Source organism: Schistocerca nitens, chromosome 2 (assembly GCF_023898315.1).
Source record: "Schistocerca nitens isolate TAMUIC-IGC-003100 chromosome 2, iqSchNite1.1, whole genome shotgun sequence".
In the NCBI taxonomy this organism is placed as follows: domain Eukaryota; kingdom Metazoa; phylum Arthropoda; class Insecta; order Orthoptera; family Acrididae; genus Schistocerca; species Schistocerca nitens.
The window spans coordinates 366538421-366826778 of NC_064615.1; the positions used below are offsets into that span (position 1 = coordinate 366538421).

General features: G+C 43.5%; 1 protein-coding gene and 45 non-coding genes across 46 annotated transcripts; 15 read left to right on the forward strand and 31 right to left on the reverse strand.

Annotated features, from left to right (window-relative positions):
* Positions 1-11009: 11009 nt before the first annotated feature.
* LOC126235024 (ATP-binding cassette sub-family C member 4-like) lies at positions 11010-192774 on the reverse strand. The gene is made up of 25 exons (XM_049943760.1): positions 192657-192774; positions 165463-165564; positions 165210-165344; positions 159110-159314; positions 152332-152557; positions 144842-144998; positions 139945-140083; positions 139753-139863; positions 107679-107861; positions 104980-105266; positions 101305-101488; positions 101083-101226; positions 100910-101005; positions 92653-92861; positions 90075-90429; positions 86296-86446; positions 57676-57782; positions 50042-50165; positions 45382-45555; positions 38894-39021; positions 38565-38810; positions 28784-28944; positions 26963-27092; positions 11468-11578; positions 11010-11391 (listed from the first exon to the last, which is right to left on the reverse strand). The coding sequence occupies exons 1-25, from the start codon at positions 192728-192730 to the stop codon at positions 11329-11331; spliced, it is 4002 nt and encodes a 1333-aa protein (XP_049799717.1). The 5' UTR covers positions 192731-192774; the 3' UTR covers positions 11010-11328.
* Positions 192775-245732: 52958 nt separating this feature from the next.
* Trnap-cgg (transfer RNA proline (anticodon CGG)) lies at positions 245733-245804 on the reverse strand. Its single transcript has one exon. It is a non-coding gene; the product is annotated as a tRNA-Pro (tRNA).
* Positions 245805-246039: 235 nt separating this feature from the next.
* On the forward strand, positions 246040-246112 carry Trnav-uac (transfer RNA valine (anticodon UAC)). Its single transcript has one exon. It is a non-coding gene; the product is annotated as a tRNA-Val (tRNA).
* A 602-nt stretch (positions 246113-246714) lies between these two features.
* Positions 246715-246786, reverse strand: Trnap-ugg (transfer RNA proline (anticodon UGG)). Its single transcript has one exon. It is a non-coding gene; the product is annotated as a tRNA-Pro (tRNA).
* A 1843-nt stretch (positions 246787-248629) lies between these two features.
* Trnap-cgg (transfer RNA proline (anticodon CGG)) lies at positions 248630-248701 on the reverse strand. The gene has a single exon. It is a non-coding gene; the product is annotated as a tRNA-Pro (tRNA).
* A 235-nt stretch (positions 248702-248936) lies between these two features.
* Trnav-uac (transfer RNA valine (anticodon UAC)) lies at positions 248937-249009 on the forward strand. The gene has a single exon. It is a non-coding gene; the product is annotated as a tRNA-Val (tRNA).
* A 602-nt stretch (positions 249010-249611) lies between these two features.
* On the reverse strand, positions 249612-249683 carry Trnap-ugg (transfer RNA proline (anticodon UGG)). Its single transcript has one exon. It is a non-coding gene; the product is annotated as a tRNA-Pro (tRNA).
* Positions 249684-251533: 1850 nt separating this feature from the next.
* On the reverse strand, positions 251534-251605 carry Trnap-cgg (transfer RNA proline (anticodon CGG)). The gene has a single exon. It is a non-coding gene; the product is annotated as a tRNA-Pro (tRNA).
* Positions 251606-251840: 235 nt separating this feature from the next.
* Positions 251841-251913, forward strand: Trnav-uac (transfer RNA valine (anticodon UAC)). The gene has a single exon. It is a non-coding gene; the product is annotated as a tRNA-Val (tRNA).
* A 602-nt stretch (positions 251914-252515) lies between these two features.
* Positions 252516-252587, reverse strand: Trnap-ugg (transfer RNA proline (anticodon UGG)). The gene has a single exon. It is a non-coding gene; the product is annotated as a tRNA-Pro (tRNA).
* Positions 252588-254430: 1843 nt separating this feature from the next.
* On the reverse strand, positions 254431-254502 carry Trnap-cgg (transfer RNA proline (anticodon CGG)). Its single transcript has one exon. It is a non-coding gene; the product is annotated as a tRNA-Pro (tRNA).
* A 235-nt stretch (positions 254503-254737) lies between these two features.
* Trnav-uac (transfer RNA valine (anticodon UAC)) lies at positions 254738-254810 on the forward strand. Its single transcript has one exon. It is a non-coding gene; the product is annotated as a tRNA-Val (tRNA).
* Positions 254811-255412: 602 nt separating this feature from the next.
* On the reverse strand, positions 255413-255484 carry Trnap-ugg (transfer RNA proline (anticodon UGG)). The gene has a single exon. It is a non-coding gene; the product is annotated as a tRNA-Pro (tRNA).
* Positions 255485-257318: 1834 nt separating this feature from the next.
* Positions 257319-257390, reverse strand: Trnap-cgg (transfer RNA proline (anticodon CGG)). Its single transcript has one exon. It is a non-coding gene; the product is annotated as a tRNA-Pro (tRNA).
* Positions 257391-257625: 235 nt separating this feature from the next.
* Positions 257626-257698, forward strand: Trnav-uac (transfer RNA valine (anticodon UAC)). Its single transcript has one exon. It is a non-coding gene; the product is annotated as a tRNA-Val (tRNA).
* Positions 257699-258300: 602 nt separating this feature from the next.
* Trnap-ugg (transfer RNA proline (anticodon UGG)) lies at positions 258301-258372 on the reverse strand. Its single transcript has one exon. It is a non-coding gene; the product is annotated as a tRNA-Pro (tRNA).
* Positions 258373-260201: 1829 nt separating this feature from the next.
* On the reverse strand, positions 260202-260273 carry Trnap-cgg (transfer RNA proline (anticodon CGG)). The gene has a single exon. It is a non-coding gene; the product is annotated as a tRNA-Pro (tRNA).
* Positions 260274-260508: 235 nt separating this feature from the next.
* Positions 260509-260581, forward strand: Trnav-uac (transfer RNA valine (anticodon UAC)). Its single transcript has one exon. It is a non-coding gene; the product is annotated as a tRNA-Val (tRNA).
* Positions 260582-261183: 602 nt separating this feature from the next.
* On the reverse strand, positions 261184-261255 carry Trnap-ugg (transfer RNA proline (anticodon UGG)). Its single transcript has one exon. It is a non-coding gene; the product is annotated as a tRNA-Pro (tRNA).
* Positions 261256-263086: 1831 nt separating this feature from the next.
* On the reverse strand, positions 263087-263158 carry Trnap-cgg (transfer RNA proline (anticodon CGG)). Its single transcript has one exon. It is a non-coding gene; the product is annotated as a tRNA-Pro (tRNA).
* A 235-nt stretch (positions 263159-263393) lies between these two features.
* Trnav-uac (transfer RNA valine (anticodon UAC)) lies at positions 263394-263466 on the forward strand. The gene has a single exon. It is a non-coding gene; the product is annotated as a tRNA-Val (tRNA).
* A 602-nt stretch (positions 263467-264068) lies between these two features.
* On the reverse strand, positions 264069-264140 carry Trnap-ugg (transfer RNA proline (anticodon UGG)). Its single transcript has one exon. It is a non-coding gene; the product is annotated as a tRNA-Pro (tRNA).
* Positions 264141-265989: 1849 nt separating this feature from the next.
* Positions 265990-266061, reverse strand: Trnap-cgg (transfer RNA proline (anticodon CGG)). Its single transcript has one exon. It is a non-coding gene; the product is annotated as a tRNA-Pro (tRNA).
* A 235-nt stretch (positions 266062-266296) lies between these two features.
* Trnav-uac (transfer RNA valine (anticodon UAC)) lies at positions 266297-266369 on the forward strand. Its single transcript has one exon. It is a non-coding gene; the product is annotated as a tRNA-Val (tRNA).
* A 602-nt stretch (positions 266370-266971) lies between these two features.
* On the reverse strand, positions 266972-267043 carry Trnap-ugg (transfer RNA proline (anticodon UGG)). Its single transcript has one exon. It is a non-coding gene; the product is annotated as a tRNA-Pro (tRNA).
* A 1841-nt stretch (positions 267044-268884) lies between these two features.
* Positions 268885-268956, reverse strand: Trnap-cgg (transfer RNA proline (anticodon CGG)). The gene has a single exon. It is a non-coding gene; the product is annotated as a tRNA-Pro (tRNA).
* Positions 268957-269191: 235 nt separating this feature from the next.
* Positions 269192-269264, forward strand: Trnav-uac (transfer RNA valine (anticodon UAC)). The gene has a single exon. It is a non-coding gene; the product is annotated as a tRNA-Val (tRNA).
* A 602-nt stretch (positions 269265-269866) lies between these two features.
* Positions 269867-269938, reverse strand: Trnap-ugg (transfer RNA proline (anticodon UGG)). The gene has a single exon. It is a non-coding gene; the product is annotated as a tRNA-Pro (tRNA).
* Positions 269939-271783: 1845 nt separating this feature from the next.
* Positions 271784-271855, reverse strand: Trnap-cgg (transfer RNA proline (anticodon CGG)). The gene has a single exon. It is a non-coding gene; the product is annotated as a tRNA-Pro (tRNA).
* Positions 271856-272090: 235 nt separating this feature from the next.
* Trnav-uac (transfer RNA valine (anticodon UAC)) lies at positions 272091-272163 on the forward strand. The gene has a single exon. It is a non-coding gene; the product is annotated as a tRNA-Val (tRNA).
* Positions 272164-272765: 602 nt separating this feature from the next.
* On the reverse strand, positions 272766-272837 carry Trnap-ugg (transfer RNA proline (anticodon UGG)). The gene has a single exon. It is a non-coding gene; the product is annotated as a tRNA-Pro (tRNA).
* Positions 272838-274684: 1847 nt separating this feature from the next.
* Positions 274685-274756, reverse strand: Trnap-cgg (transfer RNA proline (anticodon CGG)). Its single transcript has one exon. It is a non-coding gene; the product is annotated as a tRNA-Pro (tRNA).
* Positions 274757-274991: 235 nt separating this feature from the next.
* On the forward strand, positions 274992-275064 carry Trnav-uac (transfer RNA valine (anticodon UAC)). The gene has a single exon. It is a non-coding gene; the product is annotated as a tRNA-Val (tRNA).
* A 602-nt stretch (positions 275065-275666) lies between these two features.
* On the reverse strand, positions 275667-275738 carry Trnap-ugg (transfer RNA proline (anticodon UGG)). Its single transcript has one exon. It is a non-coding gene; the product is annotated as a tRNA-Pro (tRNA).
* Positions 275739-277583: 1845 nt separating this feature from the next.
* On the reverse strand, positions 277584-277655 carry Trnap-cgg (transfer RNA proline (anticodon CGG)). The gene has a single exon. It is a non-coding gene; the product is annotated as a tRNA-Pro (tRNA).
* Positions 277656-277890: 235 nt separating this feature from the next.
* Trnav-uac (transfer RNA valine (anticodon UAC)) lies at positions 277891-277963 on the forward strand. The gene has a single exon. It is a non-coding gene; the product is annotated as a tRNA-Val (tRNA).
* A 602-nt stretch (positions 277964-278565) lies between these two features.
* Positions 278566-278637, reverse strand: Trnap-ugg (transfer RNA proline (anticodon UGG)). The gene has a single exon. It is a non-coding gene; the product is annotated as a tRNA-Pro (tRNA).
* Positions 278638-280482: 1845 nt separating this feature from the next.
* On the reverse strand, positions 280483-280554 carry Trnap-cgg (transfer RNA proline (anticodon CGG)). Its single transcript has one exon. It is a non-coding gene; the product is annotated as a tRNA-Pro (tRNA).
* A 235-nt stretch (positions 280555-280789) lies between these two features.
* Positions 280790-280862, forward strand: Trnav-uac (transfer RNA valine (anticodon UAC)). Its single transcript has one exon. It is a non-coding gene; the product is annotated as a tRNA-Val (tRNA).
* Positions 280863-281464: 602 nt separating this feature from the next.
* On the reverse strand, positions 281465-281536 carry Trnap-ugg (transfer RNA proline (anticodon UGG)). Its single transcript has one exon. It is a non-coding gene; the product is annotated as a tRNA-Pro (tRNA).
* A 2359-nt stretch (positions 281537-283895) lies between these two features.
* On the reverse strand, positions 283896-283967 carry Trnap-cgg (transfer RNA proline (anticodon CGG)). Its single transcript has one exon. It is a non-coding gene; the product is annotated as a tRNA-Pro (tRNA).
* A 235-nt stretch (positions 283968-284202) lies between these two features.
* On the forward strand, positions 284203-284275 carry Trnav-uac (transfer RNA valine (anticodon UAC)). The gene has a single exon. It is a non-coding gene; the product is annotated as a tRNA-Val (tRNA).
* A 602-nt stretch (positions 284276-284877) lies between these two features.
* Positions 284878-284949, reverse strand: Trnap-ugg (transfer RNA proline (anticodon UGG)). Its single transcript has one exon. It is a non-coding gene; the product is annotated as a tRNA-Pro (tRNA).
* Positions 284950-286794: 1845 nt separating this feature from the next.
* Trnap-cgg (transfer RNA proline (anticodon CGG)) lies at positions 286795-286866 on the reverse strand. Its single transcript has one exon. It is a non-coding gene; the product is annotated as a tRNA-Pro (tRNA).
* Positions 286867-287101: 235 nt separating this feature from the next.
* Trnav-uac (transfer RNA valine (anticodon UAC)) lies at positions 287102-287174 on the forward strand. The gene has a single exon. It is a non-coding gene; the product is annotated as a tRNA-Val (tRNA).
* A 602-nt stretch (positions 287175-287776) lies between these two features.
* Trnap-ugg (transfer RNA proline (anticodon UGG)) lies at positions 287777-287848 on the reverse strand. Its single transcript has one exon. It is a non-coding gene; the product is annotated as a tRNA-Pro (tRNA).
* Positions 287849-288358: the final 510 nt, after the last annotated feature.

Genomic DNA, 288358 nt, shown 5'->3' on the forward strand with positions numbered 1-288358 from the left:
ACATAGGCGATGACTGATTGAGAAGCAACACAAGCAATAGTAGTAGATGATGTGCTGACTGAGGTCATAAGAAAATGTATACTAGCTCCTCAGATCTCTAGAGTTACGCTATCCGCTAGAAATTATGTCCATGATTTGAAATCAGGTCTTTCCATTCAAGCACATACCTGCGTTGGATCCTATTGACATATCCTTTAATGATTAAAAACATTACACAATCATATTTCTGCCACTCCCATATATCGAAACGCGTCACCTTTCCTCAATCTAGCTGTTACAGTAAAACTGCAACGTGGTTGTAGCAACCCCCTACGCATCACGCAACTGATCCCATTTCTACAACTTTCCGCATGTGATTGTTCCAATTTAAGTCGAAACTGTGCAGAAGTCGGAGAAAGATATGTTCACCACTTAATGATCTGGCTTTAAATAATGTCTGTAAGCAGTTTTTATTTCAAGTCACTGTTAGCAGTTTATAAAGGTCTCAGCATAAACGGTTAAATCAACACACTTTGTTATGAGATAACTACGTAAAGTTCTGGCATTAAAATAGCCTTTTACAAGAACGCCAGTTTAATTTGAGCTGTTATGGAGAAGAACTGTTGAATGGTATGTTGAAAACTTACTTGAATTTACTAATGTTTATCGGTGGAAATTAGAACTGACAACTCGCAGAAATGTATTTTTGGTTGACAGTCCGCCATGTGATTGCTGAGATGTGCTTGCTGCAGCTTCCTACCTGTTACAAGACCTCTGATGTCGATGCTCCGTTGTCTCGTCGTTCGCTGAACCATCTACATACTCCATAATAAACTTAACCTATTTCAGTTGGCCGGGACAGGCCAATCGAGGTAGTATAATATTAAGAACACAAGATGATTTCCAGAAAACAACAGTTGACGGCTGGTCAGGTATCCAGCCTGACGTGCATTCCGCTCGTTCATTTTTCACAACGCTGAAACTAAATTGTTTAGGAACTTCGCCCTCATATAAATTTAAGATACAGTTTTGGGCATACGGAGCCAGCCCGTACACAGTTCACCGTCTGAAATGATGACTGTCGCTCTCACTTGGAGTGTTCAGCTTCGTAATTGCAGCTCTACATAACTCACTATCGTTGGTCAGCTGTCTGATAGAAGCACTTTCCAAAGATATTAATTTTTTTATAACAAGTCGAAACTCCTGGGATTACAACAAAATTGCATAACACACGGGAACAGCGTCACACAAAAAATAATACTGATTCTACATGGTACATTAAATCGCATGTGTACATAGAAAATCATAACCCTAGGTAAGTAACGGTAACACAAAAAAGAAAAAATTCGTACAAGTGAATTGTTAAGTTAAGGGATGAGGAGGTTCTTCGCAAAATCTGAGAAGGAAGGAATATATCGAAAACACTGACAAGGGGAAAGGACAGAATGATAAGACTTATCAGGGAATAACCTTGCCGGTTATAGATGGAACTGTAGAGAGTAAACACAGTAGGGATGACAGAGATTTAAATACATCTAACAAATAATTTAGGACGTAATGTGCAAGTGCTACTCCGGGGTGAAGTGGTCGGTCTGGGAGAAGAATCTGTGGCGGGCTGCATCAAACTAGTCAGAACACTATTGACCCCTAAAAAATAAAAACACTGGGCTTCTTTCCCCAATTGCGACCTTCAGCACACTCACTTTTGTATAGTGTTTCGTCACTGATAACGATAAGCATTCGACATTACAGGGAAAGAAACCCCTGAATTGGCTAGCGACTAGGGAAGTTGGCAGTCGACGATGACGTCGGTGAGATTTCCTCATATTTTGGTGACCGCCTTTCATGGAGGATTATCATCTGTGACGACCTCAGCTCCATAGTTCGCCTCCTCGCTTAGTTTTCCTGAATTCGCCAGCTAGGCGAGCTGCTGGTACCTCTGTACATCGACGGAGATCGGCTACGGTATGTTGGGGAACAATTTCGTCGTGGCTAAGGCTGTGGATTTCGTACCACTGGTCGGCTATAATCGCCTGCAATCGACTGGCGAGAATGGGATTCTTGTGATGATTGACGTCTTGCAGCGTAATAGTAGTGAACACTCGTCTTCCCTCTGTCCAGTAGTGTACAATGTGTCCAGGATTCCCACAGTGATAACATACCACAGTTTTGCTCTCCTTTCTCCAAAAGTGTTTCGGTGGGGAACTGTAGTTGGCGGTGGAGTTGGCAGTATCTGAGTGGGTCTGATGCTGGGTTATCGTTTTATGGTCACAGGTACAAGTTCCAGTTCGATGAGACCATTTCTAATGGCGCTTTCGACTAGTGTTTTACGTTGGTGTCAAAAATCGATACACCACTTCTTCGACATTCCGTGTTATCTCCTTGCGTAGGTGGCGACATTCACAGCTGGTATCTCTTGTAAACTTGGACCGACATTCCCGGATTCCATACACTCTGTACCCCTTTCTATACTATCTGGCGTAAGAGAGAGGCGAGCTCATAGTGGTCTTCCACGAGTGTCATAGGGACGACACTCGGCTGTCGGTCACACACCCTCCTTTCGACTCTTTTTTCTGATGCATGTCCTCGATTAGCTGGCATCACTTGATGAATTACTCTGCTGTTGTGGCATTCTTTAACAGATGAGCTTGGCATATGTCTTCTGCGACTCCTTTCATCAACTATGAGATTTTATCGGCTCCTGTCATATTCGGATTTACGACGTGACATAGAGCCAAAACATTCTGTATGTACGACTTTGTCGTTCCCCCATGACGTTGGGACAGGTTCTTCAACTGTTCTTCCGCTAATCTGACTTACTTCAGATTGTCACCGAAAGTTTTCTTCGGTTTGAGCTGTAATTTGTCCCAGCTACTGCACTTCTCTTCGTTGTTCTCTTATTCACTGCTGGGCTGTGCTATCGAGGTGAAACTACCCCTTTGTGTACAACGTTATGTCATCTTGCCGCCGTATTTGGCGACTCTGTGGAATCATTTCAGCCATTTCCTTGGGTGCAGACACGCATCTCTGGAAAACATCGATGGGTGTCTGATGAGCAGCTGACTTACTTCTGTTTCAGAATCCATCTGTCTCCTGAATATACAGATCTTACGAATGATGTACTGCTTATATTGCGGTTGCTGTCCGTGTCAACGACAGCATGTTGATTGGTTGGAAGCACGGTGATGTTTATGTTTTGATGTATCCGGCATCTCCACCAAACAATGTCGCATCGAAACCGCAATCACGTACAAATCCGAAGATAGCGTCGTCAATGAAGCCCAATTTTTAGAACTGAAGGCATGTCTATTATTTTGACACCAACTTACAGCCAAAACTGAGCTCCTGGATGGTGACTGCTGCTATTTATACAAACGTCGAATATTCCAGTATATATAAAAAACAGTACAAACACAAGATAATTCAATAGCATTCCAGACATGATAAATACTATGTAACAAATAGTAGATGGTGGTCGGGTATGAACCTAAGCACGCTATCCACTATGCAACACTACATGGGTTTCTTTCTTTTTTTCAGAGCTGCAGAGAAACTTTTTCTTCTTAAGATAATGAACTTTCTTCTTATGTGAAGTAAATGCTTCTTCGCCTAAGTTACAGACATGACCCTTGGTAAAAATATTACATGCATACGTAGTCTTGCTTGTTTAGAAATAATATTAGGTCTACAACTTTGCTTCCACCGTTTTGCAATAGATAGCAGTAGCAGCAAGTGGGGTTCGGGTGGTTGGTCATAGGTGTAATACAATAAACTTAGGCATCTGTAAACATAATGCCATAAAAATATTAGTCGATTTGTGATTGCATCATAAGGTTATTCTCGATTAAGTACGTCAACTTACGTACCCATTTCTCGCCATCTGCGGGAAGTTTTAACTGTCTGCTTTAATATGAAGAAATCTGCGGCCGTGGCTCTTAAAATACTGTGTAAGACCTATCGTGAGGGAACTATTAGTGGAAGAACGTGCAGAGAATGTTTTCAACGGCTTAAGAACGCTGATTTTGATGTCGAAGACCGGCATGGCGATGGAAGACGGAACGTTTTCGTAGCGAAGTAGACGAAGACAGGCACAGGACATCGTTATCGAAAGCAATTGATGCGTTCGAGACCCGCACTGAAACACAAACGGCTACAATACAGCGACAGACACGTAAAGGTAATTTTGCAGCAGGTCAGTACTCGACCCCATGTCGCAAAACCCCTCCAAATATACATGGAAACGTTGAAATGAGAAGTCCTATGGTTCAAATGGCTCTGAGCACTATGGGACTTAACTGCTGAGGTCATCAGTCCCCTATAATTTAGAACTACTTAAACCTAACTAACCTGAGGACATGACACACATCCACGCCCCAAGCAGGATTCGAACCTGCGACCGTAGCGGTCGCGCGGTTCCAGACTGTAACGCCTAGAACCGCTCGGCCACTTCGGCCGGCTGAGAAGTCCTATCCCTCCCGCCGTATTCTCCATATGTTGCTCTCTCTGACTACCATCTTTTTTCTACCAGTGGCATGCAGCCTGGCTGACCGGCACTTCCGGTCATATGAACAAGGGCAAAATTGAGTCGATTCACGGATCCCCACAAAAGACACCCAGTCTTCCGCCACGGGATTCGGATGCTATCCGAAAGATGGGAGAATGTAGTGGCCAGCAATGTTCAATACTATGAATCATAATTTTTTGTACGTTTTTCACAACCAAGCCCCGAACTTCGAGAAATAAAGGTGGAAGCAAAGTTGTAGACCTAGTAGCTTCTGTTAAATTGGAATTCACATGTGAGAACAAAGGTGTAATAGATGAATTCAACAGCCTTTCAATGACTTTTTTGCTAAAACAATTTAAATGATAATATGGAACCTAAATTGAAAAATGGTATCTAAATTTCATTCCGGTTGGTTTAGCATCCTGTACTATTACATATTCTCAGAATAAATCTTTGTTTCCGAAAACTAAGTAATATTGTAAATGATGTTGTCTTCCTTCTCAGGAAATGAATTTCGTTCTTTGTCTTTGTTTCTCTTCCGCTTTCTAACTTAAAATATTCCTTTTTGGTAATAGTGACCATTTACTTGTTTAAAATTCACTTTGGCCCAGCTTTGTGTGTGATGCTTTTTTTTTTTTGTCTTGTGCCTATGTGAAAGGAAAGAAGCTGGCTAGGAGAGAGTGGGACTCGCGCCCTGAGTGTTCCGTACAAACTTAATTATGTATATGGACGATTCATCCATTCTAGGAATCGAGAATCTCGACCATTTTTGCTTATTGTGGACGTTAATAATGGCAAAATATCGGCTCCAGGAATTCCAATATTTTCAAGGACGTTTCAATTTCAGTAATGTAAATATGACACAAAATCGTGCAGGAGGCACGCGAGTATTATAATTTTAATCAGCAGTTTTGCGTTCAGGCTGATTGGGTCGCGATGGTAACAGTCTGCGAATATTTGTTTCACGTACAATTTGAAACGCCATATCTACGTGCAGTAATCGCTTCTGGATATCTGATGATGGATAAATTTTGGAACGTCTCATATGAACGATACAATCATTCCTTGCCTGAGGTTTGAGTGTTATCACCGCGATCCAGTCAGCCTGAATACAGAAATACAATATTTTTTTATTTCAAGTTTGACATCGGATAACGAAAGACAAAAGACATATTTTTTCGTGTGATATCATTACAAATTAACAGTTTTTTTATTTTTTCCTTTACTTGTAATGTGAAACCTTGCTTCTTGGTAAATTTCGTAATTCTAGGCCACTGGGAAGTATCCTATAGGTTGTGATAAGGGAGTTTGCGAGTATCAAAGTATGTGACCAAAATGGCTGCAGATTTTGGTTGCATTGACTTAGGAGCTTACATTTATTACACCGCCAAGGGGTTTGTGAAATAAATTTGAACTTAATACGTCTACCGTTCCTGCAAAAATGGGGAGTTAACAGACGGACAAACACGGAGTCAGATGAGAAATAACCGAAATCTTTTTTTTTTCGTGTGATGTAATTACAAATTTACAGTTTAGGATTTTTTCCTCTTGGCTGTTCTTTGAAACCTCGATTCTTGCCAAAATTCATGATTGTAGGCCAACGGGAAGAACCATACAGGTTTTGATGAGTGAGTTTGCGAATATAAAAATGTAACATAAACAGCCATATCTTTTGAGAGCACCGAATTACAAGATTTCCTTTTTTACACCGCCATGGAGCCGTAGACTTTAGTATTTGACATTAATTTCAGCTCGATACACCTAGCCTTTCCCAAGAAAAATGGGTGTTGACAGACGGGCGAAAAGACAGACAGCCAAATAAGAAATGAGAAAAAAAATGTTCTAGCTTCATGTAATTACAAATCTACAGTTTTCGGATCTTTTCCTTTAGTTGTACTTTGAAACCTTCCTTTTTAACAAATTTCGTGATTCTAGTCCAACGGAAACTGCCGTGTAGATTTTGATGAGTGAGCATGTGAGTATTAAAATATATGACATAAATTGCCGTACCTTTAAATTCATTGACTTACATTGTGAAGGGACCACAGTCCTTAATATGTGACGTAAATTTAAACTAGATACGCCAGTTCGTTCCTGAGAAAAAAGGAGTTTTTTAACAGTCGGATAGACGGACAACAAAGCGAGGCACGGAACCCAAAAAAGTACTCGGAACAAACAGCCTTAAAAGAAATACTTGCTAAAACATTTCTTGATAGTATGGAACATAGACTTAAAGTTTCTAGGTTAACTCTATCTTTCCTTGGTTGCAAACATCTAGTGCACTGAAAGCGAGAATCGAGGAAAAAATTTGGATTGTTTTATTGTACTAACGTTTCAACCAAATCCTTTTCTTCCAATATTACTGCGAAAGGTAATCCTGAAAATATTGTTCGTAGGTTTGGACGTGTTTAATACGTAATGCGTGATGTGATCAATGAGCCAGGTGTAGCTGTTTCGTTTAGATTCTGGAAATAGTTTCCAATGCGGCTCCAATAGTACTGTTATGGATCTCATCTGGGATGAGGTCATATTTATAGCTGCCACCTTTTTCCGACTCCAGTTCTAGATACGAAAGAAGATTCGTCATAACAAAGGGTTTTTATTTTCTTATAACACTGTCGTAATATTTGTGCTGGTTGAATATCGTGTATCTGCTGGTTGGTGTAATTCAAACAAGCGTAAATTGATATTTTTTCCGCACTGAAAATCCTTTTCACTGGTTTCAAATAGGTTACAATTGCTTGTATTTTTCTTTCTCTTTTATGCTGTTTCAAGACATCTACCTTGTAGGATTTTCAGTTATTCCAAAAGACATCTTTAAAGTCTTTAAGCTGCTGCTAGTAAGATTTACTTTGTAAGATTTGCGAAGACAACGTAAATAGTGAGTGACAACTTTTTTCTCTTCTATTTTTTTCTTCGGCTTCTTTTTACTCTCTGCATATATCTTTGGTGGTTTGGATTAAACTTTATTTTGTTTTATATTACGAAATGTAACTATAGTTCTCTTTATTTATGTCGCTACATGAACCTCTGATTAACTGAGATGGCAAAATATTCCGTTTATTTTTTACCTTCTTTGTAATACTTTACTTAAATGCACCATGTAAAACGAAATGTAATCTGTAGAATCGTTGTATGAAGTTGATGTGAGAGTAATGTCTATAGTTGCAGTAGAACAGGGAGTGTCAGTGAGTGGGTACAGTGATGGGTAAGGGGAGGAGGGTGTTTGCGGGGTAACGCGCTACCGCCTCGTCGCATTGAAGCATACGCAAATTTTGCAATCGAGTTTTTGTGTTTCGGACTTTGTTTGAACTAGAAATTGATCTGAATGTTATGAAAGAAAATGTTATACTGTCTGAATACAGCGAGCTTCCCGGAGTGCCATAAAGAGCAGGGATGGAGCACACACAGGCGTGAACGGTGATTGGCGCGATTGTCATTTTTAGAACTACATAATTTGGATCTCACTGAGTTACGCAAACACATGTACATTAATATTCTTATTTCAATGGCATTTTAATGAACTGCGTGATAAAACATTAACCATCATTGTGGAAACATTCAAACTCTTCACCACATGTGAAAATGGTTCAACAGAACTGTGTCTACGGGATTGTGATAAATATAAGTGGACGAACTGTAGCTTCGTGACCAGTGAATTGAAATGAGTTTTACATGGTTCCAAAACTGTGTACTAAACGTTAATGCCAGTTTCCTGTATACAAGAGACGTTAAGTCGTGTAGGCCTATATACGAACTTCGTTCTACATAGAAACAATTACATTCGCCTAGTTTGTGGCCAAAGAAATGCCACAGAGGATAAAATCACCGCCAGTAGAATCGTATACTAAGCAAGAGAGTATAACCGCCGCAACACACAACTGATGGAGCTACTGTAAATATGCCAACACCATCGATGAGCCGCCGTGATCATCACAATGCACCGGTCATGAACAGGTCAGCTGCTCACTCAATTAACTCTAAAAAAAAGTTTAACATTTTCAGTTGTCATTTCTTTTCTTTTGTAACGAACTTTCTTCAATATTGGTTTTTCTGTGAATAAATGTACTTCTAGCCCGCCCGCTTGGCCGTGCGGTGTAATGCACGGCTTTCCGGGATGGAAAGAGTGCCTGGTCCCCGGCACGAATCCGCCCGGCGGATTTGTGTCGAGGTCCGGTGAACCGGCCAGTCTGTGGATGGTTTTTAGGCGGTTTTCCATCTGCCTCGGCGAATGCGGGCTGGTTCCCCTTATTCCGCCTCAGTTACATTATGTCGGCGATTACTGCGCAAACAAGTTCTCCACCCACGCGTACACCATCATTGCTCAACCAAGCAAACATAGAGGTTACACTCGTCTGGTGTGAGACGTTCCCTGGGGGGTCCACCGGGGGCCGAACGGCAGAATAACCCTGGGTTCGGTGTGGGGCGACGGAGGTGTGAAGTGGACTGCGGTAGTCGTCGTGGGGTTGTGGACCACTGCGGCTGCGGCGGGGACGGAGCCTCTCCGTCGTTTCTCCCGGTTAACATACAATACAATGTACTTTTTCGGAAAGAGTATTCATCACTAGTATTGACGTTACTGATCTTTCTGTTAGCAGTAATTATTGCTATTCACCCACTCTGTCTTTCTCTTTTATTTTATAGTAGCTGTTATTGGATGTGTTTTATGTAGTGAGCCAGTCATTAAATTAGAACCAGATATCAAAAGAGGAGTAAATGAGGAGGCAAGTGCACAAAATATGTTGGCATTGCTGTTAACGAAAATGGAAGAAGGGCAGAAGGAAATGGAAAAATGACAGAAGGACAGAAGGAAATATATGGAAACAGGTTGAAGCTTTTAGTGCATCACAAAACGGAATGAGAGAATCAGAAAAAGGGAATGCGTGAAGAGGCAAAAAGATACATAAAATCTCTAGCAAAACTCGAAAGAAGTTAAACAAGATTGGAATCTTCGGTGGAAAAGAAACTTTCTGATCTAAAGTAAGAGCTAAAAGTAGTTTTTTAGGAATTGAAAAATTAAGTGAAAGAGATATTTAGAAGAACAGATTTTGAATTAAGAGAAAAATGAAATAAATTCGATAATGTCATAAAGAAAAGGGTAGAGCACCTGGATAAAGAAAACGAGGCCCAAGCTACTAAGTGCAAAAAAGGGAAAACAGAGAATTGAAGGCTATAACGATCTAATTTTCCATGAAATGGAACGAATTAAAGAGATCACTTCTTGGATTGAGAACAGCACAGGAAATTTGGAAAAGACAGTTCAGAATAAAAATTTTGCAACGCACCAGGTGGTAGTGCAGATACGAGGTAGTTGTAATTTTAACTGAATTGATGAGGGGCCTAATAATTTTTATAGAACGATGAACTAGTCTTATGTGAAAAATATGTATTGATGCTTTTGGTCATATTGGCTTGTGTAGTGCTACGTCTGCAGGTGCCGTTTAAATACGTATAATTTTGTTTAGGTCTTTTTTTGCATCAAATGGGTGTCTAATAAAATCAGTTGTGCTTCGTTCTATTCGAAAGGATAATCGTTGTTCAAAATGTCCGATTTTTGCCTCGCACACGTCTTACCTTCCAGACATAAGTATGTATGAACTCGCATGTGTATATGTATGTATGTGCGCAGTTTTGCTGTGTGTACACATAACTCATCACTACTCAAATGTCGCGAAAAATACATGTGTGATATAGGGACACGACAGTTCGACGACTTACACTGATTTGAAGTTATTCTAAACATATGCGTGAATACACAACAGATTTATTGAAATTTCGAATGAATAAGAAGAGAGAGAAAATTAGAGTTTCTACACTCCGTCTACGTCGCTGTCATTATACGTGGAGTAGTATTTCGGACTGGACAAGCACGATGCAGGAAATGTACCGTGGCGTCTTCATCGTTGCAGTCACTTTTACGCGATTAGGAAAAACAAGGAAGAACTAAATCTGGATAACAGAACGGAGATTCCAACCCCATCCCTCCAGAACACGGTTCCATTGCCTTAAACAGTGTGTTCACTCAAACAATAGTAAAAAAAAAGATACGCCATAACCATTAACCCTTTACTATGCAAGCTGTAGAATATTTTCCATATTTGTATTTAGATGTCATAGGAACTAGTAATTTTTGCTCTGGTATAAAAAACAAGTGGAACAGTTTGCAAAAAAATTGTAATCTAGATAAGTTTTAAACAAAATTACCCGCTTCTTCTCACGTAATTTACGTAAAACATTCTGTGCTCACATAAACCAGTTATTACCATTTCTCACAACTTTTAGTTCTCATTTTCTGCATCTTCACCCTTCATGTCTTTTGTCCACTTTCTTTATTATCACCTGAAATTAATCTACTCATTCTTTGCGTCAAATAATTTCCATCGGTGTCTCAGTAACATTCATTAATTTACTTGCTTATCACAAAATGAAACTGAAATTAATAGTCAAATTTATTTGGTTTCTGAAATGTGTAATTGGCGGAGCAAGTAAATATCAAGTGTATAACATTGTACAAGTACCACTTCAAACTCTTTGCCCCTACAGCGATTGTTTAACAGTAACGGGAACCTCATTGCCAGGAAGATCATTTGATACCGCTCTTCGAAACTGTTAGAGGGCATCTGAGCCAGGCACTCTCTCTGCTGTGCTACGACATAACAGTAAAACTCAGCTTGCCTTCAATAACACAGTTCGCACGAAATAAATCCAGCTCTCCATCAGTCACTGAGATCCGTGGCAGTTATCACTTCCTCAATAGACGCTCGGATACTCTTACTGAGATACAACGTTGAAGCAAAATATCTAAGACACACGACGGTCTAGAGAAGGAAGTGACGTACTAGGATTCACAGCATTGTAATTTGTTCTTCTTCCAAGTCTTCGTGTAGACCATGCAACTCGTTGTAGCTCTGAAAAAAAAAGAAGAAGTAGTTTTATAGGTGTAGATCTCACAAATGTTAAGAATACACCGATTAAGACTCTCACCTGCTTCGCAACACTTCTTAGCTGTTCTGCCATCGCAGTGCCAGTTTCCTCCACAAGTCTGGACAGGAAGCCAGATGGATTTCTCAGCAGTATATGTGGATGGTCGTATTCCTGGAATATGGAGTTATTATATGATACAAATTCTGACAAGGTCGAAGCAATAAAGCGTTGGCTGAAGAGACCAGCAGTATTTAACGCATTTGTTTCACGAAACAAGATCGGAACGCAAATTTGATGATGGAAGAATTGTTTTGATAAGGCAAGATCACACAGTCGAAAACTAATCCGTCTTGAATAGTCTGGCTAATTTGTGAAATCTACCGAGATAAGTCCAGCGGAAACGTTTGGTTTCTGATTTTATACAAGAAGCACATGACCTTTTGCACTTCGTTATTGATAATTTGTATGTTGTTGTGTAATATTTTTGGTGCCGTGCCATTCATTAAAATATAAATTAAAGGTACTATACACATACCTCAATATTAACAACCACAAACTTCTGCTAAATGTGTACATTTATGCTATAGCGGTGTCCAATACCTGTTACACTATTGTCCCATATATAGACCCGATGCAGACTTAATGTTTAATGGACTGTTGACACACACACTAGAAACCAAATGTTCAAATGTGTGTGAAATCTTATGGAGCTTAACTGCTAAGGTCATCAGTCCCTAAACTTACACACTACTTAACCTAAATTATCCTAAGGACAAACGCACACATCCATGCCCGAGCGAGGACTTGAACATCCGCCGGGACTAGCCGCGCAGTCCATGACTGCAGCGCCCGAGACCGCTCGGCTAATCCCGCGCGGCGCAGCGAATTGTAGTACACAGCTCCGGGTTATTATCGACTACACTCTGCACGTTAGGCAAATCATGTGACACTGAAAGGGAAGTCGACTACTGTCATATCTGACAAAACTAGCCATAGTGCAGGACCATCACGATTAATCCGTCACTGCTAAAACTGTACATGATGGTGTTCCCACATCCACACACATACATCGTAAGGCACGGTACTGTGTTGGACAGTTCATACCAACATCAGTGAATATCTACCCTACTCCTTTCGTGCATGGTTGGAACGAGCGAAAAACGATTGTCTGTATGTGTCAGACGCACACTAATCTATGTTATTCGCATGATCGCTACATGACATATAGACTATGATAGAGACAGCACAACTGTTGCGTGGTTTTTGTTGAATAATGGTTCTGTAGCCAACAGGTTTCAGGGTTCCACGAGAGAGAGTTCGCCTTCTCTTCGAAAGATTTCTACTTGAGCTCCATTAGGATCTTCGTTACAGTTTCGTATGACACGTTACAGTCACAATACTGCATTTCTGATGTGAAATCTTGACATGTCTGCTGTCAAGGCTTTTTGAAAGGTATTCCAAACTTTTGACATTTGGCTCCCTAACCATCTCGTACTTGATTTCCTTAGGTTCATCACATTTTTCCAGGAACCTCCCATAAAATTTAAATTTTCTGCCAGTCTTTGCTGTTACCGAATTTACGAGTTCATCCTTTTGCATGTCTGTTATTAAGGCTACTCCTAAATGGGATCTCAAAGTTTGCCACCGAGCCCTGTGCGCGCCACGTACATCGACTATCGATAGCTGCGGCTCTGCTTTTCAAGTTTTGGGCGCTGTCCAGGAACGAGACCACACCATCCCGCGAGCTGGCGGGACGCTGGGTAGTCTTTTTCCGATTTAAGGCCGTGCGCTGGCTAGTTTAGGGAGGCAGCTGAATTGACTGACTGAGGCGCTCGGTGCCGTTGGTGAGCCGCGTCCCCCATACCTTGTTTTCTGTCTGTTTACAGCTGAGTCGAAGGAAATTATCGTCAGGCGTCGGTTTCGTTGCCGTCAGTCAGGGATCCGGATTCGAGCAGCCTAGTACCTTACATCTTTGCAGTGCTAAGTGCAGCAGGTAATTGTCTTATCGTCTCAAAGCAGTGCGAATGTTAATGGTTAAGGTCTGATTCAGAATTATCTTAAGGTTTCTAACTGTTCCTCAAAATTTCGTGCTTTCCGGCTTCTTGGTTACGAGCACGTTGTGCTATCTGGCCATTTTGCCGTACTTGCTAATACGAGGGCAGTTCAATAAGTAATGCAACACATTTTTTTTTCTCGGCCAATTTTGGTTGAAAAAACCGGAAATTTCTTGTGGAATATTTTCAAACATTCCCGCTTCGTCTCGTATAGTTTCATTGACTTCCGACAGGTGGCAGCGCTGTACGGAGCTATTAAAATGGCGTCTGTAACGGATGTGCGTTGCAAACAATGGGCAGTGATCGAGTTTCTTTTGGCGGAAAACCAGGGCATCTCAGATATTCATAGGCGCTTGCAGAATGTCTACGGTGATCTGGCATTGGACAAAAGCACGGTGAGTCGTTGGGCAAAGCGTGTGTCATCATCGCCGCAAGGTCAAGCAAGACTGTCTGATCTCCCGCGTGCGGGCCGGCCGTGCACAGCTGTGACTCCTGCAATGGCGGAGCGTGCGAACACACTCGTTCGAGATGATCGACGGATCACCATCAAACAACTCGGTGCTCAACTTGACATCTCTGTTGGTAGTGCTGCCACAATTGTTCACCAGTTGGGATATTCAAAGGTTTGTTCCCGCTGGGTCCCTCGTTGTCTAACCGAACACCATAAAGAGCAAAGGAGAACCATCTGTGCGGAATTGCTTGCTCCTCATGTGGCTGAGGGTGACAATTTCTTGTCAAAGATTGTTACAGGCGATGAAACATGGGTTCATCACTTCGAACCTGAAACAAAACGGCAATCAATGGAGTGGCGCCACACCCACTCCCCTACCAAGAAAAAGTTTAAAGCCATACCCTCAGCCGGTAAAGTCATGGTTACAGTCTTCTGGGACGCTGAAGGGGTTATTCTGTTCGATGTCCTTCCCCATGGTCAAACGATCAACTCTGAAGTCTATTGTGCTACTCTTCATGACAACGCAAGACCTCACACAAGTCTTCGCACCCGAGAGGAGCTCACAAAACTTCAGTGGACTGTTCTTCCTCATGCACCCTACAGCCCCGATCTCGCACCGTCGGATTTCCATATGTTTGGCCCAATGAAGGACGCAATCCGTGGGAGGCACTACGCGGATGATGAAGAAGTTATTGATGCAGTACGACGTTGGCTCCGACATCGACCAGTGGAATGGTACCGTGCAGGCATACAGGCCCTCATTTCAATGTGGCGTAAGGCCGTAGCATTGAATGGAGATTACGTTGAAAAATAGTGTTGTGTAGCTAAAAGATTGGGGAATAACCTGGTGTATTTCAATGCTGAATAAAACAACCCCTGTTTCAGAAAAAAAATGTGTTGCATTACTTATTGAACTGCCCTCGTACTACGCAGTGTCAGTCGTGTGTGGCTGTGACAGAATTTAAATGTCAGGTTAAGCGCACGAGTATTCGGCTATCATGGTTTATGTGACGTACGATGTTTTTCGATGCTTTCTTCTGTGATATGTCCATCCAGTAGCAACTGGTATTTAATTTCTGTGCTTAAATCTCGTTTCAAGAGCACCATGCCCATGATCGGTACGCCCTATGGTATATCTACAACTACACTATACTCTACAAGCCACCTAATGTTGTGCGGCAGAGGGTACTTGTGCAGATAACTGAGCCCCCTGACATGTTCTACTCGCGAAGGTGCATGGGAACAATGATTATCGGTAAGCCTCCGGATTGGCTCTAATTTCTCGAAGGGAGATGGGTCTGTCGTTTGGTATGTAACATGTGTCTTTCTGCTTTTTTGTGTGTTGTTCTGTTTTATGTCCGTCAGTAGTACATTGCTGCGTGGCTGTCATTTCCTACTCTAGGGGCCTACCACCGTGGTAATTGCGCTGTTCGGTGTTAGACTTGTGCACTGATCAGCCAGAACATTACGATCACCGACCTACTATCGATATAAACCCGCCCAGGCGATAGAAGTGTCACCTGGCGAGGAACGACTCCTAGTCAGATACACGCACGGTGTGTGTGGTATCTGTGAGCTTGCTGTCCGTGTGTAGGACGGGGCCGCCGCGTAATCTATCTAAGTTCCACCGCAGCAGATTGTGATGGCCCTGAGGCTCAGTACGAGCATTTCGGAAACTGCACCACTTGTCGGGTGTAGCAAGAGTGCTGTAGTGAGTGTCGTCAACACGTGGCTAAAGTAACGTGAAACCATGTCCGGATGTCTTGGGGTTGGGCGGCCATCACTCTTTATAGACGTCGGATATCGTAGGTTGGGCAGACTGGTAAAAAAGGACGGATTGCGAACTATGGCGGAACCAACATCAGACTTTACTGCTGGACAGAGTACAAGTGTGTGTGAACACACGGTGTACCGAACATTCCTAATGATGGGCCTCCGCAGCCGAGGATCCATGCACGAGCCTATGTTAACAGCACGACATCGGTACCTGTGACCGAAATGGGCACGTGACCATCAGCACTGGATATTACCGCAGTGGCAGAGCGTTGCATGGTCTGATGAATACCAATACCTTTTTCATCGTACCGATGAGAGGGCCCAAATCCGTCGTCTTCTAGGGTAACAGCACCTTGGCATCTGTACTCTGGGATGGAGACAAGCTGGCAGGGGCTCCATTATGCTCTGAGGAGCATTCACGTGGGTATCCACGGGTTCAATGGAGCTCTGAAAGGCACCTTGACAATCAAGTGATATAGTACAGTGCTTGCAGACCACGAACACCCCTTCATGATGATTATATTTCCCGACGGCAGTTGCATTTTTCAACAAGATAATGCGCCATGTCACAAGGCCAGGAGTGCGATGGAGTGCTTCGAGGAACACAGCGGCGAGTTCCAATTGGTGTGCTTGCTCCCCCAATTTGCGAGATGTGAACGCGATGGAACACATTTGGGTTGTGATTGAAAATGGCTACAGAGCTCATCACCATCTCCCCGGAATTTACAGACACTGGGTGACTTGTGTTTGCAAATGTGGTGCCAACTCCCTCCGGCGACCCGTCCGTTGGTAGTACCTAGTCCAGGAGTATAATTACTTAGTACCCGCTTCGCTAAGTTGGTACTCGCTGGTATTTCCCACGTAGGACATAGATTTCCCCTTCCTGCTTTGCGTTTATATTTTCTTATTCCGTTTAATGCTTCTACAGAGCAATTGTTACAATCTTTGTCGTATATGTCGATCGCTGGTGCTAATTTGTCAACATTTCACTAGTAAAATCTGCTTCATTTGGATTTCTGCTTTCGTATACGCTCTGTAAGTTATGTGATACAAAAGCTTTTGTGAGCGGCAGATGTGTTAATGAAGTTTATTATGTTGCAGGCAGTATTTAGGATCAATGTCACAAGTGGATTGTACATGTGTGATATTGTATCATCTCTCTGCCCAGTAAGTCCTGTTCATGTTCACGAGCTATTCTCATGTGCTTGAAGACACTGGATCATCAGGTCTATTTTCTCATTGATTTGTGTAGTTGGCCTGCGGAGTAAAATTATATGTCTCATTATAATTTGGTAAGTGATTATTACTTTTTATTCATTTTGATTAAGTTGATACTTGCGCTGTTAATTGGTAATGTTTCCCTGGTGTTTTTGTTTTTAGTGCAAGCTTTCCGGTGTTCCCATTTGTAATATTCTAAACTTGTACTCCGTTGACTAGAAGCACTTGTGAATGAGCACCATATAATTCTTTTATTAAAGTGTTACGAAAATTTTCACTTTCACCGTGTGTAATTCTGTTATCAGTGTTTCCCGAATTTTATTTTTCATGGGTACTTTTTTTTCTACAGCATATCATTCTGAAACTAAATCTTTGCATTCATATTGGCCTCTATTAATGTAAGGACTTTGCATTTCATCCCGGTTAACTATGGTAACTTTAACTGATTCTTCTAATGGTGATTAAATTGTTAAATATCCAAAGGCGTAAATTAGGATGCATGGGTACAATGTACATTTATGTAATCTATGTTGGATGCTTTTGATTTTAATCTCGTCTTGTACGTTAACCCTAGTATTTTGTACTTTACAGTTCACTAGAACCTCGAATCAGAGAAACTATAATCGTTTTTTTCATGTAACACAAACAGTTCTTAAACATTGGGTGCCTCAACTCATTTGTTTGATGTATGCACTTGAAAGTTAATAAATATGTCGTGCAGTACTGTCATTTTATGGATTGCCACTCGTGTGGATATTGCAGGATTAAGAGTATGCTAACACGTTTTTTTCTCATTATTTGAATTTAAGCAATTATTATTAACGTAACCGACCCACAATTGAAAGAGTTACCCGTTACCTGTATTGCATTTTTATTTCTTACTACTTAGATGATCGTGTTGTAATAACATTTGTTTGTTTCTCTAACTCCAGTAACTTCCTACTACCCCAACTCGCTCCGTTCCTTTTCAACCACCACTCTTGTAATCGAGTACTATCAGGACATTTCTTATTTTTTGGAGTAATTATCTACTATTTGTCCACATTTAAAGAGAGCTGCAATTCATCACACTAAGCAGAAACACAGTATAAGGCGTTCTGCACTTGATAATAATCATCCAGCGACGCTACGGTACCGTAAATTTCAGCATCCAGAGTGAACAATCTGTTGGTCCTGCTGACCCTGTCTGACGAATCGTTAGTATGTACCGAGAAAGCTTTCGATGGTCTCATTCATGCTCATCACTTTCAATCCAGGATAAAATAGTTTAATGAATTAGTTACATATTCTTCGAACAAATCCGGTGAATTTGGAATCCACCGACAAAAGTTTCGAGGTTTTGTTGTGATGTTTACTGCGTATTTTCGTACAAGGGATCAGTGGTCCCCGGTGGCTTGTTATAAAGTAACTGCTTTCCGCTGGATTTGTTATTATAAATTATATTTGTATAATTATATTTGTATTTGTTTTCCACTGAAAACATCGGCAAAATACCTTATGTAATTGACTCACGGCACCTACTATTGTCTACAGAAAGGCCCCATTATTTTTAACCCTCGATCTCTCATTAAGTAATATTTGTTTTTCCAGCAGCTTAGTTATATATTAACAGTGATATTTGGATGTATGGATAAGTTTACTAAGGAAGAGTTGGCTGACATGCAATTCGTGTATAGGTGCAATGAATCCAGTGAAAGACGGCCACGATACACACATCAAAAAAATTTGGCATCACCCGTGTTCGCAGAAATCCTGAAGATAGAGGTTGACTGTGGATAAGTCCATTCGTCTGTTCAGAGATGTCACTATACCCTCGCCGGCGGCTGTGGACGAGCGGTTCTAGGCACTTCAGTCCGGAACCGCGCGGTTGCTACGGTCGCAGGTTCGAATCCTGCCTCGGGCATGGACGTGTTTGATGTCCTTAGATTAGTTAGGTTTAAGTAGTTCTAAGTCTAGGGGAATGATGACCTCAGATGCTAAGTCCCATAGTGTTTAGAGCTACTAAACCTTCTCAAAGCCGAGCGGTTCTAGGCGCTACAGTCTAGAACCGCGCGACCGCTACGGTCACAGGTTCGAATCCTGCCTCGGGCATGGATGTGTGTGATGTCCTTAGGTTAGTTAGGTTTAAGTAGTTCTAAGTTCTAGGGGACTGATGACCACAGCAGTTAAGTCCCATAGTTCTCAGAGCCATTTGAAGCAGCCCGCCCAAAGATGCATGAGCAGCTCCTGTTAGACGGAGGGTGTGCAACAGCCGATCAGTTCCAGTCATTCCACTAGGAAGGAGGTACACGGCTCGTGTTGTCTGTAGTTCAGCCATGCCTAGACGATCAATACCGCGGTTCGATCGTGTCCGCGTTGTTACTTTGTACCAGGAAGGGCTCTCAACAAGGGAAGTGTCCAGGCGTCTCGGAGTGAACCAAAGCGATGTTGTTCGGACATGGTGTACTACTGCAGTGGGTGACCGCTGCCTACGGATTATGGCTCGAAGGAACCTTGACAGCAGCGCCACCATGTTGAATAATGGTTTCCATGCAGCCACAGGACGTTGTGTTATGACTGAAATTGTGCGCAATAGGCTGCATAATGCGCAACTTCACTCCCGATTTCCACGGCGAGATCCATCTTTGCAACCACGACACCGTGCACAGCGATACAGATGGGCCCAACAACATGCCGAATGGACCGCTCAGGATTGGCGTCACGTTGTCTTCACCGATGAGTGTCGCATATGCCTTCAACCACATAATCGTCGGAGACTTGTTTGGAGGCAACCCGGTCAGGCTGAACGCTTTAGACACACTGTCCAGCGAGTGCAGCAAGGTGGAGGTTCCCTGTTGTTTTGGGGTGACATTATGTGGGGCCGACGTACGCTGCTGATGGTCATAGAAGTGTTTACTATCCTCCGACCGACAGTGAAACCATATCGGCAGCATATTGGCGAGGCATTCGTCTTCATCGACGACAGTTCGCGCCCCCATCGTCGACATCTTGTGAATGACTTCCTTCAGAATAAGGACACTGCTCGACTAGAGTGGCCAGCATATTATCCAGATATGAACCCTATCGAACATGCCTGGGATAGATTGAAAAGGGGTGTTTATGGACGACGTGACCCACCGAGCACTCTAAGGGATCTACATCGAATCGCCGTTGAGGAGTGGGACAATCTGCACCTACAGTGCCTTGATGAACTTGTGGATAGTATGCCACGACGAATACAGGCATGCAAGTGGACGTGCTACTGGGTCTGGACCACCACCTCTGAAGGTCTCACTGTATGGTGGTACAACATGCAATGTGGGGGTTTCATGAGCAATAAAAAAGGCGGAAATGATGTTTATGTTAATCTCTTTTCCAATTTTCTGTACAGGTTCCGGAACCGAGGTGATGTAGCTGTACGCAGAACAGTTACCGCATCGCTGGCAGCCACATCACTGCTCTTCTGCAGCTGAGAGCTGTGAAGATATTTTTGGTGAAACAAAGGTGACTGGGATTACAAACCGAGTAAATCATAATTGTATTATTACTCTATAAAGAGTCACCTGAAATCACGAGTCCCATCTACTGAAATACTGCCGGCCGCGGTGGCCGTGCGGTTCTGGGCGCTACAGTCCGGACCCGCGGGACTGCTACGGTCGCAGGTTCGAATCCTGCCTCGGGCATAGATGTTTGTGATGTCTTTAGGTTAGTTAAGTTTAAGTAGTTCTAAGTTCTAGGGGACTGATGACCTAAGATGTTAAGTCCCATAGTGCTCAGAGCCAATTGAACCTACTGAAATACTCAGAAACCCAGAGCAACCTCTGAACTGAGCGCTGGAAATCGGGTTCGCGCTAGAGATATGTGGAGATAGTCCTTATCGCCTTATCTTCATAATCGGACGATAATATGGTGCCGTGTCGGACTTCTTTCGGAAATCTTCGAAGGCGGAATCCGCCCTTTTATGTCCACATACTATAAAGGCTATCAAAAAGTTTCCGTTCGATGGTCATACAGAATCGGTATACCAATAAGGCAAAATGGCCGTGAGCATTGAGGCCATCATCCCACCGACGTACCAAGTTGAAGAAACCCGTTTGTAAAACACTGTGTCTTGTTGTGTGAAGAAGCCCGTAACCGCCTGCTGCGCATACTCGTCCGTCAGGAATCGTTGACACTTGAAGGCGTTTTCTTAAGGGACCGAATACGTGATAATCATATGAGCAGAGATAAGGAGTATGGGGCGGATGCTCGAGTATCTCGCACTTGCCTTGGCGTGCGTTATCATGTAGCTGCAGAACGCTTTGTGCACAATTTTCCCGATTCTCGACAGACATTCTGCCCCACATACATACTTTGTTCCCCAATGGATGTCTACCGGTGTTTGTCCTTAGATAGCCAAGAAGAGAATAGCAGCACATTGGTCCTCTTTGGATGCATTTGGCAGTAAAGTCACCATAGTTCACTTTTTCGCATTTACTGCACGCACGATGGAAATACATGAATGTCACACTAATCCCTTGTCTGCATGTAGTTGTATGTCGGAGCATCCTAGTCGCGCTATATTGCATATACGCTGCAGCAACGGCATGAGATGGAAATTTTTTGATCGCCCCCTACATTTGCAAGATACTGTACGTGAATAAAGCGAGCTGTGTTTCCAACGAGTAGTTTTACCCGAAAACTTACTGAATGATTGAGGGATTCTTCTTTCCCTCAAGGAATCTCATAGCTCATAAAATCCTCTAGCGACGTGCACCAGAAGTGTTAGTGATATTTGTCTTTAATTCTGTCCAAGTGTACTGTTACGCTTCTATAAGAAAGGCCCTGCTGTTTTTCCAGTCATACAGGGTCACTCGCTGTGCAAGATTATCAGTAAACCTGAACTAAGGAAAGGGTCGATTCCGCATAGTGTTTAACTAAAAATTTAATAGAAATTCATTAATTATAGGATACATTGTTGTTTGATATAGTTTCAACGTACAAATTTTGTACGCAGAGTCATAACGAAATCGTACAGATCTCTGAAATTCCTGCGGAACTTCGCCGGGAAGTATGTATTTTTATTAAGCAAACAACCCTGAAAAAGGAATCGATTTAGACTTGGGTTTCTAGAATGATGAGGAACGTGGGAATCAGTTTACCACGAAACATTATTTTCACAGTAGAGTCTGGGTTGCTTGTCCATTACACTACGACGAAAAATTTTGTGAAGTAATTTTTTCATAATTTCTAAGCTAACTATATATTACTAGGCTGTTTTATAAGGGCAGCCACCACTGTCATTTCGTGATTCAGGTCTGCATCCGATAAAGGTTCTGCTATGCATCTGGTGGGATTGCAGAGGCATCCTGTGGTACGAAATTATTCCGAATGAGACTATCACTTCCGAGAATCTGCAGGCAGTCATTGAAGAGAAACGACCGGTGTTTGGACACGATACCGTGTTTCACCACAGTGCCAGACAACATATCTCTATGGTGACCCATCAAAACCTGCTTTCTTTAGAGTGGGATGTGTTACTCCAACCGCCAGGCATTGCCAGGCATTGCCCCTTCCATCTTTTCCTTTCCCTGCAGAATTTCCTCAGTGGCAAACGCCTCACTTGCTGTATATTGAGCACGATCTTGTATGTGAAGTGTGTAAGCAGACAGGATGGCAACCACTCTGTCGTAGCTGTGCCGCGGGGAGATACACTCCCAGGCGTTTTTTGTGACTGCACTGCAACGAAAAGCGAGCGAACTTATGAGACAAGCCAAAATAAAATCTTCAAAAAGACGTGTTCAGTGCCCGAATGGTTAACATCACTTTTCCCATTCCCTTTCTGTTGTTAGTAATTTGAGTTATGATATCACACAGATTATTTCGCCAGTTTAATAGCGACTTGTTGAGCCATAATTCTAAAAAGGTCCTGAGTACAGTTCTCAAAATTTGTCAGATTTCCGTAGGCTCCGATTTTGTTCCTACGGTGATAGTGTACTACTGTATCGGATGCCTTCCGCAAATCAAGGAGCGCGGTATGGAGTGGATGACGCTACCTACTCTCTTCTTGGTCTCATTGGCATTCAGAGAGAGTTGGGTTTTATTTCTTCACTGCTTCCTTAAGTCGGTAGCAGATGTAAGTCTAGAGAGCTTACATACAGAGAGATACTGGCCAGTTCTCTTTACACCACCGATAATACACACAGAGGCCGCCATTTTCTTGCCTCAATTCACCTATAGACTACCACAAGACCTGGACTTACTCTCACATTACAAAAAAATGGCTCTGAGCGCTATGGGACTCAACTGCTGAGTTCATAAGTCCCCTAGAACTTATAACTACTTAAACCTAACTAACCTAAGGACAACACACACATCCATGCCCGAGGCAGGATTCGAACCTGCGACCGTAGCGGTCGCGCGGTTCCAGACTGTAGCGCCAGAACCGCTCGGCCACCAGCGGCCGGCTCTCACAGTACAGCATAAATTCTAGCATGTTATTTAATATATGATTATATGTTTAATGTGGAGTACAATATAATAGCCATTTGATTCAATGTTCCGCGAAAAATGTGAATCGAGGAGGAAACAAGGATTTAATTTGTATTACTTTAGACACTCTGAAGCGATTTCAGGATTTCCTGCTTGGATGTTCTTCGTTGAATTTGGTGGCGTCTATACAGATTTTTCCTTCCCAGATTTTAGATGAGATTATTGCGGATCTAGAAACTATGTCTCATATCGCAATGATGAACTAAGTCTGATATTGTAATGATGTTTAGAAACGCCAAAGAATGAAAGAATGGAGAAACGATCAACCAATCACTGAGATTTAGCCGAAGGCCACTCTCTCTCTCTACGTAACCTTTCTACACTCCTGGAAATTGAAATAAGAACACCGTGAATTCATTGTCCCAGGAAGGGGAAACTTTATTGACACATTCCTGGGGTCAGATACATCACATGATCACACTGACAGAACCACAGGCACATAGACACAGGCAACAGAGCATGCACAATGTCGGCACTAGTACAGTGTATATCCACCTTTCGCAGCAATGCAGGCTGCTATTCTCCCATGGAGACGATCGTAGAGATGCTGGATGTAGTCCTGTGGAACGGCTTGCCATGCCATTTCCACCTGGCGCCTCAGTTGGACCAGCGTTCGTGCTGGACGTGCAGACCGCGTGAGACGACGCTTCATCCAGTCCCAAACATGCTCAATGGGGGACAGATCCGGAGATCTTGCTGGCCAGGGTAGTTGACTTACACCTTCTAGAGCACGTTGGGTGGCACGGGATACATGCGGACGTGCATTGTCCTGTTGGAACAGCAAGTTCCCTTGCCGGTCTAGGAATGGTAGAACGATGGGTTCGATGACGGTTTGGATGTACCGTGCACTATTCAGTGTCCCCTCGACGATCACCAGTGGTGTACGGCCAGTGTAGGAGATCGCTCCCCACACCATGATGCCGGGTGTTGGCCCTGTGTGCCTCGGTCGTATGCAGTCCTGATTGTGGCGCTCACCTGCACGGCGCCAAACACGCATACGACCATCATTGGCACCAAGGCAGAAGCGACTCTCATCGCTGAAGACGACACGTCTCCATTCGTCCCTCCATTCACGCCTGTCGCGACACCACTGGAGGCGGGCTGCACGATGTTGGGGCGTGAGCGGAAGACGGCCTAACGGTGTGCGGGACCGTAGCCCAGCTTCATGGAGACGGTTGCGAATGGTCCTCGCCGATACCCCAGGAGCAACAGTGTCCCTAATTTGCTGGGAAGTGGCGGTGCGGTCCCCTACGGCACTGCGTAGGATCCTACGGTCTTGGCGTGCATCCGTGCGTCGCTGCGGTCCGGTCCCAGGTCGACGGGCACGTGCACCTTCCGCCGACCACTGGCGACAACATCGATGTACTGTGGAGACCTCACGCCCCACGTGTTGAGCAATTCGGCGGTACGTCCACCCGGCCTCCCGCATGCCCACTATACGCCCTCGCTCAAAGTCCGTCAGCTGCACATACGGTTCACGTCCACGCTGTCGCGGCATGCAACCAGTGTTAAAGACTGCGATGGAGCTCCGTATGCCACGGCAAACTGGCTGACACTGACGGCGGCGGTGCACAAATGCTGCGCAGCTAGCGCCATTCGACGGCCAACACCGCGGTTCCTGGTGTGTCCGCTGTGCCGTGCGTGTGATCATTGCTTGTACAGCCCTCTCGCAGTGTCCGGAGCAAGTATGGTGGGTCTGACACACCGGTGGCAATGTGTTCTTTTTTCCATTTCCAGGAGTGTATGTAGGCATACAGTTAGATGCATCTGTATGACGAAATTCCTTGATGACATGAATGACCTGCGCCTATTTTCTGTCGTGGCTGCAGTGAAGTAAGATCGAGAGGAACAAATACTTTCACATAACTTTTGTCGAATCGTAAAAATATCATCAGCTGCAGTTTCATTCCCTCAGGTGAGTGATTTCAGTTTATTTTCTTTGCGCGATCACTTAACTCAGAATCTTTATTGTACACATCGCACCACGACTGCAAGAGAAATCTGTAATAAGATCATTCCCACTGAAACAGTTTCGGAAGACCGAATTCAGTATTCGGATTTCTCTCTGCCATCTTATGTTTCGTTGCCAGTATGAGAACGGAGCGATAGCATACGTCGCTTCGATTAATACAGACTGTACGGAAGACCAAAAGTAATTCGGATTTCCATCACATCGATCGCCAAATCATTGCTTTCGAATTCATTGGGTACCTCTCGTACTGAGTACCTCTCGCATTGCTCTCCTGACGCTCATTCTTGTGTTGGTTCAGATTTGTCTCTCAACATCGCTCTGATTATTTAAATCTGTGATGAAGCTTTCCTTACCCTCATAGTTAGTTTTTACCACGGCTGTTGACCTCACAGCTATAGTCGACACATATATATGTCTAAAGTATATTGAACTGTGCTTTCTACTTTTATCTATTAATTCTCCACATTTTTCCAAGATATGAATGTTTCGCGTTGACTGAAAAGATAATCTGCACTCTGTGCACCTAAGAACATATTCCCCGTGGGAAATCCGGCAACATGAGGACCATTTACAGTATTTCTTAAATCCTTTTTTTACAGGTATATGTTATTTTATTCTTAACTGTTGTTAACGTCTCTTTCCCTCTTTCATAAACAAACACACACACACACACACACACACACACTCACACACACACACACACACACACACACACACACACACACACACACACTCCACTCACGCCATACAATTACATATTTAGAGCCGGCCACTGTGACCGAACGGTTCTAGGCGCTTCAGTCGGGAACTGCGCTGCTGCTAACGTCGCAGGTTCGAATCCTGCCTCGGGCATGGATGTGTGTGATGTCGTTAGGTTAGTTAGGTTTAGAAAGGTCTAAGTTCTAGGGGACTGATGACCTCAAATGTTTGATCCATTTTTGGAAAACACACTGGGGTGACCCGATAGCGATTTGAACCTCGTATACCATCGCCATTCCCTCAGTAACTTTCCAGAATCGTAAGTACGTATGATTTCTAAAGTCTGAGTCCATCTAGACTATAGAGTAATACAATTTCGGTGTTGAAATTTACTTTATCAAGACGGTTTAAACATTGTACATCACCTATTATAAAAGGTACGTCATTCTAAAAGTTGTTGCACCTAAGGAAGCAAATAAAAACGCAAAAATATCTTTCCATCACATCCCTATAAGGAAAATATGCATTGTGGTATTCTTTATGACAATTAATAACGGTTTGATGTAACTGGCGTATAAGTATCTAGCAGAATTAAATCTAAAAAATGGTTCAAATGGCTCTGAGCACTATGGGACTCAACATCTCTGGTCATCAGTCCCCTAGAACTTAGAACTACTTAAACCTAACTAACCTAAGGGCATCACACAACACCCAGCCATCACGAGGCAGAGAAAATCCCTGACCCCGCCGGGAATCGAACCCGGGAACCCGGGCGTGGGAAGCGAGAACGCTACCGCACGACCACGAGCTGCGGGCAGAATTAAATCTGTTTATCAGATATTGACTACTCTATTAGTTAATTCAGGATAGCTTACCACCATAGTTCCTGCATCCATCACGAGGACCTTATCTGAATCCATAATGGTGTTAAGTCTGTGGGCTATGGTCAGCACTGTACAGTGCTTGAACTTCCTACGGATAGTAGCCTGGATAAGCGCGTCGGTCCTGCAACAAATATTTGCAAATTTACACTGCGCTTTTGTTTACAAGATAACGCTGACATATTTCTAATTTGAGGAAGAGCTCATGTTACCGTAGTTGTGATCCTCACTCCTAAGAGTGCTTTGAATCACATCTCCACTTTACTCAATTGTATAACATTCTCTTCATATGAGCGTACCTATTGCAATCTGTACTAACATTAACTTGATTACTGTAGTCCAGCCCGTAGTAATTTTTACAAGTCTTTTAGTCTTCTTTTAGTTGTGCGTCAAATTTCTTTTCTCCCCGTTTCTATTCAGTATCTCCCAATTAGTTATCCGACCTACCCATCAGCCGGCCAGAATTTTTCTGTAGCACACGTTTGAAAAAGCTTTATTCTCTTCCTGTTTGTACAGTTTATTGCCCACGTTTCACTTCTGTGCGAAGTTACTGTCCAGTTACCTTTGTGTTAGATGCGAATATATTTCTCTTTTTTAGAAAACTCATCTTGCTATTGCAAGTCTACATACACTATCTGATCAAAACAAACCGCACATCTGTTAGTGGACACTAATAACGGTTGTGCTTACCATTCGCCTTTATGGCGGCTTGAATTCGGCAGATGACACTTTCAATGAAACTTCCGAATGTCTGTGCAGGAAGGTAGCATCTAGTTCTTGCTCAAGAGCCGAAACCAGAGAAAACAGTGATATGCTCTGGAGCGAAGTCAACGTTCTACTACAGCCCATAAGTGTTCAGTTCGGAACTCTGGAGAGACCAGTCCACTTAGGAAGGTTGTTATCCACATTGCCTCAAAGACGCTGCTTCACGACAGGATGTATTATCAAGCTGATACAATCGTCGTCTCCGAACAATTCCTCTATGGTACGCAGTACAGAACATTGTAAAATCTGTTCATATATTTCCGCATTTAGCGTTGCCTTAAGAAATAGCTGACGTCATGTGGTTTGCAAGCACCCTCCGCTGTGCTCGACTGTCCCAGTACAAGAGGTGTGCCTGCTCTTGATTTAGCTTTCGACGTTCCCTAGCGTCTCCACTCCATAATCACGTCACGAACAGTCGACTTGAGTGGCTTTACATGGGTTGAAATGTCCCTGATAGCTTTATTGTACAGGTGACATCCAAAGACTAGTTCGTGTACGAAATCACTTAACATTTTACTATTACTGCTTCTTTACTAACAACATAATACTCCACCTTCTCCTTTTACACTGGTGGTTCATCTCTCTTGACATTTAGTGGTGACTTCTGCATTACATAGTGGACTCCGGATAGTTTCGATCGGACAGTGTGATACACCACTTTCACTTCCAACATCGTCGGTTATGTTATCCAAATATCAAACCTCGTCTGCTATTTCTTGTGCCCCATTTCTTAATCTGATTCCAGAATAATGCCTTGAGTTAATTCGAATACATTCCATTGCACTTGTTATATACAAATACACTACTGGCAATTAAAATTGCTACACCAAGAAGAAATGCAGATGATAAACGGGTATTCATTGGACAAATATATTATACTAGAACTGACATGTGATTACATTTTCACTCAATTTGGGTGCATAGATCCTAGGAAATCAGTACCCAGAAGAACCACCTTTGGCCGTAATAACGGCCTTGATACGCCCGGGCATTGAGTCAAACAGAGGTTGGATGGCGTGTACGGGTACAGCTGCCCATGTAAATACTCACTCTGGATCGACGTTTGCGGTGGCTTCATCGAGCACCAGGATCCTGTTGTTCCTCAGAATGGCCCTCGCCAGACACACCAGCTGCCTCTGGCCCACGCTGAAGTTACTGCCGCCTTCCGTCACCCGGAAGTCCAGTGTCTGTATGCTCGACTTGAGCTCCACCTGTGAAATTACAGGATAAGATGGAACTTCCTGAAAATTATATATTAATACGTCTATAGTCCGAGTTGAAAAGATATCAATGATAAGATTCCCTAATGACATTGCTGCCCTCTGTAAAAGTGAGAGAAGGAATCCAAGACCTGTTGGATAGATGAACAGTATACATATTACAGAATAGTGACCGAGAGAAAACGAAAGAATATCTAATGTATTGAGACACAGCAGAACGATACTAGAGACAAAATTAGCATCTAAAGTGGGCACTATATGGTAGAAGAATTTAAGTTCTGAGACTTGGAAGCAAAATAAAACAAGAAGGATATAAGAAACAGAGCATCACAGACAAAGAAAGCAATCCTCATTAATAGAAGTTCACTAGTATGAAATATAGACGCTAATCTGAGACAGAAATAACTGGGAATGTACGTCTGGGGCGAGACTTTTAACGGATGTGAATTGTGGACTGTGGGAAAATTTGGAAAGAAGTGAATCGAAGCGTTTCAGATGGGGTATTACTGAAGGATGCTTATAATTAAGTGAACAGATAAGAAATGTGAATTTCCTGCAGAATTGAGCAGACGAAGATGAAACAGAGAACGGTTAAGAGGTCATGGAAAAGCTACCTTTAATAGATCTCTAGAAGGCTAGAACTGTGTGGGAAGAAAAGGCTGGAAAGTTATACACAATAAATAAATGAGTATGTGTGGTGTAAATTCTACTCTGAGTGAAGAGACTGTCACAAAACACGTAATCGTAGCTAGCCCCAACATCTAGTCAAAAAACTGAGGATAGCCCCCATTCCTCAAAAATAATTATGACGTCATGGAAGTCTCTGTCCGCAGATCCACCACAGATCGCTACCTGTCCTGCCACAAAGAGCGTGCAAGCTAGTGACCTCCACGACCTGTGTTGAGGTGTGTGCGTCCGAGACCTCGTCATCTATTGGTGGTTCCACAGTACTTTAACCATAGCACATCGCTTCTCACGACAGTAGCATTAGAACACCTGACCAACTTCTTTTCCGAGATGCTTGTTCCAGGTCACGAAATTCCGCTCTTTTTCAAAATCGCTTATGTCAGTTGCTTTTCTCCATTTGCGGTCTGTATCGTCACTAGAATGTCTCCCCATTCGCTCTGCTACGCGTATATATGCCAAGGTGATGGAAGTTAGGGGATAGCGATATGAACATCTACAGACATATAAAATGGCAGTGTATTGGCGGAGCTGCATATGTGCTCAGGTGTCTCACGTGAAAAGATTTCCGACGTGATTATGGCCGCACGACTGCGATTAACAGAGTTTGAACGCGGAATGGCAGTTGAAACTAGACGCATGGGAAATTCCACTTCGGAAATAGTAGGGAATTCAATATTCGGAGATCGACAGCGTCAAGATCGTGCCGAGAATATCAAATTTAACGCATTACCTCTCATCACAGACAATGCAGTGATCGACGGCCTTCACTACCGAGAGCGGCGGCGTTGGCGTAGAGTTCTCAGTGTGAACAGACAAGCAATACTGCGTGAAATATTCGTAGAAACCAATGTGCGACGAACGATGAACGCTCAATTTGGAGAGTGCTAAAAAAGTTAGCGTTAACGATCTATGCCAGCGGACGAACGGCGCGAGTGCCTTTGCTAACAGCACATCTCCTGCAGCGCCTCTCCTGGGCTCGTGACCGCGTCGGTTGGATGCTTGACGACTGTAAAACCGTGGCTTGGTCAGATGAGCCCCGATTTCAGTTGGTAAGAGCTGATGGTAGGGTTCGAGTGTGGCGTAGACCACACGCAGCCATCGACCCAAGTTGTGAGCAAGGCACTGTGCAAGCTGGTGGTGGTTGAATAATGGTATGGGCTGTGTTTGCATAGAATGGAGAGGATCCTCTGGTCCAACTGGACAGATCATTGACTGGAAATGATTATATTCGCCTACTTGGAGACCATTTGCATTCATGGACTTCAAGTTCCCAAACAACGATGAAATGTGTATGGACGATATTACGCCACGTCACCGGACCGCGATTGGTCGCAGTTGCTTTGAAGAACATTCTGGACAAAATCAGCGAATTATTTGGCGCCCAGATCTTCCTATATGTATCCCATCGAACATTTGTCGAACGTAATCGGGAGGACAGTTCGGGCTCGAAATTTTGCACCGGCAACGCCTTCGCAGTTATGGACGGCATGGCTTAATATATCTGCTGAGGACTTCTAACGATTTATTGAGTCAATGCCAAGTCGAGTTGCTACTCTCCCCCAGTCAAAAGCAGGTCCGACAAGATATTACGATATTTCCCATGACTTTTGTCAGTGTATCCTTGCCGTGCCATGTGCCCACAGGGCCACCAGGCTGCACTCAGTCTCGCAGTGGACAATGATCGGAATGTTTTGGTTCAGCAGAGTATTTGTGGTGACCGGCCCGCCCTGTGCAGGAATTAGAAATGATTCTTTCTCAGTTACGGAGTTACTGATTCTTTTTCTCGAATACGTCTATGCAAATATAGACGCAGACGTGCATAGAGAATACGAGGGCATTTCGAAAAGTAAAGATACAATGGCTCGCAGTCCTTAAATAGAACATTTATTTAGAAAACGTGACATCTTATAAACTGGATTATTTCTTATTTTTCCACATAATCACCCCTGTTATCCAAACACTTGTTAAGTCGGTGCACAAGCTTTTGTATCCCACAGTCATAGAAGGTTGCCGCCTGTTGTCGGAACCACATTTCAACTTCATCTTTGATCTCTTCATCGTCGTGGAATGATTTTCCACCAAGATGTGACTACAGATAACGGAAGACATGGAAATCGGTGGGCGCAAGGTCCGGGCTGTATGGCGGATGGTCCAATACGTCCCATTTGAATTGTTTGAGTAATGCTTTGGTTACGAGCGCTGTGTGAGGCCAAGAGTTGTCATGAAACAAGCGGACTCCACTTGTCAGCATTCCCCTGCGTTTGTTCTGAATTGCCCTTCGAAGACGTTTCAAAGTCTGGCAATATGCAGCAGCATTAACTGTCGTTCCAGGAGGCATAAATTCCAACAGCAGAATGCCTTGTGTGTCCCAAAAACAGAAGCCATGATTTTCTTCGCTGAAATCGACGTTTTGCATTTCTTGGCTTTTGGTGAATTCGAATGGCGCCATTGCGTTGATTGTTGCTTGGATTCAGGTGTATGGTGATAAACCCACATCTCGTCACCTGTCACAATCTGATCAAGGAACTCATCACCTGCTTTAGCATAGCGTGTGAGGAAGTTGAGTGCAAAGCTCATCCTTTTCTTTTTGTGTTCTTCCGTTAACAGTTTTGGAACCCAGCGCACACACAATTTCCTGTACCCTAACTTGACAGTCACAACGTCGTAAAGAGTTGTCATTGACACGTCCTGTATGATCTGAAGCAATTCTTTCAATGTGAGACGTCTATTCGCACGAATTGCTTCCTCCGTTCTCCGATGAAGGGCATCAGAGATCACAGATGGCCGACCTGTTCTTTGTTCGTCATGAAAATCGGTCCTACCTTCAGAGAAATGACGACACCATTTCGTTACATTTTGTCGATTCATAATGTTCCCATAAACAGAAACAATTTCTTTGTGAATATCCACTGGTCGCTGACCTTTTGCATGAAGAAAACGTATGACGGTGCGCACTTCGTATTTGGCGGGATTCTGAATCGGCGCAGCCATTTTAAACACGACCTACTCCAACCAGAAGCAACGTTCAACTGCCGAACGAGCGTGAGGAGAAAGCTAACGGTTCAAGGTTAACATCAGTGTTGCCAACTTGCTCCCCAAAACTCTTCTGTTCCTCTGGCGCACGGTGCATCTTTACTTTCCGAAATACCCTAGTATTTACGCATAGAGGTATCTGAGAAATGACGTGGTGATATCCTCTGCGGTAATTGTGTCATTTATACATCTATCATATTTCTTCTCGGTTCGTCCTTTCTTTTAATGCAGGAGTGGTTTATCTCATAGATTACACCCAGTGCGTGTGAGACAGTTTTCGAAGTTTATCGATGAATCAAAATCTTCTTGGCTTACCAACGGCCACCTTCTGAAGTGATGCTCTTAGCAGTCCGAGAAGATTTTATTGTGAGGTAGACTAAGGTAGGTGGGCGAAGTAAGGCCAGGCAGACCAATGCCCACCTGTGGGAAAAGTACGCTAGAGAATTTCTAAATGGCTGCACCTACTTGATTATGAAGTATCTCTGGTCACCTAACGTGAGGTTGTTCCTTCTAGCAGATTTCAGTGTAATCATATGCTGACTTGTTAGTCTGGCCTACACGTCGTTGTAATTTCTGTCGCAAAGTTTCTTGGATAAATCACAGGTCCTAGTTGTATTATTAAATTTGTTTATGCACGCCTTCAAAGCTTATTTAACACTATTCACTGTGTAATGTATTAACACTTAGTCATTTAGACATCAAGTCATGACGCCATACTCTGATGGCCGTATTTACTTTCATGTCTTAGCTTCCTCAGTTGTTAATTGCCTGAGAATGTGTAGGAATTACAGAATTTCAGAGTTTTTTCACATTATTAATATACTATTCCTTGAGCCTCCTTCGCTGGCTCTCGGTTATATTGTCAATAGCTCAAATCCACGTAGTCTCAATACGTCCTTTTTTGCATTTTTTAATTTTTCTAAGGCCTATAAACTGAACCTAATTAATGGGATATAATACAATATTTCAGTAAACATTTTTTATTCTTTTTAGTGGTAAACAATGAATCCGGCAACGTGCAACAGAGGCGAGCCCTGTGGTCAACGGAGCTAGATGGAGTACACTTCACTTGCTACTCGTGATTGCGTGTAGGTGATGAAAGCACAAGAAAATTTCATATTCCCAGACTGACACTTCGCAACCACATTATTTTTCTTAAATAGCCGAAAGGAAGGCAGGATGGCATTGTATTCTAAGTACAGAGCAAGACAGGGAACTATGTCACCGAATTTTTCCACTGGCAGATGTAGGATGCCTGTCACAATCAATATTTTCAAACTTAGCGTCAGCTTCTGTGTAGAGAACAAAATTCGAAACCCGTTCGAAAAAATATAAATTAAATGAGATGCTAAAATGTCACCAAGGAATAGGACGCTGTAGGATGCAAAATCTAAATACCGGAAGGGTTCGAAATCGGATTGACTGACTACTTTATCAAACTAAAACAACTAATGGATCGAATCGGTATAGCTGATAAACCTCATCTGCTATGCAATATCGATGAGAAAGGCTTTAGACCAACATTTCACCTCCAGCAACTGGTGCTCGCACAAAAAGGAGCTACACGAACTCTCATGGTAGCTCCACAACACACTGAGAATGCTATGTTTGTTACATGTTGAAACGCTTTGTGACGTTATATTTCTCCCATGATTTTGTTCAGGAGGCAGAGACTGAGGCCAGAGTGGGAGAAGAACTTCTTCTTGGCAGCAAATCTGTACTGACGTGCACGGGGAGTATAACCAACGACGTTCCCACATATCGGCTCGACCACTTTTCACAGTATAAGAAGAATGTCGATGAAACATAACTTGTTTTTGAAGGGCTTTCTTCACACCGTGACATTGGATTTGATCCTGCAGCGGAAAGACAAAATATTACTCATTTTAGCCTCCCGAATATTACCACCCACGAATTGCAACAGATACATGAACCAGTCTTTAAATCCTTTGAGACGTATTAGAATGATAAAGTGCACAAGTACTGACTGTCTCATCCAGAACGTTAAAAGAGCACCGCTGTATTTTGGAAAATATTTTCTAGAGTTTGGGACAGACCAATGACTGCTGGGTTCAAACCAACAGCGATATATGCATATAATCCAGACATTATTTCGAAAGTTGCATTCGCTCCCTCAGCTTTGTTCGAGATCTCACCCGACATTTCTGGCAACAGTTCTCCGCCATCCACACCTGCTGCACCGCCACACCAATTACCCAATGCAAGTGGGGAGACTCCTCATTCTTCAAATTCTTCTGCTTTAAATGCTCCCCAAATTTGTCTAAGAGCAGTCCTGTCCACGCCTAAAATGAAGCACCAAAAAACATCCAGATTTCAAGCCTTGACTTCCAGTCTACGAAATTCATCTGTGACCTGGTATTTTTTTGTTTGTGAGGAGCATCTGGTAGCTGATGAGAGGCTTTGCGTTCAGTGAAACGCTTATCTTCGTCTGTTGAATTGACAAAAAGTACACTGAAGAGCCTAAGAAACTGGCAAACCTGTCTAACATCATGTAGAGCGCCCGCGAGAACGCAGAAGTGCCGGAACACAACGTGGCACTGTCTCGACTAATGTCTGAAGTAATGCTGTAAGCAATTGACCCCATGAGTCCTGCAGGGCTGTCCATAAATCCGTAATAGTACGAGGCAGTGGAGATCGTTTCTGAACAGCACATTTCAAGGCATGCCAGATATGTCCAACAATGTTCACGTCTGGGAAGTTTGGTGGCCAGATGAAGTGTTTAGACTCAGAAGAGTGTTGCTGGAGCCATTCTGTAGCAATTCTGGACGTGTGGGGTGTCGCATTCTCCTGCTGGAATTGACCAAGTCCGTCGGAATGTACAATGGACATGAATGGATGCAGGTGATCAGACAGAATGCATACGTAAGTCTCACCTGTCAGAGTCGTATCTGGACGTATCAGGGGTCCCATATCACTCCAACTGCACACGCCACACACCGTTACAGAGCCTCCACCAGCTCGAACAGTCCCCTGCTCACATGCAGGGTCCATGGATTCATGAGGTTGTCTCCATACTCGTACACGTCCATCCACTTGATACAATTTGAAACGAGACTTGTCCGACTACGCAACATGTTTCCAGTCATCAACAGTCCACTGTCGGTGTTGACGAGCCCAGGTGAGGCGTAAAGCTTTGTGTCGTGCAGTCATCAAGGTACACGAGTGGGCCTTCACCTCCGAGAGCCCATATCGATGATGTTTCGTTGAATGGTTCGCGCGCTGGGCCCAGCATTAAAATCTGCAGCAATTTGCGAAAGGGTTGCACTTCTGTCACCTTGATCGATTCTCTTCAGTCTTCGTTGGTCCCGTTCTTGCAGGATCTTCTTCCGGCCGCAGCGATGTCGAAGATTTGATATTTTACCGGATTGCTAATATTCACGGTACACTCGAGAAAACGTTGTACGGGAAAATCAACACTTCATCGCTTCCTCGGAGATGCTGTGTTCCATCGCTCGTGCGCCAACTACAACACCACGTTAAAACTCACATAAATCTTGATAACTTGCCACTGTAGCAGCAGTGACCGATCTAACAACTGCGCCAGGCGCTTTTTGTCTTTAAACTTCCAGAACGCTGTAGAAATAACAACACTGGTTGGAACGACGCCAAATGGCAACGGAATATTGTCGGAGAAGGGGGAAAACGTATTGCAGAAGAAAAAAAAAATAGCGTGAAAGTTGATCAATGTGTCAGAATACGTAAATGAAAACACTTGTCATGCGCACGACCCATTGAAGTTGGTATAAACACGCCGGGTACACGGCTTTTCCTCCTTTCGCGTCTGCGACGTTCACCATGACTGTCTCAATGTAGGATAACGCTCTGCTTGTAAAGCTGTATTACAAGAATGATGACTGTGCACGCGTTGCTCTGCAGAAGTTCCGGACCCTGAGGGGTTTGAAAAAAGGCGTTGGTACGATGACTGCCGTGGGTCTGGAGAAAATGATTCGGAAATTCGAAAAGACGGGTTCTTTTGGTGTGCAACCTGGCAGTGGGAGGAAACGAATTGATTCGACGCCAGTGGAAGCAGTGGCCACAGCAATGCAGGAGGAGATGAGTGGTGGTGATCAAACGTGCACCGAGAACTGCCAGAACTTTGGACATACCCGTGAGCACGGTGTGTAAAATCCTACGAAACATTCTTCTTTGCTATACATTCAAAGTTACCCAAGTGCACGAGTTGCTTCCTTTTGAGTGCCAGCAAGAGAGACCATTGCTTTAGAATTTCTTGCTCGCATGTAAGTGGACAATGATCAGCCGTGGAAGATTTTGTGGAGAGGCGAAGGCCAAGCCCACTTATATCTGACAGGGTATGTCAATACACAGAATTGCCGAATATGGGCAACGGAAAATCCTCACGCAAATCAACCATGTACCACTTAATCCCGAAAAGGTCCCTGTGTGGTGCGTGTGTACGTCATCATTTATCATAGGGCCATATATTTTCGAAGAGACATGCTTCCGGTCCTTTTACCTGTACAGTCACTGGTAAGCGCTATGAGTGTCTTTTGGACAGCCACGTCATTCCAATTCTCCAACAGCGTGGATGTGTGGATGGGATCATTTTTATGCAAGATGGCGCATCTCCGCACATTGCAAATCCAGTTAATCAGCTGATGAAGCGCCATTTCGGAAGCGCTAGAATTATCAGCTGCCTGGCCGTCCAGATCACCTGATCTTATTCCGTGTAACTTCTGGCTGTGGGGCTATCTGAAAGATGTTGTGTTCTTTGATCTTATAGCAAACTTAGCTGCATTGAAGGCACGAATTGCGCTCCACATTCTGAACGTGACCCCGGAAACACTTCGATCAGTTATGGAACATACTGTTTCTCGATTTCAACTTGTTACAGAGAACGGTGGACAGCACACTGAACATGTTTTGTTTGCGCCGATTTGATTTTTATTGATGCTTTTTATGTGGTTTTTGGCCTCAGGACAATTAAAAACTGACTTTTCCCATCCGATGTGATATGACCTTGCCGTGTTGGATGGGCTTACGTAACTAACAGTATCACACCTGCACACTGAGTGGTTAGTTTGTTTAACATCAGACGTACACCTTACGCATTTGTAGTCGACCACTATTAAATTATGATGCATGCAGCGCCATCTATTGCTACATTTTGTACCTATTTATTTCTCTTCTGGCATACGTTTTCCCCTCTTCTCCGATAATATTCCGTTGCAGTTTGACGTCTTTCGGACCAATGGTGTTTTTTCTACAGTGGTTTGAAAGTTTAACTTTAACTATAATCACCCTGTACATCTTGGCATGTTGTTATTGGTATTACTTTATTTCGCAAACATTACTCAGGGGGTGCTAACTGTAGATAAATATAATGTGAATCCATTTCTTCTAGGTGTTCTCTTCAAGAATTTGAAAGTCCTGCAAACCGATCAAGGAGCACTAAGGCTTGAGACACTTGAAACAAATTTAAGAAAGGAGTGGTTCAAATGCTTAACTGAAGAAAGAGAAGGGTGATTTGGTTTACCGTTGCGTCGACGTCAAGGTCATTGGAGACAAAGCTCCAAGTGTGGAAGGATTGGGAAGCATAACGGCAAGGACTTATTAAAAAAAACAGCCTGGCGTTGTCATTCATTAATTTAGGGGAGCCATAGAAACCCTTAATCTGGGTAAACTCCTGCAAACGACTGTTTGAGTGATGGTTCCTTTGAGTTATCCCAGACTGATTTTCTTCCCTAACATTGTCTAACCAATGTTAATGTACCTCGTCTCTTTGACCATGTCACCGACAGGACGTTGAACTCAAGACTTTCGGTTGCAGAATATAATCAAAGCATTATGTCATTGACATTTGTATGAATATACATTAGACATGTTCAGTAAATTTACATATAGGGCCTCACCTCCTCAAGCACATCCCAAAGTTTTCCATCTTCAAACTCTGAAAACGGGTCAAGGTTGAAGCGGAGAGTCTCTGAGAAGAGCACAGGTTCCTGTGGTATAATGGAGATGTGTTTCCGCAAGTCGTGCAGTCCCAGGGTGCTGGTGTCCACATCGTCGATCACAATGGCTCCCTCTATAGGAGCCAGCCGGAAGAGAGCGGAGATAAGGGACGACTTCCCTGCTCCTGTTCTACCGACGATGCCAACCTAGACAGATATCGAAGATGTAGGAGCTACGTAAAGACATACACACGACCATTTCTGATCTGATTAAGAACGTATAGCAAAACCTTATGGGTAGGGTGAATCGTGAAATTGAGGTTCTTGAGAACTGGAGGGTCTGTTGGGCTGTATTTGAGATACATCTTCTGGAAGACGACCTGTCCTCGCTGTGGCCATGAGGTAGGTGGTTTCTTGTCTGAAACAAGTAAATTAATCAAATAGTTCAAATGCCTCTGAGCACTATGCGACTTAACTTCTGAGGTCATCAGTCGCCTAGAACTTAGAACTAATTAAACCTAACTAACCTAAGGACATCGCACACATCCATGCCCGAGGCAGGATTCGAACCTGCGACCGTAGCGGTCACTCGGCTCCAGACTGTAGCGCCCAGAACCACACGGCCACTCCGGCCGGCCAGCAAATTAATCTTTCAGTATGTTCATTCGTTTCCGGTAGTCATTAGAAACTGCTTGAAATTGTGGAAGCAATACATAACATCAGGGCACTTATATTCGTGACATTTTTAACTGTCTGAGTGTTGACTGTGATCGTAAGCCACCGCGGCCAAGAAATAAATGCAGCAAATTGATCCATGTGTCCTCTATTGGTAGAACCACAGTTATAATTGAAATGCAACTGCCTGAAGCTAGATCGTGCACTGTGCCGTTCTTAAGAAAGTGCCTGTGAAATTCAGTTTACTATAAAACCTCAGATTATTTATTGTCATCCAAAGAGAACAAAAATCGACTTAAATATTTCAAAGTGTAATGGACAGTAGCGGTTGTGACCCTGACATATGTGTGTCGGAATATAATTTGTTTACCGTCTGTATTGATCTTGTCGACGATTCAGCGGTACTGTCTAATATTCCCTTATACTTCCCTTGTCAAAAGAGAACTGTTAAAATGTGTGGTCAGAGTTTTTGTAATGAATTTTGTTTTACGACTGCTGAGGGAACCGGTAACTCAGCTGGGAACACGAATCAAGCACTAACAGAAATTCTGCATTGCTATCTTTTTAGAATTCACCATTTTTGATGGTGTAAAATGTTTAGTTATTTCTTTTCCATATGAGCTCTTTGTACCCATTCTCCAGGGTGACTATTTCCACCGTGTACAAACTCTAGGGACTGATCGATGAGAGGATACGGAACAAAAAAGATCTAATGAACTTCTATCCGAAAATGTATGGTTTCCATGCTGCAAACCGTTAATTCAGTCATGCTTAGTTACAGAGACTGCGGTCTAATACGTGCTATACCATGCATCCACAGTTACAGTACGTGTTTGAAAATGGTTTCCATGTACAACTCATGCATGTAGGCGCCTTAACCTGCTCTGTCTCACACGCTCACATCGGCCAGGCTGCATCCGAACAGTGTCAAAGGCAGCATGAATACGCTGCTCCAGTATCTGGAATGGGCTCTACATGCAATACACTTTTAAAGTGATCCCATGATCAGAAATCGAACGAGTTCAGATCCGGTGAACGAACAGGTCATGGAACTGCCCCCCTCGTCTGATCCACCGACCAGGCAAGCCACGGTTGAGATGCATCCGGACGTTAACGGCGAAGTGGGCTGGAGCACCATGTGTAGTGTCCACATAACCCTTCGAATAATCAATGGCACTTCTTCCAGCAGGAGAGGAAAAGTCACCGGTAAGAAACGTCGATAGTTCCGGATTGTTGCGCGACGTGCAAGGAACACTGGTCCCAAAATACGGTCGCCAAATGTCCCGCCCCACACATTCCAGCTGCAAGGAAGGTGATGACCCGGTGTCACCATACCATTAGGGTTCTGCATAGTATACCACAGATGACTGTTACGAAAGTTGAAGATACCATTCCGCGTAAAGGTGGCCGTATCTGTGAACGGAATGGATGAATCAAATCCCGGAATCGTGGTTGCCTGGTGAAGAAACCAGTGACAAAACTGCTCCCGATGTGGAATGTCTGTCGCTATTAAGCCCTGCACACTCTGTAAGTGATAAGGGTAGTAATAATTGTCATGGAGAATGTTCCACACGGTCGTCTGGCTTTCCCTGTATTGGCGGGCCAACTGCCTGGTACTGACACGGCGGTTGCCTTCCGCGATGTTAAGCATATTTTCCTCCAAGTCTGGTGCCCTAACATTTCGGGTACGTCCTTCATGATTTCCTGCTTCCTGAAACGACCCCCTCTCAAACAACGGCGAAACATTGTTGCAAGCATTGAATGCTGTGGTTGTTGTCGGTGGGGATAGGTATCCTGATACAACCTTGCAGCCCATCACCCGCTCCCTTTTGCCTTTCCGTAAGTGAACACCCTGTCGGCAAGCTCTCGATTGGAATAAGGAGCCATTGTGTACAACGCTGTATCACATCCACTACAAGCCGATTCAACAAGAGAAGTGAATCGGACACAATATTACCAAACACTATGGTAGGAGAGGGCGCCAGTGCATGACGTATGAAGAACAGTATCACCCTCCAAGTGGAAACCATGGATACTGTAACTGTGACTTCATGGTAAAGCGCTTATTAGACTGCAGTCCCTGTAACAAAACATTACTGAATAAATGGTCTCTAGTATGAAACGTATGCATTTCCGGACGTAAGTTCATTAGATCTTTTTTGTTCTGCATCCTCTTATCGATCAATCTCTAGAGCTTGTACACAGTGGAAAAAATCACTCTGTATAATTTCTCTGCCGTCTTGTACTATTTATTTATGTAACGTGATCAGATTAGGGCCTTCAGGATCTCTCTTACAGCGTATCAGGACTTCCCACATACATGATATTTTTATATTATAGTTACTTAAGAAATAATAATAATTTCAATAGGGCAAATGGTAATAAAAATGATCTGAATATGTGTAGAAAGTACATGATTAAGTAGTTATGACTTAGAACTAACAAAAGTTAACACTAACAGCACTTCTACTACTATTGCCGCTGTCACTAATAATAATAATAATAATAATAATAATAGTGATGATAGTGATACTGACAGCGGAAGATACAAACAGTACTTACAGGCGTACAAAATGATTTATACGATATACAAAATTCTCAGGAAGAAAAATTAAGGTAAATTGCACCTGATAAGAGCGCTGGGAATGAGAAGGGTTGGATAGAAGGATTTAGTGAGGTAATGATTCCGTACAGGAACTAAAGTAGATATTATCGTTGCTTTATAGATATGTCATTAACTGTATTTAAAGCTGGAGATGTTCAGTTCTCTGACGTAATGAGGGGGGTAATTCCAGAATCGGATTCCTGATTGTAAAAAGGACTTCGAGAAAGCGGCTGAGTGACCGAGTTCGACAGAAACGCTTTAATCGGAACGAGTATTTCTGTCATGTTCAGACCAGAGCGTTAAGGTCGATGAGAGATATGAGAGACTTCGTCCATTGATAAGACAGCAGAGGAGACAGGGTGTGTGGAAATCCTTGCGCTTGCCTCCATGTAGTCAGAACATGAAACAAATAACTAAAATGTACGACTATACCATTCCTGAAGGACGTTGTATTGTATTGTATGTTAACCGGGGGCCTAGAAACGACGGAGAGGCTATGTCCCCGCCGCAGCCGCAGTGGTCCACAACCCCACGACGACTACCGCAGTCGACTTCACCCCTCCGCCGCCCCACACCGAACCACTCTTTCAGGGCTATTGTGCAGTTCGGTCCCCGGTGGACCCTCCCCCCCCCCCCCCCCCCTCCCGGGGAACGTCTCACACCAGACGAATGTAACCCCTATGTTTGCGTGGTAGAGTAATGGTGGTGTACGCGTACGTGGAAAACTTGTTTGCGCACCAATCGCCGACATAGTGTAGCTGAGGCAGAATAAGGGGAACCAGCCCCCATTCGCCGAGGCAGATGGAAAACCGTCTAAAAACCATCCACAGACTGGCCGGCTCACCGGACCTCGACACAAGTAAGATGAGCGGATTCGTGCCGAGGACCAGGCGCTCCTTCCCTCTCCGGAAAGCCGTGCTTTAGACCGCACGGCTAACCGGGCGGGCACCTGAAGGAGGCTAATGGAATTCCTATACACTGATGGGCCAAATCATTCTGAGCACCTGCTTAATAGCTTGTTTGTTCGTCTTTGGAACAAAATACTAACTGATTCTCCGTATCAGGGATTCGACGGTTTGTACGTAGCTTTTTGGAGGTATGTGGCATTAAATGTCTACGCGCAGGTCAGGTAATTATCGTAAATAACAGGTCGTTGATTTTCATGCGCGGTGATGACGCCAGATAGCGATCCAGATGGGTTTCGTATGATTTATATCAGGCGAATTTTGTCGCCGAGACACATCGTGAGTTCACTATAATGCTCATCAAACCACTGTAGGACGGTTCCGGCTTCGAGACTTGGACAATTATACTTCCTGAAAGATGACATCACTGTCAAGGAAGACATCAAGCATGAAGGGATGCAGGTGGTTCGCAGTTGTCGGTATGCCCTCGATTGCTGCGTCTAACGCAAGACCAGAAGGAAGTCTCCAGAACAATGCTCTCACCAGCCTGTGTCCGTGGCGCGCTGCACGTTTCGAGCCGCCGTTCACCTCGATAACTGCGTTTGTGGAGACGAACTGCGATCAAGTGCAGCAAAAATGTGACTCACGCGAAGGGCCGACACGTTTACATCGATCGACGTTCGAATCTCGATAGTTCCGTGCCCACTGCAACCGTAACTGACGATGTCGTCGGGTCAACTTGTAAACACGTCGGCGTGGTCTGCTCAGGAGCTCTGTAATCAACAACATAAGATGAACGGTGTGCTCCGAAACACATGCGTGAACCAAAATTGTGCTCTTTCGGCAGATATGTCACAGATCACCACCTATCATACTTTGCAGAGCAGACAGGCCTCCGAACTCCACGTTCTGTGAAGAGTCGGGGACGTCCAACCATTTAGCGCCTAGTGGTAGTTTCACTGTCTTTTACCACATTGCGCAGATGCTCACGACTGTAGCACGTGAACATTCGACCAGCTTCGCCATTTTCGAGGTATTCGTTGAAAGGCTCTGCGTAATAATAATCTGCCCTTTGTTAAATTCGCCTATCTGAATGGAGTTCCCTATTTACAGCCCGTATCTTCGCCAGGGTGACCCCCCACCCGTGTCCCGCTGGATTGGTATACGTGCAATTGTATTGTTTATCCTACAAGTGATTTAATATTTTGGTAACTGTGAATATTTGTTTTCTTTATTGTACAGTTTACCTAAAAACATGAAAGCTTTGAAAGTGTTCAGACTGATGTTTTAATCTATTGTAGAATTATTTAAATTTTTTTAGGTTTGAGGTTAATGCAAGGCCTTGCATAAACATAAATTTAAACTGTGATGGTTCTGCAAGTAAAAGAAAGCGAGCGTTGCCTACAGTTCAATAAGTGTCATTAATTGTGATTGGAAATTAAAAGTTTGGGTATCCAGGAAAATAAATAAGTTTTTTGTAATAGTGCTTAAGATTTTTGTTCCAGCACGTCTTCTACTCCGCAAGCTTGGAGCTACTTGTTTGGTCCAGAATTACTATTTGGCTGATTAATACTGTGTGGAATAATTTAAATTGTAATATTTTATAAAGTACTGGACCACAACTATTTAACTGAGATTTATTTACTGTGAATGTCCCATGTTTATATGAAAAACACACAATATTTGACAATACATTTCTAATTTAAAGAAAGCTGTTTGCAGTATAAGAAATTACAGTGCCAATTAATTGGAAAGAATGGAGCCGGAATTTATGTGTTTATATTGAGTGTGACGTTTCGTTAAGTTAACTGAATATCAAAAGCAATTTTAGGTAGTTACAGGTTCCAGAATCGACATTAGTCAAAATTATCTCCAAATTGATTAAAAAAATTATACCTAGATGGAGGGAGATAGAGAGAGGGGGGGACGGGGGAGAGAGAAGACCTACAGGGTGATTCCGTGATGATGTTACAAACTTTCAGGGATGATGGAGAAGGGTAAATGTATAAATGTATAAATTTGAGGTAAGGGACCCTGGTCAGAAAACGGCAGAGTTGAAAATTTTATGTGAAAATCGTTCTGATAGCTCTGACAGTGGGCCGCTTATACTCCAAGATCTTTCTGTATTTTGGGAGGAGATAGTATGGACCAGAAATATGGACTCAAGTTCATACCTTAGCAGCTATAAGCACTAGTGCTTATTTGCTACTGCTAAATACATCTGTCCTACAGAACAAGTGCTCTTAGCTCTCAACGTATGTATTTTAGAGCCCATGCTTTTGTCCATACTGCCTCCTCCCAGGATATGGAAACAGAAGCGCTTGCGGTAGAGAAGGTCGACTGTCAGAGGTATCCGAACGATTTTCGCTTATAACTTTCCGCTCGGTCGTTTCCGGAGCGCGGTTCCTTACCTCGTATTGATATGTTTACACTTCTCCATCGTCCCTGCAAATACGTAATATCATCGTGGACTCACCTTGTGTAACACGCAAGACGTCTTCTCCATTCTGACTTTACATACTGAACTAAGAGATATGTACATGCACTTCTCACCACAATAGCAGTTAAATCACTTCCACCATCGTTTCCTCACCTGGTGCAGACTCCAATGCAGGTTCAGAAGGGATCTTGGTGTACTCAAGGACTCTCTCCACCGATGTCATCTGGCTGACCACTTCAGTCATTTGCATAATACCATATTGAAGCATACCAGTTAGAATCAGTGACTGTGAAATTGCCAGACCCACACCAGAACCACCGAATGAACCTGCGAATTAATATCTCAGTAAGTAGTAGACATGCAACATTTCACTGAAAGATTGTTAAATGATATGTGGGAAACTCCTACGAAATGGTCAGAGGACTTCAAAAGATGCAAAATTGTTCAAACCTGTATATGGTAATTTCTTAGTTACAGACACTTTTCCGTATCAGATGTTTACTTTGCTTCTGTCTTCTTGTTTGCAGATTTCGAGTTTGGTTTTACAGATAATTTTTGCTTTTCAAATGTCATCTTCTGGTGGCTAAATGAAATGCTCACAATGTCTACGATGAGCTCTAACACAACCTTCTAAATGCCTCATCGTTGACTGCTTTAATCATTTCCATATTGCTGTTGCCTGCTGTATCTGCTGAAATTCTTCTTGAATACGCTGATGAAAAACGTCAACATTAGCAAGAGGTTATGTACACACTGGTTCCGAAAAATAAAAATCTAGTGTACTGAGGTCAAGAGGAAGTCAAGCTGTTGCTTCCACACGACCTATCGCTTCTATCTGCGAAATGCTGATTTAAAATTGTTCTTCCTTGGAGTGCAAAACTGCAGTTGCGAATGTTGACATTATTCGCCACCTTGTCGAAGAAGGATTGCAACATATACAGCAGCACCAGGAATATCCGAGCGAGTAAGACAGTCAGTTATGCGGCCTTCAGGAGCTTGTGTTGGAGCTAATGGTAGACATTTTGAGCATTTCATTCAGCCATCAGAAGATAACTCTGAAAAGACAAACATATCTCTAGATCCAAGCTGGAAGTTTGCAAACAAATACACAGAAACGAAGCCAACATGCAATAATTAAAATTGTCTGTAACTGAGAAAAAAATGAACATATGTTTATGTGAACCTATATGCTTCTCTTTAAATCCTCTATTCATTCCTCAGAGATTTCCCACCTATTAGTTAACACCTCGTATGCGTATTTATGGGCCGGTCGGAGTGGCCGTGTGGTTCTAGGCACTACAGTCTGGAGCCGCGTGACCGCTACGGTCGCAAGTTCGAATCCTGCCTCGGGCATGGATGTGTGTGATGTCCTTAGGTTAGTTAGGTTTAAGTAGTTCTAAGTTCTAGGGGACTGATGGCCACAGCAGTTAAATCCCATAGTGCTCAGAGCCATTTGAACCATTTGAACGTATTTATCCTCCCAGGCACGCAAGAGACAAACTTGGGGAATCACGAAAACACTATCTTATAAAATGATTTCGTACTTCGTGGTAGATGAGAGAGGAAATTTTGATTGATCAAAAAACAAATAAATGAAGTCTGAAGACAAAAAAGGAGGGGATTATGAGAACTGGAATAAGAGCATATCAGTAGAATGAGAAAACTGATTCACGGGAGGACGTTTTTGAAGTTATATATCAGATATATTGGGGGTAAACAGAAGTGAAATCTGATGACTTCTGGTGGGATTGTAAAGTAAAGCTGGAATTTTTTAAAATTATAACATAAATAGGAGTGAAATTTGGTAGTTCTTTACGGATAGTGAGAAGAAAAAAAATGGCTCTGAGCACTATGGGACTCAATTGCTGAGGTCATAAGTCCCCTAGAACTTAGAACTACTTAAACCCAACCAACCTAAGGACAACACACACATCCATGCCCGAGGCAGGACTCGAACCCGCGACCGTAGCGGTCGCGCGGTTCCAGACTGTAGCGCCAGAACCGCACGGCTCGGTCATCAGCGGCCGGCTAGTGAGAAGAAACAGAAAAAGTTGAAACTAGAAACAAGTGAAATGTGATGCTACAGAAACACGTTAAAAACTATATAAACATTTAAATCAACAAATTAATTCATAAGGAACAAAACACAGAAAAATATGTTGAAAAACATTGCCAATAGTAGAAAATGGTTAGTGGAACATGAAGTAAAACTGCTGGAATTGATGAATTTTGCAGACGAGTGAACAGTATTAGGGAAATTAGTAAAAAAATGGCGATCTGATTTCAACATTGTAATCAACAGAGCTGGAACACTAGTGTGGATGGGTGAAAGATGTATTTGAGGCAGAGCTTCTGAAGAGACGGCAGCCAAATCTACATGCTTAGCGAGGTGAATGTTGGCGAGGAGCATCACAATCGTACGTGCAGTCCATTTCAGAGTCCAAAGTGACTTACAAGCGTAGCAGAAACGGCTGAATCAAAGGAAGAAGAGAGTGGAAGCCGCAACGTGCAAACTGGCCACTGAACTTCAGTTAAAGCAACTCCTGGCATCTAAGTAGGATAGCCATCTAGCTTCTAGTGATGAGCGCTTGCAGACTGGGTGCTCCGGCAGACAATGCCTCCTTGCTGGGTAAATACTTCCTACTTCGTCAACTTTCGAAGATACTACAGTAAGCAGAAAAAATCGAGAAACAGCTGGTTCTTTCAAAGGGATTAAATGGCGACCACTAAGAAATTGATAAATTCATATACATCGATTCCGTTGGACCTATTCAGGGATTCAGAGTGAACGTAGAATTTTATCTCCAGTAATGCACGAAACTCAATGATACCATCGTTATGGCCTATAGGAATAACAAGGCACCAGCCTGAAATTTATTTTATTGTATTTATTTTATTGAAACACTAAGATACTAAACACATATGGGAGACGAAATTTATTTCAACATGATTCGGCAGTGGGTTTGCGACATCTAGAAGGAACTATACCGAAAAGAACGTTGTCCTACCTCAAGCAATACAGTAATCAGATCTACTAGTTTAGGGGTGATTTAATTTTTCATCCGAGATGTAACTGAGATGTAAGAAAGTAATCGTGATAAACTAATGAAAACAGTGATGACAAATCGAACAGGAATCTGTCGTACCACTGTCTACTGCATGGTGTCACAGAATTGACACTGACAGTAACTTTGCAAGGAATGGCGTGCGACAATTCTTCGCCGTCAACGCAACTGAATACATTATATTTTGCTCATGTACTAAAGAAGGTGTTCTGATCATAATCCGATGTAAATTCGGTAAGGATTTTACGTGATTTTTTTTACACCCAGTGTATTCATAAGAAAACCTATTGCAAATATTCCTACTGTTAGGCTGCCTTTAGTTAGGAGTAGTTAGTCATAATTGCTTTCCTATTAGAAAATTCATATTAGAGGTAAAAAGTAATTTTGAAAAGGAACACTTTCAGACTGAAAATAAATGTGCTCACGTTTGTAAAACATTAATCACATTTACGCAAATATTGACTATGTACCTGCCGAATTTGTGTCATGTACACAGAAAATTGTGCTCTATCTGCTGATAATTAAGCAATATAATTCTTAGATATGATTCCTTAGATTCCAAAATATGATACAGTTAACATCTAAAAGTGATATTTTGTTGCCTACGGCCTAGTCACCAGCCACACACAAGTGAATAGCGGATACCGTCTTCCAGCAACACATCCGAGGTAGGCCACACCTCCAACAGTAAACACAACGCTGAAAAAGAAAAGCATTCAAACTTAAAGGGAGTACACCGAAAGCAGAAGAGCCACAAAACTATGCCTGTGACCAAAGAGGTGGCAAGCAAAGAAAATGAGAAGAAGGAGGGGAAAATAGATTGACGAGACTGAATCTCATTCAGACATCTCTTTGAAGACAGACGACAGCTTGATGATATCCATCCCTTTGAAGAATCCACACAAGATTCTATTGTTATGACGGACGCAGTACACTTAGGTGCAGAAGATTAAATCTTTGCTAAATTTCGAAGAGGAAAGAGAAATTCAACAGGTACAAATATTTCTGTGCCATATAAAAAGTATTGGAAAATGACCAAAATTTATGGTTCTAGAGTCTATGGACAAGGACAAAATAGTTTTTAAATTAAATGAAAAAGACTTATGTCTTATTAAAAAAAGTGTTTTTACAGTGAATTTTCCGGATCCTCATATTGCTATTGTGATAGGAAATATCAAACGTGGCACCTGTTTTGAGTTTAGTGGCCCTGCTAGTGTTCATGAAACAAAATAAGACAGTGATTCTCTTTTGTGTATGTCTCATTTTTTGTACTAGTGTAAATGTATTAAGTATAATTGATAACACTTCCTACCTATTGTCGATTAACTTTATAAAATTAAAAATAGGAAAAATAAATGAAGACATTTCTGTACTCCACTCTGACCTATGTTTCACGCCACAAATATATCCTATAAACATCCCGCACAGGATAGTCCCAGTTACACAAATTTATTGTTTGATTTTCATTTTTAAGAGCACGACCTTCTAAATTCATTGCAAATAAGTTTCTCATTGTGTACCATATTTTCGACCAGCCATATCATGCAGCAGAAGAGAAGTGTTTCACAGTTACGAAGATGAATAAGTACTCATAGATCTTAATGTAGGTTTACCAAAGTTTTCCTCTTCGAATGATCATTCCTGTCGTATCCCTGAATATTGACTCTTCATCCTGGGACACCCTGTGTACTAAACTCATGAGATGTTGAACATGTCCTGTGACATAATAATTTAAGTAGGGCTCTCACCTACAGAAAGGACGAGGAAACTGTAGGTGACGATTGTAACGAAAATGCTGCTGAGGAAGTCCAACCATATTCCAAGAGTTGACCCGTTTGTTACATACATGAACCATGCAGAGGTATGACGATCCTAAAAAAGAAACCGTTGATTAGTGATTTTGTTATTTCTATAGAAAGAAAGGCTGTCAGGGGAAGGAGAGGTAACGACAATTAATCCCTGACCATCAAACGTTTCTTCAGTCTCCTGGATTAAATTTCAAACCTCTACGCAATGTCCAGTGAATCGACGGAATGTTACACTCTTGGTGGTGACTCGTCCTTAGAATGGTGACGTTGTCCCGGTGGCCCCTTAGTGCTTTTCGCTTCGCGCTCTCATTTTCTTACTGTCGCATAACACAAACATGTCACGACACTTGACACACATCCATTGCAGTCACCTACACTCAGCAGATACAGTACAGGCACAACTCTCAAACGCCACCTGGAAAGGTTGTCTTGTGCGCGGAGTAAGAACACCTTTACCGACTGAGCGGCTGAACAACCATTCGAGGTCTCCCAGACAACAAAGTCATACGACTCTTGCAGTCTCGTTTAATACAAAAGATAAGCTACAGTTGATGTCTCACAGGAGTACTGTGCTCACCCCTCAACTGTCCGCAAAATCAGATCACGTTCTTATGGCTGAATAATACGTCGGGTTTCGGAGACAGAAAATGATATTATCCCTACGATTTTGATTGTTTCACAAACTGAGACATGGTCCATTTTCCTTAATTAATGTTAAGCGTCCATGTTGTTCTGTATCTGAGTGAAAACACACAGTATTTTTGGGAGCCATAACTGACTTTCGCATTGCATTGATGTAGAGAATCAGCTTTTACTTGCTCACATTTGAAACGGATTGCAGCTATGTCTCTTGGTGTGAACAGTGCATTAAGGTGGGCCTGTTTAGGAAATAAGATTAAGTAGGATGGATGTAGAGAGGCACAGATGAAAAAAATTCTTTTATTGGGGGCAATCAAACGAAAATGAGACAGATGGAAAACAAGTAATTAAACTATTTACTGTTTCAAAAGTAACTCTCCTAACTGTTAATACCTTATCTGAATGTGCGACATGTCGGTCAATACCTTCATGGAAAAATGTTTGCGTTTACCTACGGAACCATGATTGTACCCATGATTGTGCCCCTCTTCGTCCGAAGCAAATCGATGGGCACAAACGTGTTTCTTTTCTTTCTTCTTTTCATCGCTCCAAGAACATGGAAATCGCATAGGGAATTATCGGGCCTGTATGGAGGATGTGTAAGGACTTCCCAGAGAAACTTCCGCATCGTACTTGAAGCAACAGCCACACCAGTTCCAGGAAAGTCGTGATGACCTTTTCGTTCGACAGCAAGGACCCGGTACTAGTTGATTTTGTGCAACACGGTGCCACAACTAATGCAAAGCACTTGGGAACTCCGCAAAAACTGAAACGCACCATCAGATCCAAACGCCCAAGAATGTCGGCGGACGGTATCATTCCATTGCGGAATAAAGTCCACCTACACGTTGCCAAGGCTGTTTAGATAACACTGCAGATGATTCGCAGGGAAGCCCTTATACAACCCCCATTCAGTCCCTATCTCTCCCCAAGAGATTTCCGTATTATTGGAGCCCCGAAGAAAGACACTGGTGGCCGTCGGCCAGCATCGGACGGAAAAGTGTGCCACTAGGCACAACCTTTTGTTCCGTATGCAACAGTAAATATCTTTACACGAAGGCACGGGGTGGACGGGTCCTGTCTCACAGTGGGATAAAAGCATAATAACTAATGAAGTATACTTTTGAAATAAGCACTGTTTTGGCCTTGTTGCACAATTTTATTATTAATGTTACTGCTCAACCTAGGTTTCGGGTTATAAGCCCATTTGCAAGTACATTATGGATTCCCAAAGACGGTACTGCACAGATAAACATGATGACAAGGCAAAGATAATCATCTCATCTTCTTAAGGCATCGATCCATAGCTTAATGTACAATTACGTCAATGACCATTTTTTTAACAAATTACACGTTCAGCAATTACACTACAATGTCTTGACTAAAGTTAAACCTCAGCCAAGAACTTTTTAACTACGATGCGCTGGGGCCCAAAGTTTTCCTTCTATCCTGGAGTTTTGATTTCATCTAAAAGAGTTGAATAATTGAACTTGGTTTGCTCGTTTAATAATAGGTGTCGGGATATACACATCTGTCTTTTAATTTCAAAAATTTCTAATTGGTTGAGTTTGGCCCCCTTTTCCTCTCTGTGTAAGACTTGTACATCTATTACGTATTTCTGGTTATTGTTCAGGCAATGTTCTGCAAAAGCTGAATCACGCTTCTCAATCTCCAGCTTCTGTCGTGTTCTTTAAGTCTGGTGCTGATTGACCTCCTCGTCTATCCAATGTAGCAAGACTGACACGGCATGTGATTTTATAAACTCCACTTCTGGTGATAGCTGGTTGTCTGTCCTTTGCATTGAACAAGGAACTACCTATTGCCTGAAGAACATAGAAAAACACAGAGAAACCCTTTGCCTTCAAGATGTTACTTATGCTATTTGATGTTTTCCCTATAAAAGGTTATATCCACCATTTCTTTTCCTGTTTCTGTGTTTTTCATTGGGGACAGTAGGGACCTGGCTTGCTTCTTCATCTTTTTCTCTAAAATTTTATCAGTGGTGTTGGAGTAATATTCATTATTTGTGGCTATTGTTTCTATTCTGTTAAGTTCCTGATCAAAGACTTCTTGGGACATGGGGATAGTTTTTTTAGTTTAGTTGCGTTTTAGTTATGCCTTGTTCTGTAGATCATCTTCCTGATAATTTTATTGATATGATGTGGAACAAGGCAGATTACAAGACACAAATACACATGAATAGTATTAATATTACTAAAATTTTTAGTTCTACAAATGCAACTAGATTTAGAGGTACATTTTTTTACCAGTTCTGAAACAGAAATAGAAGGAGTTGGGGGAAAGGAATGATTTTAAGCTAGATTTAAAACTTTATCTGCTACCTGCCACACACTTTATGTTGTTGGGCAAATGATCAAAGATTTTTGTTGCTGAATAATATACTCCTTTTTGAGAAACTGACAGCTTCAATAACGGATAGGAGACGGTGGATTATGTGATGGAATGCTGCATGTTTGTAGGTTGTAGGATGTTGGGAGGAAGCTAGGATGAAAGTGTCAGTGAAGGAATCTTTCTGCTAAATTTTAAATTTGTGGTTACTGTCCTCTATCTTTAAGCTAACGTCCAGGAAATTTATGCTGGCCCCCACAACTCTATGCTGACCTTTATGTTAGTGTGCCACTGGTTCATATTTTTCACAAATTTATGGAGTTGCCTATTAGAACCTTTCCACATACAAAGAATATCACCTACATAGCTGTACCAATACACAACATGTTTTGACAGTGGTTCTCTCTTAAGAAAATCAGTCTCTCACTTGTCCATGAACATTTCTGCTAGTAAGGGGGATAAAGATGAGCTCATTGCCAGACCATCTGCTTGCTGATAATAGCTCCTTTGAAACCAGAAATAATTTTGATTTAAACAACATTCCGCTCCACTAGCAGCGCTCAGCTGCCCTTCTGGATTTATGTTGTATGAATACAATGACTGCGACACAATATCTACACAGCCTTTCACTGGAATACATGTGAACAAGCTATGCGCTTCAAAAGAGACTAATTTTGCATTTATTGGAACTGTAACATCTGTTAACTTGTTAACTAAATCCAAACTATTCTTACTGCTATATTTCCCTTCGAAGTTCAGTTTCTTCTTCAAGATGGCGTTGATTCTCCTGGCAACCTTATGCACTGGAGCTTGAATTGCAGGTACCACAGGACGGATTGACACTTCTGGTTTGTGGAACTTCAGTAAATCATACTGCTGTGGTGCACTAGGTTTCATTTCCAGCATGCTCTTACAGGTATATTCAGAAAAAGATTTTGGAGCTGTTGTTTACTACCTGCTTAGCCTGATCATTGTAACTAACTGTTGAGTTTCTCTGTAGTTTTTGTAGCTGCACTGACTGGAAAAAATCCTCTACTTTGCTTGCATTATCTGTTTAGTTTAACAGCACTATAGCCCCTCCTTTATCTGCCATAGTCTGGCAATGGGCTCACCTTTATCCTCCTTACTAGAAGAAATGATCATGGACAGGTGGGAGACTGATTTTCTGAGAGAACCACTGACAAGACATGTTATGTATTAGTACAGATATGTAGAAGATATTCTTTGTATGTTCAAAGGTTCCAATAGACAACTCCACAAATTTATAAACGTAAAAAGATGAAGAAGCAAGCTAGGTCCTTACTGTCCCCAATGAAAAACACAGACGAACTGGAAAAGAAATGGTGCAGATTACCTTATATAGGGAAAACATCAAATATCATAAGTAACATCTTGAAGGCAGAAGGGTTTCTCTGTGTTTTTCTATGCTACTCAGGCAATAGGTAGTTTCTTGTTCAATGCAAAAGACAAACAACCAGCTATCACCAGAAGTGGAGTTTATAAAATCACATGCAGTGTCAGTCTTGTTACATTGGATAGACGGGGAGATCAATCTGTACCAAGCTTAAAGAACACCACGGCAGCTGGAGATCGAGAAACGTGATTCAGCCTTTGCAGAACATTGCCTGAACAGTAACCAGAAATACATAATAGATGTACAAGTCATTCACACAGAGGAAAAGGAGGCCAAACTCAACCAATCAGAAATTTTGGAAATTAAAAGACAGATGTGTATATCCCGACACCTATTACTAAACGAGCAAACCAAGTTCAGTTATTCACCTCTTTTAGATGAGCTCAGAACCCCAGGATAGAAGCAAAACTTTGGGCCCTGGTCCATCATAGTTAAAAAGTTCTTGGCTGAGGCATAACTTTAGTCAGGTCATTGTAGTGTTATTGTTGAACGTTTAATAATGTATGTAATTTGTTAAAAATGGTCATTGACGTAATTGTGTATTAAGCTATGGATCGATACCTTAAGAAGTTGATATGAATATCTTTGCCTTGTCATTATGTTTATCTGTGCATTATTATCTTTGGGAATCAGTAATGTACTTGCAAATGGGCTTATAACCCAACACCTAGGTCGTGCAGTTACACTGATAACGAAATTGTGAAACAAGGTCAATAATTGTTTGTTTAGTTAAGTTAGAATGTTTCACCAAAAATCCACAGTTGATTCAATTAAAATGAAATAATAAACTGTTTCCTTACTTTTCTACATCTGTCTCGTTTTCATTTGAGTGACCTCTATATAAAAGAATGCGATGTTGATATGGAAAAGATAAAGATGTTCCTGGAAACGTGCTCCTGCAAATCAGCAGAGTGTGGAAGTAAAAAATATACTTTCGGAAGCACAGAGAAGAAGAAAGTGGAAACATATGCAGTGGAACGCTATCGAACAATGTTAAAACTTATGTGGACATGAAAATTGCGAAATGAAGAACTAGTAAAGGAAGGGGGAAGATTTCTATGAAAGACCGTTACCAGGAAAAGAGAACTGTATTTGGGATATCTCCTATGACAACTATGAATACACTGTCTGACAAAACAAGTGAAGCACCAGACGGGGAGGAGGAAACGAAATGATTCTTAACGGTTCGAGGAGGCATGTCCAGTTATTTCAGTGATTACAATGTCGAATAAAATTGACAGAGGTCTTCGCAGTATGATCCCACTTATCTGTTTGAATGTGCACCCCATTTGGCATGGATGTATGCATTGAGTTGGGTGTGAAGGTTGCTATAAAGTCGTTGAATGACCTCCTGAGGCAAGATGGCCCACAGCTGTTATTAGTGATCCTTGATAGCCTGGATAGTGGGACTGGTACAGAGTTGACATCCGAGATAGTCCAACTCGTGTTCTGTCGGAGACAGAAGGGGGCTCTTGGTGGGCATAGGAGTACCCCAACATTACATATAGAATTCTTAGAGAAATATGCCATGTGTGGACACGATGGGATGTAACACCCAGGGTATCTGTGTCGTACCCTTATGCTGTCAGAGTTCCCTCAGTCACTGCCAGCTGCGACTATAACTCATACCTGGTAGTTGCCCATACTGTGACATGAGGAGTAACACCGCTTGTATGACAAAGGCATATGTTCTATGAAACCTCTGCCAGGTCGTTGCCATATTCCCGACTATGGTCATCCGGGATTGAGCAGAACCGCAAATTATCACTAAACACAATGTGATGTCATTCACAAGTAGAGTCCATGCTCTCTAATCACACAAAACACAGCCGTGTTTGTTGTGGCCTTAATGACAACCTACGCATGGGACTGTATTTCCTACACATGCAATTGATAGCCTCTGACCAATGGTGCAGGATGACACAGAAAGTTCCTGGGGGGGAGCGTTACCTATTTTCGGACGGTAGGCGAAGATATGATGGGGTTGTGATGTACTCTGTGCACAACGCAGCTATCCTTTATTATGGTTCTCAGGTGTGATCGGCTGGAACACTGATGACCAGCATGCCTGCCCTCACATCCCCATCCCATCCATCATCAGGCCACTGTCCCATTCGAACGCTCCACAGATCTGGGCACAGTACTATTCACCCAACTGGCCAAATGGAGCCCCACAACAAGACTCCTTCACAACTCTCTCAGGCGCTGATAATGCTGTCTCACACGGTTACGTGGAATCTCAGGGTCTTTCACGGTGGTCTTTCAACATCTGACGCTCCTCAAGCCTCTTATGTACCCTACCAGGCCTGGTAACAACACTAAACACGAACAGCGCTAGTGTACTCTGGCGGCCCTTCTACCTGTCACGGAGAACCCCAACTCTAATCATTGACATACATGCTGACGGTTTCTTCGACATCCGAAGATGCCTTCCGGGTGCTTCACTTTTCGTATCAGGTAGTGTAGTATATACTAGGTGCTGGAAGGAAAACACAGTGACAAAATAATGCAGTTATACAAAACTACAACACACATGACGCACTGTGCAGGATGGGTTTAGTAACTATGGAGAGAACAAAATATTATCATAAAGTAGGAATCTACGAAGAATAGCTTGAAATCAGCCGAAAGAATTATGCTTTTATAATAAATAAAACTCGGGTAAATGTCTCTTAGACGTATGTTTCAGTCATAATCTTCGTTTTTACGACAATATTATTAAGTACGAGAGTTTAGAATCCTGTCTTCACAACAGATGGGAATCACCACAACCGCAATTTTTAATTTGGACTCTAGGAGATCCTCGACGTCCTCTTAAACCCAGTGCCTCGAAATCGGGTTTAACATGTGGTGAGAGACGATTTTTCATTTTATCCAGGAGACTGAAATGAGTAGCTCACAGAAAATACTAATTGGATCTGCGTCCTTAGCCAGTGGTATTCTTTTCGCAGAAGTAGCAGCGAGGTTCAAAAATTCTGCTTGAAACTAGCTGCTATCGTTCTCCATGAAAGGGTTGGCATGTAATGCAGCTCTACTCACGCAATTGAGGAAATTACATATAAATGTTCAGTAGTACCCGTCAACATCTTTCCTCGAATCTTCAGAAAATATGAAATATGTATTAGCCTATGCCTCAAACTACACATAATTGGCTGTATAAGGGGGCACTCACCTGGTGGGAGTCGAATTCCTTTCTGACGATGTCCTGAATCCCTGATGCTCTAATTGTGGCCAACCCATTAAGTGTGTCGGAGAGGTGAGAGAATACGGGGCTCCTCCCTGAAACGTTACATCACACACACAATTCGAGAAATATTTTCGCATACGAATCGCTAACGGCAGATTGCTGATATATAGTTATTACGAAATTTTTATACAGTAACCTATAGAGTAGTTAATGTCTGAATGTGAACAAACTGTTTCCCACTTTAGCTTTGTTATCCTATCATCAGAAGGCAACTGACTAGCATCCATAACAGACACTAATGAGCAAGAAATCGAACTTTTAGCAATCACTGATCAAGATTTTGCTAGGCAATGCAACATCGAGTTCTGATCATTCTTGCTATCTATCAAATGTGTTGCAACTGTTTGTGGCTTTGTGTGGTAGATGAGTATGGGACAGTGATTGAGAGTGGAATAAGTTTCAATTTAAATAGATGCCACTGTACGAGAAACACATTTCAATACAAATATCACATGCACTTTAACTGCGAATAATATATACACATCTGGGAGGACGCTGGTTGTTACATATTGTGCAGCATGACAGTAACGTAATTTTAGTGTCAGTATACAGGAACGTTAAATTATTGTTAGCATAATGAATAATATGTGGCAGACGACTGTCGGTTGTCACGGGATAACCAAAATGCCGATTCGTAATAAACTAATGCTTGTCGAACCAATTACAGTTTGTTTCATACTTAATCTTAAGGATGATACTTTTTACCAAGAGCGGACGCGAGAATCCATTAATGAAGCTACAGACTGTCATTGTTGTCTGTAAAGATATTTCTTCAAGGTTTTAACTGTCGTAAAGAAAGAAACAAGACACAAACAAAATTTTGAAAGTTCCTTGCTACTTTCGAGTTACATCTTTTATTCATTATATTTTTCTTTCCGTAAGTCGAGGTATTTATATCTGCAGTATTTTGTGTGATTATTCTGTGGTAAGCTTCGACTGATCAAAATAAGCTCGTTGTGCAATCTCTTTGAGTGTTGTAAGGGTACCATTGTCGATACCATTACCAAGTAACCGATTACACACATCTCCTTCCATTAGATATCACATCACTGGCCTTCTTGAAGGATCATGTATGTAACGGTTCGCACCAACAGGCGGGTAGTCACCCCGTCAGATGACGAAAACCTTAGCGACGCAGTTCAGTCTGCGACGAGCGGATAATGATGACGGTCGAGGTGCGGCCACAGTGTCGGAATGGTTTATGCTAATTTGAGGAAGATTTGCATTATTAACATTCTGAAAAGTTAACGGAGGAAGTAATTCTGTAATTGTGGAAGAAGTTTTATAAGTAAAAGTGAGATCTGCAGATACTATGAGTGTTACCCCAGTTAACGCTACGTGGGTGTTTCAGGAATAGCGAAGTGACCTTTTATGTTATCGGGCCTGCAAGAAGTAATATTGTGTGTCAGTAAATCAGACTAACCTTTCAGAACGTACTTTTCAAGTTAAATCTGACATTGTGGCTAGACGGCGGGAATGCTTGAACGTGCATATGAGAATGATTACATGACCTTCTTTTTGGTCTCAGAATTAACAAACTTTATTTCCATGGAATAACTTTTATCATTTCACAAACATCGTTAAATATAGATCGCTATAATCTTAGGAACGAGTGCATAGGTAAGCTGTAGTTACATGGTAGAATTCAATAACTGTCTATGTATCTGGATTACTCAACATTACTCTTCTCTTATTTTTCTGAGAGTCAAGTGAATCATTAAACAACAAAGAGGGCTGTTACACGTACCAGTGCTTGCGTGTAAAACAATAATTTGCAGTACGGAAGTAATCGTAGACACTGAACAGAGAAAATGTTTCACAAAAGAGAATTGTGAGAACGGGAACTAAGCATACGTGGATAACGTTTTCCATCACATTTGTATTACGCGGCATAAACATCGCATAAACCTCGCATCGTGATGCATCGCGTCTGCAGTAGTACGCTCTATCGGCATAGACAGAAAAAAGTAAATGTCGCACATAACTGAGCAAAGGGCGTAGTACGAGGGCTATCCACAAAGTACATTACGTTTTCGTTTGTGTCCGTTAGGGGCGGGGCTAGCGCGGCCCTCTTGGTGTCATGGCATTCCGCCGATCAGTCGGCATCCTGCCGTGCTAGTGAGAGGTTCGTGCTGTACCCTGTTGAGTTACTGTGACAGTTTGAAATGTCAGCGCTAATTGAAAATGCCGCGAAGTGTGAAGTGCGTGCTGTAATAAGGTTTCTGACTGCAAAAAACTGTATACCGATAGAAATCTATCGGCAGCTTTGTGAAGTGTATGGGGACAACATAATCGCTGAAGGTGGAGTGCGTCAATGGGTCATAAAATTTAAAAATGGCCGAACTAACGTTCACGAGGAAGAGCGAAGTGGAAGACCCAGCATAGTGACAGCCGAACTTGTCGAAAAAGTCGATGCCGCGGTCCGTGAAAACCGTAATTTCACAATGACGAAACTCTCTATTAGTTTTCCACAAATTTCACGAAGTTTGTTGCACGAAATCATTACCGAAAAGCTTGGTTACCACAAGTTTTGTGCAAGATGGATACCAAAAATCTTGACAGAGATTCACAAAAATCAGCGAATGGCTGCAGCGTTAACGTTTTTGGACGCTTACGAGAAAGATGGCGACTCATTAATCGATCGCATCGTTACTGGTGACGAAACATGAGTTAAGCATGTGAACTGCGAGACAAAATTACAGTCAATGCAGTGGGGGCACACAAATTCCCCCCCCAAACCCAAGAAATGCATGCAGACAATGTCGGCAAGGAAGGTGTTGGTGACTGTCTTTTGGGACAAATGGTTCAAATGGCTCTGAGCACTATGGGACTTAACATCTTAGGTCATCAGTCCCCTAGAACTTAGAACTAGTTAAACCTAACTAACCTAAGGACATCACACACATCCATGCCCGAGGCAGGATTCGAACCTGCGACCGTAGCAGTCGCGCGGTTCCGGACTGCGCGCCTAGAACCGCGAGACCGCCGCGGCCGGCCTTTTGGGACAGAAAAGGTGTGATTTTTGTGGATTTCCTGGAAAGAGGCACTACAATAAACTCTCAAACGTATTGCTAAACTCTGCACAACCTCAGAAGAGCAATACAAAACAAGCGCAGTGGAAAGTTGGGCTCAAAGATCTTGCTGATTCACGACAACGCCCGGGCCCACACGACAAATGCCACTCGTGAGTTCTCGAATCTTTTAAGTGGGAGTTGTTTCCTCATCCGCCGTACAGTCCCGACCTGGCACCGAGCGACTTCCACTTATTCCCAGCAATGAAGAAGTGGTTGGCTACGCAGCGTTTTGATGACGACGCACAGCTTCAAGAAGAGGTAACCACGTGGTTGAAGGCGCAGGCGGCCGAATTTTACGACGAAGGAATTTCCAAGCTCGTCCATCGCTACGATAAGTGCCTTAATTTAAATGGCAACTATGTAGAAAAGTAGTATTTAAGTGTGGCTTTCATCTGTATATAATAAAAAAAATTCCAATACTTTATTTATTTTTAATTCCAAAACGTAATGTACTTTGTGGATAGCCCTCGTATTTCGTGGCATTGCATTGCTGCTTGGAGCGATTAACAGTATAATAAATGTGCTGTTAATAATAAAACAGTTTGTGTAGGATAATTTACTGTACTGTGTGCGGATCCATTTCATGTCGTGTAGTTACAAATCGAATGTTGATTTCATGGACAAGTTAACAGATACGACTAGCACAGGATCTTGTACCGAATTTTTGGAAAAGGATTTGGGTAAGAACTGGTACTCAGATAAACCATTGAAAGAATAGGACCGTAAGTAATAAGGCAGCTATCTTCTGGTATATGAAGACTTTTGGTGGAAACTGTTGTTAATGCAGCTTATTAGGTGAATCAAATTTTTGGGCAGATAGAGAACGAAGAAAGATTAGATACATACATGACTTTAAGAGATTCATCACAGAGAAATATTCATAGTAGTGGGCCAGAACCGATTAGCACAGAGATGAGAATGCTCCCATGTATAGGCACAGCCAGAGACTGCAATGACATAATCAACCACAGTTTCACGGAAAAAAACATCGGTTACTGCAGAGATGGCGAATTTCAGCGTAGATCTTGGAGAGAAAATGACAGTGAAAATACATCACATTTGGAGAATGAACGATTTGATGTCAGAGAAACACGTGTTTGGCAGAGACAAGAGATAAATGACGTAGCAGAGGGCGAGCTATAGTTAGGATGTGGACCTGGTTCAGAACTTCGCACAAAGAGTCATCTGTTTCAAACAACTATCACAGTAGGAGCTGTGTAAAGAAAGAGTTGGGGGCAGCACAGAGCAGGGGCGGATTAATGAAGTTTCGTGGGTGGGGGCGGTTGCCTGGAACAGAAGGAAGATCAAGAGGTCCTCTTCTTGAAAGTTAAGGAAAAAAATCTTCAAAAACTACTGATTTAAGCTGTTCTGATATTTAAAAATGTCAAACAATTGCAAAAATGTATTTTACTCGTATTTCAGACAAAAAAGTTTTCAATTTCTTGAAATTTTTATTTGTAAATCCTTTTACATAAATGTTAACACACAGCAACAAGCTCATAAGCCGTTGTTAACGCAGAGTTGATGTTGTTGTTGTTGTTGTGGTCTTCAGTCCTGAGTCTGGTTTGATGCAGCTCTCACATAGAGTAAAGCTGCATGCCCTCGGGAAAAATTATGGCCGTAGTTTCCCCTTGCTTTCAGCCGTTCGCAGTACCAGCACAGGAGGGCCGTTTTGGTTAGTGTTGCAAGGCCAGATCAGTCAATTATCCAGACTGTTGCCCCTGCAACTACTGAAAAGGCTGCTGCCCCTCTTCAGAAACCATACGTTTGGTTCAAATGGCTCTGAGCACTATGGGACTTAACATCTGAGGTCATCAGTCCCCTAGAACTTAGAACTACTTAAACCTAACTAACCTAAGGACATCACACACATCCATGCCCGAGGCAGGATCCGAACCTGCGACCGTAGCGGTCTCGCGGTTCCGGACTGTAGTGCCTAGAACCACTCGGCCCATACGTTTGTCTGGCCTCTCAACAGAGACGCCTCCATTGTGGTTGCATCTATGGTACGGCTATCTGTATCGCTGACGCACGCAAGCCTCCCCACCAACGGCAAGGTCTATGGTTCATGGGGGAGGTAGAGTTGATAAGCAAATTAAAAGCAAATAAATTGAAATTAGAATAAAATACTTTTAAAACTGTAGTTCTTAGCGTGTTGACAGTTATATTTTTTCCAGCTTAGTTCATATATTGTAAAGCGTGCTGCTGTGGCAGATTGGTAACCTCACAACTCGAACAGGAGGGGGAGCACAAGTCACTGGTACAGGTAGTACATTCTCTAGGGCACACAAAGTAAGACAGTATGGAGAATACTGATTAAATGTCTGAATCCATGGACCAAGACTCTAAATTCGCTTGCGTATCTATGGCGCAGATTACAAAAATTACCATCTGATATTAATTTAGTTTAGACTCTCCACCCTCCCCCCCCCCTTTTAATCCGCCCTTTGGACAGAGACCAGTAACTGTGATTAAAGCAGAAAGTGTGTGATGAACACAGAATTAATTACTCTATGAAGAAGGAAGAACAGTTAATTAGGAAGCATATCAAAGCAAAAGTGTGTGGAGAAGAAACTTGTATTCTTATGGTTTCTGAATGTCAAGAATCAATTAATAGGATGAAGGACAGGCCACATAAACCATTCTGTTGTCACCAGTATAATAAGACCATAAGTAAAGAAGACCGCTGTAGAAAACAAATTACAAGAGTTGTTGTTGGCACTTGTACAAGAATACATTGATGAACATAGCAGCAGGGTAATGGAAACAATGACCACAATTAAAAAGTTGAGAGGCCAGACAAACGTATGGGCCGGACTGCATGGCCGAGTGGTTCTAGGCACTACAGTCCGGAACCACGAGACCGCTACGGTCGCAGGTTCGAATCCTGCCTCGGGCATGGATGTTTGTGATGTCCTTGGGTTAGTTAGGTTTGACTAGTTCTAAGTTCTAGGGGACTAATGACCTCAGCAGTTGAGTCCCATAGCGCTCAGAACCATTTGAACCATCTGAAGGCCTGAGTTCCGTTATTTTTACAGAATTTTACAATTTTGCAAGCCAAAGTGGGATGGCGGTGTAAGGATACCATTGTTATCAATACCCTAAGTAAGTAATCGATTAGAAACAATTACTTCCGGTGGACTTATAGAATGTTCCGGTTTCTAACGGTTCGTACCAACAGATGTGTAGTCTCCCAATTAGATCGCGCACATTAGTTCAGAAGTGGTAGAAGCAGTTCACTCTGAGACGAGAGGCCAACGACGAGGGTCAGGTTGCGGCCCCAGTGTCGGAATGGCTTACTGATTAAGATTTTGATGCGTTCAGTGAACAGAGGAAGTAATTCTATAATTATTGTGGAAGTAGTTTTCTGAATATATTTGCGAGGAATCGGAAGTTATAAGTGGAAGGGAGATCTCCATTGTTTACGATTGTTGCTACCATTAATGCCACGTAGGTGTCTTAACATTAAGAAATGAGTGACTTTATCATTTGATGGACATCGTTAAATATAGATCCCTACAGTCTTAGGAAGATGTGCATAGGTAGGTTTCATTCACATGGTAGAATTGAGTAACTGCCTGTGTATCTAGATGTACTCGCCAATTCTCTCGTTTGTCCTGTAGCCAAGAGAAATATTAAATATCAAAGGAGGTGGTTGCAATCCCTTCAGCCGGCCGGGGTGGCCGAACGGTTCTAGGCGCTACAATCTGGAACCGCGGAACCACTACGGTCGCAGGTTCGAATCCTGCCTCGGGCATAGATGTGTGATGTCCTTAGGTTAGTTAGGTTTAAGTAGTTCTAAGGGGACTGATGACCTCAGAAGTTAAGTCCCATAGTGCTCAGAGCCATTTGAACCATTTGAATAATCCCTTCTATGGCATATCTGGGAGGTCAGTCTGACCATCAGCCAATGGGGCGCCTTCGCAATTTTAAAATCACAAGATCTTCCTTGTTCGCATGAGCATTCACCATTCTACTCTGTTTCCTGGTGCTGTCGAATTTTGCCTTTATCTGATATCGGTGCGAGCAGCTTCGAAATTTCTGCTATGATGAAGAAGCGTGAGCTGTCTTTTGAATTACTTGTTATAGTAAATATAAGGCGAATGCATAGAATGTTTCGTTAGAGAATTTGAAATTTCTACACAGTTTGAAAAACGTCGTGGAAGGAGGCGCCGTTTTCCATAAACTTTATTCATGTAAAACTATCTTCTTAAATACCTTAAGAGCTCTGTATTGAGAAATATGCAAATCTGCTATGTTACTGTATTCCTATTCTCTTTATTCTTTAATTGAATAACCTCCTTTTTACTTATCATGACAACTACATTTCGGCTTTTAGTTCCAATGACTTTGCCTCGTAGCAGTGCAGACTTTTTCAAGACTGAGCGAGAAGGTAAGTTTCACACGGTGTGGCCACTAGCGGCAAACCCTCAGCTTCCAGATAAATGTCTTTAAAATGACTGGCGAAACAAGAGCGACGCAAGGGTGACATCAGCTGCTGGGGCAGACACTACAGTTCTGGAGGGGGCGGCCGGATGTATTAAGTCTTTTTTACCTCTGAAGTATACAATTGGCACGAGGCCCGGCGAAAACTCGGAAAATGCTTTCTCGTCACAGTATTACTGCATTTCTCTCTTGGAAGGCAAAATCTGAGAATTTCGGCCGAGGAACGGGGCCGGCCGCGGTGGTCTCGCGGTTCTAGGCGCGCAGTCCGGAGCCGTGCGACTGCTACGGTCGCAGGTTCGAATCCTGCCTCGGGCATGGATGTGTGTGATGTCCTTAGGTTAGTTAGGTTTAAGTAGTTCTAAGTTCTAGGGGACTGATAACCACAGCAGTTGAGTCCCATAGTGCTCAGAGCCATTTGAACCATTTGAACCGAGGAACGGTGGAATTCCCCCACCGGCCACTGACGTTTAGTTTTCTTTCTGTTTTGAGAGTTACTAAGCCAAATTTGAGAAAGCTGCGACTTTAGCACTGTGCACAAACAGAAATGGAGATTGGCTTAAATACTATGACGTCAGAGTGGCGGTAGGAGACGCTTCCCTGGAAAGCATAAAATGCAACATCACGCGGGACCGAACATAATTTTTTCGATGTTGTAATACAGTCCTCCTGCGCTGTGCTCTATCCTGTAATTGGCAGAAGTATGCTAGAAATGATTTAAGAGATGGGAAGTAAAGCTTTGTAAATTCCAATGCGAGATTCTGGCGTTCGGCTGACTGCTTTATGAGATTAGCAGGCATCTCTGTGTCTGGTTGCCCCCGCAGTGGTCACGAGGTACTTACGCTCTGTAATTAGTAACAACCTTCAGTTGTTACAGACTAAACTCTGGTCATAGCCGCGAGATTTGACAGACTCCTGGTTATGATCGCGGAAAGTGGAAAGGATTTAGAAAAAGTTTCGTTTGCTGTACAATGCTAGCGGAGCTTTGGCTACAGGCGCGGCATTATTCAGGAGCTTCACTCAGGATCATATGTTTTACCATTGCGCTGGAATTTTTTCTTCACTTCTTTTGGAAGCTTGGGCAAGTCTAATGATAGGTTCTGCTCTTGCATTGGATACATCCCATCGTTGCCTTTAACTTTGGATAGGATTTTTCGGAAAATGGTTTCAGCGGACGGCAGGTTTAGTCGTGATTGAAGCACTGCCAGACGAGTCTGTAAGCACAGATCCGACATGCCGAGCGCACGCCGACCACCGCCAGTCGCCGTGGCCGCGACGCCGCAGTGCAGCCACTCGCTATGGTAAAGTACCGCTGAGCACTGGCATGGTAGGGAAGTCAGGTGGCAAGCCTGAGACTTAAACTTTCTGTTCAAGAGTTTTTCTTTCCTCTTTCATGCAAGCACAGTATTTCGTCAACATCTGCACTGCACATTAATTTCTGTTCAAGAAGGATGTTTGTCTCATGAACTAGAAGTTTGAATCTGTTGGTTTTCATTTCCCCTCTTCCTATATCAAAACGCACGTCAACTAACTCAATTAAATTCATTACTGTTCTTCTGATGGAGCTAAGGTTCATGTTTAATGTGATCAGCAGTTGCTGAAATCAAGTTCATTGTCCATTTTTATCTGGTGAAAATAAATGGTATTCATTGTACATAATATCTTTGTTTCAAGCAGTAACACCATTCATCCTTGAAATCTGTGTGTTATGAGTGTACAGTCACAGAAGTCCTAAATTTAAATGCATGTAAGTAGTATACTAAGGGGGGTTTTGGGACACATTTTGGGACGTATATACGCAGCTAAGGTTAGCTGCGGTACCGTACCCAAGCTGCCGTCGCTTGTCATCTGTTCATTACGTCACACTTGGCATCCTTCCAGCTGGCGGGCTACACAGGCACGCACGCACAGACGTAAACACGCACACGCACACACACACACACACACACACACACACACACACACACACACACACGTAAACACGCACACGCACACACACACACACACACACACACACACACACACACACACGTAAACACGCACACATGCACACACACACACACACACACACACACACACACACACCTAAACCAGCATATGTAAGATGTAATTCAACATTTATTATACATATTATTTTTGCAAATTAATCCAGCTGTTGTGTGCACTGCTGAATCCAAGCCACTTTACCAGTGCCTTATTTCCTTTCTTACGTATGATTCTCTCAACAATGTACGTTGATGGATATTTTGTTTTTTGTAGCTCTTCTGCATAGAAAGCTCCAGCTATGGGCTGAGATTTGTAATCTTCAAGGAGATATGTTCTCGGATTGGTTTCTTGCACTTTACGTATTTTGAAAATTTCCGTGGATAACGAACTGCGCGAATTATTGCAGTGCGTAGGCGATTTCCGCACTGAACGACACTGGCAGCAAGAATTCCGCCCTGAATCCGCCTGGGACAGCGCTCTCCACGGCGAATCGCTCTGGCAGCACGATTTCCGTATAGGGCTGCACTGAAGGAGGGAATCTCTCAGTGTTGATGACAGTGGACTGGAAGCGCCTAAACGCTGCATCTTCGATATCCTGTTGGGCTGACCTGTTGTCTCCTGGCGATGTGAACCTGGAAATATCGTACTTCGTTAATGGTTGATTCCAATATAACAAGTAATTTTAAGACATTGTCACTGTGCATATTTATGTTACGCGTATCTGCCCACTTATCAAGAAACTGAAGGCATCTTAGGAACACCATTGTATTTTCCTTTGACCCAGACTATTTTATTACACTATCACATACTCGCGAAAATAAACGACAATGCTTATGTCGATGTAAAGACGAAGTCCTAAGTTTTTGTATCACACTAAGCCATATTTCTGATCTGCACGCACGTTACTTTATTTTCGGTATTACTTAGCTGTCACAATTAAACTACTAAGGAGCTGCTTAGTCTCCACCAATAATTTTTAATGCTGGCCCATACATGCAAATCCTGGATTCGATATTTTTAACTCCATGATCACTTTAAAATTTCCTCCGACACAGCCTCTTAGTAACTTCGCCTGCGGCATCAAAATTATCCTTGACTCGCAGTGGTGTTTATCAGGGCTCATAAATGTCAGTGAAAAGATTTCAGGAAACTATGTACCTAAATTATGTTGAACAATCTGAAAGCTTATGGGAAAATCTTAACGCTGTGTCTTTAAAAGCAGCTTTATTGAATTGTCAGGTTTAGCTAAAGGTAATAACATCTAAGTAGCTGCTAGGGTTCATCTTTTTTACTCTCTTACTGCAGCAACTAATTTTGTATTCACAGGGGCTGATTTAACGCCACTTGTAAACAAGGCGTATATTCGAATGCCCAAGAGGTTTTACGTAGCAGGTACGCGGCTAAGGCTGAGTCTCTTTAGTAATTGCTGCAGTCATTTTTGGTGGAAACTCGTTCGATACGATTATGACACTCGCGTCTGATTAGTAATACCTATTCGAAGTGACGCACATGTGCTCTCAGTTTCAATGGAAGTGAGAACCGTCCCATAATATTTTTTACATTCCACGTTACGAAAATCAAACTAAGCATTTCAGTCGTTCGTATGTAATACTCAGTTCTCAGTAAACAGACCACGACAAGTACATGCAAATGGAACTGTATCTTTTGAATACTGCCACAAAAAATGTTAAGCATTACTATAACAATTCATTATTTAACGTTTCAGTGCAGTGGTCTCATTAGTTGTCTATGCAGTTAACAACAAATCTAATAGCAGGAGGACCGCTTTTTAAGTGAATCACCACAGTACATACACATTAAGTAGCACCACTATGTACGACCGAAGGACTAGTGCACTCCTTATGGCACCTTTGGACTGCCAAAATTTGTTCAGCATTAAGAACATACTTTGCATCAACCTCAAGTATGCTTTACTTTTGTTGCCACATTGATAGTGATCCAGCACCCCTTTGTTACACATCAACGAGACAAGTATAGGAAATTTAATTTGCAGACTTTCGAAAGGATTGGTTTCCAGATGCTGTACCATCGAAGTCGCTAGAATACCCCACGTCTCTCTTTGAAGCAGATATTTGCACAAGAAATTCCTGACCGTCTAGATGGCACCTTACATTAACAGCTGAGACACTCAATCATTAATTCAAAATAATGTAATAATTATGCTATTGCGAAATTTACAGATGATGTACCGACCAGTGTGTGCCCTGTTTTACTGAATTTTAGTGTTACTTTATTACACACAGTAATTTATTGCCGAGTAGCTTTAGCAATGATGAAGCATGCTGGGAAGATTAAAATTACCCATGGAAGTGACGTAAGTAATTCTCTGAAGGATATATGCTGTCTTCAGGTGCATCAGCCTCTAGCTGAGTCGAGTGTCTTGTGTTGAAGGCATTATCAACATTTAGAAACTTTACCCAGAAGTGAAGATAAAATGAAGTTTTTCAAAAATTCTGAAGTGATTAGATTTTGTGGCTGTTTATGCATTCCACCAGTCCACATACTTACCGATTTCTGACCAGTGCTTGCATTTTTTTTTCCATGCCAAATCACTACCTTTCTCGAAGCTTTGTAACACCATAATTGGGCAGCAGAATGACAAATTTCGTAATATCACCAAGTTGGAGCTATGTCGCTCAAGTATAAAACTTGTCTTATTGATTGATTTATTTGTTTGACGTCTTCTCGATTAGAAAGTGAAGTATTCTACGTGGCAGTATTAACGTTGAAAAGTAAGTAGTCTTGTGCAACTAGAGTATTTTCTTTCATGATCGAGAACAGATCAGTTTATGAAGATGTGCCTGTCCTAGTTCAAATTTCTCAAGATGTTCTTTTCTGTCATTAAAGTAATTATTAAACTGGTAGCGATTTCCATTTGAAGTGGTTGGGCTAGCAGACAACGATGATACTTTTCCCTTCCATACTTTCTCGATAGGCCTAATGTCTAGATTAACCATTCATCCTGTGCATTCTTTTGTACAAACTGTCACTTTCCTGGTTTGTCAATACCATGTACGTTTTAAGAGATATGCAATACGTGGTTCAAATACTGAGCTTTCCTGACTGTTTAGCTTTAAGAAACCCTTACTTCTGTCACAGCATTTAAGTAACTACGATAGGAAAGTGATAGCTGTTTCAGTATGTTAACATATTTAAGCCTCTGTATCCAAATGCCAATGAATTGCTAAGCTAGCATCGCATTATTTTTTTTAATTATTGCTTCGCAGGAGATAGGTTTGAGGGAAAGAATTTGAAACTGGTAGAGTACCGCGACGTTTATAGAAGTCGATGGTGGAATGTTAATGTTTGGATATTGTTCTAAGGCCGAAGTCTGAAGAATGTTTTCGGGGAGTGTGAAGCTGAATTCTTAATATTCACAATGTTTGAAGCACTTTTTCGTGTTTGTGATCATGGCAGGATTTCACTGATGGAAGGAAGTTATCCACAGAAAAATTTTGCTTTCCGTCACACTGCTGCTGCTGCCGCCGCCTTCGTTTAACTTCGTAGGTACTGGCTGTTTCAGAGCAACACCCTTTTTGGAAAAAAAAAATACGTATACTTATTTTTGACGAGATGCTTTGGACATACCATCAAGTAAATGAGTAAAGCTACATCTTCCATAGTAATTATTTGCAGCAGAGAGAAAATTAAGGCAGTGTGTCTTTAGCTGAAGCATACGCCACTTTGTGAGATTTGTCGTGTTTAGGCTCCTCGTTGTGGAATTTGAAACGTTAAAAATTCAGCCTTACCAGAACTTTTAGATTTAGTAGTAGCGTTTAAAGATGGAACAACTTGGCCGTTATTCCATTATATGGCAGGCTATCAACACTGTGCTTAGAAAGCCAGTTGGACATCATATTAAGATATTGTGAAGTATTAAGAAACCACGGCCAGATGATGTAATATTGATAACGGATAAGTTATGATGGACCCATCCAAGCAATGCTGTCATCTGTTTCGCATGTTTGGCTTCACAAAATCCTTGAAAGGGCATTTTTTGCTACGGCAAGCAGATCGAAGCCTTTTGCTTTTGACAGTGATACCTAATGAAGACCAGATACTTGGAGGACTTCACCATCTAAACAACCACACAATTCACTCCAGTGTTTCTATGCTGTGCCAATATTTTAATAAATTTACAAGGAGAAAAATGATAAATAGCACAGAAAATATAACCTCTCACTGAAGAATCTGCACCGTCTCACAAAGTAGCTGGTAAATGAAACATTTTACGTTAACTTTTAGAAAGCATGAAAGAAAAATCTGTCCTGATATTTAGAATTAGTCAAACGTAAATACACTTACGATTAAAGTTACCAGTTTATCACCTCTGTGAAGCAGTATGAAACAGGCTTTTTTTTTCTCTATTCAGGAACGTTTCAACCAGAGAAATCCAAGCGAAGCTTTACGTTGTGAATTTACAAATTTCAGTAAGGATTTTACATGTGCTCGTGTGACGCGTTTTTGTTTCCAAAGAAATTTGTTCTAATTACATATTACCTAAGTTGAAGATTACCTAATTTTAACTGTATTCTGTAAGTTCAGTAAACAATGTATAGACGTTTTAACTCTCGATACAGCTTCCAAGATTGTAGTAACTAATTTGTGACCAATGTATTGCGAACTGCCATCACAGCATTCAATACTATCAACTAGATTTCCGCGTTTGTGTTTATCTTTTGTTAGACACTAACACGCCGTGACACCTAGGAAGGTAGTCAATTCGGCGGCATAATCACGTCACAGCACACGCGTTAAGGCTTTCTTTTCTGAATGGCGATGGCTGAACACAGCCGACTCCACAACAGTTCCGTGCATCGCGACCGGAGATTGGAGACAAATCTTATACAAACTGCACTTCATCACCCAAAATACTGCTTTCACAATCACAGAATGTCAGATATGCGAAAGGACCGTCATAACCGACAAGGCCGTCATTGGTGAATTGTACAGAAGACAACAGCCGATTTAGCGTTGAGCCATGAAAGTCAATCGGCTACTAGACAGCTATGTACATCTCTGGAGTAGCTGTCAAGTTCTTTTAAATTCCTACGTTGGTTGAGTTAGTTACTGCGTATTTCGAGACCACGTAAAAGCTGCGACAATATGGAAATATTGTTACAGGCTAAGTTTTCACTATCTGCATTCATTTCGATATTACTTAATATTTAGCACAATCGCCAACTACGTCTATAGAATGTTTCATGAACCTGAATAGCAACGTGCACTGAGGCTACATCTGATTCCATCAGGGACTACGGGAAATACTGGCCCTGTAACAGACTTCTCTCCTCATAAGTCTCCCTGCAGACATCACGAACGCTCGTCTCCATCTGGGGCCAGGCAGGAGATGTGTCAATGAATGACATCCGTAACTGATGTGTGATCTACAGCGCGTGTAAACGTGCAGCTATGAAGCACTGAATTATTCACGAATACTAACACTTCCTGCTCAAGACTGGCCGCAGCAGCTCCCAAGACCTGTGATGCCACGTGCTGTGACGTACGCACCGCAGTCTGCTTCGTGGGCCTCTCGTTCCAGGTGATAACTTCCCTTGCAATACGCGACACATTGAGACGCATGACATCACCGAGCAATAGAGACTTACAATGCACGTGAATCAGTGCCACAATAACAGTCTATTCGATGGTACTCATTTCTGGAACATCACATTAACTCTTCACAAATTCTTAAGGGGATTGATAATATCTCAGACAAAATATCAGAATTTGATACAGTTTATGTACCCTGCTACGTTTGGGCTGTTTCACCTTCACGTTCTATCTTCACGAACATACCAACATATGGCATTCTCAGATGCCAGAGGAAGGTATTGTGACATCCGTAACTATCTACTCATTTCACAATGAAATTTCATAAATGTTTGTAGAAGGTAAAAATTTAGAATGACGTAACCTTAGCGCAAGCTGAAATTCGTAGTGGGTTCTGGCGGGTTTCTCTAGAACATGCCATTCACTGTTCTACCCGCTCTGTATTAAGACTTCGGAGTAATTGCTCACTTAGAGAATTTTATGATCGGTGATGCACTCTGCTTTTGAAATTGTAAAATTCGTTTAGAGGCACAAACTGTCTTTGGAGGCATCTACAGTAAGACGTTTTCAAAGTGCGTCTTCAGAGGGGGGGACAAATTCCTACTGCCGTTTCACAGGGTTTAATAGACTACTTGTATCCTTTCTGTGTATGTACTATTTCTCTAACAGAAGTCTTTATCCCTCCTGATCCTCTAACTGTAATAGCAACAAATACAAGGCACAGAACTACACAAAGAATGAATTGTCTGTCACTGAGTTGTTCGCAATGTAGATATAACTTGCTCATTCACTTCTGTGCAGTGAAGACTATCATTACCAGCGTAGTATTGGGTAAAAGAAATTAGTGAAAGAATCTAAATGTGTGGATTCTTACCAGAACTAGATAGATTATTGCACTTAAACCTATATTGTCCTTGTTAGCTCAACGTGTAATATCTGATTTTAGTAATTTAATTATGTTGTTGGCTTACTCCCCCCAATTATGGATTAAGTGCATCATAAATTTGGTATGTTACGCGCTACTCATCCTTTACCTAGCACATTTGTTAAGCATATAACGAAGCAGCGAGTTTGCCAGTAACAGCATCCATAAATGTTAGGGGCAAATAGCGACGACTATTACAGGATCAGTAAATTATGCAGGTACAACGCCGTTAGCCTCTTTAGGGAAGTTCTGGCAGACAAAAACGCGTCAACGCTTTAATCTTCCTTGGTTGGCATTACTTCCGTCATTTCGCATCTAGTATCGGTGTAGTGGTTTTCCATTTCTGTACATCAACATTATTGTGAAACATTTTAACTTCGAAACTTCCTGCCCGATTAAAACTGTGCCCGACCGAGACTCGAACTCGGGACCTTTGCCTTTCGCGGGCAAGTGCTCTACCACCTGAGCAACCGAAGCACGACTCACGCCCGGTACTCACAGCTTTACTTCTGCCAGTACCTCGTCGCAGGAGAGCTTTACAGAAGCTAGATGCGATACTAGATGCGAAATGACGGAAGTAATGCCAACCAAGGAAGATTAAAGCGTTGACGCGTTTTTGTCTGCCAGAACTTCCCTAAAGAGGCTAACGGCGTTGTACCTGCATAATTTACTGATCCTGTAATAGTCGTCGCTATTTGCCCCTAACATTTATGGATGCTGTTACTGGCAAACTCGCTGCTTCGTTATATGCTTAACAAATGTGCTAGGTAAAGGATGAGTAGCGCGTAACATACCAAATTTATGATGCACTTAATCCATAATTGGGGGGAGTAAGCCAACAACATAATTAAATTACTAAAATCAGATATTACACGTTGAGCTAACAAGGACAATATAGGTTTAAGTGCAATAATCTATCTAGTTCTGGTAAGAATCCACACATTTAGATTCTTTCACTAATTTCTTTTACCCAATACTACGCTGGTAATGATAGTCTTCACTGCACAGAAGTGAATGAGCAAGTTATATCTACATTGCGAACAACTCAGTGACAGACAATTCATTCTTTGTGTAGTTCTGTGCCTTGTATTTGTTGCTATTACAGTTAGAGGATCAGGAGGGATAAAGACTTCTGTTAGAGAAATAGTACATACACAGAAAGGATACAAGTAGTCTATTAAACCCTGTGAAACGGCAGTAGGAATTTGTCCCCCCCTCTGAAGACGCACTTTGAAAACGTCTTACTGTAGATGCCTCCAAAGACAGTTTGTGCCTCTAAACGAATTTTACAATTTCAAAAGCAGAGTGCATCACCGATCATAAAATTCTCTAAGTGAGCAATTACTCCGAAGTCTTAATACAGAGCGGGTAGAACAGTGAATGGCATGTTCTAGAGAAACCCGCCAGAACCCACTACGAATTTCAGCTTGCGCTAAGGTTACGTCATTCTAAATTTTTACCTTCTACAAACATTTATGAAATTTCATTGTGAAATGAGTAGATAGTTACGGATGTCACAATACCTTCCTCTGGCATCTGAGAATGCCATATGTTGGTATGTTCGTGAAGATAGAACGTGAAGGTGAAACAGCCCAAACGTAGCAGGGTACATAAACTGTATCAAATTCTGATATTTTGTCTGAGATATTATCAATCCCCTTAAGAATTTGTGAAGAGTTAATGTGATGTTCCAGAAATGAGTACCATCGAATAGACTGTTATTGTGGCACTGATTCACGTGCATTGTAAGTCTCTATTGCTCGGTGATGTCATGCGTCTCAATGTGTCGCGTATTGCAAGGGAAGTTATCACCTGGAACGAGAGGCCCACGAAGCAGACTGCGGTGCGTACGTCACAGCACGTGGCATCACAGGTCTTGGGAGCTGCTGCGGCCAGTCTTGAGCAGGAAGTGTTAGTATTCGTGAATAATTCAGTGCTTCATAGCTGCACGTTTACACGCGCTGTAGATCACACATCAGTTACGGATGTCATTCATTGACACATCTCCTGCCTGGCCCCAGATGGAGACGAGCGTTCGTGATGTCTGCAGGGAGACTTATGAGGAGAGAAGTCTGTTACAGGGCCAGTATTTCCCGTAGTCCCTGATGGAATCAGATGTAGCCTCAGTGCACGTTGCTATTCAGGTTCATGAAACATTCTATAGACGTAGTTGGCGATTGTGCTAAATATTAAGTAATATCGAAATGAATGCAGATAGTGAAAACTTAGCCTGTAACAATATTTCCATATTGTCGCAGCTTTTACGTGGTCTCGAAATACGCAGTAACTAACTCAACCAACGTAGGAATTTAAAAGAACTTGACAGCTACTCCAGAGATGTACATAGCTGTCTAGTAGCCGATTGACTTTCATGGCTCAACGCTAAATCGGCTGTTGTCTTCTGTACAATTCACCAATGACGGCCTTGTCGGTTATGACGGTCCTTTCGCATATCTGACATTCTGTGATTGTGAAAGCAGTATTTTGGGTGATGAAGTGCAGTTTGTATAAGATTTGTCTCCAATCTCCGGTCGCGATGCACGGAACTGTTGTGGAGTCGGCTGTGTTCAGCCATCGCCATTCAGAAAAGAAAGCCTTAACGCGTGTGCTGTGACGTGATTATGCCGCCGAATTGACTACCTTCCTAGGTGTCACGGCGTGTTAGTGTCTAACAAAAGATAAACACAAACGCGGAAATCTAGTTGATAGTATTGAATGCTGTGATGGCAGTTCGCAATACATTGGTCACAAATTAGTTACTACAATCTTGGAAGCTGTATCGAGAGTTAAAACGTCTATACATTGTTTACTGAACTTACAGAATACAGTTAAAATTAGGTAATCTTCAACTTAGGTAATATGTAATTAGAACAAATTTCTTTGGAAACAAAAACGCGTCACACGAGCACATGTAAAATCCTTACTGAAATTTGTAAATTCACAACGTAAAGCTTCGCTTGGATTTCTCTGGTTGAAACGTTCCTGAATAGAGAAAAAAAAAGCCTGTTTCATACTGCTTCACAGAGGTGATAAACTGGTAACTTTAATCGTAAGTGTATTTACGTTTGACTAATTCTAAATATCAGGACAGATTTTTCTTTCATGCTTTCTAAAAGTTAACGTAAAATGTTTCATTTACCAGCTACTTTGTGAGACGGTGCAGATTCTTCAGTGAGAGGTTATATTTTCTGTGCTATTTATCATTTTTCTCCTTGTAAATTTATTAAAATATTGGCACAGCATAGAAACACTGGAGTGAATTGTGTGGTTGTTTAGATGGTGAAGTCCTCCAAGTATCTGGTCTTCATTAGGTATCACTGTCAAAAGCAAAAGGCTTCGATCTGCTTGCCGTAGCAAAAAATGCCCTTTCAAGGATTTTGTGAAGCCAAACATGCGAAACAGATGACAGCATTGCTTGGATGGGTCCATCATAACTTATCCGTTATCAATATTACATCATCTGGCCGTGGTTTCTTAATACTTCACAATATCTTAATATGATGTCCAACTGGCTTTCTAAGCACAGTGTTGATAGCCTGCCATATAATGGAATAACGGCCAAGTTGTTCCATCTTTAAACGCTACTACTAAATCTAAAAGTTCTGGTAAGGCTGAATTTTTAACGTTTCAAATTCCACAACGAGGAGCCTAAACACGACAAATCTCACAAAGTGGCGTATGCTTCAGCTAAAGACACACTGCCTTAATTTTCTCTCTGCTGCAAATAATTACTATGGAAGATGTAGCTTTACTCATTTACTTGATGGTATGTCCAAAGCATCTCGTCAAAAATAAGTATACGTATTTTTTTTTTCCAAAAAGGGTGTTGCTCTGAAACAGCCAGTACCTACGAAGTTAAACGAAGGCGGCGGCAGCAGCAGCAGTGTGACGGAAAGCAAAATTTTTCTGTGGATAACTTCCTTCCATCAGTGAAATCCTGCCATGATCACAAACTCGAAAAAGTGCTTCAAACATTGTGAATATTAAGAATTCAGCTTCACACTCCCCGAAAACATTCTTCAGACTTCGGCCTTAGAACAATATCCAAACATTAACATTCCACCATCGACTTCTATAAACGTCGCGGTACTCTACCAGTTTCAAATTCTTTCCCTCAAACCTATCTCCTGCGAAGCAATAATTAAAAAAAATAATGCGATGCTAGCTTAGCAATTCATTGGCATTTGGATACAGAGGCTTAAATATGTTAACATACTGAAACAGCTATCACTTTCCTATCGTAGTTACTTAAATGCTGTGACAGAAGTAAGGGTTTCTTAAAGCTAAACAGTCAGGAAAGCTCAGTATTTGAACCACGTATTGCATATCTCTTAAAACGTACATGGTATTGACAAACCAGGAAAGTGACAGTTTGTACAAAAGAATGCACAGGATGAATGGTTAATCTAGACATTAGGCCTATCGAGAAAGTATGGAAGGGAAAAGTATCATCGTTGTCTGCTAGCCCAACCACTTCAAATGGAAATCGCTACCAGTTTAATAATTACTTTAATGACAGAAAAGAACATCTTGAGAAATTTGAACTAGGACAGGCACATCTTCATAAACTGATCTGTTCTCGATCATGAAAGAAAATACTCTAGTTGCACAAGACTACTTACTTTTCAACGTTAATACTGCCACGTAGAATACTTCACTTTCTAATCGAGAAGACGTCAAACAAATAAATCAATCAATAAGACAAGTTTTATACTTGAGCGACATAGCTCCAACTTGGTGATATTACGAAATTTGTCATTCTGCTGCCCAATTATGGTGTTACAAAGCTTCGAGAAAGGTAGTGATTTGGCATGGAAAAAAATGCAAGCACTGGTCAGAAATCGGTAAGTATGTGGACTGATGGAATGCATAAACAGCCACAAAATCTAATCACTTCAGAATTTTTGAAAAACTTCATTTTATCTTCACTTCTGGGTAAAGTTTCTAAATGTTGATAATGCCTTCAACACAAGACACTCGACTCAGCTAGAGGCTGATGCACCTGAAGACAGCATATATCCTTCAGAGAATTACTTACGTCACTTCCATGGGTAATTTTAATCTTCCCAGCATGCTTCATCATTGCTAAAGCTACTCGGCAATAAATTACTGTGTGTAATAAAGTAACACTAAAATTCAGTAAAACAGGGCACACACTGGTCGGTACATCATCTGTAAATTTCGCAATAGCATAATTATTACATTATTTTGAATTAATGATTGAGTGTCTCAGCTGTTAATGTAAGGTGCCATCTAGACGGTCAGGAATTTCTTGTGCAAATATCTGCTTCAAAGAGAGACGTGGGGTATTCTAGCGACTTCGATGGTACAGCATCTGGAAACCAATCCTTTCGAAAGTCTGCAAATTAAATTTCCTATACTTGTCTCGTTGATGTGTAACAAAGGGGTGCTGGATCACTATCAATGTGGCAACAAAAGTAAAGCATACTTGAGGTTGATGCAAAGTATGTTCTTAATGCTGAACAAATTTTGGCAGTCCAAAGGTGCCATAAGGAGTGCACTAGTCCTTCGGTCGTACATAGTGGTGCTACTTAATGTGTATGTACTGTGGTGATTCACTTAAAAAGCGGTCCTCCTGCTATTAGATTTGTTGTTAACTGCATAGACAACTAATGAGACCACTGCACTGAAACGTTAAATAATGAATTGTTATAGTAATGCTTAACATTTTTTGTGGCAGTATTCAAAAGATACAGTTCCATTTGCATGTACTTGTCGTGGTCTGTTTACTGAGAACTGAGTATTACATACGAACGACTGAAATGCTTAGTTTGATTTTCGTAACGTGGAATGTAAAAAATATTATGGGACGGTTCTCACTTCCATTGAAACTGAGAGCACTTGTGCGTCACTTCGAATAGGTATTACTAATCAGACGCGAGTGTCATAATCGTATCGAACGAGTTTCCACCAAAAATGACTGCAGCAATTACTAAAGAGACTCAGCCTTAGCCGCGTACCTGCTACGTAAAACCTCTTGGGCATTCGAATATACGCCTTGTTTACAAGTGGCGTTAAATCAGCCCCTGTGAATACAAAATTAGTTGCTGCAGTAAGAGAGTAAAAAAGATGAACCCTAGCAGCTACTTAGATGTTATTACCTTTAGCTAAACCTGACAATTCAATAAAGCTGCTTTTAAAGACACAGCGTTAAGATTTTCCCATAAGCTTTCAGATTGTTCAACATAATTTAGGTACATAGTTTCCTGAAATCTTTTCACTGACATTTATGAGCCCTGATAAACACCACTGCGAGTCAAGGATAATTTTGATGCCGCAGGCGAAGTTACTAAGAGGCTGTGTCGGAGGAAATTTTAAAGTGATCATGGAGTTAAAAATATCGAATCCAGGATTTGCATGTATGGGCCAGCATTAAAAATTATTGGTGGAGACTAAGCAGCTCCTTAGTAGTTTAATTGTGACAGCTAAGTAATACCGAAAATAAAGTAACGTGCGTGCAGATCAGAAATATGGCTTAGTGTGATACAAAAACTTAGGACTTCGTCTTTACATCGACATAAGCATTGTCGTTTATTTTCGCGAGTATGTGATAGTGTAATAAAATAGTCTGGGTCAAAGGAAAATACAATGGTGTTCCTAAGATGCCTTCAGTTTCTTGATAAGTGGGCAGATACGCGTAACATAAATATGCACAGTGACAATGTCTTAAAATTACTTGTTATATTGGAATCAACCATTAACGAAGTACGATATTTCCAGGTTCACATCGCCAGGAGACAACAGGTCAGCCCAACAGGATATCGAAGATGCAGCGTTTAGGCGCTTCCAGTCCACTGTCATCAACACTGAGAGATTCCCTCCTTCAGTGCAGCCCTATACGGAAATCGTGCTGCCAGAGCGATTCGCCGTGGAGAGCGCTGTCCCAGGCGGATTCAGGGCGGAATTCTTGCTGCCAGTGTCGTTCAGTGCGGAAATCGCCTACGCACTGCAATAATTCGCGCAGTTCGTTATCCACGGAAATTTTCAAAATACGTAAAGTGCAAGAAACCAATCCGAGAACATATCTCCTTGAAGATTACAAATCTCAGCCCATAGCTGGAGCTTTCTATGCAGAAGAGCTACAAAAAACAAAATATCCATCAACGTACATTGTTGAGAGAATCATACGTAAGAAAGGAAATAAGGCACTGGTAAAGTGGCTTGGATTCAGCAGTGCACACAACAGCTGGATTAATTTGCAAAAATAATATGTATAATAAATGTTGAATTACATCTTACATATGCTGGTTTAGGTGTGTGTGTGTGTGTGTGTGTGTGTGTGTGTGTGTGCATGTGTGCGTGTTTACGTGTGTGTGTGTGTGTGTGTGTGTGTGTGTGTGTGTGTGTGCGTGTGCGTGTTTACGTGTGTGTGTGTGTGTGTGTGTGTGTGTGTGTGTGTGTGTGTGTGTGCGTGTGCGTGTTTACGTCTGTGCGTACGTGCCTGTGTAGCCCGCCAGCTGGAAGGATGCCAAGTGTGACGTAATGAACAGATGAGAAGCGACGGCAGCTTGGGTACGGTACCGCAGCTAACCTTAGCTGCGTATATACGTCCCAAAATGTGTCCCAAAACCCCCCTTAGTATACTACTCATGTAAGTCAGATGCATTATTAAGAAGTACCAAATTCAATTCATGTAAGTCAGATTCGTTAGTACAAATAGTTAGGCGCAGTTGTAATTTGTGCCAAATAACAGATCTTAAATTCAGTGTCACAGTTTCATATTCGTTCCTTTAGATACGGACGGCCTCTGTGACCGAGCGGTTCAAGGCGCTTAATTCTGGAACCACGCGACCGCTGTGGTCGCAGGTTCGAATCCTGCCTCAGGCATGGATGTGTGTGATGTCCTTAGGTTTGTTAGGTTTAAGTAGTTCTAAGTTCTAGGGGACTTATGACCTCAGATATTAAGCCCCATAGTGCTCAGAGCCTTTTGAACCTTTAGATGCGCTTTTTGAGATTCTCGCGCTCACTTAGATATTCAACCTGAGGGGAATTGTGTGGCATTTCACATATGCACACACGAGTCAGAGAACACTTAATAAAATAACAACTCCAACAGGTATTTCGCATAAAAATTGCGAACGCTGCCTATATACGAAATTTCGTGATTCCCCTATGAAACAGCTATTAAATAAGTTTAACTGTGGATTTGCATTTAAAATACAAAATTAAACCTCTTTCTTTCAAAGGTAGTAGTTGCTTGATATTGGTAGTGTAGCGCTGGTTCATTTTATGAACACTTGTGGTATTTTCAGCTTTGTTCATTAGGTTCTGTCCCACATATTATCGCTATAGTTCGGCGTTGAAGTTCCTCGTTGAGTACACAGACATTTTTGTGATAAGCAAATTAATTTGTATCACAACTGCGTGGCGCTCAATAGATAAAGTTTTTATTATCTTTCACAGTTTTTTGTTACAGTAAATGTTCACGAGAAGCAAAGCTCGCAGTCCATAAGAAAATCAAGTCGCTAATGCAACTAATAACATGGAGTAGCCGCAGCATGATATTCAGATTGAAATTTCAGTAGCACAATTACTTGTAACGGCAGAACTGCCAAATCCTATCGGTTTCGAAAATTTACCATCTGGTGTCGAAAGGTTACACTGTAACACCCCACCCGCCACTTATCTGGTTTTGGCGTGTGTTCGCCCCAGCTAATTGACTAACAGATCAACAGAGAGTGCAAAACTGCCGCAATATCGGATAACTCAAAAAAAGTAATAAGGCCCTGTGACTCCTGATTGAACTGCGGTGGCAGTGTTGACATTAATTGATTCACAATTGATCACTTTTAATTAAAAATGGGTGCACATTGATGTTATATTCAGCTATTGAACACCAGATGCAAATGCTGAACATAAAATTAATTAAGAAAGTGACTTGGGATTTCAACTACTTGATTGAAAACAGATGCATTCGATTAGCACAAATTTATTTTAACTCCCGACCTTCAATCATCACATTACAAGACTCTCCTATCAGGCAGTGGTAATAAATTGCGTTTGCGTGGAGTAAAGCATGACAACTCAAAAGTAATTCCTATCGACTGACCCAGGCGTAATGCGAAGTGCGAGAAGAATTCTACAATACATGGCCCATGAAATCCTAGAGGAAACTTTGCCAACGTGATCCAACAAATTAATCAGTGGCCGGAGCAGGCGCAATATCACCGAATACAGCGTGGCAGAGCGGCGTCGTTGTGCAGATGTCGGCCGACCTCGTGGTGCTGCAAGGCTGTGCTTGTTTATTCACTCCTAGCTATCTTGCTCAGCACATAGCTGAACCAAAACTTCCTATCTCCAAGCTGAATCGTTCCATTTGCTAAGTCCTAAACTGCAGAGATGCTAACTCTTTCTCAGGCAAGCTGAGTAGAGAATGCCACGTCTGCTCTCTAGGCAAGCTGGGAACGGAAGACATCTACGGGGACTTCTGCCAGTCTGCTCTTCACCTCCGTTTCCCCTCCAGCAAAATCACTTACGCCAATTGCAACGCAAGTCGCGTTAATTATGCGTCGCTTCCCAGTGCCGGCCAATGCCTGCTCTGGGAAGTGAACACATTCCCAAAAAATTTACCTTCCTCTCAACTTCTGCTATTTAGCTCCTCCCAGGCCACCCATCAAGGTTAGCGTCTGCGCAAAACACCAATTTTTCCGGAATTCTGACTCCCAGGAGAGTACTTCAAATTCCTCGGTCCTATGTTCCCATCGGAGGCCGGCGTATTTCATTCTGTCGCTCTTCACCTGATTTACTTCAGACTCTGCAGACCGTGAATTCAGCGTGAAGTTGCTATAGTCACGAACACACATATTTTGGTCTATGTTGACCGCTACACCGTAGCTTTGCGTGGCTTTCTCGCATGTTTCACTGAAAACGGGATGACGGACATTTATCAACAGACGTACAAGTTCTCCGTCAGCTTCCTGGTACACCAGCATGGGGTCAACCACCCACTCACTGTCACTCACCTTAAGGCAGCTGGAGGCCGGGCCCTGTTACCGCTTTCTCAAGAGTTTGAGCTGCCCTAAGCTGCCTATTGTCGCTTCCCTTCGCCGCTCCCCAGCCGCGCGCCGTGGTCAACTCTTCATACTTCCCTGGGATGAACTAGCCTCTAGTACATCGACGCGTTTCCACAAAGTTTACATGTCGTGTGAATTACTTTAAAACCATCACCCATCATTAATTATTCCAATACGTCCATACTATACCCTCTACAAGATGCATTGTGCCTTGTCAGTCATTTTTATTCAGCCCTACTGTTCGCTCAACGTGAGTTCAGTGATCTTTAAAGACTTCATGTAAGGGGCATAGTTCTTGCCATCTTACAACACTAGAAAACGCAAATTCTATGAGCAATTCCAGGTCGGAAAATGCAATTTCACAGCACATAGAAACAATTGCAACCATTCAAAATGTTGGTGATAGTGACGACAGGGGGTCAGTCTCCCCACCAGTCAACCACAAAAATGTTCGGCTGCACACTCGTGGGTCGTCACTTAACAGAAAGCCTGATAACAAGGGAGAAAGATAAACTCGCTATGTTGTTTGGTTTTACGAAACGTTCTCTCGAAGAACTGACTGATCATATCAATCGCCTGAACGAGAAAACGGTAAAGGAGCTAGGAGAGAAAATAGATCGTGCTGATAAAATCGATGAAATAAAAACAATTCAGGAATAAATGCGAAAAGACTTTGACGAGCAGGTAAAAATACAGTAGCAAAATCTCGACACCGATAGTAAAAGTATCACAGAACTCAGTTAGCAAGTTACAGAAACGGCAATCAAATCGCGAACAGCGTATTAATCCCATTGAGGATAAAAAAGTTGATGAACACATTATGGGCAGATTTGGTGAGGCTACCGAAAAGTTGTCGAGAAGCAACCGATATAGTATATTACAGAAAGAAATTCGTAAGGTGCAGGAAGGATCAGACGTCATGAATCCAACTCCAGCAAGTGAAAGTGAAGAAATACAGTACCCCTTGGCTTTCAAAACGAGACATGAGGCGTAAATAGGTGGCAGCTTGGAAAAGCAAATTGGTAATTTTCAGGGTAAAACTATGCAAATGAGACTTACCGATGTGAGCGAATCCTCGGTAAACAATTGCATGCCTTGGTGAAGGACTGTTGCCGGAATGCACACGATGTGCGGACCTAATGTAGCAACAAGTTCCGAACCCACAGCGCACAATGATAAGAGTAAACAGAGTGGCGACACGGTAACGGAAACGGCTGCAGGTTTTGATTTCAAACACTCCATTTTAGTACAGAAATTTCAGACTCATCAAGAAAGCGGAAATTTTATATATCCCTAGATTGGGCTGTTTCAAATCGGGATACTTTTTTCAACAAATTGGCTTCTGAAATTTAAACTATCTTTTATTTGTGGGTACTTCAAAGGAAACGTATCAGAAAATAATGCGCGGCAATGCTGCAAGAGGCACATCTTATGAGAACTTCAAAGAGGCGTTCTTGGATAGCTACTGGTCGAAGGCTACGCAGGAGAGAATAAAACAGAAAACTGCGATGTGTAAAGGTTTCGAATCATTTGGTTACAAGTGCCCCATCAACTATCTTGATGCGATGATTAAGAAAAATCTTGCAGCATTATCCGCTTGTGCTACGCGAAGTTACCCTTACAGTATCAGCAATCGTTAACAGGAATGTGCGGTAGTGACGCAGAAGAATTCAAAACCTTGTTACGGGAATCAGAATTTTCATTTGAAGAAAACAGTGCGAAGGAACGTGGCAGAGGGCGACACAGCAAGATCAGTAAAAATCAGTTTGGCGGATCGTAACGTCATAGTAATAATGACAATGGCAGATATAAAAATAGAACTTTGGGAGGAGAAAATTATAGATGGCAGCCGTATTAACAGGAAAAACAGAAACCATTATCAAAATCTTCGACATGGCTGTGTATCAGCAACTATGTAAATCTGCAGAGTTTGAAAAAATCAGCCAACCAGTAGCAAAACGAACATTTATTAGCCCCTGACCCTTCTTCAGAAGGAGTGGTCCCTGAAAATGTATGTAATCGGTTAAAAAATTATTTTACAAACGTAACAATTACTTACGTTGTTTTATCTCTGTTCCCGTTTCTTTAAATAGAACTCTAGCTTCTGCACGCTGAATTTATGTACAGTATTACTCTGTCAGCAGATATATTAGAAATCTTATGCGTAATGTATACCAGTAAATTTATTGCAGTTTTAGTAGCCTTGTTGAGGAAATTTCATTCTTATGTTAATGTACAATGCTGTTATTTATTTTTTAGCTCTCCTTTGAAACTAGCACTCCTGGAAGAAAGGATATTGCGGAGACACGACTGCTCATGGGAGTAGTTCAGTTCTTATCAATCCCCTCCCCTCCACACACACACACACACACACACACACACACACACATACACACACACATACACACACACACACACACAACTTATACTTCGTATTAAAAATGTGGAATTAGAGTGAACATTTATTAGGACAAAAACTACTGGATTGTGTGAAAAACTCGATACTTACGGACACCCTCCAGTCTCTTAATATTTCTCCCAGTGGTCATGAAGATTCTTGCCACGTAAACGAATAATGCTCCGACGATTGCCATGGGAACAATAAGAACGTAGTTCACAACGAGGACCATAGCCAGAATTCCGAAGAGCACCAGGTAAATCTGAAACGAGAAAATGTATTGTGATTTCCTTCATACAAGAGGTCGTTTAGGAATATCTCAAAAGTGTGGAGATCTCGACGCTCAATAATCGCGCCGTTACTAACAAGCCATTTGGCGGAATGAAGCGGTTCTGCATCGTAAAACAACTGATTTAAGTTTAATTAATGATGTACAGCCGACCTGTTGTCTACATTTTTTCTTCACAATATTTCGACAATCGATCCAGTCGTCTTCTTCAAGGGATGAGAGCAATGTTATTAAATATACATGCTGCCAGGATTCCAACTAGGGAAATGGAAACAAATTGGCTGTATCACCGAAAGTACTTCACGAGCTAATCGTTTAATTGTCACAGAATGGGGGCTGGGTACAGCAGGCACGTTGGTACTCTTAAGTCAAACGATGTTAAAAATAAAAACATATGTTATCTTGCATGTTCAAAGGAACTGCGGATCGTAATTCAGAATAACACAAGCCCGGCAATATTGTACACTACTGGCCATTAAAACTGCTACACCACGAAGATGACGTGCTACAGACGCGAAATTCAACCGACAGGAAGAACATGCTGTGATATGCAAATGATTAGCTTTTGAGAGTATTCACACAAGTTTGGCACCGGTAGCGGCACCTACAACGTGCTGACAAGATGAAAGTTTCCAACCGATTTCTCATACACAAACAGCAGTTGACCGGCGTTGCCTGGTGAAACGTTGTTGTGATGCCTCGTGTACGGAGGAGCAGTGCGTACCATCACGTTTCCGACTTCAGAATAACACAAGCCCGGCAATATTGTACACTACTGGCCATTAAAACTGCTACACCACGAAGATGACGTGCTACAGACGCGAAATTCAACCGACAGGAAGAACATGCTGTGATATGCAAATGATTAGCTTTTGAGAGTATTCACACAAGTTTGGCACCGGTAGCGGCACCTACAACGTGCTGACAAGATGAAAGTCTCCAACCGATTTCTCATACACAAACAGCAGTTGACCGGCGTTGCCTGCTGAAACGTTGTTGTGATGCCTCGTGTACGGAGGAGCAGTGCGTACCATCACGTTTCCGACTTTGATAAAGGCCGGACTGTAGCCTATCGCGATTGCGGTTTATCGTATCGCGACTTTGCTGCTCGCGTTGGTCGAGATCCAATGACTGTTAGCAGAGTATGGAATCGGTGGTTTCAGGAATGTAATACGGAACGCCGTACTGGATCCCGACGGCCTCGTATCACTAGCAGTCGAGATGACAGGCATCTTATCCGCATGGCTGTAACGGATCGCGCAGCCACGTCTCGATCCCCGAGTGAACAGATGGGAACGTTTGCAAGACAACAACCATCTGCACGAACAGTTCGACGACTTTTGCAGTAGCATGGACTATCAGCTCGGAGACCATGGCTGCGGTTACCATTGACGCTGTATCACAGACAGGAGCGCCTGCGATGGTGTACTCAACGACGAACCTGGGTGCACGAATGGCAAAACGTCATTTTTTCGGATGAATCCAGGTTCTGTTTACAGCAACATGATGGTCGCATCCGTGTTTGGCGACATCGCGGTGTAAGCACACTGGAAGCGTGTATTCGTCATCGCCATACTGGCGTATGACCCGGCATGATGGTATGGGGTGCCATTGGTTACACGTCTCGGTCACCTCTTGTTCGTATTGACGGCACTTTGAACAGTGGACGTTACATTTCAGATGTGTTACGACCCGTGGCTCTACCCTTCAATCGATCCCTGCGAAACCCTACATTTCAGCAGGATAATGCACGACCGCATGTTGCAGGTCCTGTACGGGCCTTTCTGGATACAGAAAATGTTCGACTGCTGCCCTGGCCAGCACATTCTCCAGATCTCTCACCAATTGAAAACGTCTGGTCAATGGTGGCCTAGCAACTGGCTCGTCACAATACGCCAGTCACTACTCTTGATGAACTGTGGTATCGTGTTGAAGCTGCATGGGCAGCTGTAGCTGTACACGCCATCCAAGCTCTGTTTGACTCAATGCCCAGGCGTATAAGGTCGTTATTACGGTTGGAGGTGGTTGTTCTGGGTACTGATTTCTCAGGATCTATGCACCCAAATTGCGTGAAAATGTAATCACATGTCAGTTCTAGTATAATATATTTGTCCAATGAATACCCGTTATCATCTGCATTTCTTCTTTGTGTAGTAATTTTAATGGCCAGTAGTGTATTCACCAGCCGACGCTGGGAAGCGACTTTCAAGTAAAATGTCTCACCTGTAGGGAATATACATAATGGATGTACGAGTTCACGTCGTAGACACAGAATTGACGACATATGGAAGTTTTGGTGTGGCCGTGAGTCGTTCACGGATAGCCAGATGGAAAGGCGACCACTCGCGATAATCGGGAAATTCGGCTACGAGTCCCGATCCTGCACAAATTTTCACTGTCGTCGTTTCATTCTATAGCTGATGGTTGTCCGTACCACAACTGAGAATTCTTTTAATGCATACCGTGAGGTATGGCAGCCCAAAAATTATGACATACTGAATTACCTAATTCTGACAACGAGCCTTTCAAAAAATGGTTCAAATGGCTCTAAGCTCTATGGGACTTAACATCTGAGGTCATCAGTCCCCTAGACTTAGAACTACTTCAACCTAACTAACCTAAGGACGTCACACACATCCATGCGCGAGGCGGGATTCGAACCTACGAGCGTAGCAGCAGTGCAGTTCCGCGCTGAAGCGCATAGAACTGCTCGGCCACAGCGGTCGACCCTTTCAAAAGTGGATGAAGACAAGAAGATTTAGGTTACCCTCTTGCAATTGGCGTCAAAAATTTCCTCGATAGTGTATAAGGCCACAAAGCAATACACCTGCCTTTCATCCGTTATACTTTGCTATAATAAATGCTGCCAGACTAGGGTTACAACAGTGGCGTCAGCTCTATGCGGCCCATACCTGTAATACATGCTGAAGCGGGAAACATAGACACCCTGTATCTTTCATCAGTACACCTACGACTTCATCATATCCCCACTGCACTTCTGCATACCTTTTATTCCAGAAGTGATAGTCCCGCTGGGTATGTCAAGAATTTTGTTACCTCTAAGACTCCGTTGTACATTTCAGTCATGTCATACAAGCCACGAGTTTCAGATCCATAGACACTTCTCGCGAAGGCAGCCCCACAGTGCTTTCCAAGTTTCATCAATCATATAAAACACCGAAGTTGTTTAAGCGAGACAGCCCCTTGCTTTTAAGGTACCATCATACACAAGGTGTTTCAAAAATGCTTTTACAAACTTTGAGGACGGTTTCCTTACACCAAAAGAAGAGGAAAAGTAAACATGGACTCTAAAATGTATACGTTATGAGCTATGAGCATTTGTATCACTTCGCTGCTGTGGAACACATCTCTTCTATTGAGTATGTGCTCATATCTCTTATGGTTTGCGTTTCGATTTCAGAGAGATATTTTGTTGGTGGACATGTGTGTTTCTTATCGAGCGAGAGAAGAGCACTACCGAACAGAATGAAATTCGAGGAATTGTTCCCGTCACATTATTATTATTATTATCATGAATATTATTATCACGTCACCATTGATAAATGTATTCAAGTTAGTGAAAAAGAATTACAAAAAGTACCTGAATCATCATGATCAAAAACTGCGGCAGCAGTTCATCGGTAGATCCCATATCCTTAGAGAACCTGTTGAGAATTCGTCCAGATGGGTTCGTGTCGAAGAAGCGCATAGGCGCCCGGAGGATACAGTTGAACATGGTGTTATGCATGTTTCGCGACGCTCGCATACACATTTTGAAGAAGGCGATGGATCGGATCTGTGTGAGCAGGATGCAACCCACCACGAGACCTCCGAACAGTTCCAGGAAGAACTCGCTGGAAGGGAGGGACTCCAGCTCCTCTGACAACGTCTGGTTGCTGCCACCGGCCGCCTCCAGTTGCATCTGGAGAGACGTCCTCAGTACCTCCGTGTTAGACCTGTGCACATCAGCAGCATTACAGTTACTGAATGTTTCAACCACATTACATGTTACGAAGAATTAATAACGGAAAAGATTTCACATTAACATATTAACCGAGTGTACAAGTTAGGGACCGATCCTCTAATTTAGTGCTTTACTGCACAGTGCTCTAATCAAATGTACTACCCACCAACAGCTCTCTGAGCAATATGATGTTTCAGATGACCACTGCATGTGACCTGCTTTTCGAAACTACACAGGAAACCTTGCAAGCAACGAGTATTCAGTTCAGCGTATAGAATCTATGAGACCAGAGACGTACGATGAGGCTTTCACAGGTTGAAACGTCCCCTTAGAAAAATTTATGAATGACTGTGCCGATAAACCTCTTACATTATTTGCTTTTCAAACAGCTGAGCAAAACTGACGTACTCAGACATTACTCTCTTTACTTATTCTGATCAACACTAAACTGACACACAATATTTTTAGCGCAACGCAATCTGACTTTCAATAATCCCTACAAAAGAATGGCCCTGACTAACAATAACCTATACCTTTCATGAATCACTTACCTCACAAAAATCTTCGTTACTCAAACTACTGCAATACAGCGAGCGCCAATACTGCCAGCTAAATAAAAGGTTCTAACTACTGAAGTCACTAACTACTGATATGCATAGTCAGCAAATGAAAGATTTTGATAAAGAACAAACAATGTATTTACCTTAATAGTGTTCAAAAGTCATAATATATATATCAGGCCATGACATCCAGTCTTACAAATTTACTGTCTCTGATGGACACACGTCCAGATCATCCGCTCTCAAAACTCCGCCATCTCTCCCCCCACATCCACCACTGCTGGTGGCTCACCTCCAACTGCGCAACGCTATGCGCTGTTAACAGCCAACTGCCCAACACTACAATATCGAATATTACAACAATGCTAACCAGCCACAGACTGCACACAGCACAGCCAGTGATTTTCATACAGAGCACTACGTGGCGTTACCAATATAAAAACCTAAACAGCCTACTTACAAGGTGTACAAACCACACACCTCCAGTGATAACAATTACAGGTAAGTGTATGAACTACTATGCATTCAGCATGACTGTTTATCCATAAAAATTGCTGAACAGAAGTAAATAAGTGTGGTTGGAGAAAAAAACTGATGATATGTTACATGACAATCCGATTGACTACAGAAAAGGTAAAGCAGCAGTCCTGACGACATATAAAAAGCGCTCGACAATGCAAAGTGGTTCAAGATATTCCATAGTCCACGTAAAAACGGTACAAGCTATAAGAAACTAAGATGAAACAATAATAATGAGAAGTCGAGAGACAAGAATTCGAAGTAAACAGCATATAAGACAGGAATGCAGTCTGTGCCCCCTGTTATTGAGTATGCAATGATCAGCCAAAACGTTACGACCACTGCCCACCGCGACATTGGATGCCACGTGGTGGCGTTGTGAGCACGTGACGCGGTAGCAAGAGTACGCGGGTGAGGGGTCACCTTGGCCAAGACATGGGCATGTGCCTTTTGTAAAAACATATTGACAGATTGATAATTGACAATCTACGTGTGTGTCAAGCTAAAGAAAAGTATAACTAAGGCATGCAAGGAAGTTGCATATAATACATGGTTTATAATACAGGGTATATAGTTCTAACATCCAAAAGGTTTGTGCTAATTTTTTATATTTTATAAGATATGTTATGTAACTAACGCAACGTCTATTTTTCATTGCAAGCTGATCATTCAACATAACTTTTGATTGAGGCAGGAGCGTTTGCATATTTGAATACAAAATGATGTGCCATATCTGCCGGGAATTATTGGGCGGCATACTGTTGCGTGCGATAAATAAAGGTCATCTAAATTGTCAGACGATTTTCTGCCGTTAATCTAGGAAACGTTGCGCATTTATTAATGTCTCATAATATGATAATTTCTTGTAGTCATTACATTATCATGAACCAGGTATATTTGACTTTCCTTTACATTATTTCTATACGGCGTCAAGTAAAATCCTTCTCTATCAATGAAAAATTCATGGTGGCTGCTCCAGCACCATAAAAAGAGAGGACAAAACATGCCTAACGTAATTTTTTGGACAAAGAAACAAAAGTAATGATGTACACTTATCATATTTTGCGAAACGGAGTACGTTTGTTGCAGATAACATAAACCATTTGACATTTAGAGTACTATTTGCAGTTTCTTACCAAAACGTTACCACATAGTCCGAACCGCTGGTGATAATTTGTGCGATGACTATCATGATAGTCACAGAAAACAACAGGCAGAGGCCACCAGCTGCCCGGAAGTACTTCCACACGGTTTGCCACCTGAAGTTCTCATGCATCATTTTTTCGCTGTTGTCCTGCTCCGCTGGATCTCTATGAAGTTTACCAGTTTCATCCAACAAAACACTCTGAAAAAAGAGATAATTTTTTGTTAATTTCTGTCAGCGATATAACTTTATGGACGGAGACCAACCGAGTTTGAAATTACTGGGAAAGAAACCGTCCAAATGTTGTCCGTGAAACCATCATAAACCTTCGAGGGTACTCTCTTTCACTTATAAGTGCGCTATGTGCTAACACGTACAATGCCTGCTAAAGTGCAACAAGCACTCTTTATTACACAGTAAAGATGGATGAACGATTATTTTCTGGGATATCACAAAACCAATCTGTTCCAAGTCGTCGTAATGCTATGGACACACACCAAGAGAAGAATTCAGATCGTCCATGGTCACCCCAGTGCATCAACATCAGTACATTATCAATCCAAAAAGTTGTCCAAGTGAGATGAAATAAGCAGCAGAGTCACGTATGCACAGCGTCAGCATGATATGAATTCATATTGGTAAGGCAACCGATTTTACTTCCTGCAAGACGTCAGAGATGGTACGCCTGATCCACTATAGGTGAAATCATTAGCAGCTTATGTCAGAGACTATCGATCTGCTGCGTGATGCTGGGCCAGCAGGCATGCTATCTTGTAAGCAACTTCATTTGTGTTTGGTTTGAAATGCCCATTGGTGGCAAGATGATCATCCAGCAGTGATCATCATCTTTTGTCAGCATGAGTACTCCCTTCACCATTTGGATGACATTTTTGAGACAGAAGTATGTGAGTACTTCTGTAAGAGTGTCCCAGCCAACCTTGTTGAATATCTCATAACTTACTTCAGAAGAGGGTTGTCAACAGTGCCGTTTGCAATTATAACCGCGGTGAGAGGAAAATCTTCTAGTTAATTTGTAGGATATCATCAATTTGGAAATACAGTTTTTCCTGAGGGTCTGAGGGTCATGTGGAGTCTGGTAGTCAGGGTAATCTGGACAGATCATCAGCATTTGCATGTCATCTTGTACACCAATAATGAATTGTATAACTACCCAGAAGAAACGGGTGGAGCGTTGGCGGTTTTTCCAGGAAGGATTAAGTTAGGGGAAAACAAGAAATCAGCGGTTTATGGTCAATAATGACGTGAAATTTTGTATCACAGAGAAATAAATGGAATTTCTGAATGCGAAAACTGTCGCAAGGGATTCTTTTCAGATTTGGGATTACTTTAATTGAGCTGAAATTAAGGTTTTAGACGTATGTGCGATGGGTTTTTCACGCCAATCAGCACTTTTTCGAAAAAAGGACGACCCCAGTGTATTTGAAAGACGTCAGTGGCTAAGTTATAGCGTCTTAATCAAACAAACTAGACAAGGAGTGGACTTCAGATATTGCATTTACTTTTTAAAAGCCTTCTCACGCTGCTATGACCGCCCGTATTTTGTACCCATCTTACTTATATTAAGTCTGGGAATCTGGATGGCATTTGGCATGGTACCTGATCTTCCCAAAAAATAACTGAAGGTCTTTTAACTTGGTAGTCACTTGAAATTTTTTGATGGTTTCCACAGGTTGCTGTGTTTTTCCAGCCATTTTCAGCTCAGTGTGTGGCATGAACACTCCTATTGTCCATGAACGAAATGGCTCTGAGCACTATGGGACTTAACATCTGAGGTCATCAGTCCCCTAAACTTAGAACTACTTAAACCTAACTAACCTAAGGACAGCACACACGTACATGCCCGAGGCAGGATTCGAACCTGCGACCTTAGCAGCAGCGCGGTGTTCATGAACGAATTCACAATTTTGTTGATTGCACTTTATCCCATTTTTGTGTAGCTTCTGGAACAGTACACATTAGTTCATAAATGTTACTATCTTGTTGTGACACTTATATAGTCCTGAAAGTTTTCTGCATTCAGAATCAGCTGCTCCAAAAAACGTTGGAAAATTTATGGTGCATTAGAAAATTTGAGTGGCAACCTTTTACAGCTGTACATTTCAAACTGGATCTTGTTCATTATGTTTACTATTGGTCTGTCGGAAGTTTCAGGTGTGGTTCGGAGAAATCAATTTTGGAGAAGTACTGGTCAGCTGATAGCTTTGACTTGAGCTCTTCTGGTTTGGGGATGGACGTTAATCTCTGACTGTGCTCTTATGGATGCTTTAAAATCACGACAGATACGGAGAAACCATTTGGTCTGTGTAAAACTACCAATGATATTGCCCATTGTCTTAATGTGACGCCTGTGAGGCTCTCTTGTTGCAGCAGAGCGTCTGATTTAGGTCCTCTAGCAGTGTTATTGGCGCTGGTATAGCTCTAAAGTAGCGAGGTGCAGAAGAAAACATCAGAATGTGAGCCACATAGCCGGCCGGAGTGGCCGAGCGGTTCTAGGCGCTACAGTCTGGAGCCGAGCGACCGCTACGGTCGCAGGTTCGAATCCTGCCTCGGGCATGGATGTGTGTGATGTCCTTAGGTTAGTTAGGTTTAATTAGTTCTAAGTTCTAGGCGACTGATGACCTCAGAAGTTAAGTCGCATAGTGCTCAGAGCCATTTGAACCATTTTTTGAGCCACATAGTTAGCACTCCATGGCGAAAATAAATCTGAAAACTCAATGTACAGTGCACCAAGATCATCAAATGACACAGTGTTGAAGTTGTGTACTAGTATAAAACAAAAAATGAAAAAGTTTCCTGCCCCAAAATAACCTGTGTCTGAGGTGATGGCAAAACTAAGAAAATAATCGAACGGCTCACTTTCTTGAGCAATGCTTTTACTGTGTATTCGCCACACAAATTTTTGCGGTGCTTGCTATAGGACTGTAACATTTGTGATGTCGGCTGAAGACCGTGGATTGGTGCAGATTGGTGGAGAACCAATCTCGGTCTTGATTTCCCAGTTTATGATAGAAACTAGCGAACAGGCATCGAAAATAATTTTATTAATTGGTAGTTGATCGTTAGTGGGACAGAAAACTTCGGCGGTTTTGCAATGAAAGGGTTAATCTGTGGCTGTAGCGTGTTGAAATGGTTCAGATGGCTCTGAGCACTATGGGACTCAATTGCTGTGGTCATAAGTCCCCTAGAACTTAGAACTACTTAAACCTAACTAACCTAAGGACAGCACACAACACCCAGCCATCACGAGGCAGAGAAAATCCCTGACCCCGCCGGGAATCGAACCCGGGAACCCGGGCGTGGGAAGCGAGAACGCTACCGCACGACCACGAGATGCGGGCTGTAGCGTGTTGACACTAAGGTGGCGTTGTTGATACAATACAGCGAGGGCTTTGAAAATTTCCGTCCACATATTACTGTTTACAGCGCTGCATACAGTGCATTTACTTATGAACACCGCGTGCCTGTACGTTTGGAAAAACAATCTGGAGAGCCTGGATCCTGCGTCCTCGTGTTGTTATAGCGAGGATGTGCATAGAGAAGCTAAGAAGACTGTGAGTCGAGTAAGTGCCGCTGCTGATATGTTGGTTGGACTTTGTCCGTAAATGGACATTGGGATTTGAATCCCAAGTCTGTCTGATGACGAAGAGGATCGAGGTGACTTCAGATCACGCCTATGGCGTCGTGATTAGGAATGACATTTTATGGAAGAAGCTCACTTTCATCAAAATACTACTGTGCTGCATTCCGTATTTTACGAGACTGTGCAGATACGTTACTGTCATCAATATGTTGCTGTGCTGCATCTAACATTTCAAGGGATTTTTTGCTGTTGCCAGCAATTCCTCGGGAGTGTCTGTGCCTGTGTACAAACATCTTTATCAAATGAAAACGCACTTTTGATATCCCGCACTAATAACCTGGCATAAGCTTTGATTTGTACACAAAACTCGACGCTTTCTGGTGGCATCTTTGAGATCACTTGCCCATGTAGTATATAACTGACTGTAGCGACTTGTCGCAAAAACGAACAGATACGAACCTAAAATAAATTTCCTTTACTTCACGTTTATGATCACAAATTTTTTGTCATCAGGCTAGCGGTTAAGGTCTATAATGACCGTCTTCAGACCTGTTTTATGAAAGCATGCGCTAATATATTGGAGCCATAGTGGCATCGTCAAATGGTAAACACAAAATCAGCACCAGCATCGTCGTATATATATGTCATCTTGTCAGCAGCACTACTGTTCTAATTTATTTAATTTTTTGACAAGATTACTCTTGCATATACTATTATTTATATATATTTGACGATGCTGGCGCTGATTTTGTGTTTAGCATTTGACGATGCCACTATGGCAACAGTATGTTAGGACATGTTTTTATAAAACAGGTCTGAAGAAACCGGTAGTCTGATGACAAAAAATTTGTGACCATAGACGTGAATTAAAGGAAATTTATTCTATATTCGAGTCACTGTTCAATTCGCGACCATGCCGCAGCTTGTGCATATAGGAGCCTAGCTGTTACGAAATGCGTTTTCTGCTTGCAGTGTCTTCCAGACTATGGATTTCTGTCCGTTACAAATCCTGAAGTTTAATGAGAGGATGTAACTATTGTAGAAAAGTCGTTATTTGTTTGGCGGATTAGCAAACTGCACATACTAGTAGAAGAATTCCTATAGTCCATGGTCACACAAGTCCATCAGTATACGAACATTCGCAGGCCAGAGAGTTGTCGAGGTGAAATCCAATAAGCACATCGGTCACATATGCACAGCGTCAGCGAGGTAGCGATACGGAGTTCATGCTGGCAAAGCATCCGATTTTATTTCCTGCATGACGTCAGAGGTCAGGCTCATGTGACTGCTTATAGGCATCTCTTATCGACTGCAGGTGAAGTGTTCGGCAGCACATACAGCATGCTATCGATCTCTTTGTCTGAGGACACTGATTTAGCAATAAGGAGATCAGAAAATAATTGTGTGCCTCAATGGCGACTCCACCTTATTTTTCTGCAATTCGTGGTTTACACTCTGAAATATACACTTTCGGATGTTTGCAGTCTGAACAAAGGGAAACTGCTTCCATCTATAGAGAACTGTTTGGCGTGATGTATTAGTGTACGATTGTTTCCTTGCTTTGAACAGCTGTACTAGATGCGAAAAGTTTCAGCTTACCCCATCAACTCAATGGTAGCGAAATAGCAATTTCAAATAAGCTGATTCCTGCGCTCCACCAGCATATGCGATATGCTGCGCACAGAAATAACACTAACATTGCAGATATCTGTACTTGCGAAATAGATTCGATTTGTAGTGGGTGCCTTGAAGTACAACCCACTTAAATCGATGCGCTTATGTATTCATTCTGCCTTGTATATTAGTTTGCGTTAAATAGTACATTTGTCTTATTTCTTATTGCGGAGCGTTGTGTGTTGTTTATATACAGAGTCAGAGATGTAATTATTAGATCGTATTCTGGGAAGGGTGTTCATTTCCTGTCTTACGCTAACATCCGAGTTCAGTTTTAATACAGTTTTGTTTCCACGCTTGGTACAATGACCAGCAGGGGTTAGTAGTTAATTAGAAGCAGGAGTCTAATTTGTAATGAGAAGATAGTTTTATCGTGTTGATACGAGGGCGTGCTGAAAGGTAATGCCTCCGAATTATTTATGTGAAAACTGTTAAGGCTTTTTAAAGACAACAAACTTTATTAACATTCTATATCTTTTTTCTTCATGTTTACATATTTGCAGGCCTCTGATGCTAGAGGGCTCCAATTGTAGTGTGTAACACGGCGGTGCGTAACCTAACTATGTCGGTGCGTGAGAAGCAGTGAAGAGTAATCGAGTAATCAATTCGAAGAATTCGTCCACGCAAGGAGCACCTCTCTCTTCAGGATGACAACGTTATACCACATACCAGCGCTGCGACATCTGCAACAATCCGAGGCCTTGGGTTCACTGTCACTGATCATTCTCCAAACAGTCCTGATTTGGACTCATCCGATTTTCATCTGTTTTCAGAACTCGAGGTACACTTTCAAGGATTTCACTTTGACAGTGATGAAGCGGTGCAAGAAGAGGTCAGGCTGTCTTTGCGTCAACAAAGACAAACATTCTACAGTGACGGTATCAACAAGTAGGTCTCACGTCGAGGAAAATGCGTTCGTCTCCAGCACGACTATGTTGAAAATCAAATATGTAGACATGTAGATTAAATATGTAGAATGTTAATAACGTTCGCTGCATTTAAAAAGGTTTGAGAGTTTCACATAAAAATTCGGAAGAATTAGTTTTTAGCACATCCTCGTATTTCAAAAAGTTCTCGTAAACAAACAAAAATCTCTATATCACTTGATCTATAGAATCTCATAGTTCACTACGTAGTTCAAATGACTCTGAGCACTATGGGACTTAACTTCTGAGGTCATCAGTCCCCTAGAACTTAGAACTACTTAAACCTAACTAACCTAAGGACATCACACACATCCATGCCCGAGGCAGGATTCGAACCTGCGACCGGTCCAGACTCACTACGTAGTCTTCATAAGTAAAACGAGTATACGTATTAAGAATGGAGTTAGCGGTTTGATAAGAAAAATGGACTCATGAGCTAAGGTCTTGTTTTCACAGAGTATGTATCTTTTATTCAGTGTGCGTTTGGCGTTTCATACTAATGTGTGATAATGAGAGGCAGGTTAGACATACATATACTTACTATAGTAAGGAAGAAAGTAAAATGTCCATCTACATAACAATATATTATTAAGTAATAGAGGAACTGAACGATCAATAATGTACAGACGATGTTTTAAGCATCAGAACTGGTATTTCTGATCACACAACCGCTTCAGATAGAGTTGTTCTGACGAGCGTTTAGCAGAGTCCGTCTTGGGAAGAAGGGACGGACTTTGCCCAGCTGATTGCACCCATTGTTGCTTCACACACTGAAGTATAAAATTTGGACCTGTGCTTTAAAGTATCGTAACTGAGATTTTGCAAAGTGAAAGGGCTTACCATTTGTGTATTATTACAATTTCTCATCAGTATCAATAATAATTCTTGTTATTCAAGGTAATCAAGAATTTGCATCCTAGTGCCCACCTTTTATAGCGAAATCCACTGATTGGTAATTCTAGCAATGCACTACCAAACAATTAGATCTAAAGAAATTTTACAGTCGTTGGTAAGGTGGCCGACCTACGCACAACATCGATACACCTCGACTTGCTAAATGATTCTATATCAGCAACGAAGGAAGCGGTTCGTCCTAGAAGAGTAACCGGCCTGTTTGGACGTTAGACGTCAAGGTTCTGCCCGCAACTATTTCCATCGCAGATTGGGAACCTGATGAAACCTGATAACTTGTCATTTCGGGAATGTCACCGGTTTCTTGTGTCTTGTTGCCACAAAATTCCCACATTGTACCTTGCCAAACCCGTCATGTGTTCCCAGAAGTAGTTAATCTCCCATGGAACTGTTCCTCCCTTTACACATGGTGATTAGCATGTGTCATCTACATGATGGAATGAACGACTAAGTTTGTATCCTAATCTTCGTTGATCCATTATGGATCGTGGGACGACGGCTGGCATGAACTTCTTGATGCATGAATTTACCAACAGCCGTATGTATTGTAGAAATTTATTTTATTTTATGAACTTCTATGTGCTACCAGTTTCGGCATTACATTGATGCCATCTTCAGGCCCCACTCGTCATAGTCGTGAAATCGCTATACACGGAAGGAGCCATATAACTGGATCCGTGAATCAATTGTCCTGCAACAGCTCTTGGTGGCCTACAATACATATGGCTCTTGGTAAATTATTGCATCAAGAAGTTTGTATGCGTTCCATAAATAGGTTTGCCGTCACTGATGACGATGCACTACCCATATTCGCTCCCTTAGTTTGTTCAAAGCACTGTTCACTATATTAGAAGTAAGTAGATGTCAGTAGCGTAAATGCCTGAACAGCCCCATCATTAGAGTTCATTTTTCAGTCGCTCGGTTTCAGTGGGTCCTTTAGTGCCCCCGTATCCTAACATCTCAAGGACATAAATTAGATGCAGATTTAAACTTAGATGCTTTAAACTTTCTCAGTATAGCTTTCATGAAAAGCAAAATCTTGATAATTTTCCCAGATTTCACACATGACATCTCCGAGCTGAAAATAAACGGAAGTAAGTGATTCATAATCATGTGCCTATAAATCCAGTACTTACCACTTCCGACAACGTAGATATCTGCCGGTCGAGCATATTTGCATAGGCTCTTTGAGATCCAACACGTTTTGAACGTCTTAAATTACTTTGTTCGTCCTGTAAGAGAGAGTGGTATTTTTGAGGAAGTATGTAATCTCAGAAAATTGTTTCAGATTTTGCAAAATAATAGTTACCTGCATAGACTTCCTGGTGCTCCTTTGTCGATCAATACTGAATTCTTCTGTTTCGACTTCCGCTTCCACACTTGACATCAGTTTGGAAAAGCTGACGCCACTCTGAAGAATCTCTTCAAAATTTCCTTGATGCTCGACGATCCCCTGTGATGCAAAACTTTTTTTTGACGTAAATAGTGCAACGAGCAGGTGCCCTTAAAGTGTAAAAGGAAATCAACCCACCTTATTCAGTATCACAATGTTGTCTGCCCCCTGGAGGTACTGCAACTGGTGAGTGACCAAAATTCTTGTCTTCCCACTTAAATAAGAGTTAATGCATTCGTCAAAGAGATGTTTCCCGACATGTGTGTCGACAGCAGAAAGGGGGTCATCGAGCAGGTAAATGTCTGCCTCCCGATAAACAGCCCTGTGAAAATAAAATGCTAAGTAATAATTGCCATGCTACCATAATTGTAATTATAGAATTAAATATTTCAACTGACGAAAGGAGAAGCATCTTAGTCTTAAACTGTATCAATATTTCTACCACACTATGCCGAGGACTTCATTTCATCTCTTAGTAACACTGGATATCGACAAGTGAGTAGCTTCGGATTCTACCACATCATGTTTCTGCCTTTTTTTTGAAGGTATTAGAAGCGATTTGCTGATGTTATGGCGAGACGTAAATATTATTTTAACCGCTAGATACCTGTTACAGCCAACGGCCTTGCCGCAATGGTGACACCGGTTCCCGCCAGATCACCCAAGTTAAGCGCTGTTGGGCTTGGCCAGCACTTGGGTAGGTGACCATCCGGTCTGACGAGCGCTGTTGGCAAGCGGGGTGCACTCAGCCCTTGTGAGGCAAATTGAGGAGCTGCTTGATTGAGAAGTAGTGGCTCCGGTCTCGTAAAATGACATATGGCCCGGAGAGCGGTGTGCTGACCATATAGCCCTCCATATCCACATGCAGTGACGCCAGTTACCAGTAACCAGTTACTGTCGGCCATCCATGTGGAGCACGTGTTGGTCACACCGCGGACTGCTAGACTGAGCCGCACACAACTGATTTCATCAAAGTGTACGGGCCTGAAGATGGCGTTGACGCAACGACGAAACTAGTAGCGAATTAAATATAAAATCTTAAGTAGGGCTGGAGAAATATTTAACAAAAGAAAAAAAAGAGAACAATAAATGAAATTAGGCGTTTCATGAGGAGTGTCAGATGTTTGCGTTCTTCTGTCTTTTCTGGGGGAGGGGGGGGGGAGGCGGGTAGTAAAATCTTCCACGATATCGCAAATATATCACAAAATGTTTTAACAGAAATCATTACTGAAATACCGTTCGTATTCTTCATGCAATATGCATGCGATAACTTTCTTTTAGTTCCACTGTTAAAAACTCTACTGTTCCCATAAACCATTTTTACCATGCAGAAGCCCGCATAAAAAGCAGTTCGCTGATTACAGTTCATAAATTGCCTGTTGACTTCTGTCTCGAGTTCTTCGGCCGACGTTTGTTTGATGTTTTTTCTGACGTTTCGCCAGCACGAGTGGCTGGCATTGGCAAAGCTTCACCCTCCACTCACTGCTGTTGGTGGACTGGACTCGAGCTCGTGCCAACCTTCAATGGCATTTCCGTGGACATTACCGCTACGGTTCTCCCTCTGATACCTGCACGTGTTGTTCGTTGCAATGGGAATCCAGGCTTCGCTCACCTTGAGGGCTTCTTCTTTCTGGTTAAGCTATGATCATGTTCGTGTGTTTCTATAGCTTCCATGAACACGCAATTGCGGCAGTCCTATACAGCTAGAACTTCCGTGATGGAGAATTTTACTATGTGGTCGGTCTCACACAGCGCGAGCTCTACCACGGACGGTTTATCCTCCTACCCCAACTTGCAATGACACTCATGTTCGGTGGTCTTGGCGCTGATTGATCGTAGAGTCATTTCAACACAGACTTGTCCTCATGCACATGGAATGGGGTATATTCCCGATACTGCAAGTGGGTCCCTCTGCTGCTTATAGTTCCCTAATTTATAAAACTCACCGAAGAGATTATCATTATCATTAACTATAAGTGTGAGATATTCGCAACAGTTGACTTCACAGCTCGATCGCGACTGCTATACTGCTTCCTTGCTGGAACAGACCTGATACTTTTTTCACTCACGTAGTCTTGTCCCTAGTTTCTTCGTCCTTTTATCAATCTTTTCTTCCAGTCACCTTCGTTTCTTTCACGTTTTCTGGATTTCGCACATCTATTAGACACAGAATCACCTTCACCGTCAGTCACGACGTCAACATCAAAACATGTGACTACAGGCGCATGTGTTATTGGCTACCATTGGCTGACGTAATAATGTTACCTTTTGTTTTAGCTCCCTCTCATACTACAGACTTGCAATTCAGAAACATTCAAAAATCTTTCTTTTGTACAGTCTGAGAGTATGGGAGGATAGTAATTATTCATATATTGCGGGGTAACAAACATATAACAGTAATATCTAAATAATGTCCATACCTCATTTTTTAACAATTTGTTGGTTAACTCTCTCTTGTACTGTAGCACACAAGTGGCGCAAGATGCATGGATCGTTTAGCATATATGTCAGAGATTACACAAGAATTCGAGTTTTCTAGTTCAGATGTGTCTAGTCCGACTCTTCAATAGCGCAGAGACGTGCCCATAAACGTAAATCGCCACACTTTAATGCAAATAATATATCTCAATTTCCACCCAATAATACACAGCATCAACTCTAGGAATAAGAACCATCCCCATAAAGAGCTAAAATCACTTACTTTGGTCCGAAAAGGTGTCCAATATTCAGGAAGACACATTTTCAATAACTTGCCAGCAACCATAAAAAACTTGGTTTCCGATAAAGCACGGTTCAACGAGTTTGAAAGACTTTTTGATAGACAACTCTTTCTACTGTATAGATGAATATCTTAACAGAGTCTGTTAGAACAGCTTAAATAAAAAGTCTGTTAGATTTCAGTTTTGGCAGCACTTAGTCACAACAATCAATATTGTTTTTTGTGTATGATAAATTTATTAAAAATGTATAACAATGTGTCATTCTGACAGTGTATTAATTTTGTAAATCCAGTTTACTGCAATGTATTCACGTATTTTGACAATCTCCTGACAAATGGTCAGGGTAATAACTATTATATTCAAGTGTTTTATGTTATACTTTCTAACATGTTCCACACCCACGAGAATGGTCTCATTTACGGGTCAATGGAACGAAAACTTAAGTTAACCTAATCCAAACAGGACGGCCACAATTGTTTGAAGAACGGACATCATATCGCCCCTGCAGAGCCGTACGGGGTTGGTCGACGATCTACTGGTAATCACGTAGCCGTCAATTTGAATTTGAGCGTCGTTCTTACAGATCTGTACAGAGACAAAATATGCACGACCGACAAAAAAAAAAAAAAAAAAAATGGTTCAAATGGCTCTGAGATCTCGGACTTAACGTCTGAGGTCATTAGTCCCCTAGAACACAGAACTACTTATACCTAACTGACCTAAGGACATCACACACATCCATGCGCGAGGGAGGATTCGAACCTGCGACCGTAGCGGCCACGCGGTTCCGGAATAAAGCGCCTAGAACCGCTCGGCCACTCCGGCCGGCGACCGACAACTCATCAAGCGCCTATCCGGGACTTTTCTCCACTTAGTGCATATGTACACCGATACAGAGTAAGTGGACAATTAACTTTTAGTAATCTGTGAACAGCCATCAGAGGTCCACCGCTTACCCCCACACTCAATCCGCATCTGAAAGTGATCCCTTTCACGCTCACTTGCGTCTTGTCATTGAACAGTAGCAGTTCGAAGTCCTTGGACAGGACACTCACCTCTTGCGTCCTCTGGTACTTCTTCCTGTTTTACGTACCTGGCGAGGTTCACCCTGGCCCTCTGCCCGCCGCTGAGTGTGATGCCCTTCTCTCCCACCAGCGTCTTGTCTCCGTACGGCAGCAGCTCAAAATCCTTGGAAAGGGCGCACACCTCCACCACCTTCTGGTACTTCTTCTTGTCGTACGGCTGTCCGAACAGGATGTTCTGCCTCACAGTGCCGACGAATATCCACGGCTCCTGGCTCGCATATGATATCTTGCCTCCGATCTTGAGCTTTCCAGATGTTGGTGACAGCTCGTTTATAAGCAGATACAACAGGGAGCTCTGCACAAAAAATACCAAGGAGGAAAATAAATTCGTCATTCTTTTTATGCGATCTTTCAGTCTCAGCTTGCCATTCCATGGATTGAAATTATTTATCCCTCTATTGGCCTGCCGGGGTCGCCGAGCGGTTCTAGGCGTTACAGTCTGGAACCACGCGACCGCTACGGTCGCAGGTTCGAAAACTGCCTCGGGCATGGATGCGTGTGATGTCATTAGGTTAGTTAGGTTTAAGTAGTTCTAAGTTCTAGGGGACTGATGACCTCAGAAGTTAAGTCCCATAGTGCTGAGAGTTATAGCCCTCTATTATACATGGTGTAACGAACACATCATTCTTAACGAGTTGAAATCTGAAACACAAAAGTACCTTCTCGAACACCCCCAATAAACGTTATAAGACCATTACTGATCATCCGCTTGCTTGTGTGCTTCTTCCTTATGTTTCTATTTATTTACTATTACACCAGTAGGTGAACGGATTACGTTACCATATATACGTCCACTGTGTGCCAGAATAGGAGAGTCAAAGTCAGTTTTGTGTTACGTTTTTACTGACGTTATGTGTACGTGAACGGTACAAATGGTTGAAATGGCTCTGAGCACTATGGGACTTAACATATGAGGTCATCAGTCCCCTAGAACTTAGAACTACTTAAACCTAACTAACCTAAGGACATCACATACATCCATGCCCGAGGCAGGATTCGAACCTACGACACTAGCAGCAGCAGAGTTCCGGACTGAAGCGCCTAGAACCGCTCGGCCACAGCGGCCGGCCGTGAATGGTACATCGTAATATGTTTTTGAGTAGGTGTTGTGGAAGGAATAAAAGAATATGGGTTATTAGTTGAAAAAATATGTGCAGCTCATATCAATGTGACGAACAAAGCTAGAAGAAAACAAGAAAATAATTCACGTTGGTCAATGTGCCCCTGGGATCTAAACAACATTTACTTGATACTTTTTTATTTTGTTTTTGGCCAAAATTATTTGGGATGTTCAAGGTAAACGGGACAGCGTGCGTGATAGTATAAGCCACACAAACATTTATGGATGGCAAATGCGTAAAAGGCTAGGTTATTTCGACATGTTTCTAAATTGTGTTACTCGCAGGAAGAAACTGTCACGTTGCGCTTCAGATGCAGTGTAGAGTGCATACTCAATGAAACATGCAAACGTCTTGCTACTCTCTGTCTATATATGTCTCAAAGCACAGATTGTGTAGTTCTAAAGCCTTACAAGACAAACTGATAGAGAACACATAGCTTAAGTTATAAACAAGTGGAATAAAAATTATATAATCCCTAAACGGACATTGCCGTTTAGCAGAGAAAGTTTTTTTTTATTTTTCTTAGTTGCCGTTTCTAAATTTACCCTGCACCCTAGAAGCAATTGCAGGCCGTGTTCCACAGTACCAAGCACTGTACATTCTTGTAAATTATATAATCCCTAAACGGACATTGCCGTTTAGCATAGAAAGTTTATTTTTATTTTTCTTAGTTGCCGTTTCTAAATTTGCCCTGCACCCTAGAAGCAATTGCAGGCCGTGTTCCACAGTACCAAACACTGTACATTCTTGTAAATACGAGGAGCACTCTATATGCAATGCAACAGCATTTTTCCTCGGCCAGTTTTGCTTAAAAAATGCAGGATTTGTTGTGAGACATCGTGTAATATTCTTGCTTTACCCATAACGGTTTCATGAAGCTCCAGTAAGGGGCGACTCTGTACGTGGCCTTCAAGATGGCGTCTGTAACGGAGGTGCGTTCCAAGCGGCAGTGAAAAAAATAAAAAAAATGAGTCACTGGACGAGGCGTCTGTCATCATCGCAAGAACGTCGCGCAAACCTGTCCGATTTACGTGTGCCAGCCGGGCGCACACAGCTGTCACTCCTGCGTGTTCGTCGCCTTAAAAATCCAAATGAATTCCTGCTTCTCCATGACTACGCAAGGTCTCACACAAGTCAGCACATCCGAGACAAACTCAGAAAACTTCACTGGACTGTTCTTCTCCATCCCCCATACAGCCTGGGTATCGCACCTTCCGACTTCCATGCGTTTGGCTCTATTAGGCTTGGACTCCGTGGGAAGCGGTAAGTGGATGGTGGGAAGGTTATTGATGCAGCAAGACGTTGGCTCGAACGTCGACCAGTAGAGTGGTACCATGCCGGTATGCAGGCCATCCCAGTAGGGTGGCGTTGGGTCGTCACATTGAACGCAGATTATGTTGAATAATAGTGTTTTGTAGCAAAAACAGCGGGAAACAATATCGTGTATTGGAATCGTGAATAAAACGTACCTCCATTCAGAAAAGAAAATGTATTTCATTACTTATTGAAAGTCCCTCGTAAAATTGTTTTGTTTGTAAATAATTACTTCTGCGCCTATAAAATAAAAAAAATCCAATGTTCATTACCTTTCCACACCCAACAGGTCCCACAATGGCACATAGCGTGCCGGGTAAGACATCGAGGTTTATGGAAGAAAGAGATGGGTTGGCGCCATCCCACGTGGCTGACGCGTCCTGTAAGGACACCTCTCCTTTAGCGGCTCCTCCGCTCCTGTCCTCTACAGTCGCCTCCGGCTTCACAAGGAACTCCTGTAGAAAAAAGGAAGCGCAAACGTTTTCATAGAACGAAAAAAAGGAAGATGCTGCAGCACTAGAAATTGGAGTGTAATTGGAGGAAAGGAAAATGGAAAAGAAAAAGGCTTAGCAGTCACTGCAGAACCACATAAAAATTTCCCCACAAACATGTGAGGAAACAATGGCCATAGGGGCACGATGGACAATTTATTATTTCGTTAAACTGCCATCAGAATACGCCACCACAAGGAGCTTGATCGGAACATTACCGTTGTTTACGAGCACAAAAATGGGTCCGTGCATTTAGGTTTGTATAACATGGAAGGTCATGCGTTTTATAATTTCTTGTTGCTGAAAGGACATTTAGCTTACTCAAGATTTTTTTGTGTGTGCGCGCTTACTAGGCAAGTAACTACAACGATTAAAGTCCATAGATTTAATATTATTTTGACACGAAATCTTTAAAACGCTTTCGTCAACAATCTAAAATAATTCCAATACGGCAATGGGGCACAACAGCCCACTTAAATAAGGGAAGGCCGGCCCACAGGGATAATCTGCCCCACTGTCCTGTACGTTAGTGCTGTTATGAACACTCGGTTGGTACCGTGGAGTCTCCCCAGATCCCACTTTGTTGTTATGCAGTCGAACCATGCGCTAACCACCTTCGTTGGTAGCATGGCCCCGCGTACCGTTTTCATCAGTTGCCAGCCAACTGTTAAAAAAAGCGTGTCGCTGACCGGGATAAGTAAACCCAGTTGTTTCTAAGTGAACTGAGACGAGGCCATTGTGGGATCAGCGCGGACCCCTCGGTATCCTTTATAAAAGTCCTCCTTCTAGTAGAAACGTGGGGACTCCATTAGAGAAAAATCCTTTTTGTAAGCTTTTAACCTGCTACTGGATGCATGTATTGTCTTCTGATTGACCTCTTTCATATAAAAATGGAGTGCTTTTATAAGGACGAAGATGGTCTAAAGGGGCTACAAAGCCAGCAACCGTGTAGTAGTGATGATGGTCCTTAAGAGTTGTGCAGTGAGGTAGAAGACAGTGTCGAAATTCATGATGTCGAAATTCATGATGTCCTCCCTGAGGATGAAAAGTCAATCCCAAAACGTTTTCCACCAGCTCATCCTTCATCATCCTCTGACGATGAATGTAGAACTTTCGATTTGGGGAAAGACTAAACAACTATTTAGACAACACTTCTCTACCGTCCCAGGAGATGCTAAAGTTGCTGACACCGAGGTGGACTTATTTTCACAGTTTATAATCAACGTAATGGTTGAGGCATTGTCCGTTACACCAACGAAGAAATAACGCAAATGGCATCTACATATGAACGTGGTCAGTCATTCACAGGGCTCACGAATGCAATTGAACTGAAGGCTTTGACTGGTCTCTTGTTCTTCTCAGGAGTGCTGAAAGATTCAAAGCTAAGTCTTGATGACATGTATAGTCGGAGAATTGGCACCGCAGTATTTCTTTGTGTGATGTCAGAGATAAGACTGGAACTTTTGGTTCGAGGATTGAGATATAACTCAAAAGCCAACCGTGAAGAAAGCCGTGAAGAAAGAAAACAAAAGGATAAATTCGCTCCTTATCGAGAATTGTGGAAGACCCGACAAATACGTTTTAAAGCTTATAACTGGTTGTGACGTAAGGGCGTTTTATTTCTACGGTGGGATCTCGTACAGTGGAGAAGGCATCGTAGAACAAAAGAAAGATTCATTAGTGCCAAACCAGTACGTACTGTATCTAACAGAAAACTTGAATGGCAGCATCGCAACATCACCGTTGGTAACAGGTTCTGCTCATACGAATTAGTAGAGCAGCTGCAAAGATAGAAACAGTGGTCGGAGCCCTCCGGAAAAATAAGAAAGAGATTCCATCTTCCTTCATCTCAACTAAGGGGATGCAACCGTGCAGTTCAAGGCTCCTGTTTCAGTCTGACAAGATGTGATGGCTGCTTTCAATGAAAAACCGAAAGAAATATGATATTTCGTCTACCATTCATGATGAAGGCGAGGTAAGTCCAATATCTGTAAAACAGGAAATTGATGCATTTCGCAACTTGTCAAAACGGCTGTAGATGTGTATGACAAACTTTGCCGCAACTACTCAACGACAAGAACAAAAAGAAGAACTTTGTACAGGTCTTTTTGGCTCTGGTTTCCGGCTGGAATGCCCACTTGTCTATTTTGCTTCTGTAGATGTTACGGTCTGCAGTGTCCTGAATGTCTTCGTACTTGTTTGGCCCATGTCATACATTTAAGGTTTTCAGTGGCTGTGAGTATCTGGCGTGTGAGTCTATACTCAAGGAATCTGTGTCCATAGAATTTAAGGCGTCTTTTTCTAATGTCAGTAGCAATATTCGAATTTTCCTCTGTAGTTTTGTTGGTTTGCAGTCTATATCCAACTTCAGTTTTTCGTGGTACAAGAATTTTCCTAATAACGTTTCGTTCTTCTTTACGTAGATTTTGTAATAGCATCTTGTTATGGAGTGACAAGGTTTTTGCTGCGTCTCGGGTTTAATGACAGCGCTGTAGTGCCTGATTTATGCATGCATAGACATGCACTTTTTTGTTGTAAAGTTGGTGTGTTTGACCGTAGGCTCTCTTTAGTTTCTGTGCTCCAGTTTCTTGAGACTATTTATCTAGTCCAGTGGGTTCCATTATTTCCCCCAGGTGCCGGCCGTTGTGGCGAAGCGGTTCTAGGCGCTTCAGTCCGGAACCGCACTGTTGCTACGGTCGCAGGTTCGGATCCTGCCTCGGGCACAGATGTGTGTGATGTCCTTAGGTTAGTTAGATTTAAGTAGTTCTAAGTCTAGGGGACTGATAACCTCAGATGTTAAGTTCCATAGTGCTTAGAGCCATTTGAACCATTTTTTCACCCAGATATTTAAAATGTGGAACTCCGTTTATCCGTCCATATTTTGTGGTGAGATTCTGTGTGTTTAAGAGCGTACACATAAATTCCATTTTCTCAAAAGAAATTTGCAAGCCAACCTTCTCGGCTCATTCCTTGAGTATTTCCATTTGATGTATTGCATTTTGTTCATTGTCTGTCAAAATTGCAAGGTCATCGTATTTTTATTATATTTTTCATTTTATTTGTGAAGGCTAAACGAAGTTTTGTTATGAGACTGAACAAGTGGGTATGAATAATACCACTACAATGGAAACGGTGATTCATTTCTTTAGTTTATATTGGATGTCAACTAGAACTCAGGTAGACAGAGAAAGTTATGTTGAAGAAAGAAACAAAGCCAAACAGATAATTGCAGCATCCAAGAAGAAATCTTGGGAAGACTTTGGAAACAGGTTGGAGACTATGTGTCAAGCTGCTGGAAAACCATTCTGGAGTGTAATTAGCAGTCTTCGAAAGGGAGGTAAGAAGGAAATGACAAGTATTTTGGACAGGTCAGGAAAACTGCTGGTGAATCCTGTGGATGCCTTGGGCAGATGGAGGGAATATTTTGAAGAGTTGCTCAATGTAGATGAAAATGCGATCAGTAATGTTTCAGATTTCGAGGTAGAATGGGATAGGAATGATGATGGAAATAGGATCACATTTCAGGAAGTGGAGAAAATGGTCAATAGATTGCAGTGCAATAAAGCAGCTGGGGTGTATGAAATTAAGTCAGAACTCATCAAATACAGTGGAATGTCAGGTCTTAAATGGCTACACAGGATAATTGAAATGGCCTGGGAGTCGGGACAGGTTCCATCAGACTGGACAAAAGCAGTAATCACACCAATCTTTAAACATGGAAATAGAAAAGATTGTAACAACTACAGAGGTATCTCTTTAACCAGCGTTATGGGTAAAAATCTTTTGAGGTATTGTTGAAAGGAAAGTGCGAGTATTAGTTGAGGACCAAGTGGATGAAAATCAGTGTTGGTTTAGGCCTCTTAGAGGTTGTCAGGACCAGATTTTTAGCTTACGGCAAATAATGGAGAAGTGTTATGAGTGGACCAGGGAATTGTATCTATGCTTTATAGATCTAGAAAATGCATATGACCGGGTTCCTAGGAGGAAGTTATTGTCTGTCCTACGAGATTATGGAATAGGAGGCAAACTTTTGCAAGCAATTAAAGGTCTTTGCATGGATAGTCAGGCAGCAGTTAGAGTTGACGGTAAATTGGGTTCATGGTTCAGAGTAGTTTCAGGGGTAAGACAAGGTTGCAACCTGTCTCCACTGTTGTTCATATTATTTATGGATCATATGTTGAAAACAATAGACTGTCTGGGTGAGATTAAGATATGTGAACACAAAATAAGCAGTCTTGCATATGCGGATGACTTAGTTGTGATGGCAGATTCGATTGAAAGTTTGCAAAGTAATATTTCAGAGCTAGATCAGAAATGTAAGGACTCTGGTATGAAGATTAGCATCTCCAAAACGAAAGTAATGTCAGTGGGAAAGAAATATAAACGGATTGAGTGCAAAATAGGAGGAACAAAGTTAGAACAGGTGGACGGTTTCAAGTACTTAGGATGCATATTCTCACAGGATGGCAACATAGTGAAAGAACTGGAAGCGAGGTGTAGCAAAGCTAATGCAGTGAGCGCTCAGCTACGATCTACTCTCTTCTGCAAGAAGAAAGTCAGTACCAAGACTATCTGTGCACCGTTCAATGTTTCGACCAACTTTGTTGTATGGAAGCGAAAGCTGGGGGGGGGGGGGGATTCAGGTTACCTTATCAACAATGTTGAGGTTACAGATATGAAAGTAGCTAGGATGATTGCAGGTACTAGTAGATGGGAACAATGGCAGGAGGATGTCCACAATGAGGAAATCAAAGAAAAACTGGGAATGAACTCTATAGATGTAGCAGTCAGGGCGAACAGGCTTAGATGGTGGGGTCATGTTACACGCATGGGAGAAGCAAGGTTACCAAAGAGACTCATGGGTTCAGCAGTAGAGGGTAGGAGGAGTCGGGGCAGACCAAGGAGAAGGTACCTGGATTCGGTTAAGAATGATTTTGAAGTAATAGGTTTAACATCAGAAGAGGTACCAATGTTAGCACTGAATAGGGGATCATGGAGGAATTTTATAAGGGGGGCTATGCTCCAGACTGAACGCTGAAAGGCATAATCAGTCTTAAATGATGATGATGATGAAGATGATGATGATATTGGATGTCAAATTTCTGTTTTACTTTGGTTTAGCCGGCCCCTGTGGCCGAGCGGTTCTAGGCGCTTCAGTCCGGAACCCTACTGCTGCTACGGTCGCAGGTTCGAATCCTGCCTCGGACATGGATGTGTGTGATGCCCTTAGCTTAGTTGGGTTTAAGTAGTTTTAAGTCTAGGAGATTGATGACCTCAGGTGTTAAGTCCCATAGTGCTTAGCGCCATTTGAACCATTTTGTTTTATTTATTTATCTATTTTTTTCAGTGAAGCTACTAAGCGACAAATATTTTACACGTTGCAGTGTGACAGTGCTGTTAGCAATTTATTTTGTAGATGGGTACGAATATTTTCTGTAGAATGTTTAAAATAATATTTGTATAACCTGAAGAATACGATTATGTTGCTGTTTTACGTTACTGATTGGTTTATTTCTCCTAAGCATGCCACCATCCTCCCACAGCAACTTCCACGCAGTGCAACTGGGTAAGGTCCGCGAAGACTCCACTGTGCCTCATGTGTACTGTCCCCCCAATGTACCATCGCAGGGTTAACATTAATAGGTCTGACATAGTTGACGACTAGATCATATCCAATATTTTTATGTAAGCAAATTGTGTCCTGCGCTGATTTTAAAGCTCTAACATCTATGGGTTTCTTTTTCTCCCTTCCTTCCAAAACTCATAACTTACGTTTAAGTATACAACTAAAACGATTGTTATGTAAAATTGAAATTATTAATTATGGATCATTGAGGACATACTTTTTCAAGTGCTTATCTTTGTATGTGGTCCTTTTTTTTACTCGTTTTCATTCTTCCGATTTGTTTTTGGAGTGGTTCGAAATTATAAAAAGAAAACTGAAAGAAGATTTGTTCCAAAAGGAAGTACGAAATTAGAAATGACAGAAGGAAAACGGCATGAATGATCGGTTAGGGGAAGTGGTTCAAAAAAATGGTTCAAATGGCTCTGAGCACTATGGGACTTAACATCTGTGGTCATCAGTCCCCTAGAACTTAGAGCTACTTAAACCTATCTAACCTAAGGACATTACACACATCCATGCCCGAGGCAGGATTCGAACCTGCGACCGGAGCGGTCACGCGGTTCCAGACTGAAGCGCCTAGACCGCACGGCCACACCGGCCGGCTAGGGGATGTGAGCAAAGAGTTTAACAGTAACAGAAAAACTTTATAGGAGGTGCTGCAACAAACTAGAAGATTTAGAACCTTCTGAAACAGCAACCAAATTATGGAATGGATATGGCTTCACAAAAAGGCTTCAGGTGGCATATATCTCTGATTTGTACTGCTTTATTTAATATTTTCAGTATTTTAGTAGCAACACCGAATATAATGGAAAAACTAAGCTCGCTAATAATTTTCCGAAAGCTTTATTTAGTCAAGGATTATTTAAATAAATAGATAAGAGAAAATAATTTTTCCAGGTATTCGAACCTGAATAGCAAAATATGTTTGAAGAGTGCCTTAATAAAGCTAGGGTCTTCCAGCTACAGAAGTTATCCAAATCCCTTACAGCCATGCAGTTGTCTGTCAATTTGATATGGTGGGACCTGGATATCAGGATTTCTGGAACAACAGCCGACATTCTTCATTCAAATTCCTTAGGCAACGCTGGTTTGCCACGCTGTACTATCTTCAACAAGCTAACACAGACTTTTTCTTGACAAACTGAACAATGTATTGTTAAGACTGAAATGGTTCAAATGGCTCTGAGCACTATGGGACTCAACATCTTAGGTCATAAGTCCCCTAGAACTTGGAACTACTTAAACCTAACTAACCTAAGGACATCACACACACCCATGCCCGAGGCAGGATTCGAACCTGCGACCGTAGCAGTCCCGCGGTTCCGGACTGCAGCGCCAGAACCGCACGGCCACCGCGGCCGGCGCTAGCACTGAAACTGACCCCTGGTGACATCTGGAATGTAGATGAAACTGGACTCATCACAGTCCAGGGGTCTAACAAAAAGTCACTCGAAGGGGATTACGTCACAAAGAGCGGGTAACATCTGCTGAAAAAGGATGACTTATCACTATGGTTTTAGTTGTTAGTGCAGTAAGCAGTTACGCCCTTCCCATTTCTGATATTCCATAGTGTTCAGTTCAAGACCCCTTATATCAGACACGGTTCTATTGTAACGAAAGGTGGTGCCTATACCTTTCAGGGTGAATGACAGAACGTAGCTTCTTGAAGTAAATGCACCGTTTTGTATAACATGTTCCGTGTTGCAAAGATTAGATTAGATTAGATTAGATTAAATTAAATTAGACCATCGTTGCACGTTACTAATTGACAACCATACTTCCCACTCAAGCGCTGAAGTCCATCTTTTCTCAAGGAAAATGCTGTCACACTTTAATCTTTCCCTGCTCACTGTAACAATAAACTACAGCCCTTGGATAGAAGTATTTAGGGCACCTTTAAGAAGTTTGTAAACTCAAAGTGCGATGTACTGGTGACATCAAACAAATAACCATTGACAATATACGACCTCCCAGTCATTGTGAAAACTGCCCTTCCAAACGGAATTACGCCCAGAATTATACGGATTGGATTCAAAGTACCAGGCATTTTCCCCATGAACTGGAACATTTCCACCGATAATGACTTTCTGTCTATGCTATTGATTGTGGGTTAATTGCTGAAACTGGCTCTTTAAATGCTCTAGAACACAATTTTAGGCATATGCTCTCATTAAGAAGACCTCTTAAGTTAAACGTCATATCAACTGACCAGTCTTGCTTCCCAACGCCTGAAGAAGAAAGGGCATTCGAAAAATCGCCTCAGGGGAAAAGACAACAAACAAACGAAAAATAACTTCAGCAATACTGACTGCCACACCAGTGGAAGATACGTTACAGTTCGAAAAATAAGCCTCCACAGATCGAATTTAAAAAGAAATACGGATGTTCCGCGTAAGAACGATATTTTAACATCGTTAACACAATTTACGACTGTAGTTTCTGTCATAAAGCTGTAGGAAAGTGATAGTTTGAAGTCGATATGTTTGCAAGTATATAACCAATGTGATAACTGAATCAAATGGTATAATCATATTGGCCAACTTGCCCTAACAGCTGGAGCAACTTAACCCGTGGGTGCGGTAGGTTGGCCTAGGTGGTATTACTGCACAAAATATTTTTATGCGTAGAAAAACAGTGACAAGTTTGATTGAAAAAGTGGTGAACCAATACACCAATGTTCTCACAAAAAGTACCAATATAAATGTGAGCCGTGCGTGGCTCGTGTTCCAGCCATCATATATTTTACACCCTTTTTTTTACGTACTTCCACCTCACTATGTTAATTTAAATTACTACTGTCAGTGAGTTGCTGCTTTGCCTGACCATGAGTGACGTTAGCAACACGTATCGATATATCCCCTCTCGTAGTAGTATCTTTGCTCGACTGCTATTACTTCGCGGTCGTTGTCTGTCGTGAGGGAGTTCGGGTGGCGAGTTCGGGTGTGCCAGTCAGTTGGAACACGTCTGGAGCGCAGTCCGGACCTACCAGCCGGTGAGTTGCAATGCGGCACCAGTGCAGTCGGGTTGCAGCAGTGAGGTCTGCGTCGACGTGGCTCGCCCGACCATTACCGCCACGCATCGCTTGAGCCGGGCCACGGTCTCGGTGGATCGTCGGTCGGTCGTCCTACCGGACATCGCGTATTGGCTCGCCGATCGTCCATGAGTCGGCTGTGTGTGTGTGTGTGCATCGAATCCCGATTTGTCTCCGTGAGTGCTTAGTTACTGTTGGTTATCGTTCAGGTCTTTGTGCAAGGGTTTGTCAGGTTGTGTGTGTAGTTGGCGTTATTTCCACTGACGACTATTTTAGATGTTGTCGGCATTCTGAGAGGAGTCGGTCGGTTCGTGCGGACCAGGGAAGTTATCTCTGAGCGGCGCAGTCGGCTGGGTCCGGGGGCGGTCTCTGCGCAGTGTCGGAGCGTGTGTGGAGGTATCCGATCGCTACGAGCTTCGTGGCTCACCGACCCAGGAAGTCAAAGTTGAGTGGTGTCTTAAGTACCCACGCCACGTCTGTTCACGTTGGGTCGTTCGTTTCGGTGGTTCGCCGTTGGGGACATTTTCCTGTGAGCAACAACGAGTTGTTGTAGTGGTCAAATCGGGACCGCCATGCGGTGGAATTAACTAAATTGGTTCACTAAAATTCAAGCGCACCAGCGGAATTTTCTGCCTTGTAGCCGTTAGTGTTCTGGTTACCTGACCTGGCCACTGACGTATTTCAGGCAGTGTCCTCTCCTCACCTGTTGTCGCTCCCTAACACGGCGTGTAGTTTTGACAGCTTAATACATATACGTATTTGATTGTGCATAATTACGTCCGTAACATTTTTTGTGTTTGAGTTCTCATGTACCGATTGGTGGCAAGCAAGTCCTTTTGTCGGTCGGTCCGTGGCTGTCCCTTAGTTCGGCTCACTACCTGTGTCACCCAAGTGATTGAGGGCAGACCGACCCCCTGGAGGTTTCTGAGTGCCGTTGTCTTTACTGTCTTTCTCACCGGTGCTTAATTGTCTGTTTATAATCTATCATAGCCAATGATTTAAAAAATTTCTTGGTTTTACTGTGTTTTATGTAAATCAAAGGCCTACAGCAGCGTATAAGTAAGTTTGAATTCCGGCAAGTGGATATTTGCTGAAAGGTTATTGCCGTTGTCTTCTGGTTCTTTTAGCGCGGTTTCAGCTACTTAAAACTTAAGGCTTATGGTTATTTTTTTAAAGTTTTGGAAAATTAATTGTCGGTCTTCAGGCGCTTGGAACCTTATTCTTAACATTACCTTTCAACCTTAAACATTGGGGTCTTCTGCCCTTACAGGTTTATGGTTTTAGGAACTTTAGTAGTCTTCAACCGGTGTTCGTGGTGTTTTCTGGTGAAATAATTTCAGAAGAACCTTTTGGGAACTGTTTACAGCTCGTTACTGTGTGATTAGACGTTTGATTCTCTTTCTGTATTAGTCTTTTGTTATATTCACATTTGTTGTTTATTAATACTGTTAATAATAGTAGTTACTTCCCTTGTAGAGTAAGTTTGTGATTATTGTAGTCAGTTTTTTAGCATCTTCTTATTGTAGTAGCGGAACTTAGAAAAAGTAAAATTTTACCATGAGTGAGAAGTGTGGGCTTTGCCGTAGGTTCGTGAGTAGTGGATTGCGGTGTGACACTTGTTCGAAGTATTTTCACTGGGGGGAATGCAGTGGGGAAGCCAGTGGGCATTCTGGTGAGATCCTCTCCTGGAACTGCAGGTTATGTAGCAAGAGTAAACTGATAGAGGAGCAGGAGCGTAAGATCTGTGCCCTTCAGGTGCAGTTGAAAAACGCACAGGAGGAGCTAGATAGGATGAGGAGGGAGAAGGGGGTTGGGGAATGGGAGCTGGCTGTTGGCAAGAGATCTGCTAGGAGAAGAAGATTTTCAGATAGTTTTACTATTGGTGTTTACAATAGATATGACCAACTGTCAGAGTCTAGTGGAGAGGAATCTCTAGTAGCTGTAGATGTAGGAAGTATGCAGCAGACCTCAGTAGTTACTGTGCCTAGAACAGTTGCAAAGTCGAAGAGGAAGAAGAAGGTTCTGCTGTTAGGTAGTTCACATGGCAGAGGTGTAGGCCAGCAGTTGCAGGAAGTGCTGGGAAGTGAGTACCAGGTCACCAGCATTGTGAAGCCTAATGCAGGGTTGGCTCAGGTGACTGTTAACATAGGGGGGTTATGTAGGGATTTTACTAAAGAGGATCAGGTAGTGATTGTGGGTGGGGCTGGTAATAGTATTGGTAGGGATGGGGAGTATAACATAGATGGTGACCTGGAAAAGATAGCCACTCAGACTGGCAACACGAATGTGCATTTCGTGGAACTGTTTCAGCGTCACGATCGGCCTCATCTTAATACAGCCGTCAGGCGTAATAACATGAGACTTGGGGGTGCGCTGATGACAGAAAGCATGGGTCACATTTCAGTGGTGTCGGTGGAGTCTATCAGCAGGACGGGTTTCACTAGACACGGCCTGCACCTCAACAGGTATGGGAAGGGGAGGTTGGCAAAGCTTATAGGTGACAGCATAGGTGGGGTTGGTGGGATCACTCATGGGAAAATTCCTGCAGTAGTGTGTGTTAGAGCTGCACCTTTTTTAGAGTGAAGTCAGCTGATAGGTATTCCTGCTTAAGGGAAGTCTCTCTAACAAGGGAATCACTTTTGACAAAGCTTAGGTATCCGAGTAATGAGGGAATTAGTATATTTCATCAAAATATACAAGGTATTAGGGATAAAGTTAGTGAACTGCTTATAGATGTTGACTCTGAAATTATTGGTATATCTGAACACTTCTTAAATAAGGAGATAATTCAGAGGCTTCCTTTACCAGGATACAGGTTGGCTGGCTGCTTTTCGAGGAGCTCTTTGCGGTGTGGGGGAGTAGCCATGTATGTGAAAAACGGCATCGCATTTGAGTCAATTGATGTTTCAAAGTACTGCACTGAAAAGGTGTTTGAATGTTGTGCAGGTGTGGTTAAATTTAACGGAGTTAAACTTGTAACTGTTGTTATTTATAGATCCCCAGACTCCGATTTCACAGCATTTTTGCTAAGGCTAGAGGAGGTTCTTGGTTCACTTTATAGGAAATACAAAAAGTTAGTTATATGTGGTGACTTCAATATTAATTGTATAAGTGATTGTGCAAGGAAGAGGATGCTGGTAGACCTCTTTAATTCATATAATCTTATGCAAACCGTATTCTTTCCAACGAGAGTGCAAGGGAACAGTAGAACAACCATAGACAACATTTTTGTTCATTCCTCATTACTAGAAGGGCATTCTGTTAGAAAAAAGGTGAATGGCCTTTCAGATCATGATGCGCAAATTTTAACTTTAAAAGATTTTTATGCTGCAACTCGTGTTAAATATAGTCATCAGCTGTTCAGGAAAGCTGATCCGGTTGCTGTAGAGACCTTTGTAAACCTTATAAAGGAACAAGAGTGGCAAGATGTTTATAGCGCTGAGACAGTAAACGATAAATATAATGCTTTTCTAAAGACCTTTCTCATGCTCTTTGAAAGTTGCTTTCCGTTACAACGTTTAAAACAGGGTACTAGCACAAACAGGCAGCCTGGGTGGCTGACTAGAGGGATAAGAATATCTTGTAGAACAAAGTGGCAATTATATCAAAACGTTAGAAACAGTCAAAATCTAAATGCAGCAGCCCATTACAAACAGTATTGTAAGGTGCTTAAAAATGTTATTAGGAAGGCAAAAAGTATGTGGTATGCAGATAGAATAGCTAAGTCTCAGGATAAAATTAAAACCATATGGTCAGTCGTAAAGGAAGTTGCTGGTCTGCAGAGACAGGTCGAGGATATAGAATCAGTGCGTAGTGGGAATGTCCGTGTTACTGATAAGTCGCATATATGTACAGTATTTAATAATCACTTTCTTAATATAGCAGGTGAACTAAATAGAAACCTAATTCCAACAGGGAATCATATAGCGCTCTTAGAAAAAAGTGTTCAGAGACTGTTACCTGAAATGCTCCTCCATGATACTGACAAGAGGGAGATTGAGTTAATAATTAAATCACTAAAGACCAAGAACTCTCATGGATATGACGGGGTATCTAGCAGAATACTGAAGTATTGTTCTATGTATGTTAGCCCAGTACTTAGCCATATCTGTAACTTTTCCTTTAGGAGCGGTCGGTTTCCTGATCGATTAAAATACTCGGTAGTGAAGCCACTTTATAAAAAGGGAGACATTGATAATGTTGACAATTTTAGACCTATTTCTATGCCATCGGTGTTTGCTAAAGTTATCGAGAAGGTTGTATATACAAGGTTACTGGAGCATTTAAATTCACATAATTTGCTGTCAAATGTTCAGTTTGGTTTTAGAAATGGTTTAACAACTGAAAATGCTATATTCTCTTTTCTCTGTGAGGTTTTCGACGGATTAAATAAAAGGTTGCGAACGCTAGGTGTTTTCTTTGATTTAACGAAGGCTTTTGACTGTGTTTACCACAAAATATTACTGCAGAAGTTGGACCATTATGGAGTAAGGGGAGTAGCTTACAATTGGTTCGCCTCTTACTTTAAGAACAGAAAGCAGAGGGTAATTCTCCGCAATATTGAGAGTGGTAGTGATGTTCAGTCCCAATGGGGCACTGTTAAGTGGGGCGTTCCCCAAGGGTCGGTGCTGGGGCCACTGCTGTTTCTTATTTATATAAATGATATGCCTTCTAGTATTAGAGGTGATTCAAAAATATTTCTGTTTGCTGATGACACCAGCTTGATAGTGAAGGATCTTGTGTGTAATATTGAAACAGTAACAAATAATTTAGTTCATGAAATAAGTTCATGGCTTGTGGAAAATAATTTGATGCTAAATCACAGTAAGACTCAGTTTTTACAGTTTCTAACTCACAATTCAACAAGAACTGACATTTTAATCAGACAGAATGGGCATGTTATAAGCGAGACGGAACAGTTCAAGTTCCTAGGCGTACGGATAGATAGTAAGCTGTTGTGGAAAGCCCATGTTCAGGATCTTGTTCAGAAACTAAATGATGCTTTATTTACCATTAGAACAGTATCTGAAATAAGTGACACTTCAACACGAAAAGTAGTCTACTTCGCATATTTTCATACGCTTATGTCGTATGGTATTATTTTTTGGGGTAATTCTTCTGATTCAAAAAGGGTATTTTTGGCTCAAAAACGGGCTGTTCGAGCTATATGTGGTGTAAGTTCGAGAACCTCTTGTCGACCCCTATTCAATAGTCTGGGAATCCTGACATTGCCCTCACAGTATATATTTTCTTTAATGTCGTTTGTTGTTAGCAATATTAGCCTATTCCCAAGCGTTAGCAGCTTTCACTCAGTTAATACTAGGCAGAAATCCAATCTGCATGTGGAATCCACTTCCTTGACTCTTGTGCAGAAAGGAGTGCAGTATTCTGCTGCATCCATTTTCAATAAGCTACCACAAGAACTCAAAAATCTTAGCAGTAGCCCAAACTCTTTTAAGTCTAAACTGAAGAGTTTCCTCATGGCTCACTCCTTCTATTCTGTCGAGGAGCTCCTGGAAGAGCTAAAAAATTAAGCAAATTCCAGTGTTACATTGTTGATTGTCTTCATTTAAACTTATGACTTGTCACCTGAATATGTTTTTCTTTTCTATATTTCATTTTATCTGTTTCTAATATCGTGTTATAATTTCATGTATTGACTCGTTCCATGACCATGGAGATTTCTCCTTAATTTGGTCCCACGGAACAATAAATAAATAAATAAATAAATAAATACAGGTTTATGGTATTTTGTTCTGGAAAATCGATTGTGGACCTTCAGCCACTTAAAACCTTATTCTTAAAATTACCCTTTAAGAAAACCATTGCGGCCTTCTGCCTTTCAGAGGTTATGGTAATTTATTTTAAAATATTGAAAATTTTATTGTGTGCCTTCAGCCGTTTGTATTGCATCTTGTTTACGTTTGTCTATCTTCTTTTGCCTTGAGGCTTTCAGCCTAGCTGCGATATATATATATATATATATATATATATATATATATATATATATATATATATATGGTGAGTCACCTAACATTACCACTGGATATATTTCGTAAACCACATCAAATACTGACAAATCGATTCCACAGACCGAACGTGAGGAGAGGGGCTAGTGTAATTGGTTAATACAAACCATACAAAAATGCACGGAAGTATGTTTTTTTAACACAAACCTACGTTTTTTTAAATGGAACCGCGTTAGTTTTGTTAGCACATCTGGACATATAAACAAATACGTAATCAGTGCCGTTTGTTGCATTGTAAAATGTTAATTACATCCGGAGATATTGTGACCTAAAGTTGACGCTTGAGTACGACTCCTCCGCTGTTCGATCGTGTGTATCGGAGAGCACCGTATTACGTAGGGATCCAAAGGAGAACGGGCTGGCCAATTTATGCATCCTCCACGTCCTATGAAACGCCCGTCGAACATTCTGTCAAAAGTCAGCCTAGTGTTAATTGCGGAATGTGCAGGTGCACCATCATGCTATTACCACATACGTCGACGTGTTTCCAGTGGGACATTTTCGAGCAACGTTGGCAGATCATTCTGTAGAAACGCGATGTATGTTGCAGCTGTTTGGGCCCCTGCAATGAAGTGAGGACCAATGAGGTTGTCGCCAATGATTCCGCACCATACATTTACAGTCCACGGTCGCTGTCGCTCTACCTGTCTGAGCCAGCGCGGATTGTCCACGGACCAATAATACATGTTCCGTAGATTCACTGCGCCGTGGTTTGTGAAACCCGCTTCATCGGTAAACAGGTAGAACTGCAACGCATTCTCTGTTAATGCCCATTGACAGAATTGCACTCGATGATTAAACTCATCACCATGTAATTGCTGATGCAGCGACACATGAAACGGGTGAAAGCGGTGACGATGCAGTATGCGCATGACACTACCTTGACTCAGTCCACCGGCTCTCGCAATGTTCCGTGTACTCATGTGTGGGTTCATGGCAACAGCAGCTAACACACCAACTGCACCCGCTTCTCCTGTGACGGGCCTGTTACGGACCCGTTTGCGTGCTACGACCATACCTGTTGCATACAGTTGGCGGTAGATGTTTTGCAATGTGCGGCACGTTGGATGCTCTCTGTCCGGGTACCGTTCTGCATACACCCTGCAGGCTTCAGTTGCATTTCGTCGACACTCGCCATAGATGAGTATCATCTCTGCGTTTTCAGAGTTCGAATACACCATGGTCACAGTTCCTAAAACACTACACTATCACAGACGTCTGGTAACACGGTGTACTACAGTTGGTCTGCGTGCGGAGACGAATGCAGAATAACAATAGCAGCAAGCGCTACATGCGGGCACTGCGACAGCTAGACCAAACCACAACAGTGCACTACAGCCACACTCGTAAACACGGTCGTCATCGTAAACATGTCCCTGCAGATGCTGCTCGCCGACCGTGGCCCGTGTTTGATACAACACGCAACTGAACGTCGGAGGTTTCAAGCGTCAACTTTAGGTTACAGTATCTCCGGATGTAATTCACATTTTACAATGCAACAAACGGCACTGATTACGTATTTGTTTATATGTTCAGATGTGCTAACAAGACTAACGTGGTTCCATTTAAAAAAACGTAGGTTTGTGTTAAAAAACGTACTTCCGTGCATTTTTGTATGGTTTGTATTAAACAATTACACTAGCCCCTCTCCTCACGTTCGGTTTGTGGAATCGATTCGTCAGTATTTGATGTGGTTTACGAAATATATCCAGCGGTAACGTTAGGTGACTCACCCTGTATATATATATATATATATATATATATATATATATATATATATATATATATATATATATATACTCCTGGAAATGGAAAAAAGAACACATTGACACCGGTGTGTCAGACCCACCATACTTGCTCCGGACACTGCGAGAGGGCTGTACAAGCAATGATCACTCGCACGGCACAGCGGACACACCAGGAACCGCGGTGTTGGCCGTCGAATGGCGCTAGCTGCGCAGCATTTGTGCACCGCCGCCGACAGTGTCAGCCAGTTTGCCGTGGCATACGGAGCTCCATCGCAGTCTTTAACACTGGTAGCATGCCCTGACAGCGTGGACGTGAACCGTATGTGCAGTTGACGGACTTTGAGCGAGGGCGTATAGTGGGCATGCGGGAGGCCGGGTGGACGTACCGCCGAATTGCTCAACACGTGGGGCGTGAGGTCTCCACAGTACATCGATGTTGTCGCCAGTGGTCGGCGGAAGGTGCACGTGCCCGTCGACCTGGGACCGGACCGCAGCGACGCACGGATGCACGCCAAGACCGTAGGATCCTACGCAGTGCCGTAGGGGACCGCACCGCCACTTCCCAGCAAATTAGGGACACTGTTGCTCCTGGGGTATCGGCGAGGACCATTCGCAACCGTCTCCATGAAGCTGGGCTACGGTCCCGCACACCGTTAGGCCGTCTTCCGCTCACGCCCCAACATCGTGCAGCCCGCCTCCAGTGGTGTCGCGACAGGCGTGAATGGAGGGACGAATGGAGACGTGTCGTCTTCAGCGATGAGAGTCGCTTCTGCCTTGGTGCCAATGATGGTCGTATGCGTGTTTGGCGCCGTGCAGGTGAGCGCCACAATCAGGACTGCATACGACCGAGGCACACAGGGCCAACACCCGGCATCATGGTGTGGGGAGCGATCTCCTACACTGGCCGTACACCACTGGTGATCGTCGAGGGGACACTGAATAGTGCACGGTACATCCAAACCGTCATCGAACCCATCGTTCTACCATTCCTAGACCGGCAAGGGAACTTGCTGTTCCAACAGGACAATGCACGTCCGCATGTATCCCGTGCCACCCAACGTGCTCTAGAAGGTGTAAGTCAACTACCCTGGCCAGCAAGATCTCCGGATTTGTCCCCCATTGAGCATGTTTGGGACTGGATGAAGCGTCGTCTCACGCGGTCTGCACGTCCAGCACGAACGCTGGTCCAACTGAGGCGCCAGGTGGAAATGGCATGGCAAGCCGTTCCACAGGACTACATCCAGCATCTCTACGATCGTCTCCATGGTAGAATAGCAGCCTGCATTGCTGCGAAAGGTGGATATACACTGTACTAGTGCCGACATTGTGCATGCTCTGTTGCCTGTGTCTATGTGCCTGTGGTTCTGTCAGTGTGATCATGTGATGTATCTGACCCCAGGAATGTGTCAATAAAGTTTCCCCTTCCTGGGACAATGAATTCACGGTGTTCTTATTTCAATTTCCAGGAGTGTATATATATATATATATATATATATATATATATATATATATATATATATATATATATTATTTTATTTGTAATTTTAACTGCGTGTTTTCAGTAACTTATAATTTACCTTGTTGATTTTTAAGCTTTCTTGTGTGGAGGCCTTCAGCTGTGAAGGAATTGGAGTTTGAAACTTGTAAAAGTTCCGCTATGTGTCACTTTGGTTGAAACAGTGGTATTAAATTACAATAAATTACAATTTTGAGTGAAACTAGCCGAAACCTTATTTGGCCCCTTTCCACAATCCAAATCACCTGTTCTGCCCTGCGTGTTTAGCGGGCGTCTCAAAACGCTTAAAAAATAAGGTGGAAGAAATCAATAAAAATAAGAGGGTCAGCCTGCCCTGGTCTCTGCTACTTGAAATGGAAAAAATTCACAAAGATAGCGAATATCGCCCGCTTGTGGAGTGTACTTCTCAGAAGTAACCAATTCTGTCTGCTGGTGGAGAAATTTTTACTGCTGCTCTTTGAATACTGCACATTTTAGCGTACGGCTATCATGAGTATATCCCAAGTATGTGTAGGTGTTACTAAATATAATACTGCTGCAAGTACATGTGAAGATGTCACTGAAGACAACCTTGCTGGCGGCGAGGCAAGGTGCCTGATAAACGTTTGGGAAGGCACGTCCTGCACTAAGGCTCGCAATCCTCCAAGTTGGCAGAGATCTCCACTGTGTCTAATAGAATGCTAGCGTTAAACTCTGTTTATAAAGATCCATTAAGCTAGGTAGCCACCTTAGTTCTCTTCGAGAGAACAAGGCAATGTCCTAGCATTCTTTCGTCCCATCCACTACAACACAAACACAACACTACTCCATACAAGTAATCATCACAGGCATCCATACGAAACTGGTCCACAAATAATACTTCGTAATCAGCTGGAGCAAAGTGCCAGCAAATCACGTCCACTACGTTACAGACCCCGATGGTGCTTCAGGATTCCAGAATCTGTCCCAACAGTCCCTCCCTGACTTTACTGTTGTTGCTGTTGTTGTTTATGGCGTCTGATCGGATGGATGTTAAGGCCCCCCACAAATAAATATGTATCTACAGAGCATAAACAAATTGAAAATGTAAATTGTGATGAAGTACACCAATAGCACAAATAATAGAAATGATAAGACACAACGAAAATGCTTAAAATGCAAGTGCTCATAAATACGCAGAGGTGACAAAAGTCATGGGATACCCCCTAATATAGCGTCGGATCTCCTTGTGCCCGGATTGGTACAGCAAATCGACGTGGCATGGATTCAACAAGTCGTTGGAAAACCCATACTGAAATATTGTACAATGCTACGTCTGTAGCTGTCCATAATTGCGAAAGTGTTCCCAGTGAAGGATATTACGCACGAACTGACATCTCGATTATGTCCCATGTATGTCGTGTGGGATTCTTATCGTGTGCGCTGGGGTGGCGAAATCATTCGCGCGAATTCTCCAGAATATTCTTCAAACCAGTAGCGAACGATTGTGGCATGGGACATTGTCATCCACGATAAATTCATCGTTGTTTGGGAATATGAAGTCGATGAATGGCACCAAATGATCTTCAATTAGCCGAACATAACCGAGGACCCAGTCTACTTCATGTAAACACAACCCATACCATTACGAAGCTACCACCAGATTGCACAGTGCCTTCTTCACAACTTGGCTAAATGGCTTTGTGGGATCTGCGACACAGTCGAATCCTCATCAGCTCTCACCAACTGAAATCTGAACTCATCTAACGAGGCTGCGGTTCTCCAGTCCTCTAGGGTCTAACCGATACGGTCACGAGAGCAAGAGGGGTGCTGCAGGCGATGTCATGTAGTTAGTAAAGATACTTGCGTCGGTCATCCACTGTCATAGACTATTAACGCCAAATTTCGCCGCACTGCCGTAACCGATACGTTCGTCGTACGTTCCACACTGCTTTCTACTGGTACGAGGTGCGGCTAGAAAAAAACCGGACTGATGCTGGAAAAAACATTTATTTACAATTATTTACAATTTCATGTTATCTCCTTCAATGTACTCTCCTCCTCGGTCTCTACACCGCTCCATACGAATTTTCCACTGTTCATAGCAATGCTGCAGATCATTTTCGGTAAGTCCATACATTACTTCCGTCGCTTTTTCTTTTACTGCTTCAACAGTCTCAAATCTAGTTCCTTTCAAAGCTGACTTGACTTTAGGGAAAAGAAAAAAGTCACAGGGGGCCAAATTAGGTGAGTAGGGTGGATGATCTAAGATGGGAATGTTGTGTTTTGCCAAAAACGTCTTCACTGACAACGCACTGTGAGCTGGGGCATTGTCTTGGTGAAGGATCCATGACTTTTTTCTCCACAAATCGTTCCGTTTTCTACGTACTCGCTCACGTAGTGTAGCCAGGACGCTAATGTAGTAATGCTGATTCACTGTTTGTCCCTCTGGTACCCAATCAATGTGCACAATCCCTTTGATGTCAAAAAAAAAACAATCATCATTGCCTTGAATTTCGATTTTGACATTCGTGCTTTTTTTTGTCGTGGAGAACCAGGAGTTTTCCAATGCATCGATTGGCGTTTAGTTTCGGGATCGTAAGTAAAAAACCACGATTCATCGCAAGTAATAACATTTTGTAAGAAGGTGGGGTCACTTTCAATGTTTTCCAGGATGTCAGAACAAATCATTCTTCGGCGTTCCTTCTGTTGAATTGTGAGACAGTTTGGAACCATTTTTGAACACAATTTGTTCATGTTGAAACTTTCATGAAGAATCTGCCTAACACTTTCCTTGTCAACTCCTGTTAACTCAGACACTGCTCTGATTGTTAAACGGCGATCTTGTCGAACAAGTTTACCGATTTTTTCAATGTTTGCATCAGCTTTTGCTGACAATGGTCTGCCAGTGCGAGTGTCATCACTGGTGTCTTCGCGGCCATCTTTAAATCGTTTAAACCACTCAAACACTTGTGTTCGCGATAAACAATCATCGCCGTACACTTGTTGTAACATTACAAACGTTTCACTTGCAGATTTTCCTAGTTTGAAACAAAATTTAATGTTAACACGCTGTTCTTTCTGTACACTCAACATTTTCCGACGCACAGACAAAACGTCAACTACTTGAAACAGACGCCACGGGCAGACTGATTGCAGGAGGCAGATGAAACTCGAGCAGTAGGCGGAGCGAGAGTCACGTGACAGGCCACGTGACTTTCAGCCTTATTGCATTCGTTTTATTGTTTCACCAGTACTAGTCCGGTTTTTTTCTAGCCACACCTCGTATTTCAGCCAGTGTTGCTCGTCTGTTAGCACCGACAATCCATGCAAAAACCAAGGCGATCGGTCACTACGTTGTCCATATTGAGAGGCAGTGCCTGAAATTTGGTATTCTCGGCACATTCTTGACACTATGGATCTCGGAATACTGAGTTCCGTAACGACTTTCGAAATGGAATGTCCAATGCGTCTAGCTCCAACTACCATTCCGCGTTCAGAGTCTGTTAATTCTGGTCGTGTGCCCACAGTCACGTCTGAAACCTTTAACAAATGACAGCTCCGGCACTGCGCTGCTCCTCTGCATCTTGTTTACGCAACACTACCACCATCTGTATGTGTGCATATAGCAATACCATGACTTTTTGTCATCTCATTGTGTAACAACAAATATAAATAGCTATTAAATAGTAAATATGCAGTAGTCAATTGCTAGAATGAATAACGGTAACCAACAAAATATTTCATCTCAGTACGTTACAAAAGGAGACGGGAAGTGAAATTTGATGAGGTGCACGATACTTTTAGCTCCAGTACCTCTAACTGAATGCAGACCACCAACACCATTGTAGGGCTCTGTTACGGTAAAAGAACATGATGAATTCTTGCAGCACTTGGTATGCAGAGGAGATCTGTCTCGCTAGTAGGGAACTTAAGCGTTGTAGAGAAGCACAACATCTATTTGCAAGTTTAATGCTCGTCATCTACTCTCAGAGAATGGATGCTGCTACGATACAGCCGAGCAGTAAGTTTAACCGGAGACCCGGATCTTTGAAACCTAGGTACTCAGAAAGTGGCCCTGAGAATCCTCCCAAAATTTTATTGCAGTATTTCATGTTCACGCTGTACATGTGAGGTGCTTCACCACAGTGTTTATCTCAAACAAAGCGTAACAGCTGGTTCTAGATGAAAATTTGGTAACGTTTGACTGAAGGATTAACGAAACTCGTGTTGAATCAGTTATGTCACACAAGTACCTAAGAGCTCCAGTGTGGAAGGAGATAGTTTGGTTCGCACGATACTTGAAAAGTCTATATGTCTATGCTTATACCCAAAGTCTTGATATCGTTTCCCATTCCAGGGTAGCACAGTGCTGACTGTTATACAATTGTGAAATTTACGAATGAACGCCAGGAAAATATCTGAATTTTACGTGGGAAGCTTAGGAAGAAAGATACTGCTTTTACTGAGAAAACCAACTGTTACACTTTAGGGTAAGGCCGACGACGTACCGCTCCCGTGTCGATTGTAGGGATGTCTTCGTTAACCGACGTGTTACAGGACTGCAAACCATTATTAACCTCCACGCCCATCCTTCAAAGGAACAGAAAGGTTGTATGGTTCAGCTGACAGAATATTCCTCAGTAATCTCTCTCCTGAACCTTAAAGTTGTAGGAACTATAGGAAACAGAAAAAGTAGAAAGAGTACTTTGTAAATCTCTGGTTTCATTTACGACCCTGTGACTACTGAAACGACATGACAGTGATAAATATAAATATATACGCGAATCATTTTAAAGTAATATAATATTCCCTTTCTACTCGTATACTTCGCTGCAAATGTAAGTATTTATACACTATCAGATCAAAAGTATCCGGACTTCCCTATTCAATGTGGAGTTGACCACTAGATGTTACGAGAAGTGGACCCGTTGGTATAAAAGGTGGCAGGGAGCACTGAGATAAGCAGTAACAGCTGACTGGGTGGGTGAAAAGATCTCAGTGACTTCGAACGTGGACTAATCATCGGATGTTAATGGCTCTGAGCACTATGGGACGTAACTTCTAAGGTAATCAGTCCCATAGAACTTAGAAATACTTAACTAACCTAAGGACATCACACACATCCATGTCTGAGGCAGGATTCGAATCTGCGACGGTTCCACACTGTAGCGCCTAGAACCGCTCGGCCACTCCAGCCGGCATCGGATGTTATCTGAGTAACAAATCCATCACGAAAATTTCAGCCCTTCTAAAGGTGTCCAATCCCAATATTAGTGATGAGATTGTGAAGTGAAAACGCGAAGGACCAACCACAGTTAAACCAAGATCGCCCAGACCTCATGTACTGACGACATAGGACTTCAAGCAGTGCGGATAGTGGTTGAAAAAAATCGCATACAATCAACGGAAGGAATCATTCGTCTTACGCCAGATACCGTTCTTGTTCGGTGACTTTCAGGGAAAGCAGGCTCAAGATCAGTTAAGCAGCATCATACGGCAACTAAGGATGGCCCTCAAATTTCGGGGTATTCTCTTAATAAAGGTCTTTCGTGTTGCCGTACACTTTATGATAGCAAACTGAAGATTTATCTATCTAAGGAACTTATTCCAGCTGCAATAAAACGATTTTGCCGATCCCTGCATGGATGGCATTTGAGAACTTACCAAAACCATCATTAAGTATCTAAATTGGAGGATTTGGAACAATTCTCATTTATTCTTCTGTCTCAGCTCTTCAGTTTTAATCAGACGACATATTTAGATCGCTGTAGGTCATCTTCGGATCTAAGGTTGGAGCACATTTCAGACAGCTTAAGGTTGGCCCAGATAACGAGGATGCTGAACAACGTACTCCTTAATTTAGTGGGTCCTTCCCCCTCCAGCTGCTCCTTTTCAAGAGGGAGGTTGAAGAGATTGGATCATATGTGCACTCATGTCGATTCTGATCACTGGTTAAAAGTCTCTGGTTTCGTACCCTAGCGACGGTCTTTCAGTCATCTCACTAGGGGCAGCCTTGCGGTTTGAAGGGATTTTAACGGCATGTGCGGCTTTGTGTTGAATCTTTTATTATGAATTAAGAGAAACCAATGACGTCAGCCGCATTGGGGTATTGAAATAAGTCCGACAGGTGAAAGTTTGCGGAGGACGGTGACTCTAACCGAGAGTTCCTGCTGAACGCAAGCGATTGCCTTGACCACCTCTGCTATCCTGGCACACTTTCTATACGACCCAAATTTTCATCCTGACGTACGGAAGTAGTGTCCCTGAGCATTCTCCTCTTGCTAGCATGCTGGTTCGCACAGGAGGTCGAACGTAGCGTACGTCCACACTAAAACTGTAATTTTAAGAGTTGTTGCGCTCACAGACATGAAGACATACACGTGCATATGTACAGGGTGTTCGAAGAACGTGCAGAATACTTTGATAGGTGCTAGTACTCATCAAAACAAGGAAATAAACATGAATCCGGAAACGCATAAACTCTCAGTTAGTCTGCAGTCAGTTGAGTAGTTCGAGTCGCGCTGTAGGCTGCGTTAGTTTTCGTAGTGTTTGTGTCCCTTATTGTTCAGTATTGTTAACCCTGGTACGTATCGTGGTCTTTTACCTTCATCCAAACTGTGTTTACCGTTATCGAGTTGTTTTTACGTACAAATCGTGTAGCACATTTACGTTTTCTCTCTTCAACCAGTTGTTAGAAATGGAAGGCCACTACTCGACAAGTGAAATAGGAGATATGATGTTCTTCTATGGTTTAGCAAATGGACGTAGCCTGCGAGCCCGTGCCTTCTACGCTGAAAAGTATCCACAGTACAGAATACCCTCTGATAAACTGTTCAGCAGACTTTTCCAGCATCTGAGGGACACAGGTATTCTTGCACCTCGGAAGGCCCTGCACAGTCTGCACACCTGGCGCGGAGGAGCGTATGCGCTGCTCGGTGGAAGAGACCTCTGGGACCAGTGAGCAACGATTAGAAGCAGCAGAAGTCTCACTCTTTTATGTGGGGCGCACTTCATGAGCAGCTGCTGTACCCATATCATCTACAACGGCCGGCCGTGGTGGCCGAGCGGTTCTATGCGCTTCAGTCCGGATCCTCGTGGTCGCTACGGTTGCAGGTTCGAATCCTGCCTCGGGCTTCGATGTGTGTGATGTCCTTAGGTTAGTTAGGTTTAAGTAGTTCTAAGTCTAGGGGAATGATGACCTCAGATGTTAAGTCCCATAGTGCTCAGAGCCATCTACAACGTGTTCAGTCGGTAAGGCCACAGGCAGGCGGCGGTTCTGTCAGTGGCTGCTGCAGAAGTGTGCCGCAGATCCACTATTCACATCCAAGATTTTATTTACCGATGAGGCCGGGTTCACAACATACGATGTTGTGAATTTCCGTAAGCAATAGGTATGTGTAGATGTAAATCCCCAAGCAATTCAGGAAAGAGTGCATCAACTTCGATTCTCAATCAATGTATGGACAGGCGTACTTGGCGATAGATTAATAAGACCGTACGTGCTACATCTAAGTCTGTGTCTACATGGTTACTCTGCAATTCACACTTAAGTGCCTGGGAGAGGGTTCAACGAATCATTTTCATACGTCTCTACCATTCCACTCTCGAATGGCGCGTGGCAAAAAGGAACACCTAAATCTTTCCGTTCGAGCTCTGATTTCTCTTATTTTATTATGATGATCGTTTCTCCCTACGTAGGTGGGTGTCAAAAAAATATTTTCGCATTCGGAAGAGAACGTTGGTGATCGAAATTTCGTAAATAGATCTCGCAGCAAAGAAGACCGCCTTTGTTTCAGTGACTGCCAACCCAACTCGCGTATCATATCAGTGACACTCTCACCCCTATTGCGCGAAAACACGATACGAGCTGCCCTTCTTTGTACTTTTTCGAGGTGCTCCATCAATCCTACCTGGTAAGGATTCCACAAAGCACAGCAATATTTCAGCTGAGGACGGACAAGTGTAATGTAGGCTGTCTCTTTAGTGGGTTTGTCGCAACTTCTAAGTGTTCTGCCAACAAAGCGCAGTCTTTGTTTCGCCTTCTAGGTATTTAGTCGAATTGTCAGCCCTTAGACTTGCGCGATTTATCGTATACCCAAAATTTATCGGATTTCTTTTAATACACATGTGGATGACCTCGCACATTTCTTTGTTTAGTGCCAGTTGCCACTTTTCGCACCATACAGAATTTCTCTCTAGATCATTTTGTAATTGGAATTGATCGTCTGATGATTTTACTAGACGGTAAATTACAGAATCATCTGAAAACAATCTAAGGGGTCTGCTCAGATTATCACGTAGATCATTTATGTAAATCAGGAACAGCTGAGGGCCTATGACACTATCTTGCGGAACGCCAGATATCACTTCTGTTCTAGTCGTTGATTTACCGTCTATCACTACCAACTGTAACCTCTCTGAGAGGAAATCACGAATCCAGTCACACAACTGAGACGATACTCCATATGCACGCAATTTAATTATTAGTCGCTTGTGCGTAACGGTATCAAAAGCCTTCTGGAAATCTAGGAATAAGGAATCTATCTGAGATCCATAGTCGACAACACTCATTACTTCATGGGAATAAAGAGCTGCGTTGCACAGGAACGATATTTTCTGAATCCCTGTTGATAATGTATCAATATTACCTTCAAGGTGATTCATAACGTTCGAGTGCAGTATATGCTCCAAAATCCTACTGCAAACTGAGGTACTGATATGGGTCTTTAATTCAATGGGTTACTCCTACTTCCTTTCTTGAATATTGGTGTGACCTGTGCTACTTTCCAGTCTTTAGGAACAGACCTTTCGTCAAGTGAGCGGTTGTATATGACTGCTAAGAAAGGCGCTATTGTGTTTGCATACCCTGAAAGGAACCTGGTTGGTATATCATCTGGACTCGAAGACTTGCCTTTCTTAAATTATTTGAGTCGTTTCGCAACACCTAAGATATCTACTTTTATCACTCATGCTAAGAGCTGCTCTGGTTTCGAATTCTGGAACATTTACTTCGTCTTCTGTCGTGAAGGAATTACGGAAGACTGTATTTAGTAACACCACCTCATTGACGTCCCCATAAATGTTAATTGGGGGCACTATCTGGACTTCCTCATTAAAGATTGCCTACCTTCCTGGAGGCTATGCCATTGCAGCAACGATACAAATGTGGTTTATGCATGATGGCGCACCAGCACACTTTCGTCACAACGTGCTCGAACATCCGTCGCAGACATTTCAGGACCGCTGGATTGGTCAGGCGGCGGGATGGGGGCGCACCCTGACCTGCTTGTTCACCAGACTTCAATCCCCTAGACTTTTGGTTATGGGGACACATGAAGGTGTTAGGTATTGGACTACGCCACGTCAGTCAACGATGTGTGGACACTACAAGGTCGCGTCTTCAATGCGTGCCAGCAGATACAACAACAATCGGGTATACTTCAAAAGGTACGCCATTCCTTACGCTGGACGGCAGTGGGGTGCATTGTCGTCATTCGTTATGCTGGACGGCCCAGGGGTGCATTGTCGTGAATGGACGTCACGCTGAACATCTCCTGTAAACACTTTATCACGGACAGTATGCATTCCCAGACGCATGTTACTAGACTAATATTTTTTCGTGTGTCGATGAGTAATACCATCTCTGAAAGTATTCGACATTTTTTTTAACACTCTGTATATACGTAGTGTCAGTTTTGTTGTACGAAAAAACAGACGCCAGTCACATGTAGAGGGTGTTCGGAAATTCCCTTTACAAACTTTTAGGACTTGTAAAGAGGAGCGAGTACATAAAATTTTGAGTAAGAATCCATGTCCGGAAATGGACCGTTTCCGTTCTACGACGGTTTCAGTTCAGATGTGTAACGCGTGCTCGTCCGCTGAGGAAAAGACAAAAGCATCAGAGATGATTGTCCTGGTATGCAGCAGGGTATACAGGATGACGTGCACTCCTATGGACTACTTCTTGTGTGGACGTTTGCAAAGTTTAATTTACGAGACTCCTGTAGAGACAGCAGAAGATCTGCTGGCATGAGTCCTGGCCACTGCACGAGAAATTGAAGACACCACGTGGGATGTACAGTGTTTGCCAGAACATGCTTCATAGGTACAATGTCTATAGCAGCGTCGGTGGTCACCACATCGAGCCATTGTTGTATTGCATCAGTACTGTAAGGTTCGTACAGTATCATGGGCTATTTTTTGTTTTGGAGTATGTAAACATTTAATGTTTAAGCGTTAATACAAACAAATGTGCTTAAGTGATAAATAGATGTTTAGTTATGTTTCCTTTCGAATTGTTACCTAATAACTGTGTCACGCGTAATTCAATTCCTCAAGCAGATGTGGACGAGTTAAACATCTGAACTGAAAACGTAGGAGAACGGAAACGGTATGTTTCCGAACGTGGGATCCTGTTCAAAATATTATGAACTCACTCCCCTCTACAAGACTTAGGAGTTCGCAATGGGAATTTTGGAACATCCTGTATGTGTATATACCTTTGAGCATTATCTTGCTAGTTGTTCCGCATACTATGAGGGCTCACTCGCCGAGGGTGGAGGTATGGTCGCCAAGTCATGGTTAGCGGCTGTTTAGCATGGAGACTGTACCGACATCATTTGGAGAATCATTGCTTCTCTATGTCTTTGCTAATGCGGCTTGCGTGTTCTGAGTCGGCCAGTTCTCATTTCTGGTGCTTTGGTTGACTGACGTGGTCCTGTCAGCATTCCTTGTGCCTCCGGGATCGGGCATGGAAATAAATGATGAGCATCTCTTTTTCGTCTGATTTAGTGTTGGATGCGTTCTTCGGAATCCCCTGTTCTTGGCTGAGCTCTGGTAACAGAAACTTACGTTGACGCCTATAGCGTGCGTAGCTCCCGCTAGCGACCGTTACTTGGCCTAGGTTTTTAAAATGGGTCAGCATCCATGGTACTTGGAATATGCCCGAGTTATTTTGAAACACTTGTAAAGGGGATCAAAATGTGGCCGGTTGTAGTACCACTATTACTTGACTAAGTACATGGACTATTTCCTAAAAATCCGCAGTTTACCTATTTTGAATGTTCAGGGGTTAAAACTTTATGCTATCTTTTGAACACTCTACTGTCACATTAATGTGACCATCGACTATGTTCGATGTTAACGTGGAATAACCACTCACAGATGGTAGGTGGCAGTAGTAGCTGTGGAGGTTCTTTTAAAGTTCGTCTGGGGGACGCGGAAGAAATGTGCTGTCGTTATCTTAATCCGGAAACAGACTGATTTATCTGACGTCCAAAAGGGCACGACGATTGTGTTTTGGGCCAAGGTTGGAAGGATTTCCGAAACGCCTTAGTTTGTAAAGTGTTCGTGTAGCGCCTTGGATAAAGCATACGCTATCAAAAACCGGCGCCGAGGCAGTTGTGGCGTGCCTTGGGCCACCGATGACAGGGAAGAACAACAGCTGCAGAAATGTGTCCTCGGAGTCTTTCGTGACGGCATACATGAATAAAACGTCCTCGGTTCTCAAACCGCGTCAATTCAAATAAAATCCTCGACCTTTCGATGACCATCTCCGCCATCGTCGTCAGGAGTTCACTGACTGCTACTGTGTGAGTTAAATATTGATGGAATATTAAAAAAATTTATGTTTAAATTTCAATGGTGGTTATTCTAATATCTGTATTTGTTTTGAAATTGTAAGTATCTCTGACTATGATTCTTTGTTGGACTATCCTTTGAACGCATATACTTTCTTAAATATTTCTGATATTATAGTATTACCCAAAATAAATTTTTTTCTGCATCATTGTTAATAACCTTGAAGTTTCCTGGGACAAGTTCTTAAATGTTTAGTAGTTTGGAGAAACCAAATTAGTTGTAACTTCAGAATAAAAAAGATAATAATGAAAGTATAATGTATTTCAGTCTTGTACGCTCATCACTATAGTACTCCCAGATCCATGCTTATTACGAAGTTCACTGTTAACGAATAAATGGACAGAAAATTATTAGTATTTCCTTTTCGATCTTAAGAAAAGCAGAGACTTGGAAAACTGACTATTACTGACGTGGGACTGCACTAATATAAGCTATCTGTTACCTTTAACGAAAGTTCAGGCAAGTATTTTTTTAAAGTATAGCAACAGCCTAAGATGTACGCTTTTAAGAGCTCTAATAGTAATATTTAATGCATGTTTCAATTTTGAAGTACCGTTTGTACACATTAATGCAAAATCAGTGTATTGACACAACTGATCATAAGGCCCTTGAAACCAGCCATACTTATATAGAATGTGACAAAGATTTATGTCTGTCTGAAAAAGCAAATAAACGCTTCAAATATGTGTTTGTTCGTGCGACTGCTACGGTCGCAGGTTCGAATCCTGCCTCGGGCATGGATGTGTGTGATGTCCTTAGGTTAGTTAGGTTTAAGTAGTTCTAAGTTCTAGGGGACTAATGACCACAGCAGTTGAGTCCCATAGTGCTCAGAGCCATTTGAACCATTTTATGTGTTTGTTTCCCAAGACAGCGTGGAAGCAGTGAAGCAGTTCATCAGAAAGGGCTTCGTAGTAGAAATGAAAACAGAAAACTTTCCTTCAATTGAAACCGTGGATGCCACAAGAGGGTAAAGTTTGTAAAGAAATAGAAGGAAACAAAATACAATGGAGGAATACCCGGTGCATCTGAATAAGCGAAGAAAACCCGTTAATAATGCAGTTCCAGTATTTACTTAACCACGATCTTCGATTTATAGAAGCAGAGTTTAGGGGCCCAATACTGGTCCCACATCAATACTTCTTCTGCAACTTTTGCATCAAGACAAGTTTGAAATAAAATTTGAAAAATAGACAAATCTTGGGAAGACGAAGAACTACATCCCTCGCCTCCATCATGTGTTCTGTCACAATATATACGATTCCCAAATAGCATTTACCATGAGCATAAGAAGAGGGAACGGAGAAAGAAGAGGACGTGGTCAAAGAAGAGGACGAGGAACACTGAAAAAAGTACAATACGAGTACAATGGTATTATGAGTGTTGTTCAAGAAAGATATGCTTCAAGAAATATAATAGAAGGAAATGGTTATGGTTCTGTAGACACTGACTGTCAGTGGTTTATAGGAAGTGGCTACGAATAATCTGTCATCTGTGTTGGAACCACACCAATATATTTTCGTTTCGGTATTTTAATTTTATTTACTATCTGCCTATTGTTTCTAAGCTTGTTATATTTATTTCACTTTACCTACTGACATATCCTGTTTTATAATTAACATCTATTGCACTGTACATATCAAGTGTATCGTACCAAAATATCTTCAAAATACAGCACAGTAATTAAAATGCTGTTCTCTTCTTCTCTAAAGAGCGTAAAGACGCAAGGAGTATAAGTACTTTTAATGCATCATGAAAAACAATGCAGGGGCACGACGATCTCTAACCATACCTACAACGAAATACGTACTAACTGACCATTGGCAAAAAATATCTGTTGTTTTGATAGTATCTCATGTAATTTACAAACACACATTTAACTCTGGCCGTCGTTTACTCAGTTTGCTTCACCAAGCCCTTGTACCACCTGCACTATCAACCCATCTATTACGAATAACACATGAGATATAATTGCATAGGCCTCCGCGGCCAGAGTGAAAAGATAAACGTTTTCTGATTATGGTACCGCGTCACAATGACAAAAACTGTACTGGAGAAACCAACGATTCGGCTACAGTTACAGTGGCCTCCTTCTGGTTGGACTGGTATCATAGACACAGAAGAAAGCCACTGCAACCATAGCCGAAAGGTTGCTTTATCCAGTACAGTTTTTATCAATATGACGCGTACTGTAGCCAGAAAACGTCTATGTCAATACATGAGATGTGTTCCAATCCGGCAATGGTCATGCCACATGCACCATGATCTCGGTTTGTGAAGAGAAATACCAGAATTTATTCTTACTTGTATACGTTGCACTGAGATTCGAGCTTCTTGTATAGCCGCTATGCCCATCGGGAACATGATTGCCAGTGCTCCGTTAAGGACGTTGTAGTACTGAGCCATTGAGAATATCTGCAACACAGCAGACAAAGGATGTAGTCATGTGAAATGCAGGTGTCGAACAGAAATGGGAAAAAATGCAAATGTACTGACCTGATCAGGACCGGCGATGCGACCCATTAGGAAGTAGGCGACGAGTGTGACCAGCAGCGAAGACCTCTCAATGAAGACAGCAGACGCCAGCAGGAAACTCCTCAGGTAGGCTGCGTGCAGCAGCTTGTGGATCTCAGATCTGTTGTAACACATGGAATGATACTACTTCATTAAAATTGAAACACGAAGTGTAAAAGAACGGAACAATTTCTCTGAAAAACTTTTATGGACGCTGGTTTGGGAAATGAACTAGGTTAGACACAGAAATGCGGGCCCCAGATTTAGGGGCAGAGTTATTCTTTCTAAGAAACGCGACCTGGTGGAGCAGGCCGTGTGACTGCAGATTTACTGCTGCGAAGGAGAAACGCTGCTAACTCTAGGGAGGGGTATGGGGGCCGCTATATAACATCCGCTACGCACCTAACAAATACCAGATTCAGTAAAAACTGAGGCCACGAATAATCGTAACACACAAGTAGAAAAGTCTTAGCACGAAATCAGTCAAGCAGCTTCCAGATAGGAGTGTACTAACAGAGAGAGAAAACTTATAAGTTGCTGAGTACCTGGCATCACCCGGTATGTATTTATTATAATCTTCTACTAGTCCATCTCCTTTACTGCCTCTCTGTCGATCTCCTCCATTTCCTGTGCCCACCTCCCCCAACCACCTCCCACCCTCCCACCATATTTTTCCCCCTCTCTCTGTCCAACTCCTCCTTCACCTCCTCCTTTCTCCTCCTCTCCTTCTTTGTCTCCTCCTTTCTGCCTCCGTCTGCTCCTCGCCCCTCTCCCTGTTCATCGCCTGTTCTCCTCCTCTGTCCATCTCTTTCTCTAGCCATTCGCTGTCCATTTCCCCCTCCTCTCTCTCTGTTCATCTCATCTTCCCCCTCTCTCTACTTCTTGATTTCTCCTTCAAATTGTTCAAATGCCTCTGAGCACTATGGGACTTAACATCTGAGGTCATCAGTCCCCTAGAACTTAGAACTACTTAAACCTAACTAACCTAAGGACATCACACACATCCATGCCCGAGGCAGGATTCGAACCTGCGACCGTAGCGGTCACGCGGTTCCAAACTGAAGCGCTTGATTTCTCCTTCCATCTATTTTCGCCCTCTGTCTATGTCTATTTCCTCCTCTCTCCGTTCTCTGTCCATTTCCTTCTATCCCCTCTCTTTGTCAAATACCCTCCCCCTCTCTCTGACCACCCTCTCCTCCCCCATATGTGTCCCTCTCCTCATTCCCCCTATTTTATCTAGCCATCTCCTCCTTCATCCTTCTCTCTTCAAGTTATTGGTTTCGGCCCCAAAAATAGGCTGGAGGTTCTTATCCCCAAAGTATTTCTTCCCTGATAATAACTAATATGTGTACTAAAGTTGGCTGAAATCTTTCCAGGGGTTTAGGACGAGATTTTTACCCAAGACTTTCTTTGTTTACAAACGCCCGTCTCAAATATATTTCATATATATTTAATATATTTTGCGCGAGTTTGTACACTGTTTCACATGCATCTCTAGCGAATTTCCGCCTGTAGTTTTATTTCACGCAGCTTAATGTTTATGACGTATTTTTTGAACTATGTGCTGCACAGTGATACAATTTTGCAGTGATATATGTGGCCACCGTCTGCAAAATCTGCTGTGAATAGAATTAGCAGTAACGGAGTAATAAATTTAAACGTCCCACACGATCAGGTAATTTTTCAAGCATCTCAGTGTTTATAACGTCATATCTCCTGAACTGTGTGTCGTACAATGATGTGTTTGTGTAGGTATATTCAGTGGCATATGTGGATACTGTCTGCGAAGTTTGTTGCGGACAGAATTAGCAGTAAACAGGCAACAAATTAAAGCGTCATACATGACGCATCTCAGTATTTGACGTCATTTCTCCTGAACTACACTCCTGGAAATGGAAAAAAGAACACATTGACACCGGTGTGTCAGACCCACCATACTTGCTCCGGACACTGCGAGAGGGCTGTACAAGCAATGATCACACGCACGGCACAGCGGACACACCAGGAACCGCGGTGTTGGCCGTCGAATGGCGCTAGCTGCGCAGCATTTGTGCACCGCCGCCGTCAGTGTCAGCCAGTTTGCCGTGGCATACGGAGCTCCATCGCAGTCTTTAACACTGGTAGCATGCCGCGACAGCGTGGACGTGAACCGTATGTGCAGTTGACGGACTTTGAGCGAGGGCGTATAGTGGGCATGCGGGAGGCCGGGTGGACGTACCGCCGAATTGCTCAACACGTGGGGCGTGAGGTCTCCACAGTACATCGATGTTGTCGCCAGTGGTCGGCGGAAGGTGCACGTGCCCGTCGACCTGGGACCGGACCGCAGCGACGCACGGATGCACGCCAAGACCGTAGGATCCTACGCAGTGCCGTAGGGGAACGCACCGCCACTTCCCAGCAAATTAGGGACACTGTTGCTCCTGGAGTATCGGCGAGGACCATTCGCAACCGTCTCCATGAAGCTGGGCTACGGTCCCGCACACCGTTAGGCCGTCTTCCGCTCACGCCCCAACATCGTGCAGCCCGCCTCCAGTGGTGTCGCGACAGGCGTGAATGGAGGGACGAATGGAGACGTGTCGTCTTCAGCGATGAGAGTCGCTTCTGCCTTGGTGCCAATGATGGTCGTATGCGTGTTTGGCGCCGTGCAGGTGAGCGCCACAATCAGGACTGCATACGACCGAGTCACACAGGGCCAACACCCGGCATCATGGTGTGGGGAGCGATCTCCTACACTGGCCGTACACCACTGGTGATCGTCGAGGGGACACGGAATAGTGCACGGTACATCCAAACCGTCATCGAACCCATCGTTCTACCATTCCTAGACCGGCAAGGGAACTTGCTGTTCCAACAGGACAATGCACGTCCGCATGTATCCCGTGCCACCCAACGTGCTCTAGAAGGTGTAAGTCAACTACCCTGGCCAGCAAGATCTCCGATCTGTCCCCCATTGAGCATGTTTGGGACTGGATGAAGCGTCGTCTCACGCGGTCTGCACGTCCAGCACGAACGCTGGTCCAACTGAGGCGCCAGGTGGAAATGGCATGGCAAGCCGTTCCACAGGACTACATCCAGCATCTCTACGATCGTCTCCATGGGAGAATAGCAGCCTGCATTGCTGCGAAAGGTGGATATACACTGTACTAGTGCTACATTGTGCATGCTCTGTTGCCTGTGTCTATGTGCCTGTGGTTCTGTCAGTGTGATCATGTGATGTATCTGACCCCAGGAATGTGTCAATAAAGTTTCCCCTTCCTGGGACAATGAATTCACGGTGTTCTTATTTCAATTTCCAGGAGTGTATATGTCGTACGATGATGTATTTTTGTATGAACAATCAGTGATATGTTTGGATACTTTATGTGAAATGTTTAGCGATTGTAATTGGTAGTCAAGAAGTAATATATTAAAACGTCGTGTGTGATGGGGCATTTTTCACGCATCTAAGTATTTGATTCATCTCTTCTGAACTATACATCGTACAATGGTATATTTGTGTAGGTACATTCAGCAGCACATGTGAATACTGTCTGAGAAATGTGTTGCTAATAGTGGTAGTAGAAACTAAGCAATAAATTCAAACGTCTTTCATATTGTGATAGTTTTTCATGCATCTCATCGCTTATGAAGTCATACCTCCTGAACTGTGTGTCGGATAGTGATATAATTGTGCTTTTACATTCAGTGATATATGAAAATATTGCCTGCAAAATGTGTCACCAATACGGTTAGTGGTAAAGAAGTAATAAACTGAAACGTCATTCGTCATGCGTCAGTTTCATTGCATGAAAAATTCGAAATTAAGTGTAAAGTCTGTTGTATATCTTCAAGGCTTTCATTCTCAAATACCGGATGACTGAAAGTATGGGTATCACTTCCGCTGTCGCCCTTTTGATAGGTAGCTGTTTCTTATCCCCACAGCGATTCTTTCCAGAGAGTAAGTGATATATGTTGCGAGTTTGTTTAAAATTGGTTCAGTGGTTTAGGAGCAGATATGGAAGAGACATACATACATACTCTACGTAGAAAAAGATAGATGATGAGTCTAGGTATGAAATGCAATACCGTCGAATCCATAGCTTTTGCAGTGTTTACTATTTAAAGTAAATTGATAAATACTGACATATTTTAATTGTTACGACTATGCCATAATGTTTCATAAAATGAAGCAGTATAAAGCATCAGTAGTTCAAAGACATGTTTGTAAAGTAAATGTCGTGTGACTAGGGCCTCCCGTCCGATAGACCGTACGCCGGGTGCAAGTCTTTCGATTTGACGCCACTTCGGAGACTTGCGCGTCGATGGGAACGAAATAATGATGGGTAGGACAACACAACATCCAGCCCTGAGCGGAGAAAATCTCCGACCCAGCCGGGAATCGAACCCGGGCCTTTAGGATTGACATTCTCTCGCGCTGACCACTCAGCTACCGGGGGCGAACTTTGTAAATTTACACGGTTTTATTTGTTATCCTGAGCTTCGTAGGGCAGACAGATTAGTTAATACAGAATGTCCTTCATGAAGGTTACTGTAAAATTATATAAGCGTTCTTCAGCATCCAGAAATAGTGAAATAGGTTTATGTAAGTTTTATCTTACGTCACTAACTGTAAAATGCTGAAAGGTGTATCAGGCCGTTCCAATGCACACGGTTCTGTTCTGCTGAAGCTGTACTGATTATCACCAGATACAAAAGGAAAAGCAGATACTAATTTCCAAATCTGATTTGAGTGAATGTTTGTTGCATGATACTCCATTGCCATTGAAATTACTGAAATCTGCGTACAGTTTTATAAGGTATGACGGTATCCATTTCTCAGACGGGAATTGGTAATTATTCATCGTATTTTGTGTTCTGTTAGTTACGGAGTTACACTCACTTCCTGGCCAGTGCGACGAGCTTGGCGAAGGGCTTCTCCCAGGCGTACATCTTGACCACCTGTATCCCCTGCACCAGCTCGTTCATCATCCTCATTCTCTCGTCAGTCCTGACGGCGACACGCTTCCGGAAACGTGCCGAGAGTCGACCCATGTACGCTGTGAACAGAGTATATTAGCACTGTATTGGGCACCATTTTACCATTGTTTAATAAAAGAATATTACTTAGAGTACATTATCCCTGTGTTATATTGCTCATTAATACAAATAACATATGGTCGTCTTGAAGTCTTTTACTACGTTTGAGCCGGCCGCGGTGGCCGTGCGGTTCTAGGCGCTCCAGTCCGGAGCCGCACTGCTGCTACGGTCGCAGGTTCGAATCCTGCCTCGGGCATGGGTGTGTGTGACGTCCTTAGTTCTAAGTTCTAGGGGACTGATGACCACAGCAGTTGAGTCCCATAGTGCTCAGAGCCATTTGAACCATTTCTACGTTTGACACCTATCGTACGATGTTCGGAAGAACGGACTCAGTGTACTATTGCAGTAACCCATACCCTTTTTTTAATTCACACGTGGTGTACTGGAAAAACTAAATCGTACTAATCCGTATAACATGCATTTCTCTTAATTTACTAATAATAAAACAATATAGTTGGAGAAAGCTTTAATATGTTTCTTGACTAACTCGTTGAGAACGTAATAAACTTTTCTGCAGTTTACGCCTCTGGGTAAAGGAAGCAACCATTCAGCTATGCAACGACAGACGATATTTTCGAGTGTAACATGTAAGACAATGAATTCACGGTTTCGAGAGGGGTTGACATTGTACTGCTATTTGAACCTCTCCCTTCATCTCACTTCATTATCAACCAGAAACACGACATTAAGCTCTGCGCACCATCATCATAGTGCCTCACAGTTAAGTAACAGCACTCGAGCTTGGCGAAAGAAAGGCATCGCCGCGTTGGAATAAACAAAAGCCTTTCTATTACGCATCTGCACAATCGCTCCATATCTTCCATCAATAATATCACAAGCCTTTACTTTTATTTTTCTTAACGCTCTCGTTTTCGTTGTACTCTCATTAGATACTACCAGGAGCGAAATTTGCCCCGGGTGTACAGGCGGAATACAGTCCACGAAGGTTACTCTGCGCTCACCATAGATGGATGAAACGAAGCATGCGCTCCCGTTAATATGCGACTAGATGTCTCAAGAGTGGCTCTTGACATATTTGGTACGCACCACCAATAGGCATTAGAAGCAGCTGAACGACATGCTATGAACGAACATCACCACGAGTCGGGAAAAGACTGCTTTCTGGTTTCCTAAATGGAGCTCGATGCCAGACAGTCTATAGAAAAGTGATTTTCGAAGAAACTACTCTACCGCCCTGAGTGATACAGGTTGTTTCAGAAAGCTTCCCCTCATTTCACGTAACTTTAACTTCTACATGAATAAAGGAAGAAACCTAGGGTAAATTTAAACTTAGGCATAGGGCTACAAAGTTCATATTGTCAAAAGAACGATCCAACTTTACAAGAGAATAACATTTGCATAAATGCACATACTGTATAACCTTGGAGTACTTTTTACAACTAGGTTGAAGATCATACTTCTTATTAACTTTTCATACATATTCAATGAGTGTTCCACTGTCGCAATACGGCAGATTTGCAGACTATAGTCGAACTTCTCCAATACTTTTGCAAGCATGTCTACAGTTACTGCTTTCAGTGATTTTCTTGAAAGGGAAGGTAGATACAATCATTCACAAACCGCACAAAAAAATCACATGCACTATTCGACCAAAAAGTTCAGAGACTGATTTTATTCCCTCCGTATAAGAGATGTCAGCGCAGTAACTACAGTGACGGCCGCGTGGGATTAGCCGAGCGGTCTGGGGCGCTGCAGTCATGGACTGTGCGGCAGGTCCCGGCGGAGGTTCGAGTCCTCCCTCGGGCATGGGTGTGTGTGCTTGTCCTTAGGATAATTTAGGTTACGTAGTGTGTAAGCTTAGGGACTGATGACCTTAGCAGTTAAGTCCCATATGATTTCACACACATTTGAACATTTTTGAACTATGGTGACGGCTTGAACTAACACCTGTAAACAACAAACGTGCATTCGATCAGTTAGTTGTCAGCACGCAGGGTGTAGTAGTGGACGTGCGGCCGTAGTCCGTCAACGTTGTTGTCACAAATCCCAATGGAGGAACATCTCTAAATCAAGCGTTCAAAACATTCTCCGTAATTTTTTGAAGATAAAATAAGTGTGTGCTAAGCTCGACCCGCGCACATTCACTCCTGAACAAAATCTACGTCTCGTGGACGCCTGTCACGACTTAATGGAAACGCATAACGCGGACATTTCTTTTTTGGAAAAAATAGTCGAAGCTGACAAGACTCGGTGTTATCAAGACGAACATACCTCAAAACTACGAAGTGCAGACATTTACGAGAGTGAGTCAAATGAAAACCTTACATATTTTTTTAAATATTATTTATTATGCAGAAGTGGTACAAAGCTGTATCACTTTTCAACATAATCTCCCCCACGCTCAATTCAAGTCCTCCAGCGCTTACAAAGTGCATAAATTCATTGACAAAAAAATTCTTTTGGTAGTCTGCGCAACCACTCATGCACCGTGTGCTGTACCTCTTCATCAGAACGGAACTTCTTTCCTCCCATTGCGTCTTTCAGTGGTCCAAACATATGGAAATCCCTTGGGGCAATGTCTGGTGAGAATGGTGGATGAGGAAGACACTCAAAATGCAGGTCTGTGATTGTTCCAACTGTTGTACGGGCAGTGTGCGGCCTTGCATTGTCATGTTGCAAAAGGACACCTGATGACAGCAATCCACGTCGCTTTGATTTGACTGCTGGCCGCAGATGATTTTTTAGGAGATCTTTGTAAGATGCACTGGTGACAGTGGTCCCTCTAGGCACGTAATGCTCCAAAATGAGGCCTCTTTCGTCCCAAAAGAGAGTCAGCGTAACCTTCCCTGCTGATGGTTCTGTTCGAAACTTCTTTGGTTTTGGTGATGAGGAATGGCGCCATTCCTTGCTCGCTCTCTTCGTTTCCGGTTGGTGGAAGTAAACCCACGTTTCGTTCCCAGTAACGATTCTTGCAAGGAAGCCATCACCTTCTCGTTCAAAGCGCCGAAGAAATTCTTCACAACACGTCCTTCTCTCATTTCAGGAGTCAGCTACCGTGGCAGCCGTCTTGCAGACACTCTGTGAAACTGGAGCACATCATGCACAATGTGGTGTGCTGACCCACGATTAATCTGTAAACATGCTGCAACGTCATTCAGTGTCACTCGCCGGTTTCCCTTCTCTATGGCTTCAACTGCTGCAATGTTCTGTGGAGTCACAACTCGTTATGCCTGACCTGGACGAGGAGCATCTTCCACTGAACTCACACCATTTGCGAATTTCCTATTCCATTCATAGATTGCTGCTGTGACAAACTTGCATCACCGTACTGAACCTTCATTCGTCGATGAATTTCAATAGGTTTCACACCTTCACTTCGCAAAAACCGGATAACAGAACTCTGTTCTTCCCTGGTGCAAGTCGCAAGCGGGGCGACCATCTTTATACTGATACTGCGACGGTATGTGTGCTTTTGCACTATGCTGCCACCTACAGGCCATTCTGCACGCTGTTTGTAGCACGCTTACCAACTTACAGGATAACGGCGCAGAATTTCGATTTGTTATTACAAATTTAAGGTTTTCATTTGACTCACCCTCGTACATGAAGGGGCAATGCTTTGAAGATATAATCGACATTCAAGCCAATGCGACAAGATAGTCGAACAACATTCCACAGAAGGGCTTTCCTGACAGGTTCACATGGTTGTATGAAAGTTCTCGGCGTTGTACTCAAGACGGAGGTGACTACATATACATCTACGTGATTACTCTGTGATTCACAATTAAGTGCCTGGTAGACAGCTCATCGAACCATCTTCAAGCTGTTTCTCCATCGGTCCATTCTCGAACAGCGTCCGGGAAATACGACACACTAATCTCTCCGTACGAGCGCTGATTTATCTTATTTTATTGTGATGATCATTCCGTTCTATGTAGGTGGTGCGAAGAAAAACATTTCTGCACTCTGAGGACAAAGTTGGTGATTTAAATTTCACGAGAAAATCATACCGCAACGAAAATCCCCAAATTCGCATATCATATCCGGGACACTCTCTCCCCTATTTCGCCGTAATAAAACACGAACTGCCTTTCTTTCAACTTTTTCAGTGTCATCCGTCAGTCCTATCTGAAGCGTATCCCACATCACACAGCAATTCTCCATAATACGGTGGACATGCTTAGTGTAAGTAGTCTCTTCAGTAGACCTGTTGCATTGTCTAAGTATTCTGAAAATAAATCGCAGTCTTTGGCTTGCTTTCCCCACAACATTGTCCATGTGATCGTTCCTATTTAAGTTATTTGTGATTGTAATCCTAAATATTTAGTTGATTTCACAGCGTTTGGATTTGTGTGTTTTCCTTGTATATTTCGCACCAACATATCTCGTCTAAATTATTTGTTTTGATCATCTTACGATTTTATGAGACGGTAAAAGGCTGCATCATCTGCAAAAAATCTAAGAGATCTGCTCAGATTGGCTCCTAAATTGTTTATGTTGTTTAGGAACAGCGGAGAGCCTATAACATTTCCTTGGAGAACGCCAGATATTACTTCTTTTATACTCGGTGATTTTCCGTCATTTACTAAAACCGCGACCCTTCTGACAGAAAATCACTAATGGAGTAGCAGAGATGAGATGCAATTTGATTAGAAGTCGCTTGTGAGGAAGGGTGTCAAAAGCCTTCTGGAAATCTAAAAATATGGAATCAATTTTACATCCCTTATCGATAGCACCCATTCATTCACGAGAAGAAAGGGCTAGTTGAGTTTCACAAAAACGATATTTACTGAATCCGTATTGGCTGTTTATCAATAAATCATTTCTTCAACGTAACCGACAGTGTTAGTACACAGTATATGTTCCAAAATTCTACAGCAAATCGACGTTAAGCGATATGGGTTTGTAATTCAGCGGACTACTCTTGTTTCCTTTCTTGAGTATTGGTATGACTTGTGCAACTTTCTGGCCCTTAGGTAACAAATTTTTCCACGAGCGAGCGGTTGTGTCATTGTTAAGCATAGAGCTATTGTATCAGAATACTCTGAAAGGAATCTGATCGGTAAAGAAATTGGGCCGGAGGCTTTGCCTCTATTATGTGATTTAAGCTGTTTCGTTACACCCAGAATATCTACTTCTGAGTTACTCATGTTGGCAGTTGTTCTCGGTTTGAATTCTGGAATATTTACATCATCTTCCTTGGTGAAGGAATTTCGGAAAACTGTGTTTAGTAGCTCTGCTTTAATGGCACTTTTTTTTATTAATCCAGTCTCGAAACTTTTTGGACTGATGGTGTAGCGCATGATCAGTCCACTTTGGAGGCGAATGGCACAGTGCGAGATCTGAGTGTCCCAAACGGCCGATCCATGGCTGAGACAGTTCATTATTAAGAAACGCTCTCACACGCAGGTGTTAGCGTGGTAGTGTTCCGTCTAGTTTACAAAAGAGCTTTCTGCTTGTTCTAGCTATTGCCAGCCGGAGTGGCCGAGCGGTTCTAGGCGCTACAGTCTGGAACCGCGCGACCGCTATGGTCGCAGGTTTGAATCCTGCCTGGGGCATGGATGTGCGTGATGTCCTTAGGTTAGTTAGGTTTAAGTAGTTCTAAGTTCTAGGGGACTGATGACCTCAGATGTTAAGTCCCATAGTGCTCAGAGCCATTTGTTCTAGCTATTGGGGGAAAAACTAGTTCTCCACATATCCTGGTACGTGGTCCCTGTAAAGTACATAAAGCTGTCCTCAAGAAACCCCGCAAAACACACGAGACTTCAGAGAGTCTCTGTCTGCCGATTAGGATATGCGGCCGCCCTGTTCCCCGCATTCCTACGTAGTGGCAGTTTATTTTTCCACTTAAATCGAATATAGCCTCATACTGAACACTAAATGTAAAATGATACTGCTGTTTCCCGTCTCTATGTCCGGAATGAATTTACAAAACTCTGCATCTTGATGTTTACCGCCATCATAAAGGGCTTGTTGAATACGCTCTACGCCTTGAACGAGAACCAATGTCTTGGATATGTTTTCGCCATCGCCAAATACTTCGAGCTGTATAGCAGGTGCACTGTGGAACGTACGACGAAAACCACGCCGTCCGTCTGTAACTGAACTGCAGCTGCTGAAGCGGATAAAGCAAAAAACATTTTGTTCCTGTTTTAGCACTATCTCGAATTGACGCACAATGGGTAATTAATGAGCGATGGAGCTAGCTGCACCAGGAGACCGCTACAGGCAACCATATGAGCGACAATTTACAAGTTGCGCCAAGGTAACGTTTTAGTCTGGATGCGTAAATTAAAATTTGCTCCTAGTTCATATTTTCATTTAGCTTGAAGATGTAGTCTTGAGAAATGCAATGAATTCTTTTGAACTACCACGTTTAATCATTTTGAGCATTTATTTAATGAAATTATAATGAAATGTAGACCTTTAGCTGCTTGCAGGCATTGATAAATATCAACGGGGACAGTTGAAAAATGTGTACCCCGCCCGGAATTAGAAAGCGTAATCTCCTGCTTACATGATAGACGCTGTAAACGACTGAGCCACCTAAGACACAGACGACACTGCGACTGCAGAGACTTACCTCTGGCACGCTCCCTGTGAGACCCACACTTTCCAACTTTCTGTCCACACACTACATTTGTAGTTCCCCCGCCCACCATACTCATTACTCGCGGTAGTCAGTCTACCGATTCCCGTAAGAGTTCGGCCAATGTGAGTGCATCCGCACTGAAGAAGGTCGTTGGCCGGTAAGCCTCGTCTATAAGAAGATGGTATATGTTCTTTCGGACATGTCCGAAAGTGCAGATGCACTCACATTGCTCAAACTCTTAAGGAAATCGGTAGATTGACTACCGCGAGTAATGAATATGGTGGGCAGGGGCGCTACAAATGTAGTGTGTGGACAAAAAGTTGGAAGTATGGGTCTCATGGGGAGCGTGCGAGAGATAAGTCCCTGCAGTCGCACTGTCGTGTGTGTTCTCGGTGGCTCAGTCGGTTAGAGCGTCTGCCCTATAAGCAGGAGATCCCCGTTGATATTTATCAAGGCCTGTAAGCAGCTAAAGGTCTGGATTTCATTATAATTTCATTCTTCTAGAGCTGCAAGATCACCAATGTTATCGGTACAGATACCAGCTTCATTTAGTTAATGTCTGAATCCATGCAGTGTACCTGAAAGCAATGGGATGGGGCAGGTCTTAGCAAAAGTACTCTGTTAGTAAGAGTATGAAACTGTTTCAGCTATTATTACACCAGTAAGACCAGCTGATTTTTGCAATTGTTGAATCAAAAAATCTAGTTTACTGGACGATAACGGTATCTCATTTAACTTACTTTGTGGTGGAACCGTCATGATGATGACATAAATGACACCAGCGAAGGCCGCCCAGGACACGGAGCGGTACAAGAAGTACGTGACGATCGCCAGCTGCAGAAATGCGATCCACAGCCAGTTGGCGCTCATCGAAGCGACGTCGAAGCGGGCCACGTCGTTCGACATGAGGTTGATCACCTGCCCCGTCGCTGTCACGTCCATGGACTGCTTGTTGATGCGGAGTACCTGGGGCACAAGACAGTAGCGTGTTTTGTTCCAGACGGTCTCCCACAAGTTAGTACCTCCAGCATTTCCTTAAATGCCGTAGGTTAGTGTTTCGACAACTCAGAAAGTTCAGATTTAAATTAATAGTCGTCTGGAAACCTGAAGCCGATAAAGCAGGTCCTACAATGGTTCAAATGGCTCTGAGCACTATGGGACTTAACATCGATGGTCATCAGTCCCCTAGAACTTAGAACTACTTAAACCTAACTAACCTAAGGACATCACACACATCCATGCCCGAGGCAGGATTCGAACCTGCGACCGTAGCAGTAGCGCGGTTCCGGACTGAGCGCCTTAACCGCGAGACCACCGCGGCCGGCAGGTCCTACAATGGGGAGCCAGGCATTGGTACCACCTGATTAATAGTGTGTTGGTCGATCTTTCACAGTCAGTACGGCAAGGACTTTAAGGATTCTCTATTGATTTTCAGGAAGTTTGTGTGCCAAATGTATACCCAAAGATCATGCAATTTCCGTAAATTACGGGCCGGTGGTTCGTGGCTAGCGGGCCAGATGTGTTCCATTTGGTTCAGAGCAGGCGATTCTGGTGCCCAAGAAGACGGCAAACCATCTCAGCATGATCCTGAGCTCGTGACACGGTTATCCTAAAAAGAGTCCACTGCCATCGGGGGAGCGATAAAGCACGACGGGTTGAACGTGATCCGCAGTGATGTTCACGTAGACCACAGACGTCATGGTGTATTTGATTACCACCACAGATCCCATGAAAGCCGTCTGAATGTCCTGTATACCATCGCCCGTGACGTGGTGATAGTTCAAGCGCCGTTCATAACGTCGTATCCAGACACGACCATCGATTTGGTATAACAAGAAAAATTATTCATCTGACCAGGTATAAAGTTTCTATTGATCTACAGTCCTATCTCTAATGCTTCAGTCCGACTGTATTCGTAATTGACGATCTGCTTGGTTCAACATAGGGACACGTAGGGTTCGTCTAACGGAGCTCCACATTCATCAATATGTACAGAACAGTGTGCTCCGAAATACTTGTGCCTGCACCAACACGGTACACTGTCATTAGGCCTGTCATCGGTCGCTACGTGTCCTCCCTAACTAAGCGAACAAGACTCCAACCTCTACGATCTGTAGTCAAGCGTGTACGTCCAGCACCTTGTGGCTTACTCGTGGACTCACCATTCTGCAGTCACTTTTAATACTTGCTGAAGACAGAAGCAAGCGAACTATCGACTATATTTGCCGTTACCAGGCTGCTCGCTTTGGAGGCGCCGGGACATAAGAATCTGGCCTTTATCAGAGTCGTTTATGTCAGTGGATTTCCACTTTTCTGGCCCTTATCGTCGTCGGTATGATTCCCAACTCCTTTCCGCTTCGCTTATGTGTTCTCCTTACCGTATCACGCGCTAGTGACGTCAACAGAAGACATGCACTCTCGGGCTAGGCAACAGACATAATGATTTGGCTCATCAGTTTACACGTGGTGACAAAAGTCATGGGTTACTGGAACAAACATATTCAGATTGCGGTAGCATAGTATACATAAGGTATAAAAAGCAGTGCTTTGGCGGAGCTGTCATTTGTAATCAGGTAATTCATATAGTAAGTTCGCTGTTTAGGTTTTTATGTTGGTGACGTCACGTAGTGCTCTGTATGAAAATCACTGGCTGTGCTGTGTGCAGTCTGTGGCAGGTAGGATTCATTGTTGGAATATTCGCTTGTGTAGTGTTGGGCTCTTGTTTGTGAACAGTGCGGAGCGTTGCGCAGTTGGAGGTGAGCCGCCAGCAGTGGTGGATGTGAGGAGAGAGATGGAAGAGTTTTGAGAGCGGACGATCTGGATGTGTGTCCGTCAGAAAAAGGAAATTTGTAAGACTGGATGTCATGAACTGATACATATATTATGACTTTTGAACACTATTAAGGTAAATACATTGTTTGTTCTCTATCAGAATCTTTCATTTGCTAACTATGCCTATCAGTAGTAAGTGCCTTCAGTAGTTAGAATCTTTCATTTAGTTGGCAGTATTGGCGCTCGCTGTATTGCAGTAGTTCGAGTAACGACGATTTTTGTGAGGTAAGTGATTCATGAAAGGTATAGGTTATTGTCAGTCAGGGCCATTCTTTTGTAGGGATTATTGAAAGTCAGATTGCGTTGCGCAAAAATAAATAAATAAATAAATAAATAAATAAATAAAAGAAATAACATTGTGTGTCAGTTTAGTGATGATCAGAATAAGTAAAGAGAGAAATGTCTGAGTACGTTCAGTTTTGCTCAGCTGTTTGAAAATCAAATAACGTAAGAGGTTTATCAGCACAGTCATATATATTTTTTCTAAGGGGGCGTTACAATATGAACGACTTTCCGACGTGATTATGGCCGCACGACGGGAATTAACAGACTTTGAACGCGGATTGGTAGTTGGAATCAGACGCATGCGACATTCCATTTGGGAAACCGTTTAGGGAATTCAGTATTACGAGTTCCTCAGTATCAACAGTGTGCCGAGGGTACCAAATTTCAGGCTTGACCTCTCACCAAGGACAACGCAATGGCCGACGGCCTTCACTTAACAACCGAGAGCAGCGGCGTTTGCGTTGTCAGAGTTAATGATAAGCAACACTGCGTGAAATAACCACAGAAATCAATGTGGGAAATACGATGAACGTATCTGTTAGGCCAATGCTGCGAAATCTGACGTTAATAGGCTATGTCAGTAGACGACCAATGCGAGTGCCATTTCTAACAGCATGACATTGCCTGCAGCGTCCTTCCTGGTCATGAGACCATATCGGTTGGGCCCTGGACGACTGAAAAAGCACTGTCAAACTCCGATTATAATTATCTCCTATGAGCTCCAACCCATTTTCTCTTCTCTCCCTCTAGAAGAGACTATCAGTGCACTCTATCCATCTATTGTGCCGGGTGATCAAAAAGTCAGTATAAATTTGGAAACTGAATAAATCACGGAATAATGTAGGTAGAGAGGTACAAATAGACACACATGCTTGGAATGACATGGGGTTTTATTAGAACAAAAAAAAATACAAAAGTTCAAAAATGTCCGACAGATGCCACTTCATCTGATCAGAATAGCAATAATTAGCATAACAAAGTAAGACAAAGCGAAGATGATGTTCTTTACAGGAAATGCTCAATATGTCCACCATCATTCCTCAAAAATAGCTGTAGTCGAGGAATAGTGTTGTGAACAGCACTGTGAAGCATGTCCGGAGTTATGGTGAGGCATTGGCGTCGGATGTTGTCTTTCAGCATCCCTAGAGGTGTCGGTCGATCACGATACACTTGCGACGTCAGGTAACCCCAAAGCCAATAATCGCACGGACTGAGGTCTGGGGACCTGGGAGGCCAAGCATGACGAAAGTGGCGGCTCAGCACACAATCATCACCAAACGACACGCGCAAGAGAACTTTCACGCGTATAGCAATACTTTGTTTTTGTTGTTGTTTTTTTTTTGTTCTAATAAAACCCCATGTCATTCCAAGCATGTGTGTGTTAATTTTTACCTCTCTATCTACATTATTCCGTGGTTTATTAAATTTTCAAATTTATACTGACTTTTTGACCACCCGGTATGTTTAGAATCCCTCTTCACTGTGCTTGTAAAGTCACCGAACGCTACTTTGACTTCTCTACTTGTTGAATCCTTGCGATGACCGTTTCTATGTCGTCGTATTTTAATTTTTTCCCGCAATTTTTTCGCACTTACGTCCGAGCCGTACCAGCATGTTCCTGGAAATCGATAGCAGGGAGACTTGGCACAAGTACACCGCTGCCCTAGTTGTCTGTGGCCAAGGAGGAAGTGGAGCAACATCAGTTAGCGCGGCTGTCAGCGTGAAGTCTGCCTATGAACGAGGAATGGAACACGTTGTCCGCTCTAGCGCCATGGTTAGTAGCCAGCCTGTACTGGAGCTGTAACCGCGACCGGTGGGCTATAACCCAGTCCTGAGCTGTGTGCATCTAGTACAAGTTGTCTGTTTGCCAATTCTCGGTGCCGTGCATGGAGCTCGCATGGTGTTGTGGAGTAACTGGTATGGGTGCAAGCTGTTAGCCTGTCATTACCTCGCTATCGTGTCCGAATACGAGGCCTGGATGGACTCTGCGTAGTCACCAGCAATGAGTACAACCTCTTACTTCCGATAAGAAATGACGAACTGACATTTGTCCAGTAAAACCACCAGCATCTTCGACTCCCCCACTCCCACGCTCCGTGCCACTTCAACTCCGTTGCGCGTCCTTTTCTTTTTACTGCTATGTGGATTACTTATGTGATGTCCGTTCTGTTCCTGAAAATTTCTGTATTTCCATCTTTCATCGATCGGTTGAGATACACTAATTGATCAAAACTACCTGGACACCTCCAAAAACATACGTTTCTTTTATGTTACGTGCATTGTGCTGCCACCTACTGCCAGGTACTCAATATCAGCGACCTCTATAATCATTTGGCATCGTGAGAGAGCAGAATGGGGTGCTCAGCGCAACTCACGGACTTCGAACATGGTCAAGTGATTGGGTGTCATTTGTCAAACGTGTGTACGCAAGATTTCCACACTCCTAAACATCCCTAGGTCCACTGTTTCCGATGTGATAGTGAAGTGGAAACGTGAAGGGACACGTACAGCACAAAAGCGTAAAGGCCGACCGCGTCTGTTGACTGACAGAGACCGCCGACATTTGAAGAGAGTCCTAATGTTTAATAGGCAGACATCTATCCAGACCATCACACAGGAATTCCAAATTGCATCAGGACCCACTGCAGGTACTATGACAGTTAGGCAGGAGGTGAGAAAACTTGGATTTCATGGTCGAGCGGCTGCTCATAAAATCACGCTCATAAAATGACGCCTCACTTGGTGTAAGGAGCATAAACATTGGACGATTGAATAGCGGAAAAACGTTGTGTGAAGTGACGAATCACGGTACACAGTGGGGCGATCCGGTGGCAGAGTGTGGGTGTGGTGAATGCCCGGTGAACGTCATCTGCCTGCGTGTGTAGTGCCAACAGTAAAATTCGGAGGCGGTGGTGTTATGGTGCGGTCGTGTTTTTCATGGACGGGGCTTGCATCCCTAGTTATTTTGCTTGGCACTATCACAGCACAGGCCTGCACTGATGTTTTAAGATGCTTGTTGCTTCCCACTGTTGAAGAGCAATACGGGGATGGCGATTGCATCTTTCAACACGATCGAGCACCTGTTCATAATGCACGGCCTGTGGTGCAGTGGTTACAGCACAATAATATCCCGGCGGAGGTTCGAGTCCTCCCTCGGGCATGGGTGTGTATGTTTGTCCTTAGGATAATTCAGGTTAAGTAGTGTGTAAGCTTAGGGACTGATGACCTTAGCAGTTAAGTCCCATAAGTTTTCACATACATTTGAACACTTTGAACAATAATATCACTGTAATGGAGTGGCCTGCACAGAGTCCTGACATGAATCCTATAGAACACCTTTGGGATGTTTTGGAACCCCGATTTCGTTCCAGGCCCCACCGACCGACATCAACACCTCTCCTCAGTGCAGCACTCCGTGAAGAATGGGCTGCCACTCCCAAAGATACCTTCCAGCACCTGATTGAACGTATGCCTGCGAGAGTGGAAGCTGTCATCAAGGCTAAGGGTGGACCAACACCATACTGAATTCCAACATTAGCGATGGAGTGAGCCACGAACTTGTAAGTCATTTTCAGCCAGGTGTCCGGATACCTTTGATCACATAGTGTATGTCTTCCGTTACTAAACGTCTCTTGTAACTATTGTCCAACTACCTATATTTTCTATCTAAATTATGTGATAGCCCATTTCATGGATTTCCATTCCTCTTCATGTGAAGTACCAACTGTGTTACTCGTTACCATAGCATGTAAAGCTTTGAAAAGCAATTCACATCATTTCCCAATTCATCATTATACCTCTTTATTATATATTGACTCACCCCTCCTGATGATTTTCTTGTACTTCAGCCTATCTTCATCATTACTAAACCAATACTCGAGTCTACATCTGACCTTGAACATGCCAAAAAATCCATTATTTCATTTGGCAAACTCTGACTTTCCGTGAAGTAATCCAACTACGCGTTTTGTTCTTTTCCATGTACCGTGTACACCTTCTCCTCTTGTGATATTTGAACTGTATATTTATCGAGCTGAAATGTATTGAAAAAGTCAACAATCCCTAAGAGAAAAGTCAAAAAACCAATTTCGTTCATTAGGTGCACCAGAGTTCAATCCCCATATCAGACATTCTGAAATGAGTTTGTGTACACTACAATAGCCACATCGATACCTCTCTTCGATGTAACAAATGATCCAATGCACGACCCCAAAAACTAATTACGTGAGTATCTTCGAGAGTGCAAGCTATCACGCAACTGAAGGTGGGTTAAGCCTGTTTTAGCTGTCAGGACGACACATTTACTCATGATAAGCTACGATGGTAGTTTCATGTGAATCATTTGGATTCTCAGGCACTAATGTTTTACGATTTCCTTCTATAAAACCGTGTAGTGCTCACCTTCCGGTACAGAAGAGCGCAACAGGCCACCCTGACCCTCATGCCGACATATGTGGTAAGCATGTTGTAGTGATGGTAACAGAACATCTTCAGGAAATTGATGATCACCATCAGACTTGCGTAGATGTAGGCTTGTTCTTCTGTGATAGTGCTGCCTGGATTGAAGTATTGAATAGTGAATCCCAGAAGTAGCGGCTGAGCGACTCTGCAACGGAAACATTAATGGCAAAATAAATTCGATGCAAGGTGTTCAGCTGTGGCGACTATGAATAAATTATGACTGTGTGTTTAAAATGATGTGCTCATTTCTAGAATTTAAATCCTTAGAGTGGGCCTAATTGTCGCTTTCCGGAAAGAAGTATCGAACCGTTGACACTAAATTCACAACTCTTCGAAATATTTTAATTGTTGAAAACCATAACAATTGCGTCAAAACGATTTATTAATCACAACTAGTTTCATGACATTGCAATCACATCTTCAGATGATAAACTACGGACGTAAAGAAGATTCAAAAATTAGATCTATCTTGAATACGATGTACCTAGTACATACAGTGTTGATCAACAAGTGGAGAATACGGACCTATCGAGACATAGTAGTCTCAAAATCTCCGTAATAGTAAGTTACAGAAGTCCCATATCTTCCTGCACAAAACTGGCGTAATAAAGTACGCAACTGTTACCAGTAAAGTAACCAGAGGAACAGCGGCAGAACATATCCATTGAAACAAATTTTTAAAAATAACAACCAACATCATGACGATGGAAAGAACACCTACCGCCACCTTCCCCCTCTCAACCTCAACAGGTTTCCCGAAAACATGCGCTACGTCTTCTCGGGAACAGCACCCAGCGCACTAGTGCAACATACTAGTTGAGTGTCCGGCTTTGCCCAACTGCCTGGTATGTGTTTATTCCAGTCTTCTATTAATCCGGCTCTTCCTTCCCCCTCTCTCTGCCTATCTGCTCCTCCCCCTCTCTCTGTTCACCTCCCCCACCCCCACTCTCTGTCCACCATCTCCTTTCACCTCTCTGTCCATCTCTCCCTGCAACATTCTCTCTCCAAGTTGTCATTCCGATACAAATAGGAGGATGCTAGTTCTTTTTCCCACAGTGCTGCTTTCCATACGGTATGTATAAGGAGTACTCAGAAAGAAAAGAGCCAGAGGCATAATTACAGAAACCAGTACCTGTATGTTAGAAATACTGACCCTGGCTGTTGACACACTTGTCCCACTGTGACACAAGGCGGTGAAAGGCTGTATCATGAAGTTCCTGGGGCTGCGATGTAACCAGTTCTGCACGTACAGCTGGACGACGTCGACCGAGGTGAATTGTTTGCCCTCAGAGACATTTTAAGTGGACCAAAAATGGCATAATAACAGGGAGAGGGTGGCTGAGAACCTCCCACTTAAATTTCTGCAGGAGTGCCGCGACTGTGTTGGCCGTATGAGGCTTTGCACTGTCGTGGAGCAGAATGACCCCACAGTTGAGATTGTCTGGTTATTTTGATTTGAACCCTTGCCAAAGGGTGGTCAACGCTTGCGAGTAACACTGGGCATTCACTGTTGTTCCGTGCTGCAGGAAGTGAATCAGAAGGGGGCCATCTCGGTCAAAGAAGAACGTCAGCATAACCGTTCCTGCACTCGTGTGGACGACGACGTTCAGCTGTACATGTAGAACTGGTTGGCATTGCAGCCCCGGGAATTCCATGAGACAGCCGTTAGCCACCTTTTCACAGTGGGACAAGTGTCTCAACAGCCAGGGTCAATACTTCTAACATACAAGTACTGGTTTCTGTGATTATGCCTCCGGCTTGTTTCTTTCTGAACGCCCCTAATAATAAAATCGTTTTTGGGGTTACGGAGGAGCTTCTCGTCCACGCTTAGCCCAAGTACACACATGTCACATGTCTTTCACGTATATTTAACGTATTTCACTCGTATTTTCACCTCTGTCTCTAGCGAATTTCACCCTACAGTTTCGTTTTCTAGCAGCTCGGGGTTTAAGACGTCTTATCTCCTCAATAATTTTGCAGGTACGTCCATTGGTGTATGTAGATACTGTCTATAACAAGCGTTACAGAGCAAAGAAGTCATAAATTAAAAGACCATACCTGACGCGGCAGTTTCACTCCATGAACAGCGAAAATGTAGTAAGCATTTTGTTGGAGAAGTGCCAGCGAGAAATAGTTTCGTAAAGGTTTGAAATTGTGCAAAGTTGACAGCAAGTCGCTAAGGGTTCCCATTCTCAAGAACTGGATGAATAGCTGTAGTCTGGCTGTTTGCGCGCCGAGCGATACGCTCCTTTTCCATCATTCCCCTCCCTCCCCCCCCCCCCCCCCCCCCCCCGCAACCTACCACTTTGGGAGGTATACGGTTCTTTCTCCCCCCACCTCTCCCCCCTGTGATTTTCAGAAAGTAAGTTATATGTGTACCACGTTTGGTCAAATCGAGCCATTGGCTTAGGAGGAGTTGAGCTTAGATACAAACATACATTCACTTTTATGAAATGTATGGATCAGCGAGCTGCGTCCTCGGACGAATGCGCTTAGCAGCGCATGCACGGAGCAAGAGAAATCGTTATAGCTAGCCAGAGGCCACAACATGTGAAAGTGGTCGACAAGGTGCCAAACCACACTGATATATACACACGTAAAAGCACCACAAGGTAATGAACTCCTCCACGAAAATGAACAACCAATATAGCCGGTCCTAACAGCATTACACTTAACAAAAAGATACATAATACCATCACAAAGTCACACTAGAATCTATATTATATGCCACAGTGTGAAATAGCGCACATCAGTTGTCCAAAGAGATGAAGAATGAAGGCCAACAAAACGCAAAAATTCAGAGGTAAAAGGTCTGATATCTTAAAAAATCATATAGCATTTGTTATCTTAAAAAATGGAACAACTTCAGAAATTTTTCATAGTGCTAGAACTACAATGAGGAACCAAAATGAACACACGATAACAGATTTGTATCACAATAACATGACAAACGTCTAACCACTGTAGGTGGATAGAACGAAGCCACGAAAGGGAGAGGAAGCCGGTAAGATACTTGTTGTGTCAAAAGCTGTGACTCGTGTGCGAGCGCGGTGGCGCAGTGGTTAGCACACTGGACTCGCATTTGGTAGGACGACGGTTCAATCCCGTCTCCAGCCATCCTGCTTTAGGTTTTCCGTGATTTCCCTAAATCGTTTCAGGCAAATGCCGGGATGGTTCCTTTGAAAGGGTACGGCCGATTTCCTTCCCAATCCTTCCATAACCCGAGCTTGCGCTCCGTCTCTAATGACCTCGTTGTCGACGGGACGTTAAACACTAACCACCACTTGTGTGCGTTTTGTGTATCCACTCAAAATATGCCAAAAAGGAATGGAGAAGTAACTCTATCTGAGTATTAAGGGTAAATCCGCATATATTTTTAAGGCATTTCATTATTTTCACTTCTTCTAAAATGTTAAGCAGGCGGCCCTTAGCTGCCCTATGTAAATATTTTGGAGTTTCAGAAAAGTTTGTAATGCAGTGCCCGTAGCACGTAAATGTGGATTGCGTGCCGTTTTCGAGCTCCCCTCATCAAATAGGTTTTTTTAAAATCAACATTAAAACTTCTCCCCGTCTGACCAATGTATTTTACTAAGGCATAGTCAGAACAACTACTATAAACCTCCACAATAATGGATCTGATCCCGATGTATCCTCGTATCTAACGGAGATAGCAAGAATTTTTGGTGTGAAAAAGGGTACAATGTTCTTTGCACGCAGTTCTTTGCCATCTACTTCAGACATTCTACCAAAATCTATGAAAAGTGTGAAGTGTAGTGAATAACTTTTAATTCCCTGTGAAAGGCTTCCTGGCTAAGTCGTACTCTGTGCAGCCTTTGGAGTAACACCCTGAGTGCGGCAATTTTATAAGAGCGGAGGTGATTCTAATCATCACGGATGACTGAGTCAGTACTGGTCCTTTCCTTGCAACCATATATAAAATTTAATCGGGATTCCATCCGTTGTAACAACGAGATCAAAGTAAGGGATTTTTCCCTGGACTACTGTCTTGCCTAGTGAACTGAATATACCAGGTGCAGAAATACGAAATCAGAATCTCCCTATAGATGGTGCTAGGCGTCAGTGCAGGGCCCGTGAGACTGCGTCTGCAGTGCCGTCTGCTTCCTGTAACGGCTGACGAATGCCAGCATACAGTAACCCAAGTTCCGTACATCGGTATCTGTTTCAAACTCGTAAACATGTCGAGTTCTGTGTCTACGATCTACCATTTTCGGACAGCATTGATTTTCTGTTTTCATTTGAAGAAAACTGCCGCAGAATCCCATCGAATGCTTGTCGAAGTTTTCGGCGAACATGCTCTTGGGAAAACAATGTTTCGAGTGATTCAAAAAATTCAAAAGTGGTGGTTTTGACGTGAGAAACGACGAGCGCGGGAAATCATCGAAAAAGGTAAAAAAAAATATGGTTCAAACGGCTCTGAGCACTATGGGACTTAACATCTGAGGTCATCAGTCCCCTCGATTTAGAACTACTTAAACCTAACTAAACTAAGGACATCAAACACATCCATGGCCGAGGCAGGATTCGAACCTGTGACCGTAGCAGTAGCGCGGCTCCGGACTGAAGCGCCTAGAACCGATCTGCCACAGCGGCCGGCCGAAAAAATTTGACGAAAACAAATTGCACGCCTTATTGGATGAAGATGATGCTCAAACTCAGCAGAGACTCGCGTAACAACTGAATGTGGCGCAGAAAGCCGTTTCTCTTCGGTTGAAAACTATGGAAAAGATGCAGAAAGTGAGAAAATGGGTTCCGCATGAACTGAATGAAAGGCAGCAAGCAGATCGAAAGACCATTTGTGAAATTCTGATCGCCAGATACAAAAGAATGTCGTCACTCAACCGAATAGCGTCAAGTGATGAAAAATGGATATATTTTGATAATCCTAAGCGCCGTAAATCATGGGTGAATCCAAGCAAACCAGCAAACCAACATTCCAGTCATCAACAGTCAGCCGGCATAAGTGGCCGAACGGTTCTAGGCGCTACAGACTGGAACCGCACGACTTCTACGGTCGCAGGTTCGAATCCTGCCTCGGGCATGGATGTGTGTGATGTCCTTAGGTTAGTTAGGTTTAAGTAGTTCTAAGTTCTAGGGGACTGATGACCTCAGTAGTTAAGTCCCATAGTGCTCAGAGCCATTTGAACCATCAACAGTCCACTGTTGGTGTTGGGCCCAGGTGAGGCGTAAAGCTTTGTGTCGTGGAGTCATCAAAGCTACACGAGTGGGCCTTCGACTCCGAAAGCCAATTCGATGATGTTTCGTTGAGTGATTCGCACGCTGACAGTTATTGATGTCCCTGCATTGAAATCTGCAGCAGTTTGCGGAAGGACTGCACTTCTGTCACGTTGAACGATTCTCTTCAGTCGTCGTTGGTCGAGCTGTGCAGCGATGTCGGAGATTTGATGTTTTACCGGAGTCCTGATATTCACGGTACATTCGTGAAATGGTAGTAAGGGAAAATCCCCACTTCATCGCTGTCTCGGAAGTGCTGTGCCCCGTCGCTCGTGCGCCGACCATTACACAACGTTTAAACTCGCTTAAATATTGATTACCTGCCACTGTAGCAGCAATAAGCGACCTAACACTGCGCCGGACATTTTTTGTCTTATATAGGCGTTGCCGACCGCAGCGCCGTATTCTGCCTGTTTACATATCTATGTATTTGAATACGCATGCCGATATCAGTTTCTTTGTATTCGAGCATCGGTTTCGGACGATTAGAAGCATAACCATTTAGTATGCAGTTCCCAACAAGCTTTACGCTATTAATACACATGGGTTTTTCCTCTATTACAAAATCATTCTTTTTTAACTATGTTGACCATTAAATCTTGAGACCTGTGAATGTTTTGTTACTAATAGAAGTGTGTTACCATTATAATTACAAATAATGAAATAGCACGTTCATATACACGAAACAGCAGTAGTAATATGTGTTTTAGGAAATTCTTTGTCATTAGCTAGAAACATACATGTTATTTAAAATGAATTTTTTGGTCCAAACATTTAGTTACCTTACCTGAGGATTAGAAGGTCAAACAGCTCACATACACCGTAGATGAAATACCGCAACCAGAAAGTTCGAAAAATTGCTCTCGCTAAACTAGGCTTGGTGCCCTTTTCCTTTGCACGAATAAGTTCCTCATCCCATGATCTGAAACCAAGAGTATTCACATAAGTTAAGAAAGAGTTCTGTGGTTACCAGCATGAAGAATCGTCAAACGAATGAGACCCACAGCTGAGTATCTAGCGACATGTAAAGAGGAACTTACTTTTGCAACCTGTCTCCCAGTTTATCCGTGGCATCCCTGTCCAGTCTGTCAAACAGATCGTCTTCTGTTAGGTTTCGTTTCCACAGAGTTTTCCGCATCCACCTGGGTCGCAATTCAGATACTTTCAAATCAAAGTTTCGTTTAAGAATAGCAACAAACAAATAGTAGCGAATTGAAGAAATCCGAAATTGAGATCTACACTAGATGCAAACAGATGAGATATACACATTCTTTCTCGGAAGTCGTGGTTGGGTAAGGAAGAGCTTCGGTCACAAAATACCACTTACATTGTCTAAACTGATATAACAATGACGACCCCATAGAGAACCGGAGAAGAACCAGGAAAAAAAGAAAAAAGTGTACTGCGCTGACAGGAAGAATAGGACTTCTGGTAATGTGAGTGCAAGAGTATCAACGAAACTTCAAATGCACCGACGGAAAAAAAGATAGTGACGCCCAAAAATTATTAATGTAGAGTATTGAAATTTCTGGAAAACATTTTTCTAGGTAACGTAGTTAATTGGTTAACGTTGCAAGATAAGGTTATGTAGGCATTAGATAAGCCACTGCAAACGTAAAATATTGTTACATTAATAATGTTGAATGCAAGCATGCCAACGTACATTTACTTTGTTTTTCAGGTGCCGGATGTCAGTTTGTGCCTGTTGCACCTGTATGTGAATACAGGGACAGTTAATGCTATTTGTGGATGACGCTGGAGTTGGCATCCGATGACATCCAGTATGTGCTCCATTGGAGACATAACTGGTGCACGAGCAGGCCAAGCTAATATGTCGACAATGTGCAGAGCATACTGGGCTACAATAGCGGTATATGGGAGAGCGTCAGCCTGTTGGAAAACATGCCCTTGAAATGCGTTTCCTGAATGGCAGCAGAGCAGGTCGAATTATTAGATTGTACACCATGAGAGTGCTCCTGCTGTCATACGAATCGCACCTCAAGTCATAACTCCAGGTGTAGGTCCAGTGAGTCTAGCACACGGACAGGTTGCTCGAAGGCCATCAACTGGCCTCCTCCTTAACTAACGGCCATCACTGGCGCCGGGGCAAAAGCAACTTTCATTGGAAAATACAACAGACCTCCAACCTGCCCTCCAATGAGCTCTGGCTTGACATACTGAAGCCGCAAACGGCTTTGGTTTCGGGACAATGGAATGCACGCTACAAGGTATCGGGCTTGGAGTTCCTTGTGTCCCTGTGGTACCAACTACTGCTCAAGTTTCTGCTGCAGATGGAGTACGATGCGCCAGTGCCATACTCCGAAGACGACGGTCTTCCCTCTAGACAGTGCCACGTGCCAGTCTGTAGCCTGGTCTCATAGCGACTGTACATTTTCGTGATCACCACTGCCAACAACCATTTAGAGAGGCTACACTACTGCCATGTATTTCCTTAGCATCGTAGAAGAAACAGCTGTATTGCACGACCTCGTTTAAACTCAGTGAGGTCTTTATAATGGCGTCTTTGTCGCCTTAAAGGCAACAAGACTAACATCATCTCACCACATCCAGTCTCAAACGTAACTGTTTCTCACGACTTTCACAATGTGTATTTAAAGCAAACTCGATTTTCATTCTCATAGTGCGGCTGGCGCGAAATCTGAACAGACACCACCTTCCAGATACAGGACCACGCCTAGCAACTTTCGTTTATGTCCCACAACTCCTTCTTGGTGCTGCGATTTTTTGCCGTCAATGTGGAATAGTGTTGGAGCGGTCCCAGTTATGAACAAGAAAGCAGAAATGCGGAGTACTACTGTGAACAACATAGCTGCTGATTATCGTAGCCAAAACCCAAACAACGACTCTGCACAGCCGGCCGAAGTGGCCGTGCGGTTAAAGGCGCTGCAGTCTGGAACCGCAAGACCGCTACGGTCGCAGGTTCGAATCCTGCCTCGGGCATGGATGTTTGTGATGTCCTTAGGTTAGTTAGGTTTAACTAGTTCTAAGTTCTAGGGGACTAATAACCTCAGCAGTTGAGTCCTATAGTGCTCAGAGCCATTTGAACCATTTGACTCTGCACAGTAGTAAAAGCATACATGCCAACTAGAGCCGCAGATGTGAAAATGATTGAAAAAGGATATACGTAAAGTGATAAAAGAAGCTACACAGTATATGAAGAGATACGATGATTGGGAACTGTTATTCGATAGTGCGGAAAGTAAGTGAAGAATAAATATAAGAGAATATGGTCTGGAAGGAAGGAACGAAAGATTAAAATTATGGACGATTTTTGCACAGATCACGACTTAAGTGAGATTAATCTTGTCTATGGCTTATTCAATAACCTATTTCCTCTTTATATGGAAACCACATATGCCTTGAGCTTGATATTAGAAATTATTAGCAACTGCCAGCTGCTCCTTGCACCTGCAGTAACTAACTCGTAACAAATACTACTACCACCACGGAGACCATGCAACCTTCATTCTTTACTGTACTAACCAAGCCGTGTATCTGAAAACAACTGAGACACACATATCAAAAAAGTTTTGCATCAGCTCGGTTCAGAGAGTTCCGGAACCTATACAGAAAACTGGAGTAGGGATCAACATAAACATCATTTCCGCCCATTTCATTGCTCATGAAAACTACACATTGCATGTTGTACCACCATACGGCGAGACCTTCAGAGGTGGTGGTCCAGACTGCTGTATACACCGCAGGCATACTATCCACAAGTTCATCAAGGCACTGTTGGTCCAGTCTGTCCCACTCCTCAACGACGATTCGGCGTAGATCCCTCAGAGTGGTCGGTGGGTCACGTCGTCCATAAATAGCCCTTTTCAATCTATCCGAGGCATGTGCGATAGGGTTCATATCTGAAGAACATGCTGGCCACTCTAGTCGAGCGATGTCGTTATCTTGAAGGAAGTCATTGACAAAATGTGCACAATGGAGGCGCGAATTGTCGTCCATGAGGACGAATGCCTCGCCAATATGCTGCCGATATGGTTGCACTATCGGTCGGAGGACGGCAGTCACGTATCGTACAGCCGTTACGGCGCCTTAATCGACCACCAGCAGATTACGTCGGCCACACATACCGCCACCCCAAAACATCAGGGTACCTCCACCTTGCTGCACTCGCTGGAAAGTGTGTCTCCGTCGATTGTCTGGTTGAAGGCATATGGGACACTCATCGGAGAAGAGACCGTGATGCAGTCTTGAGCGGTCCATTCGGCATGTTGTTGGGCGCATCTGTACCGCGCTGCAAAGTTGGACATCGCCATGGACGTCGGGAGTGAAGTTGCGCAACATGCAGCCTATCGCGCACAGTATTAGTCGTAACACGGTGTCCTGTGGCTGCACGAAAAGCATTATTCAACATTGTGGCGTTGCTGTCAAGGTTCCTCCGAGCCATTATCCGTAGGTAGCTGTCATCCACTGCAGTAGTAGCCCTTGGGCGACCTGAGTGAGGCATGTCATCGACAGTTTCTGTCTCTCCGTATCTCCTCCATGTCCGAACAACATCGCTTTGGTTCACTGCGAGGCGCGTGGACACTTACCTTGTTGAGAGCCCTTCCAGGCGCAAAGTAACAATGCGGACGCGATCGAACCGCGGTATTGACCGTCTAGGCATGGTTGAACTACAGACAGCGCGAGCCGTGTACCTTTGGAATGAGCGTTTACCTTGTGGAATGACTTGAACTGATCGGCTGTCGGACTCCCTCCGACTAATAGGCGCTGCTCATGCATGGTTGTTTACATATTTGGGGCCGGCCGCAGTGGTCGTGCGGTTAAAGGCGCTGCAGTCTGGAACCGCAAGACCGCTACGGTCGCAGGTTCGAATCGTGCCTCGGGCATGGATGTTTGTGATGTCCTTAGGTTAGTAAGGTTTAACTAGTTCTAAGTTCTAGGGGACTAATGATCTCAGCAGTTGAGTCCCATAGTGCTCAGAGCCATTTGAACCATTTGAACATATTTGGGCGGTTTTAGTGACGTCTCTGGACATTGGTTCAAATGGTTCAAATGGCTCTAAGCACTATGGGACTTAACATCTGTGGTCATCAGTCCCCTGGAACTTAGAACTACTTAAACGTAACTAACCTAAGGACATCACACACATCCATGCCCGAGGCAGGATTCGAACCTGCGACCGTAGTAGTCGCGCGGTTCCGGACTGAGCGCCTAGAACCGCTAGACCACCGCGGCCGGCTCTCTGGACATTCAAATGGACTGTGTTTTGATACAATATCCACAGTTAACGTCTGTCTTCAGGACTTCTGGGAACCGGGATGACGCGAGACTTTTTTTGATGTGTGTATTTACCATCTCCATCTGCTCCCCTGGACTTATTGAACTAACCCTTGCAAGAGCGCCTCCAAATGCAAATCTCAAACTGCATCAATCGTCACCCATAGGGAATAGTACGCCCATTACTATTTTCTAAATATCTCAACATCTTCACATTATGAACTTTAGAAACGTAAGCATTTGAGTAAAATACGTGGAACAATGAACAAATGAACAACAAAATAGGATGATTTTGAAAAAAAAAACAATTTAGAAAAACCCGAAGAACGAAAGAAAATTTATTTGATTTTTTTTTTTTTTTTTTTTTTTTTTTGGCAAATAAAGTAGTGTAAATGGGACAAAACCAGGATGAGTAGCTCCATCTGCGATGTCTGATAGTGAGCACCATCAGAATATCGTCAATAAAGCGAATTTAGAGAACTGTTAATAGGTAAAAAGGAAGTGTATAACGATGTAAGCTTTGGACAATACATTAGGAAAAACAACGCTTGTGACGACGAGTCACTGGTGGCAGATCCACACCAGAAGCATCAGGAGAGACATCATATCAGCTGCACCCATCTAAAACATACCTGGCTGTATGAGCTACAGCCCAGGAAAATGAAGAGAATGCACAGATTGCATTACTATGCTGAAAGTAGTGTTTTGTTGGAATACTTTCTATTACTCTCTATAATTCCTTATAGTACTCATCTTTCTCATTCTCAGTTGAATCTTCAGTCGGTGCATGGACATTTATGAATGTTACATCGTAATATAAGAATTATCCTAGGGGACTTTAATGGAAAAATAGGTACAGAGGATATGTTCATCCCCACAATAGGGACCGAGCGAGGCGGCGCAGTGGCTAGCACACTGGACTCGCATTCGGGAGGACGACGGTTGAATCCCGCGTCCGGCCATCCTGATTTAGGTTTTCCGTGCTTTCCCTAAATCGCTCCAGGCAAATGCCGGGATGGTTCCTTTGAAAGGGCACGGCCGCCTTCCCACCCAGTCCTTCCCTAATCCGATGAGACTGATGACCTCGCAGTTTGGTCTCTCCCCCCAAAAACAACCCAACCCCAACCCACAATAGGAAAACATAGCACGCACTCGACCACAAACGAAAATGGATTAAAAATGAACGACTTTGCACTGTCAAAGAATATGAGAATTTGCTCGACGATGTTCCCTCACAAAGAAATACACAAAGGTTCATGGGGCTCTCCAGATGGCAAAACAGTAAATCAGATTGACCATGTTATGACAGATTAACGTTGCACTTCATTTATAAGAGATGTAAGTTCGTACAGAGGAGCTGAAATTGACTCAGATCATTTCCTAGTGGTAGGAAAGATGAAAATCAAAATAATTTGGAATCAACAACCAAAAGCCACACCAAAAAAGTAATTTAGACATCGAACGACTGAAGGAACTGTCTGTTAAAGAAGCCTATGTGACTGAAATAAATAACCGATTTACAGCACTGCAAGAAGCTGAGGAGGAAAATAGTGTCGAGAAGGCTTGGGAAAGAATAAAGACTGTAGTAACAGATGCAGCAGAAAAAACACTGGTCAGGAAAAAGAAAACGAAGAAACAGAAATGGTTCAACGAAAAGTGTCAGAGAGCAGTGGAAAAGAGGAAAAAACCCAGGATGCTGTGGCTGCATAATAAGGAGAGTGAAGTCAGGAGAGAGAGACCTTCAAGGCGGTTAGAAGAGAAACAGCAAGAGTTCTACGAACAGAGAAAAACAAATATCTAACTGGAGTTCTAGAATCCATAGAAATGTAAGGTAGGAATGGAAACTCAAAGAATTTGTTTCAGCATACAAAAAAAGTAAGAGAGGTTACCAAAAGTGAAAACTTATTCATAAAAGATAAAAATCAAAATATGCTAACACAGCTGGAAGATATCCTAGAAAGATGGAAAGAGCATTTCTCAGAAATGTTAAATTGCAGTGACCCGCACATAACCTTCAATTACCCAATGTCTGAGAGTGACAGCATTAATAATGACAAACGTAGAATCACAGAACAGGAAGTGATCCACACAATTCAAAAGCTGAAAAACAACAAGGCAGCAGGCGAGGACCAGATATCAGCAAAGATGATGAAAGAGGACGGAAGCAAACTACACAAAGAAATTTATAACCTTATCACAATGATATAGAAAACTGAAACACTGCCTGAAGATTGTAAAACTGCAATAATTTGTCCCATACACAAGAAAGGAAACAGAATGGAATGGGGAAATTACAGAGGGATCAGTTTGCTGAATATAACACACGAAACCCTGTCAATGATCGTTCTGGAAAAGCTTAAACCGTAAGCAGGAAACATTATTTAAGATTGCCAGGTTAGATTACGAACAAACCATTCCACAACTGATAATTTGTTTACTATACGACAGACCTTTGAGAAATACTGGGAATTTAACAAAAACATCCACTGTCTCTTCATTGACTTCCAGGGGCCTATGACAGGATCCACAGAAGTAGCCTCTACAACACATTACGAGAATTTAGTATACCCAGTAAAATCATTAGATAATACAATTATGCATGGATGGCTCCCAGGTAGCAGTGAAGTTAAGAGGATCTATATCCCCCACCTCTCCAATTAAAACAGGATTATGACAAGGAGACGTTCTTTCATGTGTCCTCTTCAACCTTGCATTAGAGAAAGTGGTTCGGGAGAGTAATATACATCTATACAATGGTCTCCGGTTCGAACACAGTGAAGTAAAACTCCTGGCTTATGCAGATGATATAGTGTTGCTGAGTGAAACTGAAGAACTGAATGACATGTACAGATCTCTCAGGCACAGTGCCAGCCAAATGAGGCTTTTGATTAACCAAGAGGAAACAGAATATATGGAAATAGTCGAGTCATATACCCAAATCCTTACTTTGAAATTGGCCAACATTCTAAATTCATAAAAGTTCTTCAGTTTAAGTACCTTGGATCACGTTTCAAGAGTAAAAATATCGTAACAATGGATATAAAGCAAAGAATAGCCTCAGGGTCACGATGAATGTACTCACTAAGCAACCCACCCAAAACTAAAGCTGGACGCTTGCAAAGAATGAAAGAGAAAAACTGAATGTTTTCGAAAGAAAGGTAATGAGAAAAATCTGAGGGCCTAAGTTGGAGAATGGCGTGTGGAGAGTTCGAAAGAACAGTGAAATCTGTTAGTCAATGAATAAATCCACTATCATCTAGAAATTAAAAAGTAGCAGACTGCAATGGGCTGGACATGTGGCTAGAATGGAAAACAACAGAATCACCAAGAAAGCATTTGAAGGCACTGTCCAGGCAACAAGACCATTGGGCCGACCTCTACAAGGTGGAAAGATGACATAGAGAAGGACATCGCAGCATTAGGAATTTCTGCAGGGTGGAAAGAGAATGCAGGTGGTGAAAGGAGATCGTTGATGCAGCTCGTGGTCTACACGGCCTGTGATAGCTGAGAAGAAGAAAAAGAAGAAGAAGAAGAAGAAGAAGTAGTTTTTTGTAAGACAGGAGGGCGATAGTATCTCACAAGAAACATACTCCGCGAAAACGCCAATTTAATTTGTGTATTGTTGTGTATTACAAAGCATCCGTTATTAGTACGCTTGCACGATGAAGACGGTTCGAGTCTTCATCCAGTCATAAAGACAAATTCTGGGTTGGTTATTTTGAGAAGGGCACGGCCGACTTCCTTCCCCAGCTTTTCGTTATCCGAGCTTGTGCTCCATCTCTACTGGCCGCGCTGTTGACGGGAAGTTAGACTCGAAACTTCCTTCCTTCGTTCGGACCGTAACAGGAACGAACTACGTCACGTGACTAAACGCAGTCACGTTCCGCTGGTATGCATCGCTACTCCCAAGCCAAGCATGGAAATCGATCGCAGCAAATGTATTCATGAGCACCGCTTCAGTCATGGACTGTGCGGCTGATCCTGGCGGAGGTTCGAGCCCTCCCTCGGGCATGGGTGTGTGTGTTTGTCCTTAGGATAATTTAGGTTAAGTAGTGTGTAAGCTTAGGGACTGATGACCTTAGCAGTTAAGGCCCATAAGATTTCACACACATTTGAACATTTTTGAACATGAGCACCGCGATGAGCCTCACAGACGAAGGCCTAGAAGCACTACATATGTTGAACGTGTCATCTACTTTATCCGTGTACACATAAATATGCACACCTACACAAACATTATACTTTAATATTTTTCTCTGGGATCTATTTCCCAGAATTAAAATAAATATAGTTATCATTCCCTGGTCCTCCCCACCATTTTTGGGATGCTTCCTTTGACTGTAAGGAAAATCCTGGAACTGGCTATCCGCTCCCAAATGTCCCCAACTGGGATTCCCTCTGACCCACTTTCAGGCTGCAGTGACATTCGGCTGTGAAACATTCCAGGGTTGTTGGACAACTTCTGCGTGGGATGGGTCATGAAACATTGCCTTGACGAGGGAGCTGGCAGCTGGTAGCTTAGGCAAACAACATTAACAGTCGAAAAATTTTATTAACACTCATGCGACTACGCAAGTAGATTCTGGGCGGCGGCAGCGGCCACACATCGTCACAACACATGGTGAGGACGGCACCTTCATGTGACCAGCTAACTGCCACTGAGCCGTGACGTCGGTGCCCAGGTGTGCTAACTCCGGAAGCTTACACAGCTGCGTTGGTCCCCGTTAGGGGGGCACGGCCATTCGCGGATAGACTGCCATGTTGCTTCCGCGGGAAGCTTGTCTCCCGTGGTAGTCTGGCAACTGTGAGTGACAACACGTGGCGTCTGCGCGCCCACACCAGCACGGAAGAGTGGGCAGCTGTACCGCTCAAGTTCCATTCCGCTACCCTCCAGGGGAGCAATTTGGTTGCAGTGGCAGTGAACCAAGAAGTGGCTTGCTGGTGGAGAAGTGCCAAGCTCAAGAAGGACTTGACACTAAGAGAAAGTGCGACAGTGCAGTCCGAAACTGGTAGCAGCTGCATGCTGTCCCATTTCCCCTGGTCGTCTCTTTTATCCCCATAAGCGCTGCTGGAATGTGCTCTCCTCTATTAAAATTAATGATTACTTATACTGGCTCGCTAGCCACTGGTTGTTCTGTTCCCAGTCGCACTCAGGACAACAAATTCGGATCTGGTGGTCCTAAGAAAGCCGCATTTAAGTGCTGCGTCGCATTTTTGCACTGCTTGAGGTAGTTGCTGCAGCCGGCAGGCCAACACTTTGGCGCCCTGTGGCTTCCTTCATCTACTGTGGCTCGAATGCTAGCTTCTGCGGCAACTCCTAAGCAATAACTGGAGTGATACAGCTGAAAAGAAACGCAACTCATTAATGAGCTAGATTTCAACAGTCCACTCGGGTAATTGGAGCAGGGGGAAAAAACCCGATAAGACGGACAATGAAGTAAATGAAACGGGACGGAATGTGCTCGTAAAATGTTTACGAGTATGTTTAGTAACTATTGTAGCTACTGTGCAAAATTTGGCAAGAGGAACACAATGCTGAGAGGAGTGGGATTCAATAACTTACCCAAAGCAGGAAGAGGAAGCAAACAACAAACAGTAAACATACTGTTGATGATTTGGATAAATATAGCAAAAATTCTGTGACGTTTGGAACAATATAAAGAAAATATGACAATTTTTTGCAGCACAGAACTGAACTTCAATGGTAGCAAGAAGATTCTGAAATATATTGTATCTGAGATTTCGTTTCACAACGAGTCATCATGTGCGGATGGGACAACAAAATTTCATATCTTTATTTGAAAATATTAAGGATCAGAACTGAAGCACACAGTGTTTTATTCAGACGAAGTGTGAATTTATACGTATTATAAATTGAATAAATGTTGTCACAGTGATATTGGGTGAGAGGTAATGTTAAAAAATGGTTCAAATGGCTCTGAGCTCTATGGGACTCAACATCTTAGGTCATAAGTCCCCTAGAACTTAGAACTACTTAAACCTAACTAAGGACATCACACACACCCATGCCCGAGGCAGGATTCGAACCTGCGACCGTAGCAGTCCCGCGGTTCCGGACTGCAGCGCCAGAACCACTAGACCACCGCGGCCGGCAGAGGTAATGTTAAAAAAAAAAAAAAGTGTCAGCAGATATATAATTGTTGCGCTACATAGGGCGTTGGCGTGTACACGTGCACCAGAAATACTGAAGGTCTTGAGTTCACTTTATCGAATAATTCTACCAGGTCATAGCATAAAATGACAATAGCCTACAGCCGAGCTTGCTGCACAACACCGCCAAATACACTGATACTTAAAAAAAAAAAAAATAGAAACGAGAAGAAACTGCACGTGCTCAAAAGGTATTTCAGTAATTACAAAACAAAGTCAAATTTACAAAGAACTTGGCTATATGAGTTCACTTATTAGTACTACGTCCCACCCCCAGTGTGCTGGATACATACACTGATTCATTTGGACAGGGTGTCATTATTAAAGCCAATGAGAACTACTTCTCTAAGGGCGACGATAAAGAAATAGAGCTGCGCGAGCGCGCGCGCACACACACACGCACGCATGCACACACGTACACACATTCACAAACACACACGTGCGCGCGCACGCGCAATGACGAGCCAAAACATTATACACTAGTGCAAGTCTGTATATTCTGACGTAATATTGCATAGGACATGGATGCCAAACCCAAGGCAACCTGACGAGAAATGTACATATGTCTCTCGTTACGGAGGAACCACAATGTGAAGCAGACACTGGAACATATGGAGATCTGAGTCGGCTCTGGAAGCATACTCAGGTAGCACAAATTGTTAAAGTGGCTGCTCGCGACAAGCGGAAAATCCGAGTTCGAGTGCCGGTCCGGCGTAAATGTTCATACGTTTCCAGTAAATAGTACGAACATTTACGCAGCACAGAAAGTCATAACCACTGATCATTGTGAGACAGGATGGCAGCTGCGGGAATGTGGTGTAAGCGGATCAGAGATGAATCATTCTAGCGACTATACGACCCACAAATGGCAAAATCCACTTACGTAAGCGACTTCGGCAAAGGGTAGGTTGTTTCGGCCTGAGGCTTGCGAATGAGCGCATCAGAAACGATAAAGCTAGTCGGCTAATCACCAGCTACTGAGGTGAGCATCTATGAAAAGTGGCTGAAGGACGGTGAGAGCCCGAATAGGCGACAGTGTCACGGGTGTCCATGTCTCAGCACAGAACATGGAGGTCGAAGACATGCGCACTACATAACAGAGAATATGTGACGGTCTGTTTCAGATTAGACGGTATTGTATTCAATTCTCATTCAGGCACAAGCGATTCGAGCACAACGTTCAAAGCACGTTCTCTCATGGCGATCTACCAATGGCCCATTGAACTTGGGGATCCGCAGAAGGGCCGTACACTTTGTCATGTTGACCCAACTACATTGTTAATTACGACTGCAGTGGGCACAAGATGCTCGAGGTTGGACCTTTGACCAATGGCAATGTGTCGTCTGGTCCGATGAATCAGGATTATTGTTGGAAATGAGCGTCTGGCGTCATTGACCGGGAGGCCCCTTACGGGGCAAATCCGGCCTTGGTGGAGGTCTTTTTACGTTCGACACCACATTGGGTGACCTGAGCGCCGGATGGGGATGAAATGATGATGAAGGCAACACACCAACCAGTCCCTTAGCGGAGAAAATCCCCGACCCAGCCGGGAATCGAACGTAGAATGGCAATTCGTCACGCTGACCATTCAGCTATCGGGGCGGACCAGGTCGATTGTCGCGTCCAGGTAAACGAATGCTCGACACATGCACAGGACCATGGGCGCGGACCACTGGGGGCAGTATTAATTAATAAGAGAGATTCACGTGACCTTTCATGGCACCTGTGGTAGTAATCGAAGGTACCATGACAAATATGGACTACATGAACATTACTCCGGGCCACATCCCTTAATGTTTGATGTCTTTCACGACGGCAGAGGCTCCTTACAGCAGGGTAACTACCGTGCGACAAGGCCGAACTCGTGATAGAGTGATTAGAGAAGAATGATCGTGAACTCACGCATGTTTCTCCGGAAACTTACCAAGCTCTTGTCGAATCTACACCAAGCAGAACCGCTGCTGTATGGCGTTCCAAAGTTGGATAAGCACTCTATTAAGCTATTTATCACAATGCTTTGACTCATCACAGAATAAAACCGGTTAAAAAAATTAGAAACACCATTTGTATATAAACGCAAGTGTCAGATTTCGAATTCCACTCTAATATCCCTCAAATCTAGAACTACATCTCCTTATACATATATACTCTGCAATTCACAATTAAGTGCCTGGCAGAAGGTTCATCGAACCCCCTTAAGCTACTTCTGTACCGTTCCACTCTCCAAGAGCGCTCGGGAAAAAAACGAACACACTAATCTTTCCGCGAAAACTCTGATTTCTCTTATTTTACTACGATGACCATTTTTCGTTGTATCCTCGGGAACCGAAAATTGTTTCCGTATTTGGAGGAGAAAGTTCAAAAAATGGTTCAAATGGCTCTGAGCACTATGGAACTTCTGAGGTCATCAGTCCCCTAGAACTTAGAACTACTTATACTTAACTAACCTAAGGACATCATACACATCCATGCCCGAGGCAAGATTCGAACCTGCGACCATAGCGGTCGCGCGGTTCCAGACTGTAGCACCTAGAACCGCTCGGCCACTCAGGCCGGTGGAGAAAGTTAGTGATTGAAATCTGATAAGGAGAACCTGCCACAACGAAAAACGCCTCTGTCTTAATGATTGCCACTCCAAATCGTGTATCGTATCCGTGGCACTCTCTCCCCCCCTACCTCCCCCCTACTTTGCGATAATACAAAACAAACTTTGAATTCCTACCAGATACGGATCCCATACAGTACAGTAGTACTCCAGAAGACGGCGAACAATCGTAGTGTAAGCAGTCGCTTTAGCAGGCATGTTGCATTTTCTAAGTGTTTTGCCAATAAATCACAGTATTTCATTCCAATTTCAGTTATTTGTAGCTGTAATGGCGAAGTATTTAGTTCAATTCACAGCTTATAAATTTGTGTGGTTTGTTGCCTAACCGAAATTTAGCGGAGTCCTTTTAATGTTCATGCGGATTGCACTTTTCATTATTTAGAGCCGGTTGCCATATTTTTCATCAGACAGATATCTTGTCTGAGTTATTCTGCAATTAGTTTTGATCACCTGATGGCTTTACAAGACAGTAAATGACAGCATCATCTGAAAAAAATGTTAGAGGGCTGCTCAGATGGTTTCCTAAATCATTTATACAGATCATTAACAGCAGAAGGTCTATAACATTTCTTTGGGGAACGGCGGCTACTACTTCTGTTTTACTCGATGACTTTCCATCAGTTGCTACGAACTGCGACTTTTCTGATAGGAAATCACGAATCCAGTCACACAACTCTGACGGCACTCCATAAGCACATAGTCCGATTATAAGCCACTTGAGAGGGACAGTATCCAAAACTTTTGGAAATCTAGAAATACGGAATTAATTGCAGATCTCCTGTTGATAGCACTCATTACTTCGCGAGAATAAAGAACTATCTGTGTTCACAATATCCACATTTTCTAAATCCGTGTTGGCTTTTTGCCAGCAAATAATTTTGTTCAGTGTAATTCATAATGTTCGAAAGCAGTGTATGTTCCAAAATCCTACAACAAATCGACGTTAGTGATATGAGTCTGTAATTTAGCGGAATATTCGTATTTCTTCTCTTGTGTATAGGTGTGACTTATTTAACTTTCCAGTCTTTAGGTACGGATCTTTCGAAGAGCGAGCAGTAGTACATGGTTACTAAGTATGGAGCTACTGTATCAGCATACCGTGAAAGGAACCTGACTGGTATACAATCTGGGCTGGAGGCCTTGCCTTTATTGATTGATTTAAGCACCTACGCTACACCGAAAGTATTTACTTGTAAGTCACTCATGTTGGCAGTTGTTCTTCATTCGAATTCTGGAAATTTCGTCATCTTCTTTGGTGGAATAATTTCGAAATAGCGTGTTTTGTGACTCTGCTTTAGTGGTACTGTCATCAGTTATCTTACCGCTGCTGTACTTTGCATACGACCACTGCAGTATCTCTTTGGGGTTTCTGCCTGATTGCGAGACGAAGATTCGTTGTGGAAACTCTTAAAAGCATCCGGCAATGAAGTTCGCGCTAAACTTCGAGCCTCTGTAAAACTTTCCCAATCTTGGAGATCGTCTGTTCTTTTAAATTTGGTGTGTCCTTTTCGTTACTTCTGCAACGGTTTTCTGACCTGTTTTGTGTACCATGGGCGCTCTGTACGTCTTCTATTAATTTATTTGATATACATCTCTCAATCGACTTGCATACTATTTCTCTGAAGTCAAAGCATATCTGGTCTACGCTAACTTAGACTGGAAGGAGCGGAGACTGCCTCTTAGGAAGGCGTCAAGTAAATTTTTATCTGCTACTTCAGATAGATGTATTTTGCGTTTACTTTGATGGGTTTGGATGTTACATATTCAGTCTCGCTGCAACAGCCTTGTGCTGACTAATCTCTATATTCATTATAAAGCTCACTATTTGATCCGGAGTATTTGTTGCTAAGAGATCAAGTAGTTTTCGCAACCATTTACACATCGAGTGGGCTCTTCAAGTAATTGTTCAAAACAGGTTTCTGAGAAATCATTTAGTACGATTTCGTACGACATTTTACGCCTACCACCGACTTTAAGGATACGTTTTCGCCAACTAACCGAGGGGAGATTCAAGTTATCACCTACTCTAATTGTATGAGTGGAATACATATTTGAATAGAACTGTTTAAAAACTGTATAATCTGAGTGGGGGGTCGGTAAAAGGAAGCAATTATTAATTTATTCCGTTGTCACGAATAACACTACCCATTCTAACTCACAAGAACTATCTACTTCAGTTTCCCTAAAAGATAAAGTACTTCTGGCAGCAATCAACGCTCCACCATCGACTGTATTTAGTCTATACTTTGCGAACACGTATTAATGTGTCAATAAGTTTAGAGTTGTTAACTGTGTAAAAATAGTGTTAATTATATGCACCTCGTGATATTGCAATATTAATGATATTGAAACACAATACTTTTTGAAATGTATGCCTAAAAATGGACTGGGTTTAATAAATAACAAGAAGAAATAGTGCATGCTACCGAATATTAAATGACGGAAATTTACTGACGTAGAAATAATATTCCTTTCCTGGTCGTGAGCAATTTGAAGCAATTTTTATAGCTTTTCCATGTCATAATACGGAACACTAGAAGCAAGCATAGTGACTACTGAGGGCGCCATCCATCCTTAGATGGTGGTTGTTCTAGCGGACAGAAGTTTATTTCTTTTGTTGTTGATTTCTGAGAACTTCATTTCCCGAGATACCAAAGAGTAGTGAGCTTTCATCGAGCTTTGAAGTCCGCTGTGCTATGAAACCATTCTAAACGAAATCATAACCTCACAGAACGCACTCTTATAGACGTCTTATGAAATGATTTATGAGGAAGATGGTGTCGATACTAAAAAGACCCTTTTGACTTAAGAACTCGAATTTATTTATAAGTATACGGAAAGCTATATTATAAATGGTACAAAATGTGGCTGTCGAGTTAATTTCTCACTTGATGTCGCTACCGGAGCAGCTGACAGTGGGTGGTTTACACTCGCCATCGTTCGCTGTGAGAATGCTTCGTTACCCGGACTGGAATCTTTCGCCGACCGACACGTCATCTGGCATTGTGGAATCGACCCGAAGACTCAATCTAGACCTAGTTTTGTTTATAGTAATATGACATTTATTTTGTATACTCGTTCCTGTCGTAAAGTTAGTAATTATGAGAAAATACATGTATGGATTAAAGGACTTGGTGTACTTGCTGAAAATGTAACTGTAACTGGAGATATTACATTGTACTATAATTATTAATAAAGTGTGATCCTTGACTCCTGTGATTGGGGACGCCAGCCGAGAACCGCTAGATGTACATCTGGTAATCGGGGGCTCAAGGATGCAACAGTTCCAAAAAATTCGAAAACAGTGCCGCAGTGCCCGCTGAGCGCCTAGCCAGCCGGTGACGCAACCCGCATGGCTCGGCGCCAGGCCTGTGCACCAGCAGACGCGCGCTGTCAGTGAGACTACAGCGCGCGTACGCTCTAACGCTCTCCCGCTGGTACGCGCAGAGTCTAAGTCCGTTATCAGTCGCGTTACGCAACCAAGGTCAGCCGCTCTCTATATAAGCGGGCAGTGCACGCCAGCGGAATTGTTCCGCTTAATAAGAAGCTTCAGTGATCGAAGTCATTGGTTACAAGCTGTGGAAGGCAAATTGTACAAGTCTGTCAGAGATAGGAAAGAATATGGCGGTAAAATATGGGAATCTTTCATAAAATTAGCATACTGTCGATACACCTCATGTTGGCAAGGATTTATTGTGAATTCATACTTCGTAAAACGTTATTAACATTTTTCTCATTAATTAAGTACCAGTATCGCTAGAAAGTACATTGACAATTGATAACTGTTAATTGTGTGATTTCACATAGTTAGGCAACAAAAATAATTGCTAGTTACGTTAGGCTTGTAAAATTGTGTGTTTCAGTTGTCTTCGTGAAAATAAGAGTGGAAGAAATATCGTCCCTATTGCAACAACATAATAGTTTGACCGGAGTTACCAATATATATGTGTAGCGTTTGCTTCATTGACCCATTGTACAGTGACTGAGTGTGATGTTCAACGCTCATGATTTCAGTGAATTGTTAAAATCTCACAGCTATTGTTATAATCAATGCCCAAATGAAAATAAACAAAATCCACTGCTAGCTAACCCTCAGTGGTCTCGCATCTAGGAAAGCTCCGAAGTAGGAAGGGAGAAGGTGCCTTGAAGTGACTGAAAGAAGGTAGCAGTATGGCTAAGGAACTAAGTTAAAAGTACCAAAAATTTAAGGCAAATGTTGAACTCGCAGTAGAGGAACGACTTCACTAAAATTATTGCCTATAAGTAAAGCCAATATAAACAACATTATTCACATATATAAAACTGCTACTAAAATTAATAATAAAAGTTAAAACCACAATAAATATTCGAAAAACACAGAATTGGATAGGTCTTGAAGCAAGCCGCAGAATGACCATATTTACAACGTTGATGAACATGTACAGAAGTTGTTACAAATAGTTTATTGAACGTTTCATTCAAATGGTTTAAATGGCTCTGAGCACTATGGGACTCAACTGCTGAGGTCATTAGTCCCCTAGAACTTAAAACTAGTTAAACCTAACTAACCTAAGGACATCACAAACATCCATGCCCGAGGCAGGATTCGAACCTGCGACCGTAGCGGTCCTGCGGTTCCAGACTGCAGCGCCTTTAACCGCACGGCCACTTCGGCCGGCTAACGTTTCATTCACTAGTGCCAAAGGTGCACTAAATATTATCAGCAGCGTGAACTGTTTACACTATTATACAATTGTCCTGATGTTACTTAATTAAAATTGTGGCAATATAATGTTTGTAAGATGGTCATTTGAGTAGTGTGGTGATGCAGGGCCGTGGTGAATACAGATGCTTTGGTATTCCGTCTTTCAGCGTGCAACACTTTAATACAACGAATAATTTTGATATGTATAAAATCGAATATTGTAAGATCAGAATGCAAATTAACCTTAAATATATGTCATATATACTCCCAGTGTATGTATGTTAATGTGATTAGCTTTGAGTATGATGACCGAACTGAATTTTGCTACACTGAATTAGGCAGTGGGTCATGTGATCAAGTTTTTAAACAGACAGCCAGAGGAAACTTGATAGCCTTTTCATCTTCATCGTTTAGCTTGGTAGGAGTGGTTTCTGGTAAGGTTATGTGTCCAGAAAACCACTTTGGTTTAAGTGTTGCTCAAGCCTTGTTGTGATATGTTCCAGTTCAGGACTTAGAGAAGTGTTTTGCGTTCATCAGCTCAGGACTTGGAAAAGTCTTTGACTCTGGTCAGTACTGGGCGTACAATCTTGTCTGGGCTACCAGTGAGTGCCTATTTATTCAGCGGTGATTTTGCGCTGATTGACCTTTAACATTTTGTGGCATTTTAAGTGATGTGATACTTGACTCCTTGGCTCAGTTTATGTTCGTCAGTGCTAACGAATGTTCTATTTGCATTGTAAAATCAAATGTTTCAGCTATTTATGTTGTGATCAGTAACTACCTAAGTGAGGCCACCACTCTGAACAGAATTCTGTGTCATTTGAATGAATGCATTGTTAATACTAATCGTTTGGTCAAAAATTATTCAAATGGCTCTTAACACTAAGGAACTTAACATCTGAGGTCATCAGTCCCCTAAAACTTAGAACTACTTAAACCTAACTAACCTAAGGACATCACACAATTCCATGCTCGAGGCAGGATGCGAACCTACGACCGTAGCAGTCGCGCGGTTCCATATTGAAGCGCCTATAACCGCTCGCCCACTGCGGCCGGCAATCGTTTGGTCGCGGGTCACATTGCAATTCTACGGGATCACTTCCTGAATATTTTCTCTCTTATAATTCGCAGTTATTTATCAACTTCATTATGTGTTTCAGTAATCTGTCTATCCTTAAATAAAGAGTGTCATGATTTATCATCATTGCTATAGGCTTAGAGCAACCGTACAAGACCTAACAGATGCGCCACATCCAGCTTTAAGGTCGAGTATTCGCCCTCTGTTGCTTAGGCAGCAATGAATTAATGCTGATGGTGACTAATTTCTTATATTTAATGTGTTATCAAGCCCCAGTACAGTCGAAATTCTTTCGTCTAGAACGGGATTAAAACAGCTGTAGCTAGTACTAGTTGCAATTCAGTTGGCTCGTGCAGTGTTGGATAGCATTCTTCATTCATTCCAAGATTTATTTCAGGATTGAGTGTCCCACTATATGTTTCGCCATTTTGACAATAGACTATTAGTATGGGGGCTCTGAGCTTTAGATACTACAGTAGCAGTAACCGTAGCAGTAGCAGCATTGCACTGTTAGGTGAGTGAACACATGTTGTTGTAGCACGGGGCACACTGTATACGTGACGCCACAGGATGTTTACAGGGTCTTCGGGCCGCCGACTTTCTGTACTGCTGTCCCTGGGAGACAAGTTTTGGTGCAGCACTGCCTTATCAGCAGCCATCTGTCCACTTCGCCGCCTGTTCATCAGCAGTCGCTCGGCCGCTAAGACGCCATCTGTCTGGTGCAGAATCTTCGCATGGCCACCGCATTCACGAGACTGCCTGCCCACATTGTAGGCCCCACATGGTCACCGCATCCACGTTGCTGCCTGTACGCATCACAGTCATCGCTTCGCCACCAAGTCCAGTCTGCCGCTTGTCCATTATGTAGTCTCCGTGCTGCAGCATCTCAGCTCCACCGCACCTACACGCCATCATCTGACCATACCACAGCTGTCGCAGAGCCTCCGAGTCGTCGCCGACGACTGGCTGTGCTGCAGCATTCCATGCCACAGTATCTCTGTACCCCACTCTCAAGACATCAGGGACTACGATAACACTGAATGTAGAGCAGCAGAGGCAGCGTACAATTTTATTACCAAACGTATATATATAGGATGGACTATTTTAATCCATAATGGGGTATAATGGGGAATGCTTTGAAATGGAGATGAGATATAGCAAAATGTTTCAGATAAAAGTTGTAGGGGCAAAGAGGTCATGCATTGCTAATAATGTCCATGATCTTGGACGTAATTTTCAAGGTGATTTGGAGGTTAAAGTGATTTTTTAAAATGGTAACCCTAATATTTGATTCAAGATCTGAAAAGAGTGGCTACTTCAATGAAGGCCAAATAAGCAAATAGGTTTTTAGTTGTGGTAGGGATTAATTTAACATAGAGGAGGATACAGTAATATACGATGTTAGATACTGGAAGGGGCATCCTGAGGAATGAGAGGCAAAGGAACTTATTCGGCGACTTGTAAATCAATGATCCATGTTTTATTTATGTATGTTCTGTCTTGCAAATGCCATAATAACCTGTATACACTGTGATGTATTTACTTTTGTCAACAAACACGTTAATTAAAACTTCAGGTTCAGATCTCCGTTTGCTGTATCCAAATTCGATGTCACAAGTACAGGTTTGTATGAAGCAAAACTCAACCTTGGAATGACTTTCGATATTACATTTAATTGATAATGATAAATTACCGTTATACACTTCCAAGCTGCATCTAACATTGTATTTTCCTGTATCCCTCCTCTAGTCTAAATTATGCCCTACTATAACTAAACTTTGGTTATTTGACCTTCATTAAATAGCTGTGATCTTGAATAATGTATCAATTTATAAGTAAAATGTACCGCTCTTTTCAAATCTTGAATCAATTATTAGGATTCTCATTTAAAAAAAATCACTTTAACTTCAAATTACCTTCAAAATTAAGTTCAACGTCAAGGCCATTAAAGAAATGTATGACCCTGTTTGTCTTACAACTTTTACCTAAAATATTTTGCTATATCTCATCTACATCCCGAGTTATGCCAAATTATGGATAAAAACGTTCCACCCTATATATATCTGCACAATCCCAAACCCCTCCTGTGTTAAAAAACGTTAAATTGGAGTTAAGAAATGGTTTGGGATTGTGCAGATGTTTGCATTCCTTTGTATACAGTTTTATGTCCTATTTTCTTTGTAAGACTTATTTGAGAATTAAGCACAGTGAACGCATGATGATGCAGGATAGGGTTTGAGTAGCCTGATCACTTGGGAGTTATGGGTCAGCTTATCTGAGAAATCACTTATTTACAAACTATATTTTATTTGATAGGCTAAGGCTTGGATGGCTACAGGTGCACGATACTCTTGCATGTGCCCAAGTGAATTGAAGAAGGACTGCATTCGCACTGAGGCAAGGTGAAGACAGTGTTAAGTGTAGAAGAAGTGTATTGCGCTTAACGAGACGGTCGTGGACATGTTAAAAGTGCATGATTACATATTGGTTGCAAACCCCTAAATGAAGGAAATGAACTTTTATTCATGACAACTAAATGATTGAGTAATTTGGTTTATATATAGGGTGTTTGTTTTAACTTGACACAACTAAATATCTTGTAAACGACGCATCGTACGAAATAAATGTTGTAGGTGAATACAGTTGTTTCCCATTCGTGATAGATGGCACTGTAATCATCAAATATGAAGTGTGTCTGTTTTCACAATTAAGAATCAAAGCCTTTTATTTTACATTTCATTCACGATGTAAATATAAACCTTTGTGTTCTAACGATTGATATTGATGTTCAAACGTTACTTGAGTGTTGCAAATTTGACAGTACAGCACAAATATTATGACTAGACATTGCCATTTTTGGAAAATAAGCTGCTTCTCTGGTAACGTTGTTTCTGTTTACTACAGGGTTGACTGTGTTGAGTCCGCAAACGATCAGAATGTTTTATTTTGGTAGCCATCCTCGAACCCCACCATTAGGGTGACTGATTTCGGTGTTTATTTCTATAAAACCGAAGTAGCTCTCGCCCTGGTCGCTACGTGGCTACCTGCGGAATACAAACCACGACGATTGTAATAAGAGAAAATGTTAATGAAGTGATAGTGACTGGCGCATCCGCCATGAATACTTACCGAAACTGAGCACTCCAATGGTTAGAGGCAAGGGGACCCTCCGAAATCAAGCGTTAAGTTGGGAACAGGAAACCATAACATCCAAGTCGTTGTTCCTGAATCACACCTAAGTAGTTTATAAGTAGACATTGAAACGACTGACCATGCTGTACTGTACAATCAAATTTGCAACTTTGAAATAAATTTCGCAAATAAATATCTAAGAAGTTTGCAATTACATCGTAAATGAAATATAAAATCAAATGAGTCGATTCCTAATGGCAACAACAGGTACACTTGATATTTTCCGATTCCAGCGCCGTCTACGACGAATGGGAAACAATGGTTTGGTGAACTCTACGTATTTTTTGGTGCAGAATCTGAATACATTCATCCATACAAGCTACGAAAATGGATGTACGTATGTATGTCCCTCATCTCCTCCTAAACCACTGGACTGATTTTAAGCAGTCTTGGTACACGTATCATTTACTGTCTGGAAAGCATCACTGTGGTGGTGAGAATACCCCACCAGTCGTAGGGTATGGGATGAAGGATGAGGTGAAAAAGCAGTGCAGCGTACGACACAGAATACCCATACTTTAGTTAAACCACTTATTGAGAATGAGAGTTCTTAGAGACTTGCAACAAACTTTATACATATTTTCAAACCTTTGCAAATCTTTTTCTCGCTAACAACCCCCATAAAATTATGGAAGGAAAAAAGTTTATTGCTTACTACATTTTAGCTTTTCATACAAAAAACTACCACATGAAGCATCACGTTTTAATTTATTGATCCTCTATTACTAACTGTATTCGTGACACATTTTGTAGGGAGTATTCACAAATAGCACTGGATGTACCAGAAAAATTTCATCATTCTACGACACTTGATTCAGGATATAAAACTTCTTAAACAACTACATCTACATTTATACTCCTCAAGCCACCCAACAGTGTGTGGTGGAGGGCACTTTACGTGCCTCTGTCATTACCTCTCTTTCCTGTTCCAGTCGCGTATGGTTCGCGGGAAGAACGACTGCCGGAAAGCCTCCGTGCGCACTCGAATCTCTCTAATTTTACATTCGTGATCTCCTCGTGAAGTATAAGTAGAGGGAAGCAATATATTCGATACCTCATCCAGAAACGCACCCTCTCGAAACCTGGACAGCAAGCTACACCGCGATGCAGAGCGCCTCTCTTGCAGAATCTGCCACTTGAGTTTGCTAAACATCTCCGTAACGTTATCACGCTTACCAAATAACCCTGTGACGAAACGCGCCGCTCTTCTTTGGATCTTTTCTATCTCCTCTGTCAACCCGACCTGGTACGGATCCCACACTGATGAACAATACTCAAGTATAGGTCTAAATAATGTTTTGTAGGCTACGTACTTTGCTGATGGACTACATTTTCTAAGGACTCTCCCAATGAATTTCAACCTGGCACCCGCCTTACCAACAAGTAATTTTATATGATCATTCCACTTCAAATCGTTCCGTACGCAACTCCCAGATATTTTAGAGAAGTAACTACTACCAGTGTTTGTTCCGCTCTCATATAATCATACAATAAAGGATCTTCTTTCTACGTATTCGCAATACATTACATTTGTCTATGTTAAGGGTCAGTTGCCACTCCCTGCACCAAGTGCCCAGCCACTGCAAATCTTCCTGCATTTCCCTGCAATTTCCTAAAACTATCCCATCATGCAAAAACTTTGAATTTATTACTTCATTCCTATAAACTCTATTCACAGCACATTTCGTAGACAGTATCCACGTATGCCTCTGAATGTTCCTAGAAAAATATTTCATTGTACGACACAGTTCAGAACTCATGACGTCAGATACTGAGGCGGGTGTTAAACTGCCGCATCATGAGCGACGTTTTAATTTATTACTTCTTTACCAGTAATTCTATCACAACACAGACAGTAGGCACTAACACAGGAACCGCGAACCACGACCCTCCCAACCGCAATTCTGCGCGTGGTCTAAACATACATACACTACTGGCCATTAAAATTGCTACACCAAGAAGAAATGCAGATGGTAAACGGGTATTCATTGGACAAATATATTATACTAGAACGGCCATGTGTTTACATTTCCATGAAATTTGGGTGCATAGATGCTGAGAAATCAGTACCCAGAACAACCACCTCTGGCCGTAATAACGGCCTTGATACGCCTGGGCATTGAGTCAAACAGAGCTTGGATGGCGTGTACAGGTACAACTGCTCATGCAGCTTAAACACGATACCACAGCTCATCAAGAGTAGTTACTGGCGTATTGTGACTAGCCAGTTGCTCGGCCACCATTGACCAGACGTTTTCAATTGGTGAGAGATCTGGAGAATGTGATGGCCAGAGCAGCAGTTGAACATTTTCTGTATCCAGAAAGGCCCGTACACGACCTGCAACATGCGGTCTTGCGTTATCCTCCTGAAATGTAGAGTTTCGCAGGGATCGAATGAAGGGTAGAGCCACGGGTCGTAACACATCTGAAATGTAACGTCCGCTGTTCAAAGTGCCGTCAATGCGAACAAGAGGTGACCGAGACGTGTAACCAATGGCACCGCATACCATGAAGCCGGGTGATACGCCAGTATGGCGATGACGAATACACGCTTCCAATGTGCGTTCACCGCGATGTCGCCAAACACGGATGCGACCATCATGATGCTGTAAACAGAACCTGGATTCATCCGAAAAAATGACGTTTTGCCATTCGTGCACCCAGGTTTGTCGTTGAGTACACCATCGCAGGCGCTCCTGTCTGTGATGCAGCGTCAAGGGTAACCGTAGCCATGGTCTCCTAGCTGATAGTCCATGTTGCTGCAAACGACGTCGAACTATTCGTGCAAATGGGTGTTGTCTTGCAAACGTCCCCATCTTTTGACTCAGGGATCGAGACGTGGCTGCACGATCCGTTACAGCCATGCGGATAAGATGCCTGTAATTTCGGCTGCTAGTGGTACGAGGCCGTTGCGATCCAGCACGGCGTTCCGTATTACCCTCCTGAACCCACCAATTCCGTATTCTGCTAACGGTCATTGAATCTCGATCAACGCGAGCAGCAAAGTCGCGATACGATAAACCGCAATCGCGATAGGCTACAATCCGACCTTTATCAAAGTCGGAAACGTGATGGTACGCATTCCTCCTCCTTACACGAGGCATCAGAACAACGTTTCACCAGGCAACGGCGGTCAACTGCTGTTTCCGTATTAGAAATCCGTTAGAAACTTTCCTCATGTCAGCACGTTGTAGGTGTCGCCACCGGCGCCAATCTTGTGTCAATGCTCTGAAAAGATAATCATTTGCATATCACAGCATCTTCTTCCTGTCGGTTAAATTTCGCGTCTTTAGTACGTCATCTACGTGGTGTAGCAATTTTAATGGCCAGTAGTGTATTTATCTTCGAGTTTTGTCCGATCGTAAGTTACTTTCGCATTTCACGATAAACAGTTCCACACTCCAAAGGAGTAGATACTCCATCCACTTCTTTATTCTGCCCAACTTCAGCGCATTACAAGTTACCTCACGTGTATGACTTCGGAGTATATCCACCTTCCACTTTCGAAAACACTGTCTGCCATAAGCAGGCAAAAGCAGTGCGGCTGGCAGCGAGTGCATGTGGTCTGGGTGTCGAGAGAGAGAATGGCGACTTCGTCTACACCGCTGTCTAATGCCACTTCCTCAAATTAAGATCGCCTAAGCCGAGAAAAGTCTGCACAAGGGCCACGAAGTTTCAGTGGTACTGTACGTGCGTGCCTGCTCGTGGGACATTGTGGAAGAGCCACACTCTAAGGGAGCCGTGGCACGCTGCCGACAGAACCGAATGTTCAAAATGGCCAAATGTGTGTGAATTCCTAAGGGACTAAACTGCTGAGTTCATCGGTACCTAGACTCACACGCTACTTAAACTAACTTATGCTAACAACAACACACACACCCATGCCCGAGAGGGGACTCGAACCTTCGGCCGGAGGGCAGCGAAATTCGTGACATGGCGCCTTAGACCGCGGGGCCACTCCGCGGGGCTAAACGAACTGAAAGTAACACCAAACAGCGAATCGTCTACGCCTGTGACACCAGCAGCCTTAGATCTCGTTCACATGTAGTTCGGTAAGCTCATTGAGTTGTAGATTCAGATTTGAACACCTCAATTAAATGAACGCTCCATTACCGGAATGGCCCAACTGAACACGGTCGGTTGTGGACAGAATGTTGCACCCACCCCTAAAACACTAAACACTTTTAGTTCCCTAACTAAAATTGATAAAAATTTTTGTTAAACTGAACAAGTCAGGGGTTTTAATTACTTAGAGAAGTAGTCAGTTATAAATTTGACAAGGATTTTTAAAATAAATTACCCACGATCCAGGAAATATGCGGTCCAATAAATAGAACCTTAAAAACTAATACCGGGAAAGAAACAGGAACGAATTTCTACAAGTCCACGGCTGTGCCTGCTTTCGCCCTTGAATCTGAAACGTCGATGTTGAAAACAGCTGATGAAAACAAGATATGGAAAATGAGATTCTCAAGAGGAATAAAAGGATGTAGCCTTTCAGGTAAAATTGCAAACGAAAAAGTAAGGGAAGAACAAGGAATAAATCCTTTGGGAGATAAAATTGTGAGCTATAGAAATGATTGGAGACAATATGTTGACAGAATTCCGAAGGAGAGGATCCCAAGTAGAGTGTTGTAATATAGGCCTAAGGAAGGAAAATATATGGGAAAGCCGTAATAAGCAATATTGACTTATTCATTGGGTGCAGAAGAAGGAGAAGGATAATTGTTTTGCACATAGTTAAATATACCAGTTACAAGACGGGAAAGTTATATTCTATTTAAAAAATTACAACACGTTGCTGAAATCATTATAGCGTCCATTGAGATTACAAGAGCTCATTAAAAATGTGCTCCTCATCGACCTAATGTTTGCATATAATAATAGCTGCTACACTTCTCAAAGAGAAGTGGGAAGAGTCATGCTGTCGGTAAATCCTACAAAAATGTAAAACACAGAGTTCAGAACCTTAATTGCTTACCATACGAAGAGTTTAGAAATGGCGTTAGCAGTAGCCTTTAGAACATTAATTGTTCAAATGTGTGTGAAATCTTATGGGACTTAACTGCTAAGGTCATCAGTCCCTAAGCTTACACACTACTTAACCTAAATTATCCTAAGGACAAACACACACACCCATGCCCGAGGGAGGACTCGAACCTCCGCCGGGACCAGCCGCACAGCCCATGACTGTAGCGCCTGAGACCGCTCGGCAGAACATTAATTGCTTAAACGATTATTGCTTACCATACGAAGAGTTTAGAAATGGGGTTAGCCGTAGCCTTAGGATTGGGGTTGGATTTGTAGACCTTAGAATCCATGGTACTGGTCTTGCTTCACTCCGTGCCGTCGTCAATCACGTCAGAGAACTTATATCCAACTTGCAGCAAATATCACCTTCACAGCCCGCTTTCAGGCACTGGCTCTTCACCACTGTAGATCTGCCACAAATTAGGACCGCGGGAACACACACTAACTACAGAAAAGTTGCACAATGTCCCAGTGAGGCTTCAAGTTGCATCGTCACGCTCTCTTAAGAGCCTGTGTTCTTATCAGACTGGCAGACCCAGAGGTTGAGCATTGTATCCGACGTCACCTGTTTGCAGAGCTTTTCTCTGGGCGGTTATACATAACGGCGCGGTAGCATTCCTGCTTTTAGCGTCTGCTTTTGTTCTTCACCTTTTACCGCATCGAAGCCGAGTACAAATGTTTACGTAACACGGCGAGTGGGAGCTGTTTATGCACAGTCAGTTGCTGATAATGGGGCAAAACCATTAACGTTGTGAACGGATTTATGCGCTTACCGCTTCACGGAAACAATTTAAGTAATTCAGAATAATGATCCAGACATTGCAGTACACATATTCTCCGTATAAATTCGCGAACTCAAATCTACTCGAGTTTGAAAGTACAGTACCACCTACGAATACAACTGTATACAAAAACCGGATTTTTGTTGTCCAGAGTTGAAACATATATCCGCTCTATAAAACGTAGCAGAATATGAACTGTCTGAAGAGCTGCTCAATGATACGAAATGTCATAAAAAAGTGTAGTAATGATAATGCACTTTTGTGTCGCTTCTTATTTGTGGAATTTCATATTTCATGGTAAATGGAAAACAAATTTCCTTTTGTTCAAAAAATTTTCTTTATTATTAAACCAGTTTACGTCTTATTAGGCCAATATAAGGTAAAAAAGTACCAGTGCGCTTAAAAAACGTTAATGTGCAATAAATCAGGTGGAATCCCTTCCATCTGATGACTCTTTTCAAATGAGTGTCAATTTATCGACGAAAAATAAAAAAATGCAATGAGAGTCTAGAAATTAGTTGCATGAGCCAGCATGAAATACACTACTGGCCATTAAAATCGCTACACCACGAAGACGACGTACTACAGACGCGAAATTTAACTGACAGGAAGAATATGCTGTGATATGCAAATGATTAGCTTTTCAGAACACTCACACAAGGTTGGCGCCGGTGACGACACCTACAACGTGCTGATATGAGGAAAGTTTCCAATCGATTTCTCATACACAAACAGCAGTTGACCGCTGTTGCCTGGTGAAACGTTGTTGTGATGCCTCGTGTAAGGAGGAGAAATGCGTACCATCACGTTTCCGATTTTGATAAAGATCGGATTGTAACCTATCGCGATTGCGGTTTATTGTATCGCGACAATGCTGCTCGCGTTGGTCGAGATCCAATGACTGTTAGCAGAATATGAAATCGGTGGGTTCAGGAGGGTAATACGGAACGCCGTGCTGGATCGCAACGGCCTCGTACCACTAGCAGTCGAGATGACAGGCATCTTACCCGCATGGCTGCAATGGATCGTGCAGCCACGTCTCGATCCCTGAGTCAACAGATGGGGACGTTTGAAAGACAACAACCATTTGCACGACCAGTTCGACGATGTTTGCAGCAGCATGGACTATCAGCTCGGAGACCATGACTGCGGCTACTCTTGACGCTGCATCACAGACAGGAGCGCCTACTATGGTGTACTCAACGACGAACCTGGGTGCATGAATGGCAAAACGTCATTTTCCGAATGAATCCAGGTTCTGTTTACAGCATCATGATGGTCGCATCCGTGTTTGGCAACATCGCGGTGAACGCACGTTGGAAGCGTGTATTCGTCATCGCCACACTGACGTATCACCCGGCTTGATGGTATGGGGTGCCATTGGTTATACGTCACTATCACCTCTTGTTAGCATTGACGGCACTTTGAACAGTGGACGTTACATTTCAGATGTATTATGGCCCGTGGCTCTACCTTTTATTGGATCCCTGCGAAACCCTACATTTCAGCAGGATAATGCACGACCGCATGTTGCAGGTCGTGTACGGGCCTATCTGGATACAGAAAATGTTCGACTGCTGCCCTGGCCAGCACGTTCTCCAGATCTCTCACCAAATGGAAACGTCTAGTCAATGGTGGCCCATCAACTGGCTCGTCACAATACGCCAGTCACTACTCTTGATGAGCTGTGGTATCGTGTTTAAGCTGCATGAGCATTTGTACCTGTACACGCCATCCAAGCTCTGTTTGACTCAACGCCCAGGCGAATCAAGGCCGTTATTACGGCCAGAGTTAGTAGTCCTGGGTACTGATTTCTCAGGATCTATGCACCCAAACTGCGTGAAAATGTAATCACATGTCAGTTATGGTATAATATATTTGTCCAATGAATATCCGTTTATCATCTGCATTTCTTCTTGGCGTAGCAATTTTAATGGCTAATAACGTATCTGTAATTGTCTCGCACCTGATATAAATCAAATTGTAGGGTTTATGTTGTGTGCAATTAATTTAACACAGGTTTCTACATCTACATCTACATGGAACTCTGCAAATCACATTTAAGTGCCTGACTGAGGGTTCGTCGTACCACCTTCACAATTCTCTATTATTCCAATCTCACACAGAGGAAAGTTCACTGGACCTGACGGGATACCAATTCGATTCTACACAGAGTACGCAAAAGAACTTGCCCCCCTTCTAACAGTCGTGTACCGTGAGTCTCTAGAGGAACGGAAGGAAAAGAGCAGAGATAGTTCCAGTTTTCAAGAAGGGTCGTCGAGCAGATGCTCAAAACTATAGACCTATATTTCTAACATCGATGTGTTGTAGAATTTTAGAACATGTTTTTTGCTCGCGTATCATGTCATTTCTGGAAACCCAGAATCTAATCTGTAGGAATCAGCATGGATTCCGGAAACAGCGATCGTGTGAGACCAAAGTCGCTTTATTTGTTCGTGAGACCCAGAAAATATTAGATACAGGCTCCCAGGTAGATGGCATTTTCCTTGACTTCGGGAAGGCGTTCGATACAGTTCCGCATTGTCGCCTGATAAACAGAGTAAGAGCCTACGGAATATCAGACCAGCTGTGCGGCTGGGTTGAAGAGTTTTTAGCAAACAGAACATAGCACGTAGTTCTCAATGGAAAGACGTCTACAGACGTTAAAGTAACTTCTGGCGTGCCACAGGGTGGTGTTACGGGACCACTGCTTTTCACAATATATAAATGACCTAGTAGATAGTGTCGGAAGTTCCATGCGGTTTTTCGCGGATGATGCTGTAGTATACAGAGAAGTTGCGGCATTAGAAAATAGCAGCTAAATGCAGGAAAATCTGCAGCGGATAGGCACTTGGTGCAGGGAGTGGTAACTGACCCTTAACATTGACAAATGTAACCTATTGCGAATACATAGAAAGAAGGATCCTTTATTGTATGATTATATGATAGCGGAAAAAACACTGGTAGCAGTTACTTCTGTACAATATTTGGGAGTATGCGTACGGAACGATTTGAAGTGGAACGATCATATAAAATTACTTGTTGGTAAGGCGGGTGCCAGGTTGAGATTCATTGGGAGAGTGCTTAGAAAATGTAGTCCATCAACAAAGGAGGTGGCTTACAAAACACTCGTTCGACCTATACTTGAGTATTGCTCATCAGTATTGCTCATCAGTGTGGGATCCGTACCAGGTCGGGTTGACGGAGGAGATAGAGAAGATCCAAAGAAGAGCGGCGCGTTTCGTCACAGGCTATTTGGTAAGCGTGGTAGCGTTACGGAGATGTTTAGCAAACTCAAGTTTCAGACTCTTAAAGAGAGGCGCTCTGCATCGCGGTGTAGCTTGCTGTCCAGGTTTCGAGAGAGTGCGTTTCTGGATGAGGTATCGAATATATTGCTTCCCCCTACTTATACATCCCGAGGAGATCACGAATGTAAAATTAGAGAGATTCGAGCGCGCAAGGAGGCTTTCTGGCAGTCGTTCTTCTAGTGAACCATACGCGACTGGAACAGGAAAGGGAGGTAATGACAGTGGCACGTAAAGTGCCCTCCGCCACACACCGTTGGGTGGCTTGCGGACATAAATGTAGATGTAGATGTAGATGCTGTTTGTGGATGACGCTAGACTTTTCTTCCGATGATGTCGCATTTATGCTCGATTGGAGACAGATTTGGTGACCGAACAGGCCAAGTTAACATATCGACACTCTGTAGAGCATGTTGGATTACAACAGAGGTTATGTGGGCGAAAATTATCCTACTGGAAATCACTCCCTTGAATGCTGTTCACGAATGGCAGAACAACAGTTCGAATCATCCTGTTGACGTAGAGGTTTGCAGTAAGGATGCGTGGCACAACGACAAGAGTGCCATACGAAGTGTAAGTAGGCTGTTTATGTTTTCTTATTGGTAACGCCACGTAGCGCTCTGTATGAAAATCACTGGCTGTGCTGTGTGCAGTCTGTGGCTAGTTTGCATTGTTGTCTGCCATTGTAGTGTTGGGCAGCTGGATGTGAATAGCGCGTAGCGTCGCGCAGTTGGAGGTGAGCCGCGAGCAGTGGTGGACGTGGGGAGAGAGATGGCGGAATTTTGAGAGCGGATGATCTGGACGTTTGTCCATCAGAGACAGTACATTTGTAAGACTGGATGTCATGAACTGCTACATATATAATGACTTTTGAACACTATTAAGGTAAATACACTGTTTGTTCTCTATCAAAATCTTTCATTTGCTAACTATGCCTATCAGTAGTTAGTGCCTTCAGTAGTTTGAATCTTTTATTTAGCTGGCAGTAGTGGCGCGCGCTTTATTGCAGTAGTTCGAGTAACGAAGATTTTTGTGAGGTAAGTGATTTGTGAAAGGTATAGTTTATTGTTAGTCAGGGCCATTCTTTTGTAGGGATTATTAAAAGTCAGATTGTGTTGCGCTAAAAATATTGTGTGTCAGTTTAGTGTTGATCAGAATAGGGAAAGAGCGAAATGTCTGAGTACGTTCAGTTCTGCTCAGCTGTTTGAAAATCAAATAATGTAAGAGGTTTATCAGCACAGTAATTCAACGTTTCACACTGTTCTTGCGTTTACTCCTGTCATCATGTTTTTTTATTACGTGTAATTCTCGTTCATGGAAACCTAGTATCTTTTAACGTCTTTAGGAGGTAGAGAGTGACAATAATTGAACTATATGAAATAAAATCTTCTTAACTTCTGTACGGTTTGCGTAAGGACGTTCAAATTGCACGGTTGGCCGCGGGGCGTGATGGAAGTAGAATCCGCTGTATGGTTTGGTTTAGAGACAAAGCCCACTTTCATTTGGATGGGTTCCTCAATTAGCAATACTGACGCATTTGGGGAACTGAGCATCCTCATTTCACGATCTAGAAGTCTATTCCGAGGGACTGGTTGATGTGCAGTTTCCAGTCACGGAATAATCGGTGCGATATTCCTTGTTGGCACTGTGACTGCCGAACAGTACGTGAAGGTTTTTGGAAGGTGATTCCATCTCCATTATCCGAAGTGACCCTGATTTCGACGAGACATGGTTCATGAAAGACGGAGCTAGAGCCCATCTAAGAAGGAGAGTGTTTTATGTACTGGAGGAGTACTTTTGGGACCGCATTCTGACTCTGGGGTACCCAGAGGTCACTGTCATAGACCTCGATTGGCCGCCATTTTCTCCGAATCTGAACACATGCGACTTCCTTTTGTGGGGCAGTATTAGAGAAAATGTGTACAGTAATAAACCCGAAACCATTTCTGAGCTGAAAATAGCCGTCAAGAGGTCATTGACAGCAAAAATGTTCCGACATTACAGCAGGTCATACAAAATTTCGCTATTCGTCTGAGCCACATCATCACCAATGATGGCAGAATATCGAACACGTCATAACCTATATCCGACTATCTGTAGTGAAGTTTACACGTTGAATAGAGTGTGTGCATGCCATAGTTTGTAAATAATTTACATTTTTTTCATACATTTCAGGAATCGTCACCCTTTCTATGTGGCTCACTAGATAAAAGGCTTTATGAAAATCTCGGAAAATCAGGGCACTTTTCATGTTAGTGACAGAATTTTGAATTATGGTTTTGCCTACTGCATAATTTTGATGTTGACTAATAAGTTTGTTTGCTAAGGATGAAATTATCTTGGTTAAAATCCTAGATTTTTTTTAAATCTGCATTGAGCAGCGAAATAGGGCGAAAGTTATTGAAGTCTTCGTTCCCTTTATGTTTGGGTACAAGTGTAATTTTACTGTTTTTAAATTCTTTCGATATCATTTTGCCATGAATAACTTCATTTACAGTCTCAGTAATTTTCCCACGCAGTATTGACCAGTAACGGACACATTCTACATCCAGACCATTTGGTGTTGAGGATTTTTTCAGTCGTGAGTTGCACAGAGTCTCTTACATGTCTTCTTTATTGGGTTCCATAAGGAAATTTTTGTTGACATTTTCCTTCAGCTGTGGCATTATGGCGTCGAGGAAATTATCAAGAGACTCCTCTCAAGTTGGATGTTCAGAATATAGTTTATTATAGTAATGACAGACTTCATTCAGTATTTATTTCCGGATTCTGAGACTTGTAACATTTTTTGTGCGTATTTCGTTCATAAGTGTCCTTCCATTTTTAGCTTGCATCAAAAAATTATACAGTGAGGTCGTTTCGTCCTCTGCTACTGATTTTGCCCTGGATTTTATTTTTAATCCTTTAAGTTGCTTCCTTTTGATGATGAGTAATTTTGCTTTAATTTTTCCGTTGCCTGTTAGACGAAGGTTGGACCCAGACGTTTCATCGCAAAGCACTCTCAGTACTGAATAGTAAAGCTCCATGATATTTTTATGATTCCTGGCTCTCTGAGCGCTATGTTGCCTGATTATCTTCCTCAGTTTTGGCTTTGCCATTTTTGTCCACCAAGATATAGTAAGTGCATGTCTATTAAGCGCACGCAGGCATATTGCTCATTCTTCTTTTATCTGGTCTTCTAACTCACTGTGCCGTAGTAAGTAGACATTTAAATCCCACTACTTATTGAATCTACGAATTGACTGTGATCTTAAATTCACCCTGGAATATTCAAATCCGAAGTCACAACTTTCTTAGCAAGGTTATATTAGTCCCCAAGTCATATAAAAATTCCTTTAGCGCTGCTATTTTTAATTCCGAGTGTATTTTATTTATGTTGATAGTAGTGATAGAATAACATTAACAGTGAATAATTGGTAGTCACATGTGATTAAATTGTTAACTGGTTTTCACAGAAATATTGGACAAGGTATAACATCCCATTAAGAGGTTGTAAATTATGTTACTGTTTCTTTCTAATACTGAGATTTTCCTCCTGTATCATTAACAGATTGTTTTTCTTGAAAATCCTCGGGATGCTCTTTCAGTGACTCGTGACTGACAGTTCCGTAACGCACACTTTTTGGTTTCGTGTCGCCCTTCCCACTCTTGAACGTCTTTAGATTGTGAGATACTTTGGTATTCGATGGTGGCTTAATCTTTCGTCATGGAGCATCTAGATGTCCCGTGGCGGATTTCGTAATGTCCTGTTGTGTCATCAGTCGTCTTGTGATATCTGTGACTACGTTGTGGCCTGTACTTTCTAGTTATTTCTTGTTTTGAGTTACCTCCTGATAATTGTATATTACTAGATGCATCTCCACCTTCACTGTCTTCTGAGGACAACTGTCAGATGGCTCATGGGGTAGATTTTTTGTTTGCAGATCGCAAGCAACAGGGGTCTGAAGATTTGTCTTTGTTGCTATAGGCGGAAAATGGTTAGTGTCATGAAGAGGTACATCAGAATGGCTTGCTGCATTAGTTTCCTCAATCACATGGGCAGAAGCATTATTTGACAAAATATCACTCAAGGTCAGTTTCTAGTCTTGCATTAAGTTGCTTTCTAGTACAAAAACCTGACACGGACTATCGTGTCGAAAGTGGCCGGATTCGTTACAGACATGACAGGTTTGTACCTGGCCAGAATACGGTATTTGACCCTTCTAGCCATTTACAGCTATATGCGATTGAGTAACCGTCTTAATGCCTGTTTCTACAGAACAGATCCTACTCAGATACTGCGTTTTGTAGTGGCGAGGCAATCGTTCATTTTTAACAGATTTAACATGTCCAAACTTGGAAAGCGCATCCTTCATTCAATCATTATCAGTTTCGGTTGGTAGGTGCGTAACACGAACAGTTGTGTAAACAATGTCATCTCTCCAATTGCTAACATTCCTTTTCGAGCCATCTCAGTGAAAATTCTACTTCGCCAATCCACTTTCTTAGAAGTTATTCTGTTATCACAGGACTCTTAAACTTGACAAAAATACAGTTTTGGTTGATATTTTTTTTAAAATAAAGACTGCGTGAAGCAAAGTTATCTGGTACGCAAAGAGGGAGCAGGTGATGATGCTAGCGAAGACTTGTGCACGAGCATTTCCGATGGCTACTTGCGCACTTGCTTTTGATGGCATCCAGACAGTCAAAGTTCTTGTGAATCAATTGTATCATGTGCAACGAAAAGGAATCGCAGACAATCACGAGTGCACAACTACTAGCGACTCATCCTGTCATTTCCATGGTGCACCTCTTCATAAATGTCCAGCATCTTCCGAATATTAGAGGCATCTCATGTGCTGTCAACGGAACATAAACAATAAATTTCTGTGCTCCATCAGGCTCAACTAATCGACGCAGGCGTTCCTTGTTTTCTAAAGAAGAGCTACCAAGGCCTATCAGTAGGGGAACAAAGAGAGAGCTGGGACAACATGCATTTTTGCCAAATTTATTGAAACTAGCGGCTCTCCCCAGGTGGTTGCCCCACTCCTCTCTGTGGGGATAGATGTGGCGACATTGCATTGTTGATGTCAGCACCCCCACTCCTTCCTCCTCCTCCACCTCCTTCCCCATCGCCCCCCCCCCACCCCCAACACTCACTTGGGAATTGGAGCGAAAAAGACTCAGCTGTGCTGAGCTGCTGGAGAGGAAGGATGTAAGATACTGTTTTTATTTATTTCTGAAAGCGCTATTCTGCTACTGGATTGTCTTCTCGCTGTCTCCACACTCCACTGCCCCCACCCCACCCCCACTTTATCTGATCATGTGTGTATATGTTTACAACAAAGTTTTAAAGACCTATCGTTCCACTCCATAACACCGGTAGGGACGGTGCTCGAAACTGTCTTACAGCTAGACTTCCTCCACCTCCTATCCTGCAATCTTCCCACCACCATCTGCCCCTACTTTTGCCAGTATGTCTGTAAATGTTCACCTTGCTCTGTACCCTAGACCACAGTTCCACTCTAAATTGGTGGGAAACTGTCCTACAGCTGCTGCCAAAAGAGTTGCCTCCTGCCAATCTATAATGTATGCCTGCTGAGGAAGCTATACACAGGTGCATCGTATGAAGGGATAAGGCAGCAAACTATCACTGAGGTGCAGGAAGAGTTGCCTCCGAGAGATCTGCAATTGTATACCTGCTGAGAAAGTTGTACCCAGATACATGGTAAGAAGGGATAGGGCTGCAAACTATCACTGAAGTGTAGGAAGAAAAATGGATACCATCACAACTGACATAAAATGTTTTGCTGCTCTAATTACACATCAAAATTGTGGTAAAAGAACCACCACTCAAACAATGGATCATAATAGAACACATGCACTGGAAATTGAGAAAGATCACTGTAATAACACAGCTATCGCAAAAACGAACCCCAAAAGATCTCGCCAGGAGAGAGAAGCAGCAGCTGTGTCTGTGGATACAGACCTCCCCTCTTCCCTCCCTCCCCATACCTCCCTCAGTAGGGAAACCAGTTTTGCAGGTCTGTTATAATGGATCACGGATGGTACTCGTACACAAAGAGATGCAACTGCTGACAGTGATATACTGTTTCTGGTCTCCATAAATCAGTCACATATGGACAAAAGACTCAAGAACAGGATGCTCTGTGCAAGCTGCAAACGTATTTTTCACAAAGATTGGCGCTTCCTGAATCAATAGCAAAATACTGGACTATGCATGTTGGACGAAGAACTGAACAATCAACATTCTGAATATGCCAACACTGTCTGGAACTGGTCCTCAGCTAATCAGTCTCATATAGGAAATACACTGAAAAATATGTCCTATGTAAATGACACACTAGTCATCTCACTGTGCATTAATCCACCCACTCCGCTCCATTACAGGTGGAGAGCAGTGCCCACACTCACTGCTACTGCATGCATTTTAGCCTGTCATTGCTCATGTTTATTCTGCTTCTTCAGGCAAACCGTCCAAAGGTTGTCTATTAGAGGATGCAGACACTCCACTGTACTTAATAACAGCTTAGTGTATACATGTGTGTGTGTGTGTGTGTGTGTGTGTGTGTGTGTGTGTGTGTGTGTATGTGCATGTGTGTTTGTTCTTTTATACTGTGGGAGAATGACATTTCTGCTGGACTGACGGAGAAGGAATAAATGATGGAGAAATTTTACACAGGTCACTTTCTCCTAATGGAGTAATACACTGCGTGTCTGCCTAAAGTATTGCCATTCTTCAAAACTCAACTGCTGTCATGTGAGCTCATTTATTGAAAAAAAAGTGACTGAATAAACATGAACACTCATCTACTGTTTCTTATGCTAGGTACTACGAATATTGCCTAACAGATCTCATCTCACATTGTGTACAGAGTGTAGTCCTATACTTTTAAAAAGAATATCGTAACAGTTTAAATTGTGGATATAATGCATGTAATACTATAGGTATACTATAGGTCAATAAATGTAAACTCACTCTGCAGGTGCAATTCTTATGCCTGCTGCAACAAAACTGTACTGACAGACCTCACCTCACATTGTGTAAAAAGTGTAGTCTTACACTTTTAAGAGGAATGCTGTGACTGCTAACAATGGATATAGTACTAACATCAACGAAAGTAGTGGGGCAAGGAGGTTCTGGCCCAAAGTACAGTTATCCAAGATGGTGGCGGTCATTCAAGATGGCGGATTTTAGTGGGAAGTTAGAATTTTGGTGGGAAGATAGGTCAGTTGGGCCACCTCCACTAACCTAAGTCACTTGACCGCCAACTCCTCCTAGGGATTCGTGGGAAAAGGACTCAGCCTGAACTGGGCTGCTGGAAGGAGTGTACTTTATTTATTTTGGAACAATTTTCTTAGGGATGGAGCATATTTATCATGGTGATACAGAACACACATTCTAACATGCCACACAGCATACAGACCTGCAAACTACTCCTAAATAACTCACTTTATAATGCTCTACACACGCACTTGCTAATAGTAAACTCTCAAAATAACGCATTACACAGCCTACAGACATGCAAACCACTCGTAAATAATGCAACACATTTATGTCCAGAAAGCCAAACAACTCGTAAATTGTCAAAACAATAATCCATCTGAAAGACTGCAATTATGCCTGCTAATCGTCAACCGTCGAAATCATGCACCAGTCTTTATTTAAACAATTAGAGGCAGCACCACCAGCCAGTGGGTTCGCCACAAGGTCTGCACTCAACTGACCTAGTACACACAATCACCAGCAGAGGGCACTGTCATCCAAGATGACAGACACGACATCAGTTGATGATGCGAGTACCGTCATCCAAGATAGCGGGAAACGGTGTGTTCGCCACGAGGTCCGGACTCAAACTGACCTAGTACACAGTACCGTCACTAGAGTATTCTCCCATTACATAATCCAAGATCGTCGTTCGCAGAATGTGAAAGTCCCATCACCTCCTCCCTACCTGCAGCCAAGTGCTGAGAGAGAGATACTGCAATGCTTTCTCTCTCATGCGCCAAGTGTATATCCCGCAAGTAAGCGAGTGCTGATGTCATGGCTTCTAGCCCGCATGCATATACTGACGTCAGAGATCATCTTCTAGAAATATGCTAGCGATTCTAATTGTACACATGTGACGCATCGCGCATCTAATGTATGAATTACCTAAGTACTTAATTCCAATCCAATTTTATTGATATTCGATAACCGAATGTATCACTTGGAGGTTCAATGATCACATGAGAAGTTCGAGGTTTTCCTACTAGGAGTGCAATCATCATTTTCATTCGTGATGTAACACCCCCCACCCCTAGAATGCAGCGCTCCTATTATCTACAGCATCAGTGATGTGATTCGACATCGTAAAAGCTATATAATCCAAGCCACAACCGAACTCGCCATCATTCTGCTTCTGTACTTCTACAAGTTTCTCAGAGGTCAATTGTTTGTACTTTCATCATCATCGTGAAGTGTACTAACAGCAGCAGCAGCGACAGCAGCAGCAGCGGCAAGCGCCGCCGAGGAGATGAAGATCAATTACCTGGTAAGTACTTCTTTGGTGTTCAAATATCCGTTTAAGTCACAGTCCACAGGCTGTTGTGTCCTTTAACGGATTGTCTCTGTGTTATGTGTTTTCTGTGTTTGTCAAATATCTGTTTCGGCCACAGTCCACAAATTGCTGCGCCCTTTAACAGATTGTGTGTGTGTGTGTGTGTGTGTGTGTGTGTGTGTGAGTACTACAGAGATTTTTTTCTATACTGGATGTTATACTCAGTATTTTCCGTCTTTCTAGAACTGATCCCTCGCATGTTAGCTGAGCTAGCCCATCAGCTAGACGTCGAGCGAGAGAGCTGGAGGACAGCCCAAATGTAAGTACATTTGTAAAACGTAGTTCTTAGTTGGAATAATTTCATGTAATATATACTGGTTTTCTAAGTGCCTACATTGAGCAGAGACCTATTCTTTTCTTTTCTTCCTATATGATTCTATGCATAGAGAGGGAGTCGCTGAGGGTGTCATGCAAGCAGAGCAAGGCGGGGGTGAAATCCCTGATTGGGTTCATGAGATGGCGGCCACTGCGGATGAAGAATAATCCGAAAGGCGCAAGTGGTTCTAATGGCTCTGAGCACTATGGGACTTAACATCTGAAGTCATCAGTCCCCTAGAACCTAGAACTACTTAAACCTAACTAACCTAAGGACATCACACACATCCACGCCTCAGGCAGGATTCGAACCTGCGACTGTAGCGGTCGCACGGTTCCAGACTGAAGTGCCGAAACCCGCTCGGCCACACTGGCCGGTGCAAGTCTATGACCCTTTTAGATGAAGTGGAGGATAGTTCCTCAAGCCATGGAGCCAGAGTGGAGAAGGTGAATATTTTTGAACTTTATCATTACAGTGAACAATTACCATTATTTAGTCTTATCATTTATGTTACAGGCGGGAGGCGGCAGCAGCACCCGGCCCTGCATCACCACAAGCCATCTGGCGCCCGTGGGCAACTCAGCCGGCAGAAGAAGAAGAAGGGCATGTATCTTCCACCTCGCCAGTTGTATCTTCCACCTCACCAGTCAGTAATGGGGACATCAGACCCCAGGAACCATCGCCACAGCCCAGTTGTTCCCACCAACCATCACTGTCTCTGCCTCCCCCGACAGTTCGCCCCTGCCATCAGTGAAAGTGTATGTACCAAGATGTGTACCCCTCCCTACAGCTGACACATCCTCACCAGCCCCTCATTGATGGGATGGACTCCTATTTGTAGTAGTAGTAATAGTAATATTGATATTCCTATGGCTAGTGGTAGTGCTCTCCCCCATCCTATTGATAGTGAAGGACATCAGAATAATGTATTAATGACCCCTCTAGAATACTCAGCAGTTGCTATTGCTTTTGAGGCGCGTATCTCATTCACAAGGATTGAGAATCCGGGAGGGAGGTATCGTGACCCTGTCGGGTTTTTAGAAGCGTGCCTCCCTGTCTTGGAGACCAAGCTCCTCAAAGTCCTAGATGATCCCAGATTTAACGCCATTAAATGCAGGTCAGTACTATGCTGTGAGCTGAATCACCCACCTAAACATCCAGGTGATGCAGAGGCTACAACTCTGCACTATATATGGAGTGATAACAGCATTATTTCTCGGAGCACATCCATTGCTGAGTGGTATCATGAATCTACCTTGAGTGCTATTATGGCCCTATTTTCCGAGATGGAAGTACGTGGGTCCACTGGGTCGACTAAAGCACTCAGCAATATACCACACCTTGACATCCATATACATGTCTATGATTCGATAAATGGAGGGTCTAGCTATACCATGCTCTCTAAAGATATAGCTAACACGAAGGCCTGTATTAATCTCGAAAATCGATGATTGTTTTGCATGGTTTATCCTGGCTTGTGAGAGAAATTACAAGAAACATTCGCAGCATCCAAACAGTTTTAAAGTCCATGACATTAAGACATCTTATAACTTTGATGATATAGAGTGCCCCGTAAAGATCTAGGACATATCTAAATTTGAGGCACAGAATACAGGAATATCGCTTCACGTTTATGGCCTGGTGAAGAATAATGACAATTAAGATGAGTAAGACAACCCCTCCATTTCTCAAAATTTGCAGGTGAGCCTAATCACCATGTAAACTTGCTCCTCCTCCCTGAACGTGATAATTATCACTATGTTCAGATCAAAGACATGTCCTGCCTCCTTTCCCAGTTAAGTAACAAACAGTATAAAAAGCTTGTTTGTTTAATATGGCTGAATTATTTTTCATCAGACGAGTTATTAGCGATACATCTATTAGATTGTGCTTCCAAGGACCCTGTATGTGTTATTATGCCCACAGAGGAAAATAACTTCATTAAATTTCAAAATGTTCACCACCAGCAGCGATGTCCTTTTTTAGTGTACGCTGACTTTGAATGCCTGCTGGCTCCTATTACTCATTGTTAAGGGAACCCCTTAGCCTCACAAACAACCTTCACACGAAAGCATGTACCTTATGTGGCAGCATTCAAAGTTGTATGTGGATATGATTCTAAACTTAAACACTATGAGTCTTATGTCGGGGATGATCCTACAGTTTGGTTCCGCACTGAGCCCGAAAAACTTTCATGGGAAGTTGATAAGCTCTATAGCACCAACATTCCCATGACCAAATCAAAGGAAGATGATGATTTGTATGAAAAGGTGGTTAATTGTTATATTTTTGGGATGCCGTTAGATAGAAAAGCGGAAACTCCCAGTAGAAATCATTGCCATCTTATGGGAAAGTTTCGCAGTGCAGCTTATAATGCATGCAACTTGAAGTATTAGTTACCACGGCACATACCTGTCTTTTATCATGGTTTGAGTGGGTATGACGCTCATTTTCTCGTTGAGCACTTGTCTAATTTCGGTATGAAGAATGATCAGGTGAGAAGTACATTTTTCTCAAAACAAATGATGTCAAAAATTATGCTGTGCTTCCTTGACTCTTTGCGCTTTATGCAGCCTTAACCCAGAAACCCTTTGAAACTCTATCCCTGAATAATATGCATATCACTCGATCTGTATTTCCTGATGAGGAAAAGTTCCAACTCGCGACTAGGAAAGGAGTTTTCCCATACAAGTATGTTGATAGTATGGCAAAACTCAATGAAACCTGGCTTCCCGACATATCTGCATTTATCAGTACTCTGCCATAACTACAGCATATTGTGAGCATGCCGTCAGTGTCTCGCGGGAATTCATCATCCCCAATTTGGGAGAATATGCAAGACCATACATGGACACAGACCTGCATTTGCTTGCAGATTTTTGCTAAAAGTTCCACTGTGCATGTATGGCCACATACTCTCTGGACCCTGCCTTTTATTACACGGCACCTGGGTTGTCCTGGGACGCTATGCTAAAAAAAAACAGGGCGCAGAATCGAACTTTTGACTGATGCTGTAATGCTTCTATTTTTTGAGCGCGGGATCTGTGGGGGACTTTGTGTCCACAAGCATGCCAAGGCAAATAACCCATGGATGGGTGTTGGGTTTAATCCCTCGAGTTACATTATGTACTTACATGTGAACAATTTATATGGGTATGCCATGATGCAGCCACTGCTGGTTGTTGGGTTTTGATGGGTGCCCGAAGACGAATTGAAGGGATTAGGTGGAAAACTATTGGGTCTTGCGATCGATTCTGATGTAGGGTATGTTTTTGAGGCAGACATCACATATCCTAATAATTTGCATGGAGAGACAAGAGACTTGTCGTTATGTCCAGAGCAACAAATTCTGCGAGGAAACACTATTCCTAAACTGTTGGCTACTGCTGGAGATAAGCAGAGGTATATTATTCATTATCATAATATCCAGCAGTGCCACAGCTTAGGGATGATGCTTGTTAGAATCACCCAGGCTATCTCCTTCAATCAGTCTCCCTGGTTGAAGGAGTATATTGAACTAAATACCGAAAAGAGGGTGGTAGCGAGTAATGATTTTGAAAAAGATTTTTATAAATTAATGAACAATTCCATTTTCAGAAAAACTACGCAAAATGTAAGAAATGAACGCGATATTTTGATTAGAACCGCATGGGAAGGGTGTTATGGCATGAGAAAGTGTATCACCAGGCCAAATTTTAAGCATTCCACCATATTCAATGAAAACTTTGTTGCTGTACAGATGTCAAAGAGTGCAGTTGAGTTTATGAAGCCTATTTATTTGGGGATGTGCATACTGGATATCTCCAAATTCTACATAGACCGCTTGTACTACCAGTCTGCAAGACCTCATTTTATAGGACTAAAGTTGCTTTATATGGATACAGACAGCTTTATCTACTGGATCAAGAACTGCAATCCATATGAATTAGGTGCAATGGTAAGGAATTCGACACATCTTCTTATGAGGCTGATAATCCGTACAGTATTGTTCCTAAGAACAAGAAGTTTATCGGTCTCATGAGGCGAATGGTTCACCGATTGTAGAGTTTGTGGGATTGAGGTCCAAAATGTTGCATATCGTACAATAGAAGGGGGCATCCAGAGGCAGGCAAAGGGTGTTAGACATGGCGGCATCTCGTGCTCTCATGCTTGAAGACTATCTGCATTGCCTGTATGGTCGCAGTGTTCAAAGCACTGCTCCACACATCATTCGGCAAACTAGTATTCGATTGCGAGTTCATGAAGTGTACACTGTACTGCAATCTGAAGTCGGGTTGCCTCCTCATGACGATAAAAGAGTCATTTTTGAGGATGGGGTGGAAACCCTCCCATACTCACACTATTTGCTTGAAGCAAAAGTAGGGGTGGGAGACTAGGATTGAGAGATAGAGAATGAGTGTGTGAATGGGGTGGGTTTATGTATCAAATAGTATGGCTATTTTATCGTAGTGTAATTATTGATTGTTTGTGTGATGTGTAGTGTGAGTGTGTGTGCGTATGTTGGAATATATATATATATATATATACGAATATGTAATGAAAAATGCGGGTTCCTATTTAAAAACACGCAGTTGATATCCGTTTGACCTATGGCAGCGCCATCTAGTGGGCCAACCATAGCGCCATCTGGTTTCCCCCTTCAAGCTAGACGAGTTTTGTTCTATGTAGTTTGTTCGTTTGATGCTTATTTCGTGAGATATTTGGCCCGATCACTATCAATGGACCATCCTGTATAGCCACAATGCGCTGAAAAAAAAAATATTATTGTTTCTCTTTCGTTATTCACGTGTGTGTGTGTGTGTGTGTGTGTGTGTGTGTGTGTGTGTGTGTGTGTGTGCGTGTACAATAGTGTTTAAGCTTCACCTACTGCTAGCCATCCAGTCAAAGTAGTTTTCTTTCCATCCAAATAATTTTTTTCTTTAGTACAGCTGTTTGGGTTGGACACTTTAGAGCCACCCAATTAATTGTTATTATTAAATTATTTCAGCTGTCTGTGGTGGAAAATGTCTATAGCCATCCAGTTCAAAAAAAAATATTTAGAGCTGCTCAGTTAAGTTGGGGCCATCCAATTGAATGTTGTTATTAAAGTATATATATATATATATATATATATATATATATATATATATATATATATGTCTACTTAAAAAATTAGAGCCATCTAGCTAAGTAGGAGAACGTTATTCACAGAGCAGTTTAGTTCAGTATAGTCTGTTATGACAGAATTTCATTAGTAATAGTATTTAGCGTGTAAGTTAGTCTATACCTCTGCTTTAGTTTTAAGTATGGCTCTATAAGGGGAAAAAAATATTCCCTTCAAGGAATCTCTAACATTTATTGGATTATAGTAATAATAAGTTAACAGTATCTCTGCATTGAACTGAACTGTAGCTCAAGAACTATATATATATATATATATATATATATATATATATATATATATATATATATATATATTGGACATTGTGAACTAAATTGTAATCTCGAGAATTCAATTGAAATGAATAAAGGAAAAAAAATTCGTTACCCTACATCACTGTTGTTATTTAAAGAAAACTAATTACTTTTTTGCTAAAACATACCTGTGAACATTCTGCAGTCACATCTGCATTGCACGTGCACATCTACAAGACATAGCGCCGTTAACACACACATTTTCAGAGAATTCACTGCAGGCGATAGGCAAGGAATGTAAAAGCGTACCTACTAATAGGACAGGTAATGCTACTTCCCAGGTGAAAGTGTGCAAGGCTGTGGTAAGTGAGTCACACACAGTTCCAGTGGAATGCAGGTATAGATGGAAGCAGATATAGTATCGCTGATAAACTTACATGCTGAGGACGTAGATCTCAAAATAAAAGTATAGAAGGATTGTTAGGGAAAAAATTCATTTATTTCTCATACAACTTAAAAGTAATTTTACATTTTCATAAGCAGATACAGTATCACTTTTTTTTTAAATATTTTTGAGTCGATGGATAAAGGATAGCCATAGAATTCCAGGTCTTGAATAGAAGCAAATTTAAAGATTCGATGCATCCATGAGATGTCCCCCTTCACCTAGATGATAGTGTCCATGCGATCGAATAAGTTAAGCGGACTCACCATATCTTTATAGGGTATAGTGGGATCCTCCCAGTGCCGGCCGAAGTGGCCGTGCGGTTAAAGGCGCTGCAGTCTGGAACCGCAAGACCGCTTCGGTCGCAGGTTCGAATCCTGCCGCGGGCATGGTTGTTTGTGATGTCCTTAGGTTAGTTAGGTTTAACTAGTTCTAAGTTCTAGGGGACTAATGACCTCAGCAGTTGAGTCCCATAGTGCTCAGAGCCATTTGAACCATTTTTTTGATCCTCCCAGTGAAATCAATGGTAGAAATATGTTAACCACTTTGCACTATTCCGTGTCTTAACACACCTCACATGCTTGAAAGACCTTATTGAGAATGTCACTATTATTCCAGCATGTTGTTTGTACGCTACAAACGCAACGTCTTTAAATACGAACTGTCTACACTCACCATCATAGAACCCCTGAGTGTCAACAATGATGTTCACACCATGAGACGTCATTGTGAAATGCTCTAGGTGGGCTGCAGCAGCAATTCATTTATACACCTCATTGCACAACACCGGTGAGTGGGCAGTAGTTGATCACACGATCATGTAGAACTAGAGCATATGCGGCAGTTTGCTCTGGGAAATTTGTCGATGATTCAAATTCAATTCGCACATCTATAGGTCCACACTTAATTATCTCATTCGTTTTCGAGCAATCTATTACAGTGATCGGTGAAAGCTCTTTGAACTTACACAGACTGAGTAGACACCCTCCGCCCTCTCCTTTGGCAATTTCATAGTAAGAAGCACAAAACCTTGCATACATGTCATACGCTAGACTGTATATATTTTGATTCCACTGCAGACGTAGATTGTCATATGGGTAGAAATCTTAATTGAGGTAGACTTTGGCATTAGTTAACTTGCAGTTGTCCAACATGGTGGAATCATTTGCTATATTACCTCTTCTATCAGTCTGAAACGCAAGTGTAATGAATCTAGGTGTCTCTAGCTAGGTGGAGGTTTTAATAGCCCATGTTTGTCTGCTCGCAGTCGGTAACACTGGGTACTCGAAAATCTCCCATGAGCGAAATGTCAGTGGCAGAAATGTACCTGAATTCAGGACTTTTAAAGGCTTCAAATGCATCTCATCTGATACACTGATGTGAAGCATTTTCCATAGTATCTTGCTGATTGTAATCATATTCTCCTCTTGAGCTTTTTGAACATATGATTTATTGTTCATCGCACTCTGCAACAGAATGAGTTCCTGTTTAGCGTTGATAATAATCTGTCTCATGTCCTCAGGGTAGCCCATAAGCATTTTTAGAGGTATGCATGCAGTAAATCACTTCTTCTCTGCAACTGTTCTATCCTCTGGATCGTCTATGAAACATCCTGCAATTTCTAAACTACGTAAATCTGCAGGTGATGCCGAGATATATGTTTTAAGGGTTGATGTTATGCCGATGTTGCATGCACAGTCGATCGCAGGCCCATTGAGTTCATAGCATAGCTCTTGGAACAGGAATGCTAAAGCGTCAAGTGTCAGCTTGGATCACACTGTATCGCTGCCATTGGTTTTCTTGAATGACCCCTCTAGATATATGAAACTCTTGCATGGAAGTGTGAGTGCATCTTGGTGCTGGATAACAGTCCTGATTTCATCCTTCTTATTAAACATGGTTGAGGCGTAAGGTTTATGAGAGAAGTATTCCTGATGTGTAATGTCTCATCATTCGCTACTGGACTGGCTATATTGAGTGAGGACGTCATTGCACGGCTTCAGGCCAACTGACTTAAGAAACTAGTAGTTCGCATGTGTTATCACTTTGGCGTTTGGCAGCGAAGTGGCATGCTGTGGATTGCATGCACTTGCTTTATACTGTACGCCCATCCTGCCTTAGATGTAATTGTACAATGATTTCCTCACCACGAAAGTCAACAAGTCGATTATTCTGGTCCACAATATGCAGCTCCAAATAGTCCAATGCCTGAACGGTCACTAGAAGGTGTATTGCATTAGCAGGGGTCTCAACAATCATATACCCCATTGCAACTGATAGGAAGAATCCGTAAATAGTGTGAATCAGATATCGTTGAGATAGAAGTTCGTTGCAAAGTTACACTCAACATGGATTGTGCTGACAGGGAGTATGTCCACAGTCTGATCTGACTTGTAAAATTTACTTGGATCCTTCTTCAAAACCTACCTTTTTGTGAAACCCAGCAGGTGCCCTATTGAACCTTTCTGGTTAAAGGCAATTGATGCATTTACAGTCTTTAGTTCAGATTTAAGTGTATTGATTTTAACACGTAGTTAAATACATTTTCCAAACTATTTTAAGACTTTGTTCTATTTCCACAATATCTATTTCACCATTAATATCCAGATGCAGTTTATTGTTAGTCTCAGTGATATTTGGGATGCTGTAGTGAGTCTCCAGGCCAATCAATGCAATACTCCATTCACCAATGCTCAAATCAATTGGCGGGAAGTAATTTGCACCCAATGCAGATGATCGTCCTTCTAACGTCAAAGTATACGACATTGCATCTGAACCTCGACTGATGAATTAATATTTAAACCTGCTCCTTATATAGCATGCTGCTTCTTCTTTGTGAATGTCAAGAGAAACATGATGACTAGATGTCCACAGAGGTGTGTATTAAAATCCTGATAGCGTCGATAATTGTAGAGCACACGTCTTTTATGAGTGAAGTATCATTGCAATTCTTCTGGTGCTTGCAGGTCACCAAATGAGTCGAAATAGTAGATGGTATCCGTATTTTTCATAACATATTATACCCAGTGGGTGCCGAGGCCTCCAGCAACATCTAAATTCACAATACCGCATTCACCAGTTTTCCACGTAGTCTTCGGTAATGTATCCCTCATAAACACAACATGGAATATTGGTATCTTAAATTTGGCTCTAACAAACTTAAGAAGATCTGTATTTGTGAATGGTCGATCTGGTAGGACTGCTAATGAGCTTTCTTTTTATTTATGAATAGACCAAGCCCTTTCCTGTATGGTTTCAAGTATAGTCCTTTTCCGATGGCTGCGGCTTCCATCATTCGGTTATGTCTTCTTGCCTCTTCTAACTGTGCTTGGGAGTTTTGCGCGTTCTTCACCGTTCAAACAATAGCTGCAGCACCACTAGCGAGGGAACCTACCGCCGAGATCTTGGAGAGGGCTGGGATGAGAAATGGAATAAAACCGCCAGATGTCTTGGGTATTGGTAGAATTCGAGGTGCTTTAACCGATCCTCCTCTTCTTCTACCCGCATCGTTCTGCTTCAGTAGGTTTTTAGCTACATACATCGCTGTCAGGATACAGTTCTTCAAACAGCTCTGCTTCCTGCCCTTGTCCTTCTTCTTGTTTAGTGCGCAACGTGCAGCTGTCATAACTCGCTTGAAATTCATCACTCCTAAACCCAACTCAATTTTTCTACACATGGTTTTATCAACTGAAAATGCTTGCATTGCATTGACCTATACTTACATTATCGCCTGAGCCTTATCAGCTACAATCCTATGTGCAATGTGACGACTTGATAGATCTTTATTTGCAGCGTATGCCATGTCATGTTCCATACACGCTTCGTCGAGCAGATTAACCCCTTATCACCTCGCGCCAAGCGTTTCTGAAGCTTTGTCCCAGGTCCACAGTAGTGATACCCAGGGATGTGTAATGCCATGAGCAGTTTGTCTAGAATAGCACCACCTCCTCTAATGCATCTCCTAGCACGCATGTTATGCTTCAGTGGTGGTTGTAGACTATGTACGCCCATTATGTAGCAAATCGTCATCATCAATCCAGCTGTTTTGTATAGCAGGAAAACCAAGCCATTTGACTAGTGTTTCATTTCCCCGACGTCTTATGAGTCTCTCCACGAGAAAAGCATTCGTTTCTGAGCTTTTCTGCAACTGCTCAGTTAGAATCCGCCTGCAATTTCTTCACCTTTACTATCCTTCAATATACGAGTATAAGTTCTAGGATTCGTTCGTTGCACCTCTGAAACTGTAATTATCTCAGTTGACCAGTTCAGTAGGTATGATTTCTCAACGCCATCTTGTGTTTTGAGATACACACCAAATCACCTACATTAAATTTCTGTTTACGTGGATCCAGCATTTTAATGCGATAGTACACTGTATCCATGAGTCCATTATCATGACCATCGATTGGTCTCATTTTTATTGTGTTATGTTTGGTTAATTTATACTGAGCAATTATTTCCTAGGGATATTTGTCCATTTGTATGAGCCATGAAGGTTAAAATCTACCTTTTATTGTTCTGTTAAGAAGCTCCGCCGCATTTGCCTTCAGGTGAGTGAATGTTGAGTCGTGATGTATATCGTACCGCTGCATCACGGTCTCGGAATACCAATTATAGAACTCCCCACCATGATCAGTTTGGAGGTTGTCTGGGCATCAATTCGTCCCTGTCTGTAGAAACGCTCAAAAACATCGGCGACATTTCTACCAGTTTTTATTTTGACCAATAATGCCCAGGCAGATTTGGAGTATGTATCAATAACCATTAAAATATATTTGAATCCATTATTCTCATGTGAATATTCCATCATATCTATAAGATCAGCTTGCCACAAGTCATCCAGCCCTTTGATCATAACATGCCTACGAGAGTATGTTTTGCGTGCTGGTTTGTGCAGTTCTCGAACTACTGTCTCCATACTTATTCGATGATACCTCTCTCTCAAAGCTGCGAGATTATTGAAACAACCTCATTCGAATGAGCTGTATTACCTGCAGCAGCTGATGCCATGAGCAGCCGTAGTCGATCTATTAGCTCGTTGCAGTCTATACTGCGGGATTCGATTGTTCACTGCTTTATGCTCAATGTCAGTACCATCACCGCTGCTGCTGCTGCTGCTGCTGATGCTGTTGTTTTCGCCTTCAAGTATCGGTTTTATAAAGGTTTTATATTTCTTGTTGGTCAGGCTTTTTGTAATCTCATCTACACCAGTCATGTGCAGTATTTCACAGTACGTTTCCCTATCATTAACTGAATAATATATAGGTTTTTTGGTAGGTCTTAGGAAAATAAGATTCATTAAGCCGTGTGTTCTCTCAAACCGGCTTTCACTAATCTGTATGGTGTCATCAGTTACAGTTATAGGATGTGTACCCAACATGTATGGTCTTCCCCTGCTAACACCGAATACTCTATCTATCTGACCGGGGGTGTGACAGACAATGAATTCGTCAATGGCAACACTCTCGTAATCGTATGTTTTTGTTTTTGTTAAGAGCTGTCGGAGAGATTCAGTAACTGGCTTAGAGGCCTCTCTTAGTGTTTGCTGTCAATCCATATGCCCTAACCTCAGCAACCGTAATTTCACACGAACTGCTTTCCGCCCTTGAATCACTTTCTACTTCATAGACATCTCGGTGTATACTAATCAGACATTTCCGCAGCGTGAGGCTTTATATATCCGATCATTTTCTTCTTCCTCTTACTGTGTACCTGCTGCCACTTCTCAACAAGGAACTCTACATCTATCTTCCCCTCAATAGCCTCAACCTTTTCAGTTAAGTCGGCTACTTTCTTACCGACTTCATTAATTAACTCATTTAACGCATTCACCATTCTAAAAAGAATCTGGTAATATGTCTCTAGTTCCATGTGCATACCTCCAACTTTATTCACAATAGCCCGAATTTTCACATCCATGTACAGGCGAAAGTTCTGTCTGTGTACACCTATTCTGTCGGGTTCAGAGCTAGACATACGCGCGAATTTGCCCATGGGGCAGGGTATACTGATGTACTAACGTCTCCTACCGTACTATATGTGCAAAAACTCTTGAAAGTTTTGCTTGTAACTAAAATCACTCAATTTTCTTGTTTTAACAATAACGAGAAACCCATACTGTGAATTATTCCCGCAATCAGCATATAATCCTTACAAAATCATTGAAGGACATGTCAGTTCCGACATGCGCCTGATAAATGTGTTTTAAATTTAGGTTGTCTTGTTTGAAGGCTATAATGAGGTTTGCGTTATCCCTAACCAACTGGTTAGATTTCTGGAAAATGTTTGGCTTAGATGAAATACATCAGCACCCATATGACGACCGAAACAAAAATATTCTCGAATTTGTTCTTGGTTTTCCACAGCAACATCGTCAAATATGAAGACTGTGTTCGGCTTTGCTTTTTCAGGTGGAGGGATATCATCACTTTTACTGAATGTCGTGTATCTAACATCATCTACACTGTGCATTATCTCCTGCAATAATGATACTTGGGTTGAAACAGTGTTTTTGAGAATACACAAACATGTTCAAATCGGACTACATCTACATGTGTAAGCAGAGTCAAGAGGACATTAGTCTTCCCACAATTTGATGGACTTACAATAATTGCTCGTATATTATCAGGAAGGAGAATTCCGTTCTTCTTGTTCTTCTTCAGGTCTTCTCTTGCAGCTTCACAGGACCAGTCACCGAGAACAAAGTCCTTGTGATGAGGATGTTTCACCCACCCTGCCATGATACTAACTATGCCAGGTATGGAAAAGTAGTTGACATATATAGAAAAATACATTGGAAAGGATAATAATAGTATGTGTAGCCGTTATAAAATCGCTCTGAGCACTATGAGACATAACTTCTGAGGTCATCAGTCCTCTAGAACTTAGAACTACTTAAACCTAACTAACCTAAGGACATCACACACATCCATGCCCGAGGCAGGACTCGAGCCTGCGACCATAGCTGTCGCGCAGTTCCAGACTGTGGCGCCCAGAACCGCTTGGCCACTCCACCCGGCTGTAGCCACTATAGTTCCACCACTTAACCGACTGAGCTATATTGGCTACACAGAGAAAACAGATATATATTTTCCCCATGAATAGTTACTTGATCAATCATCATCCCAATAACTTGTGTACCACTGAAAGAAAAACTAATAATTGTAATACTTCGACTATAATGAGAGACGTATGAAATAAAACACAAACTCGGATTCAAATTATAGATACATAAATTATTCATTTACTTAAATATCATACATGGGGTGCAGTATTTCAGGAATATCATTACAATCTGTATGTATCTTCTTCTTCTTCCTCTTTGCACCTGTACAGTATTTACCAAATAAAGCTTTCTGAAAAGCAATAAATTCGCACGTATCTCTCTCAGGCCAATAATGCCTCACAGTACTTAGGTTTTTCACTCACACAAATTTAATCTGTTTCTCTTTAGGTTCAGCGTTCATGTGCGAACTAAGGTGCCGCTTAAGATGGTCAACATGTACACTCTGCACACGTAGGAAGTTAACATCATTGCATGCAGATTCTATGCTAGGGAACAATTGATTCAGTCTCTCCAATGCAAGTCGCATGGCAGTGTCCAGATCATATAACTTCATAACTGAGGCATGTCTTAGATAAACACAGTTGCCTCCCGATTTCACACATAATGCAGTCATCATACACTGTTTTAATAGAGAGTGTCACACCAGTAAGGCGAATGTCTGGGTGTGTGTGGGGGGGGGGGGGGGGGGGGACAGGTTGGATATTACTCTGTAGTCATCTGCTGATTGATGTAGCGCTCTGCACGATGTACTTCATCCCAGTCGAACTCGGAAATTGGCAGTTTTACACTTTTGGATACATTTTCAATCTGTATTCTCGCATTCAACCCCCAAACATGATACTCTTCTATAGCAATGTTTACACGCTTCGATCCACTGGGAGTTAAATTGTATGTGGAGGTGAAAAGCATAGGTGCATTCGACGCCTTTTTATCCGCAGTATCTGCACCCTGTTGTTGCAGTATCACAGAGGTACTTTGCTGGAATGGGTCATATGTTGGTGACCAGTACTGACCTCCATCTTGTTGTTTAACACCGCCAGCGACACCATTTGATGTGTCAGGGGCAGATCGCGTGGCCTCATCACACAAATCGATGAGTGGGACGGACAACAGCAACTCCTTCCCCTGCTCCATTAAGTGAGCTATTTGCGCTACTGGATCCCACGTGGCTGGTTCAGACATGCTGTAGGCTATTACATCAGATCTCGACAAGATGGGAGCCAAGGTTTCCTCAGGTCAATTTTCGCAATATTTTCCGTAATTTCAAAACATTTTACCCAATTACTCGAATTCCAAACCACTGCTCTCGACTTGTCACGTCAACAAAAGGTCTCATCGAGTTGATCCAATGATGGTCTCAGCCAATGACATTGCAGCATGTTCTCAATTTCTGAATCATTGTTAAACCACCCCTTCATTACTAACATGTGTGTGACGCTGGTTGAAATAATAGAACAAGCAATATCCCTCGTGCAAATTGCTAAATATCAAAACGTTCTCTATGTGTGTGATCCTAAAGATGCGTGTATGCAGGAAAGTCAGACCTCATACTAAACGTGATTTTGCTTGCAAACCTGCATTGGTGACTACGGTGGCTTTCTTAGGAGAATCTGGCACTTTAATGTCATTCATGAAGACCGGAAATACTAGCCTCATTGAGTGTCCTAACCCCAAAGTCTTTGGGTACATTTGACACTACTACAACAGTATGCGTCTTTCAGGGTGCATTCATTCCTATGACTTACGATGCAGAAACGCATTTTGTGGGGACCTCTTGGTACAACAGCAGTCATGGGCAGTATATAATTTCAGCATGTTCTAACTCACTCACTAAAGAAAACTCGTGAGCGAATTTCACTTGCTCACTCGTTTTCTTTTAAAAAATTTGACGCAGAACCTGCTAAAATTATCTATGATCGTCAAATTTTTAGCTGTAACTCACTTATTTTCATTAAAAAACGTAATTTTACTATAAAATTTATAGCAAATTAAGAGGAATGAATCTGTTTTCTTTTTATGTTACTTATTATAAAAATGATATATTTTATAAAAAGATGTATGTAAGAAAAATAAATAAAAACTATTTTTCTATGTTCTATTCCTTACCAAAAATTCTTGTAATTCTTTCCTCTTCAGCAGCGATAACGTTGGTGTGAACTGTTGATTTCATATGTTTTTTTTAATGTTTTCGTGACTACAGTACTACCACATTCACATGTTACTTTTCAGAATTCTTTTCTTTTTTATATTCTTTACATGCACTACAATATCCATCTGTTCGATATTTATCTCCATAGAATTCATTAATATTCTTTGTATTCAGACTGTCACCATACTGCTTTAGCTGTTATGTCTTGTCCATTTAAAGATAATAACTTTTAATAGGAAAAAATAAACTTTTTTTAAAAATTCACAGAATAAATTCCAAATCGTATATAGTACAAAATTCTCAAGTAATTCACAAAGTGAATTCCAGATTATGAAGTTCTTTATCATCAGTTTTAAGTTTCCTTTATATCTCAATTAAATACTCTTTTCTGAAAAAATTGAAGAGCCAAATAATCAATTATTTTTAAATATCTGTTATGTAAAAGAATTTTAAATTCATTATCAAGTTCGAAATACATTTTTTCTCCATATATGGTAGGTAAATATTCGCAACCATTAATATTATAGAAAGCCTTTACTTGTAACTCACAATTCTTTCTAAATAAACTACACAGAAGAGCCAAAGAAACTGGTACGCCTACCTAATATCGTGTAGGGCCCCTGCAGGAAGCGGAAGTGCCGCAACAGGACATGACATGACCTCGACTAATGTCTGAAGTAGTGCTGGAGGGAATTGATACCATGAATACTGCAGGGCTGTCCATAAATCAGTAAGAATATGTGGGGGTCGAGATCTTTCCTGCATAGCACATTTCAAGGGATCCCAGACACTCTCAATAATGTTCATGTCTGAGGAGTTCGGTGGCCAATAGAAGGGTTTAAACTCAGAAGAGTGTTCCTGGAGCCACTTGTAGCAATTCTGGGCGTATGGTGTCACGTTGTCCTGCTGGAATCGCCCATCCGTCAGAATGCACAACAGACATGAATGGATGTAGGTGATCAGACAAGATGCTTACGTACATGTCACCTGTCAAAGTAATATCTAGATGTATCAGTGGTCCCATATCACTCCAACTGTACACACTCACGCCATTACAGAGCCTCCATCAGCTTGAGTAGTCTCCTGCTGACATGCAAGTTCCATGGATTCATGAGGTTGTCTCCATACCCATACACACCCATCCATTTGATACAATTTGAAACGAGACTTGTCTGACCAGGCAACATATGTCCAGTCATCAACAGTCCAATGACGGTGTTGACAGGCCCAGGCTTGTTGTATGGCTTGTTGTCAGACAGTCATCAAGAGTACCTGAGTGGGCCTTCAGCTCCAAAAGCCCATATCGATGCTGTTTTGTTGAATGGTTCACATGCTGACACTTGTTGATAGCCCAGCATTGAAATCTTCCCAGCAGTTTGCGGAAGGGTTGCTTTTCTGTCATGATGAACGATTCACTTCAGTTGTTGTTGGTCCCGTTCTTGCAGGATCTTTTTCTGGCCTCAGTGATGTTGGAGATTTGATAATTTTCTGGATTACTGATATTCACTGTATACTTGTGAAATGGTCATATGGGAAAATCCCCAATTCATCGCTACCTTGGAGATGCTGTGTCCTATCGCTGCTGCACCAACTGAAACACCAGTTTCAAACTCATTTAAATCTTGATAGCCTGCCATTGTAGCAGCAGTAACGATTCTAACAACTGCCTCAGACACTTGTTATGTTATAAGGTGTTGCCGACCACAGCATGTTATTCTATTTACATATCTCTGTAATTGAATATGTATGCCTACACCAGTTTCTTTGGCGCTTTAGTGTAGTATTGGTAACTTGGTTGAGCTTTTTCAGAAATACTTCCATTCATATAGAAAAAATTTATTAGATTTTTTTACAATGCATGATTTCCATGGTTATACATCTATTTCATTTTCCGGTAAATATCTTTTACCATTACAAGGACTCAATGCTTTCTTTTTTACCTCAACCATGTAGATTTCATGTTTCTCACTACAAATCATATTTATTGTTCTGTATTGAACTCTTTTTTGCTAAATGTTCTTTTGTTTGCTGTCGTTATCCTGTATTAAATTACGTGTTTCCCTCGCATGTAAATATGTATTCGATGTTCACTGTATTACTTTAATGAGAATAATGAACCCAGTAATCCAACTTTTCGCTGCTGTAGGGCTAACTGATGAAGAAGTAGCGGAACTTTTGGCAGTGGAAGATCCAAATATATCTGAATTTGAACTGCCTGAAGAAGAAGATGAGCTTGATAGAGCTGTCAGATCATGAACTCCAGCAGCTGATGAGTCATCATCCGAATCAGATGATGATGGGGTACCTTTGAGTGAGGTCCACCACAGAGGTGCACAATGGAGACACACAACAGAATAAGTAGTTGCTAGATTCAAATTTGTATGGCACATTTAATGTATAGTTTGCAAAGGTTTATGTTATTTTACTTCATTTTCTGGGTTTAATCCTGAAGTAGCAGAATTTGCAACACCTAACATTCCAACTGTGAAGTCACTATTTGAATATTTCATGCGGTATATTGACCAAACATTGTTTGATGATATGGCTTATCATATAAATTTACGTCATGTTACACTAACAGAAAAGTCAATGGACTGAAGTGGAGCAGAATTAGGAAAGTTTTGGGGTGTTAGTATGCTGATTGCGTTACAGGGTTCCTGAGATTGAGAATGTGTTGGGAAAGGCGAAGATGTTCTCCACTGATTGCAGATACAATTAGCAGGGACAGATTTTACCTGATAAGAAATAATCTGAAACTGGTTAGTGACAATGCTGTATCAGAGGAAACAAAACGAAGTGATAGTTATTGGAAGATACAGCCACTCCTTGACAGACTAAGAAATGCATTTCTAGATCATCCCTGAACAACTTATGCATGTATAGATGAGCAGATGATGCCATTTACAGGTCAAGTATGAAGAAGACAGTATGGTTGGGGTAAGCCTCACCCAGTTGGCTTGAAGAACTTTGTGCTTACTACATCCAACGGTATAGCACTGGACTTTTCGCTATACCCAAGGAAAGGGTAAAGATATCATGTCTGGAAACATTCCAGTACCTGACAACCTTGATATTGGAGTGTGTGTTGTTCTAAAGCTTTCAGATCCCTTGCGACCTGAGTCACTAATATACACTGATAGATACTTCACATCTGACCACTTACTAGATAGTCTCCTAACTCATGGACCATTCTTAGGAACTGGGTTTATCAAAGCTGATCGTCTTCTAAAAGCTGTAAATTTCAAGCGAGATTTAGATCTGAAAAGGGAGGGCAAAGGTTCTTTTGATTAGATTGTAAGGAGTGATGGGACAATAGCTGCAATGACATGGTTTGACAACAAACCTATTTACACTGCATCTTCTGCTTTTGGTGCTAATCCCACTGTTCCAAATCAATGTTGGTCAAAGAAAGATAAGGTTAATGTCCAAATTCCTCAGCCAAATGCAGTTACCAAACATAACAAATATTTGGATGGTGTGGATCTCCTCGATAGGATTGTGGAAAAATTCCCAATGAGATGCAGAACTAACAAATGGACAGTACATGTGTTACACCACTTCATATATTTTTCTGTTGCAGCAGCTTCGCTAGAATATAGGCAAGCAATGCAAAGTAATAAATTTAGGAGGAAAGACATCATGCAATATCAAGCTTCCAAACTTGATGTTGCATAAAATCTTATTTTCTATGGTATGCCAGAAAACTGGCAAAGATGAGACTTGAACAATGAAGTTTATGATGGTGACGATGAAAGTCCACCAGCAAAACGGGCAAGAGCACCAAAAGCTTCACCATCTTTGCAATTCAGGGTATCAAACGCTTAGCACATGCCTCAGATGATGAACAACATACAGAACAATAGATCAAAGTGCAGGTTAGTGGTTTGTAGAGGTCTAACGTTTGTACAATATAGCACATGTCAAATGTTCCTGTGCCTTACATCTGCAAGACATTGTAACGCCGGAAATGCATATCCTCCTATTTCGATCTATTGTACTACAATTTTTTTCCTTATTTTGTTACCTGAAGATGTGACACTTCTGTGTCTTTATACAGTATATTGAAATTGTTTTACCATTTGTGTATATATATATATATATATATATATATATATATATATATATATCGATGTATAATTGGTTTGTTTTGTAAATATTATTTGTATTTTTACGCTGGGTCTTGCCTAGGGAAAACTGTGCTATCGAAGATTACATCGATAGGTCGTGTGGAGAAACAAAGTGTGGTGTAGTGTTAACTCTGCCACGTGGAGCGCGGGCAGAGAGGAGGCTGGCTGGAGTAGGGCGGTCAAGCAGGTGTGTTGAGTGATGCTCCCGCGAGTTGCTGCGCTTCCGAGGTTTGGCAGTATGTAATTGCACTCGTCTTGCTATGATAGTTTCTGGCACGGTGTCGCGGACGGGAATCATTAGCAGGCACACATCAAGAGCCTGTTTCGCCTGGTGACCGTGTCGAGAAGAAGGCACGCCAACATCCAGCTTCTGTAACAGCTACAGCCGACAATGAGTGATTGTCACCACCTCCTCGATCGACGACTTCAAATCTTCAATCAACCAACAAGGAAGACTGAAAGCATGTAAAGTTTTCGAACTGTATGGCAGACCTCACCTTTTCAAACTATTCCATTAGCATCACTAAAAGTACAGCAACTTAGCGTGAACCTTTGTTGCTCATTGTCCCAGTTGCATTACCAAGAAGGGTCCCTTCCTTTTCCGAAATGAACTCGAGTGTTGTTGAAATTCAAACGCCAGCATTAAAGTAATATCATTCGATTTCACTGCTTCAATTTCAAAGTTCGGTTAAGGTATTCACAGCTGGCTACAATATTTAGATTACACAAGCACAAATTAAGAGTGCGACTTTTGTTACCATATTTTAGCTTACCTGTGACTGTTGCTCAGTTTAGTATGTACTAAATTTTAATATTGTTAATTGTTCAGTATCATTTAATTCAAGTTCAAAGTTAAATCTCCTATTTCTAAATTGCGTAAATTCAAGCAGCTTTTGAAATGATTGTTGAGGTATCCCAAGACAAACCTTATTTTATTTAATTGCGTAGTGCTTCAGAAACAAAGTTCACTATTAATCTCAGTCACTAAATTATCTTTCAATTTTCTGGTTTTATTAATTCTTTTGCTAAATTAAGTCAGAGTGTAGCGAAATTTGTTACTTCTGACAAACATTCAGTTTTCACACAACATGTGTCAACCTTCAGTTGCCACGCTTTTAGTGCTAATTATATGTGCAATAACCTTTCTTTTTTAGTTATTATAGTAGTTGTCCATAGGTCTGATTCTGGAAGTAACACGGAAAACAAGTTGTATGATCACGTAACAACGCCTAACCGGAGAATAATCGCGGGATAACTAAACCAGTGATTCTGGCAGAGTTAGTGAAGATAACCGGCGAATAACCTTTGACATTGACAGAAATAGTTACAGAATTAGTGATAACAAGACTCTTTGTTAGAACGAGGAAGGAGAAGAAATCGGGACATCACCCAAATTATGGAACAATATGATGATTCCCAATTTGTATAAAAATTTCCTACTACTACTTGTCGATCTCATGCTTGAGAAACTGGAGCGTATGAATGAAGTGTGAAATTATTTCCTAAAGCAATGCTTTTTGCTTGTAGTAGGCCTAATAGGCATTTGATACTGGTACTTTGTGAATTATATTCTATCGTTAAAAAATGAGCATTTGTGCCACAACAGTCTCGTTTATTTGGTGTGTGTTACAATTGTTGCACTATTAGAAAGACCTATTTTGTTTTATCCAGCAGAGAGTGACAAAATAGACGTAATCAGACCGAGAAACCACACCAGTCTTGGGTCCTATTTGTATTAACAGCATTCTCACTATTAGACAACGACATTTCGATTTTTCATGTAGCAAAACGTTGGACGAACTTTGATGAGGTAACAGATTCTTTCGCAGAAAGGAGAGCTCGCCATGTAAAGCTGTAGCAAGATAAGAGAGAAAAAATTCTAGGAAGTAAGGACTGAAGAAATGTGTATTGTCTTGATTGTCTCATGTCTTTACTGGTTTTATGTATCCTATATTTAATTTTATGTCACACAAAGCAGCAAGTTGTTAGCTGATAGGAAATAAATAGCGCAAAATTTCTGAAGAGTTTTTTTTAAAAAAAAAGAAAAAAGAGGGACAGGATGACAGACTGGTCGATTGTAAGCATGAGAGGCACCACAGGACATTTTAATTTCCACTGTCCTGAATATGGTTTGATGGCATCCACTACAAAATACACACGTTTCAATTCCACAGAGCGAAATACAGTGACGTGCGATAGGAGAATACTGTGTGAAGACTTGTGACACTCCACTTTGGCAGACTTACGACCACATATATTAGACTCTTCAAAAATGTGTGTGCTGCAAAATGAATATAGTTTTGAAAATTCGATTTTTTTCTGATTTTTGACGTCCTATGTCAAACGCTCGAGGGAGTGGCGAGGTATTGCCCCGGTTCGGGAATATCGTAGATCCGGGAGTGATGCGCAGATTAGTCTGAGTTACAGTGGGGAAGTAGGTAGTCTCCACGTGACCCGTGTTCACATTTAGTGATTTTGCTGTTTCCTCTTTGTTAACTGATCTCACCTCAAATGAAAACTAAACGGATTTCAGTGGCCGGGGGCTATCAACTGAATTAAAATACATTCACATACTTATGGAAGGCTAAAATGTGTTGTTAATTGTAGATTTTATTTTATTTCCATTTTTCTGACAGTCAAGCATTAATTGCCTTGCAGAACAATGAAGTTATTTTTGTCAGTTTGCTAAAGAAATTTCCTTTTATTAATCTTTTCCGCTGAGGCAGACAATATACTTGAAACGTAGTGTTTAATTCCACACACTGTTCGCTGCATTTCAAGTGCACGTTTTCAACTTCTAGCACGAAAGGGATTATGCCATAATAAAGAACCAAACATGAGATAACATAGTTCTGATACTCCAAGAAAATTTACATCCGGAAAACTGCATTGAAAAGCTTAATATCAGGTTGTGGCCTACTTCACTGGGAATTTGGACATATGAATGTGCACTTCTAATATGCACTTTGAATGTGCACTTTTTAGTATGGTTGACGAAATTCCGATGCTCTGGGAGTATCCTCTTATGTTTTGTTTCTTTTATGACACAATGTATGATCTTTCAATGTTTTACACGTATGTACATACGAGCTCCCTATGACATCGTAGCTGGGCAAGCGCGGTGACGCTTATTATCTGGCGCTTTCTGGCAACTGCTGAAACGAACCTATTTCAAACAGGTAGCGGGAATACATTACGAATGATGGTTTGAAAAGTGTTACTTACAAAGTAAATTTCCTTTTACACAAGTTGAACTGTGAGCGAGAATTTCTTAAATCACAGAGCTTTTGACTCTCATTTAAAAATCAACTCTTTGATGATGAGCCATTTAGATGAATTGCGAGCCTAGAAGATTAGACATCTATGTCGTTATTAAAAAATTTACTACACTATATATATTAATTTAAACCATTAGCTTTTTCTGTTTGTATGTTCGAGCTTCTTAACAGTGATGTTGCTATTGGCTGACTACATCACTTGTCCACAGCTCTGAATACCCGCTGTCATCGGCTGGCGAGATCACGTGACATGAGCTATGCCTGGCTTACAAAAGCGCATCGCAATCTCGATTTCAGTGCATCGAATAGTAACATGCAGTATTCAGTGGAATTCGAATTTATACTTTCGTAATACGAAAATATGCAGCACACATGTTGCTGCTCATCAAAGATCTTTCCAGAACGTGATTTTTCCCCTGTGTTTCGTTTTCTAAAGCGCCAGGAAATTCTACGCCCATGTATAAAACCATAACCATTCAAAGGACTGATAAGTTATACAGTTCCGAGAGAAAATATACTGTCAGTTAACGGGGAAAAGGTATGTTTTCACCTGGGACAAAGTGTATTTTTAACCGAGAAATCCGGGAGAAATCCGGGATTTTTTTTCCTTGTCCACGTATACACCCTGAAATAACTCTGTTTCGTCAGTAATTGAGAGATTATGTGGAGATTATTTTGCAAAAGCATACTGCATTTATATGGATAGGTTCTGCACAACCCCTGTCATGCTGGACAATCTGTGGCGGAATAAAACCTTTGGTGCAGGCACTGTAATGAAAAACAGGAAGGGACTATATAATCAAGTGAAGAATGTGAAGCTTAGGAAAGAGGAAATGACCTTCTGGAGGAAGAAGTATTGACTTGTGGTAAAATGGAAATCAACATGATGTGTACTGTCTTTCTCCCAGACATCAAACTTCAACTGTTACTGGTACTAGAAACAAAGAACGACTAGAGGAGAGACATAAACTAGATGTTGTAGTACGCTGTAACAACAGTAAAATTGGAGTAAACAGGGTTGACCAGCTATTATCCTTTCTGCCAGAAGACACTGAAATGGTGGAAAAAGGTTTTGTTTCACTTCATTCTTTTAGCAGAAGTGAATAGTTGGGTTGTGTACGAACAAATAACCAAAAAGGCAACATCTCTGGTATGCTTTATGAAGGCCTTAGGTAAGCATCTACCAGCTTATGGTGGTGCAGAATGGCTTTAAGATTCACAAGATTGACCATCACCAAGTATGCGCTGAGTGTTTGGGCGACACTACCCAGAAAAGATGCCAGCTACAGCATGTAAACAAAATTCAGCAACGGGCTGTGCAGAGAAAGGGGAAAAACGACACAGGGAAAAGAATAAAAAAATAAACACAGTGGTATTGTAAAGAGTGTAATGTAGGTCTCTGCATACCTGACTGTTTCAAAGAGTACGATACCCAAATAAATTATGCCTGATAAAAAAAAACTGCACTTCTGTATTGAGATTTTCTTGTGTTCACATTTTTTCACAATAAAATATGCGTTTATGTACATGCTTAGTTCGTTCAATGAGTCTCAGAAGCTAGACTTTTTTTTTTTTGCAAAAGCATTCAACTTCCAAAATTCTAGAACAAATATTATTTACATTAAGAAAAAATTGTATAACATCATTAGAAAAAAGAAGTTTCAAACTTCAATGTAACTGATTTACTATATTCATGTTTTATTCATGATATCTATAAATAGTCAATGAAATTGCTTAAAAAGTGTCAATCTGGGAGCACAAAATGCGTCTAATTGGCACAATGTGGAAAATGTTAATAGATACATCAATCCACTAGGACTTGTTTTTCACTGTACACTCTTGCATGATTTTCATGTAGACATTGTTTGCACACGCTTCTATAACTATCTTTCGTGTATTTTTGTGAAGTAAAATTATCAGTTGACTTCTCTGTGTTACAATAGTTACACAGTTTGAATTGGATGGCTTCCATTTATACAAAAAAAAATAATTTGATCTTCATCAAAATTCTAATTTTTTAAATGTATATTTCAATATACACTCCTGGAAATGGAAAAGAGAACACATTGACACCGGTGTGTCAGACCCACCATACTTGCTCCGGACACTGCGAGAGGGCTGTACAAGCAATGATCACACGCACGGCACAGCGGACACACCAGGAACCGCGGTGTTGGCCGTCGAATGGCGCTAGCTGCGCAGCATTTGTGCACCGCCGCCGTCAGTGTCAGCCAGTTTGCCGTGGCATACGGAGCTCCATCGCAGTCTTTAACACTGGTAGCATGCCGCGACAGCGTGGACGTGAACCGTATGTGCAGTTGACGGACTTTGAGCGAGGGCGTATAGTGGGCATGCGGGAGGCCGGGTGGACGTACCGCCGAATTGCTCAACACGTGGGGCGTGAGGTCTCCACAGTACATCGATGTTGTCGCCAGTGGTCGGCGGAAGGTGCACGTGCCCGTCGACCTGGGACCGGACCGCAGCGACGCACGGATGCACGCCAAGACCGTAGGATCCTACGCAGTGCCGTAGGGGACCGCACCGCCACTTCCCAGCAAATTACGGACACTGTTGCTCCTGGGGTATCGGCGAGGACCATTCGCAACCGTCTCCATGAAACTGGGCTACGGTCCCGCACACCGTTAGGCCGTCTTCCGCTCACGCCCCAACATCGTGCAGCCCGCCTCCAGTGGTGTCGCGACAGGCGTGAATGGAGGGACGAATGGAGACGTGTCGTCTTCAGCGATGAGAGTCGCTTCTGCCTTGGTGCCAATGATGGTCGTATGCGTGTTTGGCGCCGTGCAGGTGAGCGCCACAATCAGGACTGCATACGACCGAGGCACACAGGGCCAACACCCGGCATCATGGTGTGGGGAGCGATCTCCTACACTGGCCGTACACCACTGGTGATCGTCGAGGGGACACTGAATAGTGCACGGTACATCCAAACCGTCATCGAACCCATCGTTCTACCATTCCTAGACCGGCAAGGGAACTTGCTGTTCCAACAGGACAATGCACGTCCGCATGTATCCCGTGCCACCCAACGTGCTCTAGAAGGTGTTAGTCAACTACCCTGGCCAGCAAGATCTCCGGATCTGTCCCCCATTGAGCATGTTTGGGACTGGATGAAGCGTCGTCTCACGCGGTCTGCACGTCCAGCACGAACGCTGGTCCAACTGAGGCGCCAGGTGGAAATGGCATGGCAAGCCGTTCCACAGGACTACATCCAGCATCTCTACAATCGTCTCCATGGGAGAATAGCAGCCTGCATTGCTGCGAAAGGTGGATATACACTGTACTAGTGCCGACATTGTGCATGCTCTGTTGCCTGTGTCTATGTGCCTGTGGTTCTGTCAGTGTGATCATGTGATGTATCTGACCCCAGGAATGTGTCAATAAAGTTTCCCCTTCCTGGGACAATGAATTCACGGTGTTCTTATTTCAATTTCCAGGAGTGTATTTATTACGTTACAAATTAATTCTGATGATTTATTAAATCAATACTAAATGAAGGTACATCAGTTGTAAAAGATTTAACTGAATTTTGTGAGCATTCACTGTAGTCATAAATAGTATCATGCTTGAAAAATATAGTAATCCATTAACATATATGATTGCAGAATTTGATCACGTTCGTAAACCTGGAAATTGTTTACTTATAATTCCTCTTGATTCATATTTAAGATCTCGTTCATCTAACTATACATAGAAAAAATCGTTTAAGAGTAAAAATGTTCTACCAGAATAAGTGGTTACTAAGTCAGTTAATAATTTTTTTTAATAAAAATAGAGTAACAAACGTCGTACTGTTCTCTGGGCATCAACTGCGAGGCCACACAAGCCCACATGATAATGAAAAACTAGGCAAATCACCTCAGTCGCATCAGGGTTACACAGAATTTGAAATCCGATAGGCACCTGAACCTTCTGCAAAATGTGCAAACAGTTCGTGTATCCATTGCAAGCAAAATGTACTACGCGGCCCAGGTACTTACGCTCCTTGAAACGTTGGCAACGAATATTCAGCGCGCGTTCAGCTGGTTTCTTCTCCATGACAACATCTTTAAAGTACAGTTCACAGCACTCATCCTGCCTCCCACACGGGGCATCCTTGGGTTCAACAGCGTCCGACACAAGTGTACGACGCTCCTCATCGACCAAACGGGAAAAGAAATACAGCTTCAAGGCGCATTCTTTCTTTGCAGTCTCTTAACCAGCATGAGTTCCAGGAGCCTAGCCCCACCGATACACCTTGTAACGATTTCTCCGGAATTTCATAACACCCAGAAATATTTTCTTGAATTTAGTTATGTGTGGTCCAGTACCCCAAACACCTTACAGATACTTAAAAAGACAATAAACACAAACATGGCAAAGACCTCACGTGGAAACCCCAATGAAGAAAGTGAACTACTGGTGAATTTGGCAGTACTGTGGCGAAATATTCACCATCAGTTACTGCCTTCACGCATTCGCTTATGGTGGTATCTGACTGTCAATGACAAAACTCCAATGGCTGACAAACCTCAGTGAAACAGCTGCCTGCCACATATGTGGAAACTTTGTCTCTCTCGAGTATAGATTTGTTTACAGAACAGAACAGAACATGCGGAACTTTCTCAAGCACAGACTAGCCATCACTGATGGTACGAACGCACGTTGTCTGAAGCTTCTTGAAGTGACCGCATTCGATACCCAATTACTGAACAAAATGCAGCGCTGTGGACGGTCGTTCAGATAGCCACCTACATTGCTGAGGACCAAGATGCTACAGTCTCCGAATACTTCTCCTACATTGAAGGGGAATATTTCCTTAATGTGCAGGATAACAATCATCGGGAAACCTTTTGCAACCATCTGCATATCATGATCAGGGGACTCCACAAGTGCTCTGCATTACGTCAGTTAATAGATCATTGACACTATGTGAAAGCAGAAACTATAGAGGAGTCGCATACATTGTTATAACTATTTCATGTAAGTGATAACAGGTGTGTGAGCAGCAACAGAAGTCAGCAAAAAACAAGTACATAGATGAATATGAGCTTCCTCAAAAAAAAAAAAAAAAAAAAAAAAAAAGATTGTGGATAAGATCTTCTCAGTTTTAAAGCTGCGTCAGTTCCAATGACATTCTCGAACTTTCGATAGCTAGCTCCGCCATCGTCGTCAGGAGTAAAGCTTTTCACTGCCAGGACTATTTTTTTTTCTTTATTGTGTTTTCACTCTCCTGCCCATATGGGCAGGGGAGGGCTGGCAGCGCACAATTCGCAGCTGTTGCCATGACATGTAATAAAGAGATTAAACGATACATATAAGGCGATAAAAATGGCGGCGACAGAAGAACATAATAGGAGGAGAGACAGTGGGGGTTAAAATATACACTTACACCGAGACGTTAATTGTGGGACAGTTAAAAAAGTCCACGTAAGGATCAAAAACACTCGCACTCTGAAGTCACACGTACAAGTTAAAAGTTGGAGTCAGTATTAAAACATACTAGAACGACGACGCTTTAAAACCGTTGCATTGCATGAGATGGAGTACACACGATGAAGAGTAAAAACTGCTGAGCGGGGGGGGGGGGGGGGGCGGAGAGGGGGGGGATGGAATCTGCCAAGGGATCAAGGGATGGGAGGCGTGAGAGGAGGGAAACGAGGGGGAGAAGGGGCAGCAAGGGAAGTGGGCTGGAGTGGAAGGGATGAAAAGAAACCGGGCCGGTGTTGTTGTCAGTTGTTAAAGATTGCGATTGCGCTTCATACGTCCATGGCATTAGAGCAACAAAGTGTGATTCGTTTTCTGTGGAGCAAGGGACGAACGCCGACCGAGATCAACAGGGAAATGCAGCCCCCATATGGGGATATATGTCTCGCTTTGAGAACTGTGACGTGGTGGTGTTTTGACTTCGACAAAGACCGTGAAGTCTTGCGTGGCAATGAGTGGTAGGGAGGCCGCGTTCGTCGCTGACAACAAAATTTCCCATGTGGATGCATTAGTGAAAGCAGAGTGGCGTGTGCACATCACAGCCATTTCCCAGGAGCTTGGCATATTGTATGAAAGTGCTTACGACATCGTTTACAGGTCCTTAGGGCAGTGGAAGGTTTCATGTTGGTGAGTGCCTGAGCAGCTGGATGACGCCATGAAAGGCAAGCGAATACTGCCTACACTGAAACATCTGGAATGACACTAAGGAGGGTGAAGATTTCCTGGACCGCATTGTTACTGGCGATGAATCATGGATACTGCATTTCAATCAGGAATCCAAACAGAAGAGTATGGTGTGGAAACATTCAAGTTCGCCTGTGACAAAAAAATTCCGTTCAACGCCATCTCTTGGGAAAGTGACGTTAATGGCCTCTTGGGATAGCCATTGACCGCTCCTACAGGATTTCGTGCCACAAGGTGTAACCACTAGTGTTGACAGCTATTGTTCCACACTGTCACGTCTGAGGGCTGCCATCAAACGAAGATGCCTAGGGTTTCTCGATGTGGAGGTGTGAGCCATGGTGGCGTTGCTGGCGTCGTCTTTCGAATTCCTGGCGCCACTAGCTCGATGTGTCGTGAGATGTACCTCAGATCTGAGGCCACTAAGATCTTTGCTCGAGGATGTCGATGGTGGATGGAGCTTGTTGTGGAGTGGTAACAGAGCAAGAAAGACGGAGTGAGAGGTCTGTCTGGCAACTGAGGCGAGCACTTGCCCAAGTGTCTTTGGCACCGAGTAAGGCGAGTGGTTTCTGGTCATATTTGCGGGCCGATTTGAATCCATGGCAGACTTCGAGTGTCGTCTTCGTGCATAGCCTACCTAACCAGTTCTGGGACGCAAACTGATGAGAGAGTTGAAGCCAGTTTCATTGCGCTGAATTCTGGGTCCCCATTGGAACCAGCAAGCTTCGGCATCGATTCGTGAACTTTAGTTAAGTTTTAGATTTTGAGGTCTTCACTTTCTTATTGATACCTATAGGTATATTGCGACGATTGCAGTTTCTTAGCTGATCTATTTTACCACCAATTGATACCTTGAATTATGGCTGTTTTCTGCTTTTCTTGAGTCGATACTGGCCTGTTTGTTGATAGGATATCTTAAACTGTGTGAGCCAATGGTATTTCCTCAGCCAGAGCGATAATGTTTGTTTCTTCTATGCAGTGATCAGACCCACCCTGTCATCACGCAGTACTTAGATGGTTGGGATTTAGCTGACCTCCCAGCCAAACATCTTCGAACACCAGATAAGCACTTTTCTCTGGTAACATGGCTGGGCATTGGTTTCGTGATAACTTCAGGCATTGCAGACATCATCGCTCTGTGTATTATATTGGCTTAGGAGTTGCCTGCGTCTCAAAATTTGCAATTCCTGAGGCTATGCAATTTAGGTTTGGCAGCCTCGTTTTCTTCCGGGCAATTCGCCGTCATCTAGAGGCGGTATCTTGCAGTGACATGGGTAAACCATTTGGTTGGTTATTGTTGCTTCCACGTAATTAACCTTGCTGTGATAATAATTCCTTTGTCGGTCTGAAACCAAAAAAAAGGGCCTTGAAAGGCCAGTCCTCTAATTGTAAACTTTCTTGGCCTTTCTATTTGGTGTAAACTTGTGCTCCTTGCGTATAAGGTTTCTGGTGCAACCCTTGTGAGGAGGTAAGTCAAACTCTTGGTTACTTAACTGAAGCAGTTGTTCATGAAGGCCTACCTCTCTTCTGTTTGGTAGTCTTACTTAACTGAATGTGTTATTAAAGAAGGTCGTCTTGTTTTCTATTTGAAAATTTCACTCAACTGAACCTGTTATCGTTGAAAGCCTTCCTGTTTTTCTGTTTGGTAATTCTGCTCAACTGAAGCTTTTATCATTCAAGGTTGCCTGTTTTCTATTTTGGTTATTTTACTGAACTGAAGCTGTTGTTATTGAGGTCGTGCCTATTAGTATTTGGTAATTTTAGTTAATTGAAGCTGTCATCATTGAAGGCCCACCAGTTTTCTGTTTGTTAATTTTGCTTAACTGAAGCTGTTATTAAAGAAAGTGTGCCTGTTTTCTATTTGGCAGTTCTACTTAGTTGAAGCTGTTACTATCGAATGCCTGCCTGTTTTCTAATTGGTATTTTAGCTTAACTGAAGCTGTTATTATTGAAGACTTAGCTTTTCCCTTTTAATTGAATTAAGAGCTATTTCATAATTTGGGTTAGCTGAAACTCTTATTAAACAAGATCTATCTCCTTTTATTGCCATGTTATTGAGATCTGATATCTTACTCAGTCTGTATTGCAATTAACTGAAATTGTGATTCCCAAAGAGGTGCCTGTTTCAGAGGTATTTATGTCAACAAGGTGATAACAGGAAACGACACATGTTGGTACATGGGCCTTAACCTTTCACCTTACATTGCTTTATCTGTAATTGTAGGTTTCAGAAGGCCTGCCTGTTTTCTATTTGATAATTTTATTATTGAAGACCTAGTTGTTTCCTGTTTGGTAATTTCACTTAACTGAAGCTGTTATTACAGAAGACCTGCCTGTTTTCTGTTTGGTTATCTTACTTAACTGAAGCTGTTATTGAAGAAGGCAGATTTTATATTTTTGTAATTTTATTATACTAAAGCCGTTATTATTGAAGGCTTGCCAGTTTTCTGTTTCGTAATTTTACTTGACTGAAGCTGTTATTATTGATGGTGCGTCTTCTGTTTGGGAGCTCTGCTTAACTGAAGCTGTTATTACTGAATATTTGCCTGTTTTCTATTTGGTAATTTTTCTTAGCTGAAGCTGTTATTATTGAAGACTGTCTTTTCCCTTTTAATTAAATTAAGAGAAATATCTTAATTTGGGTTATCTGCAACTCTTATTAAACAAGATTTACCAGCTTTTTGCCCTGTTTTTGAGATCTGATATCTTATTCACTCTCTGTTATAATTAACTGAAATTATGAATACCAAAAGCCTAACTGTTTCAGAGGTAGTTATGTCAGTAAGTTAGTAACGGCATGGCACTGATGGTAAATGGGCTGTAACCTTTCGCCTTACATCCTTTTATCCATAATTGTAGGTTTCAACGTGACACTGCTTCACGACAATACGAGATCGCATGCGGCAATCAGAACTGCCGGAAAGCTCCAGGGATTTCACTGGGAGATTCTGGATCACTCACCATACAGTCCAGACCCCGCCCCTAGCGATTTCCACGTTTTCAGACCGCTAGAGAAGTTCCTGGCAGGGCAGCTACTCACAAGTAACAATGAAGCCAAGGCGGTGGTTTCATAGTCAGCCTGACGAATTCAACCACAGGGGCATCTGCGGTGGGACAAATCTGTTGACAGTGTGGAGAGTATGTGGAAAAACAGTTTAAGGTAGGCCTACGTAGAATAGGATGTATATTTGTCTTTAACTGTAATACCTTACTTTGACTAATAAGAAATAAGGGACAAAGTTTTTTGATTTGCCCTCGTACTCTAGGAACTTCGCTACTTTGAGGCACCTCGTAGCCGATGCCGCTGCTAACGTAGAAAAATCTGTTGCTACTACATGTGTCCAAGTAGTACATCAAAAGAATCGCCATTTCCCTGGTGTAGTCAGTTCCGCTTGAGCAGCGCTGGTGAGTGAACGAGTTTACTTCTGTGCTCTGATAGTGGTGTTTACAGTTTTCTGTTTGCTGTTGCGCTCATAGTTGTCTGCTCGTTGACAGAGCTTGCGTTTACTCCTTTGTGATTTGCCTGAACTGTTCCTCATTACACTGCTGTTCTTCAGAATTTCGGTTTTACAATCGGAATTTCATCACTGTAATCCAACATGACTACTAACGTCCAGAAAGACACCATGGTTTTCTCGTTTGGAAAGGAGACACGTCACGTCCAATCAACTTCCCAGGAGATTCATGACAGGATGACAGAGTTATATGGCGTTAACTCTGACTCACTACATACGATGCAACTGGATAATGACAACTACTACACTTTTGTTAAATTTCTGATACTGTGACTATTGATAAACTGCTAGCGAGATGGAGCAATGAAGTCGAATTTATTCACAGAGGTGACTCCAGAAGCTAAGTTTCCATCTGCAGAGCTGAAGTACAATGAGTAACTTTAATATTCAGCTACAATGAGACTTTTAATTTGTAGCCTCATAACTTTATTCTTAACAAAACAAGAATAAAAAATAATCAGGTATCGCATTAATGTAATAGTGAAGTAAATAATAGTATGAACTTTGTACACGACTTATAATAGTTGTTAAATAATGCGGTTTAAACAAAAAAATTGCTCAATTTTGTCGTTACTGAAATATTCGGACAGTTGGCAGTGTAGCAATTGTTTTGATCGTTCACGCCAAATCGCTTACTCAGAGTTAGAAGGCAGTGTTCTTTTTACAAGCGCTGTCGACTGTCCAGATGGAACAATGCCACCCGCAACTAATACCAGAATACGGCGTGGGGCGGGTAGCCGCGCTGTTTTCTGTTGGGCATGATGGGTGTGTGTGTTGTCCTTAGCGTAAGTTAGTTTAAGTTAGATTATGTAGTGTATAAGACTAGGGACTGATGACCTCAGCAGTCTGAGCCCATAGAACTTGCCACAAATTTCCAAGATTTTAATATATGATGTATGTGATTTTTCAGAATGGGAAACGTAGGTCACATAGACAGACTGCTACTGTGCTCAACACGAGTAAGAGTACTGCAACAGGTGCCCTCAGATGATTCATAGAGTACAGAATCTGTACCTCAAAAGGCCCAACCAAATGAGTTGGATACACATGACAAGAGTAATCTAATAGGAGATATGAAGAAGGGTCCTATACTCAATGTACCCAAATTAGCAAGTGAGCTTCTAAACGAGACTGTAAAGAAGGTATATCCTCAAACGATTCGCAGAGCATTGAAAGACAGTGGCATTAATGGAAGACTGGCTAGTAAGAAACCGCAGTGAATGAACAGAATCTCAAGATATTGTACATTACTAAAGAGTTTATTATGAAGGAAGAAACATGTTGAAACGATACCATATTTGCCTACGAAAGTGAATTTAGCTTTTTGGGTCAGATAGATGAAGGTGTAGCGGAAGAAGAATGAAGAATTGAAAGTCACCAACAATAAAGCTGACTGTGAAGCATGTGAGTGGCAGTGTTCTTGTCCAGGTCTCCATATCCACATTTGGAACGGGTGAATTAGTGTTAATAGACAGTATTACACACAAATACGTATGTCTGTCTGACATTAAAAAAAAAACAATTTACTCAAAAGTACTTAAAAATTTGGATATCAGACACATTAAGGTGTTATGTAAATCAGCAGGCTTTCATGGCCATTGTCACTGAAGTTAAAATCTTCTGGGTTATTAGGCCGCCTCATATTTCTTCTAAAATGATCTACATTTCGACCCCTCTGTTGTGATCTTCCTCAGGATCTTCTGGTGTCCACTACTGTGTTCTAGCAGTAGTGGACACCAGAAGGTCCTGAGGAAGATCCCAGCAGAGGGGTCGAAACATAGATCATTTTAGAAGAAATATGACGTGGCCTAATTACCCATAAGATTTTAAATATATTCAGGTGTTACCAGGACGATGACCTGAACAATAAGACTCGCATTGTGCGGGAATATTTGGCGTACAATTTCCCGGAAGTCTTCCAATCACAATCTCAATCACCATACCTCGAACCTATTGAGCACGTGTGGGGGAGAACTAGAGGGACGTATTACAAACATACCAATGTCTTCCAACGAAACTTCGAAGCTTCCATTAAAAGAATAATGGAATGTTTTACGTACCAACTATTTACAAAAAAGATCATTATCAGTATGCCACAACATTTGAAAGGAGTGCTTCGAGTTATGAAGCAATCATGGAACATTTAAAAAAATAGCCATAGGTTGAAGACTAGGAAAAAGTCAAAAAAAGATTACAATGGAAAGAAAAAGGTATCTGCACCAAAGAGAAGGGTGAGGGTGTGCACTAGCGACAAATATGGTGGAGGTATAGCGGCCAGGCCTCAGTCTCCTGCCCGCTTTGCCCCCTCCTGCCAGGTACTGACAAGCTTCTCCAGAGATTAGACGTTAAATAAGAAATAAATTCCAATAAAGAAAAAAAGAATGTACTAAATTTAAGAAGCAAGCATACACTTATGCATATAAAAATTACGTTGCAGCAGATTTTAGTTTCTATTGAAGAAGAGTTTACGCTCAGTTAAAACAATGTACATAAAGCGTTTAAAAATATAAATAAAAGAAGGAAAAAGGAATACAGTGTAGAAGCTAAAGAAGGCGTTACTGGGAAGCGTAAAGGCCTGGCTGTGAGGGGTGGATGGAAGGAAAAAAGAAAAAACAAGCGCAGCAAGAGCACAAGTTTGTAATTCTGGAACAAAGACTTAGTGGAGAAATTTTTACGATTTTGCAGCAACTGCGCTATGAAACGCCCTGCTAAACCCGCAGGACGGGACAGGTAGTTTGTTGTGGAAAGGGACCAAAATAAGAGGCTGTCAGTTACATTCGAACATACAACCTTTTATTTGATCAAACATTACATGAGGCAAGAAATTAAAAAAAAAACACAGATTTGGTTTTGGAACTGAATTAGTGGCTGAATGCGCCGTACAATCTCATGCCTTAAGGGCAAGACCACTTTAATTTCAAAACGGCTGAAAGCCAATAACTTAAAGCTCAACCAAAATCAGAAATTTAAAAGGCAAAGCCTTTAAGAGCAAACAACTTAAATTCAAAATCGGCTGAAGGCCCAACACTTAAGACTCAATAACATTAATTTTAAAAATGACACACGCTTTACAAAAACAGTTCTTGAATTAGGCTGAAGGCCCAAACCATATATCACCTTGAGAGCGGAACAATTTTAATTCAAAATCGGCTAAAGGCCACAAGAATCTGACACTTTAAGAGCAAAACAACTTAAATTCAAAATCGGCTGAAGGCCCAACACTTAAGGCTCAATAACAATAATTTAAAAATGCCAAAGGTTTTTTGTGAAACAGTTCTTAAATTAGGCTGAAGGCCCAAACCATCTGACGCCTTAAGGGCAAAACAACATTAATCTAAAAATCGGCTAGAAGCCATACAAGTACAAACAACAAGAACAAACAAAGAAAGGCAGTACACCCAAGGGCGCTCAGAAGATCCAATGGTCGGCCTATAATTCAAACACTAACGCTCACTTAGGTGAGACAGACAGTCGGCCCAACCATTGTCGATCCGTCAACAACTCAACCGACAGACAGTGAACGGACCCACCGACAAGATAACCTTCGGTTCACCCGACCAGCACACAACAGGGAGTTCAGTGGAACAACGTAGAGGGTGTTGGCACCCACAACCAATTACACATTGAGCTGTCAAAGTAAACACCATGTTGAACAGTGACAACACAATGAGGAAAATACACTGCCTGAATTTACCTCAACGGCCAGGGCACGTAACCGGAACGTTAACGGCTACAAGGCAGAAGATTCAGCTGGTGCACTTCAATTCAAATAACCAAGTACAGTTAAACTCCACCAGAGGGTAACTAAAATTTTCCAACTTGGAAACACACGTTGTTGCTCGCGGGAATATCCCAACAGCCGACAACGAACTCCAAACGACACAATGTGAACAGTCCTGGCTTGCTGGTAGATTAAGTCAAAACTCAACTTTCATGTCCAGGATCGGTGAGCCACCAAGCCACCAACATCGTAGCAATGGGGACAGCACCACACGCTCCGACACCGCATACAAGCTGCCAGTGGGCCAGGCCAAACTACCCGCCACGGAGATTACCTCGTTGCTCCACGCCATCCGACCAATTCCCAGGCCCAGAAACGGTGGTAGGAGCAAATATACGTCGACCGATGAGACGACCAATGGAACGACCAACTGAAACGTCCCCTTTGAACTGTTTTACACGACTGTGCTTAAACTGACGCACAATATTTTTTTAGCGCAACGCAATCTGACTTTCAAAAAAATCCCTACGAAAGAATGGCCCTGACTAACATTAACCTGTACTTTTCACAAATCACTTACCTCACAAAAATCTTGGTTACTCCCCCTACTGCAATACACCTAGCGCCACTACTGCCAGCTAAATAAAAGATTCAAACTATGGAAGGCACTAACTACTGATAGGGATAGTTAGCAAATGAAAGATATTAATAGAGAACAAACAATGTATTTACCTTGATATCATCATATATAAATATAGCAGTTCATGACAAATTTCAAAACTCCGCCATCTCTCTCCCCACATCCACCACTGCTGGCGGCTCACCTCCAACTGCGCAACGCTACGCGCTGTTCACAGCCAGCTGCCTAACACTACAATGGCGAGTATTACAACAATGCAAAGCAGCCACAGACTGCACACAGCACAGCCAGTGATTTTCATACAGAGGTGGCGTTACCAATAAAAAAACCTAAACAGCATACTTACATAGCCCCCATGCTACCCACAAAAAATTTTACAAATTTTTTTGGGCACTGGCCAATACATATTTGTTAAAATTTTTTTCACAATTACAATAACAAAGAAATCAAATGCACACACTTATTGATACAATGTTGGTCAAGAGCTAAAATTTTCTCACAGTCCATAAAGATAGTCCTGATCATTCATCATAATAGTAATTACAGTTTTTTTTCACAAAGTCTCATTAGTAAAAGAAATTGCACACAGAAGTAGTGGATTTCTATGCAGTCTTGAAGAAGTAGTGTTGTCCTTCCAACGGAAAGACAGTGCTGACTCTTGACATGCTGACAGGTCATGGGCCACAACAGAGCAAACCCACAGCGGAGTCAGTCGACGTTTTGAAGAGTATTGGTAGGTAGGTCATCACAGAGCAGACCCACTGTAGTCCTGGTAGAGATTACGGTACTGGTGGGCCACCAGAGGTGCAGACCCACTGCAGTCCTTGTAGAAATAATGGTACTGGTGAGTCAGCAAAGGTGTAGACCCACTGCAGTTCTTGTAGAGATGGCCAGCAGCCATCTGCTGCGACTGTGCAGGTGCACAATCACCATCGAAGAGTCTTGCGGATAATGTAGCAAGTCCATAACCACCACTTGTGCACTCACAAAGTTTTTGGAATTGTCCTTAGAACCAGCAATGCTGTTATCCAGTCCCTTGCTGAATTATTAACACACGTGCAAACACTAACAGTCCCTACTTCTCACATATTGTCCATATACTATGACCAACAGAGACGTGTGCAGTAAAAATGTAACTTACAAGTTACTTAATTTGATGACCTGGTGTCAATTACAATTTTATAACATAGGAATACAATAACAAAGGTACAAAATACATCATTAAAGAACATAACAATGCAGATAACTCTGTAGTAGTACAGGCTTTACAAAAGAATAGAAATAAACAGATACATCAGTGTTACAGGAATTATGACATAAGTAAATACATAAAAGATCAGAATAATTATTGAAACATCAACTTTACACATGAGCATTAAAACAAAACAGAATAAATAATGTCTAAACATCTTTCATGCAAGTTTCAGCTGAGGTGCCACTGGGCCCAGGCTCTCTGCCACTAACGAAGTGACTCCGTTAGCTGACATCTTCCGCAGTAATGACTGGGCAAATGGATGGTGTCTCGTACGAGAGATACGAGCATTTCCAACTATTACTTGTGCTGTGACTTGTGATGGCATCCAGACAGTGAAAGGTGTTAGCAAATAAGTGTCTCGTGTGCAACGGAAAAGAAGCTGAGACTACCACGCTCATCTCAGCTTGAGACGCCCGGGAGTGAGGACCTGTTTGCTTCAAAAAATAAATAAATAAATAAAATGGTTCAAATGGCTCTGAACACTATGGGACTTAACTTCTGAGGTCATCAGTGCCCTAGAACTTAGAACTACTTAAACCTAACTAACCAAAGGACATGACACACAGCCATGCCGGAGGCAGGATTCGAACCTGCGACAGTAGCAGTCGCGTGGCTCCAGACTGTAGCGCCTAGAACCACTCGGCCACTCCAGCCGGCGGACGTGTTTGCTGTTGAGCTGTTATAGTGATGTTTACGTGTTTGTGTTGCAGTCTGTTAAGTGCCGTCTGTCCGTGAAGTTAGCTGTTGTGTCTGTGTGTGTGCTCGTTAGCTGCTAACCCGATGGATTAATTGTAAAACGTCGCAAATGTTTCAAGAAAGACTATCCTGATATTTGAGTTCGACAAGTCTACAAGATCTGTTCAACCAAGTTCGTTTGAAGTTCATGTGGCATCGTTGATATGATCGGTATTAGTTTCGATCAGATACATACTGTATACTATGCTCTGGAATAGTACTGGTTTTTCCTGAAACATTTGTATGATCCTCTCATGTTACGCCTTCTGCGAAATTACGATGGTGTTGAATTTCGCCGCCTTGACCATTCTGTAAGAACCGTTTCTGTTTCTACTGCTGATGCTGAAAATAAAAACGTCCGTGACTATAACCTGCTCGCTGAAGTCGAAGACAAATTTTTGAAAGATGTCTTGTTTCATTGTGGTGTAGCTGCACAAGTTGCAGTGGTTAACCGGCATTAGTTCTGTTGCTAAGCTTATCAAATGCTGTATTATGTCATATGACATTTCCTGTGGATATAAGGCTCAAGGTATGTACACTGGCCAAACGCTGACAAGCCACTTATGTAAAAAAAGTGGCCATCTTCGGCGAAACTGTCCAAGCCCCGTAATTGTTCTGAAAAGAAATCTGTAACAGCGGTTGACGCCAACATTATCTTACGTGCTGGTGACTGAAACGGTTGATCAGCCAGTGCTGACTCAGAAAATAAAAGACCAAGAATGGCGGATAAATTTTCTTCCGATGATGGCTCACATAGGCAGTCGCACACATTGCCTCAACAGACAGTTAGTACTGAAGCACTGAGCGCTCGAACGACGATGGAAGCAGAGCCAGTAGGTCAGGAAGAAAGTGTGAGGTAAAAGTTGTGGTTCAGGAGCATCCAGAGAAGTCTCTGATCAATATACTTCGATAGAATCAACAGATAAGGGTACGGAGGCTGTGGACGAAGATGTGATCCAAACATTCAAAGATAATACTCATACATCGGAAGGCGAGGATCTCATCCATACACAACACAGGAGGAAGGGAAGAAGAACAAATGTGCCGTATTGTCAGTGAGTTAATGGATAATTAAGATCAGCAATGGGCTATGACTGTCGTACCGCCCTACTAGCTAAGGGCGCAGCAGGGTCTCACTGCTGGCAAAATCTCAGACAAAAATAAAAAAAAAATCAATGCTGATTGGGGGGCGGGGGAGGGGGAAGGCGGGGCATTGCGGGGAGGGCGCCGACTACTTGCGGCGCTGTGGCGCGCCGGCGGCGGCCTGGCGGGGCTGCTGGTGCCTCCACGTACAGCTGCAGCCGAGCCCACGCGCCATGCCGCTAACGAAGCGATTGCCTTTGGTGACATCTTTTGCAATAACGACTGCGCATATCGACAGTATCTCGTAAGGAAAGAAAGAGCAGCAGCTGCCGCCGAGCCCAGGCGCCGTGCCGCTAACGAAGAGATTGCCTTTGGTGACATCTTTTGCAATAACGACTGCACGAATCGACGGTATCTCGTAAGGAAAGAAAGAGCAGCAGCTGCCGCCGAGCCAAGGCGCCGTGCTTAACACGCAGAAGGACCCCGGTTCGATTGCGGGCGGAAACCCGTTATCGTCGCACTCAGCAAGACACTTGCTACGATCTCTATTGTGACCATTTAAATCAACTTCAAACGTTCCACCAGCAGGGTGCACATGGCTCAAATGAAACTGTTTCAGAACTGGTTGTCGGATTTAGCGCTGACTTGGAGGCCTGGAAATGCGCGAAACAGCCGCCGCCATGCGGTTTGTTAGCACACCGTTGTACAAAACGCAAGGGCTCGTCCGGGATTTGAACCCGGGACCTCCTGCACCCGAAGCAGGAATCATACCCCTAGACCAACGAGCCTGTTCGTTCCGAAAACACACTGCATGTGAATGACGCCACCGTTGATGGTCTCACCATGTACGGCTGCAGCTCACCCAGCGTTCTCTCTGGCTGTCGCGGTTGGATTGTTTTCATCGACTTCTTGTACTATAGGAACCTCACGAATCGGAGGGAGCTCGTAGCCGATGCCCTTGCTAACACAGAAGGAAAACTGTTGCTACCACGAGTCTCCGGGTGGCACATCAGACGAACCGTCGTTTCCGTGGTGTAGCGGTTATCACGTCTGCTTTACACGCAGAAGGTCCCCGGTTCGATCCCGGGCGGGAACACAACAATTTTAATCCGTATATCGGATTTCATTTCCGGGATGACCTCACGGATGCGTATGCAGAGACAATCAATGTCATATTCTAGATGGATAGGGCGTCATTTTACTGTCAAATACTGTTGCTCTCTTATTGCACCGGTATTTGGTAACTGAGAACGCCCCTAGCTCCATTATGGCTGGCAAAATATACAACCCGGTTCTTCAGGGCTACTTCAGGTGCGCTTCCTACTGGCTATCCTGAGCTCGCGCTACTCGCCTTGTCACGGCTGTGACAAAGTGTGAAGGTAACTAATAATGAGAAACTCTTAGCCACGCTCAGTCTTACGTCCCACCCATTGGTTGTTGCCGTCGCTAGTAAGATGAAGGTAGACTGTCGCACAATCAAGCTGAATCTCCACTCACGGTGCACATATTCCGCAAAGACAACCTTGTTTTCCGTTGCAAGAAAAATTACCGTCTGCCTTTCTACCGAATTCCACCTACGTACTTTACTGGTGCCGGATTCTTGTTATATCCACGTGATATAACAGGCGTCTTACTCTTCATTGAGGAGCTGCAACCGGGACTGAGTTCCACCTACTCTTCAGCACGGTCAAAATGGCAGGGCTCGTCCGGGATTTGAACCCGGGACCTCCTGCACCCAAAGCAGGAATCATACCCCTAGACCAACGAGCCACCTGCCCGCACCACTCAAGCTAATCACAAGTAGTGCATCTCCCAGGGAACACAAACTTTCACGTGAATTCGCAAGATAAGCGCTTTCTGCAGGCAGCACTCACCACTGATGAGAAGAATATTAAAGGCGCCGAATAAAAAGCGAAATAACTTCATCGAACTCTGCTTATGAACAGCCGGCAGTGCCTCAGTTTCCGTATGTGGTTTCTCAGGGTTAAGAGAAGGCGAATGCACTAAACAAAATAACATCGGGAAAGCAAGCACCAACTCATAATGAAAATATTGAAGAATATACTGCAAGCAAAACTTCCAGAAGACGAATACTGAAGACGCCACAGACAAAAGAATTATTCTATGCAGCAACGATCATCTAGGAAGCGTGAATTGCATGTGCCGCTCCACCACACAACTTCTTTTGATACTGTTTTACTTATTCTAAATTTTCATTACCTGATCGTCTCTAGAATACTGTGTGATTATCACGTGGTTTCCTCCTTCCAACAGCGATAGTGGTAAGTAAATCGACTACAAAATCTTTCAAAGTAGGTCAGACACCAAAAAAAAAAAATCGGAGCTGCGTGTAGCTCATGTCATTCTGCTTCAAAGGTAATTCAGCGGCTGGGAGTAGTGGCGTACTCCTGTAATCCAAGCTTCCGGGAGGCCGTTGTGTGGGAGAGATCTGGAAACAACTACAGATTCGGCCGTTTCACGAGCTCAGGAACGGCCGCGGTACCTTCATCGAGCTCTGCAGATCGACAGATGACAGTGTGGAAATTTCGGCAAGCGGTGGCTAAGGGTTAAGAGAAGCCGAACGCACTAAACACAAGAACGTCGGGAAACCGAAGCACGTAACTATAAGATTGCGGAATGCAGTGCAAAAGCAAAACTTCGAGAAGACCAACTCTGAAGCCATCGGCGCGCTAGGAGTTACTCCGCGCAGCAGCGATCATCTAGGAAGAGCGAGACGGGGGTGTCGCTCGACCACACAATAAATTTTTACTTAATCCAAATTTGCAATACCGGTTCGTCACTAGAATACTGCGCCTTGGTTCTTCCAAAAGCGATAGTAATAAGCACGTCGACTGCAGCGTCATTTAGGGTAGTGAGTCAGACATGGAGAGGATAAAAGGCGGGTGGAATGTGCAACGACAGGGGGCATTGCAGGGCGGGCGCCGACTCCTTGCGCTGTGGCGCCGGCGGCGGCCTGGAGGGGCTGGGGCTGCTGGTGCCTCCATGTAGAGCTGGCTGCCGCCGAGCCCAGGCGCCGTGCCGCTAACAAAGCGATCGCCTTTGGTGACATCTTTTGCAATAACGACTGCGCGAATCGACGGTATCTCGTAAGGAAAGAAAGAGCAGCAGATGCTGCTGAGGACTCTCCCTCGAGCGTTTCCGATGACTTCTTGAGCTCTTATTCGACATGGCATTCAGGCAGTCAAGGGTGCTGTCGATTGTTTCACACGAATGCGAAATACCGGCATTGTGCGTTTCCGCAAAGTGATTTTTACGCCACAATGGCGATCGTCCTACAAGTTGTATCACATGTGGAGGGCAGAGCGTAGCAGTTTCCGTGGTGTAGCGGTTATAACGTCTGCCTAACACGCACAAGGTCCCCGGTTCGATTGCGGGCGGAAACAAGTTTTCGTCGCACTCAGCAAGACACTTGCTACGATCTCTACTGTGACCATTTAAATCAACTTCAAACGTTCCACCAGCAGGGTGCACATGGCTCAAATGAAACTGTTTCAGAACTGGTTGTCGGATTTAGCGCTGACTTGGAGGCCTGGAAATGCGCGAAACAGCCGCCGCCATGCGGTTTGTTAGCACACCGTTGTACAAAACGCAAGGGCTCGTCCGGGATTTGAACCCGGGACCTCCTGCACCCGAAGCAGGAATCATACCCCTAGACCAACGAGCCTGTTCGTTCCGAAAACACACTGCATGTGAATGACGCCACCGTTGATGGTCTCACCATGTACGGCTGCAGCTCACCCAGCGTTCTCTCTGGCTGTCGCGGTTGGATTGTTTTCATCGACTTCTTGTACTATAGGAACCTCACGAATCGGAGGGAGCTCGTAGCCGATGCCCTTGCTAACACAGAAGGAAAACTGTTGCTACCACGAGTCTCCGGGTGGCACATCAGACGAACCGTCGTTTCCGTGGTGTAGCGGTTATCACGTCTGCTTTACACGCAGAAGGTCCCCGGTTCGATTCCGGGCGGGAACACAACAATTTTAATCCGTATATCGGATTTCATTTCCGGGATGACCTCACGGATGCGTATGCAGAGACAATCAATGTCATATTCTAGATGGATAGGGCGTCATTTTACTGTCAAATACTGTTGCTCTCTTATTGCACCGGTATTTGGTAACTGAGAACGCCCCTAGCTCCATTATGGCTGGCAAAATATACAACCCGGTTCTTCAGGGCTACTTCAGGTGCGCTTCCTACTGGCTATCCTGAGCTCGCGCTACTCGCCTTGTCACGGCTGTGACAAAGTGTGAAGGTAACTAATAATGAGAAACTCTTAGCCACGCTCAGTCTTACGTCCCACCCATTGGTTGTTGCCGTCGCTAGTAAGATGAAGGTAGACTGTCGCACAATCAAGCTGAATCTCCACTCACGGTGCACATATTCCGCAAAGACAACCTTGTTTTCCGTTGCAAGAAAAATTACCGTCTGCCTTTCTACCGAATTCCACCTACGTACTTTACTGGTGCCGGATTCTTGTTATATCCACGTGATATAACAGGCGTCTTACTCTTCATTGAGGAGCTGCAACCGGGACTGAGTTCCACCTACTCTTCAGCACGGTCAAAATGGCAGGGCTCGTCCGGGATTTGAACCCGGGACCTCCTGCACCCAAAGCAGGAATCATACCCCTAGACCAACGAGCCACCTGCCCGCACCACTCAAGCTAATCACAAGTAGTGCATCTCCCAGGGAACACAAACTTTCACGTGAATTCGCAAGATAAGCGCTTTCTGCAGGCAGCACTCACCACTGATGAGAAGAATATTAAAGGCGCCGAATAAAAAGCGAAATAACTTCATCGAACTCTGCTTATGAACAGCCGGCAGTGCCTCAGTTTCCGTATGTGGTTTCTCAGGGTTAAGAGAAGGCGAATGCACTAAACAAAATAACATCGGGAAAGCAAGCACCAACTCATAATGAAAATATTGAAGAATATACTGCAAGCAAAACTTCCAGAAGACGAATACTGAAGACGCCACAGACAAAAGAATTATTCTATGCAGCAACGATCATCTAGGAAGCGTGAATTGCATGTGCCGCTCCACCACACAACTTCTTTTGATACTGTTTTACTTATTCTAAATTTTCATTACCTGATCGTCTCTAGAATACTGTGTGATTATCACGTGGTTTCCTCCTTCCAACAGCGATAGTGGTAAGTAAATCGACTACAAAATCTTTCAAAGTAGGTCAGACACCAAAAAAAAAAAAAAAAAAAAAAATCGGAGCTGCGTGTAGCTCATGTCATTCTGCTTCAAAGGTAATTCAGCGGCTGGGAGTAGTGGCGTACTCCTGTAATCCAAGCTTCCGGGAGGCCGTTATGTGGGAGAGATCTGGAAACAACTACAGATTCGGCCGTTTCACGAGCTCAGGAACGGCCGCGGTACCTTCATCGAGCTCTGCAGATCGACAGATGACAGTGTGGAAATTTCGGCAAGCGGTGGCTAAGGGTTAAGAGAAGCCGAACGCACTAAACACAAGAACGTCGGGAAACCGAAGCACGTAACTATAAGATTGCGGAATGCAGTGCAAAAGCAAAACTTCGAGAAGACCAACTCTGAAGCCATCGGCGCGCTAGGAGTTACTCCGCGCAGCAGCGATCATCTAGGAAGAGCGAGACGGGGGTGTCGCTCGACCACACAATAAATTTTTACTTAATCCAAATTTGCAATACCGGTTCGTCACTAGAATACTGCGCCTTGGTTCTTCCAAAAGCGATAGTAATAAGCACGTCGACTGCAGCGTCATTTAGGGTAGTGAGTCAGACATGGAGAGGATAAAAGGCGGGTGGAATGTGCAACGACAGGGGGCATTGCAGGGCGGGCGCCGACTCCTTGCGCTGTGGCGCCGGCGGCGGCCTGGAGGGGCTGGGGCTGCTGGTGCCTCCATGTAGAGCTGCCGCCGAGCCCAGGCGCCGTGCCGCTAACGAAGCGATCGCCTTTGGTGACATCTTTTGCAATAACGACTGCGCGAATCGACGGTATCTCGTAAGGAAAGAAAGAGCAGCAGATGCTGCTGAGGACTCTCCCTCGAGCGTTTCCGATGACTTCTTGAGCTCTTATTCGACATGGCATTCAGGCAGTCAAGGGTGCTGTCGATTGTTTCACACGAATGCGAAATACCGGCATTGTGCGTTTCCGCAAAGTGATTTTTACGCCACAATGGCGATCGTCCTACAAGTTGTATCACATGTGGAGGGCAGAGCGTAGCAGTTTCCGTGGTGTAGCGGTTATAACGTCTGCCTAACACGCACAAGGTCCCCGGTTCGATTGCGGGCGGAAACAAGTTTTCGTCGCACTCAGCAAGACACTTACTACGATCTCTACTGTGACCATTTAAATCAACTTCAAACGTTCCACCAGCAGGGTGCACATGGCTCAAATGAAACTGTTTCAGAACTGGTTGTCGGATTTAGCGCTGACTTGGAGGCCTGGAAATGCGCGAAACAGCCGCCGCCATGCGGTTTGTTAGCACACCGTTGTACAAAACGCAAGGGCTCGTCCGGGATTTGAACCCGGGACCTCCTGCACCCGAAGCAGGAATCATACCCCTAGACCAACGAGCCTGTTCGTTCCGAAAACACACTGCATGTGAATGACGCCACCGTTGATGGTCTCACCATGTACGGCTGCAGCTCACCCAGCGTTCTCTCTGGCTGTCGCGGTTGGATTGTTTTCATCGACTTCTTGTACTATAGGAACCTCACGAATCGGAGGGAGCTCGTAGCCGATGCCCTTGCTAACACAGAAGGAAAACTGTTGCTACCACGAGTCTCCGGGTGGCACATCAGACGAACCGTCGTTTCCGTGGTGTAGCGGTTATCACGTCTGCTTTACACGCAGAAGGTCCCCGGTTCGATCCCGGGCGGGAACACAACAATTTTAATCCGTATATCGGATTTCATTTCCGGGATGACCTCACGGATGCGTATGCAGAGACAATCAATGTCATATTCTAGATGGATAGGGCGTCATTTTACTGTCAAATACTGTTGCTCTCTTATTGCACCGGTATTTGGTAACTGAGAACGCCCCTAGCTCCATTATGGCTGGCAAAATATACAACCCGGTTCTTCAGGGCTACTTCAGGTGCGCTTCCTACTGGCTATCCTGAGCTCGCGCTACTCGCCTTGTCACGGCTGTGACAAAGTGTGAAGGTAACTAATAATGAGAAACTCTTAGCCACGCTCAGTCTTACGTCCCACCCATTGGTTGTTGCCGTCGCTAGTAAGATGAAGGTAGACTGTCGCACAATCAAGCTGAATCTCCACTCACGGTGCACATATTCCGCAAAGACAACCTTGTTTTCCGTTGCAAGAAAAATTACCGTCTGCCTTTCTACCGAATTCCACCTACGTACTTTACTGGTGCCGGATTCTTGTTATATCCACGTGATATAACAGGCGTCTTACTCTTCATTGAGGAGCTGCAACCGGGACTGAGTTCCACCTACTCTTCAGCACGGTCAAAATGGCAGGGCTCGTCCGGGATTTGAACCCGGGACCTCCTGCACCCAAAGCAGGAATCATACCCCTAGACCAACGAGCCACCTGCCCGCACCACTCAAGCTAATCACAAGTAGTGCATCTCCCAGGGAACACAAACTTTCACGTGAATTCGCAAGATAAGCGCTTTCTGCAGGCAGCACTCACCACTGATGAGAAGAATATTAAAGGCGCCGAATAAAAAGCGAAATAACTTCATCGAACTCTGCTTATGAACAGCCGGCAGTGCCTCAGTTTCCGTATGTGGTTTCTCAGGGTTAAGAGAAGGCGAATGCACTAAACAAAATAACATCGGGAAAGCAAGCACCAACTCATAATGAAAATATTGAAGAATATACTGCAAGCAAAACTTCCAGAAGACGAATACTGAAGACGCCACAGACAAAAGAATTATTCTATGCAGCAACGATCATCTAGGAAGCGTGAATTGCATGTGCCGCTCCACCACACAACTTCTTTTGATACTGTTTTACTTATTCTAAATTTTCATTACCTGATCGTCTCTAGAATACTGTGTGATTATCACGTGGTTTCCTCCTTCCAACAGCGATAGTGGTAAGTAAATCGACTACAAAATCTTTCAAAGTAGGTCAGACACCAAAAAAAAAAAATCGGAGCTGCGTGTAGCTCATGTCATTCTGCTTCAAAGGTAATTCAGCGGCTGGGAGTAGTGGCGTACTCCTGTAATCCAAGCTTCCGGGAGGCCGTTGTGTGGGAGAGATCTGGAAACAACTACAGATTCGGCCGTTTCACGAGCTCAGGAACGGCCGCGGTACCTTCATCGAGCTCTGCAGATCGACAGATGACAGTGTGGAAATTTCGGCAAGCGGTGGCTAAGGGTTAAGAGAAGCCGAACGCACTAAACACAAGAACGTCGGGAAACCGAAGCACGTAACTATAAGATTGCGGAATGCAGTGCAAAAGCAAAACTTCGAGAAGACCAACTCTGAAGCCATCGGCGCGCTAGGAGTTACTCCGCGCAGCAGCGATCATCTAGGAAGAGCGAGACGGGGGTGTCGCTCGACCACACAATAAATTTTTACTTAATCCAAATTTGCAATACCGGTTCGTCACTAGAATACTGCGCCTTGGTTCTTCCAAAAGCGATAGTAATAAGCACGTCGACTGCAGCGTCATTTAGGGTAGTGAGTCAGACATGGAGAGGATAAAAGGCGGGTGGAATGTGCAACGACAGGGGGCATTGCAGGGCGGGCGCCGACTCCTTGCGCTGTGGCGCCGGCGGCGGCCTGGAGGGGCTGGGGCTGCTGGTGCCTCCATGTAGAGCTGGCTGCCGCCGAGCCCAGGCGCCGTGCCGCTAACAAAGCGATCGCCTTTGGTGACATCTTTTGCAATAACGACTGCGCGAATCGACGGTATCTCGTAAGGAAAGAAAGAGCAGCAGATGCTGCTGAGGACTCTCCCTCGAGCGTTTCCGATGACTTCTTGAGCTCTTATTCGACATGGCATTCAGGCAGTCAAGGGTGCTGTCGATTGTTTCACACGAATGCGAAATACCGGCATTGTGCGTTTCCGCAAAGTGATTTTTACGCCACAATGGCGATCGTCCTACAAGTTGTATCACATGTGGAGGGCAGAGCGTAGCAGTTTCCGTGGTGTAGCGGTTATAACGTCTGCCTAACACGCACAAGGTCCCCGGTTCGATTGCGGGCGGAAACAAGTTTTCGTCGCACTCAGCAAGACACTTGCTACGATCTCTACTGTGACCATTTAAATCAACTTCAAACGTTCCACCAGCAGGGTGCACATGGCTCAAATGAAACTGTTTCAGAACTGGTTGTCGGATTTAGCGCTGACTTGGAGGCCTGGAAATGCGCGAAACAGCCGCCGCCATGCGGTTTGTTAGCACACCGTTGTACAAAACGCAAGGGCTCGTCCGGGATTTGAACCCGGGACCTCCTGCACCCGAAGCAGGAATCATACCCCTAGACCAACGAGCCTGTTCGTTCCGAAAACACACTGCATGTGAATGACGCCACCGTTGATGGTCTCACCATGTACGGCTGCAGCTCACCCAGCGTTCTCTCTGGCTGTCGCGGTTGGATTGTTTTCATCGACTTCTTGTACTATAGGAACCTCACGAATCGGAGGGAGCTCGTAGCCGATGCCCTTGCTAACACAGAAGGAAAACTGTTGCTACCACGAGTCTCCGGGTGGCACATCAGACGAACCGTCGTTTCCGTGGTGTAGCGGTTATCACGTCTGCTTTACACGCAGAAGGTCCCCGGTTCGATTCCGGGCGGGAACACAACAATTTTAATCCGTATATCGGATTTCATTTCCGGGATGACCTCACGGATGCGTATGCAGAGACAATCAATGTCATATTCTAGATGGATAGGGCGTCATTTTACTGTCAAATACTGTTGCTCTCTTATTGCACCGGTATTTGGTAACTGAGAACGCCCCTAGCTCCATTATGGCTGGCAAAATATACAACCCGGTTCTTCAGGGCTACTTCAGGTGCGCTTCCTACTGGCTATCCTGAGCTCGCGCTACTCGCCTTGTCACGGCTGTGACAAAGTGTGAAGGTAACTAATAATGAGAAACTCTTAGCCACGCTCAGTCTTACGTCCCACCCATTGGTTGTTGCCGTCGCTAGTAAGATGAAGGTAGACTGTCGCACAATCAAGCTGAATCTCCACTCACGGTGCACATATTCCGCAAAGACAACCTTGTTTTCCGTTGCAAGAAAAATTACCGTCTGCCTTTCTACCGAATTCCACCTACGTACTTTACTGGTGCCGGATTCTTGTTATATCCACGTGATATAACAGGCGTCTTACTCTTCATTGAGGAGCTGCAACCGGGACTGAGTTCCACCTACTCTTCAGCACGGTCAAAATGGCAGGGCTCGTCCGGGATTTGAACCCGGGACCTCCTGCACCCAAAGCAGGAATCATACCCCTAGACCAACGAGCCACCTGCCCGCACCACTCAAGCTAATCACAAGTAGTGCATCTCCCAGGGAACACAAACTTTCACGTGAATTCGCAAGATAAGCGCTTTCTGCAGGCAGCACTCACCACTGATGAGAAGAATATTAAAGGCGCCGAATAAAAAGCGAAATAACTTCATCGAACTCTGCTTATGAACAGCCGGCAGTGCCTCAGTTTCCGTATGTGGTTTCTCAGGGTTAAGAGAAGGCGAATGCACTAAACAAAATAACATCGGGAAAGCAAGCACCAACTCATAATGAAAATATTGAAGAATATACTGCAAGCAAAACTTCCAGAAGACGAATACTGAAGACGCCACAGACAAAAGAATTATTCTATGCAGCAACGATCATCTAGGAAGCGTGAATTGCATGTGCCGCTCCACCACACAACTTCTTTTGATACTGTTTTACTTATTCTAAATTTTCATTACCTGATCGTCTCTAGAATACTGTGTGATTATCACGTGGTTTCCTCCTTCCAACAGCGATAGTGGTAAGTAAATCGACTACAAAATCTTTCAAAGTAGGTCAGACACCAAAAAAAAAAAAAAAAAAAAAAAATCGGAGCTGCGTGTAGCTCATGTCATTCTGCTTCAAAGGTAATTCAGCGGCTGGGAGTAGTGGCGTACTCCTGTAATCCAAGCTTCCGGGAGGCCGTTATGTGGGAGAGATCTGGAAACAACTACAGATTCGGCCGTTTCACGAGCTCAGGAACGGCCGCGGTACCTTCATCGAGCTCTGCAGATCGACAGATGACAGTGTGGAAATTTCGGCAAGCGGTGGCTAAGGGTTAAGAGAAGCCGAACGCACTAAACACAAGAACGTCGGGAAACCGAAGCACGTAACTATAAGATTGCGGAATGCAGTGCAAAAGCAAAACTTCGAGAAGACCAACTCTGAAGCCATCGGCGCGCTAGGAGTTACTCCGCGCAGCAGCGATCATCTAGGAAGAGCGAGACGGGGGTGTCGCTCGACCACACAATAAATTTTTACTTAATCCAAATTTGCAATACCGGTTCGTCACTAGAATACTGCGCCTTGGTTCTTCCAAAAGCGATAGTAATAAGCACGTCGACTGCAGCGTCATTTAGGGTAGTGAGTCAGACATGGAGAGGATAAAAGGCGGGTGGAATGTGCAACGACAGGGGGCATTGCAGGGCGGGCGCCGACTCCTTGCGCTGTGGCGCCGGCGGCGGCCTGGAGGGGCTCCATGTAGAGCTGGCTGCCGCCGAGGCGCCGTGCCGCTAACGAAGCGATCGCCTTTGGTGACATCTTTTGCAATAACGACTGCGCGAATCGACGGTATCTCGTAAGGAAAGAAAGAGCAGCAGATGCTGCTGAGGACTCTCCCTCGAGCGTTTCCGATGACTTCTTGAGCTCTTATTCGACATGGCATTCAGGCAGTCAAGGGTGCTGTCGATTGTTTCACACGAATGCGAAATACCGGCATTGTGCGTTTCCGCAAAGTGATGTTTACGCCACAATGGCGATCGTCCTACAAGTTGTATCACATGTGGAGGGCAGAGCGTAGCAGTTTCCGTGGTGTAGCGGTTATAACGTCTGCCTAACACGCACAAGGTCCCCGGTTCGATTGCGGGCGGAAACAAGTTTTCGTCGCACTCAGCAAGACACTTGCTACGATCTCTACTGTGACCATTTAAATCAACTTCAAACGTTCCACCAGCAGGGTGCACATGGCTCAAATGAAACTGTTTCAGAACTGGTTGTCGGATTTAGCGCTGACTTGGAGGCCTGGAAATGCGCGAAACAGCCGCCGCCATGCGGTTTGTTAGCACACCGTTGTACAAAACGCAAGGGCTCGTCCGGGATTTGAACCCGGGACCTCCTGCACCCGAAGCAGGAATCATACCCCTAGACCAACGAGCCTGTTCGTTCCGAAAACACACTGCATGTGAATGACGCCACCGTTGATGGTCTCACCATGTACGGCTGCAGCTCACCCAGCGTTCTCTCTGGCTGTCGCGGTTGGATTGTTTTCATCGACTTCTTGTACTATAGGAACCTCACGAATCGGAGGGAGCTCGTAGCCGATGCCCTTGCTAACACAGAAGGAAAACTGTTGCTACCACGAGTCTCCGGGTGGCACATCAGACGAACCGTCGTTTCCGTGGTGTAGCGGTTATCACGTCTGCTTTACACGCAGAAGGTCCCCGGTTCGATCCCGGGCGGGAACACAACAATTTTAATCCGTATATCGGATTTCATTTCCGGGATGACCTCACGGATGCGTATGCAGAGACAATCAATGTCATATTCTAGATGGATAGGGCGTCATTTTACTGTCAAATACTGTTGCTCTCTTATTGCACCGGTATTTGGTAACTGAGAACGCCCCTAGCTCCATTATGGCTGGCAAAATATACAACCCGGTTCTTCAGGGCTACTTCAGGTGCGCTTCCTACTGGCTATCCTGAGCTCGCGCTACTCGCCTTGTCACGGCTGTGACAAAGTGTGAAGGTAACTAATAATGAGAAACTCTTAGCCACGCTCAGTCTTACGTCCCACCCATTGGTTGTTGCCGTCGCTAGTAAGATGAAGGTAGACTGTCGCACAATCAAGCTGAATCTCCACTCACGGTGCACATATTCCGCAAAGACAACCTTGTTTTCCGTTGCAAGAAAAATTACCGTCTGCCTTTCTACCGAATTCCACCTACGTACTTTACTGGTGCCGGATTCTTGTTATATCCACGTGATATAACAGGCGTCTTACTCTTCATTGAGGAGCTGCAACCGGGACTGAGTTCCACCTACTCTTCAGCACGGTCAAAATGGCAGGGCTCGTCCGGGATTTGAACCCGGGACCTCCTGCACCCAAAGCAGGAATCATACCCCTAGACCAACGAGCCACCTGCCCGCACCACTCAAGCTAATCACAAGTAGTGCATCTCCCAGGGAACACAAACTTTCACGTGAATTCGCAAGATAAGCGCTTTCTGCAGGCAGCACTCACCACTGATGAGAAGAATATTAAAGGCGCCGAATAAAAAGCGAAATAACTTCATCGAACTCTGCTTATGAACAGCCGGCAGTGCCTCAGTTTCCGTATGTGGTTTCTCAGGGTTAAGAGAAGGCGAATGCACTAAACAAAATAACATCGGGAAAGCAAGCACCAACTCATAATGAAAATATTGAAGAATATACTGCAAGCAAAACTTCCAGAAGACGAATACTGAAGACGCCACAGACAAAAGAATTATTCTATGCAGCAACGATCATCTAGGAAGCGTGAATTGCATGTGCCGCTCCACCACACAACTTCTTTTGATACTGTTTTACTTATTCGAAATTTTCATTACCTGATCGTCTCTAGAATACTGTGTGATTATCACGTGGTTTCCTCCTTCCAACAGCGATAGTGGTAAGTAAATCGACTACAAAATCTTTCAAAGTAGGTCAGACACAAAAAAAAAAAAAAATCGGAGCTGCGTGTAGCTCATGTCATTCTGCTTCAAAGGTAATTCAGCGGCTGGGAGTAGTGGCGTACTCCTGTAATCCAAGCTTCCGGGAGGCCGTTGTGTGGGAGAGATCTGGAAACAACTACAGATTCGGCCGTTTCACGAGCTCAGGAACGGCCGCGGTACCTTCATCGAGCTCTGCAGATCGACAGATGACAGTGTGGAAATTTCGGCAAGCGGTGGCTAAGGGTTAAGAGAAGCCGAACGCACTAAACACAAGAACGTCGGGAAACCGAAGCACGTAACTATAAGATTGCGGAATGCAGTGCAAAAGCAAAACTTCGAGAAGACCAACTCTGAAGCCATCGGCGCGCTAGGAGTTACTCCGCGCAGCAGCGATCATCTAGGAAGAGCGAGACGGGGGTGTCGCTCGACCACACAATAAATTTTTACTTAATCCAAATTTGCAATACCGGTTCGTCACTAGAATACTGCGCCTTGGTTCTTCCAAAAGCGATAGTAATAAGCACGTCGACTGCAGCGTCATTTAGGGTAGTGAGTCAGACATGGAGAGGATAAAAGGCGGGTGGAATGTGCAACGACAGGGGGCATTGCAGGGCGGGCGCCGACTCCTTGCGCTGTGGCGCCGGCGGCGGCCTGGAGGGGCTCCATGTAGAGCTGGCTGCCGCCGAGCTCAGGCGCCGTGCCGCTAACGAAGCGATCGCCTTTGGTGACATCTTTTGCAATAACGACTGCGCGAATCGACGGTATCTCGTAAGGAAAGAAAGAGCAGCAGATGCTGCTGAGGACTCTCCCTCGAGCGTTTCCGATGACTTCTTGAGCTCTTATTCGACATGGCATTCAGGCAGTCAAGGGTGCTGTCGATTGTTTCACACGAATGCGAAATACCGGCATTGTGCGTTTCCGCAAAGTGATGTTTACGCCACAATGGCGATCGTCCTACAAGTTGTATCACATGTGGAGGGCAGAGCGTAGCAGTTTCCGTGGTGTAGCGGTTATAACGTCTGCCTAACACGCACAAGGTCCCCGGTTCGATTGCGGGCGGAAACAAGTTTTCGTCGCACTCAGCAAGACACTTGCTACGATCTCTACTGTGACCATTTAAATCAACTTCAAACGTTCCACCAGCAGGGTGCACATGGCTCAAATGAAACTGTTTCAGAACTGGTTGTCGGATTTAGCGCTGACTTGGAGGCCTGGAAATGCGCGAAACAGCCGCCGCCATGCGGTTTGTTAGCACACCGTTGTACAAAACGCAAGGGCTCGTCCGGGATTTGAACCCGGGACCTCCTGCACCCGAAGCAGGAATCATACCCCTAGACCAACGAGCCTGTTCGTTCCGAAAACACACTGCATGTGAATGACGCCACCGTTGATGGTCTCACCATGTACGGCTGCAGCTCACCCAGCGTTCTCTCTGGCTGTCGCGGTTGGATTGTTTTCATCGACTTCTTGTACTATAGGAACCTCACGAATCGGAGGGAGCTCGTAGCCGATGCCCTTGCTAACACAGAAGGAAAACTGTTGCTACCACGAGTCTCCGGGTGGCACATCAGACGAACCGTCGTTTCCGTGGTGTAGCGGTTATCACGTCTGCTTTACACGCAGAAGGTCCCCGGTTCGATCCCGGGCGGGAACACAACAATTTTAATCCGTATATCGGATTTCATTTCCGGGATGACCTCACGGATGCGTATGCAGAGACAATCAATGTCATATTCTAGATGGATAGGGCGTCATTTTACTGTCAAATACTGTTGCTCTCTTATTGCACCGGTATTTGGTAACTGAGAACGCCCCTAGCTCCATTATGGCTGGCAAAATATACAACCCGGTTCTTCAGGGCTACTTCAGGTGCGCTTCCTACTGGCTATCCTGAGCTCGCGCTACTCGCCTTGTCACGGCTGTGACAAAGTGTGAAGGTAACTAATAATGAGAAACTCTTAGCCACGCTCAGTCTTACGTCCCACCCATTGGTTGTTGCCGTCGCTAGTAAGATGAAGGTAGACTGTCGCACAATCAAGCTGAATCTCCACTCACGGTGCACATATTCCGCAAAGACAACCTTGTTTTCCGTTGCAAGAAAAATTACCGTCTGCCTTTCTACCGAATTCCACCTACGTACTTTACTGGTGCCGGATTCTTGTTATATCCACGTGATATAACAGGCGTCTTACTCTTCATTGAGGAGCTGCAACCGGGACTGAGTTCCACCTACTCTTCAGCACGGTCAAAATGGCAGGGCTCGTCCGGGATTTGAACCCGGGACCTCCTGCACCCAAAGCAGGAATCATACCCCTAGACCAACGAGCCACCTGCCCGCACCACTCAAGCTAATCACAAGTAGTGCATCTCCCAGGGAACACAAACTTTCACGTGAATTCGCAAGATAAGCGCTTTCTGCAGGCAGCACTCACCACTGATGAGAAGAATATTAAAGGCGCCGAATAAAAAGCGAAATAACTTCATCGAACTCTGCTTATGAACAGCCGGCAGTGCCTCAGTTTCCGTATGTGGTTTCTCAGGGTTAAGAGAAGGCGAATGCACTAAACAAAATAACATCGGGAAAGCAAGCACCAACTCATAATGAAAATATTGAAGAATATACTGCAAGCAAAACTTCCAGAAGACGAATACTGAAGACGCCACAGACAAAAGAATTATTCTATGCAGCAACGATCATCTAGGAAGCGTGAATTGCATGTGCCGCTCCACCACACAACTTCTTTTGATACTGTTTTACTTATTCTAAATTTTCATTACCTGATCGTCTCTAGAATACTGTGTGATTATCACGTGGTTTCCTCCTTCCAACAGCGATAGTGGTAAGTAAATCGACTACAAAATCTTTCAAAGTAGGTCAGACACAAAAAAAAAAAAAAAAATCGGAGCTGCGTGTAGCTCATGTCATTCTGCTTCAAAGGTAATTCAGCGGCTGGGAGTAGTGGCGTACTCCTGTAATCCAAGCTTCCGGGAGGCCGTTGTGTGGGAGAGATCTGGAAACAACTACAGATTCGGCCGTTTCACGAGCTCAGGAACGGCCGCGGTACTTTCATCGAGCTCTGCAGATCGACAGATGACAGTGTGGAAATTTCGGCAAGCGGTGGCTAAGGGTTAAGAGAAGCCGAACGCACTAAACACAAGAACGTCGGGAAACCGAAGCACGTAACTATAAGATTGCGGAATGCAGTGCAAAAGCAAAACTTCGAGAAGACCAACTCTGAAGCCATCGGCGCGCTAGGAGTTACTCCGCGCAGCAGCGATCATCTAGGAAGAGCGAGACGGGGGTGTCGCTCGACCACACAATAACTTTTTACTTAATCCAAATTTGCAATACCGGTTCGTCACTAGAATACTGCGCCTTGGTTCCTCCAAAAGCGATAGTAATAAGCACGTCGACTGCAGCGTCATTTAGGGTAGTGAGTCAGACATGGAGAGGATAAAAGGCGGGTGGAATGTGCAACGACAGGGGGCATTGCAGGGCGGGCGCCGACTCCTTGCGCTGTGGCGCCGGCGGCGGCCTGGAGGGGCTCCATGTAGAGCTGGCTGCCGCCGAGCTCAGGCGCCGTGCCGCTAACGAAGCGATCGCCTTTGGTGACATCTTTTGCAATAACGACTGCGCGAATCGACGGTATCTCGTAAGGAAAGAAAGAGCAGCAGATGCTGCTGAGGACTCTCCCTCGAGCGTTTCCGATGACTTCTTGAGCTCTTATTCGACATGGCATTCAGGCAGTCAAGGGTGCTGTCGATTGTTTCACACGAATGCGAAATACCGGCATTGTGCGTTTCCGCAAAGTGATGTTTACGCCACAATGGCGATCGTCCTACAAGTTGTATCACATGTGGAGGGCAGAGCGTAGCAGTTTCCGTGGTGTAGCGGTTATAACGTCTGCCTAACACGCACAAGGTCCCCGGTTCGATTGCGGGCGGAAACAAGTTTTCGTCGCACTCAGCAAGACACTTGCTACGATCTCTACTGTGACCATTTAAATCAACTTCAAACGTTCCACCAGCAGGGTGCACATGGCTCAAATGAAACTGTTTCAGAACTGGTTGTCGGATTTAGCGCTGACTTGGAGGCCTGGAAATGCGCGAAACAGCCGCCGCCATGCGGTTTGTTAGCACACCGTTGTACAAAACGCAAGGGCTCGTCCGGGATTTGAACCCGGGACCTCCTGCACCCGAAGCAGGAATCATACCCCTAGACCAACGAGCCTGTTCGTTCCGAAAACACACTGCATGTGAATGACGCCACCGTTGATGGTCTCACCATGTACGGCTGCAGCTCACCCAGCGTTCTCTCTGGCTGTCGCGGTTGGATTGTTTTCATCGACTTCTTGTACTATAGGAACCTCACGAATCGGAGGGAGCTCGTAGCCGATGCCCTTGCTAACACAGAAGGAAAACTGTTGCTACCACGAGTCTCCGGGTGGCACATCAGACGAACCGTCGTTTCCGTGGTGTAGCGGTTATCACGTCTGCTTTACACGCAGAAGGTCCCCGGTTCGATCCCGGGCGGGAACACAACAATTTTAATCCGTATATCGGATTTCATTTCCGGGATGACCTCACGGATGCGTATGCAGAGACAATCAATGTCATATTCTAGATGGATAGGGCGTCATTTTACTGTCAAATACTGTTGCTCTCTTATTGCACCGGTATTTGGTAACTGAGAACGCCCCTAGCTCCATTATGGCTGGCAAAATATACAACCCGGTTCTTCAGGGCTACTTCAGGTGCGCTTCCTACTGGCTATCCTGAGCTCGCGCTACTCGCCTTGTCACGGCTGTGACAAAGTGTGAAGGTAACTAATAATGAGAAACTCTTAGCCACGCTCAGTCTTACGTCCCACCCATTGGTTGTTGCCGTCGCTAGTAAGATGAAGGTAGACTGTCGCACAATCAAGCTGAATCTCCACTCACGGTGCACATATTCCGCAAAGACAACCTTGTTTTCCGTTGCAAGAAAAATTACCGTCTGCCTTTCTACCGAATTCCACCTACGTACTTTACTGGTGCCGGATTCTTGTTATATCCACGTGATATAACAGGCGTCTTACTCTTCATTGAGGAGCTGCAACCGGGACTGAGTTCCACCTACTCTTCAGCACGGTCAAAATGGCAGGGCTCGTCCGGGATTTGAACCCGGGACCTCCTGCACCCAAAGCAGGAATCATACCCCTAGACCAACGAGCCACCTACCCGCACCACTCAAGCTAATCACAAGTAGTGCATCTCCCAGGGAACACAAACTTTCACGTGAATTCGCAAGATAAGCGCTTTCTGCAGGCAGCACTCACCACTGATGAGAAGAATATTAAAGGCGCCGAATAAAAAGCGAAATAACTTCATCGAACTCTGCTTATGAACAGCCGGCAGTGCCTCAGTTTCCGTATGTGGTTTCTCAGGGTTAAGAGAAGGCGAATGCACTAAACAAAATAACATCGGGAAAGCAAGCACCAACTCATAATGAAAATATTGAAGAATATACTGCAAGCAAAACTTCCAGAAGACGAATACTGAAGACGCCACAGACAAAAGAATTATTCTATGCAGCAACGATCATCTAGGAAGCGTGAATTGCATGTGCCGCTCCACCACACAACTTCTTTTGATACTGTTTTACTTATTCTAAATTTTCATTACCTGATCGTCTCTAGAATACTGTGTGATTATCACGTGGTTTCCTCCTTCCAACAGCGATAGTGGTAAGTAAATCGACTACAAAATCTTTCAAAGTAGGTCAGACACAAAAAAAAAAAAAAAAAAATCGGAGCTGCGTGTAGCTCATGTCATTCTGCTTCAAAGGTAATTCAGCGGCTGGGAGTAGTGGCGTACTCCTGTAATCCAAGCTTCCGGGAGGCCGTTGTGTGGGAGAGATCTGGAAACAACTACAGATTCGGCCGTTTCACGAGCTCAGGAACGGCCGCGGTACCTTCATCGAGCTCTGCAGATCGACAGATGACAGTGTGGAAATTTCGGCAAGCGGTGGCTAAGGGTTAAGAGAAGCCGAACGCACTAAACACAAGAACGTCGGGAAACCGAAGCACGTAACTATAAGATTGCGGAATGCAGTGCAAAAGCAAAACTTCGAGAAGACCAACTCTGAAGCCATCGGCGCGCTAGGAGTTACTCCGCGCAGCAGCGATCATCTAGGAAGAGCGAGACGGGGGTGTCGCTCGACCACACAATAAATTTTTACTTAATCCAAATTTGCAATACCGGTTCGTCACTAGAATACTGCGCCTTGGTTCTTCCAAAAGCGATAGTAATAAGCACGTCGACTGCAGCGTCATTTAGGGTAGTGAGTCAGACATGGAGAGGATAAAAGGCGGGTGGAATGTGCAACGACAGGGGGCATTGCAGGGCGGGCGCCGACTCCTTGCGCTGTGGCGCCGGCGGCGGCCTGGAGGGGCTGGGGCTGCTGGTGCCTCCATGTAGAGCTGGCTGCCGCCGAGCCCAGGCGCCGTGCCGCTAACGAAGCGATCGCCTTTGGTGACATCTTTTGCAATAACGACTGCGCGAATCGACGGTATCTCGTAAGGAAAGAAAGAGCAGCAGATGCTGCTGAGGACTCTCCCTCGAGCGTTTCCGATGACTTCTTGAGCTCTTATTCGACATGGCATTCAGGCAGTCAAGGGTGCCGTCGATTGTTTCACACGAATGCGAAATACCGGCATTGTGCGTTTCCGCAAAGTGATTTTTACGCCACAATGGCGATCGTCCTACAAGTTGTATCACATGTGGAGGGCAGAGCGTAGCAGTTTCCGTGGTGTAGCGGTTATAACGTCTGCCTAACACGCACAAGGTCCCCGGTTCGATTGCGGGCGGAAACAAGTTTTCGTCGCACTCAGCAAGACACTTGCTACGATCTCTACTGTGACCATTTAAATCAACTTCAAACGTTCCACCAGCAGGGTGCACATGGCTCAAATGAAACTGTTTCAGAACTGGTTGTCGGATTTAGCGCTGACTTGGAGGCCTGGAAATGCGCGAAACAGCCGCCGCCATGCGGTTTGTTAGCACACCGTTGTACAAAACGCAAGGGCTCGTCCGGGATTTGAACCCGGGACCTCCTGCACCCGAAGCAGGAATCATACCCCTAGACCAACGAGCCTGTTCGTTCCGAAAACACACTGCATGTGAATGACGCCACCGTTGATGGTCTCACCATGTACGGCTGCAGCTCACCCAGCGTTCTCTCTGGCTGTCGCGGTTGGATTGTTTTCATCGACTTCTTGTACTATAGGAACCTCACGAATCGGAGGGAGCTCGTAGCCGATGCCCTTGCTAACACAGAAGGAAAACTGTTGCTACCACGAGTCTCCGGGTGGCACATCAGACGAACCGTCGTTTCCGTGGTGTAGCGGTTATCACGTCTGCTTTACACGCAGAAGGTCCCCGGTTCGATCCCGGGCGGGAACACAACAATTTTAATCCGTATATCGGATTTCATTTCCGGGATGACCTCACGGATGCGTATGCAGAGACAATCAATGTCATATTCTAGATGGATAGGGCGTCATTTTACTGTCAAATACTGTTGCTCTCTTATTGCACCGGTATTTGGTAACTGAGAACGCCCCTAGCTCCATTATGGCTGGCAAAATATACAACCCGGTTCTTCAGGGCTACTTCAGGTGCGCTTCCTACTGGCTATCCTGAGCTCGCGCTACTCGCCTTGTCACGGCTGTGACAAAGTGTGAAGGTAACTAATAATGAGAAACTCTTAGCCACGCTCAGTCTTACGTCCCACCCATTGGTTGTTGCCGTCGCTAGTAAGATGAAGGTAGACTGTCGCACAATCAAGCTGAATCTCCACACACGGTGCACATATTCCGCAAAGACAACCTTGTTTTCCGTTGCAAGAAAAATTACCGTCTGCCTTTCTACCGAATTCCACCTACGTACTTTACTGGTGCCGGATTCTTGTTATATCCACGTGATATAACAGGCGTCTTACTCTTCATTGAGGAGCTGCAACCGGGACTGAGTTCCACCTACTCTTCAGCACGGTCAAAATGGCAGGGCTCGTCCGGGATTTGAACCCGGGACCTCCTGCACCCAAAGCAGGAATCATACCCCTAGACCAACGAGCCACCTGCCCGCACCACTCAAGCTAATCACAAGTAGTGCATCTCCCAGGGAACACAAACTTTCACGTGAATTCGCAAGATAAGCGCTTTCTGCAGGCAGCACTCACCACTGATGAGAAGAATATTAAAGGCGCCGAATAAAAAGCGAAATAACTTCATCGAACTCTGCTTATGAACAGCCGGCAGTGCCTCAGTTTCCGTATGTGGTTTCTCAGGGTTAAGAGAAGGCGAATGCACTAAACAAAATAACATCGGGAAAGCAAGCACCAACTCATAATGAAAATATTGAAGAATATACTGCAAGCAAAACTTCCAGAAGACGAATACTGAAGACGCCACAGACAAAAGAATTATTCTATGCAGCAACGATCATCTAGGAAGCGTGAATTGCATGTGCCGCTCCACCACACAACTTCTTTTGATACTGTTTTACTTATTCTAAATTTTCATTACCTGATCGTCTCTAGAATACTGTGTGATTATCACGTGGTTTCCTCCTTCCAACAGCGATAGTGGTAAGTAAATCGACTACAAAATCTTTCAAAGTAGGTCAGACACAAAAAAAAAAAAAAATCGGAGCTGCGTGTAGCTCATGTCATTCTGCTTCAAAGGTAATTCAGCGGCTGGGAGTAGTGGCGTACTCCTGTAATCCAAGCTTCCGGGAGGCCGTTGTGTGGGAGAGATCTGGAAACAACTACAGATTCGGCCGTTTCACGAGCTCAGGAACGGCCGCGGTACCTTCATCGAGCTCTGCAGATCGACAGATGACAGTGTGGAAATTTCGGCAAGCGGTGGCTAAGGGTTAAGAGAAGCCGAACGCACTAAACACAAGAACGTCGGGAAACCGAAGCACGTAACTATAAGATTGCGGAATGCAGTGCAAAAGCAAAACTTCGAGAAGACCAACTCTGAAGCCATCGGCGCGCTAGGAGTTACTCCGCGCAGCAGCGATCATCTAGGAAGAGCGAGACGGGGGTGTCGCTCGACCACACAATAAATTTTTACTTAATCCAAATTTGCAATACCGGTTCGTCACTAGAATACTGCGCCTTGGTTCTTCCAAAAGCGATAGTAATAAGCACGTCGACTGCAGCGTCATTTAGGGTAGTGAGTCAGACATGGAGAGGATAAAAGGCGGGTGGAATGTGCAACGACAGGGGGCATTGCAGGGCGGGCGCCGACTCCTTGCGCTGTGGCGCCGGCGGCGGCCTGGAGGGGCTGGGGCTGCTGGTGCCTCCATGTAGAGCTGCCGCCGAGCCCAGGCGCCGTGCCGCTAACGAAGCGATCGCCTTTGGTGACATCTTTTGCAATAACGACTGCGCGAATCGACGGTATCTCGTAAGGAAAGAAAGAGCAGCAGATGCTGCTGAGGACTCTCCCTCGAGCGTTTCCGATGACTTCTTGAGCTCTTATTCGACATGGCATTCAGGCAGTCAAGGGTGCCGTCGATTGTTTCACACGAATGCGAAATACCGGCATTGTGCGTTTCCGCAAAGTGATTTTTACGCCACAATGGCGATCGTCCTACAAGTTGTATCACATGTGGAGGGCAGAGCGTAGCAGTTTCCGTGGTGTAGCGGTTATAACGTCTGCCTAACACGCACAAGGTCCCCGGTTCGATTGCGGGCGGAAACAAGTTTTCGTCGCACTCAGCAAGACACTTGCTACGATCTCTACTGTGACCATTTAAATCAACTTCAAACGTTCCACCAGCAGGGTGCACATGGCTCAAATGAAACTGTTTCAGAACTGGTTGTCGGATTTAGCGCTGACTTGGAGGCCTGGAAATGCGCGAAACAGCCGCCGCCATGCGGTTTGTTAGCACACCGTTGTACAAAACGCAAGGGCTCGTCCGGGATTTGAACCCGGGACCTCCTGCACCCGAAGCAGGAATCATACCCCTAGACCAACGAGCCTGTTCGTTCCGAAAACACACTGCATGTGAATGACGCCACCGTTGATGGTCTCACCATGTACGGCTGCAGCTCACCCAGCGTTCTCTCTGGCTGTCGCGGTTGGATTGTTTTCATCGACTTCTTGTACTATAGGAACCTCACGAATCGGAGGGAGCTCGTAGCCGATGCCCTTGCTAACACAGAAGGAAAACTGTTGCTACCACGAGTCTCCGGGTGGCACATCAGACGAACCGTCGTTTCCGTGGTGTAGCGGTTATCACGTCTGCTTTACACGCAGAAGGTCCCCGGTTCGATCCCGGGCGGGAACACAACAATTTTAATCCGTATATCGGATTTCATTTCCGGGATGACCTCACGGATGCGTATGCAGAGACAATCAATGTCATATTCTAGATGGATAGGGCGTCATTTTACTGTCAAATACTGTTGCTCTCTTATTGCACCGGTATTTGGTAACTGAGAACGCCCCTAGCTCCATTATGGCTGGCAAAATATACAACCCGGTTCTTCAGGGCTACTTCAGGTGCGCTTCCTACTGGCTATCCTGAGCTCGCGCTACTCGCCTTGTCACGGCTGTGACAAAGTGTGAAGGTAACTAATAATGAGAAACTCTTAGCCACGCTCAGTCTTACGTCCCACCCATTGGTTGTTGCCGTCGCTAGTAAGATGAAGGTAGACTGTCGCACAATCAAGCTGAATCTCCACACACGGTGCACATATTCCGCAAAGACAACCTTGTTTTCCGTTGCAAGAAAAATTACCGTCTGCCTTTCTACCGAATTCCACCTACGTACTTTACTGGTGCCGGATTCTTGTTATATCCACGTGATATAACAGGCGTCTTACTCTTCATTGAGGAGCTGCAACCGGGACTGAGTTCCACCTACTCTTCAGCACGGTCAAAATGGCAGGGCTCGTCCGGGATTTGAACCCGGGACCTCCTGCACCCAAAGCAGGAATCATACCCCTAGACCAACGAGCCACCTGCCCGCACCACTCAAGCTAATCACAAGTAGTGCATCTCCCAGGGAACACAAACTTTCACGTGAATTCGCAAGATAAGCGCTTTCTGCAGGCAGCACTCACCACTGATGAGAAGAATATTAAAGGCGCCGAATAAAAAGCGAAATAACTTCATCGAACTCTGCTTATGAACAGCCGGCAGTGCCTCAGTTTCCGTATGTGGTTTCTCAGGGTTAAGAGAAGGCGAATGCACTAAACAAAATAACATCGGGAAAGCAAGCACCAACTCATAATGAAAATATTGAAGAATATACTGCAAGCAAAACTTCCAGAAGACGAATACTGAAGACGCCACAGACAAAAGAATTATTCTATGCAGCAACGATCATCTAGGAAGCGTGAATTGCATGTGCCGCTCCACCACACAACTTCTTTTGATACTGTTTTACTTATTCTAAATTTTCATTACCTGATCGTCTCTAGAATACTGTGTGATTATCACGTGGTTTCCTCCTTCCAACAGCGATAGTGGTAAGTAAATCGACTACAAAATCTTTCAAAGTAGGTCAGACACAAAAAAAAAAAAAAAAAAATCGGAGCTGCGTGTAGCTCATGTCATTCTGCTTCAAAGGTAATTCAGCGGCTGGGAGTAGTGGCGTACTCCTGTAATCCAAGCTTCCGGGAGGCCGTTGTGTGGGAGAGATCTGGAAACAACTACAGATTCGGCCGTTTCACGAGCTCAGGAACGGCCGCGGTACCTTCATCGAGCTCTGCAGATCGACAGATGACAGTGTGGAAATTTCGGCAAGCGGTGGCTAAGGGTTAAGAGAAGCCGAACGCACTAAACACAAGAACGTCGGGAAACCGAAGCACGTAACTATAAGATTGCGGAATGCAGTGCAAAAGCAAAACTTCGAGAAGACCAACTCTGAAGCCATCGGCGCGCTAGGAGTTACTCCGCGCAGCAGCGATCATCTAGGAAGAGCGAGACGGGGGTGTCGCTCGACCACACAATAAATTTTTACTTAATCCAAATTTGCAATACCGGTTCGTCACTAGAATACTGCGCCTTGGTTCTTCCAAAAGCGATAGTAATAAGCACGTCGACTGCAGCGTCATTTAGGGTAGTGAGTCAGACATGGAGAGGATAAAAGGCGGGTGGAATGTGCAACGACAGGGGGCATTGCAGGGCGGGCGCCGACTCCTTGCGCTGTGGCGCCGGCGGCGGCCTGGAGGGGCTGGGGCTGCTGGTGCCTCCATGTAGAGCTGCCGCCGAGCCCAGGCGCCGTGCCGCTAACGAAGCGATCGCCTTTGGTGACATCTTTTGCAATAACGACTGCGCGAATCGACGGTATCTCGTAAGGAAAGAAAGAGCAGCAGATGCTGCTGAGGACTCTCCCTCGAGCGTTTCCGATGACTTCTTGAGCTCTTATTCGACATGGCATTCAGGCAGTCAAGGGTGCTGTCGATTGTTTCACACGAATGCGAAATACCGGCATTGTGCGTTTCCGCAAAGTGATTTTTACGCCACAATGGCGATCGTCCTACAAGTTGTATCACATGTGGAGGGCAGAGCGTAGCAGTTTCCGTGGTGTAGCGGTTATAACGTCTGCCTAACACGCACAAGGTCCCCGGTTCGATTGCGGGCGGAAACAAGTTTTCGTCGCACTCAGCAAGACACTTACTACGATCTCTACTGTGACCATTTAAATCAACTTCAAACGTTCCACCAGCAGGGTGCACATGGCTCAAATGAAACTGTTTCAGAACTGGTTGTCGGATTTAGCGCTGACTTGGAGGCCTGGAAATGCGCGAAACAGCCGCCGCCATGCGGTTTGTTAGCACACCGTTGTACAAAACGCAAGGGCTCGTCCGGGATTTGAACCCGGGACCTCCTGCACCCGAAGCAGGAATCATACCCCTAGACCAACGAGCCTGTTCGTTCCGAAAACACACTGCATGTGAATGACGCCACCGTTGATGGTCTCACCATGTACGGCTGCAGCTCACCCAGCGTTCTCTCTGGCTGTCGCGGTTGGATTGTTTTCATCGACTTCTTGTACTATAGGAACCTCACGAATCGGAGGGAGCTCGTAGCCGATGCCCTTGCTAACACAGAAGGAAAACTGTTGCTACCACGAGTCTCCGGGTGGCACATCAGACGAACCGTCGTTTCCGTGGTGTAGCGGTTATCACGTCTGCTTTACACGCAGAAGGTCCCCGGTTCGATCCCGGGCGGGAACACAACAATTTTAATCCGTATATCGGATTTCATTTCCGGGATGACCTCACGGATGCGTATGCAGAGACAATCAATGTCATATTCTAGATGGATAGGGCGTCATTTTACTGTCAAATACTGTTGCTCTCTTATTGCACCGGTATTTGGTAACTGAGAACGCCCCTAGCTCCATTATGGCTGGCAAAATATACAACCCGGTTCTTCAGGGCTACTTCAGGTGCGCTTCCTACTGGCTATCCTGAGCTCGCGCTACTCGCCTTGTCACGGCTGTGACAAAGTGTGAAGGTAACTAATAATGAGAAACTCTTAGCCACGCTCAGTCTTACGTCCCACCCATTGGTTGTTGCCGTCGCTAGTAAGATGAAGGTAGACTGTCGCACAATCAAGCTGAATCTCCACTCACGGTGCACATATTCCGCAAAGACAACCTTGTTTTCCGTTGCAAGAAAAATTACCGTCTGCCTTTCTACCGAATTCCACCTACGTACTTTACTGGTGCCGGATTCTTGTTATATCCACGTGATATAACAGGCGTCTTACTCTTCATTGAGGAGCTGCAACCGGGACTGAGTTCCACCTACTCTTCAGCACGGTCAAAATGGCAGGGCTCGTCCGGGATTTGAACCCGGGACCTCCTGCACCCAAAGCAGGAATCATACCCCTAGACCAACGAGCCACCTGCCCGCACCACTCAAGCTAATCACAAGTAGTGCATCTCCCAGGGAACACAAACTTTCACGTGAATTCGCAAGATAAGCGCTTTCTGCAGGCAGCACTCACCACTGATGAGAAGAATATTAAAGGCGCCGAATAAAAAGCGAAATAACTTCATCGAACTCTGCTTATGAACAGCCGGCAGTGCCTCAGTTTCCGTATGTGGTTTCTCAGGGTTAAGAGAAGGCGAATGCACTAAACAAAATAACATCGGGAAAGCAAGCACCAACTCATAATGAAAATATTGAAGAATATACTGCAAGCAAAACTTCCAGAAGACGAATACTGAAGACGCCACAGACAAAAGAATTATTCTATGCAGCAACGATCATCTAGGAAGCGTGAATTGCATGTGCCGCTCCACCACACAACTTCTTTTGATACTGTTTTACTTATTCTAAATTTTCATTACCTGATCGTCTCTAGAATACTGTGTGATTATCACGTGGTTTCCTCCTTCCAACAGCGATAGTGGTAAGTAAATCGACTACAAAATCTTTCAAAGTAGGTCAGACACAAAAAAAAAAAAAAAAATCGGAGCTGCGTGTAGCTCATGTCATTCTGCTTCAAAGGTAATTCAGCGGCTGGGAGTAGTGGCGTACTCCTGTAATCCAAGCTTCCGGGAGGCCGTTGTGTGGGAGAGATCTGGAAACAACTACAGATTCGGCCGTTTCACGAGCTCAGGAACGGCCGCGGTACCTTCATCGAGCTCTGCAGATCGACAGATGACAGTGTGGAAATTTCGGCAAGCGGTGGCTAAGGGTTAAGAGAAGCCGAACGCACTAAACACAAGAACGTCGGGAAACCGAAGCACGTAACTATAAGATTGCGGAATGCAGTGCAAAAGCAAAACTTCGAGAAGACCAACTCTGAAGCCATCGGCGCGCTAGGAGTTACTCCGCGCAGCAGCGATCATCTAGGAAGAGCGAGACGGGGGTGTCGCTCGACCACACAATAAATTTTTACTTAATCCAAATTTGCAATACCGGTTCGTCACTAGAATACTGCGCCTTGGTTCTTCCAAAAGCGATAGTAATAAGCACGTCGACTGCAGCGTCATTTAGGGTAGTGAGTCAGACATGGAGAGGATAAAAGGCGGGTGGAATGTGCAACGACAGGGGGCATTGCAGGGCGGGCGCCGACTCCTTGCGCTGTGGCGCCGGCGGCGGCCTGGAGGGGCTGGGGCTGCTGGTGCCTCCATGTAGAGCTGGCTGCCGCCGAGCCCAGGCGCCGTGCCGCTAACAAAGCGATCGCCTTTGGTGACATCTTTTGCAATAACGACTGCGCGAATCGACGGTATCTCGTAAGGAAAGAAAGAGCAGCAGATGCTGCTGAGGACTCTCCCTCGAGCGTTTCCGATGACTTCTTGAGCTCTTATTCGACATGGCATTCAGGCAGTCAAGGGTGCTGTCGATTGTTTCACACGAATGCGAAATACCGGCATTGTGCGTTTCCGCAAAGTGATTTTTACGCCACAATGGCGATCGTCCTACAAGTTGTATCACATGTGGAGGGCAGAGCGTAGCAGTTTCCGTGGTGTAGCGGTTATAACGTCTGCCTAACACGCACAAGGTCCCCGGTTCGATTGCGGGCGGAAACAAGTTTTCGTCGCACTCAGCAAGACACTTACTACGATCTCTACTGTGACCATTTAAATCAACTTCAAACGTTCCACCAGCAGGGTGCACATGGCTCAAATGAAACTGTTTCAGAACTGGTTGTCGGATTTAGCGCTGACTTGGAGGCCTGGAAATGCGCGAAACAGCCGCCGCCATGCGGTTTGTTAGCACACCGTTGTACAAAACGCAAGGGCTCGTCCGGGATTTGAACCCGGGACCTCCTGCACCCGAAGCAGGAATCATACCCCTAGACCAACGAGCCTGTTCGTTCCGAAAACACACTGCATGTGAATGACGCCACCGTTGATGGTCTCACCATGTACGGCTGCAGCTCACCCAGCGTTCTCTCTGGCTGTCGCGGTTGGATTGTTTTCATCGACTTCTTGTACTATAGGAACCTCACGAATCGGAGGGAGCTCGTAGCCGATGCCCTTGCTAACACAGAAGGAAAACTGTTGCTACCACGAGTCTCCGGGTGGCACATCAGACGAACCGTCGTTTCCGTGGTGTAGCGGTTATCACGTCTGCTTTACACGCAGAAGGTCCCCGGTTCGATCCCGGGCGGGAACACAACAATTTTAATCCGTATATCGGATTTCATTTCCGGGATGACCTCACGGATGCGTATGCAGAGACAATCAATGTCATATTCTAGATGGATAGGGCGTCATTTTACTGTCAAATACTGTTGCTCTCTTATTGCACCGGTATTTGGTAACTGAGAACGCCCCTAGCTCCATTATGGCTGGCAAAATATACAACCCGGTTCTTCAGGGCTACTTCAGGTGCGCTTCCTACTGGCTATCCTGAGCTCGCGCTACTCGCCTTGTCACGGCTGTGACAAAGTGTGAAGGTAACTAATAATGAGAAACTCTTAGCCACGCTCAGTCTTACGTCCCACCCATTGGTTGTTGCCGTCGCTAGTAAGATGAAGGTAGACTGTCGCACAATCAAGCTGAATCTCCACTCACGGTGCACATATTCCGCAAAGACAACCTTGTTTTCCGTTGCAAGAAAAATTACCGTCTGCCTTTCTACCGAATTCCACCTACGTACTTTACTGGTGCCGGATTCTTGTTATATCCACGTGATATAACAGGCGTCTTACTCTTCATTGAGGAGCTGCAACCGGGACTGAGTTCCACCTACTCTTCAGCACGGTCAAAATGGCAGGGCTCGTCCGGGATTTGAACCCGGGACCTCCTGCACCCAAAGCAGGAATCATACCCCTAGACCAACGAGCCACCTGCCCGCACCACTCAAGCTAATCACAAGTAGTGCATCTCCCAGGGAACACAAACTTTCACGTGAATTCGCAAGATAAGCGCTTTCTGCAGGCAGCACTCACCACTGATGAGAAGAATATTAAAGGCGCCGAATAAAAAGCGAAATAACTTCATCGAACTCTGCTTATGAACAGCCGGCAGTGCCTCAGTTTCCGTATGTGGTTTCTCAGGGTTAAGAGAAGGCGAATGCACTAAACAAAATAACATCGGGAAAGCAAGCACCAACTCATAATGAAAATATTGAAGAATATACTGCAAGCAAAACTTCCAGAAGACGAATACTGAAGACGCCACAGACAAAAGAATTATTCTATGCAGCAACGATCATCTAGGAAGCGTGAATTGCATGTGCCGCTCCACCACACAACTTCTTTTGATACTGTTTTACTTATTCTAAATTTTCATTACCTGATCGTCTCTAGAATACTGTGTGATTATCACGTGGTTTCCTCCTTCCAACAGCGATAGTGGTAAGTAAATCGACTACAAAATCTTTCAAAGTAGGTCAGACACAAAAAAAAAAAAAAAAAAATCGGAGCTGCGTGTAGCTCATGTCATTCTGCTTCAAAGGTAATTCAGCGGCTGGGAGTAGTGGCGTACTCCTGTAATCCAAGCTTCCGGGAGGCCGTTGTGTGGGAGAGATCTGGAAACAACTACAGATTCGGCCGTTTCACGAGCTCAGGAACGGCCGCGGTACCTTCATCGAGCTCTGCAGATCGACAGATGACAGTGTGGAAATTTCGGCAAGCGGTGGCTAAGGGTTAAGAGAAGCCGAACGCACTAAACACAAGAACGTCGGGAAACCGAAGCACGTAACTATAAGATTGCGGAATGCAGTGCAAAAGCAAAACTTCGAGAAGACCAACTCTGAAGCCATCGGCGCGCTAGGAGTTACTCCGCGCAGCAGCGATCATCTAGGAAGAGCGAGACGGGGGTGTCGCTCGACCACACAATAAATTTTTACTTAATCCAAATTTGCAATACCGGTTCGTCACTAGAATACTGCGCCTTGGTTCTTCCAAAAGCGATAGTAATAAGCACGTCGACTGCAGCGTCATTTAGGGTAGTGAGTCAGACATGGAGAGGATAAAAGGCGGGTGGAATGTGCAACGACAGGGGGCATTGCAGGGCGGGCGCCGACTCCTTGCGCTGTGGCGCCGGCGGCGGCCTGGAGGGGCTGGGGCTGCTGGTGCCTCCATGTAGAGCTGCCGCCGAGCCCAGGCGCCGTGCCGCTAACGAAGCGATCGCCTTTGGTGACATCTTTTGCAATAACGACTGCGCGAATCGACGGTATCTCGTAAGGAAAGAAAGAGCAGCAGATGCTGCTGAGGACTCTCCCTCGAGCGTTTCCGATGACTTCTTGAGCTCTTATTCGACATGGCATTCAGGCAGTCAAGGGTGCTGTCGATTGTTTCACACGAATGCGAAATACCGGCATTGTGCGTTTCCGCAAAGTGATTTTTACGCCACAATGGCGATCGTCCTACAAGTTGTATCACATGTGGAGGGCAGAGCGTAGCAGTTTCCGTGGTGTAGCGGTTATAACGTCTGCCTAACACGCACAAGGTCCCCGGTTCGATTGCGGGCGGAAACAAGTTTTCGTCGCACTCAGCAAGACACTTACTACGATCTCTACTGTGACCATTTAAATCAACTTCAAACGTTCCACCAGCAGGGTGCACATGGCTCAAATGAAACTGTTTCAGAACTGGTTGTCGGATTTAGCGCTGACTTGGAGGCCTGGAAATGCGCGAAACAGCCGCCGCCATGCGGTTTGTTAGCACACCGTTGTACAAAACGCAAGGGCTCGTCCGGGATTTGAACCCGGGACCTCCTGCACCCGAAGCAGGAATCATACCCCTAGACCAACGAGCCTGTTCGTTCCGAAAACACACTGCATGTGAATGACGCCACCGTTGATGGTCTCACCATGTACGGCTGCAGCTCACCCAGCGTTCTCTCTGGCTGTCGCGGTTGGATTGTTTTCATCGACTTCTTGTACTATAGGAACCTCACGAATCGGAGGGAGCTCGTAGCCGATGCCCTTGCTAACACAGAAGGAAAACTGTTGCTACCACGAGTCTCCGGGTGGCACATCAGACGAACCGTCGTTTCCGTGGTGTAGCGGTTATCACGTCTGCTTTACACGCAGAAGGTCCCCGGTTCGATCCCGGGCGGGAACACAACAATTTTAATCCGTATATCGGATTTCATTTCCGGGATGACCTCACGGATGCGTATGCAGAGACAATCAATGTCATATTCTAGATGGATAGGGCGTCATTTTACTGTCAAATACTGTTGCTCTCTTATTGCACCGGTATTTGGTAACTGAGAACGCCCCTAGCTCCATTATGGCTGGCAAAATATACAACCCGGTTCTTCAGGGCTACTTCAGGTGCGCTTCCTACTGGCTATCCTGAGCTCGCGCTACTCGCCTTGTCACGGCTGTGACAAAGTGTGAAGGTAACTAATAATGAGAAACTCTTAGCCACGCTCAGTCTTACGTCCCACCCATTGGTTGTTGCCGTCGCTAGTAAGATGAAGGTAGACTGTCGCACAATCAAGCTGAATCTCCACACACGGTGCACATATTCCGCAAAGACAACCTTGTTTTCCGTTGCAAGAAAAATTACCGTCTGCCTTTCTACCGAATTCCACCTACGTACTTTACTGGTGCCGGATTCTTGTTATATCCACGTGATATAACAGGCGTCTTACTCTTCATTGAGGAGCTGCAACCGGGACTGAGTTCCACCTACTCTTCAGCACGGTCAAAATGGCAGGGCTCGTCCGGGATTTGAACCCGGGACCTCCTGCACCCAAAGCAGGAATCATACCCCTAGACCAACGAGCCACCTGCCCGCACCACTCAAGCTAATCACAAGTAGTGCATCTCCCAGGGAACACAAACTTTCACGTGAATTCGCAAGATAAGCGCTTTCTGCAGGCAGCACTCACCACTGATGAGAAGAATATTAAAGGCGCCGAATAAAAAGCGAAATAACTTCATCGAACTCTGCTTATGAACAGCCGGCAGTGCCTCAGTTTCCGTATGTGGTTTCTCAGGGTTAAGAGAAGGCGAATGCACTAAACAAAATAACATCGGGAAAGCAAGCACCAACTCATAATGAAAATATTGAAGAATATACTGCAAGCAAAACTTCCAGAAGACGAATACTGAAGACGCCACAGACAAAAGAATTATTCTATGCAGCAACGATCATCTAGGAAGCGTGAATTGCATGTGCCGCTCCACCACACAACTTCTTTTGATACTGTTTTACTTATTCTAAATTTTCATTACCTGATCGTCTCTAGAATACTGTGTGATTATCACGTGGTTTCCTCCTTCCAACAGCGATAGTGGTAAGTAAATCGACTACAAAATCTTTCAAAGTAGGTCAGACACAAAAAAAAAAAAAAAAAAATCGGAGCTGCGTGTAGCTCATGTCATTCTGCTTCAAAGGTAATTCAGCGGCTGGGAGTAGTGGCGTACTCCTGTAATCCAAGCTTCCGGGAGGCCGTTGTGTGGGAGAGATCTGGAAACAACTACAGATTCGGCCGTTTCACGAGCTCAGGAACGGCCGCGGTACCTTCATCGAGCTCTGCAGATCGACAGATGACAGTGTGGAAATTTCGGCAAGCGGTGGCTAAGGGTTAAGAGAAGCCGAACGCACTAAACACAAGAACGTCGGGAAACCGAAGCACGTAACTATAAGATTGCGGAATGCAGTGCAAAAGCAAAACTTCGAGAAGACCAACTCTGAAGCCATCGGCGCGCTAGGAGTTACTCCGCGCAGCAGCGATCATCTAGGAAGAGCGAGACGGGGGTGTCGCTCGACCACACAATAAATTTTTACTTAATCCAAATTTGCAATACCGGTTCGTCACTAGAATACTGCGCCTTGGTTCTTCCAAAAGCGATAGTAATAAGCACGTCGACTGCAGCGTCATTTAGGGTAGTGAGTCAGACATGGAGAGGATAAAAGGCGGGTGGAATGTGCAACGACAGGGGGCATTGCAGGGCGGGCGCCGACTCCTTGCGCTGTGGCGCCGGCGGCGGCCTGGAGGGGCTGGGGCTGCTGGTGCCTCCATGTAGAGCTGCCGCCGAGCCCAGGCGCCGTGCCGCTAACGAAGCGATCGCCTTTGGTGACATCTTTTGCAATAACGACTGCGCGAATCGACGGTATCTCGTAAGGAAAGAAAGAGCAGCAGATGCTGCTGAGGACTCTCCCTCGAGCGTTTCCGATGACTTCTTGAGCTCTTATTCGACATGGCATTCAGGCAGTCAAGGGTGCTGTCGATTGTTTCACACGAATGCGAAATACCGGCATTGTGCGTTTCCGCAAAGTGATTTTTACGCCACAATGGCGATCGTCCTACAAGTTGTATCACATGTGGAGGGCAGAGCGTAGCAGTTTCCGTGGTGTAGCGGTTATAACGTCTGCCTAACACGCACAAGGTCCCCGGTTCGATTGCGGGCGGAAACAAGTTTTCGTCGCACTCAGCAAGACACTTACTACGATCTCTACTGTGACCATTTAAATCAACTTCAAACGTTCCACCAGCAGGGTGCACATGGCTCAAATGAAACTGTTTCAGAACTGGTTGTCGGATTTAGCGCTGACTTGGAGGCCTGGAAATGCGCGAAACAGCCGCCGCCATGCGGTTTGTTAGCACACCGTTGTACAAAACGCAAGGGCTCGTCCGGGATTTGAACCCGGGACCTCCTGCACCCGAAGCAGGAATCATACCCCTAGACCAACGAGCCTGTTCGTTCCGAAAACACACTGCATGTGAATGACGCCACCGTTGATGGTCTCACCATGTACGGCTGCAGCTCACCCAGCGTTCTCTCTGGCTGTCGCGGTTGGATTGTTTTCATCGACTTCTTGTACTATAGGAACCTCACGAATCGGAGGGAGCTCGTAGCCGATGCCCTTGCTAACACAGAAGGAAAACTGTTGCTACCACGAGTCTCCGGGTGGCACATCAGACGAACCGTCGTTTCCGTGGTGTAGCGGTTATCACGTCTGCTTTACACGCAGAAGGTCCCCGGTTCGATCCCGGGCGGGAACACAACAATTTTAATCCGTATATCGGATTTCATTTCCGGGATGACCTCACGGATGCGTATGCAGAGACAATCAATGTCATATTCTAGATGGATAGGGCGTCATTTTACTGTCAAATACTGTTGCTCTCTTATTGCACCGGTATTTGGTAACTGAGAACGCCCCTAGCTCCATTATGGCTGGCAAAATATACAACCCGGTTCTTCAGGGCTACTTCAGGTGCGCTTCCTACTGGCTATCCTGAGCTCGCGCTACTCGCCTTGTCACGGCTGTGACAAAGTGTGAAGGTAACTAATAATGAGAAACTCTTAGCCACGCTCAGTCTTACGTCCCACCCATTGGTTGTTGCCGTCGCTAGTAAGATGAAGGTAGACTGTCGCACAATCAAGCTGAATCTCCACTCACGGTGCACATATTCCGCAAAGACAACCTTGTTTTCCGTTGCAAGAAAAATTACCGTCTGCCTTTCTACCGAATTCCACCTACGTACTTTACTGGTGCCGGATTCTTGTTATATCCACGTGATATAACAGGCGTCTTACTCTTCATTGAGGAGCTGCAACCGGGACTGAGTTCCACCTACTCTTCAGCACGGTCAAAATGGCAGGGCTCGTCCGGGATTTGAACCCGGGACCTCCTGCACCCAAAGCAGGAATCATACCCCTAGACCAACGAGCCACCTGCCCGCACCACTCAAGCTAATCACAAGTAGTGCATCTCCCAGGGAACACAAACTTTCACGTGAATTCGCAAGATAAGCGCTTTCTGCAGGCAGCACTCACCACTGATGAGAAGAATATTAAAGGCGCCGAATAAAAAGCGAAATAACTTCATCGAACTCTGCTTATGAACAGCCGGCAGTGCCTCAGTTTCCGTATGTGGTTTCTCAGGGTTAAGAGAAGGCGAATGCACTAAACAAAATAACATCGGGAAAGCAAGCACCAACTCATAATGAAAATATTGAAGAATATACTGCAAGCAAAACTTCCAGAAGACGAATACTGAAGACGCCACAGACAAAAGAATTATTCTATGCAGCAACGATCATCTAGGAAGCGTGAATTGCATGTGCCGCTCCACCACACAACTTCTTTTGATACTGTTTTACTTATTCTAAATTTTCATTACCTGATCGTCTCTAGAATACTGTGTGATTATCACGTGGTTTCCTCCTTCCAACAGCGATAGTGGTAAGTAAATCGACTACAAAATCTTTCAAAGTAGGTCAGACACAAAAAAAAAAAAAAAAAAATCGGAGCTGCGTGTAGCTCATGTCATTCTGCTTCAAAGGTAATTCAGCGGCTGGGAGTAGTGGCGTACTCCTGTAATCCAAGCTTCCGGGAGGCCGTTGTGTGGGAGAGATCTGGAAACAACTACAGATTCGGCCGTTTCACGAGCTCAGGAACGGCCGCGGTACCTTCATCGAGCTCTGCAGATCGACAGATGACAGTGTGGAAATTTCGGCAAGCGGTGGCTAAGGGTTAAGAGAAGCCGAACGCACTAAACACAAGAACGTCGGGAAACCGAAGCACGTAACTATAAGATTGCGGAATGCAGTGCAAAAGCAAAACTTCGAGAAGACCAACTCTGAAGCCATCGGCGCGCTAGGAGTTACTCCGCGCAGCAGCGATCATCTAGGAAGAGCGAGACGGGGGTGTCGCTCGACCACACAATAAATTTTTACTTAATCCAAATTTGCAATACCGGTTCGTCACTAGAATACTGCGCCTTGGTTCTTCCAAAAGCGATAGTAATAAGCACGTCGACTGCAGCGTCATTTAGGGTAGTGAGTCAGACATGGAGAGGATAAAAGGCGGGTGGAATGTGCAACGACAGGGGGCATTGCAGGGCGGGCGCCGACTCCTTGCGCTGTGGCGCCGGCGGCGGCCTGGAGGGGCTGGGGCTGCTGGTGCCTCCATGTAGAGCTGCCGCCGAGCCCAGGCGCCGTGCCGCTAACGAAGCGATCGCCTTTGGTGACATCTTTTGCAATAACGACTGCGCGAATCGACGGTATCTCGTAAGGAAAGAAAGAGCAGCAGATGCTGCTGAGGACTCTCCCTCGAGCGTTTCCGATGACTTCTTGAGCTCTTATTCGACATGGCATTCAGGCAGTCAAGGGTGCTGTCGATTGTTTCACACGAATGCGAAATACCGGCATTGTGCGTTTCCGCAAAGTGATTTTTACGCCACAATGGCGATCGTCCTACAAGTTGTATCACATGTGGAGGGCAGAGCGTAGCAGTTTCCGTGGTGTAGCGGTTATAACGTCTGCCTAACACGCACAAGGTCCCCGGTTCGATTGCGGGCGGAAACAAGTTTTCGTCGCACTCAGCAAGACACTTACTACGATCTGGCATTGCAGGGCGGGCGCCGACTCCTTGCGCTGTGGCGCCGGCGGCGGCCTGGAGGGGCTGGGGCTGCTGGTGCCTCCATGTAGAGCTGCCGCCGAGCCCAGGCGCCGTGCCGCTAACGAAGCGATCGCCTTTGGTGACATCTTTTGCAATAACGACTGCGCGAATCGACGGTATCTCGTAAGGAAAGAAAGAGCAGCAGATGCTGCTGAGGACTCTCCCTCGAGCGTTTCCGATGACTTCTTGAGCTCTTATTCGACATGGCATTCAGGCAGTCAAGGGTGCTGTCGATTGTTTCACACGAATGCGAAATACCGGCATTGTGCGTTTCCGCAAAGTGATTTTTACGCCACAATGGCGATCGTCCTACAAGTTGTATCACATGTGGAGGGCAGAGCGTAGCAGTTTCCGTGGTGTAGCGGTTATAACGTCTGCCTAACACGCACAAGGTCCCCGGTTCGATTGCGGGCGGAAACAAGTTTTCGTCGCACTCAGCAAGACACTTACTACGATCTCTACTGTGACCATTTAAATCAACTTCAAACGTTCCACCAGCAGGGTGCACATGGCTCAAATGAAACTGTTTCAGAACTGGTTGTCGGATTTAGCGCTGACTTGGAGGCCTGGAAATGCGCGAAACAGCCGCCGCCATGCGGTTTGTTAGCACACCGTTGTACAAAACGCAAGGGCTCGTCCGGGATTTGAACCCGGGACCTCCTGCACCCGAAGCAGGAATCATACCCCTAGACCAACGAGCCTGTTCGTTCCGAAAACACACTGCATGTGAATGACGCCACCGTTGATGGTCTCACCATGTACGGCTGCAGCTCACCCAGCGTTCTCTCTGGCTGTCGCGGTTGGATTGTTTTCATCGACTTCTTGTACTATAGGAACCTCACGAATCGGAGGGAGCTCGTAGCCGATGCCCTTGCTAACACAGAAGGAAAACTGTTGCTACCACGAGTCTCCGGGTGGCACATCAGACGAACCGTCGTTTCCGTGGTGTAGCGGTTATCACGTCTGCTTTACACGCAGAAGGTCCCCGGTTCGATCCCGGGCGGGAACACAACAATTTTAATCCGTATATCGGATTTCATTTCCGGGATGACCTCACGGATGCGTATGCAGAGACAATCAATGTCATATTCTAGATGGATAGGGCGTCATTTTACTGTCAAATACTGTTGCTCTCTTATTGCACCGGTATTTGGTAACTGAGAACGCCCCTAGCTCCATTATGGCTGGCAAAATATACAACCCGGTTCTTCAGGGCTACTTCAGGTGCGCTTCCTACTGGCTATCCTGAGCTCGCGCTACTCGCCTTGTCACGGCTGTGACAAAGTGTGAAGGTAACTAATAATGAGAAACTCTTAGCCACGCTCAGTCTTACGTCCCACCCATTGGTTGTTGCCGTCGCTAGTAAGATGAAGGTAGACTGTCGCACAATCAAGCTGAATCTCCACTCACGGTGCACATATTCCGCAAAGACAACCTTGTTTTCCGTTGCAAGAAAAATTACCGTCTGCCTTTCTACCGAATTCCACCTACGTACTTTACTGGTGCCGGATTCTTGTTATATCCACGTGATATAACAGGCGTCTTACTCTTCATTGAGGAGCTGCAACCGGGACTGAGTTCCACCTACTCTTCAGCACGGTCAAAATGGCAGGGCTCGTCCGGGATTTGAACCCGGGACCTCCTGCACCCAAAGCAGGAATCATACCCCTAGACCAACGAGCCACCTGCCCGCACCACTCAAGCTAATCACAAGTAGTGCATCTCCCAGGGAACACAAACTTTCACGTGAATTCGCAAGATAAGCGCTTTCTGCAGGCAGCACTCACCACTGATGAGAAGAATATTAAAGGCGCCGAATAAAAAGCGAAATAACTTCATCGAACTCTGCTTATGAACAGCCGGCAGTGCCTCAGTTTCCGTATGTGGTTTCTCAGGGTTAAGAGAAGGCGAATGCACTAAACAAAATAACATCGGGAAAGCAAGCACCAACTCATAATGAAAATATTGAAGAATATACTGCAAGCAAAACTTCCAGAAGACGAATACTGAAGACGCCACAGACAAAAGAATTATTCTATGCAGCAACGATCATCTAGGAAGCGTGAATTGCATGTGCCGCTCCACCACACAACTTCTTTTGATACTGTTTTACTTATTCTAAATTTTCATTACCTGATCGTCTCTAGAATACTGTGTGATTATCACGTGGTTTCCTCCTTCCAACAGCGATAGTGGTAAGTAAATCGACTACAAAATCTTTCAAAGTAGGTCAGACACAAAAAAAAAAAAAAAAAAATCGGAGCTGCGTGTAGCTCATGTCATTCTGCTTCAAAGGTAATTCAGCGGCTGGGAGTAGTGGCGTACTCCTGTAATCCAAGCTTCCGGGAGGCCGTTGTGTGGGAGAGATCTGGAAACAACTACAGATTCGGCCGTTTCACGAGCTCAGGAACGGCCGCGGTACCTTCATCGAGCTCTGCAGATCGACAGATGACAGTGTGGAAATTTCGGCAAGCGGTGGCTAAGGGTTAAGAGAAGCCGAACGCACTAAACACAAGAACGTCGGGAAACCGAAGCACGTAACTATAAGATTGCGGAATGCAGTGCAAAAGCAAAACTTCGAGAAGACCAACTCTGAAGCCATCGGCGCGCTAGGAGTTACTCCGCGCAGCAGCGATCATCTAGGAAGAGCGAGACGGGGGTGTCGCTCGACCACACAATAAATTTTTACTTAATCCAAATTTGCAATACCGGTTCGTCACTAGAATACTGCGCCTTGGTTCTTCCAAAAGCGATAGTAATAAGCACGTCGACTGCAGCGTCATTTAGGGTAGTGAGTCAGACATGGAGAGGATAAAAGGCGGGTGGAATGTGCAACGACAGGGGGCATTGCAGGGCGGGCGCCGACTCCTTGCGCTGTGGCGCCGGCGGCGGCCTGGAGGGGCTGGGGCTGCTGGTGCCTCCATGTAGAGCTGCCGCCGAGCCCAGGCGCCGTGCCGCTAACGAAGCGATCGCCTTTGGTGACATCTTTTGCAATAACGACTGCGCGAATCGACGGTATCTCGTAAGGAAAGAAAGAGCAGCAGATGCTGCTGAGGACTCTCCCTCGAGCGTTTCCGATGACTTCTTGAGCTCTTATTCGACATGGCATTCAGGCAGTCAAGGGTGCTGTCGATTGTTTCACACGAATGCGAAATACCGGCATTGTGCGTTTCCGCAAAGTGATTTTTACGCCACAATGGCGATCGTCCTACAAGTTGTATCACATGTGGAGGGCAGAGCGTAGCAGTTTCCGTGGTGTAGCGGTTATAACGTCTGCCTAACACGCACAAGGTCCCCGGTTCGATTGCGGGCGGAAACAAGTTTTCGTCGCACTCAGCAAGACACTTACTACGATCTCTACTGTGACCATTTAAATCAACTTCAAACGTTCCACCAGCAGGGTGCACATGGCTCAAATGAAACTGTTTCAGAACTGGTTGTCGGATTTAGCGCTGACTTGGAGGCCTGGAAATGCGCGAAACAGCCGCCGCCATGCGGTTTGTTAGCACACCGTTGTACAAAACGCAAGGGCTCGTCCGGGATTTGAACCCGGGACCTCCTGCACCCGAAGCAGGAATCATACCCCTAGACCAACGAGCCTGTTCGTTCCGAAAACACACTGCATGTGAATGACGCCACCGTTGATGGTCTCACCATGTACGGCTGCAGCTCACCCAGCGTTCTCTCTGGCTGTCGCGGTTGGATTGTTTTCATCGACTTCTTGTACTATAGGAACCTCACGAATCGGAGGGAGCTCGTAGCCGATGCCCTTGCTAACACAGAAGGAAAACTGTTGCTACCACGAGTCTCCGGGTGGCACATCAGACGAACCGTCGTTTCCGTGGTGTAGCGGTTATCACGTCTGCTTTACACGCAGAAGGTCCCCGGTTCGATCCCGGGCGGGAACACAACAATTTTAATCCGTATATCGGATTTCATTTCCGGGATGACCTCACGGATGCGTATGCAGAGACAATCAATGTCATATTCTAGATGGATAGGGCGTCATTTTACTGTCAAATACTGTTGCTCTCTTATTGCACCGGTATTTGGTAACTGAGAACGCCCCTAGCTCCATTATGGCTGGCAAAATATACAACCCGGTTCTTCAGGGCTACTTCAGGTGCGCTTCCTACTGGCTATCCTGAGCTCGCGCTACTCGCCTTGTCACGGCTGTGACAAAGTGTGAAGGTAACTAATAATGAGAAACTCTTAGCCACGCTCAGTCTTACGTCCCACCCATTGGTTGTTGCCGTCGCTAGTAAGATGAAGGTAGACTGTCGCACAATCAAGCTGAATCTCCACTCACGGTGCACATATTCCGCAAAGACAACCTTGTTTTCCGTTGCAAGAAAAATTACCGTCTGCCTTTCTACCGAATTCCACCTACGTACTTTACTGGTGCCGGATTCTTGTTATATCCACGTGATATAACAGGCGTCTTACTCTTCATTGAGGAGCTGCAACCGGGACTGAGTTCCACCTACTCTTCAGCACGGTCAAAATGGCAGGGCTCGTCCGGGATTTGAACCCGGGACCTCCTGCACCCAAAGCAGGAATCATACCCCTAGACCAACGAGCCACCTGCCCGCACCACTCAAGCTAATCACAAGTAGTGCATCTCCCAGGGAACACAAACTTTCACGTGAATTCGCAAGATAAGCGCTTTCTGCAGGCAGCACTCACCACTGATGAGAAGAATATTAAAGGCGCCGAATAAAAAGCGAAATAACTTCATCGAACTCTGCTTATGAACAGCCGGCAGTGCCTCAGTTTCCGTATGTGGTTTCTCAGGGTTAAGAGAAGGCGAATGCACTAAACAAAATAACATCGGGAAAGCAAGCACCAACTCATAATGAAAATATTGAAGAATATACTGCAAGCAAAACTTCCAGAAGACGAATACTGAAGACGCCACAGACAAAAGAATTATTCTATGCAGCAACGATCATCTAGGAAGCGTGAATTGCATGTGCCGCTCCACCACACAACTTCTTTTGATACTGTTTTACTTATTCTAAATTTTCATTACCTGATCGTCTCTAGAATACTGTGTGATTATCACGTGGTTTCCTCCTTCCAACAGCGATAG

Bases quoted from the DNA above. Each gene is read 5' to 3' on its own strand.
- LOC126235024 (XM_049943760.1), bottom strand. From the start codon at position 192,730: ATGGATTCTAAGGTCTACAAATCCAACCCCAATCCTAAGGCTACGGCT. The intron at 140,084-144,841 runs GTGAGTGTAACT...GTGTTACAACAG, and splicing joins CTCGTCGCACTGGCCAGGAA to ATCTGAGATCCACAAGCTGC. The intron at 101,227-101,304 runs GTGGGTTGATTT...TTTGCATCACAG, and splicing joins ACATTGTGATACTGAATAAG to GGGATCGTCGAGCATCAAGG.